Genomic DNA, 230,075 nt, shown 5'->3' with positions numbered 1-230,075 from the left:
GTAAATTTCTTCTCCCCAGCCAAGATAAGATTCGGACATTCGGCACACTACAGTAGAGTTTGTAGATTACAGGCTAGTTGCTTAGAAGCAAGTGTTATTCCCCAGTAACTTAGGGCGTTTCGTGGGTCCCCTTATGAGGATTTGGGGATTGGTGGGATTATACATTTACTCTACATAGTAGGCACATGATAACTGGAAATAAGTTTAATAGAGTACCTCACACGGACACACTTCTAAATAAGCTGGAATGTCATCAAAACTTGGTAATGTTCCACTCGTCCCTCTATTTACAGCTAACTGAAGCAGCTCCATCCAGCTGTACAGCACTGTTGAACTTGCTTCATAGACCTCCCTCACTTGCCCACTACTCCATCTCTCTTCCACTACTATCACATCCGCTACCTTCGTTCAGCATTGCTTCATAGACCTCCCTCACTTGTCCACTACTCCATCTCTTCCACTACTATCACATCCGCTACCTTCGTTCAGCATTGCTTCATAGACCACCCTCACTTGTCCACTACTCTATTTCTCTTCCACTTCTACCACATCCGCTACCTTCGTTCAGCATTGCTTCATAGACCACCCTCACTTGTCCACTACTCTATTTCTCTTCCACTTCTACCACATCCGCTACCTTCGTTCAGCATTGCTTCATAGACCACCCTCACTTGTCCACTACTCTATTTCTCTTCCACTTCTACCACATCCGCTACCTTCGTTCAGCATTGCTTCATAGACCACCCTTACTTGTCCACTACTCCATCTCTTCCACTACTATCACATCCGCTACCTTCGTTCAGCATTGCTTCATAGACCACCCTCACTTGTCCACTACTCTATTTCTCTTCCACTTCTACCACATCCGCTACCTTCGTTCAGCATTGCTTCATAGACCACCCTCACTTGTCCACTACTCTATTTCTCTTCCACTTCTACCACATCCGCTACCTTCGTTCAGCATTGCTTCATAGACCTCCCTCACTTGTCCACTACTCCATCTCTTCCACTACTATCACATCCGCTACCTTCGTTCAGCATTGCTTCATAGACCACCCTCACTTGTCCACTACTCTATTTCTCTTCCACTTCTACCACATCCGCTACCTTCGTTCAGCATTGCTTCATAGACCACCCTCACTTGTCCACTACTCTATTTCTCTTCCACTTCTACCACATCCGCTACCTTCGTTCAGCATTGCTTCATAGACCACCCTCACTTGTCCACTACTCTATTTCTCTTCCACTTCTACCACATCCGCTACCTTCGTTCAGCATTGCTTCATAGACCACCCTCACTTGTCCACTACTCCATCTCTTCCACTTCTATGACATCCGCTACCTTCGTTCAGCATTGCTTCATAGACCACCCTCACTTGTCCACTACTCCATTTCTCTTCCACTTCTACCACATCCGCTACCTTCGTTCAGCATTGCTTCATAGACCACCCTCACTTGTCCACTACTCAATCTCTTCCACTTCTATGACATCCGCTACCTTCGTTCAGCATTGCTTCATAGACCACCCTCACTTGTCCACTACTCTATTTCTCTTCCACTTCTATCACATCCGCTACCTTCGTTCAGCATTGCTTCATAGACCACCCTTACTTGTCCACTACTCCATCTCTCTTCCACTTCTATCACATCCGCTACCTTCGTTCAGCATTGCTTCATAGACCACCCTTACTTGTCCACTACTCCACCTCTCTTCCACTACTATGACATCCGCTACCTTCGTTCAGCATTGCTTCATAGACCACCCTCACTTGTCCACTACTCCATCTCTCTTCCACTACTATGACATCCGCTACCTTCGTTCAGCATTGCTTCATAGACCACCCTCACTTGCCCACTACTCCATCTCTCTTCCACTACTATGACATCCGCTACCTTCGTTCAGCATTGCTTCATAGACCACCCTCACTTGTCCACTACTCTATTTCTCTTCCACTACTATGACATCCGCTACCTTCGTTCAGCATTGCTTCATAGATCACCCTCACTTGTCCACTACTCCATCTCTTCCACTTCTATGACATCCGCTACCTTCGTTCAGCATTGCTTCATAGACCACCCTCACTTGTCCACTACTCTATTTCTCTTCCACTACTATGACATCCGCTACCTTCGTTCAGCATTGCTTCATAGACCACCCTCACTTGTCCACTACTCCATCTCTCTTCCACTTCTACCACATCCGCTACCTTCGTTCAGCATTGCTTCATAGACCACCCTTACTTGCCCACTACTCCATCTCTTCCACTACTATCACATCTGCTACCTTCGTTCAGCATTGCTTCATAGACCACCCTCACTTTTCCACTACTCTATTTCTCTTCCACTTCTACCACATCCGCTACCTTTGTTCAGCATTGCTTCATAGACCACCCTTACTTGCCCACTACTCCATCTCTCTTCCACTTCTACCACATCCGCTACCTTCGTTCAGCATTGCTTCATAGACCACCCTTACTTGTCCACTACTCCATCTCTCTTCCACTTCTACCACATCCGCTACCTTCGTTCAGCATTGCTTCATAGACCACCCTCACTTGTCCACTACTCCACCTCTCTTCCACTACTATGACATCCGCTACCTTCGTTCAGCATTGCTTCATAGACCACCCTCACTTGTCCACTACTCCATCTCTTCCACTACTATCACATCCGCTACCTTCGTTCAGCATTGTTACATACATGTAGTCCGCCCGGGGCGGTCGGGTAGCTAGGTTAAATCGTTCGTTCGTCACGTCGAAGATTCGGGCGTTTCCCAAAATAGAAAAGAAAATCACTTCTTTAATGTCTCCTAGCTCTCTGTACCTTTTTGTCGACATCTTTTCTTCTATACTCTTCAAAAGAAGAAACGCAAAACGGATATTTTTTACCATAAAAGAAAAATTATCGGACCAAGAGGTGCAAAATGAAGAGGTTTAATGTGTTATAGTGTCATGATCAGTGACACATTTCCCGGATCAAAATGATCACAAGGACATGCAAACCATTAGTCGGGAAACACGTACGATACGGAAAGACGCACCCAATGGGCCATAGAGCTGCACGTACTGCACGTGCAGCAGTATTATGAACGGTATTTGATTGCCTGGCATCTGCGTCAATCGAAGAGTGACAGTTCAACAACATGCCAAGTTTACCAGAAGTGCAAAGAAACAACGCCATAGGTCGCTTGCAGGTAAGGGAATCCCGATCAGATGTAGCCAGGGTTTTCAATGTAGCGCTCATCACCATCACCATTCTCCTACCACACGTCCTCCCAATTGCAGCCAACGACGGTGTATTCCAGCAGGACAACGTACGAACGCATACAGCTCGTATCACAAGAGCCTGTCTACCCAACAACAACGTTGATGTTTTCAGCTGGCCCTCCAGATCCCCGGATTTGAGTGAGTGAGTGAGTGAGTTGGGTTTAACGCCGCTTTTAACAGTATTCCAGTTACACCACGGTGTGACAACTTAATGTGTCAATAGAGCCCGAAGTGATGCAGGTCTCAGACGTTTACCACTTCGGTGAAACCCACGAGCACGGGTATGGTGCTGACAAACCTAGAAACATAATCGAGGCGAACCGGGATTCGAACCCACAATCATAGGTTTCTTGAACCCGAGTACCTGTGGGATGAATTGGATATACGGCTACGCCGACGTTAAGCACAACCCCAGACGTTGGAGAAGTTGGCTTTTGCGTTGCAGGCCGAGTGGGCTACCATTCCCCAGGATGTGATGCGCAGACTCGTCTCTTCCATGGACAGCAAATGTCAGGCCGCTATCGATTCCAACGGAGGACATACGCGTTATTGATGGTAGCTGACCTTCACGAAGACTTTTCCTATGTACCGATAGCTGAGATGACTACAGTCACCAAGTGCTCTCTCCAGAACATTTTGGCTCAATACCTTGTACGTTTCCACGTATAAATGTATTTTTCCTGCCTCACACAAATCTGGATTTGCGTTTTGTTTTTTTTAAGAGTATATTTCTAAGTAATATTCAGTACGTTCTTACCCAGTTGTTTATATTTACACCATTAATGTTCTGTTTCACACATGTTCTTCCATCTTTCTGGTAGTTCATTAGATCCCGTCGTCTCTTGTTGGCCATGGGTACAATGTGTGAAGCCCATGTTGGCGTCCCCCGCTGTTATATTGCCGGAATATTGTTAAAAGCGGCGTAAAACCATACTCACTTTTGTTGGAAACGCCATCATGTACTTTTCGCCAAGGGAGAGACCTCTTCATGTTACTTGATTCGACTGAGACAATTCAAGTATATTTATAAAATGAGATAATTGTGATGGATTCTATTCAATGCCGCTCCATGTGTATCTGTGTTTCATGTAAAGTGGTGTAAAAGGATCAATGTTTTCATTTACATAACCCATACCTGATGACAGGAAACAGAGCGCCACGTCCTAAACAACCATTCCATTAAAAATGTTAATATCTGATGTGACCACCATTTGCGCTGATACAGGCGAGGGGGAAAACAAACAATTTTTCTGAACGGCTAATGAGCGATACGGGTATAATTAGAAACGACAGTGTGATCCTATTTCTTAAATAATGGTATGGTGCTTTCTTTTTCCATTCTGATGGAAATACACTTGACACGTTGAACGGTAAGCACACTGCTGGGCCGATAGAATATGCAGGTGTTTTTTTAATAATTAATGACCCATTTTGTCCGGTCCGGAGGCTTTCTTTAGAGGCACATATTTTATGAGGTCTTCAATAATGTATAACCTTATGTCATGTATAGCTGCATTTGTATCGTGAACATGAGATATAAATATTCAGTTTCTCTGGCTTTTCTAAACTACCGGGCAAAAGAAAGTTTTCACCGACTTCACTTGACCAAACACCAAAAACAAAGGTATATGTTAGATTTATGATGATTAATCTATAAACAGAAATAGTTTTCCATGAATTAGAATGAAAATGCATTGTAATGCCGATATTGCATTCTCCGCAATACACAAAGAAAGAGTCAAGGGGTCCAAATTAAAAATTACACAAATCACAGTTCATTGAAAAAGTGTATGAAGAGTCCATTAATGACACAGTAGTCAAGTAACACGTCATCAATAGCGAGTGTGACCACCCTTGGCATCCATGCACGCCAACACACGCCTCCTCATTGACGTCGTCAGTCGGCGGATAACGTAATCAGGAATCCTGTTCCATAAGTTCAATAGAGTCTGTTCAAGTTCCTGTCGGTTCGCTGGAGGCGGTACATGTTGTCTCAGCTGACGATCAAGATGATCCCGGAGATATTCAATGGGGTTCATGTCTGAAGAACAAGGTGGCCAGGGCAATACGTTGACGTTATCGTTGTTCAGATAGTCTTGAACAATTCGGGCGGTGTGAGGCCTTGCGTTGTCTTGTTGCAAAATTAATCCTCTTGGCTGATGTTGAATAAAGGGCACCACAACAGGTCTCAACACTTCATCCCTGTATCGCTGAGCATTCAGGTTTCCTCGGATGATAACCAGCCGTGTTGTAATCGGGCCACAAATGCCACCCCATACCATGACGCCTCCACCTCCAAACGGGTGAACTTCTCTAATGCAGTTTGGCTCCTTCGTCGAAAAACTCGAACTCTGCCATCGTTCCTGAACAGACAGAACCGACTTTCATCTGTAAAGAGCACTTTCGCCCAGTCACGTCGCTGCCACCGACGTACAGTTCGTGCCCATTGCAGTCTGCGTTGACGGTGTAGACGGGTCAAGGCCATTCCACGGAAGGGTCGGTAGACTCGTATACCAGCCGTACGAAGTCGTCGAAGGACTGTTCGTCTGCTGATGGCATGCCCTAGTGCTGTTGCCGCCGTTGACGTCGCCGTCACACATCTGTTTCGGAGGTAAATCTGCCGGATGTAGCGGTTTTCGGCCGGTGTTGTCACTCTCGGTCTTCCCGAGTCTGTCCTGTCTGTTGGTAGCGGATTATCAACTTGCTGATGGTGGTCTGGGAGCAGTTGAAGGTTCTGGCTATATGACGTTGAGTAGCCCCCATATTGGCCATACCGATCGCTCTGTCTCGTTGCGCTTGTGTAAGTCTGGGCATATTCTTGGTGGTTTTTTGCTTACTGAATGCCTGCTCTGTCCAACGTCAGTATTTATGCCACAATCACGCACGTCATTTTGGACCAATGTCTCAAAATCACGTTTTGCACGTTTTCAACAATGCATGATTTGGACAGCTGCGTTCGAAAATCTGCGTTGTGGTTGTGGTCATGTTACATTTGGGCGAATGTTTTCTGCGGGGGTTATAACCTGTACCAGCTTTTTTGCTTTTTATACAACTATACTCTTCAAAAAAAGAAACTTGACACTGACTTTCAAAATGTAATATAATGCGATTGTTTCAAAATAGGACACAGAAACCATAATTGAAACACTGTTTAAAGATCAATGTACACAATGTTCAAAACATTAATCGTGTCACCTAGACAGACACACGTACACGATACAGTTAATGTCACAGGGATACAGAAAATGTCAGTATCGGTTGTGCCCACCACGTACATCAATCACCGCTTGAATTGACACCGACGACCCATAGATGCAATCAAGTTGTCAATAACACGCTGTTGGATGTGCTGCCATTCATGCTGAAGTGCATCAAGGGGCGCCGGAATGTTTGGGGCGGTGGATGCCTTCTGCGAACGCGTCGATCCAACTCGTCCCACAGATACTCAATCGGCGACAAATCTGGTGACCGTGCTGGCCAAAGTAATGTCTGGATGTTGTTGTGCTGTAAAAAGTCCTGACAAACACGTGCAATATGCGGTCGAGCGTTGTCCTGCTGGAACTGTCCGTCATGAACGTTGACATGAGGAAGAACGTAAGGCTGTAGGATCAAGTCTCTGTAACGCACACCTGTCAATGCCCCTGCCACATGCACGAGAGGCGTCCTACCACCGTGATGAATTCCGGCCCATACCATGACACTCCCGCCGCTAAATGGGACAACCTGCTGCACACAGTTGGGGGCGTAACGTTCACCCCGACGTCTGTAGACACGTGCGTGCCCATCAGCACGTGTGAGTAGGAAACGGGACTCGTCAGTAAACAGCACATTTCTCCACCTTGCACGTGCCCATCTAACCCTCTGTTGGCACCAAAGCAGACGGTCCGCCAGATGACGTGGGGTCAATACATGACGTCGAACAGGTCTTTGTGCAAAAAGTCCAGCCTCCCTCAGTCTGTTGCGTACCGTTTGATCCTATATTCTGCGTACCCCGGGGATCTGTGTGGTTGTAGACGTGGCTGTGGTAGTGCGGTCTCGGAGGTGTCGCAGCCGGATGTATCGATCTTGTGCTTGGGTTGTCACCCTTGGTCTTCCTGATCTTGGTCTGTCGTCAACTCTGTTGGTGTTGTTGTATCGGGTCCACAGTGCGGAGATTGTCTGTCTGGATACGCCAAAGTGCCTGGCCACTTCTTGCTGAGTTGCTCCAGCTTGTAATCTCCCAATGGCGTTGTTCCGTTCAGCTGCATTCTGTCTTGGCATTCTGTCACCGCCTCTACTGCCGTTATTAGGACTGTATGAACAGCCGTTGATGTAGATTTGTATACCCATTCAGCAGGGGGGGGGGGGGGCTGCATGCCTAAATGCAGGATCCTGTGCTGCACGTTTTGTACAGGCGGTTGCGTTTGGATGAAGCTGTAAAATTGATCCCCAAATGCTACGTTTATGTGCTTTGCATGTGTTTTCGTGAATTATAGACACATCATCTTTCTGTTTGACTTATTTGGTTCTCATTTAATGTAATTATTTTAGATATTTGGCAAAAAGTGGTTTTACATCTATGTCAAGTTTCTTTTTTTGAAGAGTATATTTTTAAAGTGAAAACTTTCTTTTGCCCGGTAGTTTATATCAGTAAAATGTGTCGGGTGTTCGTCCGTATCACTGTTTAGGAGCAGCTATGCAGTTAGTTGAGCCATGCCAGTGTTCTTCATAACGAAGCGTTTCCAGTAAGAGGATTTGTTTTCTACATGTGAATCTGATAGCAGTATCAAGGTTTGAATAAAATTGATCTTCAGCATGACATTTCATACTTTTTACTTCGTTCCTCTGAATGGCATTTTGACTTTTTCTCCATCCTTTCCTTTTTATCCATCTCTTTTCTTGAATTCTCATCTTTACCTGAAGTCTTGCCAAGGTTTGTCCCAAGGACGAATAGTTACTGTTTGTTTGGACTACATATTTAACATATAAATTCAAGTATCTATTCGCTGATGTTGTGTGTACATTTCTAAGTAAGTTCCCTATGGACACTAATTCTACCATAAGAATCAACCACGCCACTGTCGATGACCTTAATATATCCACTGACAATAATAGGATCAAATAGAGTACTTTATATGGTCAGTAATTCTGGTAGGCTCTGTCATGATATTGTGTATATTTTTCCTGTTTAGTAATTCATTTACATTCAAGTTCCAAGACCATATCATATTTTCATGTACGTCACCAACATTGTAATCTAATACACCAAGGGCGTTGTCAATGCTCTCATCTAAGCTAATGTTATGTAGGGACTCAGGTAGCGAAATAATGGCTGTGAAGAGATCGAAAATGGAGAATGAGTAAGTTGGGTTTAAAACATTTTTGTATGCTCAGCTAATCTCGTCGTGTCAGTTTTTAAGGATGAGACCGCAATGAAGCGCATTGTTTTAAAAAATGAAAGACACAGTGGTTTATCTTTCAGGATGACCCAGACAAGCCTCGTGTCACTCAGTTTGTGCTTGAGCGTACACTAGTGTGTTATCGTCGACTGATGCAGTCTGGCATGCTGTATGACCATACCATGTCCAGTTAAAACACTTGCAAGCCTGGGACAGTAAACGTGTAGGATGTTAACCGGCTTTCTCGACACATAGCCAACAGACCACAAGAAATGCCAGAATCCAGTATTGCCTACAGTCTTAAATATACAAAGAAAAAGTTCATTGATTTCACTTACGGTGTCGCTTTATGCATCTAAATGTTTTTAAATCGCACGTGCCAATCCTGTTCTGTTGATTAATGCCTCCAGTCGAATAAAATAGTTGAAAATAATGAAAATAACATTGATTTTCAGATCAGATGTATTTTAATGGTTTCATGACCTCACACATGACATATTTAAGAATTGACTTTCACCTAGAGTGAACTGTATGAACCTCGGAGCTTGCGACACAAAGTGAAAGTCAATACAAGAATACAGTCTCGTAAAAACAGTATGAACGTCAAATTGTGTCGTTCATACGCTTATGAACTTCAGTTTCGCGGTCAATTGATGGGCCTCGCTTACGATGGAAATGCCGTTCATCGTGTAAACTTCAAATCAAAAAGTTATATACCTATTGGAAACGAATAAGGGTATAATACAAATATGGGGAAATAAACTATAATATCAGTACATTTAAAATAGCGCGCATACATGTTCAACACATGTCAGAATCAAATGTTGAGATGTGCGTGTGTGCGTTGTTTCCAATGCGCATTTGGTATATAAGGCTGGGAATCCATGACAGCATGTAATTTTACTGTGTCTAAAACTAAGTATTTCCTTCTTCATTTCCATCAGTATATATAGAAAGATAAGCAAACGGAAAGAGCCCCATGCGACATACAACCACATACATGTATAAGTGTACACAATCTTTATGTATAACATGAGGAAACTACAAAATAGCATATCATTGATAGAGAGACGGGCATAATTTAGATTCGAGAAAAACGTATTTTGACAAATTGCTAATTGTGACCGGACATTGACCATTGATTAATGTTTCAAATGAAGGCACAACATGATTTTTCGGATGAATAAACCTATTTCTTAAATCATGAAAATGAATGCATTATAAACAAGGAAAAAAATTAAACTCCTTTTAGTATAGTGTAAACCAAACCTATACCCATAATTGCTTGATCGAGATTCACAAACAATACTTGCATCACGCCCTAATTCAATCATTATTGCATGATATTACAGCGAGAGTCTACCTACCTGAGGAAGGTGCCCCATGTTGAAAGAATGACAAAGACGCCAGAATGGATTTAATGGCCGAGGGTGTGGAGGTTCTAAAGGAAATGATATAAATACTATTAAAGGCCTAAATGGCATAACCATGCCAGACCAAATTTAGCTATATGGCGACTTGCGTCGCCAAACATATTTGTTAATAGATAATTAACGCTAAGGCCCAAATGGCGGAAACGTCGCTACCCGACCAACGCTGCGGGCCTAAATGGGAGCGAACGCCGCCAGGCCCATCTATGTAGCAAATTGCGTTGCCAAATACATTTGTCACCAGATTCCCGAGTGAAAACACGGGAAAGACTGGGTTCAAACTGGCAAGAAGGTAACCCAGTCTGGGTTCCCGCTGGAAAGCAGGTAACCGGAAACCCTAATTAGTATATATATTAATATAAATTATGATGATATAGAGGTTGCCCAGAAGAACCGCGCCACATAGCACAAAACTGGTACCCCACGGCTGCGGATGATGATACGCGAGCCCGCCATGATTGCCTCCTAAGAAAGATGACTTACCTTTATTTATAACTTAATTGCAAATTGGCACCTAGACATTATTCGTATAATGCTTGTATTAATTGAAAGCTAAGGTGGGTTCCCTCCCACTGAAACCAGGATTGTCAGTGCCAACTATTTTGGGATGGGGGATAAATGAAAAGTTTATCACGTCACGGAGACGATTGGCTAGCCGCCTGTTCAGCTTCGATCTGCTCTTTTCCACCTAACGTCGGTCGCGTGCTTTGTTCCAGTAACGGCGTTGAAGAATGCTAGAAAAAGCAAACGTGGGAATCCGGTAGGTGTGCCTCGATGGGCATTATAGATGTTTCTATATCGAGGAGGAGCTTGCTTGTCTTGGAGGTATTAGTAGCTGCAGGCAGCGCCGGATCGATGTGGGCGATACTAACTGCCATCCAAAAAAGTAATTCTTCCTCAGTTGCTTATTTTCTAAACAATAATATTCTTAAACGTTTTGTTATTCAAATGCTCTTTACAACTTATACAATCGGACGTGTGAATGAAGTGTTTAACAGTTTAATTTGTTTTTTTACATTTGCCATTTATATAAATGTCATCAGTATACTTATGTGAGTATATAATGAATAGTTTAGTTGAAAGCACCACTTCAAGTAATTATCTGATTTACGTCTGTAATGAATAACAACAGTTTTAGTGTTGACACTAGCGAGCCACCAGTAACACCTGAACACACCGTCACGCTCCATTTCCCTCTAAACTCAGTGAGTGAGTATGGTTTTACACCGCTTTTAGCATTATTCCAGCAATATCACGGCGGGGGGCACCAGAAATGGGCTTCATACATTGTACATCAAATTGTGAATCAAATTTTCAATTACATTTGAAAAAATCTTGCTTTTGCCCCTAAGTTTATATTAAATGAACTGGTTTTTATTTCATATAACATGAAGAATTTGTAATTCTGTTGTTCTAACGCCGCTGAAGCCTAATATCACTTCCTAATCACATGAGGACTCACGCAAATAGTTTCTACTCTTTTGGTTCAATAGTTGAATAGCCTTTGCAATCTGCTGTCTACGATCAGTTCCCAATTATTTACATACAGCCTTGTATACCACGCTTTGTCTACTCCTATTATGTAACTATTTCCCGTGGACATCTCAGCTTATGAATAAATGTGTAAGACACGTGATAAAGGCGCCATTGCCTCATAGGAATCCATGTTACAAAACAAGATATACAAATGGAGAACAAACAAACCGAACCCCGGGCCCGGACCTTCCGCTCTCCGGGCGGACGCTCTATCACTAGACCACGGAGGCGGTCCCATAGCAGGTGATGAGGCTGGTAGGTAAACTAAAAACTAACTGTTAGATCTCTTAAGACAAGCACCGTGTATACGCTGTCGAAATATGGCACATGCATTGTAAAAAAATGTTTACATCCAACATACAAACCTAAATATAGTCCCTATCCCATAGTTTGAGCGCGTCTCGGGGCTTACATACGTTTAGAATTGTGTGTAATATCATTCTTCGTTGTTAACATCGTTGTCGTCAACGTCTTCATCATAACACCGTGGTGAGTGCATGGATAAACGTGGCCAAAATAACATGTCTTGTTGGTTCAGCAACATTTTCATTCACATTTGTATTCAATGATTCCAGAAGCGATTTCGCTACATGCATTGTTGCAATGTTGCAGCTGCGATGTAAAGTGGTGACTCACTGCGACACGCCCCTGGCTTGGGTTTCACTAAGATATGCTGTGTGATCAACCACAACAGAAACTGCCTATTAAACGCATCCTTACAACATTGCTAAACTGTGTCTGGTGGTCTAATTCAACCCTATGTCTTCGTACGATTTGCTGACATGGTTTTATAGCTGGAAACTTTTTCAGCGTTTGTCCTCTTAAATAATAAGTTATTTGTCAAACTTAGGTGCATGCATAGCCCATAAAAGTACGTTGTGCAAGACAACTATCACAACCCCAGTCAACGTCTATTGATCACTTTGTCAGGTCATGAAACATTTACACTCAGCTCATTCACACATTTCTACAAATGTTCGGTTTGATTCTCCTGGTCTCAATTTTACCTTTTCAGAAGCTTTTTTTTATAACTGAGAGAACAATGAATTATTCAAACAGAACAACATCGTGAGGTTTGTACTCAGGTTCACACTGTGAGGATTCTGCAACCAACCATGAACCTGCGCCACGTTGACTTCAGAAGGTGAACAGGTCAGCAGGGAATACCGCAAGCCGACATATCAGATTCTAAAATGTCAGTGTAGAATTATCATTGTTCGGAGATTTGGGAACTTGATCATGTCTTAAATGGAAAATTTTACCAATTTACCTTTTAGCTCTTACTTTTAAACACAATAGCCAAGTTTTCATCTTTCTTTCGACTTTGTTTGACCTGTTCCGTGGTCTAGCGGATAGGGCGTCTGCCTGGAGTGCGGTGGTTCCAGGCCTTGGCCGCGTCATAACCACAAATGCTGTAGTTAACCCCCTTGGTGCTCGCATTAAGGGGATGCATAGTTTTGAGTATGAGTAGGGTATCCGTGTCAAAAAGCGGCAGGTATCTCTGGGCTGGCAAAAAAACCTGAATTTATCCGGACTAGCACGAGCAGCCTCAAACTGCATCCTCGTCGTTTTAAGAAAGATACCTTTCGACAATATACAGACTCCAAGCTGGTATATATACACGCCAAATTATTAATGAGGAGCAACGGAAAGGCTACCCTTCCAAGTTGACAACCCTATCGCATAAGGTTAAAGATATTCTACGACTGTCATTGGAAAATGTGTGACATGCTTCTGTCAACGTGCATGTTGACGGGGAATTAGCTCTTGGGGGAATAAAGGACAAAATCGACATCACTGTCCCGGAACGCTTTATGCACAACATGTAAACACTAAACAACAATTGCACAATGAGCGGAATACCTGCTCTGACAACACAAACACAGCAATGAGCGGAGTTTCCAGCTCAGGCGTACAAGAGGTGAGCGGAGCTCCAGCTCACCTCAGGGCGTTTCCTACGAGCGGCATATCCTGCTCGAGGTCGTCCCTATGCCAGCACTCGGAATACCAAGCCTGACTAACACCGTAGTAACTGTGTAATGGTAGCACATATATAGTAATGAACAACAATGGACAGACAAAGAGACAACGACGTTGCTTTGGACATATGGGCGTGATTAACAAACACAGTTCATGGGATGATCAATTAGGGCAATAAATGCCATACTATAAAAAGCAGTAGTTAAAGGGAAGTGATATGGTAGTCCAGGCTGACTGACAGTCAAAATACAATGAAATGTTGGTGAGGATTAACAACGGGGATTAGCGCCTAAAACGTAATGACAATTAAGTTATGGAGACATGGCTACAGGGTAAATTGCCCTTGAAGTCAAATGTACTGCAGACAATGGTAGTCATAAATCAGTCGATATGACAACTTCCCTCCGTTCCGTGAAGCTTGGACCCCAAGCTTTGACAAGTCCAAATTGATATGTGTGAACATTTTCACCAACGGAAACAATAGTGCAAAATGTGAACAAAATCAGTTAGATGAATTCATGATATCGTTGAAATTCTTGTGCAACAAATATACCTATGCAATGACGGTATGAAAGTGAACATCTAGCCAATTTGATTAAGTGCCAGTTTGAAAGTGATCTTTGTAATGTGCAAATTCACTACGAGTTAATTACCGCTTTGGACAGATTCAATAAATATATTATTGAGGTTCTTTGAATTCAGGAGTCTGGTTCGGCGGTGCGACTCAGTACTGAATAATGATAATGAGTAATGTCATAAAAAGTACAAATTAAACATCTCAGCAAATATTTCACATAAAGAAATTTGAAACCAGGAGTCTAACTTTACCGCGCGACTCAAACGTTACTTGTGGGTACTATTGCCCTTTAAAGTACAATGGGTGCTCTTCCCGTGTCTTTGACGGAGCTTGCCCAGATATTGCGGGTGCGATGCCCAAGAAATAAATATCCTTAATTCCGACATCAAAACTCTGAAATGCTAAATACTGCTGTGCTGTTAATTACTAGTTACTGACATACAATAAACATATGTGTGGGGGTGGCTCACCCACGAATATCCCTAATCTGAATTCAAAGTCCTAGACAATACATTCAATTTTGTACAAAACTGTGCACATTAATAACTTGTAACAAATTACAAATTGTGTCGTTTAGATTTATGAATTACGAGTCGAGCTTTAAGGTGTGACTCGATAACCCTACAGCTTAGGTTTGTCTGGGCCCTAGCTGTATCTATAATTATGTCTGGCGTTGCCTGGAGACATTTCAAAGATTCCCTACACAATAACTTCAAAGATCTAGCTTGACTAAAAATGTAATTTGGAATATATTGCACATATATAAAACTGAATTTTTGAAAGACACATTTCGGCATTAATATACTGGCTTTGATTAAACATACCTGGTTGCACTATTCAACAGTCACACAGTATATATCCTTGATTGAGTCCATGTAAGTAAACACAAATTAGTAAGTCCCCAATGAGATATCTTGTACACAGTGTCCATCTTGCATTTGCCCGTGAGGCGGTTTCTATATGGTGCAGGATCTGCATGATGATGGCTGTGGTCAGGATCTCTGTGGGATAGCCGTGTATACTTCTTCGGTCCTGTGTATGAACGAAATCTTGAGTGGGGAATTCACAGGAAAGTTGGCATCAGAGAGATTCTTGTTGTTTTCTTCAATCTTGTTTCTTTGCTCTTCATAGCTTGAGTTGATGATTGTTCTTCAGGGTGGTAGGCATACAGAGAGGTTACTGGATCGGGAGTAAACTCAAGAGTTACTCCAGCCGGATTCTAACACCAGTTGTCAACGTGCATGTTGACGGGGAATTAGCTCTTGGGGGAATAAAGGACAAAATCGACATCACTGTCCCGGAACGCTTTATGCACAACATGTAAACACTAAACAACAATTGCACAATGAGCGGAATACCTGCTCTGACAACACAAACACAGCAATGAGCGGAGTTTCCAGCTCAGGCGTACAAGAGGTGAGCGGAGCTCCAGCTCACCTCAGGGCGTTTCCTACGAGCGGCATATCCTGCTCGAGGTCGTCCCTATGCCAGCACTCGGAATACCAAGCCTGACTAACACCGTAGTAACTGTGTAATGGTAGCACATATATAGTAATGAACAACAATGGACAGACATAGAGACAACGACGTTGCTTGGACATATGGGCGTGATTAACAAATACAGTTCATGGGATGATCAATTAGGGCAATAAATGCCATACTATAAAAAGCAGTAGTTAAAGGGAAGTGATATGGTAGTCCAGGCTGACTGACAGTCAAATCCATGACAGCATGTAATTTTACTGTGTCTAAAACTAAGTATTTCCTTCTTCATTTCCATCAGTATATATAGAAAGATAAGCAAACGGAAAGAGCCCCATGCGACATACAACCACATACATGTATAAGTGTACACAATCTTTATGTATAACATGAGGAAACTACAAAATAGCATATCATTGATAGAGAGACGGGCATAATTTAGATTCGAGAAAAACGTATTTTGACAAATTGCTAATTGTGACCGGACATTGACCATTGATTAATGTTTCAAATGAAGGCACAACATGATTTTTCGGATGAATAAACCTATTTCTTAAATCATGAAAATGAATGCATTATAAACAAGGAAAAAAATTAAACTCCTTTTAGTATAGTGTAAACCAAACCTATACCCATAATTGCTTGATCGAGATTCACAAACAATACTTGCATCACGCCCTAATTCAATCATTATTGCATGATATTACAGCGAGAGTCTACCTACCTGAGGAAGGTGCCCCATGTTGAAAGAATGACAAAGACGCCAGAATGGATTTAATGGCCGAGGGTGTGGAGGTTCTAAAGGAAATGATATAAATACTATTAAAGGCCTAAATGGCATAACCATGCCAGACCAAATTTAGCTATATGGCGACTTGCGTCGCCAAACATATTTGTTAATAGATAATTAACGCTAAGGCCCAAATGGCGGAAACGTCGCTACCCGACCAACGCTGCGGGCCTAAATGGGAGCGAACGCCGCCAGGCCCATCTATGTAGCAAATTGCGTTGCCAAATACATTTGTCACCAGATTCCCGAGTGAAAACACGGGAAAGACTGGGTTCAAACTGGCAAGAAGGTAACCCAGTCTGGGTTCCCGCTGGAAAGCAGGTAACCGGAAACCCTAATTAGTATATATATTAATATAAATTATGATGATATAGAGGTTGCCCAGAAGAACCGCGCCACATAGCACAAAACTGGTACCCCACGGCTGCGGATGATGATACGCGAGCCCGCCATGATTGCCTCCTAAGAAAGATGACTTACCTTTATTTATAACTTAATTGCAAATTGGCACCTAGACATTATTCGTATAATGCTTGTATTAATTGAAAGCTAAGGTGGGTTCCCTCCCACTGAAACCAGGATTGTCAGTGCCAACTATTTTGGGATGGGGGATAAATGAAAAGTTTATCACGTCACGGAGACGATTGGCTAGCCGCCTGTTCAGCTTCGATCTGCTCTTTTCCACCTAACGTCGGTCGCGTGCTTTGTTCCAGTAACGGCGTTGAAGAATGCTAGAAAAAGCAAACGTGGGAATCCGGTAGGTGTGCCTCGATGGGCATTATAGATGTTTCTATATCGAGGAGGAGCTTGCTTGTCTTGGAGGTATTAGTAGCTGCAGGCAGCGCCGGATCGATGTGGGCGATACTAACTGCCATCCAAAAAAGTAATTCTTCCTCAGTTGCTTATTTTCTAAACAATAATATTCTTAAACGTTTTGTTATTCAAATGCTCTTTACAACTTATACAATCGGACGTGTGAATGAAGTGTTTAACAGTTTAATTTGTTTTTTTACATTTGCCATTTATATAAATGTCATCAGTATACTTATGTGAGTATATAATGAATAGTTTAGTTGAAAGCACCACTTCAAGTAATTATCTGATTTACGTCTGTAATGAATAACAACAGTTTTAGTGTTGACACTAGCGAGCCACCAGTAACACCTGAACACACCGTCACGCTCCATTTCCCTCTAAACTCAGTGAGTGAGTATGGTTTTACACCGCTTTTAGCATTATTCCAGCAATATCACGGCGGGGGGCACCAGAAATGGGCTTCATACATTGTACATCAAATTGTGAATCAAATTTTCAATTACATTTGAAAAAATCTTGCTTTTGCCCCTAAGTTTATATTAAATGAACTGGTTTTTATTTCATATAACATGAAGAATTTGTAATTCTGTTGTTCTAACGCCGCTGAAGCCTAATATCACTTCCTAATCACATGAGGACTCACGCAAATAGTTTCTACTCTTTTGGTTCAATAGTTGAATAGCCTTTGCAATCTGCTGTCTACGATCAGTTCCCAATTATTTACATACAGCCTTGTATACCACGCTTTGTCTACTCCTATTATGTAACTATTTCCCGTGGACATCTCAGCTTATGAATAAATGTGTAAGACACGTGATAAAGGCGCCATTGCCTCATAGGAATCCATGTTACAAAACAAGATATACAAATGGAGAACAAACAAACCGAACCCCGGGCCCGGACCTTCCGCTCTCCGGGCGGACGCTCTATCACTAGACCACGGAGGCGGTCCCATAGCAGGTGATGAGGCTGGTAGGTAAACTAAAAACTAACTGTTAGATCTCTTAAGACAAGCACCGTGTATACGCTGTCGAAATATGGCACATGCATTGTAAAAAAATGTTTACATCCAACATACAAACCTAAATATAGTCCCTATCCCATAGTTTGAGCGCGTCTCGGGGCTTACATACGTTTAGAATTGTGTGTAATATCATTCTTCGTTGTTAACATCGTTGTCGTCAACGTCTTCATCATAACACCGTGGTGAGTGCATGGATAAACGTGGCCAAAATAACATGTCTTGTTGGTTCAGCAACATTTTCATTCACATTTGTATTCAATGATTCCAGAAGCGATTTCGCTACATGCATTGTTGCAATGTTGCAGCTGCGATGTAAAGTGGTGACTCACTGCGACACGCCCCTGGCTTGGGTTTCACTAAGATATGCTGTGTGATCAACCACAACAGAAACTGCCTATTAAACGCATCCTTACAACATTGCTAAACTGTGTCTGGTGGTCTAATTCAACCCTATGTCTTCGTACGATTTGCTGACATGGTTTTATAGCTGGAAACTTTTTCAGCGTTTGTCCTCTTAAATAATAAGTTATTTGTCAAACTTAGGTGCATGCATAGCCCATAAAAGTACGTTGTGCAAGACAACTATCACAACCCCAGTCAACGTCTATTGATCACTTTGTCAGGTCATGAAACATTTACACTCAGCTCATTCACACATTTCTACAAATGTTCGGTTTGATTCTCCTGGTCTCAATTTTACCTTTTCAGAAGCTTTTTTTTATAACTGAGAGAACAATGAATTATTCAAACAGAACAACATCGTGAGGTTTGTACTCAGGTTCACACTGTGAGGATTCTGCAACCAACCATGAACCTGCGCCACGTTGACTTCAGAAGGTGAACAGGTCAGCAGGGAATACCGCAAGCCGACATATCAGATTCTAAAATGTCAGTGTAGAATTATCATTGTTCGGAGATTTGGGAACTTGATCATGTCTTAAATGGAAAATTTTACCAATTTACCTTTTAGCTCTTACTTTTAAACACAATAGCCAAGTTTTCATCTTTCTTTCGACTTTGTTTGACCTGTTCCGTGGTCTAGCGGATAGGGCGTCTGCCTGGAGTGCGGTGGTTCCAGGCCTTGGCCGCGTCATAACCACAAATGCTGTAGTTAACCCCCTTGGTGCTCGCATTAAGGGGATGCATAGTTTTGAGTATGAGTAGGGTATCCGTGTCAAAAAGCGGCAGGTATCTCTGGGCTGGCAAAAAAACCTGAATTTATCCGGACTAGCACGAGCAGCCTCAAACTGCATCCTCGTCGTTTAAAGAAAGATACCTTTCGACAATATACAGACTCCAAGCTGGTATATATACACGCCAAATAACGGAAAGGCTACCCTTCCAAGTTGACAACCCTATCGCATAAGGTTAAAGATATTCTACGACTGTCATTGGAAAATGTGTGACATGCTTCTGTCAACGTGCATGTTGACGGGGAATTAGCTCTTGGGGGAATAAAGGACAAAATCGACATCACTGTCCCGGAACGCTTTATGCACAACATGTAAACACTAAACAACAATTGCACAATGAGCGGAATACCTGCTCTGACAACACAAACACAGCAATGAGCGGAGTTTCCAGCTCAGGCGTACAAGAGGTGAGCGGAGCTCCAGCTCACCTCAGGGCGTTTCCTACGAGCGGCATATCCTGCTCGAGGTCGTCCCTATGCCAGCACTCGGAATACCAAGCCTGACTAACACCGTAGTAACTGTGTAATGGTAGCACATATATAGTAATGAACAACAATGGACAGACAAAGAGACAACGACGTTGCTTTGGACATATGGGCGTGATTAACAAACACAGTTCATGGGATGATCAATTAGGGCAATAAATGCCATACTATAAAAAGCAGTAGTTAAAGGGAAGTGATATGGTAGTCCAGGCTGACTGACAGTCAAAATACAATGAAATGTTGGTGAGGATTAACAACGGGGATTAGCGCCTAAAACGTAATGACAATTAAGTTATGGAGACATGGCTACAGGGTAAATTGCCCTTGAAGTCAAATGTACTGCAGACAATGGTAGTCATAAATCAGTCGATATGACAACTTCCCTCCGTTCCGTGAAGCTTGGACCCCAAGCTTTGACAAGTCCAAATTGATATGTGTGAACATTTTCACCAACGGAAACAATAGTGCAAAATGTGAACAAAATCAGTTAGATGAATTCATGATATCGTTGAAATTCTTGTGCAACAAATATACCTATGCAATGACGGTATGAAAGTGAACATCTAGCCAATTTGATTAAGTGCCAGTTTGAAAGTGATCTTTGTAATGTGCAAATTCACTACGAGTTAATTACCGCTTTGGACAGATTCAATAAATATATTATTGAGGTTCTTTGAATTCAGGAGTCTGGTTCGGCGGTGCGACTCAGTACTGAATAATGATAATGAGTAATGTCATAAAAAGTACAAATTAAACATCTCAGCAAATATTTCACATAAAGAAATTTGAAACCAGGAGTCTAACTTTACCGCGCGACTCAAACGTTACTTGTGGGTACTATTGCCCTTTAAAGTACAATGGGTGCTCTTCCCGTGTCTTTGACGGAGCTTGCCCAGATATTGCGGGTGCGATGCCCAAGAAATAAATATCCTTAATTCCGACATCAAAACTCTGAAATGCTAAATACTGCTGTGCTGTTAATTACTAGTTACTGACATACAATAAACATATGTGTGGGGGTGGCTCACCCACGAATATCCCTAATCTGAATTCAAAGTCCTAGACAATACATTCAATTTTGTACAAAACTGTGCACATTAATAACTTGTAACAAATTACAAATTGTGTCGTTTAGATTTATGAATTACGAGTCGAGCTTTAAGGTGTGACTCGATAACCCTACAGCTTAGGTTTGTCTGGGCCCTAGCTGTATCTATAATTATGTCTGGCGTTGCCTGGAGACATTTCAAAGATTCCCTACACAATAACTTCAAAGATCTAGCTTGACTAAAAATGTAATTTGGAATATATTGCACATATATAAAACTGAATTTTTGAAAGACACATTTCGGCATTAATATACTGGCTTTGATTAAACATACCTGGTTGCACTATTCAACAGTCACACAGTATATATCCTTGATTGAGTCCATGTAAGTAAACACAAATTAGTAAGTCCCCAATGAGATATCTTGTACACAGTGTCCATCTTGCATTTGCCCGTGAGGCGGTTTCTATATGGTGCAGGATCTGCATGATGATGGCTGTGGTCAGGATCTCTGTGGGATAGCCGTGTATACTTCTTCGGTCCTGTGTATGAACGAAATCTTGAGTGGGGAATTCACAGGAAAGTTGGCATCAGAGAGATTCTTGTTGTTTTCTTCAATCTTGTTTCTTTGCTCTTCATAGCTTGAGTTGATGATTGTTCTTCAGGGTGGTAGGCATACAGAGAGGTTACTGGATCGGGAGTAAACTCAAGAGTTACTCCAGCCGGATTCTAACACCAGTTGTCAACGTGCATGTTGACGGGGAATTAGCTCTTGGGGGAATAAAGGACAAAATCGACATCACTGTCCCGGAACGCTTTATGCACAACATGTAAACACTAAACAACAATTGCACAATGAGCGGAATACCTGCTCTGACAACACAAACACAGCAATGAGCGGAGTTTCCAGCTCAGGCGTACAAGAGGTGAGCGGAGCTCCAGCTCACCTCAGGGCGTTTCCTACGAGCGGCATATCCTGCTCGAGGTCGTCCCTATGCCAGCACTCGGAATACCAAGCCTGACTAACACCGTAGTAACTGTGTAATGGTAGCACATATATAGTAATGAACAACAATGGACAGACATAGAGACAACGACGTTGCTTGGACATATGGGCGTGATTAACAAATACAGTTCATGGGATGATCAATTAGGGCAATAAATGCCATACTATAAAAAGCAGTAGTTAAAGGGAAGTGATATGGTAGTCCAGGCTGACTGACAGTCAAAATACAATGAAATGTTGGTGAGGATTAACAACGGGGATTAGCGCCTAAAACGTAATGACAATTAAGTTATGGAGACATGGCTACAGGGTAAATTGCCCTTGAAGTCAAATGTACTGCAGACAATGGTAGTCATAAATCAGTCGCTATGACACTTCTATAAAACATATACTTTGCCTCCAGTAAAGAAGATATATCAATTTATATTAATGGAGATTGACCGAGGCACTCTTTTTATATTGGTTCAGAAAGAGTTGCGAAAGACAATACGGTCATTCTAAAATATTGCCACATGCCTTCATGACAATCGAACTGGTTCGTAAAATAGGAGAATACATGTAGGCAATTAAAATAAGTGATATATTAATGAAGTAAATGATAACGATATGATATAGATGTTGCCGAATACAGTAATTTAGACCTTGTTCCAAAGAAAATTATATATTTATAAATCGAAAGATTCATATGCCATGAGAACTCAAGCATATATACTAGTCCCATTTGTCCAATCAAAATGCGGCACATTCAATTTCGGTATACGTTTTTAAGGCCACATGCATGTGTTGTCCCAGTAGAATCGACTTTATGCTCAATTTCCACGCTGCGGATATATGGATCTACGGAAGACCCCCGGACTCCAGGTCAAAGAGGTCACTTTATGTATTGTACCATCTTCAACCAAATCATTAGGCATGCATGTGAGCACCGATATCGATTTTATTTGTCAATGATTATTAGTCTTTGTTTCCGACCGCCTGTCACAGTTTTCGAAGACGCTAATAAACATAACAGTTGTTAATTTAACATGTTGTACTTTACAATGTACAACCGGTAACCTCCCAAAACCCCTACATCCCATTTCCCCTACAGCTTAAGACAACAAAGTTCACGGTCCATGGCACTGCTAATCCCTAGTCTATTACCTATTTCATACAATGGAACAACCCAAGAAACACGAATAGATTGAGATAAATATTAAATTACGATTATGATATTATCCAAATTTCATAATACATTATAATAAAATGTTCATTTTTCAAAATTCATAATACATTATAAAAAAATGTTCATTTTTCAAAATTCATAATACATTATAACAAAATGTTCATTTTTTCAAAATTCATAATACATTATAATAAATTTCATCTCAAATGTTCAATTCACTCTTTATCCCAGCCTGAGGAAATGGCCAACCGCATCTAGAAACTGCATTGGGGATTTCACCTCTCTATTCAACTCGTCTATTCAAGACGGTTCTCCACCTCTCTGTACACTCTCTTCCTGCCTCTTGGAGCTGCTCCAAAGTCGAGCTGTAAAATCTTAGCTCGTTCTGCCTGTTCCACCTTCCTGACTACCTCCACAAATCGGTAGATGTCGGGATGTCGGTGAGGGAAACCTCGGTTGTGTCGGTTAAGAAAGCCTTCCAGGTTGTTGTTCGTCCTGGGACTTGTTGTACCGTGATGGTTCCACATTGGTAGGGGGAATCGTGCTCCGTGGTCGACCCAGGTAGTGACGATGTAGTCGTTGAAGGCGACAGCTCTCGGTACATCTGGTGTGGTGTCCGTTGCGTCAACCCACGTGTCCTCTGTATCATTCCTTATCACGGTTCCTACTGTCGTGAGTCTTCCTCTACATGTGGACTTGACACACTTCCAGTGTACGCAAGTCAGTCTCTCGACGTTCTTAGTGTGAAGATAACCATCAAATAGGACTTGGGGCTTTCCTCTCTGTGACATAACAAACTCAACATAGCGAAGCCCAGACATGTTGATGTCATGTTAGTCAGATTCAAGTATCTATATACTAAACATAGCAATCTCAACTGTAAATCGTCCATCTCAGTTTCTCAGTGTAATAATTGTTTCTTCCTATTGTTATTTTTGTAATTTTTAAAAATTGTCTTCTCATCATAAAGGCATCTTTCATTACACTTACATTATTTTTTTTTTTAAAAACTTCCCCTAGTCCCCTAAAGCTCTACACCTTTCATTTCTACTACCTCTACTCCAGACCTTAATCTCTCCTTTAGGTGAGTTCATAATGCCAGACAGGTAAATGCCGCGTGTTGTTTTAACTAATTGTAGGGGAACTGGGTTGTAGGGGAAATGGGATGTAGGGGTTTTGGGAGATAACCGTACAACCAATAACAAACTTGATTGTCAGATATATGATAAGTAGTCTTGAGCGATGCTGGATTAGGGACGACCATTATATACTTGGGGAGCTGGGACTATTGTTTGAGACAGAATAAGTCTTTTTATTTCAACGCCTAAAGACATAACGTTATTTCTCTGAAAGGTGGAATCAAAGACATTGTGTAATTATCACCCAAATGCTATATTTTAATTATACACAAGCATATTTTTTGTAAAACCAAAGATAATATATTTTTCAGGCAATTTTGGGAACAGATTATGTATTTCACAAAATTAACATTGATCACATATTACCTGTGACAAATGTTAAAGATTAGTCACAATACCTGCAACATAGATTTGAATACCTGCCATCACTTACGAAGGTGTGCAAAAATGGTATGCAAGTTTTAAAGATTCATTTAAACTTCTTCTGTATAGTATAGTGACAGTCAAAACAATATTGTCCTACTTTTACAATAGCTGTGTCACCATGACAATAGTACTGTGAGAGTAACACGAGGCTACATTTCCTAGCTCCAAATGCAAATTGTTTCAAAGTGGGTGGTGTATAACTATTAGGCCATGAAGTGTTCTTGGTTCTCAACATTTCTAGTTTTTAGTGTTTTGCTGTTTTATTTTGACCATGCATTTTTTACAATATCAGTTGAGATAATGTTCCGCAGTGAGATCCCTGTTTCTGTTGGAGTAGCTTTGTGGTTCAATCGCTCGCTCGTCACGCCGAAGACTCCTGTTCGAATTGCCCCATAAGTACAATGTGTGAAGCCCATTTCTGGTGTCCCAGCCGTGATATTGCTGGAATATTGCTAAAAACGGCGTAAAAACAAACTCACTCACAAAATAATCTCAAACATGGCTCGTCAAACTGTTCCATACGCACATTTCACGGACATTTACACACACGTGGCTGCAGTCATGTATTTATATAATCCAAAGCAAACGAAACGCCGCCAAACAATTTTTCTGATCTAAAACAAAACAGACGCAAAATTTAGTAACAGTTGATGGTTTTTTTTAATAAAAAAACACAATTATTCAAAAACGGTATTTTAAAATTACAAGATAAAAAAAACATGTGCTTAAAGTTCTGCAGACACGTTTAATAGTGTCGTTTATCATGCTGGGTGCACTTTCAGTTTTCGATCACACCCGCAGAATCGACGTCGATCACTTTTAAGTCCCGTGCTACACACATGGTTCAGAATCGGATGTGACCCCCTCCAGCAACGTTGCAGGCCCGAACACGACGTCGAACTGAGTACACGAGTCTCCTGACATCCAGATTAGGGATCCTACGGCATTCTTCCTGCAGGGCAACTGCCAAGGCATCCCTCATCAATGGCGGCTGTTGATGTTTACGATATTGCTGGAATATTGCTAAACCCAACGTACAACAATACTCACTCACTCACTGTTTCTGTAGGTGAAAGTACACACCGCCTACCACGGTTACTGTTTGTATAAGTGGAAGTACACAAGCACCTACCGTGGTTACTGTTTGTACAAGTGGAGGTAAACAAGCACCTACCATGGTTACTGTTTGTATAATTGCCGGTACACACTCACCTACCGCGGTTACTGTTTGTATAAGTGGAAGTAAACAAGCACCTACCCTTGTTACTGTTTGTATAAGTGGAAGTAAACAAGCACCTACCGTGGTTACTGTTTGTATAAGTTGAAGTACACACCGCCTACCGTGGTTCCTGTTTGTATAAGTGGAAGTAAACAAGCACCTACCATGGTAACTGTTTGTATAAGTTGAAGTACACACCGCCTACCGCGGTTACTGTTTGTATAAGTGGAAGTACACACCACCTACCATGGTTACTGTTTGTATAAGTGGAAGCACACACCACCTACCATGATTACTGTTTGTATAAGTGGAGGTAAACAAGCACCTACCATGGTTACTGTTTGTATAAGTGGAAGTACACACTCACCTACCATGGTTACTGTTTGTATAAGTGGAAGTACACACCACCTACCATGATTACTGTTTGTATAAGTGGAAGTACACACCACCTACCATGGTTACTGTTTGTATAAGTGGAAGTACACACTCACCTACCATGGTTACTGTTTGTATAAGTGGAAGTACACACCACCTACCATGATTACTCTTTCTATAAGTGAAAGTACACACCACCTACCGCGGTTACTGTTTGTATAAGTGGAGATAAACAAGCACCTACCGCGGTTACTGTTTGTATAAGTGAAAGTACACACCACCTACCGCGGTAACTGTTTGAAAAACTGAAAGTACACACCACCTACCATGGTTACTGTTTGTAAAAGTGGAAGTACACACCACCTACCGCGGTTTCTCTTTCTATAAGTGAAAGTACACACCACCTACCGCGGTTACTGTTTGTATAAGTGGAGGTAAACAAGCACCTACCGCGGTTACTGTTTGTATAAGTGAAAGTACACACCCCTTACCATGGTTACTGTTTGTATAAGTGAAAGTACACATCGACTACCGTGGTTACTGTTTGTATAAGTGGAAGTAAACAAGCACCTACCATATTTCCTGTTTGTATAAGTGAAAGTACACACCGCCTACCGCGGTTACAGTTTGTATAAGTGGGGGTAAACAAGCACCTACCATGGTTACTGTTTGTATAAGTGGAGGTAAACAAGCACCTACCGCGGCTACTGTTTGTATAAGTGAATGTACACACCACCTACCACGGTTACTGTTTGTATAAGTAACAGTACACACCACCTACCATGATTACTGTTTGTATAAGTGAAAGTACACACCACCTACCGCGGTTACTCTTTGTATAAGTGAAAGTACACATCGACTACCGTGGGTACTGTTTGTATAAGTGGAAGTAAACAAGCACCTACCATGTTTACTGTTTGAATAAGTGAAAGTAGACACCGCCTACCGCGGTTACTGTTTGTATAAGTGGAGGTAAACAAGCACCTACCGCGGTTACTGTTTGTATAAGTGAAAGTACACACCACTTACCACGGTTACTGTTTGTATAAGTGAAAGTACACACCACTTACCACGGTTACTGTTTGTATAAGTGAAAGTACACACCACCTACCGCGGTTACTGTTTGTATAAGTGGAAGTAAACAAGCACCTACCATGATTACTGTTTGTATAAGTGGAGGTAAACAAGCACCTACCGCGGCTACTGTTTGTATAAGTGAATGTACACACCACCTACCACGGTTACTGTTTGTATAAGTAACAGTACACACCACCTACCGCGGTTACTCTTTGTATAAGTGAAAGTACACATCGACTACCGTGGGTACTGTTTGTATAAGTGGAAGTAAACAAGCACCTACCATGTTTACTGTTTGAATAAGTGAAAGTAGACACCACCTACCACGGTTACTGTTTGTATAAGTGAAAGTACACACCACCTACCATGATTACTGTTTGTATAAGTGGAAGTACACACCAACTACCATGGTTACTGTTTGTTTAAGTGGAAGTACACACCACCTACCATGGTTACTGTTTGTATAAGTGGAAGTACACACCACCTACCACGGTTACTGTTTGTTAAAGTGGAAGTACACACCGCCTACCACGGTTACTGTTTGTATAACTGGAAGTACACACCACCTACCATGGTTACTGTTTGTTTAAGTGGAAGTACACACCACCTACCATGGTTACTGTTTGTATAAGTGGAAGTACACACCACCTACCACGGTTACTGTTTGTATAAGTGGAGGTAAACAAGCACCTACCGTGGTTACTGTTTGTATAAGTGAAAGTACACACCGCCTACCACGGTTACTGTTTGTATAAGTGGAGGTAAACAAGCACCTACCATGGTTACTGTTTGTATAAGTGGAAGCACACATGGCCTACCACGGTTACTGTTTGTATAAGTGGAAGTACACACCACCTACCATGGTTACTGTTTGTATAAGTGGAAGTACACACCACCTACCATGGTTACTGTTTCTATAAGTGGAAGTACACACCACCTACCATGATTACTGTTTGTATAAGTGGAGGTAAACAAGCACCTACCGCGGTTACTGTTTGTATAAGTGAAACTACGCACCGCCTACCACGGTTAATGTTTGTATAAGTGGAGGTAAACAAGCACCTACCATGGTTACTGTTTGTATCAGTGGAGGTAAACAAGCACCTACCGCGGTTACTGTTTGTATAAGTGAAAGTACACACCGCCTACCGCGGTTACTGTTTGTATCAGTGGAGGTAAACAAGCACCTACCGCAGTTACTGTTTGTATAAGTGAATGTACACACCACTTACCACGGTTACTGTTTGTATAAGTGAAAGTACACACCACCTACCGCGGTTACTGTTTGTATAAGTGGAAGTAAACAAGCACCTACCATGATTACTGTTTGTATAAGTGGAGGTAAACAAGCAGTTACCGCGGTTACTCTTTGTATAAGTGGAAGTACACACCATCTACCATGGTTACTGTTTGTATAAGTGAAAGTACACACCACCTACCATGATTACTGTTTGTATAAGTGAATGTACACACCACCTACCGCGGTTACTGTTTGTATAAGTGAATGTACACACCACCTACCACGGTTACTGTTTGTATAAGTGAAAGTACACACCACCTACCATGATTACTGTTTGTATTAGTGGAAGTACACACCACCTACCACGGTTACTGTTTGTATAAGTGAAAGTACACACCGCCTACCACGGTTACTGTTTGTATAAGTGGAAGTACACACCACCTACCATGGTTACTGTTTGTATAAGTGGAAGTACACACCACCTACCATGGTTACTGTTTGTATAAGTGGAAGTACACACCACCTACCACGGTGACTGTTTGTATAAGTGGAGGTAAACAAGCACCTACCGCGGTTACTGTTTGTATAAGTGAAAGTACACACCGCCTACCGTGGTTACTGTTTGTATAAGTGGAGGTAAACAAGCACCTACCATGGTTACTGTTTGTATAAGTGGAAGTACACACCGCCTACCACGGTTACTGTTTGTATAAGTGGAAGTACACACCACCTACCATGGTTACTGTTTGTATAAGTGGAAGTACACACCACCTACCATGGTTACTGTTTGTATAAGTGGAAGTACACACCACCTACCACGGTTACTGTTTGTATAAGTGGAAGTAAACAAGCACCTACCATGGTTACCGTTTGTTTAAGTGGAAGTACACACCACCTACCATGGTTACTGTTTGTATAAGTGGAAGTACACACCACCTACCATGGTTACTGTTTGTATAAGTGGAAGTACACACCACCTACCACGGTTACTGTTTGTATAAGTGGAAGTAAACAAGCACCTACCATGGTTACTGTTTGTATAAGTGGAAGTACACACCACCTACCATGGTTACTGTTTGTATAAGTGGAAGTACACACCACCTACCATGGTTACTGTTTGTATAAGTGAAAGTACACACCGCCTACCGCGGTTACTGTTTGTATAAGTGGAGGTAAACAAGCACCTACCGCAGTTACTGTTTGTATAAGTGAATGTACACACCACTTACCACGGTTACTGTTTGTATAAGTGAAAGTACACACCACCTACCGCGGTTACTGTTTGTATAAGTGGAAGTAAACAAGCACCTACCATGATTACTGTTTGTATAAGTGGAGGTAAACAAGCACCTACCGCGGTTACTCTTTGTATAAGTGGAAGTACACACCATCTACCATGGTTACTGTTTGTATAAGTGAAAGTACACACCACCTACCATGATTACTGTTTGTATAAGTGAATGTACACACCACCTACCGCGGTTACTGTTTGTATAAGTGAATGTACACACCACCTACCACGGTTACTGTTTGTATAAGTGAAAGTACACACCACCTACCATGATTACTGTTTGTATTAGTGGAAGTACACACCACCTACCACGGTTACTGTTTGTATAAGTGAAAGTACACACCGCCTACCACGGTTACTGTTTGTATAAGTGGAAGTACACACCACCTACCATGGTTACTGTTTGTATAAGTGGAAGTACACACCACCTACCATGGTTACTGTTTGCATAAGTGGAAGTACACACCACCTACCACGGTGACTGTTTGTATAAGTGGAGGTAAACAAGCACCTACCGCGGTTACTGTTTGTATAAGTGAAAGTACACACCGCCTACCGTGGTTACTGTTTGTATAAGTGGAGGTAAACAAGCACCTACCATGGTTACTGTTTGTATAAGTGGAAGTACACACCGCCTACCACGGTTACTGTTTGTATAAGTGGAAGTACACACCACCTACCATGGTTACTGTTTGTATAAGTGGAAGTACACACCACCTACCATGGTTACTGTTTGTATAAGTGGAAGTAAACAAGCACCTACCATGGTTACTGTTTGTTTAAGTGGAAGTACACACCACCTACCATGGTTACTGTTTGTATAAGTGGAAGTACACACCACCTACCATGGTTACTGTTTGTATAAGTGGAAGTACACACCACCTACCACGGTTACTGTTTGTATAAGTGGAAGTAAACAAGCACCTACCATGGTTACTGTTTGTATAAGTGGAAGTACACACCACCTACCATGGTTACTGTTTGTATAAGTGGAAGTACACACCACCTACCATGGTTACTGTTTGTATAAGTGGAAGTACACACCACCTACCACGGTTACTGTTTGTATAAGTGGAGGTAAACAAGCACCTACCACGGTTACTGTTTGTATAAGTGGAGGTAAACAAGCACCTACCGCGGTTACTGTTTGTATAAGTGAAAGTACACACCGCCTACCGTGGTTACTGTTTGTATAAGTGGAGGTAAACAAGCACCTACCATGGTTACTGTTTGTATAAGTGGAAGTACACACCGCCTACCATGTTTACTGTTTGTATAAGTGGAAGTACACACCACCTACCATGGTTACTGTTTGTATAAGTGGAAGTACACACCACCTACCATGGTTACTGTTTGTATAAGTGGAAGTAAACAAGCACCTACCATGGTTACTGTTTGTTTAAGTGGAAGTACACACCACCTACCATGGTTACTGTTTGTATAAGTGGAAGTACACACCACCTACCATGGTTACTGTTTGTATAAGTGGAAGTACACACCACCTACCACGGTTACTGTTTGTATAAGTGGAAGTAAACAAGCACCTACCATGGTTACTGTTTGTATAAGTGGAAGTACACACCACCTACCATGGTTACTGTTTGTATAAGTGGAAGTACACACCACCTACCATGGTTACTGTTTGTATAAGTGGAAGTACACACCACCTACCACGGTTACTGTTTGTATAAGTGGAGGTAAACAAGCACCTACCGCGGTTACTGTTTGTATAAGTGAAAGTACACACCACCTACCACGGTGACTGTTTGTATAAGTGGAGGTAAACAAGCACCTACCATGGTTACTGTTTGTATCAGTGGAGGTAAACAAGCCCCTCCCGCGGATACTGTTTGTATAAGTGAAAGTACACACCGCCTACCGCGGTTACTGTTTGTATAAGTGAAAGTACACACCGCCTACCGCGGTTACTGTTTGTATAAGTGAAGGTAAAGAAGCACCTACCGTGGTTACTGTTTGTATAAGTGGAAGTACACAATACCTACCGCGGTTACTGTTTGTATAAGTGGAGGAAAACAAGCACCTACCGCGGTTACTGTTTGTATAAGTGGAAGTACACAATACCTACCGTGGTTACTGTTTGTATAAGTGGAGGTAAACAAGCACCTACCACGGTTACTGTTTGTATAAGTGGAGGTTAACAAGCACCTACCATGGTTACTGTTTGTAAAAGTGGAAGTACACACCACCTACCACGGTTACTGTTTGTATAAGTGGAAGTACACACCATCTACCATGGTTACTGTTTGTATAAGTGGAAGCACACACCAACTACCATGATTACTGTTTGTATAAGTGGAAGTACACACCACCTACCGCGGTTACTGTTTGTATAAGTGGAGGTAAACAAGCAGTTACCGTGGTTACTGTTTGTATAAGTGGAAGTACACACCACCTACCACGGTTACTGTTTGTATAAGTGGACGCACACACCACCTACCATGATTACTGTTTGTATAAGTGAAAGTACACACCACCTACCGCGGTTACTGTTTGTATAAGTGGAGGTAAACAAGCAGTTACCGTGGTTACTGTTTGTATAAGTGGAAGTACACACCACCTACCATGATTACTGTTTGTATAAGTGGAAGTACACACCACCTACCACGGTGACTGTTTGTATAAGTGGAGGTAAACAAGCACCTACCGTGGTTACTGTTTGTATAAGTGGAAGTACACACCACCTACCACGGTTACTGTTTGTATAAGTGGAAGTACACACCACCTACCATGGTTACTGTTTGTATAAGTGGAAGTACACACCACCTACCATGGTTACTGTTTGTATAAGTGGAAGTACACACCACCTACCACGGTTACTGTTTGTATAAGTGGAAGTAAACAAGCACCTACCATGGTAACTGTTTGTATAAGTGAAAGTACACACCACCTACCATGGTTACTGTTTGTATAAGTGGAAGTAAACAAGCACCTTCCGTGGTTACTGTTTGTATAAGTGGAGGTAAACAAGCACCTACCGTGGTTACTGTTTGTATAAGTGAAAGTACACACCACCTACCACGATTACTGTTTGTATAAGTGGAAGTACACACCACCTACCATGGTTACTCTTTGTATAAGAAGTACACACCACCTACCACGGTTACTGTTTGTAAAAGTGGAGGTAAACAAGCAGTTACCGTGGTTACTGTTTGTATAAGTGGAAGTACACACCACTTACCACCGTTACTGTTTGTATAAGTCAAAGTACACACCACCTACCACGGTTACTGTTTGTATAAGTGGAAGTAAACAAGCACCTACCATGGTTACTGTTTGTATAAGTGGAAGTACACACCACCTACCATGGTTACTGTTTGTATAAGTTGAAGTACCACCACCTACCATGGTTACTGTTTGTATAAGTGGATGTACCACCACCTCAATGTCTATAATCAGGTCATATGTATATTAGGTCTTTGAAAGGCATTTAGAAGTGATACGGAAGAGAATATGATGAGCTTAGAGCCATAAGGGCAAATGTCATGTTTTAGAAACGTAATGAAAATCATAACCATATGCATGCTAATACATATGATTATTCACCAATAAATTCCTAAACTTTAACAAATTTTGACAGCAGACCTTTAAATGTTGTTATAAAAAAAACAGTCAAAAAATGAAATAAACTTACGTTTTTAATTTGTGTAAGGGTGGAAAGAGCCCATATCTGTTGTACCCTAAGGCATTTACATGGGCTTTAACTGTGCGAGTGATAAACTGCTACTGAAAGTATTAACACATACTTTTGAAGGTATTTTAAATGATTTAAACTAATGCCAACTTTGTTGAAATAGTTGAAACAAAATAATAATGGGTGTGGGTCTGTGGCGTCGTCTGTCCGGCGTCTGTGGAGTGTCTGTGGAGGTGTCTGTGGAATGTCTGTGGAGGTGTCTGTCGGTGTCTGTGGAGTGACTTGAGGTGTCTGCGGGTGTTTGTGGCTTGTTTGTGGAGGTGTTTGTGAGGTCTGTAGAGGTGTTTGTGATGAGCGTGTGGGGGTGTCTGTGCAGTCGTCTGTCGGGTGTCTGTGGAGTGTCTGTAGAGGTGTCTGTGGAGTGTCTGTAGAGGTGTATGTGTAATGTCTGTGGAGGTGTCTGTGGGTGTCTGTGGAGTGACTTGAGGTGTCTGCGGGTGTTTGTGGCGTGTTTGTTGAGGTGTTTGTGGAGGTGTCTGTAGAGGTGTTTGTGAGGAGCGTGTGGGGGTGTCTGTGCAGTCGTCTGTCGGGTGTGTGTGGAGTGTCTGTAGAGGTGTCTGTGGAATGTCTGTGGAGGTGTCTGTGGGTGTCTGTGGAGTGACTTGGGGTATCTGCGGGTGTATGTGGCGTGTTTGTGGGGGGGGTTGTGGAGGTGTCTGTAGAGGTGTTTGTGAGGAGCGTGTGGGGGTGTCTGTCCAGTCGTCTGTCGGGTGTGTGTGGAGTGTCTGTAGAGGTGTATGTGGAATGTCTGTGGAGGTGTCTGTGGAGGTGTCTGTGGAGTGACTTGAGGTGTCTGCGGGTGTTTGTGGCGTGTTTGTGGGGGGGTTTGTGGAGGTGTCTGTAGAGGTGTTTGTGAGGAGCGTGTGGGGGTGTCTGTCCAGTCGTCTGTCGGGTGTGTGAGGAGTGTCTGTGGAGGTGTCTGTGGAATGTCTGTGGAGGTGTCTGTGGGTGTCTGTGGAGTGACTTGGGGTATCTGCGGGTGTATGTGGCGTGTTTGTGGGGGGGGTTGTGGAGGTGTCTGTAGAGGTGTTTGTGAGGAGCGTGTGGGGGTGTCTGTCCAGTCGTCTGTCGGGTGTGTGTGGAGTGTCTGTAGAGGTGTATGTGGAATGTCTGTGGAGGTGTCTGTGGAGGTGTCTGTGGAGTGACTTGAGGTGTCTGCGGGTGTTTGTGGCGTGTTTGTGGGGGGGTTTGTGGAGGTGTCTGTAGAGGTGTTTGTGAGGAGCGTGTGGGGGTGTCTGTCCAGTCGTCTGTCGGGTGTGTGAGGAGTGTCTGTGGAGTGTATGTGGAATGTCTGTGGAGGTGTCTGTGGGGTGTCTGTGGAGTGACTTGAGGTGTTTGTGGCGTGTTTGTGGAGGTGTTTGCGGGGGTGTCTGTAGAGGTGTTTGTGAGGAGCGTGTGGGGGTGTCTGTGCAGTCGTCTGTCGGGTGTGTGTGGAGTGTCTGTAGAGGTGTCTGTGGAATGTCTGTGGAGGTGTCTGTGGGTGTCTGTGGAGTGACTTGGGGTATCTGCGGGTGTTTGTGGCGTGTTTGTGGGGGGGGGTTGTGGAGGTGTCTGTAGAGGTGTTTGTGAGGAGCGTGTGGGGGTGTCTGTCCAGTCGTCTGTCGGGTGTGTGTGGAGTGTCTGTAGAGGTGTATGTGGAATGTCTGTGGAGGTGTCTGTGGGTGTCTGTGGAGTGACTTGAGGTGTCTGCGGGTGTTTGTGGCGTGTTTGTGGGGGGGTTTGTGGAGGTGTCTGTAGAGGTGTTTGTGAGGAGCGTGTGGGGGTGTCTGTCCAGTCGTCTGTCGGGTGTGTGAGGAGTGTCTGTGGAGTGTCTGTGGTTGTCTGTGGAGCGTCTGTAGGGTGTCTGTGGAGTGACTTGAGGTGTTTGTGGCGTGTTTGTGGAGGTGTTTGCGGGGGTGTCTGTAGAGGTGTTTGTGACGTGTGTGTGGAGATGTTTGTAGTGGTGCTTGTGCGGGTGTTTGTAAGAGTGTTTGTGGAGGTGTTTGTAGTGGTGCTTGTGCGGGTTTTTGTAAGGGTGTTAGTGGGTATGTTTGTGGGTGTGTTTGTCGGGTTTTCTATCAATGTGTTTGTGGGGTGTCTGTGGTTGGTTTGTGGGTGTGTCTGTGAGGGTTTGTGAGAGTGTTTGTGTGAGGTGTTAGTGGGTGTGTTTGTGAGTGTGTTTGTGGGTGTGTTTGCGAGAAGTTTGTGGGGGCGGTTAGAGCGGGTGGTGGGTGTTTCTGTTATATTTGAGATGTTGTTTGTGGGTGTGTCTACGGGGTGTTTGTAGTTGTGAGGGTGTTTGTGAGGTGCTTGTGGGTGGGTTGCCTGGGTATTGGTAGGGGTGTTTGAAGGGGTGTTTGTGCGTCTGTTTCTGGAATGTTTGTGAGGTTGTTTGCGAGAGTGTTTGTGGAGATAATAGTAGGGTCCTTATGCGGGTGTTTGTGGCGGTGCTTGTGTTGGTATTTGTAAGATGTTTGTACGGTTGTTTGTGGAGGTGTTTGGTGATGTGCTTGTGGGGATGTTTCTGGATATGCGTGTGTGGGTTATTGTGGGGGTGTTTGTGCAGGTGTCTTCGGGGTGTTTGGGAGGCTACTTGTGAGCGTGTTTGTGGGGGTGTTTGTACGAGTGCTTATATTTTTTATCTAAAAACTTTCAACAATTTTATCGGGGACACCTTTTTTCATTACATTCAACTTGTCACGGAACTACCCATATTTTTTAAACTTGGAATAAAGTGTTTGCTTTCAAAAGAAAGTTATTGTTTGGGACACGTTGTCGTTTGGGACACGCACCTCTTGTCTCTCAGTAAACCATTCATAAGGCAACTGTTGTCTATACCAATAATCATAATCACAATGAGAGGTTGAGGCATAACTTAAGAAATATACGAAATATGTTTATCGTACAACAAAACACTGCAGGGAGAATAAACCATGCCCATAAGCCCACGAGTTGTCTATTTCTTATATGTGCTATCAAAAGTATGTACAGCCTCTTTAAGGATGTTAATGAAATTTAAAAGCTTTGAACATATTTACCCTTATTTAAATAATGACGACTCCCTGAATACAATCCGACCTTGGCAAACGATTCCATTTTATGATCAGGGGCTTAAGTTTGCTATTTCCAGGATATTCTCACAAATTTCACGTCGATTATCTGTACCTTTTCTCCCATTACTGATCGTCATATCTCTCCAACGTTTGGGCGCGATCATTGCGTTTATCTGCGTTGCCCAGCTGCATCTATGGTAAACAGTTCACTTGACACTTCCCTATCAAAACTAAAGTCGTCCAAATTACGGCGTCATCAAGTTGCGATCGCCTGTTGGAATCTCCAGCAATGACGTCATGATAGGACAATGTTTTGTCGTGAAATAAACCACTCTTCGTTCTTTATTGTTCTTTCCGATTTATCGCCTAGCTATCTTATATAATTTGTTATAACATTTTCCATTTCCATTGGAATGTCCTCAGAATGTTCCGGTACCTTATACCGCATAATGGAGATAAACCTACTGTGTTTTGAAATTTGATGTAGTCCCACTGTAGAATAGATACCTCTTATTATAATGTTGAACCGAGCACAGTAGGTTTATCTCCTAACTGGAAGCCAACTACAAGTACATGTAATTGGTAACGGACACTGGACAAACGATTGTAGCAGCTAGGTCATTAGCCTCGACAAAGACCTGAAAAGAAGAGAATTACAGATTAGTCGTTTTTGACAATATGAACTGTTCAAAAGCAACAGTTACTGTTTTATTATTATGTCTGAAAGTTAATTTACTACACAATACCATGAAATATCAATATATTTTTATTGATCAATAGTACTCGCCGAGCTATTACTAAGGAATCGTGGCGATTCTCCTGCACTTTGGGGTGAGGTTACACCGATCTATCTGCACAGGCTATCGGATAATCTGCAGGCAATCGCTGTTCAATAAACATGTGACACGTGAAGCGTGCTAGTTTTTGTTTCGTAGTAAACTCGTTGTAATTACCCTATGAAATATCTTTGTAAGAAATCCATAAAAAAGTCGATCTTCTTAAGCATGGCCATTGTGTTCACGAACACTCGTTCATTGGACCCGTTTGTGTCATTTTGAACAATGTTTAGAGCTGTTTGCTATGTGTAAACCACCGAATACCAGCTAGGCTTAGAATTTGCTTAATCATCTTAATTTGTTTCAAACAACCCCGGAATAATTACAAAAGGTAAAACGGCCTTGTGGCAAACTAAGTGTTTACCCCCGTGTTTAGGAGTTTGTATTTCGACAAAGCTTTATTTAAAGGCGCAGCATGATTACCGGTGGCTATTCAATAAATATAACCATTAACGTGAGTACAATCAGTATCGTCAAAAAGATGTAGGCCTATTTGACAAATTGCTAATCATCACATTATTGTAAATTTGATAGTACGTATGTTAACTACTACCCGTGCAGACCATGTGTCAGGTTATGGAGGAGGACTGTTGATAAGCACTCCGAGATGAGCGCATGTTTCACAATGAGTGAGTGTGCATAGGTTTACGTCGCTTTGAGAAATATTCCAGCAATATCACCATGGGTGACATCAGAAATGGGCTTCACACATTGTACCAATGTGAGGAATCGAACCACGAACTTCGGCGTGACGGGCGAACGCTTTCAATAACCACAAGGCTACCCCACCGCCCCCGTTTCACAATGAAACCAATGGTGTAACTTGGTAGTTTTGAAACTACACGCAACATCCTTCACTGGTTTTATGTTGGGCTGAAAAGTCACAACATGACTCGCAGTCTACAGAGCTCGTTTCTTTAACGAGCCGTCCATAGCCAAATGACCCTGGTAAGCGGATATAACTGGAGCGCTGCTTAAAGCGGCCGTTAATCACAACCCCCACGGTGGCCTCCTGTCGCCAAACCGGCTGAACTCTCTCACCCTCAGTGACAGCTTCATATCAATAATATCGTATTATTCGCTTTTATGTTTTCAGCAAAGGTCGCTCCAAATATATTCACCGTCCATTTTGTTTTTAATCAAGCAATATTGGTCAATCAAAATGTGTATTATCAATTGCTCTCTATAGATTGTGCGTCCTATATGTAGGATGTGGTTCAGAATGGTCTCTGTTCAGAACTAATCACGGTCTTGGGCCAAGTGTCTGAGTTAGTGGGTGAGCAGTATGTGAGTTACTTGTATATCAGGGCGTGAAAGGGTAATGATAGGATACGTGTCACAGTTCGGGACATGGGCCTATTTGTTAAAACCTACAAGTACGGGTATGGGCCTATTTGTTAAAACCTACAAGTACGGGTATGGGCCTATTTGTTAAAACCTACAAGTACGGCACATGGGCCTATTTGTTAAAACCTACAAGTACGGGTATGGCCCTGGCAGACGGAGATTAACTGGAATGTGCGTTCAAATCTTCGACCAGTAGTCCCCCTGCCCATCCATGCCAAGACACACATACTAAGGATATCAACTTGTGTATTGTTAAAACACGAAGTCTGAATCCTCTCCTCCTCTTCGTCAGTTGTACAACTAGAGCCATGCTCTCTGTTAGACTCGACATGTGTATATACGTTAAACTACAGACCTCATGCGTCGATGTATTCAAACCTTTGATTCGGAAACCGCACATTTCATTCAGCCTGACAACCTTAAATTAAAACCATTTGTTACAATACAATACTGTGACAATCGTTAGGCCTGATATGTTGTATGTTGAGGTTGCGACAGGTCGATATTTCGACATGTTAAGGTAAGAACTGAATCGTCAGTGCAGAGCAAATATGGCGTTTTACAAAATAAATACGTATTACTAATAATATCGATGTTTTGATCTATGAAATGCAAGACTTAATTTCTTTATATGACAAAATAAACAGAAGCCATGAGTTCCTGAAGAATGATTAGGTGTGTTGCATGCGGACAAGAGATGGAGTATATAACTAGGAATAAACACATGTATGTTATTGATTGGTAGATTACGGTAGATGCATGGTGTTTCGCGTCGGCTTGACGTTGTTAGGAATCTGTTAAGGCGACACATAAACGATTCGGGAGACGCAGTCAATAATTTCTGACGCAGTCAACGCGAGTCTGTGGATGCGAACAGTAGCGGTGTTGGTGCTGAGCAGGGTGGAATGTTTGGGCACATCTTCATCGTGGTGTGGGTGACACTTCTTGTAAAAGCTGACCAATGTGAACTGTACAAAGCTTACGTGAAATTCCGGGGCCAGTGTGAAGCCCTGTGTGATTATATCTCCCCCTGCGAGTCGTACACCTACTCCCCCGACACCCATCAATGCCAAGTGTGGACGTCCCCTGGCCTGGACAGGGAGACACGGAAACTCACCGGGGTAAGTCCAGCACACACTCGACCCATCGCTACATGCTAATCTTACATGGAATTATCAACGCCACATCTAACTTATCCTTATTAAACTACACCACTAGTTCTAAAGGACAAGCTAACATAAGGGACCATTTTGGCCTCTGATCTGCATGATTTAAGGACTGAGCAAAAAGTTTCGATTTTATTTTATTAAAATTATGGGAAGTGTTCATATAAGATGAGAATGATACCTTGTTCTTTTCATCTGCATGGTTTGGGCTTTTACATCAAGTGTAGGGGCAAAATTAAAATATGTCCAAACGAGCTGTTTCGAATGGTTTTCGGGGCATTTTCTAAGACTTTATTTGAACTTGAGCAAATCTTTGACCCAGGTAGATTTTGTTGGTAGATATAGTCAGTACAAACATCAGTGAAAAACCTTTCATTAAGGACTTGCTAATGATTAGATTTCCTCTTGAATTCCGCCCAAACCAGCTCTCTACTTTTTCCTGGTCATAATAATAAGAGAAATAATGACATGGTGATAAAAACAAAATAAACTAGCGGCCCATTAACATTTGATGGTTTGACCTCCCGAGACGGCCATCAAAACACCATCCATCATAGGCGCATGCCTCGTCTTTTTGATAGTAATAGTTAGTTCTGTGAGCATATCATTTGGGTTGTTTTTGTTTATTGTCTGTTTGTTTGTTTGTTTAGATCTGTGTTGAGAAAAATATCTGTATATGTTTTGCGCCGCACTTAGCAATATTCCAGCTGTATGACGGCGGTCTGTAAATAATCGAGTCTGGACCAGACAGTCAAGTGATTGAGTATCGATCTACGCAATTGGGATACCATGTCATGCATCAACCAACTCCGCGAGTCTGACCACTCGATCCCGTTAGTCGCGTTTTACAACAAGCATAGTCGCCTCTTACGACAAGCATGCCTATTCTACCCCGGATCTTCACGGGGTTGAGCACATGAGGACTGTATAAAGACATAGTAGGAGTAGCCGGCCACCGGCAGTCTATCATCATTTTTATTACGTTGGCCGTCGTCCGATTTACGTTTGCATTTTCGACATCTTGCAAAATTGGAAAGTTATATCTTCTACCCCACAACCTGCCGCCATGTTTCATCAAACTGTCTGCATACGCTGGAGAGCAAGGGCAAAATGTAGGTTTTCGCATATGTTTGTCATGGAAATTAAACTTGACTGCGAAAAGATATGGCTGTCGGGATGATAGTCCAGTTTCACCAACCTACACCCATTTGATAGGAGTAAATAGCGAACAAGTTCAAGCAGGCCCAAAATGTCCACTGAAGGTGTTTGGGTTAATTCATTAGTGTGTCAGATACTCCTTGACGGACCAAAGCCAAAACTTCAGTTGCTTCGGCCGTCTAGGCAATGGCAATGGACCTACATCACTTCAAAGAGGGGTCTCTTTCTCTTGTGACGGACTGACGTTTTCAGTTAAAATTCTGCTCACTTTTATCAAGCTCTTATATCGCTTTTACAATACGATTAAAGATCTTATTCTTAGAAAAACACAGGGGAATGGGCTTGAACCTTTTGTGAATGTCATGACTATAAGAAGTTTGTCCAAGGCATCACCATTTGTACTCAACATCATCAACGGCACCTCAGCCAAATGTCACCGATTTCACGGGCGCAAACGGCACCTCATTTGGCGCAAACGGCACCTCATTTCGCGAAAACGGCTAGTTATTGTCGGGCGCAAACGGCACCTCATTTGGCGCAAACGGCACCTCATTTCGCGAAAACGGCACCTCATTTGGCGCAAACGGCTACTAATTGTCGGGCGAAAACGGCACCTCATTTAGCGAAAACGGCTACTTATTGTCGGGCGAAAACGGCTACTAATTGTCGGGCGAAAACGGCCCCTCATTTGGCGAAAACGGCTACTAATTGTCGGGCGAAAACGGCACCTCATTTGGCGAAAACGGCACCTCATTTGGCGAAAACGGCTACTAATTGTCGGGCGAAAACGGCTACTAATTGTCGGGCGAAAACGGCACCTCATTTGGCGAAAACGGCTACTAATTGTCGGGCGAAAACGGCACCTCTTTTGGCGAAAACGGCTACTAATTGTCGGGCGAAAACGGCTACTAATTGTCGGGCGAAAACGGCATCTCTATTTTTAATAACGATAAGAACGATTTATGCAGTTGTATATATGCTTTATTTGCATGCTTTTTTATGTTATGTTGTGGTATATGTGTTTTCCCTCGGCGGTCTGTTATCCGAAGAAACATTCTTGGCTTCCGGCAGAAAGTGAGATATATACTCTTCAAAAAAAGAAACTTGACATAGACATAAAACCACTTTTTGCCAAATATCTAAAACAATTACATTAAATCAGAACCAAATAAGTCAAACAGAAAGATGATGTGTCTATAATTCGCGAAAACACATGCAAAGCACATAAACGTAGCGTTTGGGGATCAAAGTTACAGCTTCATCCAAACGCAAACGCCTGTAAAAAACGTGCAGCACAGGATCCTGCATTTAGGCATGCAGCCCCCCCCCCCCCCCCCCCCTGCTGAATGGGTATAAAAATCCACATCAACGGCTGTTCATACAGTCCTAATAACGGCAGTAGAGGCGGTGACAGTATGCCAAGACTGAATGCAACTCAACGGAACAACGCCATTGGGAGATTACAAGCTGGAGCAACTCAGCAAGAAGTGGCCAGGTTCTTTGGCGTATCCAGACAGACAATCTCCGCACTGTGGACCCGATACAACAACACCAACAGAGTTGACGACAGACCAAGTTCAGGAAGATCAAGGGTGACAACCCAAGCACAAGATCGATACATCCGGCTGCGACACCTCCGAGACCGCACTACCACAGCCACGTCTACAACCACACAGATCCCCGGGGTACGCAGAATATCAGATCAAACGGTACGAAACAGACTGAGGGAGGCTGGACTTTTTGCACGAAGACCTGTTCGTCGTCATGTGTTGACCCCACGTCATCTGGCGGACCGTCTGCTTTGGTGCCAACAGAGGGTTAGATGGGCACGTGCAAGGTGGAGAAATGTGCTGTTTACTGACGAGTCCCGTTTCCTACTCACACGTGCTGATGGGCACGCACGTGTCTACAGACGTCGGGGTGAACGTTACGCCCCCAACTGTGTGCAGCAGGTTGTCCCATTTGGCGGCGGGAGTGTCATGGTATGGGCCGGAATTCATCACGGTGGTAGGACGCCTCTCGTGCATGTGGCAGGTGCATTGACAGGTGTGCGTTACAGAGACTTGATCCTACAGCCTTACGTTCTTCCTCACGTCAACGTTCATGGCGGACAGTTCCAGCAGGACAACGCTCAACCGCATATTGCACGTGTTTGTCAGGACTTCTTACAGTACAACAACATCCAGACATTACTTTGGCCAGCCCGGTCACCAGATTTGTCGCCGATTGAGTATCTGTGGGACGAGTTGGATCGACGCGTTCGTAGAAGGAATCCACCGCCCCAAACACTTCCGGCGCTTCTTGATGCACTTCATGATGAATGGCAGCACATCCAACAGCGTGTTATTGACAACTTGATTGCATCTATGGGTCGTCGGTGTCAAGCGGTGATTGATGTACGTGGTGGCACAACCGATACTCACATTTTCTGTACCCCTGTGACATTAACTGTATCGTGTACGTGTGTCTGTCTAGGTGACACGATTAATGTTTTGAACATTGTGTACATTGATCTTCAAACAGTGTTTCAATTATGGTTTCTGTGTCCTATTTTGAAACAATCGCATTATATTACATTTTGAAAGTCAGTGTCAAGTTTCTTTTTTTGAAGAGAATATATGAAATATCTATAAAATTACGATTTCCTTGTTACTAAAATAAATATTAACTATATAATATACCTCTAGTCCAACTCCTTGACATTTCTTCCAGGCTCAGTTTCAGCTTGACATTGAGTTTATTTCAGTAAAGGCTTCCAATCAGAGTCGGTGAGTAGATTGGACATAATTTAATTTAACAATTATTTGTGTTTGCAAGTGACCATGTATGTTTTATTTCATTTATTTTACTTGAAATACCACTGACAATGATGATACAAATGTGCGTACAAATATCCCTGACAATGATGACATAGATGCTTGTTGAAATACCCCTGACAATGACAAACAATGATACCCAAAACAATGCTTGTGCATAAACTAATTTTGCATAATAAGAATCAAACCCTTAGTCAATTGAAAACATACCATAAACGTTTGCTTTCCCTTCACACAATATAAAAATACCATTCATCTAACAGAAATAGTAAATCATCCCGGAAACAAGGCAGTAAATCTCAATCTTCTGGAAGCCTGCCGTTTTGAGAAAACAATGAAGCGAGGCTGTAGTGTAATTAATTGAAAATCCCCTAGGAATTTATAGGCCATTGTCTCCACGTTGACTTACAATAAACGTGTGACCTAATGAGTGACATGGTATTTCTACAACATGGATTGTTTCACAGGCCTACATAGTTTAGACGTCTCTGACGGTGCAGTTCCGATGGAGCCTGTCAGAGAGTGTGATTTCCCCCCTAGCCTAAATTCCCCCCGGAAAAGGGGCTATATAGCCAAATTTTTCCCCCGGAAAAAGGGCTATATAGCTTAATTTCCCCCGGGGGAAAATGACTACATAGCCATATTTCCGCTTTAGAGTCAGATTTTTCCCCTTAGCACAAGGGGGAAATATGGCTATATAGCAGAATTTCCCCTATATCCCTCAGATTTTTCAATGCAGTATTAAAAAACATAACCTACTGCACCATTTAACAAACAATGGCAAAACCTAACGTCTTGCATGCCATATTTGACAGAGAAATTGGAGTTAAACGTGTCTCAATTGAAAACAAGCTTTTGGGAATCCTGTATAACACGTTTAGTGTTGAAAACATAGACGATTCTGACTTGCCACTTGTTATTCATGCCAGAGAACGTATTTATGAACTGCTGCTGGATACTAGTAAATACTTCAATGCAGTGATCAATGGTGTGTTGGAATCATATATCTTCCACTGAAACACGAGTTGAAAAACTTGCGGCGTCACCTTTGGCAAGTGATCTTGTTCATGCATGCTTCTGTCCACAAACAGTAAATGGGTACCAAGGAGTTAATGTGGTAATGGTAATGTGAATGGGTAATCTTCTAGCGCCTGACAGGCAGCTTTGGTTGCATATGTGTTTCTGAAGACAGATGGAAGATTTTAGATTCGCTGATTTACCTCAAATACACAAAATAAAAAAATAAAAACAACACTTACCCTACTAAATAAATATATAATAAATAAAAAAATTCATTTCGTCAGTGACAAAATGCTGATCTGATCTGTCGAGTGACAGATCCGCCATATCTCACTGTCGAAATGAACTATCCTCTATTTATTAAAATTAAGAATGTATGGCGCAAAAAAACCCAAGATTTTAATCATTGTTTCTCTTGTAAATTACTCCATAAGCCGACTGTACATCTAGGTACTTTTGATAATAGACATATATTTAATTATGGGGGAAATCTGACTCCAAAGCGGAAAATTGGCTATGTAGTGTATTTTCCGGGTGGGAAATATGGCCATATAGTGTGCTTTCCGTGGGAAGTATGGCTATATAGCCAGTTTTCCGGGGGAAGTTTGGCTATAGAGCCCCTTTTCCGGGGGAAATTTGGCTATATAGTCCTTTTTCCGAGGGGTAATTAGGCTAGGGGGGAAATTCCACTCTCTGACACCGACTCGAGTACGCAAGGACTGGAGTACCCTTGTAGGGGCGATAATTCACATTTCCACTTATCTGACACGCGAGTTAAAGTCATGGACGCGTAACGGTTCAGTGTACATGACGCATTTTGAATTAGATGATATTGAGAACAATTAATATGGAAATGACAATATTCACTCAAATCCTCCTTAAGGTAGCCATCGGTCGCTCAATTCAACATCGGATTAATGCATATCGAGGCTTATACTGTCGTGCTATTTGTGACGTCACAAGGTTTTCTCCAACACTCCCCGGTCAAGGCGTTTAGAACCAAGCAGTCACCCGTGCCGTGTGCAAAAAGCAAATTCCATTGTGAAGTATTTCGGTCACGAGTTACTTTTGCTTATCCAGCCTTCGGATATTGCTCGGTGACGTTCTTTATAGAACCACTAGCTAGTCTGCTTGTCTAAGTGAGGAACATTTAATGGTTGTAGATTTCTCGCCAAACTAAATATTACTCGTCTGAAGTATGTTGTGACTTGCTACTGGCATATTGTCACTACTCCTGATCCATAGGTTGTGTAAAGTAGCTAAGTGTACTTTAATTCAATGATAATACATGACATTATTATGACCTGAAAACAGATACTATTAGTTTCCGTTCACTGACTTGTGTTGTTTTTGTTATCGTTCTCTGAAATTTATCTTGTATGATTCAAATGATATTACATATACACAACTACTAAAGCAAATACTCACAAACGCAGTGACACCCCGACCGTTTTCAACAACATGTATTTTCTAACAGCAGTTGTCATTGATCATTGACAGTTGTGTCCGTGTTAAGGTTGTAAACAATATCAAATATCTTAATCGATGCGTTGCCATAGTTCCAGTTTGAACATCTTTGGGTAACATTATATCATTGCTAAAGAACGTTGAACATCATTATCTAAGTGGCATGTGGGCATTTATTCACTATACATAATTGAGAGATTCGTAAACTCTCAAGAACATTAATCAATGGAAACACCAGGTTAAAGTGGACGACTCGGTGGCTGTCCAAGCAGGTTAACCTCTTAAAAAACACTGCTGATGTTATGACGAATATTTGCCTGGTAGTTGATGAGTTGAGCAGCAAATGGAGTGTTTTCCTTCCGCCGGATTCCTGGCAGATACTACCGGGTACTTACCCGAAATGCATCCTAGTTACACAGGGCTAGTGTTTCAGTCTCATACACTCAGTTGATTACAATGCCTAGATATTGATTTGAATTGGGTACGAAACACGGGAGGCCTGACTGTTCGTGCTGTGTGAGCGTAATCATCTTTCAAACACGTTGTCATTAAATCAAGATAAACAATCTAACGTTCTGTTCTATTTATGTCGAGAGTGCATGTAAATTGTGTATACGCATAACCACTTGTCATATTTAGTTCAGAAGACGAAACATCAATTCGTGCCCCTCTTTAATACTTGGTGACCACGTGTTCAGACTGGGGCCATTGTGCTGTATTGTGTATTCTTTGTATGTTGCCACATGTCCAGTAGATGCAGAACATTACATTATTCAAGGTTTCACATTCATTGCCTTTGTCGTTCTTGGCCTTTGACTGTGGCATACGTTGAAGGAAAATGTTGAACTTGTCCCAAATAATAAATAATTTATCTGTCATCTTTAGGAAGATATACAACCCCAAAACACTTTCTCAACAAGCAACAAAGGTTTTTAATATTTTATAAAGAAGAATTAGATATTTTTTTATAATCTACTATATTACGTACTCTTATCTTACATACCTTTCTTGTCAAGATCTAGCCAATTCTTCTAATTTCATCTAAAGTCATCTCAAGATATTCTTAACGTTCATGATCGATCTTGCAAAGGCATCGTAAACCTTACCAGATCAGTCCGAACATCACAGCTTGAGGAGAGTTAGGAAGATATTCGATAAAAGTTAGCCAACAAAACATTTTAACAAAATTTAGGTATTGATAAGCTAATCTATTTTGTAAAGACATGCTCTATTTCTAAATTCAATGTCTTTTGTACTATAACACCTCATCTTTGTAAAGAAATATATGTACATGTATCATGTATAACGGTAAAAGCCCTATGGTATTGCATTAAGTCATTTTAGATGCTCGGGACATTCTCTTAAGGTTGAAATGGGTAGAAAAGTGACTATGTCACGTTATGAAAGGTATTGTCCACTATGCAATGTTCCTGTTGTTGAAACCATTTTGGTTTAGAGTGTCCTTTGTCCTCGTATAATGGACAAAGAGAAAATATTATTCCTTCCTATTTATATAAGAACACTACTTGTCAGAAATTCGTAATACTTTGTACATCACAAAATACACAAGTTATTATTTGTCTAAATAAAAATGTTTTCCTAGCTTTCCAGAAGCGTGAAAGGTTTTATATCCAACATTGTAATTGTTTAAAAATGTTTAGCTGAAGTTGCTCTTCCATTTCATTCAATGTAACACTGTTCATCGTGTACTGGAAAGAAGCTTTACGTTCATTGAAGGTTAGGAAGTTCCCAGTATTGTTCGATGTAACGTAACAAACTAAATGTGTCGCAAATTGCTGCGTGTGTCACAATAATCATGAACCGTCTCACAATAATCATAAACTGTGTCCAGTGTCTAAAACTCAGCAGAGTTAACTGAGAGCCTTCAGGGCCAGCACATTTAAAAAAACTGTAGGCCCAGTGGAAATACTGAAGGCCCAGTGGAAAAACTGTAGGCCCAGTAGAAATACTGTAGTCCCAGTAGAAATATTGTAGGCCCAGTAGAAATACTGTAGGCCCAGTAGAAATACTGTAGGCCCAAACATTTTAGCTGAAGCAGGGAGACATACTCTTGCAATATTAATTACAACACACAACCAGTCAACCAGAAGTTTTTACTGCTATCACACCAGAGTACGATCTATTATCATATATTTCCCGATAATACTGGCTCTCAGCTCAGTGACATGACCTTATGTTTAAAGTTTTTGGGCATATCGTGCTAGGTTACGACCAGTGACCGAGCCTAAAAATCGAGGCGACAAATGCCTATATGTGATTTGTCTTACATAACTCGATCGCAGGAAAAGATGGAAATAGTTACTTAGATGTAAGTTTGACAATTTTTAGAAATATGGTTGCGGCTATTATTTATTAACGATTTGCTTGAAACGTCTTTATATTGCTCTTTGACGTGTTCGATATGGACCCGTTGTCAAAGTATGTGTCCCAGATTATTATTTTTTTTCAATAGCATTGCAGGAAATAGTTCATTATTTTAAATCTATTGATTAAATATGATAAATTGAAATGAAATACGTATTTTCTGACTCTATGAAAAGTGATAGATTTAAAAAATGAATCATATGACAGGTATGTTCATGAAACTATTTTAAGTCGGCTACAGTATGGCCGGTACACTGGCCTGTGGTGTTGAAAGATTTAACGACGGGAGTACTTTGAAGCTGGACCCTGTTCCACCGAGCAATCTCAGCTTTATAATTCATTTACAATGTTTACAGCTTAAAATAAACTGCAGCCCGTAAGGGCCTGTGGAAATGTCAAACCATCAGCCCGAGAACAAATCTGTCGGCCTCGGGCCTACGGGCCGATGTCTATTTCGAACACTGCCTGCGGCAAAGACTAACATCTAGTCTCTGAAATGAACATAACGTCCAGAAAAACCAGTTGTTCAGTTATCTTAATAAAAAAATAATAAAAGGGAGCCCGGTGACTCTCATCATTTTCAGATTCTGCAGTAATCTAGACTTACCAAACATTATAGACTTGCATGGGCTGTATTTGATATATATTTGTATGAGGGCCTGTAAGACAGACTACCTGCGTCACAGTAATCATGGACTGTACGAAAACGATGATCATCAGGTTAATGCGGCGTTACAGTGTCCCTGGTACGACTGCATACAGGCCACGAATCCCAATCCTTCAGTGACAAGAGATCAGATAGCACAGGCATTGGCAACGTGTGCTCTTTTCTGATGAGAGGAGGTTCCAGCTATTCAGAACCGACGCCCCAATCCTTCAGTGACAAGAAATCAGAGAGCACAGGCACGGAGAGAAGCATAAGACGCCTAACGAACTCTGTCCGACGTCGAGTGCACGCTTGCATGTGTGCACGTGGAGGCGATGCACTCTACTGAATCATTGACATGCATTCAGTGACAGTTGTGATCTTATAGAATTTGGTTTGTGAAATCTCACATTTTACCCCTTGTATTGTTTGTTAAAATCGCACGCTCACTGTACTTACATATTGTACTGTGGGATGTTGACATTTGAACTATTGTGTATACCAGTGTTTAAATCTCGTCAAATAAATAACAGGCTGTTTATCAGTCAATCCAACTTTTTATTTAAGTCATAGAATCAGTACCACACGACCTTTTCCCTCACATTTAGGTTTCGGATAAATAATGTAGGAAACTTAAAATTCCCACCTGAGCACCTTTGGCAATAAAGTCCAAGTCCTAGTGGACATTATGTCTGCCGGGGGAACGGAAAGCTGGGGTTTGGATGACCTGAGTGGGGAATCCATGTTTACAAAACTAACCAAACATCATATCCCAAGAGTCTGGGTTGTCGGTTTTTTTAGTTGTTTTTTTTGCCAATTCGAAAGACTGATCCGAATCTTTTGATCTTTGCGGAGCCTGAATATACCTGGTTGTCAGAGGGCCGACTTGTTTCTTGTGCGTGCCGACGGTGTGCACTATTGACGTGTGCGACTAACCACACCTGACAAACAATTCATGATCACGTAGTGAAGTATCAATCAATCAATTTAAAAGTAAATAAATTCACCACTACATTCGTTCCTATTAGATACGTTTTGACATCGCAGTGGATGCGTCTGGTGCGGGACAGTTAATGTTTTTTTACTCTGTGATGTTCATGTCTGGTGCGTGACAGTTAATGTTATTTTACTCTGTGGTGTTCATGTCTGGTGCGTGACAGTTAATGTTATTTTACTCTGTGATGTTCATGTCTGGTGCGGGACAGCTAATGTTATTTTACTCTGTGATGTTCATGTCTGTTGCGTGACAGTTAATGTTATTTTACTCTGTAATGTTCATGTCTGTTGCGTGACAGTTAATGTTATTTTACTCTGTGATGTACATGTCTGGTGCGTGACAGTTAATGTTATTTTACTCTGTAATGTTCATGTCTGGTGCGTGACAGTTAATGTTATTTTACTCTGTAATGTACAGGTCTGTTGCGTGACAGTTAATGTTATTTTACTCTGTGATGTTCATGTCTGTTGCGTGACAGTTAATGTTATTTTACTCTGTGATGTTCATGTCTGTTGCATGACAGTTAATGTTATTTTACTCTGTGATGTTCATGTCTGGTGCGTGACAGTTAATGTTATTTTACTCTGTGATGTTCATGTCTGGTGCGGGACAGTTAATGTTATTTTACTCTGTGATGTTCATGTCTGTTGCGTGACAGTTAATGTTATTTTACTCTGTGATGTTCATGTCTGGTGCGTGACAGTTAATGTTATTTTACTCTGTGATGTTCATGTCTGGTGCGGGACAGCTAATGTTATTTTACTCTGTGATGTTCATGTCTGGTGCGGGACAGTTAATGTTTTTTTACTCTGTGATGTTCATGTCTGGTGCGTGACAGTTAATGTTATTTTACTCTGTGATGTTCATGTCTGGTGTGTGACAGTTAATGTTATTTTACTCTGTGATGTTCATGTCTGTTGCATGACAGTTAATGTTATTTTACTCTGTGATGTTCATGTCTGGTGCGTGACAGTTAATGTTATTTTACTCTGTGATGTTCATGTCTGGTGCGGGACAGTTAATGTTATTTTACTCTGTGATGTTCATGTCTGTTGCGTGACAGTTAATGTTATTTTACTCTGTGATGTTCATGTCTGGTGCGGGACAGCTAATGTTATTTTACTCTGTGATGTTCATGTCTGTTGCGTGACAGTTAATGTTATTTTACTCTGTAATGTTCATGTCTGTTGCGTGACAGTTAATGTTATTTTACTCTGTGATGTACATGTCTGGTGCGTGACAGTTAATGTTATTTTACTCTGTAATGTTCATGTCTGGTGCGTGACAGTTAATGTTATTTTACTCTGTAATGTACAGGTCTGTTGCGTGACAGTTAATGTTATTTTACTCTGTGATGTTCATGTCTGGTGCGTGACAGTTAATGTTATTTTACTCTGTGATGTTCATGTCTGGTGCGGGACAGTTAATGTTATTTTACTCTGTGATGTTCATGTCTGTTGCGTGACAGTTAATGTTATTTTACTCTGTGATGTTCATGTCTGGTGCGGGACAGCTAATGTTATTTTACTCTGTGATGTTCATGTCTGTTGCGTGACAGTTAATGTTATTTTACTCTGTAATGTTCATGTCTGTTGCGTGACAGTTAATGTTATTTTACTCTGTGATGTACATGTCTGGTGCGTGACAGTTAATGTTATTTTACTCTGTAATGTTCATGTCTGGTGCGTGACAGTTAATGTTATTTTACTCTGTAATGTACAGGTCTGTTGCGTGACAGTTAATGTTATTTTACTCTGTGATGTTCATGTCTGTTGCGTGACAGTTAATGTTATTTTACTCTGTGATGTTCATGTCTGTTGCATGACAGTTAATGTTATTTTACTCTGTGATGTTCATGTCTGGTGCGGGACAGTTAATGTTATTTTACTCTGTGATGTTCATGTCTGGTGCGGGACAGTTAATGTTATTTTACTCTGTGATGTTCATGTCTGTTGCGTGACAGTTAATGTTATTTTACTCTGTGATGTTCATGTCTGTTGCGTGACAGTTAATGTTATTTTACTCTGTGATGTTCATGTCTGGTGCGGGACAGCTAATGTTATTTTACTCTGTGATGTTCATGTCTGTTGCGTGACAGTTAATGTTATTTTACTCTGTGATGTTCATGTCTGTTGCGTGACAGTTAATGTTATTTTACTCTGTGATGTACATGTCTGGTGCGTGACAGTTAATGTTATTTTACTCTGTAATGTTCATGTCTGGTGCGTGACAGTTAATGTTATTTTACTCTGTGATGTTCATGTCTGTTGCGTGACAGTTAATGTTATTTTACTCTGTGATGTTCATGTCTGGTGCGTGACAGTTAATGTTATTTTACTCTGTGATGTACATGTCTGTTGCGTGACAGTTAATGTTATTTTACTCTGTGATGTTCATGTCTGTTGCGTGACAGTTAATGTTATTTTACTCTGTGATGTTCATGTCTGGTGCGTGACAGTTAATGTTATTTTACTCTGTGATGTTCATGTCTGTTGCGTGACAGTTAATGTTATTTTACTCTGTGATGTTCATGTCTGTTGCGTGACAGTTAATGTTATTTTACTCTGTGATGTTCATGTCTGGTGCGGGACAGTTAATGTTATTTTACTCTGTGATGTTCATGTCTGGTGCGGGACAGTTAATGTTATTTTACTCTGTGATGTTCATGTCTGGTGCAGGACAGTTAATGTTATTTTACTCTGTGATGTACATGTCTGGTGCAGGACAGCTAATGTTTTTTTACTCTGTGATGTTCATGTCTGGTGCGTGACAGTTAATGTTATTTTACTCTGTGATGTTCATGTCTGGTGCGTGACAGTTAATGTTATTTTACTCTGTGATGTTCATGTCTGGTGCAGGACAGCTAATGTTTTTTTACTCTGTGGTGTTCATGTCTGGTGCGTGACAGTTAATGTTATTTTACTCTGTGATGTTCATGTCTAGTGCAGGACAGCTACTGTTTTTTTACTCTGTGATGTTCATGTCTGGTGCGTGACAGTTAATGTTTTTTTACTCTGTGATGTTCATGTCTGGTGCGTGACAGTTAATGTTATTTTACTCTGTGATGTTCATGTCTGGTGCAGGACAGCTAATGTTATTTTACTCTGTGATGTTCATGTCTGGTGCGTGACAGTTAATGTTATTTTACTCTGTGATGTTCATGTCTGTTGCGTGACAGTTAATGTTATTTTACTCTTTGATGTTCATGTCTGTTGCGTGACAGTTAATGTTATTTTACGCTGTGATGTACAGGTCTGGTGCGGGAGAGTTAATGTTATTTCACCGTGTCTGCCTTTTGTTTGTGGGAAACATGGCATGGAAGAGCTGTGTTGCTTACTTCGTGCATGAACTTGAACCTGAGGTACTGCGAGATAAGCCCGACAGTGCAACGGTTTGTTCAACAGCGCCTAGGAACATGTTAAATAATTAAAAACTTTAAACTTTAGACATTAATGAATTCATTGGAAAAGATCTAAATGATCAGATCAATCAGCATTAAGTGTGCTTTCTATTTCACGACCTACGTCATTAGCACTCTTTGATGACTCTGACTGCTCAGATGTCCATTACTGAGTCATGTCCTTCAATATTTTGAATAACAACCCAAGGCAACAATTATGAGGCTTTCAAATCAAACCCAGCTTTTAACTTGGTCAATATTGACAGCCATACCAAAGATATATACAGCATACATAACTGATTAACTTGTTGCAAATATTGACACATTACTACGCTTGCTGAAGTAACAGGCGTTGTTCACGTCGATCCGAGCCTTGTTGTGAATAGACTTACCCAAGGTCGAGCACGTGCTACCTCATAATGCCAACGCACGGGCGTGAAAGGTCCATTTTCACAACTCAGATTTTCTTCTTGCAAATTTAACGATCGATAGGTCGAAAACTCAAAATGGCTCTCATAGTCCCACGATTTGATTCATGGTTGAAAGAGGATAAGCTCAAAGGTTCGCCCATGCTCTCGTAATTCAGCTTTCCAGCTCTGTATGTGTGTTTGTTATTTTACGCCGCACTCAGTAATACTCCTGATATATGACGGCGGTCTGTAAATAATCTAGTCTGGACCAGACAATCAAGTGATTGACATCATGAACATCGATCTACGCATTTGGGATACTATGACATGCATCAAACCAAGTCAGCGAGCCTGACCTCCTGATCCTGTAGTCGCCTTGCGACAAGCTTAGTCGACTTTTATGACAAGCATGGGTTGCTGAAGATCTATTCTCCCCAGGATCTTCACGGGTCTTACGACAAGCATAGTCGACTTTTATGACAAGCATGAGTAGCTGACGACCTATTCTACCTCGGATCTTCACGGACTCTTGCTAGCTCTGATTTTGTTAGGTTCAGTTCAGAGTTTAGCTTTCCGTTTTAGCTACAGTTTTCTGTTATATGTCTCAAGACTATAACAACAGAGCCATTGTGCGGCTGGTATCGGCCTCGCAAGTTAAATATCCTTATTTATATTTTTACTTTCATTTGAAAATGAGCCATGTGTCATGTCCTTTGTAAGGGGGAAAACCAGGACCAATGTTGCTGAGTTTTATTTATTTTCCTTAAATAAATGGTAACTCAAATTCATCAGTATAACCGTCAACTCTTATATATCTAACTAATATGTTGTTATTTAGGTCTATAGTCCTCGCCACTTGAAATAGAATCACGAAATTAATTATTGACGTGAAAACAAGCCATGCAGACGACACGGCTTATCATTTAAAGTAATGACATTTGCATGCATTTTTTTCGGTGCCGAGAAAACTATAAAGCACTTACAAAGTTTTGGGTTTTTCTTGTTTTCTGTGAAAACATTTATTCGGTCGGTATTGACAAAATATATTTAGTACTAGACTCTGACAGACATAAACTGGAATGGTCGAGAGAAATATCAACGTGAGCACGTAAGGGGCCAGCCATTTGGTATTCTGGGTCGGTGTGGGGTTTTATGGAAAAAAATGTATTGTGTCCCTGAAAATTGTTGAAAAGAATAACTAATATGCTTGAGACTGTTGATAAATAAAGAAAATGGCTGCAACAACAATTACATTGTTACAAGGTGTTTTTCTGTAAAACGTATTCAGACTATCAAATGTTCGGTCCCTAACGCCTCTAACACTATATCAACACATGTACGCAATTTAATCATATAGGGTATATGTGTGCGTCTGTGAGTTGTGTTTGTACAAGTCCGGACTGATGCCGATTTATAGCGCTAGCCAACTGAGACACCATGCCGCAGTTTAACATGAATACCCCACTCAGATTCAGTATACTCACTCCGAGCCGGCCACGCCTTGTTTTAGCTTCTTATTGCCGAGCACCAGACAGGCTAACAACAAGTACCATCTTTTAACGTCTTTTGGTATGAGTGAGTGAGTGAATATGGTTTTACGCCGCTTTTAGCAATATTCCAGCAATATCACGGCGGGGGACACCAGAAATGGGCTTCACAGATTGTACCCAGAAATACATTGGAATATAAGGACATATAGCTAATTTCACCCTTGCGGGCGCTCGGTATCCCCGTAGAGTATGTACTCAACGTTGTATCTCGATAGGTTGAACAAAGGAGGCACAGTACATAAGCGAGGGGAATTAAATTGCAAGTGGCCATGGGGATGATAAAGCTTCTATGTTTGTAACATTATGAAAGTGGATCATTTGTCGATAAATATTACGACAGAAATGCTGTGCAAGTGCAAGTACACACGAACATGCTAAGTGTTTATTTTTATTAACAACTCAAATATATGCATACAAAACCCGTTTGTGAACTTTTAGATTGTACTATAACGATCATAAAATATTTAGATTTCCATAGTTTGCCATCATTAAAGTATGCTCAGTGAAAGACGCAATAGAATTTGTCCATTTTGCAGTATATACTCAACAACAAAAGTTCCTGTGACACCAATATTTCAGTGTATTTTTCAAACAAGTAAAGTTTGGTTTTCAATAGTGTAGTACATGTATGGAATCAAGTCACAAAAACGCAACTGCATGCAAAGTTGACTTTTATGCAAGCCCCATGCATTTCACTACCCAAGAATGGGTATAAAAACATGTGCGTTAACGGGATTCCATATGCAATTTTTAGCATCGTGCTGACAACAACCACTCAGAAAAACAACAAAATTACGCAATTATTCAACATTACGAAATGCCAATCCTGTCCGAAAATGAGCGTCTGCGATCCATTGGTATGCTTGAAACAGGATCGAGTCAACGTGATGTTGCAAGACAATTTAACGTCCACAGAAACACCATTTGGTGTTTATGGCAACGTTGGCAACAGACGAATGCAGTCAGAGACCATCCTCGGAGCGGCAGGCCACGCGTAACCAATAACCGGCAAGACAACTGTATTCGAACAACACACCTACGAAATCGATTCCAGCCAGCAACAGTGACTGCAAGAAGCATCCCTGGCCTTCGACGAATATCTTCACAAACCGTACGTCGCCGCCTCAGATGTGCAGGAATTGTCGCCAGAAGACACGCCAGACGTCCAATTTTGACAGGAAACCACCGTCAAGCTCGTCTACAGGGGTGCCAACAGCGTCTACGCTGGACGGCCAAGCAGTGGGGACAAGTTCTATTCACTGACGAGTCTTGTTTTCACCTCAGCCACAGCGATGGACGGATTCGAGTGTACCGACGTCGAGGTGAACGTTACGTCAATCATTGTGTCATGGAAGAAGATCGGTTCGGGGGCGGCAGCGTTATGATATGGGGTGGGATTACAGCAAGACAGAGGACCCGTTTGATAGTGGTAGAGGGATATCCCAATGGACAGCACTACCGCGACGAGATCATCGGCCCTGTTGTTCTACCGTTTTTGCGTCGTCAAGACCCAGGCAATACCTTTCAACATGACAACGCCCGGCCTCATATTGCTCGACTTGTTCAGGATTCCCTTCAACAAAACAACGTGAATGTCATCCCCTGACCGGCTCGCTCCCCTGATCTCTCACCAATCGAGCACATGTGGGATGAGATGGATCGGCGCCTTCGACGTCAACCACGTGTTCCACAGACACTCCATGGCATTTTGGCATGTTCATGTTTTTTATGAAATCACGCTTTTTCTGAAGTCATTATGGCAAATTAAACCATTTGAACACTTACAGGAGTCTTTTATCTGTTGCAAACCGAAATTGTTTCAGATTTGGTAAAAAAACATAACTTTGCATTAAATCTTATTCAATGTCACAGGAACTTTTGTTGTTCAGTATATATTCAGAAGTGTTACAGTGATGATAGTGAAGGTGTAATGATGATACTTGTCTGTACAATTAATTTCGGGCTTGAAGATCAGTACCTTGTGTGTCCACCATGTTGGGCGATATATGCACGACACCTTGGTGGGGGACATGTCAGGGGACTTAGCGGGCGTGTCTCGGGGCCTTCTCGTCTGAGAAAATCAGTGACGACCTGGGTCATCTCGGCAGACATATTAGGTGCATTGGAGATAGGCCCTGCGCACAAGAGGCGTTGCGAGTTCTGTCCCTCGCTTGTGTATGAAGGATGCAACAACACACTTTGCTTATTGATCCCCCGAACAGGCGTGTCTGCAGCAGGGTCATCAGCTCCTTCTGTGCAAACACTTTCACAAGTTTATTCCAAAACGGGTATCATAAGTCGTGCCACTGTACTGGAACAAACAACAATAATTTCTTTACACCCTGAGCACCAGCGTAAAACGTCATAAAGAATAGCATCCTTAGTTTGTTGCACTTTCATGTAATTGATATATGGTAGGAGACAGCACATTCTTCATAGCAATAATCGTATATGTGCGCAAACAGTTTTCGTTTTAACATTTCAATTCAAATGAAAGGAAAATTATCATGGCCTCAAACGCGATTGTTAACGCTCGCCCTGTTAGTTTGTACAAATAGACATTGTTTATGTACTCTACTTTGTGAGAATAACTGTGACACATATGGTAAATATAAGGAAAGCATGCTGATCCCCTGTTTGAACTAATTAGCAGGTTTCACTGATCTATTTTAACAATAGTCTCTGTCCCGCATAGAGACAAACATGAACACATGGAGGTCAGGAAATCCAAGTACGACATGTGCTGAAAGGAGTATCCTTGCCGTGGTCTCACTGACCTCACTATGACCAGACAAAAGCCGATCACCATATTCTCTCAATTAGCTGTTAACTATTGTTTAAATACATGTATGTTTGTCCTATGGAGTGGGAAGATCAATTCACTATAATTACAAGTTTCATGTAATCAGGCCACAATAGATACTTTGTTGTGTGTTTGTTGTTTAACGCCGCACTCAGCAACATCCCAGCTATATGTCGACGGTCTGTAAATAATCTAATCTGGACCAGACAATCCAGTGATTGACATCATGAGCATCGATCTACGCCATTGGGACACGATAACATTTGTCACCCAGGTCAGCGAGCCTGACCACCCGATCCCCTTAGCCGCCTTGTACAGCATGCATGGGTTGCTGAAGACCTATTCTACCCCGGATGTTCACGCGTACCACAGTGGGTAGATGACAAGTGTTCAGAGTGACCAAACAATCTCCATCAGACTGTATTACAAGAGAGATGAAAGTCAACTTTCCCTCAATTTCGAGCAATATTCCTGCAGCTCCAACTCTTGGTGTATACATATCTCCAAACTTTGAGGTACAATCGAGCATGCTCTTTCTACTAAGATTTCAAAGAGCGTCATACAACTCTTGCTCAGAAGTTGTTTGATAAGGGTTACAACATTCAAGGCCTCAGTAAAACTTTCAAAACGTTTTATGGCAGACATGTGGAGGACATTTCCAAATTTGACACATTTTGACTTGTACCATATGTTCCATGTTTTTAGGTGAAATTGACTTGCCTTTGAATGTGTTTGTGACGGATGCCGTCGATGGGCCATGATACGCTCATCTTTTCGCGAACACCCCATATCATTACTTTGTGATAGTGTTTCCTATAAACACATACTCATGATATAGTCGGAATCGTACAATCGATTGATTATGGCATAACTGTCATGAATCTGAAAGGTGTTTTGTCGCTTTTATGTATTAATAATGAAGACTATACAGACGGAGACAATCTTTGGTTGTAGAGTAATACCAGCTGTCTCTGTAAAGAACAGAACTGATATCCCTTGGCCCCGGAAGAGCAACTTGTGTACTGATGTGGCCACCACTTCTTCGTGTGAAAAGCATTAAGACTCATTTCTAGAAAATATATTTCGCTTTGAACTGCATATTTGTCAACAAGTAAACATGTACGTGCGCGTGTGATTTGAAACAATATGACACACATTATTTATGTATGAAGACTACGTTATGTTATAAAGGACGGAGACGGAGATTTGTCGTAAGGGCACAAAGACATTTTAGCCAACTATACGAATAATAGCCCATGTCAGCAACTGTGATGTCGGTGTCGGTGTACGTTCTTACAGTTTGTATCAAAGCATGAACTCAGCAGATTCATTAGTTTATCTCATTTGTATTGTGTAACAGTAATTTAATACCTTGTTTCTTTTTAAAACACCCAAGAGTCTTGTGAATTCGTCACTGGTGTCTTTTAAATCACATCAAATGCATATATTTTTATTATGTACGATGCATTGTCATCACGCCACTTTAGTTGGCATATAACATCTAAATTAAGACGATTACGCCAAGGGCTATCTTTCAGTATTGATGAAGAACATTCATAATGAACGATATGTGTTATACATTATAGGTAACACCATTAAGGAATGTGTATGTTATAAAGCCACCGGTGAAACACTTGAAATCTCATATTTATTGATTTATCGAAATGAAGGATACAATGATAAATTAAGTACAGACTCATAAATATTTAGGACTCATTATTGAACTTGACTAAATGATATTGCTAAAGTATTGTACTGGTGAGCAATTGTGGTAAGTAAGTAGTGGTTATGTTCGTGCCTCGGAGAAAACAGTAGAACAAAAGGTTAATCTATTAATCGTAATTGGCAAAGTTGTACAATGACTCTATCTGGATTACTTGATTAACTAGTCAGCATTAACACACATTTCCATGTCACAATCCCTGCTATGCATTCTGTAAGACATGAAAAACTGAATTCCCTTTGTGAGGCACAGAAAACTTGGATTCTAATAGACATTCCTCTGCTTGGGTTAGGCTCCGTCTTTCTGCAACATTAATAGGCACAGGCATCAGATTCAGAACAAAGGAAAACAAGTAGCTGCACATTAACCGCCTCAATACCCGTTACATTACACAGTTTATTGTTTCTTGAGATTACATAGTGATTGGAGAACATTAACTGACTATGGTTGCATCTTTCTGAAGGGCATAACGTCAAACTATCATTGATAATGCATAGTCTTGCAGAACACAAGTCTCTGTGGGTAATGGAGGTCGACATTTCAGTAGACATGTCACAAGTTCATAGTCCCACTTATTGTGCAGTGCAATACCACGCATTGCCTCTCTGTGTCTGGTAATGAGTGCAGGAATATAGGACGTGGATCAGTAGATCCTTGTACTGACATCCACATCGAACACACGCACCACTCATACATCTGCATCACAAAGGCAGCAGCAGTCTAGCATCATACACTCCTAACATCTAGCATATAAAGACATAGTTGCACATGGTGACATCGCCTGTCTAGCATCATACACTCCTAACATCTAGCATATAAAGACATAGTTGCACATGGTGACATCGCCAGTCTAGCATCATACACTTCTTACATCTAGCATATAAAGACATAGTTGCACATAGTGACATCGCCTGTCTAGCATCATACACTCCTAACATCTAGCATATAAAGACATAGTTGCACATAGTGACATCGCCTGTCTAGCATCATACACTCCTAACATCTAGCATATAAAGACATAGTTGCACATGGTGACATCGCCTGTCTAGCATCATACACTCCTAACATCTAGCATATAAAGACATAGTTGAACATGGTGACATCGCCTGTCTAGCATCATACACTCCTAACATCTAGCATATAAAGACATAGTTGCACATGGTGACATCGCCAGTCTAGCATCATACACTCCTAACATCTAGCATATAAAGACATAGTTGCACATGGTGACATCGCCTGTGGAAGAAAGGTGTGGAATTGTTGGATTCTATATATTCTAATTCTACACCTTATTCCAAACATGAGGGCACACACGGAAATGCATTACTTCATGCAGTGAGCACTGTCAAACATGGACACTGAACGCAACAGAACATACCAAAACATACAGACAAGCACTAGTTTGGTCCTGAGTGTAGAATAATAAGGAAACAGTATCGATGTTTCAAACAGCTGGAACAATACGAATGTATAATTATACATGTACATTATTTATGGTAGTCGCTATTGTGTGGGTCGCTAAAGTTGTTGTTTATCGGATTTCCCCTTTGCAAGGGAGAGTAAACCCAACGTACTGTTAATATACTGAACCGCAAAAGAAACGTCACCCCAAGTAACATTGCATGAAAAGTTGTCATTTAAATATCTGGGTAATTTTTGTCAAAGTTTCTAAAATTAAACATTACCTTGTCCGGCAAAATTAAATTTGATGCTACAAAAACAAAGCAGATGACAATAAAACCGATCGCCTAAACGCATCACGGCAACGGCCATGGTAACCCGAGTGCAAATTGAAATGCACATGCGTTCCCCCATTTCTTGCCCTATAAAAATCCACCCAGATCGGATAACATTCATTCGTTATTGAATTGCTACCACATGCCAAGATTGACAAGAAATCAGCGACACCAAGCCCTTGGATGATTGCAAGCTGGACAAACCGCCCGGCATGTAGCCAATGCATTTCAAATCCACGTAAGGACCATATACAGGCTCAAGCAACAGTACTAGACCACCAGCACTACAGATGACCGACCACGGAGTGGAAGACCAAGGGTCACCACCCGACGTCAGAATCGTCAGATTGTGCGACAAAATCACCAAGATCGCTTTGTTACTGCTGCGGAAGTGCTCGACAGACCACCAGCGACACATAAGTGCGGACAACGTGCGTCGACGATTGACGAGCAGACACCTCCACTGTCACAGGCCACAGGACCACGTCATCGCCGGGACCGTCTTCAGTGGGCAACACAGCACCAGTATTGGCGCCACCAGCAGTGGAGACGAGTCCTCTTCTCAGACGAGAGCCGTTACTGTATCTCAAAAGCAGATTGCAGAGAGAGAGAGCGTCTGGCGACGCCGTGGGGAACGTTATTCGGATGCTTGTGTTGTTGAGAGAGACCCGTGGGAAGGTCTCAGCATCATGGTGTGGGGTCGAATTGGTCTTGCACAGAGGGTCGGCCCTGTGGTCTTCCAGAACATCGGTCCAGGGAGAGGCAATGGTGTCACAGCAGCTCGGTACTTTGATCAAGTCTTGAGACCACACGCCATACCTCATTTGGCACGTAGCCGCAACGTCGAGTTCGGGCATGATAACGCCCGTGTCCACACTGCGAGAGCAACAAGAGACTTCCTACAGCAGAATGGCATCAGAACCATGCTGTGGTCTGCCCTCAGTCCCGATATAAATCCCATTGAGCACCTGTGGGACGAGATTCAAAGACGGCTGAATGACGTCCGACCACGCAAGGCCGACAACTGCAGCTGAACTGTATCAGGCGTTCCTCAGAGTGTGGGCTCAAGCGCCTATGGCCTTCATCAATCGCCTCATCCATTCCGTGTATCGAAGTTGAACGGCAGTCATCAATGCACATGGCGGACACACGAGATACTGACTTGTGATGCCATTTTCTCAGAGACTCGTGTTGTGTTGGCACTTTAATTTCAACATTGATGATCAGTTTTGCCAAGTTTCATCTTTTTAATATGTCTCAAAGTATGTTTACAGTGTTTGGACAAATAAGGATTCTGATATATCTATTCATGGTGATGTTTCTTTTGCGGTTCAGTATAGTTTATCATTCTCACTGTTTGTTTTGTAGTTGCAACCAACGTTTCGTGTCTATTTGGGACCTATTGTTCAGTCGGAGTGACCGTTGCCGAATCATAAAACATCCTATAATAATAGCGACTATTGAGCTGTTTAGACAACGGAGAAGCTTGAGGCATTCATGAAGTCAAGAAATTTGTGAAGTCTTGTTATTGTGGAATGTAGCCATGAATGAAGTATAGGCATTTGTGAAATATATATATTGATGAAGTCCTGACATTAGTGAAATCTAGACATGTGTGCATGACTGCATTGTACAAGTTTTCAGTGCCGTGTCTATTTCGGGGAGTCAACAAACATTCTACTAAATGTCTATTCTAGTATTCCCACATGATTTATGTTTTTTGCTATAAATGTTTCACACACAGAACTAGTGAATCATATGATTCCGTGCAGTTATCATATATATTGCATATAGAAAACCCAGACATGGCATACGTGTATTTCCCAGATTATTGTTGCGGGGTTCAGTTAATTTTTCGCCACATAAATACTTACGGAGGTACATTCAATATTTGTAGGATCCCTCTCCGCCATGTAAATATATTTTAATTACTTCGTGTAGTAAAGTCGTCACGCCCAAAACCCGGGTTCGATTCCCGACATGGGTAAAATGTGTGAAGCCCATTTCTGGTCTCCCCTGCTGTGATGTTGCTGGAATATTGCTAAAAGCGGCGTAAAACCACACTCACTAACTCACTCACTCGTGTAGTAAAGATCAGCAGTGGGGATGACCTTATCATGTTGGTGTACTTTCTCATCGTGTTGTGCCAGCCAATGTTCGCCTGTTGGGTCACGGCTATGACCATCTCAAAAAGTTTGTTAACAATGAAGTATATTGAGTCTAAACTTAGTGTCCCCGTCGTGGTATGACTGGAATATTGCCAAAACGGCGTACTTACCAACACATGTTTATTGTGTATTTGCCTAGGTAGCTGGTGATACCTGTAGGTTGCATCCTTCCATGATAATGTAAATATCACCTAAACAGGACAGTACAACATGGATGTCTGTCGAAAACAGTTTCGTTAGTTTATTACACTGATCGCTGCGAGATACCGTATTGCTACCACTACCACGGAGCCGTACCCAAACGTCGAGGGAGCAAACATCCGGCTTTCCAGCCTAGCTTGGTGGAGACAGCATCTGAGGTTCAGAAGAGTGAGTGAGTGAGTTAAAGCTTAACGTCACATCGGCAATATCTCAGCCATATCGTGACGAAACAAAATTAACATTAACAATATATATTAAGTAGTACACAATTCTGCCGACGAAGGGCAGTATAAAAACTAGCATATCACAGATTATCGTAAAACTAGTTTGAATATGTTAAAAGAGATAACTAACGTAATCATTTGACAACACATTATAAAAACGGGCTATAGATCGCCACCAACTGAAGGTTGATCACCGCGCTGGGGACCATGGGGACTTACAGTACTTTTGCTACCTGCATGGACCCCAGTCGGATTTACATCATCCCTCCAGTTGTTAGCGACGACTGACATAATTTAGCCAAACATTAAAAGAACAAGACGGTGACAGTATATTGCTGTTTTTGTTTGTAAACATATCTTTTAACAAAAGATTAAAACAGCATCCGAGAAAAAGTGATATTCGTTTTCACATGTTTAGTTTTTGACAAAAAGACATTAAATAAATCTTCATAGAGGGAACTACATGAAGGTCCCTGACGAGTATATATTTGCTCTTCTATCCCCAGACAAGAAGTCACAAGGGGTATATGTATTTCTGGTGTAACACTACATTTAAACGCGTTAGTATTCAGCCTTGAGAAAGGTTATTCCATAATATGTGTGTCCGGTATGCAAGGTTGCTGGTAGGTAACGATACGAGCGAGTGGAACACTAACATTGTTTCTGTGTGTAAGGTTATGGTGACTTCTGTTGGCTACTTGCGGTGGTAACAGGCCGTTCCAATAAGCTGGACATAAGTTGTTAACAATGTATTGTAAGTACATATATTGTTTAATTTGTACGTCTGCCTGATAGTGTCTCCATCCTGTGTCATTATATAAACTAATTCGAGATGTATACTGAGGAAGGCCAGTAACTATTCTTGCTGATTCCAGTTGCATCTTTCCCAAGTTTGTCCGAGTTGACATAGGTACAATGATCCCACACTTCAGATGCGTATTCGAGAAGAGTTCGTTTGAAACCAATGTAGCGTTTGGGTGATGTTGTCCAGGCAAGTACATATTTAATCTTTCGTCAAGAAAATATCACTTTAGATGTAGAGTTGCTTATTCTGTCAATACTGGCGGACCATTTCATATCTTGGGATAAGAAAACACCGTGATGAAGTGATGTTTTACTATAGATCAAAGTAGGTTTGGCAATATTGTTTGTGTGACTGAATAATATGTATGTTGTTTTGTCGGGATTAAAGTTAACCAGCCAGTTATACTCCCAGCTGACATCATGAATATCGATCTACGCAATTGGTATACGATGACCTATATCAACTAAGTCAGCGAGCCTGACCACCCGCCCCTCACGGCATTGTCGCCTCTTACGGCAAGCATGGGTTGCTGAAGACCGCTCCTAACCTGGATCGTCACGGGCCCCCAGTTTTGGATGTAACATTAGATCATACATCAAAGTTGATACATTACGGGTCGTTTCCCAACGCCAAATGAACCGCATCGATCTTAACATATTTCTTATGGTAGAAATATTTCGATGAGCACGTTTAATTTTATGGAATCGTTCAAAATATATTATTACGGGTTTCAACCCAACTTCCAAAAATTCATTTTTGAGAAAAAAAAATTAATAATTTAATTACATCATTAATATATATTTGTCTTTACTTCAAAAATGTCCCTTGTGAACGATTTAGCAGTTAAACATACTTCATACTTTTCTTGTTTACTGTTTTCCAGAAGGACCCTCAAAATCCCTGTCAAACAAGGCCATGTGACGTCACTGATATATGCGTACCTGTCAAGGCCACAACTCAGCATATTTGCTTGCAATACAGTAAGCAGACAACTCCACACACATTATATACCAAGAGAACAGTGCTCAAATGATGTCACATATGTATAATGTGAATGTCGCGATGCTGCTGGTTACTAACTATAAGACTAGTAGTTATGATCTCATATGGATATTTATTGTAAACTAAATATTAAGTTTCGAGTAATGTAATGTCTTAGGAATCGAAAAGACTAAATCGAGTCTTGCCCACGATAAATTAACTTCTTCCTTACAAACATGTCACATGTAGAATTGTCGACACGACCATATTGAAATCATGTCTACTCACAAGCGACCAATTATCGCCGAGGACCAATTATCGCAAACTCCCCGTTATAGCGCGCACGTGCTTGCACCTCGATTTACTTTTGCTCATTTTCATTAGAACTGAGGAATATTTATCCAACAGTGACAAACAAAACTGACTCGTGTGGACAAATATTTAAAAAGACACCATATAATCACCTTGCTCAAATCCAACTTTAGAAAGACACGCGGGCGGTGTCACGTGGCTAATTCATGCATAAACAAAAAAAAACACCAACACGATTATGCACTTTCAGTTCTGTCATAGCTTACTATCTGTCTGTCATTTCTTTCCCAAAATACAATTATAAATCCTATTTGAGCTATTTCTGCAAAAATGCATAACCCTGTATACCTCGTATAATACCTCGTATATCGCGACATCCATAGTACATAGTGTTGAGGATAAGCATGACTGTAAATCGAATTTGGGGAATGATTGTTGATGTCAGTTTGCAGAGCACAAATTGATAGCACTGTTTCTAATTAATTGTAATGAATATAAAAATTGAATGCGATACCAGAGAAAATCGAAAATGTATTTTGTATAAGTGAAGCGATGTACGTGATCATGTGGCACGTGCAGTTGGTCGACGAGACATTTCTTTGTCCATTGTTTTATATTCCATTTCGTCACGTCATAACAGAAATCTACTGAGACTTTTCCCACGGATAGAAATACGTGCATTCGCTCATAGTTGCACAAAAATCAAATTTCTTGGCACAGTTAATTTTTTACACGGAAATTATCAGAAATAGCATGATAAAATGACGATAACTGGTCGGTGTCCAGATTAGGTTCATATAGTCACGTAATTCATGATGTTTGTACACGTCTACTTTGATTCTAGATTCCATCTGTTCCTGTGGTCTCCCCGAAACCAAAGTGGGAAACGCCTCCCTCGTGTCAGCCCCGGACACGCCCACTGACCCCGCCCTTGCCCTGTATGCGTGTGATCACGGGTTTGCACGCGTGGCCGGAAGTAACACTACCACGTGTCAATCAGCAAAATGGTCGCAACTGACTCTTGTTTGTCACGGTACGTGGCTTGACGCCCATGTCTCTTCAAGTGTCGATTTAACGATCACAAGTTCGATTAACGAAACAATTCTCCGCTCCCAAATAAATCAGCAATATAACAAAAAAAATTAAATAGTACTGTGTCACGCCCTCGGTTAACACGACAACTGGAAGTCACAACATATTACTATGACGAACATGTCGCCACCGTTCTAGGTTATTTAATGTAACTTATATAATTAACCGTAATGTCTTTTAGAAATAACTTGTCTCTTTAAGTTCCTTTACGGTCGAGGAAGGAAATCCTTCTCTTATTATGATTATCATGTTGGTGTTATATAGCCTTAATGTCTTTTAGAAATAACTTGCACCTCAAGCCCCTGGATAATTCCGAATGCAACCCAAGGAACCATTACATCAAGCAAGTATGGGGCCACCGTCACATATACTTGCCAGGACGGTTACCGCAGCACCACAGGGAATACAAGCAGTTACTGCCAGGAGACGGGGGAATGGTCTGAACCAACTCTTCAGTGTGAAGGTACAAGCAGATATGAAAATCCGTAGTATACTGTAACATTACTGCTTCATCATGAGTGAGACAACCGAAACACAAAAAATCGAAGTGTTTTCGGTATAAAGGAAATTCAAACTACAAGACATTTCTTACTTCCATTCATAAATGCCTTCCAGAGTAAAACATCATTGACTTCGATCAGTACTTGTGATATTTGATCCGCAAGGCCAAAGAAAGTAGATGCGTCCCATGTTAAAGTTACAGTTATGACACCAGCTGCTCGCGAAACGGGTGAGCACATCCCACCCTTCAAGTAGCATATCCTGTAATTTACTCATTCTGAATAGAGTTGGGCTTGAACATCATCTGAGTGGATGTTCAAGGAGAAAATGATCACGGTGTCATATTGGTAGGTGTATCCTTGACTCCCCTGTGTTAAACCCAAGCTTTTAGACTAACAATCGACAGGGAATACCTTGGAAGATAGGTAAGTTATTATTCATTTGTTTTATACCTGGTGTCCCGATTGCGTTGGGGAGCCAAGTTGTTAGATCGGCTCCGTGTTCCATCCCCTTTGTGTGTATACTGTGTCAAGATGAATAGAAGTCGGTTTACTCTGAGAAGGAAAATGCTATGAGATTCAATCTTCTACATGACCATGTATATTTCAGAGATTAACTGTAATCTCCCTGTGTGGGTTATCCCAAACACAACATCGACCAACCTCTTGTCGTCCAAATATGGAGACACCGTCACGTACAGCTGTGCTGTTGGCTACACATACATGGAAGGAAATGATACAAGTTACTGTCAGGAAAACGCGGAATGGACGAAACCAACAATCACATGTCAAGGCAAGTGTTAACTCGCGCTTGTGACATAACCAGCAATTAGAATATTCATATCAATGTTAAGTGTACATTCATATCCAGAAGTGACGTATATTTAAGTGTGATTTCAAGGATATAAGGAATGTGATTAAAATAAGTTCACATGTGTTTCTGTGTTAACATGTACAGGTTGTAGTCTTGTAGTTGTCAGACATGTTCCAGGGACAAGTGTTAGCCCAGTGGTTGAAGTTTTACCCCGAAAAAACAAGTTCGATTCCCAACATTGGATTCATAATTTAAGTCATGTCTTGGTGTCCCCCAGGCGCGATATTGCTGAGATAGTGTTAAATGAGTTGTAAGCAAATACGATTCAGCATTGATTTATTAGCAGTGGAATCATTTTCGTATTAATAAGTTTAATCATTTCTATCAGTGATCCAGTGCCTTGAGGACATTCCCGCCATCCAAAACACAACCATAAGCATGACGTCATCAAACTATGCTGATATCGTCACATATTCGTGTGTAGATGGGTACAAGTACATTGGAGGGAATGGCACAAGTGTGTGTCAAGAATCCGCCACGTGGAGTCAAGCTACCATAGTTTGTGCAGGTAAATGTTCAAGACGTGTTGAAAGTAGGTATCGATTCCTTGGCAAATTACGGTTTATTAATTCGTCAAGAGAACTATAGAATCACGGGCATCTTGTTTCTTGGATGACTGCGAGGATTTACATGTTCGCTGCTTCACTACAAGTTGTAATACTTTATATTTAGGTTGTCACAGAGATCTCATTGCCATGGGTCACCCATGTACTCATGAAGATCTCTTTGACAAGGGTCGCCTGTTACTCCGAGAGCTCTCATTGACAAGGCTCGCCTGTTGTTACTCCGAGAGCTCTCATTGACAAGGATCGCCTGTTACTCAGAGAGCGCCCACATTGACAAGTATCGCCTGTTACTCAGAGATGTCTCATTGACAATGATCGCCAGTTACTCAGAGAGCGCTCATTGACAAGGATCGCCTGTTACTCTGAGATGTCTCACTGACAGGGATCGCCTGTTACTCTGAGATGTCTCATTGACAAGGATCGCCAGTTACTCAGAGAGCGCTCATTGACAAGGATCGCCAGTTACTCAGAGATGTCTCATTGACAAGGATCGCCTGTTACTCAGAGATGTCTCACTGACAGGGATCGCCTGTTACTCAGAGATGTCTCATTGACAAGGATCGCCTGTTACTCAGAGATGTCTCATTGACAAGGATCGCCTGTTACTCAGAGATGTCTCATTGACAAGGATCGCCAGTTACTCAGAGATGTCTCATTGACAAGGATCGCCAGTTACTCAGAGAGCGCTCATTGGCAAGGATCGCCAGTTACTCAGAGATGTCTCATTGACAAGGATCGCCTGTTACTCAGAGATGTCTCATTGACAAGGATCGCCTGTTACTCTGAGATGTCTCATTGACAAGGATCGCCAGTTACTCAGAGAGCGCTCATTGACAAGGATCGCCAGTTACTCAGAGATGTCTCATTGACAAGGATCGCCTGTTACTCAGAGATGTCTCACTGACAGGGATCGCCTGTTACTCAGAGATGTCTCATTGACAAGGATCGCCTGTTACTCAGAGATGTCTCACTGACAAGGATCGCCTGTTACTCAGAGATGTCTCACTGACAGGGATCGCCTGTTACTCAGAGATGTCTCATTGACAAGGATCGCCTGTTACTCAGAGATGTCTCATTGACAAGGATCGCCTGTTACTCAGAGATGTCTCATTGACAGGGATCGCCTGTTACTTTGTGATGTCTCATTGACAATGATCGCCAGTTACTCAGAGAGCGCTCATTGACAAGGATCGCCAGTTACTCAGAGATGTCTCATTGACAAGGATCGCCTGTTACTCAGAGATGTCTCACTGACAGGGATCGCCTGTTACTCAGAGATGTCTCATTGACAAGGATCGCCTGTTACTCAGAGATGTCTCACTGACAAGGATCGCCTGTTACTCAGAGATGTCTCACTGACAGGGATCGCCTGTTAATCAGAGATGTCTCATTGGCAAGGATCGCCTGTTACTCTGAGATGTCTCATTGACAAGGATCGCCTGTTGCTCAGAGATGTCTAATTGACAAGGATCGCCTGTTACTCAAAGATGTCTCATTGACAAGGATCGCCTGTTACTCAGAGATGTCTCATTGTCAAGGATCGCCTGTTACTCAAAGATGTCTCTTTGTCAAGGATCGCCTGTTACTCAGAGATGTCTCATTGGCAAGGATCGCCTGTAACTGTGAGATGTCTCATTGACAAGGATCGCCTGTTACTCAGAGATGTCTCATTGACAAGGATCGCCTGTTACTCAAAGATGTCTCATTGACAAGGATCGCCTGTTACTCAGAGATGTCTCATTGTCAAGGATCGCCTGTTACTCAGAGATGTCTCATTGACACGGATCGCCAGTTACTCAGAGATGTCTCATTGACAAGGATCGCCTGTTACTCAGAGATGTCTCACTGACAGGGATCGCCTGTTACTCAGAGATGTCTCATTGACAAGGATCGCCTGTTACTCAGAGATGTCTCACTGACAAGGATCGCCTGTTACTCAGAGATGTCTCACTGACAGGGATCGCCTGTTAATCAGAGATGTCTCATTGGCAAGGATCGCCTGTTACTCTGAGATGTCTCATTGACAAGGATCGCCTGTTGCTCAGAGATGTCTAATTGACAAGGATCGCCTGTTACTCAAAGATGTCTCATTGACAAGGATCGCCTGTTACTCAGAGATGTCTCATTGTCAAGGATCGCCTGTTACTCAAAGATGTCTCTTTGTCAAGGATCGCCTGTTACTCAGAGATGTCTCATTGGCAAGGATCGCCTGTAACTGTGAGATGTCTCATTGACAAGGATCGCCTGTTACTCAGAGATGTCTCATTGACAAGGATCGCCTGTTACTCAAAGATGTCTCATTGACAAGGATCGCCTGTTACTCAGAGATGTCTCATTGTCAAGGATCGCCTGTTACTCAAAGATGTCTCATTGGCAAGGATCGCCTGTTACTCAGAGATGTCTCATTGACAAGGATTGCCTGTTACTCTGAGATGTCTCATTGACAAGGATCGCCTGTTACTCAGATATGTCTCTTTAAGTTCCTTTACGGTCGAGGAAGGAAATCCTTCTCTTATTATGATTATCATGCTGGTGTTATATAGCCTTAATGTCTTTTAGAAATAACTTGCACCTCAAGCCCCTGGATAATTCCGAATGCAACCCAAGGAACCATTACATCAAGCAAGTATGGGGCCACCGTCACATATACTTGCCAGGACGGTTACCGCAGCACCACAGGGAATACAAGCAGTTACTGCCAGGAGACGGGGGAATGGTCTGAACCAACTCTTCAGTGTGAAGGTACAAGCAGATATGACAATTCGTAGTATACTGTAACATTACTGCTTCATCATGAAGGTACAAGCAGATATGACAATCCGTAGTAAACTGTAACATTACTGCTTCATCATGAAGGTACAAGCAAATATGACAATCCGTAGTAAACTGTAACATTACTGCTTCATCATGGAGGTACAAGCAGATATGACAATCCTTAGTAAACTGTAACATTACTGCTTCATCATGTAGGTACAATCAGATATGACAATCCGTAGTAAACTGTAACATTACTGCTTCATCATGAAGGTACAAGCAGATATGATGTTAGATTTGAAGATTATTCTTAATATGAACTTTTGCTCAGTCACAATAACGGAGGTGCAATATTTAACATATATGAAAACCAATAAACTGTTACAAGCATTTCAAAGACATTAAAACAACCATTATCAAAGAAGTTACAAATTCGCCTTTAAAGTAATAAGATTACCTACCATATGCCATTCTATCAACTATGAAACATTTCTGATTAGAAATTCGACGATTAAATAGTTTAGCAGGTACGATAATAAATTTCATTCTGTGGTATTCTACAAGACTTAAACAATGGGGATCATTAAATATACTGTCGGTGTATTACATCGCTACCAATGTGAGAACCTATTTATGTGACGGAGTATAAAGGACAAGCAGCCATTCCAGCGTATGATTTTAATATTTAAAATAGTGAACATAACTGAGTGTTGTCTTATGAACAATGGTAGTTATATTTTTTATTTACTGAATCAATTGTTTCACCTTGTATTGTCACGGACAAATGACTTTATGCATTCAAGATGAGAAGATGAATATTATTGGACACATATCGTATTGATATCGTGTTTGTGACCAAAGCCCGGGTTGGAATCCATTTGTTTGTATACTTTGTCAAGATGAATAGAAGTCGGTTTAAGAAAAGGCAATGAGATTCAATCTTCTACATGACCATGTATATTTCAGAGATTAACTGTAATCTCCCTGTGTGGGTTATCCCAAACACAACATCGACCAACCTCTTGTCGTCCAAATATGGAGACACCGTCACGTACAGCTGTGCTGTTGGCTACACATACATGGAAGGAAATGATACAAGTTACTGTCAGGAAAACGTGGAATGGTCGAAACCAACAATCACATGTCAAGGCAAGTGTTAACTCGCGCTTGTGACATAACCAGCAATTAGAATATTCATATCAATGTTAATCAAGTGTACATTCATATCCAGAAGTGACGTATATCTAAGTGTGATTTCAAGGATATAAGGATATAAGCTTTACCCCGAAAAAACAAGTTCGATTCCCAACATTGGATTCATAATTTAAGTCATGTCTTGGTGTCCCCCAGGCGCGATATTGCTGAGATATTGCTGAGATATTGCTGAGATATTGCTGAGATATTGCCGAGATATTGCTGAGATATTGCTGAGATATTGCCGAGATATTGCTGAGATATTACTGAGATATTGCTGAGATAGTGTTAACTGCGTTGTAAGCATATATTCAGCATTGATATTAGTTGCTGTTGAAGTATTTCGTAGTAATAAGTTTAATCATTTATTTCAGTGATCCAGTGCCTTGGGGACATTCCCGCCATCCAAAACACTACCATAAGCATGACGTCATCAAACTATGCTGATATGGTCACTTATTCGTGTGTAGATGGGTACAAGTACATTGGAGGGAATGGCACAAGTGTGTGTCAAGAATCCGCCACGTGGAGTCAAGCTACCATAGTTTGTGCAGGTAAATGTTCAAGACATGTGTTGAAAGTAGGTATCGACGAACATTCACACAATTACTGTTAATACTGAAGTCACAAACATTCAATTCTCTATAGGAATCTCATAGGAAAAAAAAGATTAAAAGTTTTGTCTTCAGCAACCCATGCTTGTAGTAAAAGGCGACTATGCTTGTCGTAAGAAGCAACTAACGGGATTGGGTGATCAGGCTCGCTGAGTTGGTTGATGTATGTATATCCCAAATTGCGTGGATCGATGTTCATGATGTCAATCTCTGGATTGTCTGGAAAATTAAGAAAAACGTTCGATATGTCAACTCGTCAGGAAAACTTCACTTAAGTCAAAATATTGCTCACATTACAGTTTGTGACTTCATTAACAATGAATGACGTTATAAGATATTGTTCTGAAAGAATGTAGCAGTGTGACATATCGCTTTGAGAATCGCTACACATGCAAATATCGGAACGTTACAATAATTATACTCAATCTGTCTACCCTTATGGCTACTAATTTCGTATTTGTGAAAATATATTAGACCATGTTTTCCTAAATATTCAATAACATTCTTGGGACGTAACATTTTTCATTTTGTCTCCACAGAATGGGAAGAGTGGGGTTGGAAGGTCCTCGACTTCTCGTCCCAGTACGGCGAAACAGGGTAACAGACCCACATGTTCAAACAGAGATTCTCACTTTACCCGAGTCGTAGGTGGCTCCGCAATTTTTCTGTCCAGAGTTGCGCCCCCTGAACTTTGAAAAGATCCGCTGATCGTTAGTTCCTACGCAATGTTTGTCAGCAGCTTACCCGTGCTTATCTGTTTCATGAACCTGGGCTCTGATATGTATCCCTGTGGGATTCCCTCCCACATTTAACGGACGAACAGTTCAAAGCTGTTTAAACTGAACTCACACACTCACTCATTGCGGCGTCAAACCTATCTCCCTCTCATAAAGTGTATGTATGGGTAAAATAAGTCCTAAGTCTTACTGAAAGGTTGAAACGGCGAGGTAATCTAATTATTAGCTCACCTGACTGAAAGTTAGGTAGCTTATAACATGACCTGCTTGTCCAAGGTCGTGACCGGCGTCGTCGGCGTCTGCGCCTGTAAACGTCTTCTCCTCAATTACAACTGGACCTATGAAGCTGAAACTTCCCATATTTAATCCCACCAATGAGGGCACCTGTATTTCTTCAAGAGGTGCGAGCGGCCCAGTCATTTAATGTCCTGCAATTCGGTGTTCAGATGTTACTACCCTTTTGCGTGTCACAAACTTATTCTCGGACCTATGGCCGCCAGGGCAGACACACAGAAAAGCTTTTACTGCCCATTATTCAGTCAGTTTTGTTCAAAGTGCAGCGACTGCACCGGGATGCAACATGCATGTTTCGATTTTTTGCAACAGATTAAAAGTTAAATGTACTTGACTATGCTCTAAACATATCTCAAAATGCATGTTTGGCTTTGTAAACGTCTTCTCCTCTCAAATTGCCAATGTATGCCATGTACGTTTTCTGTTATGCTTATATTTTGTTCATATTATTAGGGCTTAGTGTTAACTTTTAGTCCTCAATGTTTATGCTGAAAATATTTGAATATAAATGCTCACAGCAACTTTTGTTGCATGGCTTGACGTGGCTAAATGCTGGCTACATATCCAGGTGAACTACAGCGCCGTCACATTTTTAATTGATTCCTCTAATGCAATGGGACGACGACTCTAAACGACATACAGAAATAATTCTACCAAAAGGCAAGATTTCCTGACAAAATGGGTACCAACTTCTAAGTCTTCTTTGTATTTTGTAAATAAAATACCTTACGTAATATTGTTACTAATGGTATGTGTCTTTCCAACAGTTATCGTGCAGTGGAGATTCTAGGCGAGTTTGATCTGTATCCAAACTACGGAGATAAGGCGGGGGCTTGGGCTCCATTAAAGGGTAACTGTCCAAACGACAAGGAATGGATTGAGGTAATATATAAAAGCCAAATGTTACTTTTGCGGTCATTTAACTATTGCAATAGTATTGTATTGACAGAGTGAAAACGGATCCTTATAACTACTAGTATATATTGCCATATGCCATGCAAATCATTGATAGTTAAATATACTCATTTGCAAAATTCGAAAACAATAAATTGCTTAAGTTCACGATTCAACCCTGATCGCCGATTGAGCAGTCGTTTGTGACGGCAACAGCGTTAAGTATTGATGCTGTAATATACTGAGGGCAACAGAAAGTGTACCCAGTAATTGAAAACTGAAAGAACTGTTGTTAATGTTAATTATGTCTTTTAAACCATCACTCATTTCTGTAACAGTTTCTTACAAGTAATCTGTGGCTTTGTACTTCGTGTAAACATAAATATGTTCAATGAAGCCTGGGGTACATTGATTTGCACCCTCATCACCCCTACCATGTTTGAATGTTGTAAGTGTGTACTAAAAAAAACATTTTTTTATTTTTAAAGATAGGATGTCTAAGATACCAATCAACAGTTGTTTATTATGCGAAGAAATTTTATATTTCTATAATATTTAAAAGTTTTAAATCAAATTATAGTTTTAAAAATATAACCATGCAGAAGTATTCTGTGAGTGTTGACTGAGCGCCAGTACAGTTCATGTTTTGGATATAATGCCGCTAACTTAAGAACCCATGATAAAATCAGCTGAGAGGTATCGTTTCTTCTGCCCCTCAGTTTATGTCTTGAAGCTTAGGGAGGCCGCCTGACGATATTCCTGGCGGTGAATCCACCTGTCGTAGAACCAGCATGCCCAGCAAATAATATATTTTCTTCCAGTATTTCTTGAACAATATATTTTTTCAAAAGACTCCGCGAGCCCATACGAATCCCATATGTTGTGTTAAAGTGGGCGTAGGTCAAAACATTACACTGGGATCTCATGTTCAGTCGTATAATACTCCTTCCTCGAACACCGGTTGGGTCGACGTTCTCGTTGAATGGTTCAACGAGAGTAAACTCATATAAAACCACCTGAACCCATCTTCTGAAGCCCCGTTCAAGTGAGGTGAAGTGAAAAGGGGTTTGACGTCACGTTCAAGATTATTGCGCTTATATAGCGGTATGTGTGTGTGTGTGTGTGTGTGTGTGTGTGTGTGTGTGTGTGTGTGTGGCTGCTCGTACTAGTCCGGGCTGATGTCGATTGTATAGTACTAGCCCACTGAGATACCATGCCGCGGTTTTAATAACCCACTCAGACACATAATACATTGTTTTAGTCCCTTAATGCCGAACGCCAGGCAGGGTAAGAACACGTATCATCTTGCAACGTCTTTCTATATCTCGCCGCCGGTGATCGAACCCCCGACTTTCCGTTCTCCGGGCAGACGCTCTACCACTAGACCACGGAGGCGGTCCCTGGTGTAAGCCTCATTACCAATGCTATGTTCCAGGTACAGTTTGCGGAGTCCCTCTACATACGACGTATTGACATTTACGAAACCAATGTAGCCGGGGTTGTAAAGACTGTGTTCGTTGGGAAGGACGATGGTACATGGAGCACAATTTGGACAACTGTGTCAGTCACAAAGATAACACAAAGCAGAATCTTCTCTCCACAGTTCACGGTAACCCTGCAAAATGCTTAATGATCTCACAGCGCCTTCACAAAACATTTGGCAATACATTTTTGAAAGAGTCACAGAATCCACGGGGAAGAGAATGATTCTGACAAACTAAAGGCCACCATCAATCCGTCAATAACGTTATCTATAATAGTATTCCAGTTATATCACGGCGTGTCAGCTTAGTGAGGGAGGAAAGCCCGAAGTAAATGCAGGTATTAGACGTTTACCACTTCGGGTATGGTGCTGACAAACCAAGGAACATAATCGGAACGAACCGTGATTCGAACCCACAATCATAGGTTTCTAGCGTGCCCAAGGGACGCTAATCTATACGTGCCTCGTTATCTATTATTATTATTAATTAATACTATTATGACGACGATGATGATGATGATGTTAATTTCTCCACTGAATGAACTCTCAGTTAACATTGTCTTGCAGACGCCGGCATTCCTGTCCGACCGTGTCAGGTTTGAAACAGACTGTAGTACTGTCTCTAGAGACTGGGTGGAATTCGATGCCATCAAGATATTTGGGCTCAAATTCCCGCCATCGACCTGAGTGAAATCCGACTTCTCGTGGGCTCAGCGATTCCAATTCCACTCACACTGACAAATGGATTTACTGACACGTATAGTGCTTTTATCCTGTATTGAACTGTTCAGTGCTGTGTACATGGTGGGAAACAAGTGCAACTCAGGCCAATCTTAACCGTTGTATGACAGAGTGCTTACACTTAAAGATATTGTCTTTCAAACGATTTCTTATGGACCCATTTTTCAAGAAAGTTCCCATTTGTAAGATAACATTACTTTACCTGTTAAATCGTCACTGCACGTTTTATTGTTATAATGCGCAAGGAAAAAGGTACATTTGTTGCCACAGGATATGTATATTAGTTGATTGAATGTTTCAACAAAGTGTGCACCCTAATGATGTTTTCTTCTAACGGATTATGTTAGGATTCCATCCGCACACTGGTTCGTCACGGATAATCTTGACGATGACCTTTCTTGAATGTCTTGCAAAAACCTTATTTTTACCAACCTGCTTGGCACATGCGTAGAAAGGACTTAAATATCGACACGCAACTTATGACGTCTCCATGATCAGTACAAGCCAGGACGCCACACCACATAATAATACTGTATCACCAAATACTATGTAATATGTAATTAAATTATATGATATCATTGTGGTATTGATTCAAATTACCTCGATTCCTTGTAGAAAAAGACCAAGACCAAGGCATGAGTGAAGGTTTTGGGGTGAGGTGAAATTCAGTTTAACGTCACGTCCAGTGCATGCACGTGTGTGTGTTTGTGGGGGGTGGGGGGTGGGGGGGTCTGTTTGTACAATTCCAGACTAGCCCATTGAGATACCATGCCGCAGTTTAACATGTATACTCAACAACGAGACGAAACACAGTAAACTGACTCCGAGCCGACCAGTCCTTGTTTTGACCCCATCATGCCGAGCCCCGGCCTTCCGCTCTCCTGGCGGACACTAGACCACGGAGGCGGTCGTAGATGTATTATTAATTAGCGATATGTCATAAGGAGACAACATGAAAAGTACCTGCCGATTAAAGTTAAAAGAAAGAGAGTCGTATTCCACATAGGTTGTTACCGATTCAATCGTTTTGTTGGAGTTTTCGATTGTTCAAGAAGATGAAATATTGTTTATGATTTTTATGATTTCACCGATTTGTTAAAAAGCAAGATTGGCATATGGAAGGATAAAGACGTTTTTGCCATGGAATGTTTTAAATATTGAAATTATTTCATTTTGAATTGTGTTTGATTTGGTAAGCAATATTGGTGTTATGTTCATGTATGATAGTAGATCTTACTGACACACTGTACATAGAGTACCATGCATGTAGGATAGTAGATCTAAGAACCATGGAATGATGTGGTCTAACTGACACACTGTACATAGAGTACCATGCATGTAGGATAGTAGATCTAAGAACCATGGAATGATGTGGTCTAACTGACACACTGTACATAGAGTACCATGGATGTAGGATAGTAGATCTAAGAACCATGGAATGATGTGGTCTAACTGACACACTGTACATAGAGTACCATGCATGTAGGATAGTAGATCTAAGAACCATGGAATGATGTGGTCTAACTAACACACTGTACATAGAGTACCATGCATGTAGGATAGTACAAACACTGTACATAGAGTACAGATAGTAGATCTAAGAACCGTGCAATGATGTGGTCTGGCACACTGGACACAGAGTACAGATAGTAGATCTAAGAACCGTGCAATGATGTGGTCTGGCACACTGGACATAGAGTACAGATAGTAGATCTAAGAACCGTGCAATGATGTGGTCTGGCACACTGGACATAGAGTACAGATAGTAGATCTAAGAACCGTGCACTGATGAGTCTTATGCACGTACGTCATAAGCGGTATAATTTACACGAACTATATATGCCCGGCGCTTCGTTGACTTTCATTAATGACAAACGATGGATCGATATCTCATATAAAGTATCCTTTTCATATCCTCCGTCAAGGGAACCAAGGAGCTTGATTCTCGTCAATTCCTTATATGTCAACCAACCAACCAACCAACCATACACTTCACATATCACTATAAATGGTATTGATATTGCCCCGTTTTTCCTTTTTTATGTTAGCGACTCTGTTGTCTAGAATTTTACCGTAAACCAATTAAAATTATTGCTGTATTTGTGATTTCCTTATTAAATCAAATCAAATTGAATCTTACAGACACTTACAGATACATAAATATGCCGACCACCAAGTGCAGCTATGTGCTAGTGTTCCTCATATTGCAACGACTCTCCACACTTTATAAGCAGGGACATAGGTCTTATTAGAAATAATAAACAGTCTATTAATTTATTATAGGCGGTAGAAAAACTATGGCTGGCTGGTCGTGCGACACAATCATGTACACAACAAGCCGCGACCTTAACGATTTTGCGTCTCTGAATAATATGTTTGCTTTGATGGCGCTTAACATGCTGACGAGTAAAATATAAGAAGTCACATAATGAGTGTATACACCATGAATAAAAATATTGTCGAATTCATCAATATTCCCACAGCAACATCGACCAAAACACTTTTCGGTCTCGCGTTGTACTTCCTTATTAGAAGTTAACAAGATGATGTCTTAACGAGAGGTTAGGGCCGGATACACTTTTGTTTATTCGTCAGTATACCATCAAAGTGGCTTCAGTCAGATTGCCGGAGCGATTGTAACCAATACAACGTCAATTGTGTCAAGTCTTTGAATGACATTTCGAAGCTATACACATAAAGAGAAAATAAATAAATAAATGTTCCTCTTATCGGCGATCGATAGTGAGTAATGTGGCCTCTTCTATACTCCATGACCGTAAATATTAAATATCAAATATTCAGTTTTAGACGTTTCAGTGAAGTGATAAGAGATAACAGATTTAAAGACCAAACGTTGGGATGACATGATATGAGCGAGAAGCCAATGAGACCCGGCTATCTGTCCCGGGAGAATCAGTAGTGTGTGCTCCGAGTCTTTAACGATTGTCTTGCATCGTATATTCACGATAACATTCTAGCAGTTATTCTATATAGTTACACTTTATTCTTTTGTGAGCCAATGAATAATGCAGTTGTTAACCAAACAGAAACCTCCCTTAACCACAGCAGTTGTCCCGAGGTCATCTTATCAATTTGTGATGTCATAAAAAAGATATGATTGTTGATAATTATGTGTTTCACATCTATTCTTTCAGTTTATATGTAAGATATGAGATTTAAAACCCTCGGATGAGATTATGCCAGAAAGATATACATGTTTACATAGTGTGATATTCACCATAAACCATTAAGTTGGGTGCAGAGTTTCCAAGAGCTGCTGGAATTATATGAAATTTTAAATGCATTCTTTCTGTGATGCGTTTGTTTGTTGTTGTTTAACGCCGCACTCAGCAATATTCCACTAGTAGCATCGATCCACGCAACTTGGATACGATGACATCCATCAACCAAGTCAGCGAGATTTTTCTGTAAATATCGGTTTATATTTCTTTATTCATGATTGCTGAAACATTCTCATGCGATTGAGGAACGAAGTGCTCGTATTCAGACTGAATACCGTTTTACGCCGCTTTTAGCAATATTAATGCAATATCACACGGTGCGGAGGCACCAGCACTGGACTTCATACATTGTATCCGTGTGTGAAATGGAACCAGATGACTTTGTTTGTTTGTTGTTTAACGCCTCACTCTGTAATATTCCAGATGTACGACGGCGGTCTGTAAATAATCGAATCTGGACCAGACAATCAATTGATTGACATCATGAGCATCGATCCACACAAATGCGAGCCTGGCTAACTGATCCCATTAGTCGCCTCTCACGACAAGCATAGACCTATTCTAACCCGGATCTTATATATAATTATATACCTATAGACCAAATACGTCTGAGCTATACAATACAATAGGTACACTAATATAGGGAAAGTCAGTAGGACAGATTCAAGCGGTCGAGAACAATAGGTGGCTTTCATGTAATTGTAGAATTTAGTCAATATTATTCATACCATTGGCGTTTATAATTCACAATCCAAACAACGGTAGACTTCTATTTATTCAAAATTTTCATGAATTATACACACAATATCTATTGACTTTTTATTGACTATTTGCTCTGAAGTTTCTTCGTTTCTCCTCTTTAGTGAATCTGATCATTGTGAGTAATATTGGATCACGTCCGAGGACAATCAATAAACTGTCACTTCAGTGGAGAGCAAATTTCAAATTAAACTTGTCACCGGTTTAGAAAGTAATAAATAAGTATTTATTATAGGCGGTAGTCAAACCATGGCTGGCGGCACAATCATGTAAACAACAAGCCGCGGCCTTAACGATGTTGCGTCTCTAAATAATATGTTTGCTTTGATGGCGCTTAACACACTGACGAGTAAATAAAACAACAAATAAACATAGTTCAGAAGCTGTTGCCAGACACAACACCTGACAAGTGATACTAGCGGGAAATATGAGTATGTCATGCTTGATATTTTGTAAATTAGGTCTTCAACATGTTTGAATTTTAAAGAATTGTGTCCCGTGTTTATAGTATTAAGCAATATCAACACTCTCGCTTGACTGGGAACAACGTTCTGTCCCAGGAAACAGTAGGACTTTACAAAAGAAGATTGCTTTCCAACACTTTTAGAAATCGGAACATGTTCGAGAATGGACTTGTGTACAACAGAACACAGAAAATACATGCAAATTTTCAATGTAGAACTATGCTGTCTGTGGAGTTGATGGCGTTCGGTTAAACATACAGAGTTTTCAATGTAGAACTATGTCATCTGTAGACTGAACGGCGTTCGGTTAAACATACAGAGTTTTCAATGTAGAACTATGTTATCTATAGATTTAACGGCGTTCGGTTAAACATACAGAGTTTTCAATGTAGAACTATGTCATCTGTAGACTGAACGGCGTTCGGTTAAACATACAGAGTTTTCAATGTAGAACTATGTTATCTATAGATTTAACGTCGTTAGGTTAAACATACAGAGTTTTCAATGTAGAACTATATTGTCTGTGGAGTTGATGGCGTTCGGTTAAACATACAGAGTTTTCAATGTAGAACTATGTCATCTGTAGTCTGAACGGCGTTCGGTTAAACATACGGGGTTTTCAATGTAGAACTGTGTCATCTGTTGATTTGATCTGCCGGGGATTGTTTGAAGAAAAAATACTTTATTCCAGATAACTTTGGAATAAAATGATTAAGCCATGCGTTTAATAACAGTAAGTTGTGGGTCCAGACAAACCTGTTTGTCGCCTCCATCAGATACACATGATTAATAGCCTTAAGCATCACCAGAACCATAAAAAATATTACATTGTCGGTTCCTTCGCGCCGTCATATCTACAGGTAATATAGTACTTCTTACTGACTTAGAACTAGCACCAGCCAGGGCTCCACAGACCGCCATAGAACAGAGGATTCGCTTTGTACGTCGACGGAGGGTTAAAAGCTGGGCGCAAAGACTTCTTGTAGGTGTCCAGCGTCGTTTTGAGTTGAGACACGATATCCGGGTACTTCTCGGCCAGGTCAAAGTGCTCAGTTGGATCAGCTGAAACAAAACACATAGTTACTTTCTCTGATGAGAAGGTGTGACTTGCTATGTCTAGTTGGGGCAGGGGAGTCGTCAACTTGCTGTGCAGGGTTGTGCCCCTTAGGCGTGCCAGAAACCAATGATTGTGGATTCGAATCCAGGTTCGCCCTGTTTATGTCTCAGAACTATACTCGTGCTCGTTTGTTTTACCTAAACGTCTTACACCTGCATCATTTCGGGGTTTCCTCTGACATTAGGCTGACACGCCGTCATATACCTGAAACACTGCGTGCCTTAAGTGGCGTTAAACCCAACTTACTCAATCATCGTCAGTTAATCACCGTCAGTATCATCAGATCTATCATAGGCTGGTCAGAGAAGTAACACTCCGTCAAACTAGTCAAAACATCAATAGCTTTAGCTACGATGAACGACGTCTATGTAAGAATTTACACACAATAGGCTCAGCATCAGAGTTGGACCAGGCGTGGATCCAAGGCGGACAAGGTCTTTAGTACACACCACTTGTCGCACGAGCCATCAAATGGGGATTGAGTGGTAACAATGTGCAACAATTAGGCCGGCTATCGCAGCTCATGCTATCAACCTCTTGTTTGACATGCCCAGACGACCCGTGAAGATCCGGGTAGAATAGGTCTTCAGCAACCCATGCTTGGAGTAAAAGGCGACTATGCTTGTCGTAAGAGGCGACTAAAGGGATCGGGTGGTCATGCTCGCTGTCTTGGTTGATGTCATTCTATCCCAAATGCGTTGATCGATTATCATGATGTCAATCACTGGATTGTCTGGTCCAGGGCCCACTTGCACAAAAAGATCTTAGCGCGAAAACTATCGTAAGCCTATTTGAAAGTAAAGGAGTTACGATCATCTTAGGGCTAAGATTGCTTTGTGCAAGTCGGCCCAGACTTGATTATTAACAGACCGCCGTCATATAGCTGGAATATTGTTGAGTGCGGCGTTAAACAACAAACAACAAACTTTCCCAGACACAGTAATTTACAGACAGCCGTAGTGCAGCTGAATTATTTCTGACTGGCAAATGTCAATAGTACCCCATTCAAGAAATCACTGAGGTGAACCTACCCGGTGTAACCAATCCAAGTGCTACTCTTGGCTATTGATTCCACCCGATCCATATTTATCAATCTTACGCAAATCCGTATTAAAATGATCAATGGGTGAATTGTCATGGATGTCTATACCAAGTAATGAGAGATATTCCAGGGAAGAGGGCAGTATTTGGGTTCCCTGCAGTGATTTCTTGACGTGACTACTCACCCGATATGTTAAACAGCCGGTACTCCGTACTCCCTACAGCGTTAAAGTGTTTTTTTAAAAGCCTGTACAAATAGGTGTCGCTCGAGGTATCTGTCATGTCGAGAAGTTCCGGGGGGAAGTCGGCCTCCTCCTTTGTCACCCTGGGCAATGGGTACCACCCATTGAACATACCTGGGGAGCCCTCTATCAGTTTCATGTCACCAACCCTTGGCGAAAACATAAATAGAAATATGGTAAAAAAAAGCCTTGGATAATGAAACAAACAGACGTCATGTGGCGCCCCTCACCGAGCCATTTGTTACACACTTTGTTATTGCAGGGATTTTCACTCAGTTACTCAACTTAAAATATAATGGACGTTTTGAAAAAGGTTCATACCTAATTGCACCATTCTCAGAAACTTCATCTATGTTGTAGATGAATTCAGTCCTTTGAGTTGTCTTCCCTTCACTCAAGGTCACCCATTGATCGACACCGTCTATGGTCGAATCTTTTATTGCGTAACAGAAACCAAAGGTCAGTACAACAGGTCTTTGTGCAGCTTTATAACTTTTAGGTCTACTATTCACACTATTCAGCAACATTCACAACATAGTATACATAAGACAGCAACATTCCCCAGCTCTATAGCAACTGGGTCTACAGTGTACACCTACTTCAGCAGGAACATTCTACAGCTTTATAAGTATTGGGTCTACAGTATACATAATTCAGCAGCAACATAACACAGCTCTATAACTACTGGGTCTACAGTATACACAATTCAGCAGCAACATTACACAGCTCTATTACTACTGGGTCTACAGTATACACAATACACCCCTTGTATTACACTGTCGCCCATGTAACTGTTGCTGCCCCAGTCTGTACCTACCTGCTTGTCCAACTGCCATAACTGTCCACCCCTTGTATTACACTGTCGCCCATGTAACTGTTGCTGCCCCAGTCTGTACCTACCTGCTTGTCCACCTGCCATAGCTGTCCACCCCTTGTATTACACTGTCGCCCATGTAACTGTTGCTGCCCCAGTCTGTACCTACCTGCTTGTCCACCTGCCATAACTGTCCACCCCTTGTATCACACTGTCGCCCATGTAACTGTTGCTGCCCCAGTCTCTACCTACCTGCTTGTCCACCTGCCATAGCTGTCCACCCCTTGTATCACACTGTCGCCCATGTAACTGTTGCTGCCACAGCCTGTACCTACCTGCTTGTCCACCTGCCATAGCTGTCCACCCCTTGTATCACACTGTCGCCCATGTAACTGTTGCTGCCCCAGTCTGTACCTACCTGCTTGTCCACCTGCCATAGCTGTCCACCCCTTGTATTACACTGTCGCCCATGTAACTGTTGCTGCCACAGCCTGTACCTACCTGCTTGTCCACCTGCCATAGCTGTCCACCCCTTGTATTACACTGTCGCCCATGTAACTGTTGCTGGCCCTGCCTCGACCTACCTGCTTGCCCACCTGCCATAGCTACCCACCCCTTGTATCACACTGTCGCCCATGTAACTGTTGCTGGCCCTGCCTCGACCTACCTGCTTGCCCACCTGCCAACCGCACAAAAGTAGGGAACCAATCTGAAGCGTGTATCATCCTGAAAGATAAAGAAACAACCTAGGTACAGAAGCTCTCCTTGCTTTATATAGTTATGATGTCCCAATCTGGGCGCAGCACCCACCATGCAGTAGCATACCTGTGCAGAAGCTCAACGTGCCTACTTGGGGACCGACCATTTGATTTTCTGGGGGATGGCCTGGGATTTTATCGAAAAAAAAATTATGCTTCAGGCTGTTGAAATTGCTATAGTTACATTGTTGAAGGTGTTCTGCTTAAGGTGAATAGTTTTAAAGAAATTGTTTGAAGCAGTAGCGGAAAATATATCTAATCTCGACACAAAATGCCACTGCCTCCCCCAAGAACTAGGAATATCCAATGGTCGGTCCCTTAGAGCTGTTCTCTGACCTTTTCCCGTTCCCCGCGATTGTCGTAATAGCCGAGGACTGAGTTGTCACAGTAAGTGACTTGCTAGTCGCGTATCATCTTGCCCCGACGGCGTGCATCTATACTCATGCTTGCAATCACGAGTTTGCTTGGTCTGGCCTTGATTAAAGATAGGCCGTCGTGATAGAGCTAAAATATTGCTGAAAGTGGCGTTAAGCAACTTACACTCACTCAATGTTCTCTGACTTAAGAAAATGTGTACATGTCATAAATATCAAGACATGAAGACACACATGTAAACTAGATACTATATACGTCTGGATGACGCCTTCAGCTAAAAAGGGGCGGTGGGGTAGCCAAGTAGCTAAAGCGTTCGTTCGTCAAGCCGAAGACCCGAGTTTGATTCCCCACATGGGTACAATGTGTGAAGCCCATGTCATGTGTCCCCCGCCGTGATATTGCTGGAATATTGCTGAAAGCGGCTTACAGTCATACTTACTCATTTTCTTCAGCTCAAAGTTTTATTATTAGTTTTATCCAAAAACAACTTCATCGAACTCATCGCAACCTAACACGACCATCTCCAGTCCAAACACCTGTGGTATCGATGTGTGTATGAGCTTAGTATATGCATCAAACACAGGAACAATACGTCAAAATCATATTGCTATAACAGCATAACATACCATTAATTCATGTTCCAATAATTCCAGAATTGCTGTTTTCAGGAAACTTATACACCAATAGACAAACAGCTAATTTCCACTTACTCAGTATTCTCATATCCTGACTTCTGGAGCAATGTCTTGCTGTAGACGAATGCTGCTCCTTTGGTACCCCCTTCCCACAGCGTTGACTTCGCCCCCCTCAGGGGTAGGTTGTTGGCAGCAGCAAAAGTAGGTCCCCCATTCTATAAAACATGGCTTCAGTGATTACAAACGTTTACACAAATAACATAAAATGTCGGTAGGAAAGTCATTTTAAGAGTTATGTGAATAACTACGAGTCGTCAGCGTGACGCGCAAGCGCTTTAACCACAAGGCTACCCCTTCAATATGAAGACATTACGTCTGCTGTGAAGACCAGAAGGAGATTGTCCATCAGCCCATTCTCCTCCAGTGCCTGTGTGATGTTCCCAACAGCCTCGTCCATGGCAGACACCATTCCTGCAAACATTGTAACTGTTTATTTGTGAGTCCTCCTGCCCGCAGTACAGCCTGCGAAGATAGCCAACTGTTTGATAATACCAACAGCAGTTATTGCCATTCAGCGCAATTATAAAATATCCGTTAGGTTCAATGTTAAGTGTGAGGAATTATCTTCCACTGCGTTCGTGTTTCATTTAAACCTGGACACACGATACAAATTTAACCTTGCTACATGTTCACGGCCTGTCACAAGACTTGCAAAACAAATATGACGTCGACATGTTAACCGATTTGGAGCCGGTTAACTCTGTGTCCTGTGGTTGTATGGACAAGACATCGAACTCTTTATTTCACGTGTTTGTGACATTATTAAAGTGTATAGATATTTCAGTTCATTTTACTATCCGTGGTGTACAGAAGGCGCGTGACGGTCAATGTACATCAGCGGGACAAGGTACTCACGCATAAACAGGCGAGGTGAGTATTGAGTGCGACAGTACCTAAACATTATCGTGCTAGGATATATAAGCTCCATAATGTACGATAAGGACTTCTATCTGACGTATGGGGCACGGGTGTCCCAGGAAGACGCAGCCATTCGCCGTGAAGAGAAGCGTCCCTGGTCCCGTGATCCGCCCAGATTATGTTTCCAGGTTTGTCAGCACCATACCCGTGCTCGTCGATTTGACTACAGCGGTAAACGACCTGAAAGTGGCTACCTTCGTGTCTACAGTTCTAAGCTTGTTTCCCAGGTGCACGGGTGGCCCAGCCTAAAGCGCCGCAATTTCACTTTGCACGTCAGCTTTGGGCACGTCGGAAACCTATGACCTGGGGTTCGAATCCCGGTTTGACCCGATTATGTTTAAAAGTTTTTATTTTGGCGGTGCAGATGAAATGTGTGCGTTTGGTTAATATGTTGAAATTCAAGCTCGACCCCATTTTCTCACCGCAGTATTTGCGCCTCTGAGTGTCCTCTATATTCGGATACATGTTTTCATAGCGCTTGGGGACCTGCAACACAGAACAGATATCCACCATGATCTTTCTCGTTAACAGCATCGTTATGCGGGAGCGCGGCTCACATTACAGCAATGTTCAGCTGGGGACACCAAGACTGGAGTTCCATGCACTGTACAAAGTGGAATCTACTACACCACCACCTTGGTATGATGAGAGGTCGCTCAATTACATCTCCGTGAATAGTTGGGGAATCTGGTAACATTAGATCTATCGCTTAGATCCCCGACGACAACAAACAACTGTCGGATACTGACCTACCTGTATGGGGTGTGTAGTGACTGTGAGATATTACACTGACCTACCTGTATTGGGGTGTGTACTGACTGTCAGATATTACACTGACCTACCTGTATGGGGGTGGGGTGTGTACTGACTGTCAGATATTGCACTGACCTACCTGTATGGGGGTGGGGTGTGTACTGACTGTCAGATATTGCACTGACCTACCTGTAGGGGGTGGGTACTGACTGTCAGATATTACACTGACCTACCTGTATGGGGTGTGTACTGACTGTCAGATATTACACTGACCTACCTGTATCGGGGTGTGTACTGACTGTCATATATTACACCGTATACCTGTATGGGGGTGTGTACTGACTGTCAGATATTACACTGACCTACCTCTATGGGGGTGTGTACTGACTGTCAGATAATGCACTGACCTACCTGTATGGGGTGTGTACTGACTGTCAGATATTACACTGATCTACCTGTATCGGGGTGGGGTGTGTACTGACTGTCATATATGACACTGTATACCTGTATGGGGGTGTGTACTGACTGTCAGATATTGCACTGTATACCTGTATGGGGGTGTGTACTGACTGTCAGATTTTGCACTGACCTACCTGTATGGGGGTGGGGTGTGTACTGACTGTCATATATTACACTGTATACCTGTATGGGGGTATGTACTGACTGTCAGATATTACACTGATCTACCTGTATCGGGGTGTGTAATGACTGTCAGATATTACACTGACCTACCTGTATGGGGGTGGGGTGTGTACTGACTGTCAGATATTGCACTGCCCTACCTGTAGGGGGTGTGTACTGCCTGTCAGATATTACACTGACCTACCTGTATTGGGGTGTGTACTGACTGTCAGATATTACACTGACCTACCTGTATGGGGGTGGGGTGTGCACTGACTGTCAGATATTGCACTGACCTACCTGTATGGGGGTGGGGTGTGTACTGACTGTCAGATATTGCACTGACCTACCTGTAGGGGGTGGGTACTGACTGTCAGATATTACACTGACCTACCTGTATGGGGTGTGTACTGACTGTCAGATATTACACTGACCTACCTGTATCGGGGTGTGTACTGACTGTCATATATTACACTGTATACCTGTATGGGGGTGTGTACTGACTGTCAGATATTACACTGACCTACCTGTATGGGGGTGTGTACTGACTGTCAGATATTGCACTGTATACCTGTATGGGGTATGTAATGACTGTCAGATATTGCACTGTATACCTGTATGGGGTGTGTACTGACTGTCAGATATTGCACTGTATACCTGTATAGGGGTGTGTACTGACTGTCAGATATTACACCGACCTACCTGTATGGGGGTGGGGTGTGTACTGACTGTCAGATATTACACTGACCTACCTGTATGGGATGTGTACTGACTGTCAGATATTACACTGACCTCCCTGTATGGGGGTGTGTACTGACTGTCAGCTATTACACTGTATACCTGTATGGGGTATGTAATGACTGTCAGATATTACACTGTCCTACCTGTATGGGGTGTGTACTGACTGTCTGCTATTACACTGACCTACCTGTATAGGGGTATGTAATGACTGTCAGATATTACACTGATCTACCTGTAGGGGTATGTAATGACTGTCAGATATTACTATGACCTACCTGTATGGGGTGTGTACTGACTGTCAGATATTACACTGACCTACATATATAGGGGTATGTACTGACTGTCAGATATTACACTGACCTACCTGTATGGGGGTGGGGTGTGTACTGACTGCCACATATTGCACTGACCTACCTGTATGGGGTGTGTACTGAATGTCATATATTACACTGTATACCTGTATGGGGTGTGTACTGACTGTCAGATATTACACTGACCTACCTGTATGGGGGTGTTAACTGACTGTCATATATTACACTGTATACCTGTATGGGGTGTGTACTGACTGTCAGATAATACACTGACCTACCTGTATGGGGGTGTTAACTGACTGTCACATATTGCACTGACCTACCTGTATGGGGACGTGTACTGACTGTCAGATATTACACTGACCTACCTGTATGGGGGTGTGTACTGACCGTCAGATATTACACTGACCTACCTGTATGGGGTTGTGTATTGTCAGATATTACACTGACCTACCTGTATGGGGGTGTGTACTGACTGTCAGATATTACACTGACCTACCTGTATGGGGTTGTGCACTGACTGGAAAGGGAGGTAGAGGAAGAGAGGTTTAGACTGATCATGTGACTTGATGATGTCCACAGCTCTTCTTGCGTACACCGTCTGAAAGAAGACACGACTACATCCGGGAATTACGCTCGATTCATTTATGCCATGAGTAAACATGCTACAAGCTTACAAGCACACACCAATTCTTCATGCTGGCAACATGTCCATCTGATACGCAGACATCAAGGGGGAGCCACAGACTGCAGGTTAACACTTAACAAACGGATCATATCGTCCGAAACACGTTAGACTCACTTCAAATCGAATTCGTGAGTAAAATGCGTGTTCAACATTGCGTCTATTTCTGCAACGTATTCAGCAAATTTGAGAGACCCCGTTTATGAGACCGTCCATTCGGAAATTCATAAAATTGTTTGAAGTAGTCTGAAGGTTCACCGAGAGGCTTGTCCCGGAATGACACGAACTGGTCACGAATGCTTCTGACTTTAGTGATTGTGTTTTTACACATTATATATCACAAGTTTTAAAGGGTTAGTCATAATTCAGAAACAGTTCAAGATGAAACATCAATTATGTTTGTAAGAAAACATCGTATACAACTTCAGAAACACTGCACATGAAATTTCCAATATTGAATTTCAGATGTAAACCAATTATGAAGGAACACATTGGCAAACATTAGGTGTGCACAGATTCCGAATAGTGTTTCTGAATATGTGGAACAATCGTGTATCGGGTTAGAGGTAGGGTGCACGACCAGAGCTGTACAGTACAGCGGGGCCTCGAGTGGTAGCACTGTTGTATTGATATCTTACTGCTGAATACTCCTCGGTGTATTTGGGCTGTTTGTCATCCCGGAAGTCCACCCCGTCCGCCAAAAGTCCACCTGTAAATAATGAATGGGTCAAGGTCATTTGGTCAACTATCAATTCATTAGTCTGAGAATAAGTTGAGACGTGCCTCAGACATGTTGTTTGTTTATTAAAATATGTACTTTTTATTAAATATAAGATATTCCCACACGACTGCTCGAACAAATTTTAAATATTAAACAACATAACGTTTGTATCATGTAATCTTGGTACATAAAGTTGTGAATCGTAAATAATTTTGAAATAAAACCAAGACAAGGTTTTGTTTGGCTGTAACTTTACTTCCTATGATCTCCTTCATGTGTTCCTCAGTGTCAAGTTACAATGTCGACGTGAAACCTGTATGGATAAACGTGTCATGTCTTCATGTTCCTCCAACTACTAATGCCTATCACAGACTTGATCACCTTGTACACAAAGTGCAGTGTACTGGACTGTTTTCTGAAACACCACTATGCTATGTCACCACTGTGCTATGTCACCACTGTGCTATGTCACCACTGTGCTATGTCACCACTGTGCTATGTCACCACTATGCTATGTCACAACTATGCTGTATCATCACTATGCTATATCACCACTATGCTTTGTCACCACTATGCTATGTTACCACTATGCTATGTCACCACTATGCTATGTCATCACTATGCTATGTCACCACTATGCTATATCACCACTATGCTTTGTCACTACTATGCTAAGTCATCACTATGCTATGTCACTACTATGCTATGTCATCACTATGCTATGTCACAACTATAATAGGTCATCACTATGCTATGTCACCAGTATGCTATGTCACCACTATACTATGTCACCACTATGCTATGTCACCACTATGCTATGTCACAACTATGCTGTGTCATCACTATGCTATGTCACCACTATGCTATGTCACCACTATGCTATGTCACCACTATGCTATATCATCACTATGCTATGTCACCACTATCCTATGTCATCACTATGCTATGTCACCACTATGCTATGTCACAACTATGTTATGTCATCACTATGCTATGTCACCACTATGCTATGTCATCACTATGCTATGTCACCACTATGCTATGTCACCGCTATGCTATGTCACCACTATGCTTTGTCACCACTATGCTATGTCACCACTATGCTCTGGCATCACTGTGCTATGTCATCACTATGCTATGTCACCACTATGCTATGTCATCACTATGCTATGTCACCAATATGCTATGTCACCACTATGCTATGTCACCACTATGCTTTGACACCACTATGCTATGTCACCACTATGCTATGTCACCACTGTGCTATGTCACCACTATGCTATGTCACCACTATGCTATGTCATCACTATGCTATGTCACCAATATGCTATGTCACCACTATGCTATGTCACCACTATGCTTTGACACCACTATGCTATGTCACCACTATGCTATGTCACCACTGTGCTATGTCACCACTATGCTATGTCACCACTATGCTATGTCATCACTATGCTATGTCACCACTATGCTATGTCACCACTATGCTATATCACCACTATGCTTTGTCACCACTATGCTATGTCATCACTATGCTATGTCATCACTATGCTATGACACCACTATGCTATGTCACCACTGTGCTATGTCACCACTATGCTATGTCACCACTATGCTATGTCATCACTATGCTATGTCACCACTATGCTATGTCACCACTATGCTATATCACCACTATGCTTTGTCACCACTATGCTATGTCATCACTATGCTATGTCATCACTATGCTATGACACCACTATGCTATGTCACCACTTTGCTATGTCAACACTATGCTATGGCACCACTATGCTATGTCACCACTATGCTTTGTCACCACTATGCTATGTCATCACTATGCTATGTCATCACTATGCTATGACACCACTATGCTATGTCACCACTTTGCTATGTCAACACTATGCTATGGCACCACTATGCTATGTCATCACTATGCTATGACACCACTATGCTATGTCACCACTTTGCTATGTCAACACTATGCTATGGCACCACTATGCTATGTCATCACTATGCTATGTCACCACTATGCCATGTCACCACTATGCTATGTCATCACTTTTCTATGTCACCACAATGCTATGTCACCAATATGCTATGTCATCACTATGCTATATCGCCACTATGCTATGTCACCACTATGCTATATCATCACTATGCTATGTCACCACTATTCCATGTCACCACTATGCCATGTCACCACTATGCTATGTCATCACTTTGCTATGTCATCACTATGCTATGTCACCACTATGCTATGTCACCGCTATGCTATGTCACCACTATGCTTTGTCACCACTATGCTATGTCACCACTGTGCTATTGCACCACTGTGCTATGTCATCACTATGCTATGTCACCACTATGCTATGTCATCACTATGCTATGTCACCACTATGCTATGTCACCACTGTGCTATGTCACCACTATGCTTTGTCACCACTATGCTATGTCACCACTATGCTATGGCACCACTGTGCTATGTCACCACTATGCTATGGCACCACTATGCTATGTCACTACTATGCTATGTCACCACTATGCTATGTCACCACTATGCTATATCACCACTATGCTATGTCACAACTATGTTATGTCATCACTATGCTATGTCACCACTATGCTATGTCATCACTATGCTATGTCACCACTGTGCTATGTCACCGCTATGCTATGTCACCACTATGCTTTGTCACCAATATGCTATGTCACCACTGTGCTATGTCACCACTATGCTATGTCATCACTATGCTATGTCACCACTATGCTATGTCACCACTGTGCTATGTCACCACTATGCTTTGTCACCACTATGCTATGTCATCACTATGCTATGTCACCACTATGCTATGTCACCACTATGCTATGTCACCACTATGCTTTGTCACCACTATGCTATGTCATCACTATGCTATGTCATCACTATGCTATGACACCACTATGCTATGTCACCACTTTGCTATGTCAACACTATGCTATGGCACCACTATGCTATGTCATCACTATGCTATGTCACCACTATGCTATGTCATCACTATGCTATGTCATCACTATGCTATGACACCACTATGCTATGTCACCACTTTGCTATGTCAACACTATGCGATGGTACCACTATGCTATGTCATCACTTTGCTATGTCACCACTATGCTATATCATCACTATGCTATGTCACCACTATTCCATGTCACCACAATGCCATGTCACCACTATGCTATGTCATCACTATGCTATGTCACCACTATGCTATATCATCACTATGCTATGTCACCACTATTCCATGTCACCACTATGCCATGTCACCACTATGCTATGTCATCACTTTTCTATGTCACCACAATGCTATGTCACCACTATGCTATGTCATCACTATGCTATATCGCCACTATGCTATGTCACCACTATGCTATATCATCACTATGCTATGTCACCACTATTCCATGTCACCACTATGCCATGTCAACACTATGCTATGTCATCACTTTGCTATGTCATCACTATGCTATGTCACCACTATGCTATGTCACCGCTATGCTATGTCACCACTATGCTTTGTCACCACTATGCTATGTCACCACTGTGCTATTGCACCACTGTGCTATGTCATCACTATGCTATGTCACCACTATGCTATGTCATCACTATGCTATGTCACCACTATGCTATGGCACCACTGTGCTATGTCACCACTATGCTATGTCACCACTATGCTATGTCACCACTATGCTATGTCACCACTATGCTATGTCACCACTATGCTATATCACCACTATGCTATGTCATCACTATGGTATGTCACCACTATGCTATGACACCACTATGCTATGTCACCACTATGCTATATTATCACTATGCTATATAACCACTATGCTATGTCACCACTATGCTATGTCATCACTATGGTATGTCACCCCTATGCTATGTCACCACTATGCTTTTTCATCACTATGCTATGTCATCACTGTGCTATGTCACCACTATGCTATGTCACCACTATGCTATGTCACCACTGTGCTATGTCACCACTATGCTATGTCACCACTGTGCTATGTTACCACTGTGCTATGTCACCACTATGCTATGTCACCACTGTGCTATGTCACCACTGTGCTATGTCACCACTATGCTATGTCACCACTATGCTATGTCATCACTATGCTATGTCTTCACTATGCTATGTCACCACTATGCTATGTCACCAATTTGCTATGTCACCACTATGCTATATCACCATTGTGCTATGTCATCACTTTGCTATGTCACCACTATGCAATGTCACCACTATGCTATCTCACCACTATGCTTTGTCATCACTATGCTACGTCATCACTATGCTATGTCATCACTATGCTATGTCATCACTATGCTATGTCACCACTATGCTATGTCACCACTATGCTATGTCACCACTATGCTATATCATCACTATGCTATGTCATCACTATGCTATGTCATCACTGTGATATGTCACCACTATGCTATGTCATCACTATGCTATGTCACCACTATGCTATGTCACCACTATGCTATGTCACCACTATGCTATCTCACCACTATGCTTTGTCATCACTATGCTACGTCATCACTATGCTATGTCATCACTATGCTATGTCATCACTATGCTATGTCACCACTATGCTATGTCACCACTATGCTATGTCACCACTATGCTATATCATCACTATGCTATGTCATCACTATGCTATGTCATCACTGTGATATGTCACCACTATGCTATGTCATCACTATGCTATGTCACCACTATGCTATGTCACCACTATGCTATGTCATCACTATGCTATGTCACCGCTATGCTATGTCATCACTATGCTCTGTCACAACTATGCTATGTCATCACTATGCTATGTCACCACTATGCTATGTCACCACTATGCTATGTCACCACTATGCTATGGCACCACTGTGCTATGTCACCACTATGCTATGTCACCACTATGCTATGTCACTACTATGCTATGTCACCACTATGCTATGTCACCACTATGCTATATCACCACTATGCTATGTCACAACTATGTTATGTCATCACTATGCTATGTCACCACTATGCTATGTCATCACTATGCTATGTCACCACTGTGCTATGTCACCGCTATGCTATGTCACCACTATGCTTTGTCACCAATATGCTATGTCACCACTGTGCTATGTCACCACTATGCTATGTCATCACTATGCTATGTCACCACTATGCTATGTCACCACTGTGCTATGTCACCACTATGCTTTGTCACCACTATGCTATGTCATCACTATGCTATGTCACCACTATGCTATGTCACCACTATGCTATGTCACCACTATGCTTTGTCACCACTATGCTATGTCATCACTATGCTATGTCATCACTATGCTATGACACCACTATGCTATGTCACCACTTTGCTATGTCAACACTATGCTATGGCACCACTATGCTATGTCATCACTATGCTATGTCACCACTATGCTATGTCATCACTATGCTATGTCATCACTATGCTATGACACCACTATGCTATGTCACCACTTTGCTATGTCAACACTATGCTATGGTACCACTATGCTATGTCATCACTTTGCTATGTCACCACTATGCTATATCATCACTATGCTATGTCACCACTATTCCATGTCACCACAATGCCATGTCACCACTATGCTATGTCATCACTATGCTATGTCACCACTATGCTATATCATCACTATGCTATGTCACCACTATTCCATGTCACCACTATGCCATGTCACCACTATGCTATGTCATCACTTTTCTATGTCACCACAATGCTATGTCACCACTATGCTATGTCATCACTATGCTATATCGCCACTATGCTATGTCACCACTATGCTATATCATCACTATGCTATGTCACCACTATTCCATGTCACCACTATGCCATGTCAACACTATGCTATGTCATCACTTTGCTATGTCATCACTATGCTATGTCACCACTATGCTATGTCACCGCTATGCTATGTCACCACTATGCTTTGTCACCACTATGCTATGTCACCACTGTGCTTTGTCACCACTATGCTATGTCATCACTATGCTATGTCATCACTATGCTATGGCACCACTGTGCTATGTCACCACTATGCTATGTCACCACTATGCTATGTCACCACTATGCTATGTCACCACTATGCTATGTCACCACTATGCTATATCACCACTATGCTATGTCATCACTATGGTATGTCACCACTATGCTATGACACCACTATGCTATGTCACCACTATGCTATATTATCACTATGCTATATAACCACTATGCTATGTCACCACTATGCTATGTCATCACTATGGTATGTCACCCCTATGCTATGTCACCACTATGCTTTTTCATCACTATGCTATGTCATCACTGTGCTATGTCACCACTATGCTATGTCACCACTATGCTATGTCACCACTGTGCTATGTCACCACTATGCTATGTCACCACTGTGCTATGTTACCACTGTGCTATGTCACCACTATGCTATGTCACCACTGTGCTATGTCACCACTGTGCTATGTCACCACTATGCTATGTCACCACTATGCTATGTCATCACTATGCTATGTCTTCACTATGCTATGTCACCACTATGCTATGTCACCAATTTGCTATGTCACCACTATGCTATATCACCATTGTGCTATGTCATCACTTTGCTATGTCACCACTATGCAATGTCACCACTATGCTATCTCACCACTATGCTTTGTCATCACTATGCTACGTCATCACTATGCTATGTCATCACTATGCTATGTCATCACTATGCTATGTCACCACTATGCTATGTCACCACTATGCTATGTCACCACTATGCTATATCATCACTATGCTATGTCATCACTATGCTATGTCATCACTGTGATATGTCACCACTATGCTATGTCATCACTATGCTATGTCACCACTATGCTATGTCACCACTATGCTATGTCATCACTATGCTATGTCACCGCTATGCTATGTCATCACTATGCTCTGTCACAACTATGCTATGTCATCACTATGCTATGTCACCACTATGCTATGTCACCACTATGCTATGTCATCGCTATGCTATGTCACCACTATGCTATGTCACCGCTATGCTATGTCACAACTATGCTGTGTCATCCCTATGCTATGTCACCACAATGCTTTGTCACCACTATGCTATGTCACCACTATGCTATGTCACCACTATGCTCTGTCACCGCGATGTCACGAAATGCAGCAAACATTGTGTCAATCACTCATTCGTCCACTTGGGGGAGAGAAACAGATGTTTAAACTTTTAATTCTTCGCAGTCTTTTCACCTCGAATTTTTTTTGTGTAGTAGTCTTCAGCACCGTTGTAGTAGCCCAGGAAGCTGTCGAAGCCGCGGAAGGTGGGGGTGTAGTTCCAGTTACAAAACCCCAGGTGCCATCTGTATCGTTATGAAACAAAACATGAATTGGTTAAACGTTAAACGTGGTTAGAAAAGCATTTCTTTCTATGGGTTGAATTTGTTAGGAGAGTCCAAAATCCTCAATTTGACAAAACCCTTTCCACATTTATAAGAAATACCTGCCAAACGCAGAGCCTTTCTTTCTCTACGATTCCGACTATATCATGAACATGTGTTTATGAATCACTATCAAATAGTGATGAAACCAGGTGTTCGCCAAAATGTGAGCGTATCCTGCCCCGCCGTCCACACCCATCACAAACACGCGAAAAGGCAAGTCAATTCGAACAAATACACTACACATAAATCCCATGGCGTCCTCGTTCAAATGAAGTCAAATGTAACAAAACAAACCACCTTTAACATACATGGCAAATGAAAAAAAAAAAAAATAATAATAATAAATGAAATATATTTACTATAGCTCTTACTCTGATTTATATTCATGGTGATACCGTAGATTTTGGAAAAGTTCACGAAAATATTTATTAAGAAAGTTCACAGAGGAATTTTCAGAACCAACCTAGCCCATGATGAACAAAGATGTAAACCAAACAATCAATGATTGGCAGGTGCTGGTGCGCCATAAGGGACAGCAACCACCCGTGCCCCGAGCGAAACAACTAACTGTCTAATGCACATACTTCCCTATCATGTGTGTGCTGTAGCCCTGATCCTTGAGCTTCTGGGGGAGCGTGGTGAAGTTAGCGGGCAGGTAGGCGGGGGACTCAGGCTGGATTACCATGTGCTGCAACAAGATTTTCACTCATTCCGTGAATAACTATCTCTTCAGCATGATCAGTTTTTCTACCACAGCTGTCCGCATTGAGGAGAGCCTGGTCACACACTGCAACAACGAATGCAGTTCCACTGTATGTGGACAAGGACTGTTCAACTACAATGAGGATTAACTTAAATTGTCGGTATCGCAGATTTCATACCTCTTTCTTTCACCTGTAACCATAAACATTCTTTCTGACAAATCCACCCCTGCGTTGCCGTGCGATTCGTTTTAACAGATGTGTATAAATGAGTCAAAAATGTTTGGAACTATTCCAGCAGTAGTAGATGGGTGGCTGTAAGTGTTGTGCATGTGTCGGACCTGGTGTCTGGTGTCTGGTGTCTGGTGTCTGGTGTCTGGTGTCTGGTGTTCTAGATGGGTGGCTGTAAGTGTTAGTTATGTGACGGACCTGGTGTCTGGTGTTCTAGATGGGTGGCTGTAAGTGTTAGTTATGTGTCGGACCTGGTGTCTGGTGTCTGGTGTTCTAGATGGGTGGCTGTAAGTGTTGTGCATGTGTCGCACCTGGTGTCTGGTGTCTGGTGTTCTAGATGGGTGGCTGTAAGTGTTGTGCATGTGTCGCACCTGGTGTCTGGTGTCTGGTGTTCTAGATGGGTGGCTGTAAGTGTTGTGCATGTGTCGCACCTGGTGTCTGGTGTCTGGTGTTCTAGATGGGTGGCTGTAAGTGTTGTGCATGTGTCGCACCTGGTGTCTGGTGTCTGGTGTTCTAGATGGGTGGCTGTAAGTGTTGTGCATGTGTCGCACCTGGTGTCTGGTGTCTGGTGTTCTAGATGGGTGGCTGTAAGTGTTGTGCATGTGTCGGACCTGGTGTCTGGTGTCTGGTGTCTGGTGTTCTAGATGGGTGGCTGTAAGTGTTAGTTATGTGACGGACCTGGTGTCTGGTGTTCTAGATGGGTGGCTGTAAGTGTTAGTTATGTGTCGGACCTGGTGTCTGGTGTCTGGTGTTCTAGATGGGTGGCTGTAAGTGTTGTGCATGTGTCGCACCTGGTGTCTGGTGTCTGGTGTTCTAGATGGGTGGCTGTAAGTGTTGTGCATGTGTCGCACCTGGTGTCTGGTGTCTGGTGTTCTAGATGGGTGGCTGTAAGTGTTGTGCATGTGTCGCACCTGGTGTCTGGTGTCTGGTGTTCTAGATGGGTGGCTGTAAGTGTTAGTTATGTGTCGGACCTGGTGTCTGGTGTCTGGTGTTCTAGATGGGTGGCTGTAAGTGTTAGTTATGTGTCGGACCTGGTGGCTGGTGTCTGGTGTTCTAGATGGGTGGTTGTAAGTGTTAGTTATGTGTCGGACCTGGTGGCTGGTGTCTGGTGTTCTAGATGGGTGGCTGTAAGTGTTAGTTATGTGTCGGACCTGGTGTCTGGTGTCTGGTGTTCTAGATGGGTGGTTGTAAGTGTTAGTTATGTGTCGGACCTGGTGGCTGGTGTCTGGTGTTCTAGATGGGTGGCTGTAAGTGTTAGTTATGTGTCGGACCTGGTGTCTGGTGTCTGGTGTTCTAGATGGGTGGTTGTAAGTGTTAGTTATGTGTCGGACCTGGTGGCTGGTGTCTGGTGTTCTAGATGGGTGGCTGTAAGTGTTAGTTATGTGTCGGACCTGGTGGCTGGTGTCTGGTGTTCTAGATGGGTGGCTGTAAGTGTTAGTTATGTGTCGGACCTGGTGTCTGGTGTCTGGTGTTCTAGATGGGTGGTTGTAAGTGTTAGTTATGTGTCGGACCTGGTGGCTGGTGTCTGGTGTTCTAGATGGGTGGCTGTAAGTGTTAGTTATGTGTCGGACCTGGTGGCTGGTGTCTGGTGTTCTAGATGGGTGGCTGTAAGTGTTAGTTATGTGTCGGACCTGGTGTCTGGTGTTCTAGATGGGTGGCTGTAAGTGTTAGTTATGTGTCGGACCTGGTGTCTGGTGTTCTAGATGGGTGGCTGTAAGTGTTAGTTATGTGTCGCACCTGGTGTGTGGTGGCTGGGGTTCTAGATGGGTGGCTGTAAGTGTTAGTTATGTGTCGGACCTGGTGTCTGGGGTTCTAGATGGGTGGCTGTAAGTGTTAGTTATGTGTCGGACCTGGTGTGTGGTGGCTGGGGTTCTAGATGGGTGGCTGTAAGTGTTAGTTATGTGACGGACCTGGTGTCTGGTGGCTGGGGTTCTAGATGGGTGGCTGTAAGTGTTAGTTATGTGTCGGACCTGGTGTCTGGGGTTCTAGATGGGTGGCTGTAAGTGTTAGTTATGTGTCGGACCTGGTGTGTGGTGGCTGGGGTTCTAGATGGGTGGCTGTAAGTGTTAGTTATGTGACGGACCTGGTGTCTGGTGGCTGGGGTTCTAGATGGGTGGCTGTAAGTGTTAGTTATGTGTCGGACCTGGTGGCTGGGGTTCTAGATGGGTGGCTGTAAGTGTTAGTTATGTGTCGGACCTGGTGTGTGGTGGCTGGGGTTCTAGATGGGTGGCTGTAAGTGTTAGTTATGTGACGGACCTGGTGTCTGGTGGCTGGGGTTCTAGATGGGTGGCTGTAAGTGTTAGTTATGTGTCGCACCTGGTGTCTGGTGTCTGGTGTTCTAGATGGGTGGCTGTAAGTGTTAGTTATGTGACGGACCTGGTGTCTGGTGGCTGGGGTTCTAGATGGGTGGCTGTAAGTGTTAGTTATGTGACGGACCTGGTGTCTGGTGTCTGGTGTTCTAGATGGGTGGCTGTAAGTGTTAGTTATGTGTCGCACCTGGTGTCTGGTGTCTGGTGTTCTAGATGGGTGGCTGTAAGTGTTAGTTATGTGACGGACCTGGTGTCTGGTGGCTGGGGTTCTAGATGGGTGGCTGTAAGTGTTAGTTATGTGACGGACCTGGTGTCTGGTGGCTGGGGTTCTAGATGGGTGGCTGTAAGTGTTAGTTATGTGACGGACCTGGTGTCTGGTGGCTGGGGTTCTAGATGGGTGGCTGTAAGTGTTAGTTATGTGTCGGACCTGGTGTGTGGTGTCTGGTGTTCTAGATGGGTGGCTGTAAGTGTTAGTTATGTGTCGGACCTGGTGTCTGGTGTCTGGTGTTCTAGATGGGTGGTTGTAAGTGTTAGTTATGTGTCGGACCTGGTGTCTGGTGTTCTAGATGGGTGGCTGTAAGTGTTAGTTATGTGTCGGACCTGGTGTGTGGTGTCTGGTGTTCTAGATGGGTGGTTGTAAGTGTTAGTTATGTGTCGGACCTGGTGTCTGGTGTTCTAGATGGGTGGCTGTAAGTGTTAGTTATGTGTCGGACCTGGTGTGTGGTGTCTGGTGTTCTAGATGGGTGGCTGTAAGTGTTAGTTATGTGTCGGACCTGGTGTCTGGTGTCTGGTGTTCTAGATGGGTGGTTGTAAGTGTTAGTTATGTGTCGGACCTGGTGTCTGGTGTTCTAGATGGGTGGCTGTAAGTGTTAGTTATGTGTCGGACCTGGTGTGTGGTGTCTGGTGTTCTAGATGGGTGGTTGTAAGTGTTAGTTATGTGTCGGACCTGGTGTCTGGTGTTCTAGATGGGTGGCTGTAAGTGTTAGTTATGTGTCGGACCTGGTGTGTGGTGTCTGGTGTTCTAGATGGGTGGCTGTAAGTGTTAGTTATGTGTCGGACCTGGTGTCTGGTGTCTGGTGTTCTAGATGGGTGGCTGTAAGTGTTAGTTATGTGTCGGACCTGGTGTGTGGTGTCTGGTGTTCTAGATGGGTGGCTGTAAGTGTTAGTTATGTGTCGGACCTGGTGTGTGGTGTCTGGTGTTCTAGATGGGTGGCTGTAAGTGTTAGTTATGTGTCGGACCTGGTGTGTGGTGTCTGGTGTTCTAGATGGGTGGCTGTAAGTGTTAGTTATGTGTCGGACCTGGTGTGTGGTGTCTGGTGTTCTAGATGGGTGGCTGTAAGTGTTAGTTATGTGTCGGACCTGGTGTGTGGTGTCTGGTGTTCTAGATGGGTGGCTGTAAGTGTTAGTTATGTGTCGGACCTGGTGTGTGGTGTCTGGTGTTCTAGATGGGTGGCTGTAAGTGTTAGTTATGTGTCGGACCTGGTGTCTGGTGTTCTAGATGGGTGGCTGTAAGTGTTAGTTATGTGTCGGACCTGGTGTCTGGTGTTCTAGATGGGTGGCTGTAAGTGTTAGTTATGTGTCGGACCTGGTGTCTGGGGTTCTAGATGGGTGGCTGTAAGTGTTAGTTATGTGTCGGACCTGGTGTCTGGTGTCTGGTGTTCTAGATGGGTGGCTGTAAGTGTTGTTTATGTGACGGACCTGGTGTTTGGTGTCCTAGATGGGTAGTTGTTAGGGTTGTGATGTGTCGGACCTGGGCCCACTTGCACAAAGCGATCTTAGCGCTACGGCTATTGTAAGCCTATGTTAAAGTATGGGAGTTACGATCATCTTAGCACTAAGATCGCTTTGTGCAAGTGGGCGCTGGTGTCTGATGTCAAAGATAGGGGGCTTTAAGTATTGTGTAAGTGTCGAACCTGGTGGCTGTTGTCCTAGATAGGGGGCTTTAAGTGTTGTGTATGTGTCGCACCTGATGTCTGCTGTCCTAGATTGTTGGCTGTAAGTGTTGTGAATGTGTTGGACCTGGTGGCTGGTGTCCTAGATAGGGGGCTTTAAGTGTTGTGTATGTGTCGCACCTGATGTCTGCTGTCCTAGATTGTTGGCTGTAAGTGTTGTGAATGTGTTGGACCTGGTGGCTGGTGTCCTAGATAGGGGGCTTTAAGTGTTGTGTATGTGTCGCACCTGATGTCTGCTGTCCTAGATTGTTGGCTGTAAGTATTGTGTAAGTGTCGAACCTGGTGGCTGTTGTCCTAGATAGGGGGCTTTAAGTGTTGTGTATGTGTCGCACCTGATGTCTGCTGTCCTAGATTGTTGGCTGTAAGTGTTGTGAATGTGTTGGACCTGGTGGCTGGTGTCCTAGATAGGGGGCTTTAAGTGTTGTGTATGTTTTGGACCTGGTGTCTGGTGTCCTAGATTAGCGTGGGGTTGGGCTGTAAGTGCTGTGTATGTGTTGGGGCTAGTGACCAGTGTTCCACCCACCTGCAGGCCGGTGTGGTAAGCATACATCCCCGTCATGAAGGAGCTCCGAGACCTGCAACGGTCAAAGTAAAGAATGCCAACAAGATAGTATATATGTCCTTTGTCGTGGTATAACCATACCCACTATGAGTGGATTAGGCGTTTTTGAGTTGAAAACACAGATGGACTCGTGAACTCGAGGTGTTCTCGAAATGAATCAGATATGTTCAGATATACATGATATTCACACTCGTCCTATATTCCCGTCCCTTAAAATCAAGGCAAGATACGTGAACTCAAGTAAAGCGATGTTCCCGCGGTGTACACACAGGATGCAGACACGTGGCCTAAAGTAAAGCGATGTGCCCGCGGTGTACACACAGAATGCAGACAAGTGAACTAAAGTAAAGCGATGTTCCCGCGGTGTACACACAGAATGCAGACAAGTGAACTAAAGTAAAGCGATGTGCCCGCGGTGTACACACAGAATGCAGACAAGTGAACTAAAGTAAAGCGATGTTCCCGCGGTGTACACACAGAATGCAGACAAGTGAACTAAAGTAAAGCGATGTGCCCGCGGTATACACACAGAATGCAGACAAGTGAACTAAAGTAAAGCGATGTTCCCGCGGTGTACACACAGAATGCAGACAAGTGAACTAAAGTAAAGCGATGTGCCCGCGATGTACACACAGAATGCAGACAAGTGAACTAAAGTAAAGCGATGTGCCCGCGGTATACACACAGGATGCAGACACGTGAACTCAAGTAAGGCGATGTGCTCGTGGTATACACACAGGATGCAGACAAGTGACCTAAAGTAAAGCGATGTCCCGCGGTATACGCACAGGATACGCCTATGTGTACAAAAGTTAACAGATGTACTCACTAAGTATATTCATGATTCACACAGGTGTACTAAAGTTAACAGATGTACTCACGGTGTACAGAGGGGCGCAACATAGGAACTGTTCAGGATTACGCCAGCCTTTGCCAATTTGTCAAGGTTTGGAGTTATCATCTGGGGATTGTGCCAGCCTACGTCATTCCATCCTGACGGAGAAAGTGAGTGAGTGAGTTGGTTTTACCACTTTGGTGAAACCCAAGAGCACGGGTATATGGGGCTGACAAACCTAGAAACATAATCGAGGCGAGTGAGTGAGTAAGTTGGGTTTAACGCCGCTTTTAACAGTATTCCAGTTATATCACGGCGTGTCAGCTTAATGTGGGAGGAAAGCCCGAAGTGATGCAGGTCTAAGACGTTTACCACTTCGGTGAAACCCACGAGCACGGGTATGGTGCTGACAAACCTAGAAACATAATTTGGGCGAACCGGGATTCGAACCCACAATCATAGGTTTCTGGCGTGCCCAAGGGACGCAACTCTGCACAGCGAATCGCGGCGCTTTAGACGACTAGGCCACCCGTGCCCCATCCCCCATTTCTCCCGGACATATTTGTCCCGGCTCGAGACAGTCGACAGTATGAACAATTTGTTTTATCTTACTCTCCGTTGATTGGCTACTGATTTTGTAGGCGTGTCAAGTTATGTGCATAAATTAAACAATCACCTGATTATTTCATGCAACAGTATGAATTCCTACACCTGGAATGTTTATCAACCCCGTCATTTTTGTCTGCTTTGATATGTATATAACTGTTTCTTGTTGAACTAATGTAGATAAAACATGTTTTCGTTGTCGAATTTATTTTTAAGCATTGACTGCGTATGTGTTCGGTTAATTGAGGTATGATACGCAGATTCACATAGTTTGCACATCGGTTTTTCGATTCATACCTCAATGAACCGAAAAAAATACGTCAATCGTTACATATATATATATATATATATATATATATATATATATATATATATATATATATATATATATACAAAAATGAGGTAAATGTAAGATAGAGTCACTGTACACAAACAGCAGATTAGAGACCCTAATGTTCGATGCTTAGGTGTCAGCAAACACATTGATGATTGCGGAAACGGGAAATTTACTATTTTTCCGTTTTATAAATTGTATACATTTTATATATTGTAACAAGCAGCTGAGACTGGAAAAAGAACAAATGTTTATCCAATTGATGAAACCAAAGTTGAACTCTAGAATGTATTAATAGATTTGTCATTTCAATCGTAAATGTTGCACTGTTACTTTACAAATACTGTATATTTAATTCAAAAGTCTCCCTACAATTGTTAAATTACTTGGTGTCGTCGCTGAAGTGTGTAAATACATTGTGACGTCACAGTTGTAATTTATGACGTCATCATATGCATGACGTCATTATATGTCATTGTCCGTTACACTGAAGAGCTGTCATGAGACAGCGAAAGTACTATGTATGAAACTGATATAAAGAAGATGACGGACTAACGTGGACTTTATTATTTTATTATATATATATATATATATATTGATTGATATATATATATTGATATATATATATATATATATATATATATATATATATATATATATCAATATATAGGGAAATAAGCCTTACTGTTAGTACATTTGAAATAGCGCGCATATAAATTCAATACATGTCGGAATCAAAATGTTGATATGTTTGTGTGCATTGTATCCAACGCGTATTTGATACACAAGGCTGGGAAATCCATGACAGCATATCATTTCACTGTGTCTATAATTTAGTGTCTCCTTGTTCATTTCTATCAGTAGATCAATAATATCAATAATGTAATGTTACTTAATACAGCCCAATGTGAGGGAGTTAGGATGTACCGCTACAGTCTAATGGCATGATACATAATGTTATACCCGTGCATGTTATATATAGCTGTTATTGCTCCAACAATGAGTTTGTATTTGTTTTGATTTATGTATCTATTGATGTCACCATCACAAATAGCGACTTCATGTAAAGGGTGTTCAAGAAAATCTGTTCTTGACACATCGTGCTGTACATACAAAACGGCCGTCGCGTGAATGTACCCTTAGCGGTAGTCATGTGACTAGCAACACGTTGAAGTGTCACAGGAGGGGTTATAACCTGAGTACATGCACCCGCTCATATCAAGGTCAGTATAAGTGTTATTACGCTTGCCTTTAACAGGTTCAAGATCTGTGTAGGAACCAGAAACGAGAAAATCCCGATGACCCAATGGATGGGAGAATGTTGCTTTATGCCGCACTCAGCATTATTCAGCTATATGACGGCGGCCTGTTATTGTGTCTGGGCCAAGCAAGCCAGGGCTTTTATTACATGCCCGTGAAGAGATCACCCGTTTAATAAACATACAGCTGTATTACACATTGCGTAATACCAAAACGCGTGCTTGTGTACTCTCGGAACACGTTTCATGAACAAATATTGAAAGCTCTCAACATCCCTTGGCTTATTCAAAGACATTGCGTGTGGAGATGATAGATCACTGAGAGGAGCTTATGCACACTCGATGACCCCAGCAACCTTGTTGCTAGGCTGACGTCACATGGCATTGTTTTGCCGATGGATCTTGCAACAAAATTTCACAAATTACGTCATCGGGTATTGTAACGTGATTGTAAACTTTGAGGTGCAAGGCCCCGTTCCACATTGGGATTGTATTGTAGCGCAACGACAGTCGTTAGTCTAAGTTGAAGTTGAACTCGTTTAGTATTCTATATGACTACAACAAGCAACGCACCAGGCAATCGGGACACAATGACACACAAACAACCACATGTTATCAACACCAGATTCACAAACAAACGTATATTTAATGTGAGAGGAGTGTTTGGCAGTAATAAAATTCAGATTGCTTCGGTTAGTTACCCCCTTCGCGGATATCTGTATAGCTGGACAGGTATAGTGTCATGACTGAACTGTTCAGCAACTCTACCATGGCATTAATATATCACTTATATATTCGTTTGTTTGATGTTTAACGCTGCACTCAGCAATATTTCAGCTATGCGACGGCGGTCTGTAAATAATCGAGTCTGAACCAGACAATCCGGTGATTGATATCATGAGCATCGATCCATGTAATTGGGATATGATGACAAAATATATACGTAAATAACTGTTGGTATGTTGTAATTATATATAGCTGGGGATGATTTTAATCACATTTCCTGTGGTCTTACCTAAGTCATCAGCAGCGATGAAGACGATGTGTGGCGAAGTGGCCGCCTTGCTTGTCGCTATTATAAACAGGAGTACACACACACACCTGACCGCCGCCATGCTTGTCATCTGCGAGTGTGAGGGAGTCGTGACAGACAGCGACGTGGGTTACGTTGTGAAGTGTCTCCTCGCTGCAGGCTGTTATATGTGTATGCCCCAGTGAGTCAGGGATAGTTAGGGTATTGTAAGATAAAACCGACGTGTCGAGTTAACAGCAGGACTGACACAAAAGGAATGGGTTCAAAAACTGTGAACATACTGCTGTAAACTGTGTACATCCAGCACCCACAACCTTTAACGTCTGGAGCGAAACGCACCAACTTGAATAAAAGCCACAAAATCCGTTCCATATACAACAGAAATCTCTGCTAAAGCACAGTCGACTGTGCGATTTCGACTTTTTTAAGAGCATGTGTTAATGAATCACTATCAAATAGTGATGATACTAGGTGAAACACCGAAACTCTGGATTGATGTTAATCAGTTAACCTGGCACATGCGAATAGCGTTGTTATATTGATGCAGATTCGCGCAGGCGTTAAAGCGTTGTGCAGTGGTTTGTCACGCTGAGCACCCAAGTTCTATTCAACTTAGGAGTGCAAGGTGTACCCACGCGTGTCCCTGCCATCATATGACTTGAATGGTGCTAAAACCTGCAAAAACAAACGACAACATCTCAAGTTTAGTATACTTATATTGATTGTCATAAAACATGTTTATTGTCACAGCGACCGAATGAGGACAACCTTTGTCTGAATAAACATTTAACTCCAATGGCTAATTTCCATGTAACCATGACATGTATATGTCTAGAATCGCTTAACCGCCATTGCGTATAGCAAGAAAAAAAAGTTTGTTCAAAGGCCCATAGCCAAAACATAAGTTTAAGTAGCGCAGTACATGGATACAAATTGGCATGCGGCATACCCCATATAGAATTACCCAAACGAGTTAACCCTCGGAACAATGGGAACAAAGACTATAGTTAGTTCCTGACTCTATTGTAGGCTGCTGCGGGCCTAGTGACATATTACTATCAATTACGGCCGCCAGAAAGCGATAAAAGCGATATCGCTTTTTCGTCTCGTGTTATCGCGTTCTCGCGGTGAAGCAATATCCCCTCTTGGACACTATAGGGGTCGCACGTGTCATGTGTTTCTATACGATAAAACAATAGTAATGAATTGTTAAACGTCTAAGTATCATTAAGAGGCTGACCATTTAATATAGGGATATAGTGGCGAGGTGTGGAGGAGGGGGTCATGCTGTTGAGGACTGAAGGGGTTTTTCTCATAAAAGAGAGCTGAGATTTTTTTCCATTTACATTTCAAATTATACCCATTAAGGGAATGTTGAACGTTTCTCACTATTCACTTGTAACACTTATAACATATTATTATAGTAGCTGTGCAGGAGTAGGTCATTCTGGATTCTTCGTAAAAATTAACTGATTGTTTTATCGTAAGCTCGTGGTAATACTCTCTAAAAAAATAAATTTAAAATCTAGATTTATACTATTCAAAAGAAGTTTAAGAACACACGATTCTTTCATATGACTATGGATAATCTGTCATGAGAGAAAGCGATAGAGCAAGAAAGCCGTAAAGTGAGAAAGCCATAGAACGAGAAAACGATAGAGCGATACAGCGATAGAGGGAGGGAGCGATATTTCCCATAATGTCGTACATTACAAGTATTTGCTGATATTCAGTGATCGATTCCTATAATTTTCGCCGTTATTTTGCCTTTAATACCTAGAATGAATCAACATTTTGTCGTAGATAAAAATATGTTAGATAAAGATACAAAACGCTATCTCGTTTTGATTGTACACACGCATGTGTTTATTTTCTTGTATTGTACTAAATTAGCAAGATTCACATACACAGCAGAAAAGTCTTTTACTTTTACGTTTTTTCGCAAGAAATCCACAGAAAGTCTGCAGACTATTTGCTTTATTTTGCGAAACTTAATTGACCCTTTTATGGGAGTTTTATGCCTTTTGAGGATTGGGCGGCTGATTGCTAGTGGCGGACCCCGCCAGTTTGGTCCGTTGCTCGTGCTATCAACCACTGGTTTAGAACACGAGTTCAAAAATTGAGTCCATAGGAACATTCAGTCACATTCCATTCCACAAGATATTAAAACTGGCGACTCATATTATTGGAATCTTTGTTTGTTTGTTGTTTAACGCCACACTCATCTGAATTGAGTACATTGTCCTGTGTACACTTAATGTGTGCGGACATCTGTACTACGTTCATGCTACGCTCCATACTGATCACGTGTCTGTAGATGATAATAACCATTGCTGTACCACTCATGCGCAGTGATGACTCAGTATCACGCCACTGCCACGGGCTAATTTGCATATCACGTGACCGGACTTTTCTCTTTTGTTTGTAAACAAACGCGCTTATGCCTGAAATCAGAAGAAATGCCCTAATCCAAGCCTTTCGGTGCTCATTACATTGTTTTGCATAAATATATAGAGATGCTACTACAACTGCGATAGTGAGGTGCATGAAAATGTATATTATACATCAAAGAGACCGTATCGCTGGTTCTCTGTACGCAAATGGAAATATTTTTTCACGTTTTAGGATATTTTCTCAATGAAAGTTAAACATTTTATGCCATATGTTTATCTAGATGCGTATACTCGTCAAAAATGAAACATTAAAAACATATGCAATATCTTGAATGGACTGTTACATGGCGCTGGTCTGTGGCAGACGTACAATGTCTCTGGGTAGGAGAGTGCGTTGCTGGAGTGATGAAACGGCGGCTAAGAGTGAAATTGTACTGAAGTGAGTTTTCGATTAATGATTGGGAATTTGTAGCCATGCAAATAACATGTTGAAATAGCAAAGTGTTGAGTGCATGATGTTGCTGTGCATGTCAGTGTACCCGTACTCAGTCAGTCTAGAGTGAGTGAGGGAGTTTGGGTTAACGCGGTTAAGAACAGCATTTCCGTATTATCACCGCGTGTCAGCTTGCCTTTTGGGAAAATATAAGTCTTAGACGTTTACCACTTTGGGGAAACCCTGGAGCACGGATATGGCGCTGACGAACCTATACACATAATCAGGGCTAACCAGGATTCGAACCCACGCTCATAGGATTCAGGCACGTCTAAGGGACGCAACACTGCACAGTGAACAGCGAATGAGTAAACGCATTCACATGACCATTGGACTCACGTATGTATATTTAGCACGTTTGCAAATGACACATATGTATAGAGGTGCATGTGAACGGGGTATGAGACGACTGTGCCACCCTTGCCCCTGGTCAGTCTAGAGACCTTAATCAGTCTTAAGTCAGCATATGGTTCCGGCGGGACAACTATTTACCCTTGGTAATGAAGCCGAATCTCAGTCTCTCAACATGGACCATATAAAACGAAGATTGTGATTGGTCAATTATTACGATGTACGTACCACGAATATCATCCTCTCATCTTGTGGCTTTGATTTCCCTTCATGAGATAATCCACAGTATGTCTGGTTAAACAACCTGTAAAACATAACTAGGTAATCAGGCCATTCAAAAACAAATATGTTTGTTTAAATAAAATAATGAGCCTCTGCTACAAGTAAAGATTAACAGTAAGATTTGAGAAAGGAAAAAACGTGAAAAGCCTGTGTGTGCATTCAATTCCTGCACAGTAAGTGTGTTAATCAAGTCTTCAACAATCGTTGTACGAATCTATATCAGGGTTCAGCTCTACAAAGACACGTTAGCGGAAATATGATCCTAGGTCTAATGGTAAAGTATCGGACCAATGTCGTCTTCAGAGTGCTCCACCGTACACATGTTTGCATGCAAAAATCCATCCAACTTCCACTTGTTCTCTCATGCTCTCACGAGTACATGTAGGGAAACGAATGGAACTCAAATACTGGAATGGTTATTGTTTGTTCCAACTGGATGGTCTCTTAATGTTGTTTGTTGGTGTTTTGGTCCATAAAGGGAGGTCAACTCAACCCATCTGCGACCTCAGTTACCACCACTTTTGTAGAACTCCACCTTCCTCAAACACGGTGACATTTTAGTCATACCACGACGACAAACTTTCCACTATGCAAACAAGACATTTTTCTGACAACACACACAAGCCATAGGGCAAACTTACAACATGATGGTTAAACCTTCAGGTGCGTATGTGGTCTTATTGTATCAGTGAGTGAATGTTATGTTTAGCCATTGTCATCAATATTGAAACAAATGCCTATAAATAAACGATTCAAAATGTATTGGCAACGATCAACGACGTCGACGAGAGCCGAACATATGGGAGTAAGTTTGATCATTTGAACGCATGGTCGTTTGTTTGTTTGTTTCTTTTCCACAACATTTAGCCGCGATATTCTCACGCAGTTGCCGTAGCAGATAAGCTTACCCCAATTAATATAATAAACGTATGTCCGAGACTGACTCCAGTTTAATATATATGTATGTCAGAGACAACCTCTAGTTTAATTTATACGTATGTCGGAGACACTCTCTAGTTTAATATATACGTATGTCAGAGACAGCCACTACATCAGCATATACGTATGTCAGAGACATCCTCTACATTAATATATACGTATGTCAGAGACAGCCTCTACATCAGCATATACGTATGTCAGAGACAGCCACTACATTAATATATACGTGTGTCAGAGACAGCCACTACATCAGCATATACGTATGTCAGAGACAGCCTCTACATCAGCATATACGTATGTCAGAGACAGCCACTACATCAGCATATACGTATGTCAGAGACAGCCACTACATCAGCATATACGTATGTCAGAGACAGCCTCTACATCAGCATATACGTATGTCAGAGACAGCCACTACATTAATACATACGTGTGTCAGAGACAGCCTCTACATTAGCATATACGTATGTCAGAGACAGCCACTACATTAATATATACGTGTGTCAGAGACAGCCACTACATCAGCATATACGTATGTCAGAGACAGCCACTACATCAGCATATACGTATGTCAGAGACAGCCACTACATTAATATATACGTATGTCAGAGACAGCCACTACATTAATATATACGTGTGTCAGAGACAGCCACTACATTAATATATACCTATCTCCTCCAGTTCAATATATACGTGTGTCAGAGACATCCTCCAGTTTAATATGTACGTATGTCAGAGACAGCCTCTACATTAATATATACGTGTGTCAGAGACAGCCACTACATTAATATAAACGTATGTCAGAGACAGCCACTACATCAATATATACGTATGTCAGAGACAGCCACTACATCAGCATATACGTATGTCAGAGACAGCCACTACATTAATATATACGTGTGTCAGAGACAGCCAATACATCAGCATATACCTATGTCAGAGACAGCCACTACATCAGCATATACGTATGTCAGAGACAGCCACTACATTAATATATACGTATGTCAGAGACAGCCACTACATCAGCATATACGTATGTCAGAGACAGCCACTACATCAGCATATACGTATGTCAGAGACATCCTCTACATTAATATATACGTATGTCAGAGACATCCTCTACATCAGCATATACGTGTGTCAGAGACAGCCACTACATTAATATATACGTATGTCAGAGACAGCAAATACATCAGCATATACGTATGTCAGAGACAGCCACTACATTAATATATACGTATGTCAGAGACAGCCACTACATTAATATATACGTATGTCAGATACAGCCAATACATCAGCATATACGTATGTCAGAGACAGCCACTACATTAATATATACGTATGTCAGAGACAGCCACTACGTTAATATATACGTGTGTCAGAGACAGCCACTACATTAATATATACGTATGTCAGAGACAGCCACTACATTAATATATACGTATGTCAGAGACAGCCACTACATTAATATATACGTATCTCCTCCAGTTCAATATATACGTGTGTCAGAGACATCCTCCAGTTTAATATGTACGTATGTCAGAGACAGCCTCTACATTAATATATACGTGTGTCAGAGACAGCCACTACATTAATATATACGTATGTCAGAGACAGCCACTACATCAATATATACGTATGTCAGGGACAGCCACTACATTTATATATACGTATGTCAGAGACAGCCACTACATTAATATATACGTATCTCCTCCAGTTCAATATATACGTGTGTCAGAGACATCCTCCAGTTTAATATGTACGTATGTCAGAGACAGCCTCTACATTAATATATACGTGTGTCAGAGACAGCCACTACATTAATATATACGTATGTCAGAGACAGCCACTACATCAATATATACGTATGTCAGAGACAGCCACTACATCAATATATACGTATGTCAGAGACAGCCACTACATCAATATATACGTATGTCAGAGACAGCCACTACATTGATATATAAGTATGCCATAGACAGCCACTACCTTAATATATACGTATGTCCTCCAGTTCAATATATACGTGTGTCAGAGACATCCTCCAGTTTAATATGTACGTATGTCAGAGCATATACGTATGTCAGAGACAGCCACTACATCAGCATATACGTATGTCAGAGACAGCCACTACATTGATATATAAGTATGTCAGAGACAGACACTACATTAATATATACGTATGTCAGAGACAGCCACTACATCAATATATACGTATGTCAGAGACAGCCACTACATTAATATATACGTGTGTCAGAGACAGCCACTACATTAATATATACGTGTGTCAGAGACAGCCACTACACTAATATATACGTATGTCAGAGACAACCTCTACACTAATATATACGTTTTGTTGAAGAGAATCCTGAACAAGTCGAGCAATATGAGGCCGGGCGTTGTCATGTTGAAAGGTAATGCCTGGGCCTTGACGACGCAAAAACGGTAGAACAACAGGGCCGATGACCTCGTCGCGGAAGTGCTGTCCATTGAGATTTCTCTCTACCACTATCAAACGGGTCCTCTGTCTTGCTGTAATCCCATCCAATACCATTACGCTGCCGCCCCCGAACCGATCTTCTTCCATGACACAATGATTGACGTAACGTTAAACCTCGACGTCGGTACACTCGAATCCGTCCATCGCTGTGGCTGAGGTGAAAACGAGACTCGTCAGTGAATAGAACTTGTCCCCATTGCATGGCCGTCAAGCGTAGACGCTGTCTGCACCACTGTAGACGTGGTTTCCTGTCAAAATGGGACGTCTGGCGGGTCTTCTGGCGACAATCCCTGCACATCTGAGGCGGCGACGTACGGTTTGTGAAGATATTTGTTGAAGGCCAGGGATTCTTCTTGCAGTCACTGTTGCTGGCTGGAATCGATTTCGTAGGTGTGTTGTTCGAATCCAGTTGTCTTGTCGATTATTGGTTAGGCATGGCCTGCCACTCCGAGGATGGTCTCTGACTGCATTCGTCTGTTGCCAACGTTGCCATAAACACCAAATGGCGTTTCTGTGGACGTTAAATTGTCTTGCAACATCACGTTGACTCGATCCTGCTCAAGCATACCAATGGCTCGCAGACGCTCATTTTCGGACAGGCGTGGCATTTCGTAATGTTGAATAATTGAGTAATTCTGTTGTTTTTCTGAGTGGTTGTTGTCAGCACGATGCTAAACAATGCATATGGAATCCCGTTAACATGTTTTTATACCCATTCTTGGATAGTGAAATGCATGGGGGCTTGCATAAAAGTCAACTTTTGCATGGAATGCAGTTGCGTTTTTGTGACTTGATTCCATACATGTACTACAATACTGAAAACCAAACTTTGCTTGTTTGAAAAATACACTAAAATATTGGTGTCACAGGAACTTTTGCTGTTGAGTATATTTCCAATTCAATTACCTTAAGTTCGAAAGTCCAAAATTATCATCACCAACAACTCAAGGCAAAATTGCAAGAGACTAATTGGATGAAGCGCCCCTCAAATCATCATGAGAAAGACACTATCACATTTGTGCAGTGCACTCTCAAATAACTTATTTCTTCGGCTGGCATTGCCGCTTCCATTTTTGTCTAAAACACAATTCAGTTTGGATGTCTATTGTTACTGAGGCTCAGTTGCCCACATCTGCACTTTTACCTACTGATACAATAGGAAAAACTGGATCAATAATAAAAACACATATATACTGAACCGCAAAAGAAGCGTCAGCATGGATAGATATATGAGAAACCTTATTTGTCCAAACACTGTAAACATACTTTGAGACATATTAAAAGATGAAACTTGGCAAAACTGATCATCAAGGTTGAAATTAAAGTGTCAAATGTTCTTAAAGTGAAACACAACACTAGTCTCTGAGAAAATGGTATCACAAGTCAGTATCTCGTGTGTCCGCCATGTGCGTTGATGACTGATGTGCAACGTCGATACATGGAAAGGATGAGGCGGTTGATGAAGGCCATGAGCACTTATGCCAACACTCTGAGGAACGCCTGACGCAGTTCAGCTGCAGTTGTCGGCCTTGCATGGTCGGACGTCATTCAGCCGTCTTTGAATCTCGTCCCACAGGTGCTCAATGGGATTTAAATCAGGCCTGGGGACAGGCCACTGTATGGTTCTGATGCCATTCTGCTGGAGGAAGTCTCTTGTTGCTCTTGCAGTGTGGACCCCATGGTCTGCCGAGCAGTTTCCGCAGCAGTAACAAAGCGATCTTGAAGATGTTGTCGCACTATCTGACGATCCTGACGTCGGGTGGTGACCCTTGGACTTCCACTACGTGGTCGGTCATCTGTCACGCGAGTGATGGTGGTCTGGTACTGTTGCTGGAGCCTGTGTATGGTCCTTACGTGGACTGAAATGCATTGGCTGCTTGCCGGGCGGTTTGTCCAGCTTGCAATCGTCCAAGGGCTTGATGTCGCTGATTTCTTGTCAACCTTGGCATGTGGTAGCAATTTAATAACGAATGAATGTTATCCGATCTGGGTGGATTTTTATAGGACAAGAAATGGGGGAACACATGTGCATTTCAATTTGCACGGAACTCGCGTGCATCGGGTTACCATGGCCGTTGCCGTGATGCGTTTAGGCGTTCAGTTTTATTGTCGTCTGCTTTGTTTTTTATCATAAGATTTCATTTTTCCGGACAAAGTAATGTTAAATTTTAGAAACTTTGACAAATATTACCCAGATATTCAAATGACAAGTTATCATGCAATGTTACTTGGGGTGACGTTTCTTTTGCGGTTCAGTATATTATGGGATGAATCGTGACTTAATCGTGTTCAGCCCTTCACTTTGAACAAAGGTATGTCGTCAGAGTATAGTGACAAAATGTGCCGGTGAAGTGATCATCCGGAGCTTTTCACATCAAACCTTCACACCGTGTCGAGTTTGGTTTTACCCGCTGGAAATAAATTGGGAAGAAAGCATATATTGAGCAATCGCCTGAAGACAGTATACTATCAACCGAAGTATAACGGTGTTGATCCCTCGACCATTTATACTGCATAATAAAACAGAACACGAGATGTATATGTGAGGATTGCCCAAAGCAGGTCACATCATGGCTTATAATTAATGCCCTGGAAAGGATTTTTGAGTACTTTAGAAACAATAAAAGTTATGTCGATCTCGTGCATCTTTCGTGTTTGCATATCATTATCACTGTCATGTTTCAACCGCTATGACCCACTTCAGTGATGAATAGGTAGTTATCTCGAGCCATCTCGCATAGGCGGAGCTGTACAAATAGTACAAATAAGTAAGTACAAACTTACGCTGCACTCTGGTATGTTGGCGGTGTTCTATAGACTTACGTTGTACTCTGGTATGTTGGCGGTGTTCTATAGACTTACGTTGTACTCTGGTATGTTGGCGGTGTTCTATAGACTTACGTTGTACTCTGGTATGTTGGCGGTGTTCTATAGACTTACGCTGCACTCTGGTATGTTGGCGGTGTTCTATAGACTTACGTTGTACTCTGGTATGTTGGCGGTGTTCTATAGACTTACGCTGCACTCTGGTATGTTGGCGGTGTTCTATAGACTTACGTTGTCCTCTGGTATGTTGGCGGTGTTCTATAGACTTACGCTGCACTCTGGTATGTTGGCGGTGTTCTATAGACTTACGTTGTACTCTGGTATGTTGGCGGTGTTCTATAGACTTACGCTGCACTCTGGTATGTTGGCGGTGTTCTATAGACTTACGTTGTACTCTGGTATGTTGGCGGTGTTCTATAGACTTACGCTGCACTCTGGTATGTTGGCGGTGTTCTATAGACTTACGTTGTACTCTGGTATGTTGGCGGTGTTCTATAGACTTACGTTGTACTCTGGTATGTTGGCGGTGTTCTATAGACTTACGCTGCACTCTGGTATGTTGGCGGTGTTCTATAGACTTACGTTGTACTCTGGTATGTTGGCGGTGTTCTATAGACTTACGCTGCACTCTGGTATGTTGGCGGTGTTCTATAGACTTACGTTGTACTCTGGTATGTTGGCGGTGTTCTATAGACTTACGCTGCACTCTGGTATGTTGGCGGTGTTCTATAGACTTACGTTGTACTCTGGTATGTTGGCGGTGTTCTATAGACTTACGCTGCACTCTGGTATGTTGGCGGTGTTCTATAGACTTACGTTGTACTCTGGTATGTTGGCGGGGCTGTATCGACTTCCGCTGTATTCTGGCATGTGGGCAGGACTGTATAGACTAACGCTGTACCCTAGTGTCTGGGCGGGGCTGTATCGACTTATGCTGTATACTGGTATGTAGGCGGTGTTCTATAGACTTACTGTACTGTGGTATGTGGGCGGGGCAGTATAAACTTAAGCTGTACCGTGGTATGTGGACGGGGCTGTATAGAATTACGCTGTACCGTGGTATGTGGACGGGGCTGTATAGAATTACGCTGTACCGTGGTATGTGGGTGGGGCTGTATAGACTTACGCAGTACCCTGGTATGTGGACGGGGCAGTATAAACTTAAGCTGTACCCTGGTATGTGGACGGGGCTGTATAGACTTACGCTGTACCGTGGTATGTGGACGGGGCTGTATAGACTTACGCTGTACCCTGGTATGTGGACGGGGCTGTATAGACTTAAGCTGTACCCTGGTATGTGGACGGGGCTGTATAGACTTACGCTGTACCCTGGTATGTGGACGGGGCTGTATAGACTTACGCTGTACCCTGGTATGTGGACGGGGCTGTATAGACTTACGCTGTACCCTGGTATGTGGACGGGGCTGTATAGAATTACGCTGTACATATCCCAGTGTTGACGGGGCTGTAGAGGAATTACACTGTACCCTGGTATGTGGGCGGGGCTGTTAAGACTTACGCTGTACTCTGGTATGTGGACGGGGCTACATAGACGTACACTGTACCCTGGTATGTAGACGGGGCTGTGTAGACTTAAGCTGTACCAGGGTGTCTGGCTGGGGCTGTAAAGACTTACACTAAATATTGGTATGTGGTCGGGGTTTTTTAGACTTACGCTGTAGTCTGGTGTCTTGGCGGTGTTCTACAGACGTACTCCGTAAATTGGTGTCTGGGCGGTGTTCTACAAAACGTTCTCCGTACCCTGGTGTCTGGGCGATGTTCTACAGACTTACTCCATACCCTGGTGTCTGGGCGTTGTTCTACAGACTAACTCCGTGTCCTGGTGTCTGGGTGGTGTTCTACAGACTTACTCCATACCCTGGTGTCTGGGCGGTGTTCTACAGACTAACTCCGTGTCCTGGTATCTGGACGGTGTTCTACAGACTAACTCCGTGTCCTGGTGTCTGGGCGATGTTCTACAGACTAACTCCATACCCTTGTGTCTGGGCGGTGTTCTACAGACTTACTCCATACCCTGGTATCTGGGCGATGTTCTACAGACTTACTCCATACCCTGGTGTCTGGGTGGTGTTCTACAGACTTACTCCATACCCTGGTGTCTGGGCGGTGTTCTACAGACTAACTCCGTGTCCTGGTATCTGGGCGGTGTTCTACAGACTAACTCCGTACCCTGGTGTCTGGGTGGTGTTCTACAGACTTACTCCATACCCTGGTATCTGGGCGGTGTTCTACAGACTAACTCCATACCCTTGTGTCTGGGCGATGTTCTACAGACTTACTCCATACCCTGGTGTCTGGGTGGTGTTCTACAGGCTTACTCCATACCCTGGTATCTGGGCGGTGTTCTACAGACTTACTCCATACCCTGGTGTCTGGGTGGTGTTCTACAGACTTACTCCACACCCTGGTATCTGGGCGGTGTTCTACAGACTAACTCCATACCCTTGTATCTGGGTGGTGTTCTACAGACTTACTCCATACCCTGGTGTCTGGGCGATGTTCTACAGATTTACTCCATACCCTGGTGTCTGGGCGATGTTCTACAGATTTACTCCATACCCTGGTGTCTGGGTGGTGTTCTACAGATTTACTCCATACCCTGGTGTCTGGGCGGTGTTCTACAGATTTACTCCATACCCTGGTGTCTGGGCGGTGTTCTACAGACTTACTCCATACCCTGGTGTCTGGGCGGTGTTCTACAGACTTACTCCATACCCTGGTGTCTGGGTGGTGTTCTACAGACTTACTCCATACCCTGGTGTCTGGGCGATGGTCTACAGATTTACTCCATACCCTGGTATCTGGGTGGTGTTCTACAGACTTACTCCATACCCTGGTGTCTGGGTGGTGTTCTACAGGATTACTCCATACCCTGGTGTCTGGGCGGTGTTCTACAGACTTACTCCATACCCTGGTGTGCGGGTGGTGTTCTACAGACTTATTCCGTACCCTGCTGTCTGGGCGGTGTGCAGCATGTCCCTGTGCTGCCTCCACTCACAGGCACACGGGTTAAATTCGATTTGTGTCTACCTTATAGTGTGTGGTAATTTAGATTGGTGAGGGGGTTGTTTCTTTATTGCGTTTAGTTGTCCTGGTTCTCGTTGTATTGGGGGGAAGGGTTGGAGTTTTTTGGGGTTTTTTGCTTTTTATTTGGGATTGCTTCTGTTCTTAAGGGTTGTTGTTTGTTGTCCCTTTTTTGGTCTTGTTTTGCTTCTTCGCATACTTTAGGGGTGCAGTGGGGTCCCCTGTTATAGCGTTCGGTCGTCACGCCGAAGGCCCGGGTTCGATTCCACACATGAGTCCAATGTGTGAAATCCTTTTCTGGTGTTCCCCGCCGTGATATTGCTAAAATCAGCGTGTAACCATAATCTCTCACTGACTAAAGGGTGAGGTGAGGTGATAACGGGTTTGTTTTCGCCCCTTAGTAACGAGCGCCAGGCAGGGTGACAACATGTACCATCTTTTAACGTCTTTTGGTATGTCTCGGCAGGGGATCAAACCCCGGCCCTTCCGCTCTCCGGTTGGACGCTCTACCACCTCTCTCTAGGGACAGACCTACCTGGCTTCCCGGCCCTTCCGCTCTCCGGCCGGACGCTCTACCACCTCTCTCTAGGGACAGACCTACCTGGCTTCCCAGTCCTTCCGCTCTCCGTCCGGACGCTCTACCACCTTTCTCTAGGGACAGACCTACCTGGCCTCCCGGCCCTTCCGCTCTCCGGTTGGACGCTCTACCACCTTTCTCTAGGGACAGACCTACCTGGCCTCCCGGCCCTTCCGCTCTCCGGTTGGACGCTCTACCACCTTTCTCTAGGGACAGACCTACCTGGCCTCCCGGCCCACCTGGCAACAGGTGGAACACCACATGTCTTCAACTATTTCTACATGGAAACAAAAGAATCAGTTGTATACATGAAATGTGGTGTTATATTTCCGATAACAGGTGTTGGTTTCTTCAAACATATCTAGGACAAAAGCTACTTTATTGACCATAATAGCCACTGAAAGTTTTATACAAATACGTCCTGTGACGTTATGTACTGTATTGCTATGGGGGTGTGTGTGTGTGTGTGTGTGTGTGTGTGTTATAGACAGGACAACGTGTCTGTTCTCCCACATTACACACTGTTTTCACATAGCATCACATAATTCAGAATATTCTTACAGATTATGGACTCCACCTGCCTTAACATTGAGTGTAAAGTGAAGCTTGCGTTCAAGCACCATTTTTATTAAAAAATTCACCGAGTGGCGGTTGAATGAGCTACTGGTCACAGCGCTGGTTCGTCACGCAGAAGACCTGGGTTCGATTTCCAAAAATAGACTTACGTGTAGGTTAGACCACGAGGACCCAGTTTCTAATCGTTGAAATGGTTAAAAAATTAACATGAGGCGCGCAGTGAGGCCCGAGTGGTCTAACATACTTAAACCATGTCCAACATTTATGGCACCTAAAATGCTTAAAAAGCATTGTTTTGTTAAAGGTGTTTTGAAAGATATTCAGGAACTCTATGCTTAACTGTGAGAACACTGTGTGAGTCGCCCCTGCGTGAAGCACGTGAATTGTGTTCCCCGAGCCTTTCGCACGTGCACCTCGGTTATGAAATGCATGCCCCGGGGCAATTATACCATTCATTTTGGACCAACTCGAGCACATTTATCAATCAACTAAATATTACTTGCCCATGTTGACAAAAAACTACATTCGTTCACCTCCAGTGCGGACTTCGCGGGTTTGAATCCCGCTGGCGACAAACGTTTTTCAAGAAATTGTTCTATCATCAAGACAAATGAAAAAAGAAGTTCCGTCATTGCCAAGTGGTGTTTAACTAACAATTCAGTTAGCTAGACCATGGTCAAAGACAAAGGAGCCATGGTTTAATAGTACTTAATGTGGGTTTAAACTAAGTCATCCATTCATACGTAGGAACAGTTTCGTACACAGTGATAAGTAAACCTGTCCTGTAAACATCCTTTATTATGTCTACATCAGAGTGAGAAAGTGTTACGCCTTCAAGGTTGCTTCTGTTTGACACAATAAGGACCAGAACTGTCACCGTTCCTGTTTGCGGTCTCCGATTGCGATTTTAAGCTTCAAGTGATATCATCTTATGTTAAACGCAGTGACAGCCTCGTCATATATCGCAGCAGTGGTTCCTAAGTATAACCTACTTTTAGTTCGTAAGGAGGGGCGCAACTAGGCTCATTTTAAGTGTAAGCATTAATCTCATGTTCGACCGTGTAGAGTATGAATTAATAATATACTGCATAGATGGTAAATTGAAGTTTACATATTTCAGATTATCGTGCCTCTTTAGGGTGTAAGCAATTGCTTTTCTGCTACAATGGTAGTTTCGTCCCTGGGAAGTCATGTGACAGGCATGTGACGTGGATACTTCTTGCAGGGTTTAAAGCACATTGTCAATGTGTTGCATTAACACTGCGTTACTATACGGGATCGGAGTGACGATACTACAAATCTTGTGATGGGAGATTCCCCGTGGTAATCACGGACACTGCTCGTGATTATGAGTTGTAGATGAACGAGGCAGTAAGTTAGTCATGCAGTACTCGCTGTCTTTAATGTGTTTTTCTATTGCGAAGGATCTTAGTACTACAGTACAGGAAATGACACACTATCATTTACTATAGAATGCCATGACACACGTACTTCTGCACATTATCCGTGATATATCGCATGACGCTGAATAAACACTATATTCTACCACATGACAAACCACAATTTCTTATAGTCAAGCACTTGGTCAACTAAATTATACACTGTATTCTACCACATGACATACCACAATTTCTTATAGTCAAGCACTTGGTCAACTAAATTATACACTGTATTCTACCACATGACATACCACAATTTCTTATAGTCAAGCACTTGGTCAACTAAATTATACACTGTATTCTACCACATGACATACCACAATTCCTTATAGTCAAGCACTTGGTCAACTAAATTATACACTGTATTCTACCACATGACATACCACAATTCACTACAGTCAAGCACTTGGTCAACTAAATTATACACTGTTTTCTACCACATGACATACCACAATTCACTACAGTCAAGCACTTGACCAACTAAATTATACACTGTATTCTAACGCATGACATACCAGAATTCACTACAGTCAAGCACTTGACCAAATAATTTATACACTGTATTTTCTACTACATGACATACCACAATTCCTTATAGTCAAGCACTTGGCTAAATAAATTATACACTGTATTCTGCCACATGACATACCACAATTCCTTATAGTCAAGCACTTGGTCAACTAAATTATACACTGTATTCTAACGCATGACATACCAGAATTCACTATAGTTAAGCACTTGGCCAAATAATTTATACACTGTATTTTCTACCACATGACATACCACAATTCCTTATAGTCAAGCACTTGGCTAAATAACTTATACACTGTATTCTGCCACATGACATACCACAATTCCTTATAGTCAAGCACTTCGTCAACTAAATTATACACTGTATTCTACCACATGACATACCACAATTCCTTATAGTCAAGCACTTGGTCAACTAAATTATACACTGTATTCTAACGCATGACATACCAGAATTCACTATAGTTAAGCACTTGGCCAAATAATTTGTACACTGTATTCTACCACATGACATACCACAATTCACTACAGTCAAGCACATGGCCAACTAAATTATACACTATATTCTACCACATGACATACCACAAATCCTTATAGTCAGGCAATTGGCCAACTAAATTATACACTGTTTTCTACCACATGACATACCACAAATCCTTATAGTCAGGCAATTGACCAACTAAATTATACACTGTATTCTACCACATGACATACCACAATTCCTTATAGCCAAGCAATTGGCCAACTAAATTATACACTGTATTCTACCACATGACATACCACAATTCACTACAGTCAAGCACTTGGGGGACTAAATAATACATTGTATTCTACCACATGACATACCACAATTCCTTATAGCCAATTATTTGGCCAACCAAATAATACACTTTATTCTACCACATGACATACCACAATTCACTATAGTCAAGCACTTGGCCTACTAAATTATAACCTGTATTCTACCACATGACATACCACAATTACTTATAGCCAAGCACTTGGCCAACTAAATAATACACTTTATTCTACCACATGACATACCACAATTCACTATAGTCAAGCACTTGGCCTACTAAATTATAACCTGTATTCTACCACATGACATACCACAATTCCATATAGTCAAGCATTTGGCCAACTAAATTCTACACTGTATTCTACCACATGACATACCACAACTCACTACAGTCAAGCACTTGGCCAACTAAACTATACACTGTATTCTACCACATGACATACCACAACTCACTACAGTCAAGCACTTGGCCAACTAAACTATACACTGTATTCTACCACATGACATACCACAATTCCTTATAGCAAAGCACTTGGCCAACTAAATTATACACTGTATTCTACCACATGACATTCCACAATTCACTATAGCCAAGCACTTGGCCAACTAAATAATACACTGTATTCTACCACATGACATTCCACAATTCCTTATAGCCAAGCACTTGGCCAACTAAATTATACACTGTATTCTACCACATGACATACCACAATTCACTGTAGTCAAGCACTTGGGTGGCTAAATTATACACTGTATTCTACCACATGACATACCACAATTCCTTATAGTCAAGCACTTGGCCAACTAAATTATACACTGTATTCTACCACATGACATACCACAATTCACTACAGTCAAGCACTTGGCCAACTAAATTATACACTGTTTTCTACCACATGACATACCACAATTCACTACAGTCAAGCACTTGGCCAACTAAATTATACACTGTATTCTACCACATGACATACCACAATTCACTACAGTCAAGCTCCTCAGGGGGAAGCTGTAGAGGTTCCTGTGGAGGAAGCTGTAGAAGCTACTCTGGAGGAAGCTGTAGAAGCTACTCTGGAGGAAGCTGTAGAAGCTCCTGTGGAGGAGGCTGTAAATGTTCCTATGGAGGAAGCTGTAGAAGCTCCTGTGAAGGAAGCTGTAGAAGCTCCTGTGGAGGAGGCTGTAAATGTTCCTATGGAGGAAGCTGTAGAAGCTCCTGTGAAAGAAGCTGTAGAAGTTCCTGTGGAGGAAGCTGTAGAAGCTCCAGAGGGGGAAGCTGTAAAAGCTTCTGTGAAGGAAGCTGTAGAAGCTCCTGTGAAGGAAGCTGTAGCAGATCCTGTGAAGGAAGCTGTAGAAGCTACTGTGGAGGAAGCTGTAGAAACCCCTGTGAAGGAAGCTGTAGAAGCTCCTTTGGAGGAAGCTGTAGAAGCTCCTGTGGAGGAAGCTGTAGAAGCTCCTGTTTGGGAAGCTGTAGAAGCTACTGTGGAGGAAGCTCTAGAAGTTCCTGTGCAGAAAGCTGTAGAAGCTCCTGTGGGGGAAACTGTAGAAGCTACTGTGGAGGAAGCTGTAGAAGCTGCTCTTGAGGAAGCTGTAGAAGCTGCTCTTGAGGAAGCTGTAGAAGCTCCTGTGGGGGAAGCTGTAGAAGCTGCTCTGGAGGAAACTGTAGAAGCTACTGTGGAGGAAGCTGTAGAAGTTGCTCTGGAGGAAGCTGTAGAAGCTCCTGTGGGGGAAACTGTAGAAGCTCCTGTGGGGGAAGCTGTAGAAACTCCTGTTGGGGAAACTGTAGAAGCTCCTGTGGAGGAAGCTGTAGAAGCTGCTCTGGAGGAAGCTGTAGAAGCTCCTGTGGAGGAAGCTGTAGAAGCTCCTGTGGAGTAAGCTGTAGTAGCTCCTGTGGAGGGAGCCATAGAAGCTCCTTTGGGAGGACCAGGCCATGCAGGCTATAGGGCTTCATCGTAGTGGGTCGTAGAGCGAACGCATCGTCGCCGTTGAAGAAGTAGGGCACATCCTGGTTGTCGTTGGGAAGAGGATCTGGATCAGGGAAACCTAGGGTACCATTTTCAGCGCATTCCTTCAGCTCAGGGTCATTGTAAATCTGAGCGTCTGATACTGACCCAGCACCACCCAGATCTGCCCAAATGATTTTGTAATCAGCATCTCCATCCAGAAAAATGGAGTAGAATCCTTTGTAGTTGAAGTACATGGACCCACTCTGTCGAGGACACCGACAGGCAATGTGCTTACCATCAAGTGCTCCAAGGGGAAAGTTCCACTCTTCCAAGAAACTTGTCAGCAATGGCACGCCATCCTTCAGGAGTGTTTGGACTATTTATCACCTCGTCCATTTATTCGTCAAAGATTTCCTGACAGACCTCTCTGGCGACGATTGACATAGTATTGTGAGGGACCCTCCAGCTGAACTTCATCGAGGCATACTTGCTTCTAGAGGGAAGGTGACGCAAAGTCAAGGCAATCCTCAAGCTAGGGTCGAGCGGTTCCCTGAAGCTGGTATGTTGCTTGGTTATCCTAGAGCCCACTCTGGCTAGCAGCTCATCGAACATCTCGGGGGGCATCCGCATGAAGGTGCCTGGTCCTCGTCACGGAGTTCCGCCAGAGGCTGGTCATACAGGCCAAACTGCCGTCGCCTCCCGATCCATGGTCTGACCCAGACCCTCCACCGTTGACCTCTTCTCCTCCTTCTATTTTCATGGATCTGGAAAAGTGTCAATTGGAGGATGTCATGCTGATGTTGGAGAATGGCTATTTTTTCTTGGCGCAGCCTCTCAGGATCCTTCGCCTCTATCTTCTATGGTGTCTCCATCAGGAGTGATGAGGGGGTACTGACCGGGACCCAATATAGACAGAAACCCCCCCAAAACGCTGGTACTACGGTACAAATACGCTAGCTAAACGTTAGAAACACGTTTAATAAGTTATTTTGTCGTCAGCTACTACATGATACTGTATATTTCACGCTACAGTACACTACATACTATTTATAAGACACTGTACGAAACGACACCACGCACTATTTTCACATATACATATATTAATGTGCCAGTATTGTGTACTAAAGTCAAAATGGTCCCAACACTGAACACTTAGTCATGCGTCTTTATCTGCACCCTTAAGAAAAGCTTACTAAAAAATAGATCCGTCTGAGAGTATGTACGGCCCTGCTTCCTGGTCGGGTGTTCGTCACTTCCTGGTATATATGCCAGTTTGCACCTACCTGTCTCTCTACCTGCCTGTTTCACTCCCTCTCTAGGGTTAGGGGGGGGGGGGGGATTGATTGAGGAGTGTTACACTGCTGTCAACAATTTTCAGTGAGCATGGAGGATGGCGGTTGTTGTCAACTCCAGTTTGTGTGTGTGTGTGTGTGTGTGTGTGTGTGTGTGTGTGTGTGTGTGTGTGTGTGTGTGTGTGTGTGTGTGTGTCCCAATTACAACGTGTATGTTCAGCATAAATCATGTGTATGAGTGTGTGTGTGTGCGTGCGCGTTGGTGCGTGTGGGGGTATGTGTCTGTGTCTGTTTCCATTGATGCCTGGATCTATTGTATACACGATGTGTACTTATACCTCCCCACAGATGCCTGGATCTGTTGTATACACGATGTGTACTGATACCTCCCCACAGATACCTGGATCTATTGTATACACGATGTGTACTGATACCTCCCCACAGATGCCTGGATCTATTGTATACACGGTGTGTACTGATACCTTTCCAAAGATGCCTGGATCTATTGTATACACGATGTGTACTGATACCTCCCCACAGATACCTGGATCTATTGTATACATGATGTGTACTGATACCTTCCCACAGATGCCTGGATCTATTGTATACACGGTGTGTACTGATACCTTTCCAAAGATGCCTGACCTTTTGTATACATGGTGTGTACTGATACCTCCCCACAGATGCCTGGATCTATTGTATACACGGTGTGTACTGATACCTCCCCACAGATGCCTGGATCTATTGTATACACGATGTGTACTGATACCTTCCCACAGATGCCTGGATCTATTGTATACACGATGTGTACTGATACCTTTCCAAAGATGCCTGATCTATTGTATACATGGTGTGTACTGATACCTCCCCACAGATGCCTGGATCTATTGTATACACGGTGTGTACTGATACCTCCCCACAGATGCCTGGATCTATTGTATACACGATGTGTACTGATACCTCCCCACAGATGCCTGGATCTATTGTATACACGGTGTGTACTGATACCTCCCCACAGATGCCTGGATCTATTGTATACACGATGTGTACTGATACCTTTCCAAAGATGCCTGATCTATTGTATACATGGTGTGTACTGATACCTCCCCACAGATGCCTGGATCTATTGTATACACGGTGTGTACTGATACCTCCCCACAGATGCCTGGATCTATTGTATACACGATGTGTACTGATACCTCCCCACAGATGCCTGGATCTATTGTATACACGGTGTGTACTGATACCTCCCCACAGATGCCTGGATCTATTGTATACACGGTGTGTACTGATACCTTCCCACAGATGCCTGGATCTATTGTATACACGATGTGTACTGATACCTCCCCACAGATACCTGGATCCATTGTATACACGATGTGTACTTATACCTCCCCACAGATGCCTGGATCTATTGTATACACGATGTGTACTGATACCTTCCCACAGATGCCTGGATCTATTGTATACACGATGAGTACTGATACATTCCCACAGATGCCTGGATCTATTGTATACACGATGTGTACTGATACATTCCCACAGATGCCTGGATCTATTGTAATCACGATTCCACACACGATGTGTACAGCTTACTGACATATTTTCCCCCACTTACAGTCTGAATTGTCGCCATGGTCGTAGTTATTGTTCCTATACGATAATCTACAGGATTAACTCCTTCCATGTTGTGTATCATACATATCTGATATTCACTAGGGACGGAGGATCCAGTACCTTTCTAATTCACTCTGCCATGGAAGAGGTTTAAAGACCTAATATATATCTAGAATGTCACACACCCGGACGTCAACCGGGTATTGTTCAACTACATACAGGCCCTGTAGTCCAGGCCAGCGCCAGTATTAAAGATAAGATCTCGTTTATTCTATATCACTTACGGCGTTGCTGGTAGTATTCTGTAAAAGGCAGTCATCTGTACCATACTCATCTGTCGAAGTCCGTATATAAACTGGAAAGGAGAACATTCCGGTAGTATGTGTCATTGATACAATGTAGTGTGCTGAATAGTGCGGGTTCTTTTTCATTGAGTGAGCGAGCGAGTAGGGTTCAATGCCGCTCTTTGTAATATTCCAGGAAAGTCTTGCCCGGCGACATCAGTAATGGGCTTCAAGCAATATACACACATTAGGAAACGAAGTTGGGTCTTTGGTGTGACAAGCTAATGTTTTATCCTTTAGAGCAACTGCCGGGCAAAAGAAAATAAACACTTGAAAATTGGACCAAATGTTACAAACGTTATCAAAACGTTTCTTGTCTGAAACAGTCGATGACACACTGCAAACTTCAACGGAAACAACACTCCAACTTTCAAAGTATTCAAATATGGATCGGCTTTTTCTTCGCGAAATAGAAATTTGCTTATTATGGACTATAATGTCGACTGGTTTGACTTGTGTTCGGCGTTATTCTCGCTGCGCTGCGCGAAGCGACATCTATCGTCCAGTCGTCCAAAACACAACTCTGATACCCGTATCACACACAGCACCATCAAATACCCCGTAACCATTTCTTGTTTGCTTCACTTGTAGCCCACCATCAGACAGGGATATACTTTCTTTTGCCCGGAGTTTAGTTCCCTCACGGAATTAAATAAGCGCTTGATACCTGCATGATACACACGTACATCATGTCGGCTATCTAACTCGTGACGTACTTATAAACTTGGGTAGTGATAGTTCATACTCTCATCGGACACGTCTTTGCAACAACGACTCTGAGCCGTGACTTATGCTAATGGCTGTGGTTGTGCAAGTTTATATTCTCATCGTAGATGTCTTGGAAACAACGGTTGGTGACATATATAGCTGACTGGGGTTGCGTAAATTCATACTCTCATCGGAGACCTCGTTGTAACAACGGCTGGTGACGTATACAGCTCGCTAGGGTTGTGATAGTTCCGATGATACTCTCAGCGGAGACGTCTTTGCAACAACGACTCTGAGCCGTGACGTATGCTAATGGCTGGGGTTGTGTAAGGTTAAATTCTCATCGGAGACGTCTTTGTAACATCTTGTGACGTTTGCAGCTGGCTTGGGTTGTATAAGTTCGTACTGTCATCGGAGATGTCTTGGAAACAACGGTTGGTGACGTATAAAGCTGGCCGGGGTTGCGTAAGTTCAAACTCTCACCGGAGACCTCGTTGTAACAACGGCTGGTGACTATACAGCTCGCTAGGGTTGTGATCTAGTTCCGATTATACTCTCATCGGAGACGTCTTTGCAACAACGACTATGTGCCGTGACTTATGCCAACGGCTGGGGTTGTGTAAGTTCATACACTTAAAGGTCAACAATTTGATAGTCTGGGATTATAGAAATTTGTTCCCGAAATCCTGGAATAAACTAGTTTGGCCTCGGGTTTACAAAAAAGTGTGGATGTCTGGAAAGACAATATCTTACTTACTGGTGAGTGTATGACCCAAGATTTGTTTGACCCAAGAACCAACTCATCTCTTGTATATAGGTTCTGTGAATGTTTCACAATGAAATCGTCTCTAACCTGCATGACTTGGAGCTTTCCTTCAACTTCAAGTTCACACACCGAGGATATAGCTGGAATACTGTGTTCAAAGTGGCGCTAAACCAAATTCATACACTAGCAGAGACATACATTGATAGTACATTGCAATTATTAACGTTGATATTATTTAGCATTATTTTATTGTTTAACAATAAATTACTCTGCAATATATCAGCATAAATCATTATATTTATAAGGACGAAAATAGGACAATTCGGCCTACATTTATAAAATATGTAGTGTTGTGTCTGTGAACAGCTTGTCTGTTTAGCCGATGCAACACGTGTATCAAGGTTTAGCATCTCGTCCAAGATTATTGCACTTATATAGCGACGTGCATGCTCGTGTGTGTGCGTGGCTGCTTGCACTATATAGACCGGACTGATGCCGATTTATAGTGCTAGCCCAGTTTAAGATGAATACCCCAAACGGACACAGTACCGGGCTCCGAGCCAACCAGTGCTTATTTCAGCCCTTTAATGCCGAGCGCAAGACAGGGTACCAACAAATACCATCTTTAAACGTCTTTTGGTATGACGCGCCCGGGGATTGAACCCCGGACCTTCCGCTCTTCGGGCGGACGCTCTACCACTAGACCGCGGAGTCGGTCATGCTTTATCTGAGGTAATCACGTTAGATTCATATTAGACATAGACATATTAAGATAGCCTTTAGTGCTTTCAGAGATTCGTGCAACCGACCATCTACTAATCAACTCATGTCCACTTTATAATAATAATAATATAAATAATAATAATGATCAACATCAACAAACAAACAATCAACCATCTTTTCTCAGGTTTTTGGCGATTTATTATCATACTATAAGTTCAACCTACCTCTTCACAACACTTTAATTCTCCTGAGAATTGCTTCATTATCAATGTAGCGCACATAACAGTGGAGGTACGTAACACATCGAACCCGGAAGCGAAGTTCAGTCAGTCAGTCAGTCAATCTATATCGATGTCTCGGGGGGTTCTCGCAACACTGCAGGTATTAGGCTTTTAGTATCCCCGGGAGAGCATGTCTATGTTTAAGACAAAACGAATTAATATAGTAATGTTATCATTATATACCGATTTGTCATAAGTATGTGAAATACTTTCAAACATTTTAAGTTGAATTGTAATTCGTTTTAAAATTATCATGCTATGCATCCTAATTTCGTTGTGGTAACATACAAGAACACAAATTCTTGATTTTCATTTGACATGTTATGTTTGAGGTTTCAGTCAAACTATTATCAATACCGTTAGTGTCTCTGAAATTGGGATATGTTCATAACAGAGACCATGTACCGATATATCGGTATATGGTCTCTGGTTCATAAGAATTCCACGAACATGTAAAAGAAATTTCATTCCATATTATTTTTAATGGATTCCATAAAACAAATCACCAATTGAAAACAATTTATGCCTTTCCGCTGTTTTTTTCGTTGACACGCCCTCTGTTTTACCTGAGGATCAGTTATCAGTTTTCTCAAACATAAGTTGTACCCCTTTGTTATATTCGCACTGTAACTTATCCAGGCCACATTTCCCGATGTCATATTCATGCGCCATTTACGACATGTGTAGCAAAATCATGTCTCATTTACTACAATAATTGTTCGCATATGTACAAACTATATTAGTCAAATATATTGTAAACTAGAATGTAAATGGTCCTTATTAATATCATGGGATCTATTTTATATCGCGGCTTGATTTCAGGACGGCGACACGTGTCACTTCCGGTTATCAGGTACTCGTGTTGATCAGAACGCCTTCGTAACACAAATTGTAAAATTGTCAACAAGGGAAGACCGTGAACGTGGTTGCTGGAAACTGAGGTAGGTGGAAACGTTCTTTACCATCTGTCTGTGAAAGACAGCCAAATGACACAGTAAGAACCTCGTTATCAGCACGTGATGCAGCTGGGGGTTGCTCCGACACAAACGTCGTCTGCAACCGGCGTCGTGTTGACAGTTGTCAGTTGTCATGCATCTGTCAAAACCGATGAATTTTAGACATCTGTGCGGAATCTGTTGCAGTTTTTAAAGTCGAATGATGTTGTTGATTGTGATATGTACATTGAATAGGAGATTTACATGTGAGTTACTGGTTACTGGGGATAGCGATAAACTTGTGAGTGCAGGAATTGATCCAGACCTGTTCAGAGACAGACATTCAGGCCCAAGTCTGCTGCAGATGTCAGTAACAATTCCCAAAATAGAATAACAAATGTTCCAATACATAGTTATAAGTAATGTGATGGCTTGGATAAGGGGCCTTTTATTTTACTCATAACAGGACCAATGCACGTGTACTAGTCTTTAAGCTTACTGTCAACCTACTCCCCCACCCCCGTAGAATGCAGTGTTAAAATACACTGTTCCTCTGAAATTATGAAAAACAAATTGGTTCCCAATTTTTGAAGAAAATATTAATTTTGTTTTCCTTTCTCAGTTTTCCTGTGAAGTGCATTTATTTGGGAATCCTAAATCATGTAGATTAATCCCTATGAGTGTCAGTTGCGCTGTGTTTGTTCGGCTTGGGTTAGATACAAGTCATTGGTTTGAGTACAATGTAACTAAAAAAACAACTGTAGATTAAACAGGTGTCGACAAGTAACATGCACACAACCACACGTAGCCTACTGTTCAAATATGACTATCCTCATTTTTACATGAGTGTCAAATAAGGAGAAAAATATGCAATCAAATGTTATGTATTCATTAGTTTTAGATTCACACATATCATGGTTAACAACTGTAAAAAATAATTTGTACAAGAAGAAAGTGCAATCTGGGATCAACATTGATCATGTTTACATTTGACATCAAATGTTGAGCTATTTTTAACAGCAACTTACATTGGAGGTTAATGACATGACTGAAAGTTGTTCCTCACTTACATGATTAAGTACTTATCATGCAAAACAGAAAACAAATATGGATTGTATATGTCAAGAAAAACTGGGCCAATTGCAATGTGATGACTGATAAGTACGTTCAAACATATCTTTCATATTACAGTCTAAAATAACAAATATCACAATAGCTATTTTTTACCATTGAAATATAAAGACACACATTGACTGTTATCATTTATGTCACTTGCTTTTCCTTTCCTTTACATTAATACTAAGGTTGGGTTGTCAGGCTCTATGACTTGGCTAACTGGGTGTGATCATACCGTGAAGGTGTGGGACATTGATGATGCAACTGACCACTGGTTTGCTAGGCCCAGACTCACTTATTACATGGCACCATGTTAGAACTGGAATATCGCTGATTGCTGTGCTAAACAACAAGCAAATAATAAAATTGATGAGGTCCTACACATTTTTTTTTATGAAAGCATATGTTTATGTTCGATGAAAGCATATGTTTATGTTCAATGAAAGATAAGGTTGAACTGACAGTTTTTGATAAATATTACGGTAGTAAAACAAAAGTGGCAGCTGTGTTGTGTTCCCATTGTGGAATTAGACAGACAAGGCAAAATAAAATACTTTAAGCTCAGCTTTCTGTGATGTTCATGGTGTGTGACCTTGCTTTATATGTCTGTGTATATTTACTATTGTGGAATCTGCAATTCAATTTTTCAAGAATTTTCCCTTTTGCCAGTGAAACATTTTTTGTGACAAACCTTTCTTGAATCATAAAAACCCAAAGCTTAGATTCAACCTAGCCTTACAAATGAGAATTGTGTTATATCAACTCAGAGGTTTCTTCACCTATGTGAGGATAAGATGGTGCAGAATGTTTTTACCATCTCTTAACAATTTAACTTGACAGTTACATTTGAACTTATAAACTGAACTAATTTTAGAAGCCTGAATGTCCTATTGAACCAACCTACTTACAGATACGCAGTGGTACTTGAAGTGCTTAATTGTGTTACGTTCAGGTGTTTCAATGTCTGTATTAGAATCCTATGGATAAAGCATGCAGTAGACCGAAGTAGACGTGCTGTGGTGCCCTAAGGTTACCTCAGCTTGTAACATTACTGTATCAGTGTGCGTGTCATGTGGTCAGGGAAACCCAGATATCTGCACGTCAACACCTTCATTAAGAAGTTGAACAGGAATTTCCTCACTGCCTCAGATAGCAAATACTAGCATTCCTAGAACAAATATTGCTGGATGTTGATGATAGAAGGTGTATTTGTTTTAAAGCGGGCTGTTAACCCCAACCCATGTTACAGGGCTGGTCCATGTTGCTCTTCAACGTTGACACCAGTGGACACAAATCTGTAGGCGATGGGAGGGAGGGAGGGATTTTTGTCATCGGAATCTGGTTGCCACAGAGAAGATAATTTGTTGTAGCACTTATCAGTTTGTATCCGTCCTTAAAGAAATGGTAAAGGTGACATGTGGTCTACCATTCATGTATCACTGTTTGCCCACTCTTGACTCGCCCTTTGAATCAGCTCCAAATATCATCCTCTAACTGGTCCTGAGTCCAGAATGGTATTTCATCTTGTGAACATGGCATGTGTGCCCCTGCTGGGCACTTTGAAGTCAGTAGGTTTGTCTATGCCCTGTTTTGGTATTCACATCAACATACAGAATGAAACTATTCTGGAGACCAGAACATTCTCCCTACTGTTGCATACCTCCTACAGAGATCAGCATAATGCTTGCTGTATTATTCTTTGTTTAGAAATTTGCCAGTCTTAGTCATGAGAAGTAGGAAATGTTTCAATAGTGAGTCTAAATTTTATGATGCCAAGTCAAATGTGTTTTATTCAGGTTGCATGATACCTGGTGATAAGTACATGAGAAAGCATGCCTAAATGCAGCCTGCTTGATAAAAGAATAATCAGTTTGATGTGGCTTGAGCCTGAATCTTTTCGTTCTTTGTCACACCAATGGCAGAAATACTGAGGACAGAAGTAGCCATTGCTGGAAGTGATATGTGATTAAGACACAAAACATTGGATGGAGATAACTTTTAGTTAGGTAAACTTGATATACAGTAATGTATAATGTAGATCAACGTTTTCTCATATACATGTATAGTATGTTGTCATATGAGGTGGGGCAGTCAGGTAGCTAATGGTTAAAGCGTTCGCTCGTCATACCGAAGACCCGGGTTCGATTCCCGACATGGGTACAATGTCTGAAGCCCATTTTTGGTGTCCCCTTCCATGATAATGCTGGAATTGCTACAAGCAGCGTAAAACCATACTCACTCACTATCACATGAGGCTCCAAGAGGGGAAGTCACTACATTTTTCTCAGATATATAATGTATTATCATGTGAGGTACCAAATTCAATACCAAGACTGGACGACTATATTTTTCTCTGATATATAATATGCTATCACGTGAGGTACCCAGAGGGAAAGCCTACAGTGGTCCGAGATATATATATTATCAAATGAGGTACTAAGACTGGAAGATTACAGTTGTCTCAGATATAAAGTGTTAACAGCCAAGAAAACTATAGTTGTTTCAAATACATAATATGTTAACACAGATATCTGACAGATAACATGGAGTGTCAAGACAGGACGACTGTAGTAGTCTCAGATAGGAGATGTGTTATCATATAGGTGGCCAGACAGGAAGACTGCAGTCTTAGATAGGTGGGTGTGTTATCAACTTTTCATTGGACAGTGTGAAGGAGGCAGATTATTATGCCTTCATGATTGTCGAAACTAGCTACTTTCTTATGAAGATATTTACAACACAGGCAACAGGATGTTACCAACACTTTGCCATTAAAAGGAGAATATATGTGTCAAATACCTTTTACCTATTGTCAGTTGCATCAAGGATTGGTTCAGCAATTCAATCCTTTCTCATAGTGTCTAGTTTCAGGATGTGGAAAAAGAAAGTATATAATAAAACTATATTTAAATGACCTGGGATTGTGATAATTGTGATTGAGTGTTTTATGTGTCCTGTTAGGTGTTTTTATGAAATTTCATATATCATGATATAGATGATTACGCGTAAGTAACATTCTGAAACATCCGTTTTAATCAATAATATTTTTGTTAAATATTTATGGTTGATACAATTTTTAACATGATATTGTTCTACAGTTGTTAATACAGGTTTTAATATGGTCTGCCCAAACAAAATAAACTAATAAAGAAATCTTTCTTTGGCGGTGATCACTGATCAATTAACTTTAACGTTGTGGAACTCAACATGTGTCTGAAAAATCGTCTCTGAGGGCAGATAAACATGGTAAGTGTGTAGTTTGGAAAAATTATGCATGGTTTAACTTCATAGCGGTTAGTACACCCTACCACATACAACAGACTAGGGCTGGGACGAGTCCAAATTTACTACCTGGGTACACACACCCCTATTACCGGACCCTACCTTGGTACCCACTGTAGATCTCAGGAGATGTCTCAAAATGTCTGATTGGGAACATTGCTAATCCTGTTATATCTTTATTCAACAATATAAAAAATCAGAAGGAATGGGTGCATAGTAAAAAAGAAATGCAAACATTAGTGACTTTTAGTGTAACCATAGAGTTCTAGATAATTTTTGTCATTAACCTTTAGCCTGCTGAATTATTTTCACACTTCTTACCCCTGCCTGCTGGATTAATTTTAGCATAAGGCGCTCTAAAGAGGGTGGGTGATTTCAAACAGTTGGTGCGTCATTAAACAAGGGCCAATTGAAGAAATATTTTGCACATTTATTCCTGATAGAAAACTACACAATACTATATAAAAATATCCTGATGTTTTCAATCATACCAAGGTTAAGACCAAAGCGAACACAAAATTTGTAAATTTTCTTGAACTTACCTGAATTGCGTTATTGAAGGTGGTTTGCATTTCATGCTAGGAACCTTTTAATATCGTAACATTTGTGCAAATTGATTTCAATAATCATATCTCCGATATCTTAATTTTAATTGAGTAAAAATTCGGGTTTTATAATCGGCATATATCAGCGCGATGGTAAATTATGAACCATTTCAGTGAATTTATTATCTAAACGTTAAACAGAAAAATAACTTAATTTTCGAGGTCATCATGTCGGTTGCAGAAATACGAATATTCGGGTTAATCTGACGTGTCATGTTATAAAATTTGCAGGAAACAATTAATGACTTATAAATATTCACTAATCCTAATTTCAAGCGTTTTGGTTGAATATTTACGATATACAAAAATAAACAACCCATGTCATGATGCTAGCAGACGTCCTAAAATCAAACATGGCGCGCTTCGCCCGACCTCCGCATAACTTATTGCTATTTTAATATCAACAAAGTTTACATTGCCTTTATAAATATAACTTGGCGAAAGTTGACGATCTTCTGAATCGAAGAATGTTTTCTTCGTCATATTCCAATAAATATGACGAGAGAAAAATGAAAATAAAGATCGTGAATTCTGACAGCACTATTTCAGTAAGTGCAAAGGTCACCGGATGTGATGTCACAGACAGGGGTAGTCTGCTGATAAGCTTTCGAAACAAAACAATTACAGTAAATTTTGAAATAGTTCGCCTATCACATAGAGCAAAAATATAAGTCGATACACAGTATCAGTAATCACCACTAACATGAAATAAATATGTGACTTTGACGATATAATTCACGTATTAGTTAATCCGTTTGACCTTGCATGCTCCCGTGACCCGGAAACGGTAGACGATAAATCAACATGCCACATGCAAGTTTCTCGGTATCTTTTATTTGAACTTCTGTTGATATTTAAGAATCACCATTCAATGTTGTGAATATAAATGGGACATAATTCATATTTCTGCGATGTACACGCTGATAAGTTTCACTACAACAAGTGTATCCCACGTAATACGACTATGGATATCGTCGATCAGCAAGATCACCCTCAACAACAGGTGCGCGAAAATGGGCTTGACAAAACTTGTTTCAAAATAACATACCCACGTTGCTGAATATGATAGGGTATATATAAGCAATAAAATGCTACGTACATATTTTCGGTGTTAGTTCCAAAATTACATTTAGGATAGTTTTCCTTTCGGGAATACATTCTAGCATGATTCTAGAACAGTTACACGAAGGATTTCTAATTTTTTTCCAAAAATATGAAGACCACCATGATTGCGTATTGATGATAGATTTGTAATTGTTTAATTATTTACAGCTGTTTACAGGTTTTAAAATTTTAAGTTATATTTAATAGTTATTTTTCCCACAATGATGGTGTGTGGGGACAGTAAATATTAGTCTTTGCATCAGCACAGTGTAACTGATCAAACTTCAATTATTATCTTTAGTTTAAACATATTTATTCAACAATTATTATCTTGCACTCTGAAAATCAACTATGTGAATAAGTAACTCTCTGATGTCATCATTTTAATTTTAGTTTTCCATGAATAATGAATAAATCAGATCCTTAACATATACGTACTAAACTCATATGAACATTAATCTTGTGCATTATGTGGTTTGTTTCCAAATAAAACAATTCTGAAATATAATTTAATAGGAATTAATTTAATTTAATTACAGTAACAGTACTTGTAACAGTACATGACATTTTTGTTTGTTTAATCACAAGAACCATGGTGGCACATGAGCTGGTAAGTTTGCCATAGGTTTCTTAGACAATGCAATCTCAGTCTTCTGGTTGGAATGAAAAGAAACATGCCTGTGTACATGTTTACCCTTGCCAGATGTATTTTTTCCAGTCAGCCAACCCATTACTTTTGTTCACCTTATGTGGTCTTTTTCATACATAAAGGTACTGCTTCCAACCTGTTTTTTCTTTGTATGCAATCACAGTATCACCACCTTCTCAGCTGGTGTGTATAAAAATTCCCCTGTCATCATGAAAAAAGAATTATAAAGAGAAGTCATATTTTCATTCAAAAACATATCTGTCTTTCCTTGAATACTCTTTGTCTAAGTGCCAGAAATGTCAGTGTCATAAAAAAATTAAAAAAAGATTTTCATAAGGACTTTTCTTAGATAGACCTAGATCAAAGTCAAACCATGTGACTAGTTAGGTAGAATAATACTTATAAGCCCTCATTTCTGAGGTGTCCATATTTTTCACATTTTAGGACTAAACGTGATCCATGTAGATCTGCCTGTTTTGTTATGTAAAACAAATTCTTGTCTTAAAAAATGAGAAAAGGAATCATTCAGACGAAATTTTTTATCCCATTGATTCACGAAAATCAGTTGAAATGTACAGTGGTGACTTTTGTACCCAAAATTTCTAGTAATTTGTTACCCAAATGGGTATGTGATTTTGTAGATCTACCTAGAATTATTTCAATTTGGTGTCTTAAACTTATCATAATATCACTTTCCTATCAAAACAATTCATTCTAACTTAGGTTTAACCAACTTAACTGGCCTCTCCTTCAGTGACAAGACGTCAATTTTCTCTCAACACTAAACAATCAATTTCAAGGATCACAGTCATAATCATATTTGGAACTTGATGAAATATTTTATCATGTGTTCTGTTCATCTACATGAAAACATAAATATAATTATAGATCTATTGTCTTATTTTCTAAGGTACAAATTCACAAAGTATTTTGGGTACAATTTAATTTGTTTTGGGTACAAAATCACATATATAGGAGCCTAGAATCTATATATATTTACACTAGCCTACCTCGTTGTGTACCAAAATTTTATCGGTTCAGAGGACGGGAGGTTCTCAGAAAGTTTTCAACAACATCTTTAATATTTAAATTGTTCTTTTTGTAATGTTAGACCAATAACAATATTATGTTATTATTATGGCATATCAATACGTTGTATCGTTCTCCGTTGCGTTCGTTTTTAGAAAATATTTTTAAAATTAAAATCATCGAGCGTGAAATCCATTACGGTTTCGGATTTAGACTTACACATTTGATGGCGACAATCACGAAGAAATATGAAACAAATAGGAGTGAAGACTGCTCTCCAGATCAATAAATAGTAAATAGTTGACGAAAAATAGTAAATTATGTATTTTCTTTTGAATTTGAATCTATTTCGGAATTTCTTTATGATAGCTTACCAACTTTTGCATATTTTGCTTCCATGTGTCACATGCGGTACGTGCTTCCGGTTTCAGAAATGATAGCTAAAATTGCAAGTATTTTGATTATTTCTCGTAAAATGCAATATTTTGCTATTGAATGGTTTACCTAGAATGTATATCAGTTCAGATTTTGCGTATCATCCAATATTTGTCATTTTTCGCAGCGTTTGTTGACTTTGTTAAACTCAACAATTCGCGAGTTAGGCCACGCCCAAACGTATCTCTGACGTTTGTCGGCTTGTCAATGTGTCGGAAAGTTTATCAAACAAAATCATTTGCAAACTCTTTAAAAATGAAATTCTTTTTACAAAGATTTATACATACGTGTCAATAATTCTAGAAAATTAAGTTAGATGTAACAAAATGATTGTAATAGTTTAACGGGATAACTATGCATGTGGAGTTGTTTGTTTACCGCCGTTGCCATGATCGTACAAGTTCCATCCAATCGATGATGTTACGATTCAGATTGTTTTTGTTTACAATTAGTTACAGCGAAAGTTGCGAATTTTTAGAAATAAAGGAACATGAGTGTTTTCCTTTCGTCAGCAAACCAAAAATTATGATCGAATAGGAAAAATGATGAAATTATAAAGAAAATATCGGACTGCATGCCGCTCAACGTGAAGTGCCAAAAGTCAACAATGGCCGTTTCTGGTAGTTGTGTGCCGAGAAGTTTGGCCGAAACATTTTTAACTCGCGATATTTTCTTTTTGAGGTAAATAAATGACTGAACGTTTTGATATTGAGCAAGCTGAGCATTTATGCATGTCATACGTAATTTAAATGTTACGCAAAGCCTTCTTGGTAAATAGATATGGCGAGTTTTATTTTGGGGTGTTGTTATGCTATTCGCCTGTCGAATGGGTTCGACATCAGATGCACGGGGATGGACACCTCTGTCGAATGGGTTCGACGTTAGCGTGCAGAGCTTTAAACAATATATCATGTGACTAACCAGGGGTAGTCCTGTGGGTACCCGGGTCCTACTCAGTACCCACCCGACCCGGGTACCCGAGTTACCTGTCCCAGCCCTACAACAGACTGGAACACACATTGTGGGTTACATTGTATATCATACTTGTGTCTGTCTCAGGTTGGAAATAATGCTATCTGGGTTATGTGGGTTATGATACTTGTAGTTGTAACACAGCCTGCACTCACCCACAAACTGGAAGCCTGAGACCTCAACATTCTCTTATACATGAAATGAAGGGCTCAAGATAATATTTTGAGTCATTGAGTATCTATTCACAAATTATCATTCCAATTTGGCAAATGTTGGATATTTCAATTTATCTTTGGGTATTCAATAAATTTTGTCTTTTTGAACTATTTTAGAAAAATCAGTAGAATTGGGTTTTTTTGTTAAAAATACTTTAAATGTTCTGTTCATGTCTCTAATCTGTTGAATATAGTGTTCCAAGTGTTATGTGTTCCATATAACTGACTGCCTCAGCTTTAATTAACATGTTATGTAAATACATTATTGTAACCATGAGTCAATTACTAAACTTCCAAAAGACCCAAATATTGTATGTGTTTGTGCCATTTGCAGCACAGACTTTCACTGTTGTCGATTTGTGGTAGCCATTATTTTAAACATGTTCTCTTAACCAGGAAGTCATGAGATCCCGCACTTCTAGTTGACACTAGCAACACAATCATGAGTTCATGTATGTTAATTTTGCAGCAATAGAAACTAACAGTTTTAGCCCACTAGTTCTTATAATGACACACCATAAAGCAAAATCCCTGATCAGCAAGGAAATGATGGTATTCAACATGAAAATGCCATTTTGGATTATTACGCAATTAAGTATTTTTATATTCTGCTTTTTTATGTCTTTCTTGCATATTTCTACACAAGCAACTCAAAATAAATTGGATATTGGGAATTTGTTTTGCATATTTTACATAGATACGCAGCTAATCGGGAGGACTGCACAAAGCTTAAGAATGCAATCAGTTTCAAAGAAAGCAAATGGATCATCAAATACGTTTTGCAAAGAACTAAAAGTGTAATATAATGTAACTTTTTCCTGTGCAAAACATTTAATGCAACTTAGATTAATCAATTATTGACATGGTTATTAGTTTGAAATTTGTTGGGATTTCATCATCAATCTTTATGATCAGCTACATTGTATCCCAATCATGCCAATTTGGTGGATCGATGCTGACAATGTCAGTCACAGGATTATCTGTTACAGATTTGATTATTAACAGACCGCCATCATAGAGCTGTAATATTGCTGTGTGCATCGTTAAATAACAAATACAAATGAGTATTCCTGCTGTTATCATTATTTTTATTTCATGTCACATTACTGATGACTGTATTTATGATTAGTCATATAAATTCAATAAAATTTTGCACATTTTAAGAAATATTAATTTTAAAAACAATTTCTTGACAATCCATTTTGAATATGGGCCTACTATCGATTACACTATCAGTTAAGGTAACATTATTAACCATCAGATGATCCTTTGGTGCCCATTTCATTATCGTGTTTGTTTTTTTCCACTGCAGTGACTATCGATAGATCACGATTGTAAAACCCTTGATGGCAATACATCGATCATCTTCCCGAGGCAAGAGAGTTAACTGACTATAAAAGTCCAGTTTCCACCCTTGCCAAACTAGGCTGGAATTCCTAGGCTCAATCGTAGCGCCGCCAGTGGTTATTATGAGTTATGTCCCTTCTGAGCCTCTCCAATGGACCAATCCGATTCCATCACTTGCATTTGTTTCAAACAAAATGGCGGCGCCCAGTTAAGACGATCTGATCGATAATCAAGATCTGTATTTTGATAAAATGGGTCTTACATCGCGAAGAGCATCAAATCACGCGAGCACATTGATTAAAAACATGAAAAGGTTTGAAAATATCTGTGCACATGCTTTGCAAATCCTGCAATAAACCGAAATCTGCATGACAGTGTACGAACCGGATTTCGATTTCGTTCCGAGAATTTGATTGGACTATGCATAGACTCGTTAGTCCAGCCAAAATGTAACTCCGTAATACCAGCCTAGTTCGGCAAGGGTAGAAACTGGACTTTTAAAGTCAGTTGATACTCTTGCCTCAGGAAGATGTACATCGATAGCAAGTCTAAGATCTATCAATGGTATTGTGCATTTTGCTTGGGTGTGCACTCTACCCAAGCGATTAACTTGTTTCAAAAGTTTGGTGCTGCTACAATATTAAAATTCTTTATTAAATGTGAACTACTGCAATGGCAAGTTCTTTTTGCCTCAAGGGTCACCCCCAGCAGATACCCACCTGAACGCCATTGTGATTGAGGTGAAATAAACATGTTTGGCCTTGCTCACAGATGTAATTGTGTGTTTCACTCACTGTAGTGTATTATATAACCTGTCAAGTTCTAACGTGTACAGAAAAACTCATCTATGTTTTCAACACAGGACTATTTAGTAATACTGATACTCAGAGATGTGTGGGTACATTTGATGTTCAGTTTTCACATGTCAGCAAGATTTATGTCAAGGGTGTGTCACTCTTTTTGCCATATATTAGCATTAGACAGAGACCCCCCACCCTGTATAAAGACCTTGGGTAATATCATCTCCAGAATAGTAGGTTTTGAATATTGCCGAGTGAAGGCTGTTCACACAGGGTGTGTAATCAATGTTTTATTTGATTAACACTAATCCAAAGATTATGTAGTGGAATATATGAAATAGATAGGAACATAAATTGGTATCACAGAGAAAGCTGGTGAGCAAATATTTGCAGTGTCAAGCTGCTCGATGGTGTCCTCGCGAAAGTTCAGTAAATATACATGATATACGTAAGTACAGGGTACATGTGTATTGTTTGAATAAACGATTACTTTTCCACATGACCTCAAGGGAACTGAGACTGATACTGATTTGATCGGTTGACTGCATGCCACATCAAATGAATGGATTTTGGTAATGAGCTCTTGTACAGGTACAGCTGCCACTCAGTTGGGTTCAAAGTCAATATGTTCTGGTTTGTAAGTCAAGACAGTATAGGTAATATTCACAGGCTGTTCATGCCTGAGGTAAAAACTGTGAGCTATTTATCTTCCTTTGATTCTTGATAAAGTGGTTCCTCCATATTGCTATACATATAAATTCAAATTTTGAAATTGAAACAAGGCCGGGCTGAGAGTGAAACATCAAGTCCAAACTGCATGTAGATCTACACTGTTTTTTTCATTTTTATTTTTAGGGAGAATAATTTTTTCTATCCTTAGAATTAGAAACAAGTGTTAAGTTTTATCTGTTTATGTCTTTGGGTTATATGTTGATTCTTGTATTTGAATTTGTGTTTGTTTATATAACCAATATATTGACGCGCAAGTTTGGTCAAGTGTATTTTGGTCTATTTAGATCAGCTAATATTTCTATATACACTGCAACTAAAACTACTCAAAATAATGCCAAATAATACCAATTTGAGCTAGACTTAAAGAATGTTGGATATTGTGTCATGTTGTTAATATTAAGAGATCATTCACAAATATTGTGTATTTGCTGTTAAACTGAATTGAAATAAAATTCAACAGTACAGCTTTACAATCTGTGACAAAAACCTTTGAGACGACAGTAGTACTAGTAGAATTTAATGCTATTACATGGACTATTATTAGCTGAGCTTACTAGACTGAACAGTGATTTGCTGGACACAGGCTTCAGACTGGTAGCTAAAGTCACAAGTTGGGTTGATCAAATTCATCTCCTGCAAAGACTTCTCAAATTGTGCTCATTTGACCAAAATATGATACTATAAAGATTTCGTGTTGGTCTCAAAGTGATCCGACTGTCATGAAATTGGATTCTGAAAACAGAATGAGTTTAGAGTTACCTGAATGAGATAATAGGCTTATGAATATACTAAATATGCTTTGGGTAACAGAGATTAATCAGGACAAGTCCCATTTGTCCATTATTAGACCAACAAATATTCAGAGATATTAATAATGATAATGACCTTTCAAAGGATGTTTAACTAATGGAAATAGTAACGTGTCACCATTATTTATGTTAAATTAAAATATAAAAATTTGCATTCTTGTTAATTTCTACCTGGTGTTTATTTTGAGTGTTAGGTGTGTAGTTTAACATGTTGTTGCCTGATGAACAAATTGCAAGTGTGTCTGTCTGCCAAGCTTGTTGTTGCTCTGATGTAGCAATGCAGTGTCACAGTGGCTTGTCTTCCCAATATCCTGTTTGTCCTGCAAGCAACAAGACGCACATCAAGCTTCCCATGTTTGTCTTCCCTGTGCAAAGTAAGAAAAAATCAAGGAGAAACAATCCAGAAATATGTTCCGTTGACATTATCAATGTTCTCAAGGTAAAGGATGTGTCAGTCTTAAATGTTGAATTGTTGCTATTTGAGGTCACAGTTTTGATATAAATTGTTAACAAAAATTACAAGAGAATCATCTAATGATTAGCTTTTGACTGTGATACTCTGTTAACTGTGATACAAACATGAAACTGTCTGTGAAGATTATAGTCGAGCACACACTTTGGAGCGTCCACCAGAAATATTTTAAAGAATGTTATGACTTTTGTCTGATGTACCAATTATCATAATTATGTACGTAGAATTAGGCCTCACTAAATGGGTCACATTTATAATTGATAAGGCAATAACAGGCAGTTTCTTCATGACTTCTGTAAAACAATCTGAAGAATGGTTTATGATTAGTTATCAACCATAAACTTACAGTATATCATTGACAGACATAAGCACAAAATTTCAGCTCTTTCCTGTCACAATACACTTTCCAGAGCCAAGGGAGTTAACTGACTATAAAAGTCCAGTTTCCACCCATGACGAACTAAGCTAGAATTCCGGAGTTACATTTTGGCTTGACAAACAAGTCTATGCATAGTGCAATCAAAATCGCGTTACGAACTAGACATCTGGTTCGAAAACAACATGGATTTCAACGTGCAGATTGTGGTCGACTGCATGTGTACCATCAACTGGGCGTTGACAGATATTTTGCAAATCTTTTCATGTTTTTAATCAAGTTGCTCAAATGATTTGTTGCACTTTGCGGGTTAGAGCCGTTTTATTACAATATAGATCTTGATTATCAATCAGATCGTCTTGACGGGGCACGGGCATTTTCTTTGAAGCAAATGCAAGTGATATGAGAGATGGAATCTGATTGGTCAATACAAGGGACATAGTAGGGACATAACTCAGAATAGCCACTGGTGCCGCTACAATCGGGCCTAGAAAAATCGAGCCCATTTCGGCAAGGGTGGAACCTGTACTTTTATAGTCAGTTAACACCTTTGCCTCGGGAAGATGGTCACAATAGCTCTAAACATTTTCAGTCCGCCTCCATGGTCTAGTGGTAGAGCGGACCACGTTATACCAATAGACATGAACAAAGAAGGTACTTGTTTTTACCCTGCCTGGCACAGGGCCTAAAACAAGGACTGGTAATTCAATTAAGAAACTTTGTGTTTAATGGAATAGAAAAAATCAATTATTTGAATTTCTTTTTTCTCCATTGCTTAATTATCATAGTGTTGTAAGATCCTGAAACCAAGAACAAGAATTGTATTAAGTGTATGGTAATATCATGTGCTGCTGACGGTCTTTCCTCGTCTATGCACAAAGGAAATTGAGCATGTGTTGTCTCTTGTTATTTATTAAAATAAACAACCTAACATTCCTCATAACAGTCACCTATGCTTCATAAACTAGGATTTCAAGTTTTTATCCAGTATGCCTCTATAAATGTTAATGTTAACAGGTAATCACCGCTATTATTAGATAATGACTTATGTCAAATCACTGTCTACAATTTATGCTTAATTCCCACGCTGGTGTTCGGAGGCTAGTAGCACTGGTAGATATTTTGTCGTGAGCCTCTACATTCTTGTTGGTGCGATCGTTGACTTGTCGGTCCCGGGCTGTGTTGAGCGCAAACTGGGAAAAGCATGGCATCGTCACACTTGGCTGTTTGATCAGACTGTAATCTGTTGTAAATCCGCTCCGATCGTGACATTTCAGCCACCTGTGACCTTCGCTGGCACCACTTGTAGATCTGCTAATAGTTTACAATCCCTCGACTCTGACTAACACAGTTTTCTATCATTTGTCATAGCTTTGTATGACCTGAGAGGGTATTGGTTGAAGGTTCGTAGAACATACTTGTGTGGAGTTTCATTTTGTGGCTTAAAGGAAGGTAAGACAGAGTTTTGTGGAAGAGGTTTTCTTCATCAAGACAAATATACGAAAATTCTATTTAAATACTGAATTTAGACATCTATTTTTGTATATGCATTTTGTCTTTTATCTTAATTCATGATAAATACAAAGAAGTGCAATTGTTCTTTTTAGGTTTTATGGAATTGAAAACATATCCAAATGAGAACTATTGTTGATTGTGCATATATTTATACCTCAAGTGGACCCGGACTTGTAAACCTAGCTGAATATTTCCGCTTATTCTTATATTTCTGCTTTTCTCATCCCTGTATCGTAATATCTTATTTTTGCACACAATGAACATAAGCATGGTGATATTCACACATGTTCAGTGACATCAGTAATGTGGGTATGTCATTAATTTTGTATACCAGTATATCATGTATCATGGTACAGATTTTACTGACATTTCAAATATTTAGGCAATTGCATGATTTTTAGAAACTTCTGCCGGTAATAAATCATGTATTTGAGTATAATCCAATTTGTTTGAGATTTGGAGATTTTGCTAGTTGTAAACCCCTTAATTTCAGCATTGCATGAATTTCATCTGACATGACATTGTGCACATTCTTAACTAGTATACTTTTGTGAACAATACCCACAGGAGGGCCTTGGCAAGTCCATTTTCCTTAATAATGCTAATCACCCCATTTCTTGCACACAATAGCTTTACTTATCACTGGTTGAGGATTTCGTTCGTTAGAGTTAGTTTGTAGTGTAAGAGACTTGTTAGTCCAACACATTACTTACAAAGGGGCATGCTTAGCCCAGTGTCCTGCCAGCAGTGTAATGCAACACAAAGTTCTGTGATGATTGTAGGGCTCCTATAATGGTGATAAATCCATGGCTTGCGAAGCTCAGCTGTTAAACTTAAAAGCTAAATGTGAGTTGAATGTGTGAAAGATTTGTAATCTCAAGGGAAAGTAGTTTTAGGTCCAGGGCTGAACAGTTTATTACTTGTTTTACAGATTTATATCCCCAAATTACCTGAAGGCAGGAGGGAAAAAAGGTTTAAAATATATAAATTTATTACTGCATTGTGCCTTTTACCATATTTGCCATTTTTTATTGTGTGTAATACTGAGGGGCATCCACCTTTTCACCTCTAGAAACTTAACAGTTTTAGACCACTAGTCCTTGTGATGATAACATATAGCAAAACCATTAAAAAGGGCAATTTCTATAAGTACTTTTCGTACCTTAACTATTGTGCATTTTGGCAAGGACTATAGGACTAGTGCCAATTTGTAACACTGCATTTGGCGTTACCTGTAATTGTTTTGACACAAGAAATGCTATCCATTTCCTCCAGCTTAAGTCTTTGCTGGAGCCAGCGGGTGAGATCAAACAGTCAATATAGCTAAATTTTAAGGTAAAAGGTTACTGGACACATACTTTGAAAAGATAATTAATGAAAAATGGCTGAAAATTGACAGGTAGATGGATTGGTTCTGTCTGTCCTCATGTTACAATTCAGCCCTTGCAATATGTTGTGTTTAATTGAAACTGTCATAACCTATCAAATTGACTTTGGCTTAACATTTAGTTGTTTTAGCTTTGCATATTTCATGGTGGAGTAAGATTATATGTATTGATAAACACACTTTGTTGGTTTACTTTCATTGTTTACTCTTAAGTTCTTGTTATGCCTGGTTTGTATAGAATGACAGGGCTTTATTCTCTGTGTCAGTAGTGTAATATATCAGAGTTTTGCATCACATCTCAAGAGTGGCTATTATACCAGGATATGCTGATTTATTCAACATGCGACTGGCATGTTTGACATTCAGCTGATTGACTGACAATCTGATTGGAACAGGGATTTATCTAGGATTCAAAACTGCTCAGCCTCAGAGCAGGTCTAGATAAAGTGTCTGAGCATTTCACAATAAATATGTTCATAGGATTTTCATCCAAAATGTCCAAATGTTTTTTAAATATTTGATGGGAGGCATTTTAAACAAATTGGAGAGAGGAATCTATTTCTTTATAACGTTATTTGTATTCCAGTGCAATTTAGTTCAGCAACCAGAAGTGATATAAAACAATGTTTACATATGGCAGTTGTCTTTCCATATGTTTAAATCATGGGTCACAGTTTTAGATTCAGGCGCTCTGATATGATATGGAAATGTATTCTGTGAAAATGACAATATTTGGACACTTCAGTATAGATGTGAACTTTTCCATGGACAAGTCAAAAATGCTCTTTGTCCATTTGTCCATGGTTGGAGCAGTGGTCGGAGGCCATGCCAGTATCCACTGTACATAGGTTCAAACCTGTGATTCTCTTCTCCATGTTGGTCACCCACCAACTCATGGGTTTCGTCAGGGCAGTACACGTGATGATGACCTGCACCACTTTGGGCTTTCCTTCCATATTAGGTTCACATGCCCTGATATGACAAAAATAACTTTCAACGTTCACAATACTCACAATAGATATGATGAATTAGACATGGCATTTCCTTATGCTATGTTATTAATCTACTCATTTGCAACTTAACCCACAAGCCTGATAATCACTGGATTGTCTGGTCCAGACTCGATTATTTACAGACTGCCGTCATATAGCTGGAATATTGCTGAGTGCAGCGTTAAACAACAAACAAACCAACCAACCAACCACAAGTCTCAAGCAAGTCTCAACAAGTCGTTGAGTTTCTCTCAATCTGTAAATGCATACAGCTTATGACAGCTGTTATGCAAGAGAAGTCTAAACCAGTATACTCAATTGTGTTTGTTGTATTATGATCTATGAACACTCAAATACATGAAAGACCTATTTTGTCAAGTTGACTGGTCATGCATTAGTTCACATGTGGCCATGCTCATGAAGCAGGCAATAATCTATGTTGACTATGGTATATTGGCGTGACTGTTCACATCGTGCTGTGACATTAGATACTACTCTGTTGAGTCAGACCATGAACTTAAACTCTTCAGATGTGTTGAAATGGAGCATAACTCTATTTTCACTATTTTCATCAACAAGTACCTATAACAGGCCTATACATTGCCTTGAAATTTATTGCATTTGCAACTAAGAATTACCGTATTCAACGTAATAAGCGCCCAGGGTGCTCTCAAAATTAGGAATAGGGGGCTCTTATTAGAATATTATTTGGAGGAAAAAACAGAGTTGAAAGATAAATTTTGTGGTTATGCTGACAGCCTGAAATGTTTATGCATGACAGATATATTTTTCCAGAATTTAATTGCCCACCTTTGTGAAATAAATGTAAATAATGTTGCACATTATATCTAATGGTCACAAATGGCTACTGATGTTTTTCAAGTAAAGAAAGTGAACTTTCCTGTGATGTCTGTGCTAAAATACAATATATGCCATAGTCATGCTTTGGTTAAAAACAACAGGTCCCTGTTAGGATTTTGTGACTGAACTTGTCCCCACCACCCTTATATTTGATGCTTGCCTACCAAAGTGTGAATTGAGTGCTTTTAAGATGTCACAAGGCTAATGGTGGGTCATCTTACCTTGATTGCATGGCGTGTTGCTCATGCAGTCAACCATTGGTTTGCCTGTCTCACACTTGATTATTTACAAGCTGTCTTCATGTAACTGTAATATTGAAACATGAAGCAACATTCACTCTTTCGTCCATTCATTCATTTTGCATTGGCATGGCATTATCCAACAGATTTACATATATAATGCACAGTGCATTTTGACAGGCCATGTAGCTTGGCCTGGAGGGACAGGCCCAAACCTGAACGTGAACAATCTTGTCAAATGTGTGATAGGCATTTGGGAAAAAAAAACATGCATAAAGGTCATAGTGACAATGTGCCAGATAAGCTTGCAGGAGTGTATCATGTCATTTCAGGGAAATGGTACTCTTGTGGTTAATTGTCTCCGGAAAGATCTTGGCTCGCGCTTGATTTTTTTTTCATTTCTTCATTGAATGCAGTTAGTTACACGTATAGTAGAATTTTGAACATTTTGGGGATGTTTTTATGTGTTATCACAATTCAAGCTAGTAGAACTTTCTAGGTTAATTTCTATTCCTTAAGGCATCACGAGGAATAGTAGAACTAATGGTTTTGCAATATGTAATCATTATAAGGACTAGTGGACTGAAACTGTTAGTTTCTATCGCTGGTACTAGGCTGGCCGCAAGGAACTCTGGGTTGGAGAGTGTTCTGCAACGTGATTTGCTTCATATAACCGAAGCATTTATATTGTTATTGATGAACACTGGTTTCTAATCCAATCAAGCTGGCAATTCATATTTTGTAACTCATCCGTAAGAAAAACATGCAAACTTTCTCTTCAGTTTGCCTCTAAAATGTACATGACCAAAGCCAGTTTATATAATTCTGCACAGATCTCGTGTTGTCGGCTGTTTTGTAAATCATGTGAACAGCTTCAATTGCATGCAGTCTGGAAACACAAGAGTTACCATATGTCTCAGTTTTCATTCCAGTAATTGATTAACAAGGGCCCCATTGACCCCTCACATTTAAAAACCAGCGCTTTTTTATGGAAAAAAAAAGGGGGAAGCCTACACAAAAATACTGAGTTGACTTTTCTTCAATTGTTGATTTACGAAAGTAACTTAAACCTTTAGTCAGTACAGAAAATCACTCCCTACCACATGGTAAAAAAATAAAACAATTCCTGTTTAACGTGTTCTTTAAGAGTTAAGATTTGTCATTTGTCCATTCTCTACTGTTTGCAAGATGTTGTGTTGTGTCAGAGACTGTGATTTGACTGCAGATCTATGTGCTGAACTGCACAAAATATAGAAATTGATCAAATAATGTTTCTCTAATGTAATCTGAACAGAGTTTACAACTAAATATTTTTTAACCATTTACATTCTTTTTAAATGTGATTACTCGTATGTAATTCATTCAATTATTTCATGACTAAAAATTAGGGACTGGTGGGTGTCTGGAGAGATTGTTCTTAGGACAGTATCATTTTCTTGCTGAGCACCTTCCCCCCTCCCCTTCTATATTGTGGTAACAGCTCCTATTATGGATATTAATATTCAGTATGTTCAGAGCAATAAAAATCTCTAATAATAGTGATCAATAACATCAATTAAAAATATCAAAAAGTACACCCAAACCCCAGGCCACCTTTAATCTCTACATTTGGTTGATGTTATTTCTAGACAATTCAAAACTGTTATCAGTAGAGAGATAGCTTTTCAGTGGTTGCCACAGGCAAGCAGGGTGATTAAGACAAAGAACATGCAAGTTATGATGTAATCTTGTTTAGATAGGCACTTCTGTTTTGTCATTTGGTCCAGTAGGTCAGGGATAGCTGCATCTTTTAGTACTGACCCCAGGACTACTCCCTTACACTGGGTGTTGCTAATCCCTCACTTTTGACTGGAGGGCTTGTCACATTACACATGACACTTACAGAGAAGAATCATTCCAGTGATTGTTCCATGTGATAAAGGGAGGCAGTAAACACTTGTGACAGTCTTGTGTTGTTAATGACAGAGTAATTAACCCACATAGTCACAGATAACACACATGCAGCCTGTATATATATATATCCCTCAAGTGTGATGTGGTGAAAATAAGGAGTTTCTGATGTTTATGTAGGTAAAGCACTGTCAACTACCTCGGGTACATCACTGGAGAAAGTGGGGGCGTGTTATCAGTTTACACAAGGACTTGTAACACACCCGCTGGGTGAGAGATAGGGACGGTTGGATGAAGGGTATTTCAGGTCAGTCAACAGTACATTTACTTGTTTGCTTGCATAGTGTGACAGGTCAAGCAAGAAGTGTCATGGACATTGTATTGATTGGGATGCCAGTGTCTTGACTTTTATTGAAAAGCTAGCAGTAGCAGACTGAAGAACAGTGAATCTTCACTTGGATGTTGCAAGTTCAATTTTAAATTTTTCAGTGCATTTAAGATTTTCTTCGATATCTTATAGTTTAAGTTGAAGGTAAGTGTCAGGTGTAGTAATTTTATTTATGACAATATATGGACAGTATTACACTTCTCACTAATAATCGACCCGTGAATATCTTTGGTAGAATAGGTCTTCAGCAACCCATTCTTGCTGTAAAAGGTGACTGTGTTTGTTGTAAGAGGCAACTAAGGGGATCGGGTGGTCTGGCTGGCTGACTTGGTTGATGCATGTCGTATTCCAATTGCGTGGATCGATGCTGATGATGTCAATCACTGGATTGTCTGGTTCAGACTGATAATTTATAGATCATCGTCATATAGCTAGAATATTGATGAGTGCGGAGATAAACAACAAACAAACAAACACTAATAAATCATTAGGTGATTTTAGTGTTGTTATTCATGTGTCTTGTACTTGAAGGTTCTGATAATAACATCTATTAGCAATATCCCCATGGATTGCCAATATACCTGTGGCAATTCTTGAGTAGAATAGATTGTCCCCATAAAAACTTTCCATAAAGACACACCTGTGCATTGTGTGTCATCTTGTCCTAATTCTTGTTGTTTAGGATGCTTGACATTGCTACGTTTAGAGAGGAAACTACTGTTAGTTAGTACTTGCTACAGGGTTGGTCGGGTAGCCTAGTGGTTAAAGCGTTCGCTCGTCAGGCCGAAGACCCGGGTTCGATTCCCGACATGGGTACAATGTGTGAAGTCCATTTCTGGTGTCCCCGCCGTGATATTGCTGGAATATTGCTGAAAGCGGCGTAAAACCATACTCACTCACTAGTACTTGCTACAACCTTTCACTAGTTTTGGACAAGTGGAATACCAGTAGTGGCCCTGGACCGGTACACTGAATGTTTTCAATAGTTTTAAATGATTTGGTGCAGATGGTGTGGATAGATTGATGTTTGCCTGTGGTTACAACCTGCTGCACCAGACCTGATCCTGCAGATTGTATGGAAACAGCCTGTTTTTCAGCCTTTGAAGAATTTGCATCTGCCTTTGCGTAATACAACTTAAAATGTTCCCTTCAGTTAGATTGTAAATAGCTTTCACTTTGAAACAGTTGAAACATGAAGACTAGTGTTTGAGATTTATTATCAATCTCATTAAAATCAGATCTTAGTTCCGAGGTATTCCGAAAGATAGTTACGGGCTTGCCGTTTGTTATTCTCTTGAAAATGTTTCATAGTAAACAGTAAATTTCCCTTTTAACTCGTCAGTCAAGACTGTTTGTTTCGCAAAACGCCATTTTAGTTACTTGACCAGTGTGTATTCCTTCGCTTCCAACAGCAGTCTTGTAGCTTGCAAGAATTTATTTTTTTGGCGTTGAGTTTGTATAGAAAACGTATGATAAAGAATTTTAGTGACCTCATATATTTTTTATTCCTTTTGTTTATATTTCTTAAGATTTTGCAAACTCAGAACTTCTCTTAAGTTGCAATTACAAGGGGTGGTGAAACGTCCCTGCATGTTAGGTAGAGAAAATTAATGTTTCAAGGTTTTATGTTTGTAATGATAAGAATTAAATTTTTGGTAAACAAAATGTATATCCTGGCTACGCCACTTGTGAAAAAATCCCCTTTCCCCCCGTCACCCGATGAGAAAAAACATGATATTTCACTTGACACATAAAATATTCTCTATACATTACAACTTGTTTCAAGACATGGGCTTCACCTTTTATTGGTGACCTGTGTTCATTCTATTTCTCAAAATGAAGGGCAGTTCAGGCCCACCAATGACAATAAAGTGGGGTCCTGTGAAAAATGGAGCCGCAAACTGCTTGGTGAGCCTTACTCTAAGACCGCCACATCGCTTGGAATAAGCCATCTGTCGGGGATGATATTTCGCCCATCCTTATTGTGACAACAGAGCTGTAATCAACATGCTCTTTCATTTGCTGTGGACCTCGCTGATCTTTAAAAGATTCATGAACTGGAGAGTCTGCTTTTCACCTGTCCAATGGCAAGATGCGTCTTTTTTCATTCTTTGTATCAGTAGTATTCAAAAGTCTCAAAACTGTTGAAACTACTTCTATGTTAATGATTTTCCGACATGCGGGTAGAGAATTATTTACCCAAGTTAGTGTGATACACAAGCTAATAAAAAAGCCTATTTTATGTGCCAGATATTGCAACAAAACTCCTTACAGCGATATCTCATTCCATGTGCTATCATAGTGAGTGAGTGAGTTGGGTTTAACGCCGCTTTTAACAGTATTCCAGTTACATCACGGCGTGTCAACTTAAGGTGGGAGGAAAGCCCGAAGTAATGCAGGTCCCAGACATATACCACTTCGGTGAAACCCACGAGCACGGGTATGGTGCTGACAAACCTAGGAAGATAATCGGGGCAAACCGGGATTCGAACCCACAATCATAGGTTTCTGGCAACTCTGCACAGCAAATCGTGCCGCCTCAGATGACTTGGCCACCTGTGCCCCCATGCAGTGTTCCCGCTGGCTTTTGAAACTGCCAGTCCTTGTCGACTGGCAACTCTAAAAAATTACCAGTCCCAACTTTCAACAATTAAAAAACATATGAATGCAGGTTTGGTTTATGAATTGGTTTTAATTCTGTCAACTTCATGTTCAGTGCAAAGATGCCATCTCTGAAGTAACTTAGTTAGTTCTTTTCATCATTCACACAAACTCAGTCACAATTTTCTCTTTATTTTTTAATATTTTCAGACAAAGACCTAGAAATAGACAAGGGTAAACCCTGATGGTAACAGACAAGCTGACTTTGTTCGATAAATGTACTTATATCTGAATATATGAATATCACCGATTTTTTGTTCACAACAAAGATCTATAAGTACTTTATTTGCCAGTCCACAGGGACTGGAAGTCACATGAATTACCGGTCCAAGCCTAATTTTACCGTTAAACGGGAACACTGCCATGTGCTATCATATGAGAGTGATTTAAGGTGTCACACATTGTGATTGAGCTTGCACTCTTCTCACTTCCAACGTAAAGACCATCAATTTATAAATGATTCATATTAAGGTTATAATAAGAGATTCATTAATATTGGAAACCATCTGCCCAACTGCCGTATGTGGATGGGAATTCCTTCTGCATTATTGAAACAGATTGGTTTTACCGCTATGCACGATCTAGAATGAACACCAGGTTTGACCCTAGCATACTAATATTTCCCCCACAATCTGCAATAGATTACACATCTTTGGTCCAGTTGGTCAGGGATAGCTGCAACTTTTAGTACTGACAACCTTTTCAAGATCAGTTTCATTCATTGCAGCAAATAACTGCACACATCACCTACATAAACATCCAGTCAGTATGGACATAGATGGTCTGAGATCCACCCTGAACAAGCATGGACAGGGGCACCTGCTCAAGTTCTGGGACGGGCTGAGTTCAGAGGACAAGGAGCACTTCTATAAGGAACTCACCAATATCGACTATGAAGAAGTCACCACCTTTTACAAGAATGCACAGGAGTCCCTGAACTCTTCTGCCCAGAAGATAGATGACCATCTTCAGCCCCTGTCCTCAGGGGTCTGTGGCAGCTTCTCCAAGACTGACCCAGAAACACTTCAGAGTTATGAGAAGAGCGGTAAGTGCTACTTTGTTACATATCTACTATATCACATGTTCACAGGCAAGTTGTGTGAACCTTTCTGTCAGGCTGCATGAAATTTTCTTCCACCTGCCTGACTGTCAGGCAGCTAATTTTAGAAAACTTACATATTCAGTTTTATTGTAGCCATGATTACTCCGTACAGATTCTCAAGTAATTATTTGCATTATTTCATCTGAATTGAATCAAGACACGATTTGTCTCTTAATTTTTGCGATTTTTCAATCTTCATGATGTGAATGGGGGCAGGTAATACTTATGCGTCACCTGCCCAACTGTCTAGTTGGGTTTTAAGATTATTTCAAACACTGTTTGAAAGTAGCATTAAGCCTAATCACTCATTCACTTCACAATCAAAGCCACCTGATACCAGGTGCTGTCACCTTCCTGGTTCACAGGTCGCAGTCATGTTTGTCCTAAAATGGTGGTGTGTAATTTTTATCTGAAGTGTCTACTTGATTATGTACCAACTGCAGGTATAAGTACCAGTACTTTTAGTGTTATCACTTGGATAATGCTGCATTGAAGCTGTCTATTGTTGAGTAGGGTATATGACAACATTCATTTACATTCCTAGGAAAACTGTAACCATCTAAGCTTCATTTGAAAGATGAGAAACATAATTAGCTTGACAGACGATACAGGTTTCTCTGCACAACTACTTTACAGCTTTCTTTATATCTGTATTCCCTTCACGTTGACAGCACTTGTAGCCGTTTCATGCTGTAAGTAATGTAGATAGTCACGCAAAAGTGAACAATCCACATAGCTGATACTGTTACAGTTCTTAAAAAAGTGATAAGACAGAAATAGCAAAGACAGTTGGGGCGGAGCATTTCATGGGAAGAATGACAACATGGGCTATCATATAACCCAAGTACAGACAATGTACTTGAAACACACAGGCAAAATAGACTTTATAATGACCTTTTGAATCAACCTAAGACTATATTGGTATTTCTTTTTTGTTTGGAGGACTTCATTTTCTTAAATGACATGCTGCATGTTCAGTCAAAATAAACAAAAACAAATCACAGTTTGGTACTATAATGCATGGGATATAGTCATCATCTGGTCTGTCTTAGACTTAGGTAGCTGAAATGGAGATAGGTGTCATTTCGAAAAAACTATTCAAGATTTTTCATCTAAACTTGGAACTGTAGTAAGTGTTTACTACATGTAGCTGCAATGTTTTGTGAGTCTATACCAAGCCTACATGTATCTCCCCACACCTCTATACCAAGCCTACATGTGTCCCCCCACACCTCTATACCAAGCCTACATGTGTCCCCCCACACCTCTATACCAAGCCTACATGTATCCTCCCACACCTCTATACCAAGCCTACATGTGTCTCCCCCCACACACCTATACCAAGCCTACATGTGTCCTCCCACACCTCTATACCAAGCCTACATGTGTCTCCCCCCACACACCTATACCAAGCCTACATGTACCCTCCCCCCCCTCACACACACACACATCTCTATACCAAGCCTACATGTACCCTCCCCCCCCTCACACACACACACATCTCTATACCAAGCCTACATGTACCCTCCCCCCCCTCACACACACACACATCTCTATACCAAGCCTACATGTACCCTCCCCCCCCTCACACACACACACATCTCTATACCAAGCCTACATGTATCCCCCCCACACCTCTATGCCAAGCCTACATGTATCCCCCCCACACCTCTATACCAAGCCTACATGTGTCTCCCCCCACACACCTATACCAAGCCTACATGTGTCCTCCCACACCTCTATACCAAGCCTACATGTGTCTCCCCCCACACACGTATACCAAGCCTACATGTGTCCCCCCACACCTCTATACCAAGCCTACATGTGTCTCCCCCCACACACCTATACCAAGCCTACATGTGTCCTCCCACACCTCTATACCAAGCCTACATGTGTCTCCCCCCACACACCTATACCAAGCCTACATGTGTCTCCCCCCACACACCTATACCAAGCCTACATGTGTCTCCCCCCACACACCTATACCAAGCCTACATGTGTCTCCCCCCACACACCTATACCAAGCCTACATGTGTCTCCCCCCACACACCTATACCAAGCCTACATGTGTCCTCCCACACCTCTATACCAAGCCTACATGTGTCTCCCCCCACACTCCTATACCAAGCCTACATGTGTCTCCCCCCACACACCTATACCAAGCCTACATGTGTCTCCCCCCACACACCTATACCAAGCCTACATGTGTCTCCCCCCACACACCTATACCAAGCCTACATGTGTCTCCCCCCACACCTCTATACCAAGCCTACATGTGTCTCCCCCCACACACCTATACCAAGCCTACATGTGTCCTCCCACACCTCTATACCAAGCCTACATGTGTCTCCCCCCACACACCTATACCAAGCCTACATGTGTCTCCCCCCACACACCTATACCAAGCCTACATGTGTCTCCCACACCTCTATACCAAGCCTACATGTGTCTCCCCCCACACACCTATACCAAGCCTACATGTGTCTCCCCCCACACACCTATACCAAGCCTACATGTGTCTCCCCCCACACACCTATACCAAGCCTACATGTGTCCCCCCACACCTCTATACCAAGCCTACATGTGTCCTCCCACACCTCTATACCAAGCCTACATGTGTCCTCCCACACCTCTATACCAAGCCTACATGTGTCTCCCCCCACACACCTATACCAAGCCTACATGTGTCTCCCCCCACACACCTATACCAAGCCTACATGTGTCTCCTCCCACACCTCTATACCAAGCCTACATGTGTCCTCCCACACCTCTATACCAAGCCTACATGTGTCCTCCCACACCTCTATACCAAGCCTACATGTGTCTCCCCCCACACACCTATACCAAGCCTACATGTGTCCCCCCACACCTCTATACCAAGCCTACATGTGTCTCCCCCCACACACCTATACCAAGCCTACATGTGTCTCCCCCCACACACCTATACCAAGCCTACATGTGTCTCCCCCCACACACCTATACCAAGCCTACATGTGTCCTCCCACACCTCTATACCAAGCCTACATGTGTCCTCCCACACCTCTATACCAAGCCTACATGTGTCCCCCCACACCTCTATACCAAGCCTACATGTGTCTCCCCCCACACACCTATACCAAGCCTACATGTGTCTCCCCCCACACACCTCTATACCAAGCCTACATGTGTCCTCCCACACCTCTATACCAAGCCTACATGTGTCCCCCCACACCTCTATACCAAGCCTACATGTGTCTCCCCCCACACACCTATACCAAGCCTACATGTGTCTCCCCCCACACACCTCTATACCAAGCCTACATGTGTCCTCCCACACCTCTATACCAAGCCTACATGTGTCCTCCCACACCTCTATACCAAGCCTACATGTATCTCCCCACACCTCTATACCAAGCCTACATGTGTCTCCCCCCACACACCTATACCAAGCCTACATGTATCTCCCCCCACACACCTATACCAAGCCTACATGTATCTCCCCACACCTCTATACCAAGCCTACATGTGTCTCCCCCCACACACCTATACCAAGCCTACATGTGTCTCCCCCCACACACCTATACCAAGCCTACATGTATCTCCCCACACCTCTATACCAAGCCTACATGTATCTCCCCACACCTCTATACCAAGCCTACATGTGTCCTCCCACACCTCTATACCAAGCCTACATGTGTCCTCCCACACCTCTATACCAAGCCTACATGTGTCTCCCCCCACACACCTATACCAAGCCTACATGTGTCTCCCCCCACACACCTATACCAAGCCTACATGTGTCCTCCCACACCTCTATACCAAGCCTACATGTGTCTCCCCCCACACACCTATACCTAGCCTACATGTGTCCCCCCACACCTCTATACCAAGCCTACATGTGTCTCCCCCCACACACCTATACCAAGCCTACATGTGTCTCCCCCTCACCTCTATACCAAGCCTACATGTACCCTCCCCCCCCTCACACACGCACACATCTCTATACCAAGCCTACATGTATCCCCCCCACACCTCTATGCCAAGCCTACATGTATCCCCCCCACACCTCTATGCCAAGCCTACATGTATCCCCCCCACACCTCTATACCAAGCCTACATGTGTCCCCCCAGGTCTGACTGCTGTGAGTGAGAACAAGGTGGCTGTGCTGCTACTGGCTGGAGGGCAAGGGACCAGGCTTGGGGTGCCTTACCCCAAGGGCATGTACGATGTGGGACTGCCCTCCAAGAAGACCCTGTATCAAATTCAGGCTGAGCGTATTTTGAGAGTTCAGAACCTAGGCAAGAAACAGACCAGCAAATCAGGAGTTATACCATGGTGAGCTTATTGTATTTTACATTAAATTTTTGTCTACATTATTGAGAAAACATGTTGAATATTGCATACTCTTTTGTGAAATGAAGATGTGACACAAGACACAATGAGACCTAAAATGTTATGTTTGTTCATGAGTCGAAGGTATGGTAATATCCTGCTTTGTAAATGCATGGAAATTGTGTGTATCGCATATAAAGAAGAGTCTCTGCCTCTGTTGTCTAGTGATAGAGCTTCTGCCCAGAGAGCAGAAGGTCGTGGTTTCGATCCCCGCCCGCATCATATGAAGATATGTTAAAAGATGGTACTTGTTGTTACCCTGCCTGGTGAACATTAAGGGGCTAAAACAAGGACTGGTTGGCTCGGAGTCAGTATATTGTGTCTGAGTGAGGTATTCATGTTGAACTGTGGCATGGTATCTCAGTGGGCTAGCACTATAAAATTGGCATAACTCCGGACTAGAACAAACTGACACACACACATGTGCTTGCACGTCGCTATATAAGTGCAATAATCTTGAATGCAATGTTATACTCCATTTAAACTCACCTCAGCACCTCTGCCATCTGTTATACTTGGATTGAGGCCTTCATGGTCAATGATCTACACAATGATGAAAAAACTATACATTCCATGTGCGGTAAATTAATGACACTTCATTTCATAGGCAACAATTTTTCTCAGCAAAGAGTTGCTTTTTTCAGAAGAGAATGAAAGAAAAAGGGTGAAATAATTATTTGACCTGGATATGTAGGTAGCAGCTGTATTGCAATGTCAATGATACTTCCAGGTACATTATGACCAGTGAACACACAATGGAGCCTACACGAGAGTTCTTTGCCAAGAACAAGTACTTTGGTCTACAGAAGGAAGATGTTGTTCTGTTCGAGCAGAGTTTGCTCCCTTGCTTCAGCTTTGATGGAGAGATTATTTTACAGAGTCCCTCCAAAATTGCTCTCGCTCCAGGTAAGATCAAACTCATCTTCTAAGTAGCCCTCGCTCAAGGGAAGATCAATCTCATCTTCTAAGTAGCCCTCGCTCCAGGGAAGATCAAGCTCATCTTCTAAGTAGCCCTCGCTCCAGGTGAGATCAAGCTCATCTTCTAAGTAGTCCTCGCTCCAGGGAAGATCAAGCTCATCTTCTAAGTAGCCCTCGCTCAAGGGAAGATCAAGCTCATCTTCTGAGTAGCCCTCGCTCCAGGTAAGATCAAGCTCATCTTCTAAGTTGCCCTCGCTCCAGGGAAGATCAAGCTCATCTTCTAAGTAGCCCTCGCTCCAGGGAAGATCAAGCTCATCTTCTAAGTAGCCCTCGCTCCAGGGAAGATCAAGCCCATCTTCTAAGTAGCCCTCGCTCCAAGTGAGATCAAGCTCATCTTCTAAGTAGCCCTCGCTCCAGGGAAGATCAAGCTTATCTTCTAAGTAGACCTTGCTCCAGGTAAGATCAAGCTCATCATCTAAGTAGCCCTCGCTCCAGGGAAGATCAAGCTCATCTTCTGAGTAGCCCTCGCTACAGGTAAGATCAAGCTCATCTTCTAAGTAGCCCTCGCTCCAGGTAAGATTAAGCTCATCTTCTAAGTAGCCCTCGCTCCAGGGAAGATCAAGCTCATCTTCTAAGTAGCCCTCGCTCCAGGTAAGATCAAGCTCATCTTCTAAGTAGCCCTCGCTCCAGGTGAGATCAAGCTCATCTTCTAAGTAGCCCTCGCTCCAGGGAAGATCAATCTCATCTTCTAAGTAGCCCTCGCTCCAAGTGAGATCAAGCTCATCTTCTAAGTAGCCCTCGCTCCAGGTAAGATTAAGCTCATCTTCTAAGTAGCCCTCGCTCCAGGGAAGATCAAGCTCATCTTCTAAGTAGCCCTCGCTCCAGGTGAGATCAAGCTCATCTTCTAAGAAGCCCTCGCTCAAGGGAAGATCAAGCTCATCTTCTGAGTAGCCCTCGCTCCAGGTAAGATCAAGCTCATCTTCTGAGTAGCCCTCGCTCCAGGTAAGATCAAGCTCATCTTCTAAGTAGCCCTCGCTCCAGGGAAGATCAAGCCCATCTTCTAAGTAGCCCTCGCTCCAGGTGAGATCAAGCTCATCTTCTAAGTAGCCCTGGCTCCAGGGAAGATCAAGCTCATCTTCTAAGTAGACCTTGCTCCAGGTAAGATCAAGCTCATCATCTAAGTAGCCCTCGCTCAAGGGAAGATCAAGCTCATCTTCTAAGTAGCCCTCGCTCCAGGGAAGATCAAGCTCATCTTCTAAGAAAACCTCTAGCTCCAGGGAAGATCAAGCTCATCTTCTAAGTAGCCCTCGCTCCAGGTAAGATCAAGCTCATTTTCTAAGTAGCCCTCGCTCCAGGTGAGATCAAGCTCATCTTCTAAGTAGCCCTCGCTCCAGGGAAGATCAAACTCATCTTCTAAGTAGCCCTCGCTCCAGGTAAGATCAAGCTCATCTTCTAAGTAGCCCTCGCTCCAGGGAAGATCAAGCTCATCTTCTAAGTAGTCCTCGCTCCAGGGAAGATCAAGCTCATCTTCTAGTTCTAAGTAATCTTGCTCCAAATGAGGTCTAGCTCCCCTTCAAAGTAGCTTCCACTTAACTTTTGACTATCAGCTTCCTTTAATCTCATTATTATGAGATCGTTTACTCTGGTATGACAGAACAGATAGTTGTACCAAGCAATTAGAATCCTCCATGTTGATAGGCTGATCATAAATTTCAACTAATGCAACCCCAATCTGATATGTGTCCTCAGATCTTCACACATGGAGGTATTGTATTAGCGTTTTAGATCTGAATTTAATGAGATTGAGCTTCCTGTGGCACAATATTGACATGTATGATGTTTAAGTGAAGATATCATAAGCATATATATCAGACCCCGACGTGATGTAACTCCCTTGTCACTCATTATTCAGGTTTTACTTCGGAATGACATCCCTCCAAGTTGGGAGACATTTAAAGCAAGTTTCTGTTGTTACAGATGGTAATGGAGGCTTGTACCGTGCCCTACGTAGAAGCAAGGTCCTGGATGACATGGAGAAGCGTGGCATTGAGTACATACATGTCTACTGTGTAGACAACATTCTTGTCAAAATGGCCGACCCAATCTTCATGGGGTTCTGCATCTCAAAGGGAGCTAACTGTGCTGCAAAGGTATGATAAAAGATCTGTTGGTTGTGTTTGCTAATTTGTTGCAATAGAGGTGCAACAATAAAGTCATACATACTGGAACTATGAATATTGGGTAGTGGAGGCATGTTGCAATACTGCTGCTTTAGTATACCACGTGTTGTACACATCCTATTTTGTAAATATATATTAGAATTAATAAAACTCAAACTATTTATGTTTCATCATTTGGAAGACAAAAGACTTTTGTAAGACACATGTATGAAATAATCTGGTCAATGCATATTGTAACAACTGAAGTATCAAAGCATAATTACCGGTACCCAAGTTAGTTTAACACTATTATACCATAAGTTTAAATATCTTATTGCAAGTTGGGGCATGGGTGGCCCAGTCGTCTAAGGCGCCGCGATTCGCTGTGCAGAGTTGCGTCCCTTGGGCACGCCAGAAACCTATGATTGTGGGTTCGAATCCCGGTTCGCCCCGATTATGTTTCTAGGTTTGTCAGCACCATACCCGTGCTCGTGGGTTTCACCGAAGTGGTAAACGTCTGAGATCTGCATCACTTCGGGCTTTCCTCCCACATTAAGCTGACACGCCGCGATATAACTGGAATACTGTTAAAAGCGGCGTTAAAACCCAACTCACTCACTCACTCACTTATTGCAAGTTTATCTTCAGTCTTCTGAGTTGACTGTTGTAACCAAGATGATTAGAGCATAAGAATATTGTCTCATATTGTTCCAGGTCTTGAACACTTGGCCCATACATAGTGATATATGGTAGCAGGACTGGCAACTTTTGCTTAAAAATATGATATGAAGAACTTTAATGAAATGAATGATCAAGATTTGTACACTGGGTTTGTGAGATTTAGTCCTCCTGTGTTGCAGGTTGTGGAGAAGGCGTTCCCGACAGAGGCTGTGGGGGTGGTGTGTAAGGTGGATGGTGTGTACCAGGTGGTGGAGTACAGTGAAATCACACAGGACACTGCAGAGAAGAGGAACGAAGATGGCAGACTGGCCTTTAATGCTGGCAATATCTGCAATCATTTCTTCACGTTTGACTTCCTGAAACATGCATCTGAGTAAGTTGTTGCTATGGATAAAGACAACAGAGAAACCTGTTTGCTCAAGTATACATAGATTAATGTTGAAACATGTGCCAACAGAAGAAAATCAAATTATTTACCACATTTACATGATGAAGATCATGCCAATACATAAGTGTAGTCTTACGTTTAGGTATTTTTATACCCCCCACCTAAAAGGGCGGGGTATATAATTATACCAAGGAATCCCGTCAGTCCTTCTTCCATCCGTCCTTCCATCCATCCATCCTTCCATCCATCCTTCCATCCATCCATCCATCCTTACTAGGACATTTTGTTGTGTGACCTATAACTTAAAAACTACTGCATAGATTCTTTTCAAACTTTGTGAACACTTTTTATGCCTATAGGAGAGGTGCAGTGCAAAGTGTGATTTTAATATTTGGATTTTCTAAAAAAATACAGCTTTTTCTTTTCGTTTTTCACTTAAAATGTTTTCCCTGAAACATTTGTAGGATGTTTAACTACAAATCTACTTCATGTATTATTTTCTAATTTAGGGAATAGTTTCCATACTAATAGAAGAGGTGCAGTTCAAAGTATAATTTTGATATGTGTATTTTCTGAAAAAATATATGATATTTTTCATGTTTTGAACTTAAAATATTTTTTTGCTTCAACATTTGTGCGACCTATAACTTAAAAACTACTGCATGTATTCTTTTACAATTGGGGGTGCAGTCTCTATAATAAGGGAGGTGCAATGCCAAGTTTGATTTTGATAAACAAATTTTCCTAGAAGTATTGCTTTTTTTCATGTTTTGACCTTGGAAATATGTTGGAGTCGAAGTCGGGGGTATTAGTGAGCCCTGCTCACTTTTTGTCTTTTTAGCATTAATAATAACATTTTGAAATAATTCTCAAAACAAAACAAATGTAATTAATTGCATGTACTGGTATGTCCATGCTGAAAGGTAATGAAGGATTGAAACCATTTCTTCAATCAAAAGTACAAGGAACCATATAAGAACTGCTTGAAGTTTGTGATAAACAAGTCTGAATCTATTAAACCATGATTATAGAACACAGAAGGCTCAGTGGTCTAACAGATGATGATTTGCCTTAGAGAGCCTTGGTTTTTACTACTAGAAGATTCCAGTAAATGGTATGAAAGTCCCACGATTACGTCAGGGAAAGCAGTTAGCCATTTGCCTACAAATTGAGATTGTGTGACAGTGGCCCCCAGGAAAGTCAACTGAAGCACCATGTGGCGAAGAAGAAGATCCCCTATGTGGACAGTGACAGCAAGGTCCAGAAGCCAACCAAACCAAATGGCATCAAGATGGAGAAGTTTGTCTTTGATGTCTTTCAGTTTGCCACGTAAGTTGTGATCTGGGGCAAGTACCTTGTGATTTTCTTGATTTTTATCACAATTGTTAGTTCCCTGAGAGAAAAGGTGTCAGTACCACAAACCAGTACTTATGTTCTATGGCTTTTGGACATCAACTGCCATGTGCATATCAGTTGTTGCATCCAAATTATGATCTGACAGCACAACATTAGTGCTAGTGGGTTTCAGAAGCAGTAACATCTACTGGTGCCACTTTGGGGCTTTCCGTCATCAATAGTTGGGGGATGAAAAATAACTGAAATATTGTTTGAGTCAGAACAAAACCCCAAATCACTAAGCATGAGTTAGAAGACATGTTGTTTCCGATATTGTGGTAAATGTGTTATATGATTATGGAGGAGAGGGGGACTGCTGCTGCTGGTGATGGGAACATGGCTAGTTAGTACATTATCTACATGGAGCTATGGTCATCCGGATCTGGTGTATATCATGTTGTCATTAGGAGACCATAAATAGTCACTGGCGTTCAGTACATTAGGATTATAGTATCTTGCAGGCCTACTTATCTATTTGTAATAAGCTGAAAGTACTGCAATATTCTCCTCAGTGCTTATTCAAAGTCTGGGTATTGATGGGTCTAGAGAGCAGACCAGTGGCTCATTGTCTATAATTAACAACTTATTTATGAGGATGGCCACACTTGCTCAGTGTTTGGTAATTTTTGATTTACTCTTTTTAGTAATGATCAGTTGCGATCTTGTGTTTTTGACTTACTGTCATTGTGTATAGTAATAATTTAGTTACAACCATGGATACTGTTGTTAAATAAAGTTCTTCAAGGTCTGATTAGGCCCCCGGTACATAATACTTGTCGTCACATGGGATTGGGTGGTGAGGCTCTGTCACATGAATGATTGTGTTATTGACTGACATTGGAGCCCTGATTGTCATGCAGATGTGTTACATTGCAGGGACTATGTCTATCTATTCATGGTAACCATGGTAACAACATGCATATACCTCATTTCCAAGCCATACTGGATATATTGCCCGGTGTTGGCGTGAGCAGTGTAACGATGACTTGAATTGCCTTTTCTGTATATATAAGCTTTTACTTACATCATTATGTAGCTCCTAAATCCCAACATGGCTGTCTTTTCTTGCAGCAAGGTTATTGATCTAACATGAGGTTGTACTTGAAGCTCATAGATGGAAGTTGGTGTCAACTACATTGAAAATATTTTGGTCTGTTTGAACTAACAGTCATTTGAATAGAGAGGCATCCTAACAATCATCCTTTCTGTAATTGAGAGCTGTTGCGTTCTAATAATTTAAAAAATCTCCCCCCCCCCAAATTAGGTAAGGATAAGATGTTTGGATGAACGGCTTCATTATTACAATAAGGAGCGAGGTTTTGGTGTACTGGTAGGTTCTAACGATTGTTATCAAGCATGCTTGCTTGATGACGATAGTACAATCTACACTGAAACATTGCTCCTAATTGTAATAAAGAAGTTGTTCATCCATATAGCTGATCCTTACTCAGTATTCCAATTTCTAAATGCTTATCAAAGACGTTAATAACAATTAGAACATAGTACCTTATACATGTATGAAGATAAGGAGGATTATATCGGGCATCATTGATAAATTATGATTGTGTAACATTTCTAATTGTGTCAAATGAGATGCAGAAGGAATAGGGAAATACCCTCAGAAATACTTTGAAATTTGTAATGAAAAAACACATCCGAGTGGAGTTTGTCACTAAGCTACATATATAGTACTGTGCAGGGTACACACCCTTGTCACAGTGTGCATACTGATGTAAGAGTACAATTTGATAGGATCCTTTGTGTGGGTACATGTGTCTGTGATTTCAGTCACACAACAGCTGGCATCATGATATGATTGATAAGGAGAGATGCCTAGTGTGCCTCTTAGTTAATGTTTTGCTAGATGTGTTTCCCTACCTGGAAATAATGACCACAAATGAATTTTTGCATGTAATATTTATTTATGTATGATCACTATAATGTGCCAAAAACATGACATGATGATTATGAACATGACATGAAATAAAAGATTAACTTCTCTGCATTATCATCACCGAGAGACATACGTCCTTGTTTATTTGAGGATTTGGGGATGTGAGTTTCATTTCGACATCAGATTCATCAACAATGCAAGATCAGATTTGTACGATATGGTTGTGAGAAATTAGATCCCAGTATTTGTCATATTTTCCCCCCGCTGTGTAGAAAGATATATTGGGCATTAGCAGGAGGGCTGTAGGCAAAAATGTTGACAGATCAGATAAGAATACACAAAGCCCTTTAAAAAGTGGTCAAATGTAAAAAATGTTATATTAAATTGGGATAACACTTTCTGTTATAGTAGTAAAGTACAAATTCTAGGACTTTTTTTTCGAGCCCACACTCTCAGGGGGAGGCACCTCATCGCAAGTCTAGATCACATACTTTGTGTACCCCTCTGACAGGTGTAAATTGGCACAAAGTATGTGATCTAGACTACCATTTTCTAGACTTTCATTTTTGGGGAAGCCTTGGTGGCTGAGTGGGTTAGATTGCTCACTTTGTGCACCTCATTCTGCGAGTGTGGGTTTGAATCCTAGATGTGACTCAAACCAAAAAAGTACTAGAATTTGTACTTTGCTAAGAAAGTCATATCCCAAATATAACATTTGTATCATGATCCAATATAAGAGGTAACATAGAATCCCTACATATGTCATAAAACTTTCTAAGTATAAGGCCTTAACATTTTGGGACATCGTGCTGGGGGAATGTGAAATCTGTGTAGACACATAACTGTGATGTCATGACATGATTAAACTTCATGGTCATAAATTATATTAAGAAATTCAACAAAATGTTTTGCAGAAAAAGACAAAGGTCAAAGAAAATTAATCTGATCTTGCGCCATAATCACCATGATTAATCAGAATCATTCAGTTCATCGTAACATTAACTTTAGTGAAAGATCATAGCTAGCTCTTTGAGTCTAGTACAGCTGCAATATTCCCTTCTCTTGGTGTTAATTCTCTCGCCAGTGTACTGCAGAGTAGTTGCTCTACTTTTACTGTATAATGCCGTGCAACTAACGAGGGTTTCCCTTTTCTTTTTGGTTGGTGTCTGTGTGCTCTGCTTCCTCGCTCTTATGCTTCCTCATACCCTGCAAATGCTCAATGGGTCGCTGGTGACATGGCTTGTCTTCTTCCCCTCCCACCATGTGTTATCACATGTGCTGGTTTTGTCCGTTGTGTGGTGTAAATGTGACAGAAACTTTGCTGTGTGGGATGTGCTGAGAGAGGATGAGTTCTCTCCCCTGAAGAATGCTGACAGTAATGATGCTGAGATAAAGGTGAAGGACACTCCCAGCACTTGTCGCCAAGCGCTGTTCAACCTTCATCATCGGTATGTTGTCAAGGCAGGAGGCAAGTTCGTGGACGGGGAGGGATCTGCCATTACTACCCAGCCAAGGTAGGAGCATTATCCATCATTGCTTTTTCTGTTTTTAATTTAATGTTTTAAAATTTGCAAACAAGTATTTGGATCCTGTTAACTGAATCATAAGAAAGTGCAGATTTAGTCCTGGGAAAATAGACTAATGTTCCTTTGTCTGACATTGCATCTTGTACAGCTGGAAAGAAAATCATTAGTTCACACTAACATTGCTATTTATCATATTATGGATAATGTTCTGGATGCGATAAACCAAGCCAATAAATTTTGTATCACATCCTGATAAATATGAAAATGAGAACTGCTACTACTCAATACGTCAAACTGTTGCCTGACATCCCTGAAACATTTAGATAGAGGTTTCCCAATGTGTGGGTGTTTATGTACACAAATATGCCTGCAAATCATTTGGCACTATAAACTAAATGGAGTGGTTCATTCAGACATTGCATTCCTACATAGTTTCAGAAGTTACTTCAGTGAATGAATGTATGCTTGTATCTTTAATCACCAAAGCCTCACATAATACAATTTTTATTCTTAATATATAATATTCTTTATAGCAGTTTCCTTCCTCACTTCGATCATGTAACACAGAACCCAAAACATGCCTCTGCATCCAGGGTCCCCGTTGCCTTTGGTTCCCAGAGTTATCTGTCCTTGATGCCTCACTTTCTCATTGCTTGCGTCTTGGAAATTATACCCTTTAGCGTTATTATATGTTCTTGATGAACAAGCTTCGCCATTATCTCCCTTGGATTATATTCTGTGGAGATTGTTCAATTCACATTATGCATTTTTGTATTTTGTTCCCCGTGTCGGTAATAAGGAGATTATCTTGTCAAAATCTTTTGATTTTGATTTAGGCACTTAGAGACTGCTGGATCAGCTCATACCTGAGGAACCACTTGGGAGACTGGGCCTGAAGCAACTTATGCTGACTTCATTCATCTATAATAATAATTTCAGATACAATTTCTTCTGACAATTCCATGAAGCTGTATCATTGGGTACTTTTTAACTGAACCACCCATACATTGGAGAAAATGTGTGTACAGCTGATTGCTATTCCGGCTTAGTTTACGAAAAAATGCATACGATAATCTTAATCTCTGCATATAAAACAATGCCTTGGAGAGAAAGAAATACAATTTAAATGGTAAAGCATCATGTCTAGTGATGATTTATGTCAAATTTCATATTTATATCAGCCAAGTTTGTTATACCTGTTCGTTCACCTGAATACACTGAAGGAATACGATATGTTTTTTTCAAACTATCCGCTATATTTTTTACACTATGAATCATAAACATCTACTATTCTAATCTTGTTTCAAACTATGAAACGTGCATCGTAGATCGTGTGGTGTTGCATCTACCCCCCACAACCGCTGATCGTCTTTAGCGCTTATCAATTATTTGGACCCCAAAGGTAGCTTTGTAGTGAGGGATTAGTGATGCCTCGCTATTGCACCCTTCAATATAGCGTGAACTCTGTTATAGCGCAGTAATGCATGGGTCCCAAAATTTATGTACATTTTTAGTAAACCCCAGTTTTACACTGACACGATGGCTTTTCCCCATTGCAAATATCATTTCCAGCTGATCACTGTGAGCACGCAACATCGGAAATACAAATGAACATATCCGAAATGAAGTCGGCAATCTAGTCCTATTATTACACTATTCGGTTATGAAAATATGTTCTTGTAAATCTGGACATTTGTTTGTAGCATATTTTATTATTTTTTTCAAAATTTCATTCAACATTGTTTAGATTAATTTTGGCAATATTTTGTGTTTAAAGGAATCGGTAGATTTACAGCAACTATGGTCAGATTATCGCTGTTGATGCCTTGAATTGAACTTTAGTTGACAGGGAATAGATACATATATCATAAATGCCATACTTGTTAAAAGTCATATTTGGTGTAGTTTGACTTTTTTGTCAACAAAGTTTTTTTGCGATCGAGAGCGCGTGAGTTCGACGGTGACTTGTATCAAATAAAATACTTCATCAAAGCTCACCAAACGAAGCTTCTTAAGTCGGCATGAGACCTGCCTCGCATTACAAATTCTAAGAAATGTAGTCAACTGTCCGTCATTCAATTTCCAAGAAGCATGTGCCATACATGGAAGTATTACTACGATTTATCAATGAAACAAGCCTGGTTCTCATTGTTGACCTGCCTGACATCGAAGTGTTATATCATTCTACTGGTTGACTGGTGTAACTGTATGCACACTAAATTGCCAGTCTGGGACACTCGCAAAATATTCGCCAATGAAATATTGTAACATGATCACATGATTACATTTTTGTGAAACTTGGCCCAGTTCATTTTGTGTGCTCTACTTGTCCAGGGGAATGCTAGAAACTGTATATTTCTGCTGTACTCGCCCGAGATCAAAACCTTACTTGGCACGGGCGTCGGGTAATGGTATTTTTTAACCCCTGCCATCGTGCAGAATGGGCTCCTCCACAGGCACATATTCCACACGGAATCACTGCCCTGGCATCCACAATCCACCATCACCTGTTCAGTGGGAGATGTCACCAATACATGATTCACCAACCATTATCCAAGGAATGTCTCTGAGGAGGATGTACCAGTCTGGACTACTCATATTTCACAGGAAGCTGTTAACTGTTCTGCATCATGCACTCTTTCTCTTACTGCCTGTCTTTGTGAGAGTATGGGGGTGTCTCAACAACACTCGTCAATGCTTTTACATTCAAGCATTCAGATCATCATTACATGCTACGTGTGTTTGCCAGATATTTGCTTTGTGACACATGGTGTTACATTAAATAGTTTGAGGGATTGTTGGGCTGTTGTTGCTATTCACTACAACTTGAAATTCTTATCCTCCAGGTGTCCAGTAACGTAAGCCGCACAGGTACTCAACCATAAAGCATACCTTTGCATGTTAGAATGTAAGGATGTGACAGATGATACAGGATTAGTGTAGAGGGCTAATCCAGACGTAATCCGGCACCGACTACCAATACTGCAAGCTGCAGACCCCGCCTCAAATTGTGGCATTAGCATTGCAATATGTTGTGTCAGGATAACAAATAATATACATGAATTTGGATATTCATGATATTAGTATTCTTGTTCTGACACAAAAAGTCTCAGGCCCACTCATTTGTTCCCAGTCTGGATATCAAGGTGATGAGAAGTCAGTGAAGTATCAAGAACAGATAACTCTGATTGGTAACCAAGGGCAACAGGCACCCTGGATGTAGAAGACCATGTTTTGGGTTATGTGTTATATGTTCAAAGAAAAGAATGAAATTGCATTATGTTGTGTCAGGATAAGCATACTGATATCATGAATATCCAAATTTATGTAAGTTTACAATATTAAAACAAACTTGACTTATAATCTGTATTAATTGTCTCAGTCACCATCTTTCTCAATGTTTTATATAAGATCAATGTGAAACTTTGTTAAAAGAATACAAACCTCTTCTTTCATATATATGTTATGCTGTTGATCTAATAGTTTCTGTATATTTGAAATTAACTTTTGTTTCTTTCCATTTTCAGTGACATACAAAATGGAAATGAAAAGTAAGACATTGTCAACATTGTGTATATATAATAAAAGCAGTTATGTACAATAGTTTTTGTTAATTTTTTATCTTCCATTAGATATATTTAATAGTTAGACAGTTACAATTTGATACAAATTTTCAAATATCCTCTTATCACTAGTGCTATGCATTCAAGACCTGCATTGAATTCAGTAGTATTCCGTAGTAATGATCATTTTCTTCATGAAATGGTGTAAATTTGTTGTGATTTTACGAATGAATTTTATTTATATGTGTGTTTGTGTTTTCAGTGACCAATCAGTCATCTGTGAAATCTCACCATTAGTGTCTTTTGCTGGAGAGGTGAGTTCATGTCATCAGAATTCTACCCAGATTTGTTAGGTCACAAATGTACATATAGGGGTATGTATAATAGGTGCTAAGTAATCCCATCCTGCTTGTATGAACTGACTTTAATTTGATAGAATATGTCCACAGTACTTCTACCTAGGTGAATATGTCCACAGTGCCTCTACCTAGGTGAATATGTCCCCTGTACCCCATGCATGTCAGTGTAGTGTATGGAGTGTTTACCAGAGATCAGAAGTGTAAGTGGTTCGATTTCCTGGCTGCATCGTTACATAAGACATAAAAGATGGTACCTGTTGTTACTCTGAGGGGCTAAAACAAGGATTGATCAGCTCAGAGTCTGTATATTGTGTGTGAGTGGGATATCCATGTTAAGCTGCTGCATGGTGTCTCAGTTGACTATCACTTTATAACCAGCATACATTTTCTGGACTAATATAACCTTCACACACGCTCAAATGCATGCATGTTGCTTTATCACATATGAGTGAAATAATCTTAAACATGACATTAAAACCCATTTCACCTTACCATCATGCTGCACTGCATACAGCTGGAATATTGTTGATGCAGCGTAACGCAATACTAACTCACTCTCATGTTATTGTCATTTTCAGGGTTTGGAGGAGCATGTATCTGGCCAGGCATTAGTGTCTCCAGTTACCCTGGAAGTAACACCAGAAAATGGCAAACCTCTGCTGCAACAGGGATCTGCAAAATAATGCTGGCGACATCTAGGACCAACCTTACCACCAGCTGAATGCCTATGTGGTTGTCCTAACAACAGCTTTCATTACCTATGTATGATGTCATCCTATGCCTTGACAACATATCCTATGTATGACATCAATACCTTGATGACATAATCCTATGTGCCATTATGAAATATTTAATAGTTGCCTGGCAATAAGTACTCTGTTTGTTGTGATATGGCCAGTTGCCACGGTAACAGGTATTATGACCTGTTGCCATGGTAAATCCATCATGTTTGCCAACAGCTGCCTTACCTACCACCAGCCAGGTAGAAAGCACAACACAAGGGGAACAAATTATCACCATCATCTCATGCTTGGCAGTTTGGGCTTCACTCCCATCCGTACGCGTGTACATCGTGGCAGCTCGATTCACTGTCATCATCATCCACATCGTTGCTTGGCTTTGTTGTACACCATATACTCAAGAGGAACTTATTTATAGATTTTATTGTCATATATCTCTATATCATTGCCATGTTGTTACCACCACACTTCAAATGCTGCATAGTTCATATTGACACGCAAAAGACTTGCCAAAAATTACATTATGAAAATATAATGTGTGTACAAAAGTAAACCTATTGTTGACTTATTGCCCGTTCAAGTGTTGAATGGTATTATTGATACCATTTGTGATAATACAGAAGTGGTTCAGTGATGGTTGTACAGTAGATCATGGTTATTGGGAACAGATATAGCACACTAATGGGTACAGCTTACTATTTCAAAAGTCCCCACTGCGTTACTGTACATATACATATATATGATATATATATCATATGAAATTCACACAAGTAACAAATTAACAGTTATTACAGACTGACCTAACATATCAATATTTTGTTATGAACTTGTAATGAACTCATCCAACTAAATCAGTGTCATCCAACATCGGAGATGAAACACACCAGTTACATGCAATCCCTAATTTACACTTGTAGATTACTAAACACATTCACCAAGTCTAGAACATATTGAACTTGAAAGGTTATTTAAGGTTCTTTTAAAAACCACATGGTGTATATGTGAATGTTCAAACTAGGTTTTTTTGCACTCATGATGGTGAATGATATGTATAGGAATACTGAGGGATCCAATATGGGACAAGGTTTTCTCAATAACTAACAGATTTCAACAGTACGTTGGAGTTTGTTGTGACCATGTTTTACTGTACATGTATGTGTATATTGTGTTAAAGATTACTTTGAGATGATTGCCATTGTACATAATGTAGCAATTGTAACCCGGATCTAGGCTGTATAGTGTATACATACATTTATTTTCTACAACACATGTCTCAACATAGCCTACCCCAAAGAGTGACATCAGAGCTTTACTACAGTGTTTTCCCTGAGGGCAAGTGTAAGGTGATACAAAGACTCCTGACCTTGAATCATGGCCCTCATTTGTCAGTGTAGTTGTACATGCTTTAACTTTTATCACTAGGTCACAGCATGGATGAAACAGGTTTTCATGGTGTCATATATTTTTAGAGAGACAAAATATTTTCCTCATTACCTGTTGTGGTCCATAGGGCTTTAACTATGGGTACACATACAACATTAGGATACAGTGTCAGTACTCATAGCTTGCTCTTGATGCAATAAATATGAAGTAGATCTTTTTCTGGAGGAATTTGTCAGATCTACAGTGGTGTAAATACATAACAGAAGGCTGTGGAAGGAATGTTTGGCATGACATTTTTGTGTCTAAAAGATTTAGTTGTTCTACATGTTAAGTGTGTGAGAGAATTTGGTTTAACAAGGCTTTGAACAGTATGTCTGTCACATTACCACACAGCTAAGGGAAACAACTCTGCATAGCAAGTTGCACCACTTCATACCACTTGTCAAGTTTTGCAATGGACTGAAAAACCAACTGCGAATATTTCACACTGTGACATATCTTGTTGATATGTATTTAACTCAGTATATAAACATTTTTCAGTAATACTGTTGGGTTCCATTAATTTTGTCAGTAGATAACAAGGGAAACTAAAAGCTCACTTTCCTCATTCTTAGTTGGGTATATTTGATGTCAGGTTAATCTGACAACACCCATATATCTGATTTTGGAAAATCATGATCACTTTGTTTCATTGTTTCAGCCCTGTGGGCCTAGACACTTTATATGACATAGTATTACAGTGACAATATGGACCTTGCAAGCAGATGGGTGTGGCCATTTTACTTTGAAATCTCTATGCAAGTCATGTTTTATAAATCATATTTCTAAATTATTATCATAGTTAGCAACACTGTAAAATTAACTTTTGTTATTGTTTCTTACAGGATTTTCTTCTTTCCTTTTTTAACAATTGTTGTTGCCCATTATTTTAGTTGAATGAAATCATAACAATATTTATTTTATACATGTTATGCAGTATAGCCATTGTTACAGTGTAAGTGTTAACAGTATTAAAGACCAAATCACAACAGAACCAGAACAGATGTCAACTCAGGCGTTACTACATCAAACATTGGACATCTAAAGAAATTGAAAATGTGGTTTCAAAATGAGCTTCATTTTTAGATACGTGTTTTGTTTACTGCCCACACTATGAATTATAATGAACAGTAATGTACAATATTTTTGCATTATATTTATAATCTTTATTTGGACATACAATTTTACGTCCCAAGTTAGGAATGTCAGGTTTTCTGTTCTCACTTGCTTGTGTCTGAAAACACTTGAGTCGATATCTGAAAGGAACTGGATGAATGTATCTGTATATTGTTATTAAGTATTGATTTGATATTACATACTGCTGAAACTTTACCCAGTGGTTGTTACTCAGTGTCAATATGTTAGTTGTGTTGCTACATGTTGATGCTCTGTTTGTGAGCAGGTGGGATGTGATTTCATGGAATTTCTTCTTATATTATTTGTTCCGTGCAGACAATTTTGTGTAGTGAAACAGTTTTTATGTATATTGAAGTCATTTGGACCGTGTTAATAAAATGATGTTATATTTTGAAAATGAAACAAACTTGTACATTGCTACATTTTGAGTTCATGTATGATTATTGACAAGTTGGGGTATTATGATATTCATGGATTAAGAATATTGACCTTCGTTGTACCTTGACTTCTTTCTTAGTAGACAAATCTCAAACTCTTCTGTCAGTAAGAGCTTATCAAACATGCCTGAAACCGGACATGGTGTCTGCAATAATTGTAAGATTTTCATTTTTAACTTATTCTTTTCTTTGATGTGTTATTTATAAAAATCATGACAATCATTTTATCATCAATTTCACACCTATTATATGCTCCAAAAATGTTACTGCCTGCCTATATCATGTTATTTGGGAAATTGTAACTATGCTTGCAGCATAAATACTGAGATATGCATGTATCTATGCCGGATATAGGCAGAATTTGACCCCACACAAGCCCCAGTAAGGTATAACATTACCAGGAGGGTATGGAAGATGTTCTATGTTTTGCATGGTTGACAAGTTGGAAGTCAGTATGCTCTCATACCGGCCGTGCTTCAAATTCTTACAATAGGTTGTTCTATTTCCAAATTGTGATCATTTATGCACTCTTGAACTAACTTAGATTTACACCAGGATAATACACTGTCTATCCAGTGTAACATTGCGAACAGTAAATATTTGTCTTTGTTGATACACAGGGCTCCTATGTTATATACTGTTACTGGTACATGTGCCTAGTATCATATAGTCCATGAACCAGAACCCAAAATATTATGAAGCTGTACCACCTGGGGTGGAAAATCTCTCTATGATATTTTGAAAGTCATCTAAGTATTGACTGTGTATTTTTTTCAGTTCAATGAGGTATAAATCGAAAAACCGATGTGCAAACCGTATGAATCCGAATACCTCAATGAACCGAAAAAAATACACAGTCGATGCAAATAATTTAATTTGACAACATAAAACATGTTTTATCTACAATAGTTTAACAAAAAACACCAGTAGTATGTATCAAAGCAGACAAAAATGATGAGATTGAAAAACATTCCAGGTGTAGGAAAACATACTGTGGCGTGACATGAATCAGGTGATCGTTCAATTCATGCACATAACTTGACACACCTACACAGTCAGTAGCCAATCAACAGAGAGCAGGATCAAAACAATGTTCATAGGACCTGTCAATGAAGGCAAGAGGCGAAAAGAACTGCAACAGTCAGACTGTAACCAACCGGAAGAAATATGTCGGGGAGAAGGCGGCTGTTTCAAATGACATGGTCAGTTACCGCCAGATTCAAACATAACTTCCCTGAAAACGTGAAAACACAGTTGGAAAAATGCTAGTTAGAAATGAAACCCGAAGACAAGATAGTTGAACCGAGGCGAGCAGGACAAAAACAGGCGAGCGGGCCTGCACATTTGCTGTTTCATTCATTCTCGGCCTTCGGTTTCAAAGGGTTGTTTGGACAATGAATATGCATGAAAGTCGCTAAATGTCCTGTGCATGACAATACACTTGAGGAGAAAGGTTATTCCCTCGACTGTAATATTGGGATTCCCCCGACATTCCGCAGTAATAAAAGTAGAGTGCCTCAGTGGGGGTGGCTTAATTTTTCACATGCAATGAGAAATGAATGCAATAACACGTGACCAATTCAGCTAATCAGAATGCAGGAATTACAATGATCACAACGAAAATTTAATTATATATCCATACATGAAAAAAATACTTTGAAAGAAAGTAATCCAGGACTCACAGCAGAGTGGTAGTATCACAGCATAATGGTGGACACTTTGTCAGACTTTTAGTGGACTTGGGTACTTCTTGGCTTCTATTGTAACTCACTTGGGTTGAGAAAGTATCATTGGTGTGGTATCTGCATTGTATTTCCTGACAGGTGGTAAGATTTAAGCATGGGTTAAAGGGTGGACCGTTGGACCTCTGGTGACCTACATTATTACTGTTCTACATCCCAATGTGTAGAGCATCAGGCTACCAGCATTTGGAGAGGTCATACTTCACTATGTGACTATTGCTTGTAAAACTATTCCACTTTCTAGTTTCACCTACCACAAAATCTGGTCCCTTGGATTTGACTGCGGTTTCCGCCTTTATGTGGTGATTACCACCGCTAAGCTGTGAGTCCTGGATTGCTTTCAAAGTGTTTTTTCATCTATGGATATATGACTTTTAAAAAATCATAGAGATATTTTGCCACGCCAGGTGGGACTAATAGCGTCCATTTGCTTTCAGCCAGGCTATCATCATTCATAAACATATAATCTCAACCTTCAGTGTCTCATCACCAAGTCCTATGTCAGGGACTGTAGCAGGGCTATTCTCAGACATCACAGGTTGGAAATAAGCCTTTGAATAATCAACCGTATGGTTTAAAAGAGACTTCAAAGCTCATTCTTAGCTCCTTTTCATATCTTGGTTCCATATGTTGGCTTGTATTTGGGTATCACATTTTGCTTATTAATTCAGTATACATGTTTATTTATGAATATGTACAAATATTCCAACTGATAGAATAGGAAACCTTTATTTCTCAATTATCCAGCTACCAGCATAAAGACATAATCCCTCGATAAATCCCTGTATGGCCCCAGCAGTGCAATGGTGATGGGAGTCATTGTGTTTTTGTTTCCAGACATGGATAAATTGTCCTTTTATGCTAAAACCAAAGTTTTAAGGAGGTATATCAATCTGTCATACCCATTTATAGCCAGTTTCAAGTACCGCGGTACAAATATAGTGAAGTCTTCAATCTGTGAAACATGTCTCTGTGGATTTTATTGACTGTGCTCAAAATCTTATATGTGAAGTAGAGATAGATTTCTGTTGCTGTTTAGGTTTATAAGTACATCAGGAATTCTTAAGTCAAGCATTCCAAAATTTCTGAGATGCTGTTTGTTGACAAACAGTTTGTTCAGTTTTATATGAACTCTTTTGGTGTTTATACAGTGTTTCTACTTTTCTGAGGAGGCGCATTTCTTCCACATTAAGAACAGGAAATAGCTATGAAGTGTACTCTCAAGAGAAACTAGCAGTTCTGCCATGAAAACCTCATCAAATTGTGATACAATATTTATCGATTACCTCACTTGCTATACTTCATTGATCAGATTTGAGGCTCATGAAGATGGTTTTTAGGCACTGCCCTAAAGAAGAAAATATTTCTTCAAGACAAAAAATAGTACATATACAATGTACGATCGTGTATATTATCTTCTACCCTGGTAGCACAAGTTTTGACACTACAACCACCTTCATCACTTTTCACAGGACATCGCTTGAGCACTGATTTACATTGCAATATGAAAGTTATTCATATATCCCTGTGATTGAAAGATTCTTTATTTTGAATATTAGAATTTATAGTATTTCCAAGTAGAAAGTAAATTTACAGTACTTAAGTATTGAAGGGTGAAGAGTCGTTTTGTGAACTGTCTTAAAATGTATTTGAGCTTGGATCTGTAATGAGAAATGGGTAGTATGTAATAAGTACTTGCATATAATCTTAAAGCTGAAAGAAACTTTCCTTCATTCTCAGACTCTGGCATTTCAACGACAGAACCTTGAATGAAAGCATTTTAAGTTTGCTGCAACTAAAAACAGAATTTTACCCATGGGTAACAATTTAAAACAAAATCAGTTATATACATCTACTGACATATGACAAAATGCTACATTGAAAGTCAAGGGACCTTTTAGAATTTCTTTCTTTCTTCTCCCACCCCCACCCCATGAAAAGCAGGTAATCACTGTAACAGTGAAAGAGAGGTTGTAATTGACTTGATGACCTGATGAAGCCAATCGTTGGCTATGTGTGTGTCATGTTTTCTTAGGAAGATCAGAGTGAAATACTGATTTATGAAATGAGATTTCATTATTTATAAGTATGAGTGGGAAGGTGGAATGATTGTTTCTTTGAAGTATTTATATTGATGGGTATGTGTTAAGGTTCAATGGAGAATACATGAACTATCATGGTGAACAAGATGACTGAGCAGAGATGGCATCATATTGTCTCACTAATTCTCTTCAAATACATGGACATAATTCCAATGCTGGTTACGTTTAGTAATATGCACCTGATACACTTCCCAAGTGGAAAGCCTCCCAACCAATATTCTAAAAAAGGGAAAATATAGGTGAACTCTTGCCCCCTGGGTGTCCTTCTGGAACACGACCCCAAATCATCGGATGAGTTCAGCAAATATTGACTTTTGTTACGTTACAATGAGGGTGAAAATCTAGTTGAAATGGCCTTCCGTATATTGTATTCTAATATATCTGATGTATGACATTGTGATTGATTCTGATAGCAGTACCTAAGAACTATGCACTATAAACCAGGGCTGTACCACTGTACACTGGGGGTGTAATGGTGAAGAGTGTGATGCACTTTGTCATACACAGCTGATTCAGGGTAGACAGTACTGTTACTCCCAACTTCATTAACTGATCCATTTGTACCACATATGTATGTTTGATTAAACACTGTTCGTGAAATTTATTCTTCAACCTTATGCTGTCACCTTATCATTACATTCCCAGTGATGAAAGTAGGAATCTTTGATCTCAAGTGAAATGTTATTTACTTATGCTTATGTCCATTACCTAGATGTGTAAGGCACATCATGTTCTGCCCATGTTGTCGTGCATATGATCCATGTTTGCATCTTCAGAACAAAGTGGGCTGGGGCTTTTAATCTTGCTGAAACTGAGGAACCAATAAACCTCTCTGGGAAAGGAAACTCAAGTGTTTTGTCGTTATTGTTCTAAAAAATGTGCCAATATATACTGAACCACAAAAGAAACGTCATCATGGATAGATATATGAGAAACCTTATTTGTCCGAACACTGTAAACATCCTGTGAGACATATTAAAAAGATGAAACTTGGCAAAACTGATCATCAAGGTTGAAATTAAAGTGACAAATGTTCTTAAAGTGAAACACAACACTAGTCTCTGAGAAAATGGCATTATAAGTTAGTATCTCGTGTGTCCGCCAAGTGCAGTGATGATTGCTGTGCAACATTGTTACATGGAATAGATGAGGTGGTTGATGAAGGCCTTAGGCATTTGAGCCCACACTCTGAGGAACGCCTGGCTCAGTTCAGCTGCAGTTGTCGGCCTTGGTCAGACGTCATTCAGCTGTCTTTGAATTTCATCCCACAGGTGCTCAATGGGATTTAAATCGGCTCTGGGGGCAGTCCACTGCATGGTTCTGATGCCATTCTGCTGGAGGAAATCTCCGTGTGGGGGCACGGGCGTTATCAGGCTCATCTTCCTGTGGCAAGAGAGTTAACAGACTATAAAAGTCCAGTTTCCTCCCTTGCCGAACTAGGCTGGTATTATGGAGTTAGATTTTGGCTGGACTAACGAGCCTATGCATAGTCCAATCAAAATCGCACACCGAAATCGAAATCCGGTCGCTAAACTGTCATGTAGATTTCGGTCGATTGCAGGATTTGCACAGCATGTGCACCACCAACTCATTGTCAACAGATATTTTCCAAATCTTTTCAAGTTTTTAATCAAGGTGCTCACGTTATTTGATGCAGTTCGCGATGTAAGACCCTTTGGGTTTCTCAAAACAGTCTGGAAAGAAGCATGTGTGATGATTTCATGGAAGAGTGCATATTGTTGTAAGCTGCTCTTAGCAATAAAGTTGTGGACTTCACACAAGGGATATCGAATCTGGTTCCCCAGTAAGAAGTATGAACACTTTTGACCACTCGGCTGCCGTACAGCCCAGAAGCATGTATAACCAACACAATTTCTCACAATATAGATCTTGGTTGTCCACCAGAACGTTTTGACTGGGCGCTGCCATTTTGTTTGAAGCAAATGCAAGTGATACGAGAGGTGGAATCTGATTGGTCCATAGGAGAGGCATAGAAGAGATTTGCCTCGGAAAGATGTATCATGCTGAAACTCGTTGTTGTGGCGATGTGCCAAATTAGGTATGGCGTGTGGTCTGAAGACTTGGATCAATGTACCGAGCAGCTGTGACACCATTGCCTCTCCCTGGACTGATGTTCTGGAAGACCACAGGGTCGACCCTGTGTGCAAGACCAATTCCAATTCTGTGTTGCCTGTGACATTGGAGGTGTTTGCTCATCAATCGTCGATGCACAGTGTCCGCACTAATGTTTCGCTGGTGTGTCCCCATGGTCTGTCAAGCAGTTTTGCACGGAATTCTCATGCATTGGGTTACCATGGCCGTTGCCGTGATGCGTTTGGGCGATCAGTTTTAATGTCATCTGCTCTGTGTTCACATCATTAAATTTCATTTTTCCAGACAAGGTAATGTTAAATTTGAGAAGCTTTGACAAAAATTACCCAAATATTTAAATGACAAGTTTTCATGTAATTTAGGGTGATGTTTCTTTTGCGGTTCAGTGTATTTATCCAGAAATTCTGATTGATTTTCAAAGGAAAGAGAAAATATATTTTAACGTAGCAGGGATGATGCATGATATCTTTGGGTTTCTCAAAACAGTCTGGAAAGAAGCATGTGTGATGATTTCATGGAAGAGTGCATATTGTTGTAAGCTGCTCTTAGCAATAAAGTTGTGGACTTCACACAAGGGACACAAACAATGGGTTATGGCTAACAGTACAAGTAGAAGTACTGACCAGGAATTGTAGTCAATGTGCCATAGTGACTGGAAGGTCAAGTCAATCAGTGGTGCAATAATCACAACAAAGACAATCCAGATTCTGTTATCATTTATTTTGTCATAGATGACAAATGACAAACATCAAAATGAGTACATGATCAAGTTGGTGTGAAATTTACAAGTGGTACTGAACAGCATATTTCATGCAGCATGGTATTTGACATCCTGTTAACCTTTGAGTTATCTCCCTTGTTGAAGACACCTCCCAAACTGATTTAGTTTTGAACAGACATATGACATGGATATCTGTGTTATTCAGAAGAGATTATCAAACAAAATCTACACTCATCTAACGTAGGATGTTAAAAAACTGGAAAGTGATACCATTCATAGTTCTGAGTAGCAACTATTTCTTTTTGGATGCATTTGCACAAGGGAGGTAACTCAGGAAGTTACCATACAGCAGCCATAACTACAAAGTGCTTGATTCTGATAAAGTGAAACATGCTGAAGAATTTTATCATCATTCAAGAAATCATAACCAAAAATACTAACATTTCATTTATTCAATCTTCTCAATTAATGATAAAATTCACAAAACTTCTTGTCTACAACACTTCTGTCCTACATGGATCATATTTATTATACACTATGCTTATCGAGGTACTTGCTTATTTAAGCACAAGCAATAGAAAAGAGGATTATTTGTATACATACAGGGTATCTATAAAATAACAAATCTGTACACAACAAGAATATTAACAAAACTTAGAGACAAGCCATACAACCATACTGTTTCCAACACTTAAATATTGGTTTTCAAATATAAACACCGAAGTGCAGCCCTTACTCCGCTAAAGGACAGGTGTAGGACGAGAGAAGCACAGAGAGGTATAAGAGGTACGGAAAGGAAACATCTTGCTAACTACAATACACTGTTAATGTGTGTCAGGCTGTCACAATACATTACTTCTGTACATCGTCTAACCTTCTTGTGTTCACACAAGTCCAAACAACTTGGGCTTGTTGAAAAAGTCGAAAGGATTAGGAGTCTTTAAACTTAATTTTATACCATAACTACTGTGAGGTGGACAATTGAAATATACCAGAATGAAAGTTGTTTGGCATTTAGACTTTTCTACTACCTCTGACAGTTTAATAAGACAGTTTAATTAGACAAGAAAAATCAATTGTGAATGTCACATGCACATTTTCATAATGAAGTGCTATCCAACTTAATATTAAAACAGATGATAAACAGAATGAAATATTGTGAATGAATATGGTCTTACACTGCTATCGGCAACATTCCAGGTATATCACGGTGGTCACCAAGAATGGCTTCATGGACAACATTTGGTAGTTGATCCTGTTGGATGTTTTCTCTTCATATGGTGAACATGATATTATGTTTACCTTTCTTACTAGAATAATCATGGGTCATTGTAACTGGCCATGTATGCTAAAGTAGCATCAGCGCTGCAAGTTTTGTTTCACTAAAAGGTTGCTATCTGGATAAGACACATCTCCACCTGTACACATTATTTACATATACATAGCTCATTCAATATCGTTTATCTCTATTTCCAGTTCAATACAGTAATTTCATTCACTGCCGCCTGATAATATATGATCCTTATTATGTTTATGCAAGATACTCTTAATGTTAAACATATTTTATTTATTTTTACAATATCAGCGAAAGATGTTCACATTTTATGCAGAGTAAATCAAATCACAGTTCCATAGACAAACAAAATACATGGGGTTTACTAACAGAGAAAGAGCCCACCCCCCCACCCCCACCCCTCCCCCTCCAACAAATTATTTTTCAAGCAGGAATGTGCAAGGATGTAAGTTCCAAATTAAACCGAACATCTCCACCGACAATTTGTTTGGTGTACTGAAGCCGAGAACGAGAAACACATCCAGGAAAGTAGCCTCAGAGTCACAGACAAACCAAAGCTGGAACCCAAGAGGATACATGCAGTTTAGAAATGCAGCAATCAAGACAATTCTTATTCTGATCAGTTTTGTTGGTGCTCGTCACTCATTCATCACAATTATGACATCCATAAATTATTGACGTAAACAATAAAATGAAATTAAGAGTTTGTTCAAACATGAGCAAATGCTTGGCAATAACATTACCTGTACAGTCAGACAGAGGTCTCGATACGATATACACACAACATGAGATGGAACAGTGTTGACACTCTCATGATGAGGAGTGTAGATGAACAGGGGTGCCTCATAGCATCATCTTGCAGTAGTCGCCATACACATGGCTATGCAAGGGAACATCAAGACACATGCAAGACTCATGATGCAATGCAAGACGGCGTCAGGATACATCTGGCAACTGTCAACAGTTTTCTGCAGGGTCTCACCAAAATGTGAGGTGTTGTGACCATTCGACAAACATTTGCATCATTCGTCCAACGCAATGAGCGTATTGCACCAGAAGCCATGTTACAACCCTGTGTGGCCACACCCCTAATGCACAGTTGAATAACACAGCACACAACTGACACAGGAATACAACCAATGACAGCTTCAGTATTTACAATCACTTTCGTCTTATATTATTATGAGCTTAACTTAACAGCTGTAATGAAACACTAAATGATTGGTCACATCACAATCTTCTCGCCCAATTCTCTCCATTGCCCCTTGAAGCTTTCAGCTGACCAGTCCCTTGCTGCTCATATGACCAGTGCTATGCCATTTTTGGATCACAGAGACAGTACACTTTGTCATTAGGTGAGCAATGGTATAACTTACTTATAACAATGAACAGACAACTAAAAGGACTACTTCTGTACATGGGAAGCTACAGTTTTGGTGCGTCACGATTTCTATGCATATGATGCATAAACGATTCTCAGCAGAGTCCAAACATTGGAGAAATGGACTCAACTCTGCCAGTATTAATTCAGCATGTTTTACATTAATTATGTTTTACAACTTTCAGCTTCATTGTGAATGGTTCAGAGTATTAATGCACCAATATAAGAAACACAATAAATTAGGGTGTTTAGTCTCATTTTGCTATCCACAAACAACACTGAACCCTATTTTGTTGTGCCTGTCTGAGAACAGGCCTGCATTTTGTCCATACAAACTTACCACACACAAGCCACATTCACTACCGGAATGAGTCCAACACACTCGTAGCAGCTGCCTCCCCTGACTTGCACATCCCCTTGTGAGTACAGTATAACACATCACATAGAGTGGATTTAGGAAAGGAGTTGTTAGTCATCTCACTTTGAATTCAGGAAATTTCACATGTAACTTCCACAAGAGTAAGTAATTTAAATTTTAAATATTTCTTCCCCATTTTGTGTTGTACTACAGCTGAAGTTGTATAGGTCATACAATTTTCATGTAAACACTTTCCATATTGACCAACTGTAACTAGGGCTAAAGTCCAATTTGATTTACTGACTAGAATCAAAATACGAGTAATATCAAAATAGAATAGCTAAAATCTGAGTTGTACAACACATGAATGAGTTTCAATCTGACAAGAACCCCTATCACATATCCCTTAGCATTTTCATATAAGCTATCCCACCAACCCAAATCCACCCTTGTACACACTAATAATTCTGATGAGCTATGGCAGTCCTACATGCTGTGACACTGCCACCTTCATTCCAAATGTCATCACGATATCTTCTCCGTTATTAACATCGTTATATCAACTTCCTCTTAGCGATATGATCGTTAAGAATCTTCCCCCTCGTCTTCCTCTTCTTCCTCCTTCTCCGGCGTGCTGTTCTCCTCCACAGGGCTGGGTTTCAACTTGGGGTTTTCACGTTGTAAGTTGGGCTGGTGATGATGCATGGACGCCTGGTACGACCGCTTCACCTTGTCTGCCCGGCGGAATATTGTGATCTCCTGAAAAAAGATCGACTGTGTAAGAGTCTATGTCTCTCTCAGCAATATTGAAGCCCCATTGGTGGGAGATTATCAGAATGAAAACACCTGTGTCTTAAGCCAATTCATGTCCTTTTATCATGAATATGACCAAGATAAAAACCTATTAATATCTAATATCAATATCTTATATTTAATACTTATCTTGCATTACATATTGCTGTACTCTCTCATTCCATGTTGAAAACATGACTGGAATTGTCATACATTGAGAGAACTGTTCTCAAACTAGGTCTGCTGAGTGAGAGTTTGGTGGAGAAGGACCAGGACCAGGACCAGGACCAGGACCAGGACCAGGAGCCACAAGTGCTTGGTATTCTCATCAAGCATCTCATGTGTAGTAAGTCACAGGGGTCGTATTACAATAAATAGCATCAAGGCTGCCGGGGTAATAAGTAGACTGACCTTACTTCCGAGCTTGACAGACATAATGGATGCATTGTATAGACGCACACTGTAGATGTCATAACCCTGTGTCCCCCTGTCCTCCTCCAAGTGGTGAACCTCAGGTAGTAGCTTCCAGGGTTTTGTGGTTGGCAATCTGCTATGCGACCAACAATGGATGCCCTCCACTAGTTCCAACGGCTATGTCCCTCTGGCAGTGGCTGGCAAACACAGTCAATAATGACAGTGACAGTACAGTTGCCATAAAAAGCCATTGTGGAGGCAATCGCCCAGATTTCCGGCGGGTTGCTGGCTTGAGGTTGTGCTCATTTTGCAACATCATAAGCCTGCTGGATGTTGGATTGAAACCAGAAGGCATGGATATTTCTGCTGAAAAACAGCCACTACTCGTCTTACACAAAGTCTTAAATCACTCAAGGTAGATACGCAGGGAACAGCTTCTGGCCAGCAAGAAAGGCACAACAACAGTTATCATGACTTTTTGGATTACTGCTGGCAGAAGAACGAGGGGAGAACTAGTGTTTGTCAACTGCCCATGCCAACAGATCCGGACTTCTACATGTTGACAATCTACCCCAGCTGGACCAACTCCGAAAGTTCCAGGAGACTATCCTCCTGTTGCTGCAGCATGCAATCATCTATACACACATCAAAGTTGATGCCGTGTGTGAAGATAACGCATTATCAGCTTCCGTTATTCTCATAAATAACCATGAGGTCATCAAAACTCCCAAAAAAAGCACAGTCTATTGGAAAGTTACGACCGTTGTGAAAGAAATGTAAGTACATACTGTCGCTAGGGAGGATCGGCATGTGGATATATGTAACCTGAAGATCTACATACTGATCAGGTAGCTGCTGAGGTGCCCGTGGTCCGGAGTATTGATAGTAATATTGATCATTTTGAACCATGGAGGACGCTCCAGGTACCCCTGGAAGAATGTTGCCATGTTGTGAATGAGGCATAAGTTCGACAAACCATTCTTGGAGTTGAGAAAGACAGGGGAGTAACACACTGGAGTCACCAGTGGTTGAAATACAGCATGTTCCTTCAGGAGAATGTCGACACAATGGCAATCACTTTTGTCCACTTGGCACTCCATAGCCTGCAATCACTAAACTGGTCTGAGCCAGGGTCGTTGATGAGACTTCTCTGAATGTTGGACAATGCTTGGTGAATTCCAAATAAAAGAAGATAAAAATAAAGTCGACTGCAATCCTAGTATGGTGAAGTCAGCATCCAACACCTGTGCCATATCAATCGGGGTTGACCCCAGGACTAGCTAACATGGTGCATAATAGAAGCTGCAATCCAGGCATGTTAAAACAAAATACTTCACATCAAATAGACGATGGCAAAAGATAACGAAAAAGTTTTTTCCAGCACAACTTCTCTCAGCTGCAAAAGCCAGAAAAGTCACTGTGTGATGTCATGGGGTGTATTCAGGTGAAGGGTTTAAACCATGTTTAGGAACAGTTCTCTCAATGTACGACATTTGAAGTCAATGCACATGTTTTTGACATGATTTGTTTTGTTTGTTTGTTGTTTAACGCCTCACTCATCAATATTCCAGCTATATGACGGCGGTCTGTAAATAATCGAGTCTGGACCAGACAATCCAGTGATTGACATCATGAGCAATGACCCACACGGTTGTGATTCAAAGACACCATTTGTGACTCTAGTTCTTACACTGATAGTGATACACATAAGAAAGCTGCCCAAACTAAATAGTTGCTATTTGACCTCTGGTTAAGCCAATACATAGAGACAAATGCCAGGAACACACCTGTTGTTTGAAATACCGTCTCTCTTCCTCATCAACTAGCACCAAGTTGAGATAGTAGCGAACAGAAAACTTCTTGTTTATGTCTCTCATAGTTGGTGTCAGCTCATACCCACTGAGGAACAGTCGGATAGGTATTGACTCCCCTGAAACACCAACAGTTGAACAGGTATTATCACCCCTAAAACACCAACAGTTGAACAGGTATCTATTGAGATATACATCACATTATTGAATATATATCAAGTGTCAGTGAGCAAATATTATTTGTTGTTTGACGCTAATCTCAGCGATATTTCAGCAATAAGATGGCAGCCTGTAAGTAGACGAGTAGGGACCCGTCAATCCAGTTGCTGATATTGTAAACAACAATCCACTGAGTTGGGGTGCAATTACACACCAAGTCACCAAGTGTGACCACCCGATCCATTTGGTCACCTCATATGAACAGCATAGGTTGCTGGGGATCTATTCTAACCCAGAATCCTCACGGGACACCAGGTAACAATATGAATAATGATATATGGATTTATAATGCGCCTAATTCCATTCACCAAGTGAATGCGCTACATTATTACCCCTGGCAATGGTTCAGTATACACTCGACTTTCATTCTTAGCTCCCTGGGGAGTATACAACCAAAGCTGCCTGTGAGACTCATGAAGAACAGTCATTACCATCTCATCCTAACAGGTACCCATTCACTGCTGGGTGAACAGAGGCATATCACAAACAAAGTGACTTGCCTTAGGAGACACCACATGTGCACAACCAAAGCTCTAGACACTCTAAGGAGTCAAGCTGCCGAACACCCATCCAAGGACTCTCTGAATTGTGAGCTGTGCGCTGTGCTCAGGACCACATGCCAGCACTGTATTACAGCCATATGACTGCTGTCAGTAAATCAGTCAGACAATACAGTGACTGTATGCCTGAGCAATGATCTATGCCACTGGGACACACTGACATGCATGCATCGACCCTGAATATCCGATCCACTCAGTCCACTCTTTCCACAACAGATTACAGCAGATGGTACAGCAAAACTCCTACTCAAACTTAAAGTGGTAATCTGCTGAACTTACCTCGAACTGGCGCACCATCCATAATTTCATATTTTGCTATGGTTTCATTCTCATTGAATGTGTTGGGACCTGAAACACAGATGATGAAATACATGACTATTCCTGTCTCATCATGCTAAACTACAACCACTCATGTTAGCATGTAAAAATACAGCAGTTTACAAGGATAATGAAATACTGCTAGATTAATAATCTGTGACTAAGACCAACATTTCAGTTTCAGAAACAATAGCATCTTACACATTATAAAGTGACAACATTTACATGACAAATGGTGTATAGATGACTGTATATACAATACATTATCCAGAATGACGTTTAACACCTAAAATTCCACACAAAGCTATTGACAAAACACACTGTCACAGCACTGTAGCTCACCAGGCCACACAAGATTACATTCACTTCAACTAAAGGTGGTCATTGAACACTCATTCCAAGTGCTGCTTAATTGTGTAACAAGGCTTGTATTATCATTCTATATGTAGCATCGTGTTCAGAAACACAATTCCAGTAGGTCGTACTTTGGAGTTTGGAAGCATGTTAATTTAGGTCTTCCAGGTCTCTAACGTCTCTAGGTCTTAATTGGGACAAGACTACAGCAATATCAACTATACCATCTGTTAGATAATCAAATTATCCTACCAAGAGCCATAATAGAGATGCTGGTGTAGGTTCTGCAGTTGACTTCATGTATGTACACAATACCAATTAATTTACATGGCTTAGGTCAGTTTAAACAACTGTCAATCACATAGTTTCAGCTTACTAGGCAATGTTATGATATTTTGGCAGAAAAGAAAATTATTTTTCAAATACTTGGTCCATTACAAATGGTTTGAGGAGAGAAATTTTTCATGGACAATGACAATAATAAATGACAAACAGGTCAAGACATGAGCTCAGACAGACCTTTGGTCCAGTGATCTAAAGTTCAGCCAGACTGATTCAATCAATGATCTGGTCAACATCAGTATTCAAAAGTCTCTAAGATCAATGTACAAAGAGGGGGACAATATTTGGATTCTAGTAACAAAAGGTTTTCTGAATATTTCAATGGCCAGCATGTATCTGGTATAAAGACGCTTCACTTCAGTTGGCAGTCAAAGACTTCAGAAAGGCATGTGCAAGTGCAAGTGAAACATATCGCGGATGTTACATGATCAATCTTCGACAGACAAACCAGTGGTGGATAGAGCAGTGATATGCTTTCTGTTCAACTTGCTTTGGGATAGTGATATATCCTAGGCAAGCTATGTACTGATGGAGTCTTCATCTGAACGGGAAACTGTTTCAATGACTTACTAAAGAGGTGAGGTGAAATTGGGCTTAACATCGCTTCCAATATTATTGCACTAATAGTGACGTGCAAGCATGTGTGTGTGGTAGCTTGTAATAGACCGGACTAATGCCGATTTTATATTGCTAGCCCACTGAGATACCATGCCGCAGTTTAACATGACTCCGAGCCGACCAGTCTAGTCCTTTAGCCCCTTAATGCCGAGTGTCAGGCAGGGTAACAACAAATACCATTTTTTAATGTCTTTTGGTATGACGAGGCTGGGGATCGAAGCCCGGACCTTCAGCTCTCCAGGCAGGCACTCTACCACTAGACCGCAGAGGCCATCTGACTGGCTAATGATACTTCATATTTGTATAGGGAGAAACAGCTACAGTTTGTACAAACCATGTGTCCCTACCAGTATCAAAGCTTCAGATTGCCAGAGAGCCCTGACCACTGACCCTTGTAATATATTCATATAGCCTTCACAAAGCCTTTGCTTTCACCATGTTTACAGGTGATGCTTATTGTTGTGCTACAGTCAGTAATATTGCAACCACACCATGGCAGCAACTGAAGTAATGAGCCACGCCTCGCGTGAGGTGTTGGAGACCTATTCTAACCCAGGTCTGCAGTACTGGACATGTAAGACAAACAGTGTACCTGTGCCTGTAGTCTCTCGTTTTATTATCTGAATCTCCATGTGTTTGATCTTTATCCGCACAAGCAGGAAGTAAATCTTGCCAACTATGACATCTTTTAAATGATACCTGCAATCAGACAGACACTGACAGCACAACGTTCACACACATGCAGACTGACGGGAAGCTGCTACCATGCTACACAGTTCAGGGTCCTTCATCCGGCACTACCCAGCAACAACTACAGACAGTTGAGTCCTCCTTGCTTAGCTAATAACCATCAGACATTTAGCATATTAAATCCCTTGGTCTAGTAACATTCTAAAAGAGCTTGTGGAATAGGGAGGACACTGCTTGCCATTTCAGTCTATCTATATTTTTCTACTCCTCCATCCAAAAATTGAGTAACAATAATTTCTGAGTTTTTTTCATATATTAATTACAGGTACTGCGATTGACACTAGGCTGTATTTGTCAGAGGTTTTCAGTATCAACAGAAACACTTACTTGACTAAATAACACTTTAAAGTGAGGCTAGTCATAGTTCAACGAGGCTAGCAATACTTCATCAAGGCAGGTTATAGGTCCTCAATGCTAGTTATAGTTCATCAAGGTTATAGTTCATCAGGGCTGTTTATAGTTCACCAAGGCTGGTTATACTTCATCAGGGCTGGTTATAGTTCATCAGGGCTGGTCATAGTTCATCAGGGCTGGTTATAGTTCATCAGGGCGGTCATAGTTCATCAGGGCTGGTTATAGTTCATCAGGGCTGGTCATAGTTCATCAGGGCTGGTTATAGTTCATCAGGGCTGGTCATAGTTCATCAAGGCTGGTTATAGTTCATCAGGGCTGGTCATAGTTCATCAGGGTTGGTTATAGTTCATCAGGGCTGGTCATAGTTCATCAGGGCTGGTCATAGGTCATCAGGGCTGGTTATAGTTCATCAAGGCTGGTCATAGTTCATCAGGGCTGGTCATAGTTCATCAGGGCTGGTCATAGTTCATCAGGGCTGGTCATAGTTCATCAGGGAGGTCATAGTTCATCAGGGCTGGTTATAGTTCATCAGGGCTGGTCATAGTTCATCAGGGCTGGTTATAGTTCATCAGGGCTGGTTATAGTTCATCAAGGCTGGTCATAGTTCATCAGGGCTGGTCATAGGTCATCAGGGCTGGTCATAGTTCATCAGGGCTGGTTATAGTTCATCAGGGCTGGTTATAGTTCATCAGGGCTGGTCATAGTTCATCAAGGCTGGTTATAGTTCATCAGGGCTGGTCATAGTTCATCAGGGTTGGTTATAGTTCATCAAGGCTGGTCATAGTTCATCAGGGCTGGTCATAGGTCATCAGGGCTGGTTATAGTTCATCAAGGCTGGTCATAGTTCATCAGGGCTGGTCATAGGTCATCAGGGCTGGTCATAGTTCATCAGGGCTGGTCATAGTTCATCAGGGCTGGTTATAGTTCATCAGGGCTAGTTATAGTTCATCAGGGCTGGTCATAGTTCATCAAGGCTGGTTATAGTTCATCAGGGCTGGTCATAGTTCATCAGGGTTGGTTATAGTTCATCAAGACTGGTTATAGTTCATCAGGGTTGGTCATAGTTCATCAGGGCTGGTTATAGTTCATCAGGGCTGGTCATAGTTCATCAGGGCTGGTTATAGTTCATCAGGGCTGGTCATAGTTCATCAGGGCTGGTCATAGTTCATCAAAGACAGTCATACTTCATCATGGCTGGTTATAGTTCAAGGCTAGTTATAGTTTATCAGGGCTGGTTAGAGTTCATCAGGGCTGTTTGATAGTTCACCGAAGCTGGTTATAGTTCATCAAAGCTGGTTATAGTTCATCAGGGCTGGTTATAGTTCAAGGCTAGTTATAGTTCATCCAAGACAGTAGGTGACAATAAATCTCATAGATCTGCATGTTGTACACGTAGGAATGAAACCCAGAATCATCAATCTAACACTAACCACTGGGCTATCCCAACTCCCTCATATATAAGTTACTACTATCATACTTAGCTCCGCCTCAATCCACCCCTAAGAACATACCCATCAATATAACTTATGAGTGGCATCATTTAAATCGGGAGCCCCATGTTGTTCTCAATATAACATACTGACATGGTTGAAAGTAAGTTATGGAAGTTTATATTGGACCCTAAAATGTGTAACACAAAAGATACAGAAAACAGAAATGAACTTGCAATACAAAAACAAATTATAAACATCAATAAGGTGAACACCTGGACCAAATAAATGCATAAAGATGAACACATGCCTTGATACATGATTGCATATATCATCCCATCTATTTTCTAGTGCATCACATGACAGAGCACATCAACATCCGATTGGGTCACATGATCATACCTGCGCCTGTTGACTCTCGACGGACTATAGCAAGCTCCATGTATCGAATTTTAATTCTCACCAGAAGGAAGTAAATTTTCCCCACAATTACATCTTTCAGATGATATCTTCATGGAGCATGAACAAAGAGGAGGACAGTCAATTGACAATCAGGAATTCCCAAACTGGTTTTATTACAGGCCGGCATTTAATATCCGTATCAAAAAAGAAAAGAGAAAATGTTTCAAGAAAATCAAGATTTGTGCAATTGTTAAACTGTATCTGATAATATTGTAATTCAGCATGGTAAATGTCCTCAGACTAATTAATTTCAAAATGCTTAAAATGCAGACAATTTGTATTAAATTTTTAAAAATGTTACTCTTTCCAATGAACTTTTTAGGAAAGCACCGATAACTCTTGCTTTTGGAAGTTTTCCATGCTTATAATGTTGTGATGGTGATAATGGTGGGTACGTACTTGGACTTGTTGTATTCAAACTCTATATGAAGACAGTCTTCAATGCCCACTTCCATCTTTATGCTGTTGTTCATGTCCGGGTACTGAGACAGAGTGTGGACCACAATGTCCTGCTCCTTCACAATGTCTGTTAACCGCTTCACAATTGTCACACGCAAAAAATACCTGCAACAAATGTGCTCATATTTTGAGATGGAGTGAGAGAGGGTGTGTGTGTGTCAGTCAGAAGCCAAGGCACACACCATCAGTCTTCAAGATACAGCTCATCAAGTCAGCCGTTAACAAAGCTAGCTGTATTCTGTCATCAATCCCCAAATATTCCATCATTATCCAAGCCTACATCAACCATTAATCTGTAGACATATTTCATCAAAGTGTAGAGGATATATCCCAGCAATATCCTAGCATTAACCAAACTGTATTATACTGTTAACCCAGCTATATCTTAGTATTCCTATCATTGAGCAACATTCCATTATTGAAACGGCTTTATCTGAGCAACATTAGGCTACATCACAGTAGTGAGTGAGTTGGGTTTAACGCCGCTTTTAACAGTATTCCAGTTATATCATGGCGTGTCAGCTTAATGTGGGAGGAAAGCCCAAAGTGATGCAGGTCTCAGACGTTTACCACTTCGGTGAAACCCACGAGCACGGGTATGGTGCTGACAAACCTAGAAACATAATCAGGGCAAACAGGGATTCGAACCCACAATCATAGGTTTCTGGCGTGCCTAAGGGACACAACTCTGCCTACATCACAGTATTATGAGGCAAGTGACAGTTGGTGAGTGGTGTCTGCTTCTGTTAATCATCTGTTTTGGACAAGCATAGACTTCTGAGTTCACCAGTTAGTCTGAATATAATGACTCAGGAAAACAGGAAAAATATATTCCTAAATACCAAAAGGGACCACTTCAGCCCTTGATTAATACATGTACCAGATTTGGATGAAAAGTCTTTCACAGTTTTCAAGTTGTGCTCCGGAAACGACACCTACCCCAACCTTTTGAGACTAAGTACCAATTATTTCCATTCGCATCGAGAATAAGAAATGTAAAAAAATTGGCAAATAGCAAAAGGCACCACTTCAGGATCTGTTTGATATATCTGCCAAGTTTTGTTGAACAATGTTAAAAGATATTGAATGTTTTTTGAGTTGTGCTCCAGAAACAAAATCCACCCCCACCATGAGACCAGGTACAAGTTCTTTCCATGGTAATTGAGAAAAATAAAAATGAACAAAATTCCGTAAATAGCAAAAGGCACCACTTCAGGAACTGTTTGATATATATACGAACTGGAAGGTACATGAGGTGTTAACTATATCTCCCCCCTACCCCCGTCACATGCTGGGGGGATAAAAAATATATGATTTGTTAACAATTTCTTGTTCAATACTGCCTTTCAAAGTTTGTCAGTGGTGCCATTGAACATATTTCCTACTTCTCCTGTGAAAGTTTAATGGATATGCACATCAGACTACAAAATAACTGAATCACCTCCATCTACATCTGTCACCGCCCATTCGAACTCTCTCATCTGTGCATCTTACACAGTTCATTTTCGTTTCTTTAGTCATACTGTTTTTACGCAATGTTCCATTATATTATATTGGCCTGTTTGGTCATCAAATCCTGTTTTTCCATTGATATTAGAAATATAGTTATCTCCCTTTAGAAACTAGTTTCGAGACCTGATGTGCAAACGCACTTCTGTTTATGTCTTTACCAAACAGTTGCCAAGTAATTTGTTTATTTATGATATGAGCATGATGAGCAACATGTATTTCGTTATTATTACTAAGAAAGTGTAAGAGAGGAAAACATATTTTAGGTTCAAAATTATCCAGCAGATTATATTGAAGCAATGGCAGTGAAAGAGTTCATGGTATTTACACTAATAGAAAGAAGACAATATGTGATGCAGGCCTCAGACGTTGACCACTTTGGTGAAATATAGAACTAGAAGCCATGTCTATTCACAGAAAGAGACAGCCACACCTACCTTAGCCTAACATTTGCCCCTGTGTATGACTCATATGGTTTTTCCACTTGTTGAAATTCGAAGTTATAGCTAGAATTGTGTGTGAGCTCGCCCGGTCTGGCCAGCTCCTTGACCAATGATGTGAACTCATGGTGGTTTCCCCGGTCATAGTACAGCTCTGGAATGGACATATAGCATCATCAAGCATGGACTCTGAGCTAACCTAATCTCCAGTCAAGGCCAGCATCAGCTTCCCGTTTGTTCTAGGGCAGCCTCGGAATTTATGACAAAACATGATAAAGAGTCAATTTTGTTCACAAAAATGTATACATTAATTTTGTTGACAAAAATTGAGAATTATAATACTACTGCTGCTTGGTGATGTTGCTGCCACACAGAATTCAGATGGAAAAAAGTTACCTTTACTTAAAAAATACATATTATTATGTTTGACATGTTATTTGTGATTTCCTTGTATTATTTTATCATTCAGCAATAATAAATAACACAAAACATACAATCATACAAAACAATAAAATCACACCATGTCAACTGTTTCAACATGCTCCAACTTTGTTTGTACATGTTCATCTTGGTTTCCACTAACTTCATGTGCAAGCGTACATGGTAAATGAAAGAATGTTGTATAGATGCAGTCATTAGCATATACATGTCAACCTGTAAAACAATCGAGTCTCAATAGGCCAACCAGTGACGGAAAGCATGATGAACGATCCACGCCATCTGTATGATGATGAGCAATCAGCAAAGTAACAAGTGTCCAAGGCTCTTATGACCAGTAGGAGATTCTGGGATCTACTAATCCTGTTTACTGTTACTACAATACTCACCAATCTGACCAATAAATTCTATCTTAATCCCTTGGTGCTCCAGCTTGCTACCTGACTTCTTCAGTGTCACATTCACCTGGAAAATACAGAATCCCATCCTGAAACATCATTCTCATCACAAATATATTCATATATTGTACATCCCAAAGTGTGCTCACCATGCCGGGGATTATCCTGGAAATATTTATAATATGAAAGAATCTCCCCAGGTCCAAAAGCAATGATATTTTATTGGCATGTGATGATATTTTCTAATTTTCAGAGATATTTTGTCTTCACACAGTGGAAACTGTATTTGATTTTGGGTACTTGTGACTCGAATAACGTTGCAATGAATGTTACAAGATTATATCAATATATCCTGAGGTATCCTATTTTCCAACATAAATTATTCCACTGTCAATATTAAAAATATAACATTTATAATAAAATAAATAACATTAGTATTAATATTATTTCTGTTCATTGTCTACTGTAGAAGAAATTACATTAATATTGATGTATTTCTGTTCATTATCAACTTTAGAAGGAATTATTTCGCGATGACAATTATAGATCATTTAGGAGACGTTTTACCACTATCACCTGTTCATTTCGGGGCATGCAGGAGACAACAATCTGCCGTTATCAAATTACTAGGTCCTCGACAATGTGTACTTAGATCGTAATTTAATATATTCAAAGTCATGTCATGTATATGGTGTTACAGTTTGTTGGCAAAAAATATATTATTTACATTCCAGAATGAGATGAAACAGAATCTTCGTCAATTTCACTGCCTATTTCTGTCTGTAGTGTGTAATATATCAGAGGAAATATATTAGTGAATTTTCAATCAGTTAGAAGGGACAGTTCATCATATGTTCATTGTACAATGAACCAATGCTCCAGGTAAACTCTTTTTTTTTAATCAGCAACAATTAGTTCAAAATTCGTAATTCGCTCATGGTGGCCATTCTTGCACAAGGGCACGTTCGTGAAAACTCTTCCACCAATGTGGTCTTGTCTAAGGCGAATATCATCTAAAATACAATTGTTTGTGATCTGAAATTTGTATACTATTATGGAGAAAGAGCTGTAGGAATATCCATTTATTTTTTGTTTCGTTACTATTCCAAAATTCGAAATTTGCTTGTGTTTTGAAACTATATCCGTGATTCAAGTGATTGCTCTTTTTTTCCTCTTGATTTGCGCACGGATGTACATACATGTACATCTTTGATTTCCGCATGGACGTGCATACATGTACATCTTTGATTCCTGCACAGACAGCATACATTTACCTCTTTGATTTCCGCACATATGTACATACATGTACATCTTTGATTTCCGCACGGACGTGCATGCATGTACCTCTTTGATTTCCGCACATATGTACATACATGTACATCTTTGATTTCCGCACGGACGTGCATGCATGTACATCTTTGATTTCTGCACAGACAGCATACATTTACCTCTTTGATTTCCGCACATATGTACATACATGTACATCTTTGATTTCCGCACGGACGTGCATGCATGTACATCTTTGATTTCTGCACAGACGTGCATACATGTACATCTTTGATTTCCGCACATATGTACATACATGTACATCTTTGATTTCCGCACGGACGTGGATGCATGTACCTCTTTGATTTCCGCACAGACGTGCATACATGTACCTCTTTGATTTCCGCACATATGTACATACATGTACATCTTTGATTTCCGCACATATGTACATACATGTACATCTTTGATTTCCGCACGGACGTGCATGCATGTACATCTTTGATTTCTGCACAGACGTGCATACATGTACCTCTTTCATTTCCGCACATATGTACATACATGTACATCTTTGATTTCCGCACGGACGTGCATGCATGTACATCTTTGATTTCTGCACGGACGTGCATACATGTACCTCTTTGATTTCCGCACGGACGTACATACATGTACATCTTTGATTTCTGCACGGACGTACATACATGTACCTCTTTGATTTGCGCACGGACGTGCATGCATGTACATCTTTGATTTCTGCACGGACGTGCATACATGTACATCTTTGATTTGCGCACGGACGTGCATGCATGTACCTCTTTGATTTGCGCACGGACGTGCATGCATGTACCTCTTTGATTTGAGCACGGACGTACATACATGTACATCTTTGATTTCTGCACGGACGTACATACATGTACCTCTTTGATTTGCGCACGGACGTACATACATGTACCTCTTTGATTTGAGCACGGACGTACATACAGGTACATCTTTGATTTCTGCACGGACGTACATACATGTACCTCTTTGATTTGAGCACGGACGTACATACATGTACATCTTTGATTTCTGCACGGACGTACATACATGTACCCCATGATTTCTGCACGGACGTACATACATGTACCTCTTTGATTTCTGCACGGACGTACATACATGTACCCCATGATTTCTGCACGGACGTACATACATGTACCTCTTTGATTTCTGCACGGACGTACATACATGTACCCCATGATTTCTGCACGGACGTACATACATGTCCCTCTTTGATTTCTGCACAATGTTCTATACATGTACATCTTCGATTTCCGCACGGACGTGCATGCATGTACATCTTTGATTTCCGCACGGACGTGCATACATCATGATACATGTACCTTTTTTATTTCCGCACGGACGTACATACATGTACATCTTTGATTTCCGCACGGACATACATACATGTATATCTTTAATTTCCGCACGGACGTACATACATCATGATACATGTACCTCTTTAATTTCTGCACGGACGTACATACATGTACATCTTTGATTTCCGCACGGACGTGCATACATGTACCTTTGATTTCCGCACGGACATGCATGCATGTACCTCTTTGATTTCCGCACGGACGTGCATACATGTACATCTTTAATTTCTGCACGGACCTGCATGCATGTACATCTTTGATTTCCCCACGGACGTACATACATATATACATCTTTGATTTCTGCTAGGAATAAAGTGACAAAAATATGTCTAATAACTTGGATGTTGTAGATCAGTCAAACCGGGATTTGAACCCACGATCATAGGTCTCTGCATGCCCAAGGGATGCAACTCTGCACAGCGAATTGTGGCGCCTTAGACGACTGGGCCCCCCGTGCCTCCCCATGCAGTAATATACATGATATAGGACTAGGTTATGCACAGTATTGAGTAAGAGATTGCATGCTGTGTTGCGAGTATGCAACTTGCTGTTTCAAATGACAACTTCTGACAATTAAATAATCTATCATTTTAGATTTTTATTGACATTTTTAGTTACAGTAGATAATTTTATCAATGTTATTCAAGCAATACAACATTTTAAATTTTTGTAGGAGAAAATGAGAGTGTTAGCTTGATTGAAATACCATAAAAAGCTGCTTGCATAAACAAGCTCTCAGATGAGAAATAACTTATAACATAACAACATGTCAAGGTCTTAGTTACTTTCAAAAAGCAAAAATGTGCTGAATCTGTTCAAAGTTCTACTCCAACATAGTATTCATTTGAAGATGTGAAAAGATGAAGCTCACCTTTCCTGATACTGTTTCTCCGTCAAAGTACAAGTAATACCACTCTTTCTTCCCATCCTCTGTTTTGATCTCAGCTGTCTTACGTGAGTCTTGACCATCAAGAACTATGTCAACCTCGGCACCCTGGCCGAATCCAAAGAAACTCTAAAACAAACAAACAACAACAAAATAACTGTACATGCTCCATAATGTACAAACATAGGGCAAAAAGCTGAATCCACAGTTAGCTGATATTGCACTACTGTCTGTGATTAAAGATATGGACAATTCTGTGCTTCAATTCCAACACTATTGATAAAATTCACTTTATCAATGATGATTTATGTATACTTAAGCGTGTTCTTTATCTAGTGTTTGAACAGGATCAATATTATTCTAACTTCAGTGTCAGTTACACTATTCTTTTCAATGCAAAATTAAATGTACACAACATCCAAACAAAACCAGCTCAAAAGTTCACAGTTTTACTGTATCCTGTTGCAACTATCATCATATGCATCTATTCATGACCTAAGTTTTTTCAAATAAACTACAAAATTCTCATGTGCTTTCCATGCCTTATGGCTTGCAAATGAAATGTCAGCACCTGTTAATCATGTCAAGTAGGATTATTTTCGACATGGTTACATAACAGACAGGGGACAGGGAAAGGAACTTTAATCCATTCTAACTTAAATGAAAGGAATGAGCATATCCCAGACAATTCACATAAGCAGTACATGATACAGCTGTAATACTTACATTCATAATATTTCTTATCAAAATCATAAAAAACTGATGTTTTTGTAATGATTCATTTGAGTTTGTTTGTACACATGCTACACAAATCACTGTGTCTGGGCATTGCAGCAATGTTGTCAACAGTACACATGCTACACAAATCACTGTGTCTGGGCATTGCAGCAATGTTGTCAACAGTACACATGCTACACAAATCACTGTGTCTGGGCATTGCAGCAATGTTGTCAACAGTACACATGCTACACAAATCACTGTACACATGCTACTGTTGACAACATAGCTACAGTGCTCAAACACAGTGATTTGTGTAGCATGTGTACTGTTGACAACAAACCAATGATCTATAACAAATTTCAAAGTATACAAGAAACCAGTATACATATTTTTTTACTTTGGGTGAAACAATGTATTAAGACAAAGTGTGTACCGTATTCCTTGTAATAAGCGCCCTGCTCTAATAAGCGCCCACGGCGATATTTGCTAATATATTGGCTAGTGAACAATCCCAATTAGCACTCCTTCAGAATGATCAATGTACACGAGACTTATTAATTCGCGTATAAAACGCACTTGTGTGTCACATGCATTCTTAATTATGGGCAAATGTATCTGTCGCATATAAACGTTTCAGTGTGTCAGCATAAACCACGAAATCTATCTTTCAACTCTCTTTTTTCCACCAAAATAATATTTTAATAACAGCCCCCTATTTCTAATTTTGAGAGCGCCATGGGCGCTTATTATGTCGATTACGGTAATAATAATAATAACTTCAGCCCTACAACCATTTGTCAGTTTCTCTGTTGGTTATGTCATGTGATATTATTTACTGATTTGAGCAAGGACTCTCTGGTGTGGTTTGATGTTGACTAGTAGCTGTATTGAGATCTAACTATACAAAACAGTTTGTCATATGTTATAAGAAAGACTGGATAAACTATACCATGTACAGCATGTTCACAACTAATTAGTTGGAGAAAGGCTATCTTCCTGGCTCATTTCCATAACAGAATAATACAAAAATACTCAACTGACTATCTATTTTGTCAAAATTAAACATGAAAGAGTTAGAATATGCACATCAGCTGCCTATCGTCAATCATCATAAGGCAGATTGAATACAATTACTCCTGTGTTTCTTGTCAGTGTGGAATGTTCCATTTATGACTGGAGTGGTTCCAACAGTCACTCTAGTATTTCTTCAGCAGTTATTAAGCTTCGTTAACTGTTTAAAAAATTAAACAATGTGACAGATCCTTTTTAATATTTCAAGAAGGTGTCTGTATCAACATTTCTAGTCAAATTTTCATGTGAAAAAACACAATTTTGCCGTATTTGAAATGAGTTGACATGTAAAAGAACAGCCATTTATTTGGTACAAATCTTAGAATTTATGTCTTAACAGTCTGTGCAATTAAAAATGTTCAGTTCACTCGGTTAAACTTGGCTCTCTGCATGCTTTTCAGTATATTTGGTACAAAACAGGGACCTTTATTATTATTATTATTATTATTAACTCAGCTGAGATTACTTTACTATGTAGACTGAACCAAATTTTACAAGACTTTAGACTTTGGATAAGAGTCGAGGTTGCAGATTGTTTCAAATGGCAATCATATTGCACCAAAGAAAGACATTTATCACACATATATTGCAGTCTGCAACTTTATCCACATGTCTGAAGCCCCTATCTAGAAAAATATTGTTATGGTCCAGTAAGATCAGCTTGTATTATTTCACAAACAAAGACTAATATCTACTGAAAATAATGCTGTTGTGTGAAGGTACACATCACTTTGCCATGTTTAGGTGTAACTTTCCTTACCATTAACATTAACTAGCAAAAGCCCTGACCCGTAACTCCACATTTAATGGCAGTTGTCACATGACTGACAGGAAAGAAAAACAGAATGTTGCAACACACAATACAGATGGATAAATATAAGTGGTAAATGTTGGAATTTATTGAGCACTTGTTGCATACCAAATATGATCAATTTATCTGAGTGAAAACAACATGCAAAGTTATATGTTCAAAGCAGCTTCATATATGTTTACTTGAAATTCTTAATTTGGATGTCTCTAACAGGAGACATAAGCTTGTGGTTAGAAACTGACACTTGCCTTGAACTAAGATCAAGGTGTTTTCCTACCCAGTCCCTGTGATTATGCAACAATACACACACAGGATTAAGTGTAATAACATTCATATGTTGCCTGCAAACTAAGGATGTCATGCCAAAATCAATGTATCAGTAAAATATTAATGTCAGTGCTGAATCGATACATTTCTTAAATATTGATACTAAATTAATAGTTCACTGCCACAGAAACATATTGCACGTTTGAAAGGGGCTTTCCCAGTTAAAAAGTCTACAGACTTGAAAATAATAACATAATTCATCTAATACTTTGTGCTGGAAGCACCATAAAGATAATTTCAATGTGGTATTACCAAAAGCATTCCTCATATCCTTTAGTTACAATGTGTTTCTGCTACGTATGAACATGAATGAAGAATCTCTTATTTTTATTGTGGTTTTTAAAACATAATTTGCTTTAAATGTGACAAGAATATTTATAAATCACCTATCCAAACAGTTTCATAGCGCAAAATAATTTCAAACAATTATGCCTTGCATTCCAAAATTTAGTAACATGTTTGACCTTTCACTTTCATTTTCCTCCTGCGTGAAAGCTGGTGTGAAGAATGTTGGATCATTTACACAATACTGGGGGGAAAGTTTGAAGATTGGGATTATATTGTGTTTCAAAGTTTAAATGGCGAAACAAACAAGAAAAGAGGATTTTCACAACCAAATGCCCCACAACGATAACAGGACAAACATGTGGACGCTCCTGGAGAGATATCATTGGACAGTGATAAATGGTAGAATATTTTATAACAGACATCAAACATGCCTATAATTAAATGATAATGTCTTGGATAAAGATTTGATGAAATATTTATATTTTTTCAAATACATCTATTCAATCAGAAAATTTTGTGTAGTCAGTATAATACCATGAAGCACTGACTTTGTCTCAACTTGAAGTGTGAGGAAAGCCTGACGTGATGCAGTTCTTAGACATCAATCACTTTGGTGAAATGCTGACAATACTGGATACATAATCAGGCAAATGTGGGATTCAAACCAATAATCACAGGTTGCTGGCATGCCCAGGGGACGCAACTCTGCACAACGAAGGATGGGACCTAAATGACTGGCCCCTATTTTAGTTAGTGATAAGAGCGGTGGAGATTGAGCTGTCACTTCAAAACTAAAGCTGTGGGATGAATGGGTAAAGGGGAATCATAATCATGATAAGGAGATATAATTACATAATAACACTGGATAATCATGGGTGGTATCAGATTAACTGGGATTGTATTGAGAAAACAGATATTGTCCCAAAAAGGCTTGATAAAATCAATTATGATTCTGACTGTTAAAATATAAAGAAATTGGCAGCCACAAGAAATATGTTGATGCAAGCTGTTCTAAAAAAAATAATATTTAGGCTCATAGTCATAGGTTTCATGAAAAATACATGTGTCTGGTTTTGCATATGTAGCTGAAAAAAATAGCTTGTCTCCATACAATATCCCAGCACCCCCCATCCAGAATACCAAATTGTCAGCCCCTTTGATATAGAAAACTGTCCCATCAAAAATAGATAAAGTCATGAAAATGTCCTATTACCATTTTTGTCACAAGCAAAGTCATTGTGTAGGTTTCAAATTATCATGATCATGTATTTGAGCACATTCATGCATGTTTGTGTTGAAGATAGCTATTTAAGTCATGGTCAGCTGGGTTCGTTCACTTGTCACACAAGGAAGTCTCTGTAAACACTGTTTAATATCCTGTCATCATGATCATGTGTTAGGTGGACTTCTAGGAAATGTCTTTCGCAAATATTGATCATGTATGGGACTACCCTTCCTACTGTCTTGAGTTCACCAGCAATGACCATAAAAACTGGATAGGACAGCATTAAGACAACCATTGATATGCATATCCCTGTGTTATGGGTTTTTGTACGCTTAAGAAACACTTGTACTTTTCTCGTTTATTGCAAGAACAACTGTAAAACATCTCACTCCCTTATAGAAGATGACTTTATCTTACAAAACAGGTCATCATCTGAGTGAGTCAGTGAGTGAGTGAGCTGGGTTTAATGCCGCTTTTAACAGTATTCCAGTTATATCACGGCGTGTCAGCTTAATGTGGGAGGAAAGCCCGAAGTGATGCAGGTCTCAGACTTTTACCACTTCAGTGAATCATCATCTGAGTATTTATAAAGCCTGTGTGACGTCTCACCCCTTGTTATTGCGAGAGTAATCGCGATGAACTTTCGATAATAAACACTGTGGAAATAATGTGATAACAAGTTCTTATAGCTCTAGCCTTTACATATTATCTGGATATGATATTACTACCTACATGACTGGACACAAGGCATTTGGGATTTCTCTTTTTGATCACATGCATTACAATGTTTACATGAAATGAACACAAATCGTGTGACATGACCTAAACATACGATGAACTGACTGGCTCCAAAAAAGCTTGACATTAATAACAATATGTGCATACCGATGCGCTACTACATCTGGCATGTAAATACAGGATAGTTCAATGCAATCGAATCATCATTATCACCATATTATCTTGTCTTCGGGAACAAGGAAGATCATGCTGAGCCTTGCCCTGCGTCAGTTATGATAAAACACCAAACATTTCAGATCTCATTAGTATTTTAAGCAACCACTCTACATGTTGTATATATATATGCGCATGTTTTTTAGCCTCTTGTGTTGGTAAGCATTGACAATGACATTTTCATATCTGTGATATTGTCGACTGCAAGACTATCACATGACCAAACACCACCTCCTTCACTCAACCTGACAAGCTCTGCAACCTCACTCATGATCAGAAAAAGATACCGCCTTTATCATACCTAAATACATACACCTACAGGTATAATGCCATGCCTTCACACAAGTTATTTCATTATTTCATTCGAAGTTAAGTATATAAGAAACATACCATTTTGCGAAGTGAGCCTCCCCCGTCCTCCTATCAAAATAATATGGCGGACGAAGTCACAGTCATCCGCGATCTTCAGAAATGATGAAATTAATTGAAAATAATTATAACACTGCACACATATAATGGATTTTTGGTATTTATGCGTATCTTTATCAAATACTATATTGAAATAATAAGACAATATATGAATATTAATTAACCGGAAGTTTGTGATATTCGGCGGAAGCTGCCATTACTTCATCTCAACGTGAGAACAACGAAACCGGTAGGTGAAATCGGTGGAATCCACCTTAAAGCTCTCGTTTAAAGCAGAAAAAGGTATGTGTTGGTTGTCACAAAGTATGGCAACAGTTGAATTGGAATCTATTTCTTGATTTTTGTGTTGCGTTTTCACAGAAAATATAATGTGAAATTCATGTTGAACCAAGGAAGAGATGAAGTTGTAGACGGTTCGTTCCACATTACATTTCGTGCACCGTCATGGCCACCAAAAAAATAGGATACTTCTTATTAATTCAACTTAATCTCGGTCACGTGTACGGACGTCGGGTTATCGTGCGTGCAGATCTACATGCACAACCATTAGGCCTACAATTTGGTAGAAACCTTATTTTAAATCAAATACTGTCAAAATAGTATACAGGGTTTTTACCTTGACTTTAATGAGTCTTGACACAGTATATTCTTTTTCTGCATCAAATCTTTAACATTTGTGCGTATTGGACACACATTTGTTTCACGTAAAACCCTGGATTAAATGAATAATACTACAAAAAATGTCCACAAAACATCAACAGTAAACTGCACATTGACCTCCCTACATAGTGTCTTTCCAAACGATAAATAATTAATTAATAACTTCTTGTTTTGGCTTGTGATTGGAAGGTTTACAGATTGTGAAGTTTGAGTGATTAAATACAATGCAAAAGATCATTTATGCTCATCAAAGACAAGCAACCAATTTTTGTGAGATTCCGCAACATTCGGATTGTTAGCCCGAGAGCTAACCGACTGAGCTGCGTACACATTGTAAAACTAAGTGCAAATTAACCTAGTCGTGCCTACAACGTTACAAAACTGAACAAAAAGGGTCGAATGGATAACAGACACTAATGAAGGTTATGGGTAGGCATGGTGTCTCGTGACTTAAATCTACCGACACTTACATGTAATAATGATGCCATTTGGCTCACTCGTCCCATTCCGTAATCTACGAGATGGAGTACCGTCAACTGGGCATCGACAGATATTTTCCAAATCTCTTTGTTTTTAATCGAGGTGTTTACGTGATTTGATGCACCTTGCGAGGTAAGACAATATAGATCTTGATTATCGATTATATCGTCTTGACTGGTTGCAGAGATTTTGTTTATAGCAAATGCAAGTGATATAAGTGGAATCTGACTGGTCAATAGGAGTGAAATAGAAGGGACATAACTCGTAATAACCACTGGTGGCTTACGATCAAGCCTGATATTTCAGTCTAGTTCGACTTTTACAGTCAGTAACTCCCTTGCCTCGGGTGGATGACTGTAAGGATAATGTAGATAATTGTAAGGAATGAGGGAGGCATAAGCATGGCCAGTGACGACACAATCAGTACTGAATAAATGTAGTGGGTGAAAGTGGCTTGTGTGAATGTTTCCTGTCGCCAAAATATGGAAATTTGAGTTTGGCATCTCTGCTGATTCAAGTTCGTTACAAGATGTGTTCAGGCTGTACATAAAAAAATGTAATGTATTTTTACATAACAATTATTGACCCATGAACATGATAAAGATCCGGGGCAGTATAGATCTTCAGCAATCCATGCTTGCTGTAAAAGGCGACTATGCTTGTTGTAAGAGGCGACTATGCTTGTTGTAAGAGGCGACTAACAGGATCGGGTGGTCAAGCTTGCTGACTTGGTTAATTCCAATTGTGTGAATCGATGCTCATGATGTCAGTGACATTAAACAACAAACATATGAATGATCTAATTGAAATATTTGAGGACTTGTTGGATCGACTCAATCCTCATGTGTACATGGATAGCAATAAGCTCAAGTAAATAAATCAAGTCCCTACCAGAAATATTACTGTAATATTATCCCCCGCCACAAAGTGAAAGGAGCAAAAACCATGAGAGATCTTAACCACACTTGGCACATGGCTAGGTCTGATGGTGAACTGGTGCCTTTTGATAGTGTGGGATTTTTGAAAAATTGAGTATTTCATGCTTGTTAAAAACATGCCATCGAGGTATGACATGCAATGAACCAAGTCACAGCCTAACCACCAAATCCTTTTTATTTGCCTATGACAGCACTAGTTACAAGGGACCTATTCAACCCGCTATCCTCAGTGGTGTGAAATGATGGGCCACCAGTATTGCTCAGAAGTCGGTTGTCAATGATCCTCCACTGGCATTCTGAGATTCTTCTTGTATCAGATATCAATATATGTCATAACAATTACACTTTTGAATGTAGAATTACGCTATTATGTACGCCACATTGTCTTTCTGCAATACAGTTAATATATTATCACATGATGATTATAAATATTGCTTTGTGTCGCATTAAACAACAAATAAATATTCAGAAAAGTTGGATGTGTCCGCAGAAACATTGTAAATAACATCTGTTCACAACAGCCATCTGTTAAAGTGCGTGAAACATCATTTAATACAAGAATATTAATTTTTAGAAAATACTACCTTCGGCCCCATACTTGAAGGTATTTTTTGGGAGGACCTTATAAAAAAACAATTTAGGAGAGCAGTTGAATAATATGTTCACCATGTTCACTTATTTTTCAGAAAGCAACAGCAAGATGTCTGTTCAGCCCAATCACACCGTGTACATCAACAACCTCAATGAAAAGATTAAAAAGGATGGTAAGTATTAAAATTACATTTAAGGAATATTAACAGTTGAAAAAGAACATTAAATTCTCCTGATTGCCAAAGTAATTTCATTGATACCATTCATGTCACCAAGTCTTAATAATTCATTTTGTATCATGATTGATCATGGAGATGAGATTAGCCAGGGTCAAGTATTCCAACACCAACAAGGGGTCTGAAATGTTGCGACAGAGGGCCCATATTGCTGTGAAGAGTGAGTGTTCTCTGTACCCTTGTTGACACTTGTTTGTTTTCCTGTTTCCAGAGCTCAAGAAGTCCTTGTATGCTATCTTCTCCCAGTTTGGTCAAATTCTGGACATTGTGGCTCTGAAGACCCTGAAAATGAGAGGACAAGCCTTCGTGATTTTCAAAGATATCAACAGCGCTGCTAATGCTATGCGATCAATGCAGGGATTCCCCTTCTATGACAAGCCTATGGTAAAAACGGTCACATGATCCGAATGATGACTTCTAGCATTGGTCAGGGTGAAGGGGTAACTATGGTAACTGCACATGAATGATGGCCATGCACCCCTGAATAAAGTGGCCATCAGATGACATTTTGTGCCAAATCAGCCTTGGCATGAAGCCATCGACCTTACTATTTCTTATTATTCTTGTCCTGACACAATATGTTGCAATTTCCTTCTTCACTTGGTATGGTACTGTACCAAATTTTTGTCAAGAAATATAAAGGTCCTGTTATTAAAGTAATTAATAAATCTTACAGTACAGTATACAATTCATTACTTTTAATTATTGGGATGCAATATATATTTTTTCCTGTGTTCACTCCAGACATTTCTGAGAAGTGGATTGCACTTCTGCATCGTGTTAAACCCTGTTGAAAGGAAATTGCAATGATATGCTATCAAGTGTTGAATAAGATTTCAATTTTGTTTTTACAAATTTCACTAGTACAAGATAGCTTAAATAGATACAGTGGACAGGGAATAAACTCGTAGATTTGTTCAATGCAGGATTTTCAAATTAAAATATAAAAATCAAGTGTTTTTTAGATTTTTCTTGGTCAATTTTGAACAATTATTTCTTTGACATTATGACATTCTAAAATTTCACAAATGTTTCTGTAATCCTTTTATTGCATAAGAGGAAAATAATGTCTAGCTTCATTAACGGTGACCGGTCAGCACCATACCCGTGCTCTTGAGTTTCACCGAAGTGGTAAACGTCCAAGACCTGCATCACTTTGGGCTTAATTTAAGTTCCTCAAAAATGATCTAAGTTAAAACACAAGTCTTAGGAACATTTATTGAGTTCTGACTCTCATTGCAGAGGATACAGTTTTCTAAGCGAGACTCCCATGTGATCGCCAAGATGAAGGGGACATACGTAGAAGAGCCGCGGAGGAAGAAGGATGAGGAGGAAGCTCCACGCAAAAAGAAGAAAACTCAACAAATCAAGTAAGTTTCAGGGTGTCAAATAAGTTGTTTGTGCTTAATATTTCCTCATAGAGTTCAATAAGTCTTGAAAAAAATGAGTTTTTGTCCATTTCCTCCTGAGGAATTAATAAGCCTTAATGTGTTGCAGAGCTCCACCTGCTCAGCCCCCAGCAGCACCCGTTGCACAACCAATGGCCCAGCCCCCTATGCAGCCTGTTGCAGGTGAGTACGGGAAATTTCATCAGATACAGTGTGCACTTGACATCACTGAAAATTGTACAGTTTGCAATTTACCATGCACTTTTAGCTAAACAACATTCGCACACTCTTTGCTTATCCAGGTAACAATCATATTGCCCACAAACTTAGGCTACAGTTTTTTTTATGTTTAGGTTTACGGATCTTCTGTGCTTTCAAAACGAAAAAATTGGGGCGATTTTCATGTCAGATTATATTTTGCAGAAAACTGCCGATATTTTGTTGAAAAAACCAAACCTACAACCTATCCCCCTTCATTTTTTTTTAACCAATTGTTCGTAAATGACTTTCAAATAGAAATGACAATGTTATGGCGACCTCATTTAATGCGGGACTGACTCCAAGGGAGGCTACTCTGATCCTAACTCCTTGATACGAAGTGTTTACAAGATGGCATCACCCATGTTCATGCACATATTTTGCGAGTATCTGGTTATAGAAAGTGTTCACTGTGTATGTGGACTTATCTTTTTTATTAATTTCATTCAATATTGTTTACATTAATTTCGGAGAAGTCATGTGTGAACTGATCGGCAAGTCTCACCAACTCACTGTTATTTATGGCAACCCCCATCAGTTACCACTATTGGCACTTTGAAACAAACGTAAAATGATAGGATGGATACACAGCTTCAGCCTTGACTTCTTACACTTAGGGTTATTATTTTAGATTTGTATTTAGTAAAAACTGCAAATAAATTAACGCGATACTTGAATATATTATTCCTGGGAAAATAATATTTTCAGATACAATTTATTCCAATCACTGCATCAAAATTCATTTATTTTCTCAGGTATTTTTTAAGTGAATTGCCAGTAGGTCTGGGAGAACATGTGTACAGCTGATTGCTATTTCCGCCTTATTTACGTCTTGGGTGCGCACTGTTGTCAAAATATGGTACTTTAAAAAGTATTTTCTATTTTGATTAAATTTGATTTTGTGGGGATACATAAATGTAAGGCTACTGTGTTGTGAGGAAGCAATCAAATTCCTGCTGAAAGGTTTTAAAGCTTTTATCTTTTTTGTTGTATCTTTAGTGTCTCTAAAGTGAAAGCCAATGAATTACCCCAACCTACTTTTTCTGGATTTCTTTATTAAACATAAAAGTTAATTAGTATTTGGAAACAAACATTGCTCACACGTTGCTATGTTGACCTGCCTAACTTTTATAACCAGAAAACAGCCCCCCAAAATACAACTGAGTTTTATTTTTATCTTATTTTCTTACCCAACTTTTCTTAGGCTGCTCTGGTCCGTAACCCCATTAAAAGTAAAGTTACGGCCTTGGTAGTGTTGCGAATGTGCTTAAAACCAAGATGAATGCTGCAGAGTGATCAACTCATGAGCCAACAATAAATAACTCTACCGCTGTTTTCATGTTGTCCTCTGATGTTGCAGCTGCTCCTGCCGCCCCATCCACTGCCATCCCGGAACAGCCTCCAAACCAGATTCTGTTCATCACAAACCTCCCCGAGGAAACCAACGAAATGATGTTGTCCATGTTGTTCAATCAGTAAGTACTTTCGGGCTTGATTTAGCCATATAAAACATGCACCAGTGCCACCTACCATTGAAAAATGCAACCTAATATTTATGTGATAACCAGCATGTAAAACAAATCACACTTTTGGTTGCCCTACCCTTAGATGTCCACATCACATAGATCTTTGAGCACACTCAATACCTAAGCCTTATGTACCATACTACATCACTAGTACCTGTGTTTTGTGTAATTCAGGAGTCATAAGAGATCGGAGATGTTATTTATTTAGACTAGTTAATGCATCTGTTTCAACTTTGCACTCTGGTCCTATAAGTTAATCAATCTAGTTTTGCCTTGTGCAACTACCTTTCATGTGAACATGCACCTTGTGCAAGTTAAATCAGGTTCCTGTAATCAAGCCCTGACTTTTTCTTAGTAATTAAGATCCATACCACAACACTTTGTTAATTTAAGTTTCAAATGTGGTAGAATATTTAAGACTATTACAAGCTGTATGTATATTCTATCTTCAACACCTAAAACCTTATACTGAAAATGATAAACTCATTTTGGGGCATATGTAAATGTTACCGAACCTGTTTTTCAGATTTCCTGGATTCAAAGAGGTTCGTCTTGTCCCGGGCAGACACGACATTGCTTTCGTGGAGTTTGAGACCGATGTTCAGGCTGGTGCTGCTAAAGAGGCTTTACAAGGATTTAAGATCACACCAAGCAATGCCATGAAAATATCATATGCTAAGAAGTAAAAAAACCCGTGATTATTGGACATCATGCTGCAGTTGGACAAATGAACTGTTTCACAAAACTTTCTTGGAGTGTTGCCTTTGTGAATGTTCATTCCCAGATAAACAGGCTATATGGAGCGTATCCAGCCCTGACCGTACTGGTATGGAGTAGTCGGGTGATCGCGTCATATTGCCAGACGTGTGGGTGGATGGATGTTATTTCTGTGTCGCCTACAAGTGTGGAAGGATGAGAGGTTGGTATGCAAGAGGTACAGTACAGACATTTTACTTGTCTGTTGTCAGCATTGCACCTTCGTTGGCGTCTGCTGGCATTGCACACCCCGCCTTCAGACGCCAACATTGCACGCCAGCTGACAAGCAGATACTTTGTATTTTATCATTTATCATGTCATGAATAAATCATTTTTCACAACTAAGATTGAGCTTTGTCATCATTAGTCTGAACGTCTTTGGGATTGTATTAATTTATATACCTGGCTGATGGCCGCTCAGACTTGATTATCTGCATCGTGCCTGACTGGCATCTTACTCATTTTGAGTTTCTCGATGAGAATGGGTTTTCATGTTTGTATTTTTATCTCACACACCCCACCACCACACATACCCTCACCACCCCCAGTAACTATTCATAACTACAGTTAGTAATGCAGCAGATTACAGCATAAGCCATGTACCTATTGTGTGACATCCACTAACTCGTATCTTTGCCAAAAAAAGCACCTGACTTCAAATACAAATTTCCGAATCCCAACTCCATGGTATTGTGTTGATAGGTCAATAACTTCTCTTGTATACGAACAGATAAGATAAGAATACCTTCAGCAAGTTGGACATCATTCTTGTAGGACTTGCCGTAACAATCAGATGATTTGTTCTTTCGAATAAGTGGGGGCGGGGGAGACTAGTCATCTACTGATGACTCTTATTATATCCCCAATCTAAAAGGGCGGGGGTATATAGTTATACCAAGGAAATCTGTCCGTCCAAGGACATTGTTTCTGCGACCTATAACTTGAAAACTACTTAATGGATTCTTTTCCAATTGGGGGAGTACAGTTTCTATACCAATAGATTTTGATAAGTGGATTTTCTGAGAAAATGTTTTTTTCATGTTTTGAATTGGGCTGTAGGGTGGGTCATTTAACTGTACAGCCCAGACTTAGCCCCCAGTGACTGTTAACTGTTCCTACGTGGAAGACGCTTCCAGGATGACGAGAACATAAAGGCTGCCTCAGAGGCATGGTTAGAGGGCCAATCTGCGGATTTCTATAAAATTGGTATTAAAAGCTTGAAGGACAAATGGAATAAGTGTATTGAGGTGAATGGAGATTATATTGAAAAATAAAAGTGCAAAAGATATTCTGCGAAGTTGCAAAACTTATTGAACGGCCCTCGTAACTTTTTCGCTAATCAAAGGAAGGATAAAAACCTAAGTCGTCTGCAAGCGATTTGTAACGTCAGTGACCTTTTGGATAAATCAAGGGCAGCTAATCTTGGTTTATACTCTAGATGGGAGTGGTTTCCCTTTGTATAAGCCTGAAGAGTACAATCTACCTTACCCAGTGTATTGATGTAGAATCACTGAGCTCCCCTATATTTCTTTAAGGTCACATTTGTCATTAAATTAATCTACAAATAAATACAAGTTGAAGAGCAAAACCATACATGTTTAAATCTAAAATCGACTTAGACGGAGGCGAGAGGTTTTATTATCTGAATTTAAAAGAAAAAAATACAAGTATTTATCAAACAAGCAAATACACGAGAAATTTGTGTAAAATGTCACATGAATAGCAAACGTTCATATCACACTTTTTAAAAATAATTATCAATTTAATTAATAACCAGTGAATATACATGTATATTAAACAACTGCTTTCTCGACATTAATCATTATTCTTATTTCCCGTCCATGCATTCTTTAAATCCTCCATCTTTCTGTGTTTTAAAAAGGTAGTCATAACATCCTTTGTTATAGCAACGAAACGAAAACGTGAAGGAAATATTTTGGATTTTACAAAAAGCTCCCCCAAATAGATGACGATCATACATTTACGTGTTATGTTATTAGGACATATTATTATTATTATTGATTTAAATTTTCATAATGATTATGTCACTAAATATTGAATTTATCTGATTTCAATACTTTTAATAAATCATGAGTAGGTATTTCTCTAGTTGCAATACCAAAACAATTCCAAAATCACGACAGTTTTAATGCCGACAAAAATATATGCCATCATTCTAGTAATCGTTTCCTTCCAATAATTGGGACCTTTGTTAAACCTGTGCAAGGTGCGATGGAGGGAGGTATGTGTTGTGTGTCGCTACCGGTTCCACTTATTGTTTTCGCAGCAAGCTATGCACGTTTGCAGAAAACTGTAGCCGTCTTACAATTGCACTAAGATCAGTCTGTGCATGAGGAATAGGACAATTGTATGGTGATTGTAGAGTTGATTGTAGGCGCGTAAGATCGTTCTGTGCAAGTGGGCCCTGGTCCTCTACAGCAGAAATGATATCATTTGTGACCACCTCCGTGTACAAGTGGAGAGAGCAGAAGGTCCTGTGGTCCAATCACCAGCCACATTGTACCAAATGACATTAAAATATGGCACTAGTTTGTGCAGTCAGTATAATGTGTCTCAATGGGATATCCATGTTAAACTGTAGCATGGTGCCAAATTGGGTGAATATGCAGGATGTTTGATGCATTGCAGCCATGGCCACAGAATGGTGGAACATCACACCTTTAGTGAGTTTTCAATGACGTTTAACTTTGATAGTCTCCAGCAGTTGACAAAGCAATTAGCGCCATATTGGTCATATAGGTCTTACTCCTTTGGAATCCCAGAACACCAAACCACCACCTTGCTAGCTGATTGAACAGACTTTGCCTTCTTTGGAGGAGTTTCCACTGCTTTGGCTGTTTGGGCTCTAGCTGATATGGTGAATGCATGACTCATCCATGGTGGCAAGTTGTTCATCAGAATCATCTCGGTTTGCTGTGCAGGGTTGCCACCCTTGTGCATGCCAGAAACCTATGATTGTGAGTTCAAATCCTGGTTCTAGATTTGGTTTCCACGTTTGTCAGCATCATGTGGCTCCACAGAGACCATTCTATCCTATCATGTGGCTCCATGGACACCACCCTATCATGTGGCTCCACAGAGACTATCCTATCATGTGGCTCCACAGAGACCATCCTATCATGTGGCTCCACAGAGACCATTCTATCCTATCAAGTGGCTCCACAGACCATCCTTACATGTGGCTCCATAGAGACCATCCTATCATGTGGCTCCATGGACACCACCCTATCATGTGGCTCCACAGAGACCGTCCTAACATGTGGCTCCATGGACACCACCCTATCATGTGGCTCCACAGAGACCGTCCTATCATGTGGCTCATGGACACCACCCTATCATGTGGCTCCAAAGAGACCATCCTATCATGTGGCTCCATGGACACCACCCTATCATGTGGCTCCACAGAGACCACCCTATCATGTGGCTCCACAGAGACTGTCCTAACATGTGGCTCCATGGACACCACCCTATCATGTGGCTCCACAGAGACCGTCCTAACATTTGGCTCCATGGACACCACCCTAACATGTGGCTCCACAGAGACCGTCCTAACATGTGGCTCCACAGAGACCACCCTATCATGTGGCTCCACAGAGACCGTCCTAACATGTGGCTCCATGGACACCACCCTATCATGTGGCTCCACAGAGACCGTCCTTTCATGTGGCTCCACAGAGACCGTCCTAACATGTGGCTCCACAGAGACCGTCCTAACATGTGGCTCCATGGACACCATCCTATCATGTGGCTCCACAGAGACCATCCTATCATGTGGCTCCACAGAGACCACCCTATCATGTGGCTCCACAGAGACCACCTTATCATGTGGCTCCACAGAGACCGTCCTAACATGTGGCTCCATGGACACCACCCTATCATGTGGCTCCACAGAGACCGTCCTAACATGTGGCTCCACAGAGACCACCCTATCATGTGGCTCCACAGAGACCGTCCTAACATGTGGCTCCATGGACACCACCCTATCATGTGGCTCCACAGAGACCGTCCTAACATGTGGCTCCACAGACCATCCTTACATGTGGCTCCATAGAGACCACCCTATCATGTGGCTCCATGGACACCCCCCTAACATGTGGCTCCACAGAGACCACCCTATCATGTGGCTCCACAGAGACCGTCCTTACATGTGGCTCCATAAAGAATGATATCTCACAGATATCTGAATTGATGTGAGGTTAAAAACGTGTTGACACCCCCTTGTATTTTCCTTGAAAACTTGCAATACCTGCATTATCACTTCCGGTATCTTGGACGCACATTCAGCTCTGTGATGTCACTCAACATCTGTGTGTAAACAAATAGCATAGTTACCGGTAGTATTAGTATTAATATTAGGATTTAGTTAGTAGTATGGGGTGTAGTTAGTATCAGTATTAATATTAGCATTTAGTTAGTAGTATGTAGTGTAGTTAGTATCAGTATTAATATTAGCATTTAGTTTATATCAGTATTAAGATTAGCATTGAGTTAGTATCAGAATTAAGATTTGCACTTAGTTAGTAGAGTGTGGTGCAGTTAGTATCAGTATTAATATTAGCATTTAGTTAGTAGTATGTGGTGTAGTAAGTATCAGTATTAATATTAGCATTTAGTTAGTAGTATGTAGTGTAGTTAGTATCAGTATTAATATTAGCATTTAGTTTATATCAGTATTAAGATTAGCATTTAGTTTATATCAGTATTAAGATTTGCATTTAGTTAGTAGTATGTGGTGCAGTTAGTATCAGTATTGATATTAGCATTTAGTTAGTATCAGTATTAAGATTAGCATTTAGTTAGTAGTATGTGGTGCAGTTAGTATCAGTATTGATATTAGCATTTAGTTTGTATCAGTATTAATATTAGCATGTTTTTGGTATTGGTATTAATATTAGCATTTAGTTTATATCAGTATTAAGATTAGCATTTCGTTAGTATCAGTATTAAGATTTGCATTTAGTTAGTAGTATGTGGTGCAGTTAGTATCAGTATTAATATTAGCAATCAGTTAGTATCAGTTTTAAAATTAGCATTTAGTATATATCAGTATTAATATTAGCATTTAGTTAGTAGTATGTGGTGCAGTTAGTATCAGTATTAATATTAGCATTTAGTTAGTATCAGTATTAAGATTAGCATTTAGTATATATCAGTATTAATATTAGCATTTAGTTAGTAGTATGTGGTGCAGTTAGTATCAGTATTGATATTAGCATTTAGTTAGTATCAGTATTAATATTAGCATTTAGTTAGTAGTATGTGGTGCAGTTAGTATCAGTATTGATATTAGCATTTAGTTAGTATCAGTATTAATATTAGCACTTGGTTAGTAGTATGTGGTGTAGTTAGTATCAGTATTAATATTTGCATTTAGTTTGTATCAGTATTAATATTAACATTTTGTTAGGACTATGTGGTGTAGTTAGTATCAGTATTAATATTAACATTTTGTTAGGACTATGTGGTGTAGTTAGTATCAGTATTAATATTAACATTTTGTTAGGACTATGTGGTGTAGTTAGTATCAGTATTAATATTAACATTTTGTTAGTAGTATGTAGTGTAGTTTGTATCAGTATTAATTTTAGCATTTAGTTTGTATCAGTATTAATATTAGCATTTTTTGGGTATCGGTATTAATATTAGCATTTAGCTAGTAGTATGTGTTATACTTTGTATCAGTATTAATATTATCATTATATCTATTTAATATATATACATTTTGGAAGGGGGATACAGGGGCAAGTCTTTCCATAATTACATGCAGCAATGATTTATTTACTGATGCATATTTGTATGGAAATGGTATGAAAGTAATCACACTCTTGGGACGGTTAGAACTGTCCATACATACAGCTGTAATTAAGTGTATGATGTATGTCGCATGCACATTTGTATGGAAATGGTATGAAAGTAATCACACTCTTGGGACGGTTAGAACTGTCCATACATACAGCTGTAATTAAGTGTATGATGTATGTGGCATGCACATTTATATGGAAATGGTATGAAAGTAATCACACTCTTGGGACGGTTAGAACTGTCCATACATACAGCTGTAATTAAGTGTATGATGTATGTGGCATGCACATTTGTATGGAAATGGTATGAAAGTAATCACACTCTTGGGACGGTTAGAACTGTCCATACATACAGCTGTAATTAAGTGTATGATGTATGTGGCATGCACAATTGTATGGAAATGGTATGAAAGTAATCACACTCATGGGACGGTTAGAACTGTCCATACATACAGCTGTAATTAAGTGTATGATGTATGTGGTATGTATATTTGTATGGAAATGGTATGAAAGTAATCAGCTGTAATTAAGTGTATGATGTATGTGGTATGCACATTTATATGGAAATGGTATGAAAGTAATCACACTCTTGGGATGGTTAGAACTGTCCATACATACAGCTGTAATTAAGTGTATGATGTATGTGGCATGCACATTTGGATTTGTATGTCAGGAGCGATGTTCTCATTGAGTGTTGTGTATAAAAACACACAACTTGATTACTACTCATTAACACACAAAATTCACACCCATAGCCATGTGGGCTTCATTCAGCGAAGCACACACCTCTTCTATATGATAATGGTTTATGACATCATTTCAACTTGAAATATCGCTCATACTCCAGAGTCATTCAGACAGACCTTCTCATGTATTGACGTCCCTTCCATAGATAATATGCATGTAATTCTGACGTACTGGGAGTAAAAATATATTTGCATATTATTGACATAATGTTCTGACAACTGATAAGAGACTGTCAAGACCAGTATAACCAAAGATCACTCTCAGATTTTAGCTGTGATTCCATTGAGTTAACCTTTGATCTTCACACCTTTGTTGACCAAGAAGCAAGCATTAAGTTACCTCTCAAGGTCTGTTAGCTAGCTGGAGTGGCCGTCAGGTAGTACTGAAATGCTCTGACCAGGCATAGAGTGAGTGAGTGAGTGAGTGAGTGAGTATGGTTTTACGCCGCTTTTAGCAATATTCCAGCAATATCACGGCGAGTGACACCAGAAATGGGCTTCACACATTGTACCCATGTCAGGAATCGAACCCGGGTTTTCGGCATGACAAGTGAACGTTTTAACCACTAGGCTACCCGACCGCCCCTGACCAGGCATAGACTTTCTGGTTGGTCCACGACTTTATGCAATGCTGGAATACAGTACTGCCTATGTCCCAGTGGACATGCAGCAACTGTCTGGTCCTTGGCTAGGAACTCAGGGAGAGTGTGCAAGGACACTGTTCTCCAATCATTAGAGTTTGGGAGGAGAAATCCATGGCATGTAACTTGGGTACTCCTGCCACCTTAGCCATAGCAAAGGGAAAAGCTTCATGCATCGGTTAGTGAGGTGCTTCTAACAATGAAGACAGCACAATAGATAGGTTCCATTTAGGGAAGATATGTGGAGCTGCAATGTCTTCTATTGGAAAGACATAAGGCGATTTAGGACTGGGCAAGTACCTACCAAGAGCCCATCATGGTGGAATACTGACTCCAAGGCTGATCTATAGCCTTCAAAGGTACCATGCCAGAATTCTTTCTTCTGTCAAAGGTGTAGAAGATAATCAGTGACTATAGGAATCTCCACTTTATCTAATCCTTTAGCTTTACTCCACTGGCAAAACTCCCATCATCTTCAGGGCTCATTATAGCTATTTAAAACATGCACCAGTGCACTCTATTATTGAAAGATACAACCTAATATTTATGTCTTCATGCACCAACTGCATTTAAATTTTAAGTTTTGTCTGACTAACCCTTAAATGTCCACACAACATCGATCTTTAATCACCACTTAAGCATTATTTGCCATACTACATCAATGATCCTTGTGTGATCTTCAACAATCTGAGATTCTATTTATTTAGACTAGTTTATGAATCTGTGTTTCAACTTTGATTAATTTATTAGATCAGAGTGCAACCTGGTTTTTTTCTGGTGAAACTAGCTTTTCATGTCAACATGCACCTGGTGTTGTCTGTTGACTGGTAATATGTGAGAGAGTATGGTTTTACACCACTTTTAGCAATATTCCAGTAATATCACAGAGGGGACATCAGAAATGTTTGTTTGTTTGTTGTTTAACGCCGCACTCAGCAATATTCCAGCTATATGATGGCAGTCTGTAAATAATCGAGACTGGACCAGACAATCCAGTGATTGATAACATGAGCATCGATCTACGCAATTGGGATCGATGACATGCATCAACCAAGTCAACGAGTCTGACCACCCGATCCCGTTAGTCGCCTCTTACGACAAGCATAGTCGCCTTTCACGGCAAGTATGGGTTGCTGAAGACCTATTCTACCCCGGATCTTCATGGGCCGACACCAGAAATGGGCTTCACACACATTGTACTCAGTGTGACAAGCTTTAGCCACTAGGCTACCCTACAGCCCTCACTGATGAATGAAGTAGCTGTGAATTCCAAGCCTTGAGGACCAGCACAATTAATGTGAAGGGCCTTGTCCTCCAGTGATGACACTCCCTGGATGGTTAGATCATCCATATGTGCTGTGGTCGAGGCATCCATGTACAGGTGATGTACTGGGGCAGGAAACATGAAAGGAATACCTGGCATTACTTTGTGGTAGGAGAGCCTCCGATTCAGATCTAGGAGTCTGGATGCTGCAAGTTGTATAATCTCATCCAGATCGAGAACTCTTGAGGTGTTCATCCAGTTCTGCACAGAATAGCCTTCCTCTGTAGGAATGGTCCTGCATTGATGTAAGGATTCCAAGGCAGACCATCCCCATTCGGTGAGTTTTGTTGGGCAGATATAATGCCTGTGTTATCATGTCTGTCACCTTGATGAACCTGTCCTGTGAAGGAGCCATGGTGCTTCTGTGTAGATTAAATCTTCCTCCTATGTAAACAATGTCCTGGACTCGTTTAAATTCCAACTCGGTTGGATGTACCAAAATTTCCAGGTGCAAGAGTAACTACCATAAAGATGGTATCCTGTTGGAGTTGCTGTTTGTCCTGGCTTGCTGACAGAAAATCATTTATGTAGCCTTATAATCTGACTAGACATGGGAACATCTGATGACGGGGTTGTTATCCTCGTGAATAGCCATGGTGTTATAGAGATGACGGAGATGGAAAAGGATCTTGTATCCTTATTTCACAGCCAGCAGTCGACGTTACCAACATCTAATTGTCATCGTATGTAGAGAGACGTCCTCCTACTGGTCCCAGAGTTGGCGGTGCAAACATTATTGGACTGCGCTTTCATGACCCGACTTTCCTGTACTGTAGCTCCTTGGAGCTAGACTTCTTAGATCTAGTCCTCAGACTTTTGAAATGAGAAGATCCTCCGATAATCCAACCACTCAGTGAGTGAGTGAGTTGGTTTTTAACACCGTTTTCAACAGTATTGCAGTTATATCACGGCATGTCCGCTTAATGTTGGAGGAAAGTCTCAGATGTTTACCACTTCGGTGAAACCTACGAGCACGGATATGGTGCTGGCAAACCTTGAAACATAATCGCGGCGAACCAGGATTCGAACCCACAATCATAGGTTTCTGGCATGCCCAAGGGACGCAACTCTGCACAGCGAATCGCGGCGCCTTAGACAACTGGGCCACCCGTGCCTCCCCCTCAGTGAAGGAAACGCACAGATCACATCTTGCATTGCACGTGATAAATGGCCACTTGAAACACACAGTATGAGGATCCAGGAACTTAAACACAAACTCTACTTGCGTGAATGATCTTGCAAGATGAGTCTTAACAAAACAACCTTGCGCTATGATCGTATGGGAGTTACAATCACCTTAGTGCTAAGATCGCTTGGTACAACGGCACTCAGAAATTTAACTGTGAAAAAGCTTTAGACGTGAAATCAGTGTAAAGATAAACTAAATTGGGACTTGGAAAAACGTTTTCCTTGTTGACCCAAGCTCACACAGAAAAGAAGTGACATATTCCCGCCCAGCGCTTGCGCAGTAGATCAGATTTGATACTGTTTCCCACACAACTACTAATTAGATAACTGGCAGTGATTTTTATTGAGTACAAACAGCCACAGGCTACGATGTAATGGAGATATGGAATTATATGCTGCCTGGTTGTGTATTTGGTTAAAAGAAACAGCCTGTGAGCATGGACATTTTGAACAGAATACATTCAAACTCTTAATTATGAAATATATATACATCTTCTTCAGCTCGTTGGTGTAATTAGGACACGATTATTTAAACAGTAAATAAACATTATATATTACTACTTTTGTTTGTTGTTTAATGCCGCACCAACAATATTCCAGCTACCATATTTTCTTGAGTATAGTGCACACTTTCTTCCAAAAAACAGCTGTATATGACGGCAGTCTGTAAATAATCGAGTCTGGGTCAGACAATCCAGTGATTGACATCGTGAGCATCGATCTACGTAATTGGGATACAATGACATGCATCTACCACGTCAGCGAGCCTGACCACCCAATTCCATTAGTCGCCTCTTACGACAAGCATGGGTTGCTGAAGACCTATTCCACCCCGGATCTATAATACTACTAATGCAACATTGAGATATTAGTTAGGAGATAAACATACTGTGTTTTCAATGTAGAGCTGGTTACCTGTAGATTTAACCGTGCTAAATTTAATATTTGAAACCTCACGCTGCGCGTTCGGTTCCAATTTCAATTAAGCGTGGTTAAATCTACAGGTAACCTAGCTCTACATTGAAAACACAGTATGTTTATCTCCACTCTAACATGACTAAATAAAACGCGAACTCTTTGGTGTTAGGAAATATACTGAGTGAAGCGTCATCCAGTGAGTCCAGTGTTTTGAGAGGGTTATCGATCTGAATTACGGAATCACCAAACAAAATATGGCGCTGTATATAATCAAGCAGTTTGTTTACACGGTCATACTTTACTCGAACAAATGACAGGCATCGAAAGCATATAAGCACGGCAACTTG

At 40.8% G+C, this 230,075-nt stretch overlaps 6 protein-coding genes and 1 long non-coding RNA gene across 21 annotated transcripts; 4 read left to right on the top strand and 3 right to left on the bottom strand.

Moving 5' to 3' along the window:
- Positions 1-39,666: 39,666 nt before the first annotated feature.
- Positions 39,667-79,259, top strand: LOC124145804 (sushi, von Willebrand factor type A, EGF and pentraxin domain-containing protein 1-like). The gene is made up of 13 exons (XM_048386657.1): positions 39,667-39,991; positions 66,429-66,525; positions 67,683-67,871; positions 68,211-68,393; positions 69,041-69,223; positions 69,633-69,812; positions 72,430-72,612; positions 73,591-73,773; positions 74,193-74,372; positions 74,972-75,029; positions 76,231-76,345; positions 77,793-77,966; positions 78,408-79,259. Exons 1-13 carry the CDS (start codon positions 39,776-39,778, stop codon positions 78,525-78,527), a joined length of 2,061 nt encoding a protein of 686 aa, XP_048242614.1. The 5' UTR covers positions 39,667-39,775; the 3' UTR covers positions 78,528-79,259.
- A 3,321-nt stretch (positions 79,260-82,580) lies between these two features.
- Positions 82,581-132,514, bottom strand: LOC124145805 (arylsulfatase B-like). The gene is made up of 16 exons (XM_046515731.2): positions 132,047-132,514; positions 113,628-113,703; positions 110,145-110,837; positions 106,977-107,088; positions 106,057-106,108; positions 100,925-101,028; positions 100,150-100,259; positions 92,756-92,826; positions 91,932-92,033; positions 89,429-89,492; positions 88,402-88,499; positions 88,104-88,243; positions 86,928-86,986; positions 85,768-85,879; positions 85,390-85,595; positions 82,581-84,108 (listed from the first exon to the last, which is right to left on the bottom strand). Exons 3-16 carry the CDS (start codon positions 110,251-110,253, stop codon positions 83,936-83,938), a joined length of 1,512 nt encoding a protein of 503 aa, XP_046371687.2. The 5' UTR covers positions 110,254-110,837; positions 113,628-113,703; positions 132,047-132,514; the 3' UTR covers positions 82,581-83,935.
- On the bottom strand, positions 101,339-105,325 carry LOC124145807. Of its 11 annotated transcripts, none has more exons than XR_007218807.1 (7): positions 104,415-105,325; positions 104,242-104,361; positions 104,129-104,181; positions 102,904-103,249; positions 101,951-102,190; positions 101,471-101,890; positions 101,339-101,389 (listed from the first exon to the last, which is right to left on the bottom strand). It is a non-coding gene; the product is annotated as an uncharacterized LOC124145807 (long non-coding RNA). The 11 variants fall into 11 exon arrangements; XR_007218814.1 differs by having other exon boundaries at positions 104,242-104,354; XR_007218811.1 differs by having other exon boundaries at positions 104,242-104,467; positions 104,528-105,325.
- Positions 118,704-128,782, top strand: LOC125374839 (A-kinase anchor protein 5-like). The gene is made up of 2 exons (XM_048386510.1): positions 118,704-118,825; positions 127,900-128,782. Exons 1-2 carry the CDS (start codon positions 118,704-118,706, stop codon positions 128,780-128,782), a joined length of 1,005 nt encoding a protein of 334 aa, XP_048242467.1.
- Positions 132,515-134,667: 2,153 nt separating the features above from the next.
- LOC124145808 (UDP-N-acetylhexosamine pyrophosphorylase-like) lies at positions 134,668-181,453 on the top strand. Of its 3 annotated transcripts, XM_046515734.2 has the most exons (13): positions 134,668-134,684; positions 135,407-135,525; positions 156,527-156,653; positions 160,123-160,440; positions 164,608-164,812; positions 165,600-165,775; positions 167,765-167,937; positions 168,807-169,000; positions 170,201-170,344; positions 173,618-173,818; positions 177,358-177,381; positions 177,656-177,707; positions 178,331-181,453. In XM_046515734.2, exons 3-13 carry the CDS (start codon positions 156,638-156,640, stop codon positions 178,433-178,435), a joined length of 1,608 nt encoding a protein of 535 aa, XP_046371690.1. In that variant the 5' UTR covers positions 134,668-134,684; positions 135,407-135,525; positions 156,527-156,637; the 3' UTR covers positions 178,436-181,453. The 3 variants fall into 3 exon arrangements, with proteins under 3 accessions (XP_046371690.1, XP_046371691.1, XP_046371689.1); XM_046515735.2 differs by lacking the exon at positions 156,527-156,653 and having other exon boundaries at positions 173,612-173,818; XM_046515733.2 differs by lacking the exon at positions 134,668-134,684 and having other exon boundaries at positions 173,612-173,818.
- Positions 181,454-188,145: 6,692 nt separating this feature from the next.
- Positions 188,146-212,286, bottom strand: LOC124145809 (vacuolar protein sorting-associated protein 26B-like). 2 transcript variants are annotated; one of them, XM_046515737.2, is made up of 9 exons: positions 212,217-212,286; positions 206,419-206,562; positions 202,858-202,933; positions 202,028-202,184; positions 200,022-200,186; positions 199,563-199,669; positions 195,274-195,342; positions 194,192-194,334; positions 188,146-191,957 (listed from the first exon to the last, which is right to left on the bottom strand). In XM_046515737.2, exons 1-9 carry the CDS (start codon positions 212,217-212,219, stop codon positions 191,784-191,786), a joined length of 1,038 nt encoding a protein of 345 aa, XP_046371693.1. In that variant the 5' UTR covers positions 212,220-212,286; the 3' UTR covers positions 188,146-191,783. The 2 variants fall into 2 exon arrangements, with proteins under 2 accessions (XP_046371693.1, XP_046371692.1); XM_046515736.2 differs by lacking the exon at positions 199,563-199,669 and adding an exon at positions 197,219-197,325.
- A 138-nt stretch (positions 212,287-212,424) lies between these two features.
- Positions 212,425-219,434, top strand: LOC124145811 (U1 small nuclear ribonucleoprotein A-like). 2 transcript variants are annotated; one of them, XM_046515739.1, is made up of 7 exons: positions 212,425-212,484; positions 215,020-215,097; positions 215,372-215,544; positions 216,403-216,530; positions 216,658-216,731; positions 218,167-218,281; positions 218,859-219,434. In XM_046515739.1, the coding sequence occupies exons 2-7, from the start codon at positions 215,034-215,036 to the stop codon at positions 219,016-219,018; spliced, it is 714 nt and encodes a 237-aa protein (XP_046371695.1). In that variant the 5' UTR covers positions 212,425-212,484; positions 215,020-215,033; the 3' UTR covers positions 219,019-219,434. The 2 variants fall into 2 exon arrangements, with proteins under 2 accessions (XP_046371695.1, XP_046371694.1); XM_046515738.2 differs by having other exon boundaries at positions 212,436-212,537.
- The last annotated feature ends 10,641 nt before the right edge of the window (positions 219,435-230,075 follow it).

This window comes from Haliotis rufescens, unplaced genomic scaffold (assembly GCF_023055435.1).
Source record: "Haliotis rufescens isolate VD_foot unplaced genomic scaffold, xgHalRufe1.0.p SCAF_6, whole genome shotgun sequence".
Taxonomy (NCBI): Eukaryota; Metazoa; Mollusca; class Gastropoda; order Lepetellida; family Haliotidae; genus Haliotis; species Haliotis rufescens.
The sequence above is the reverse complement of the archived record's forward strand: the minus strand, read 5'-3'. Positions and strand labels throughout refer to the sequence as shown.

What these genes read in the sequence shown, in the direction of transcription:
- LOC124145804 (XM_048386657.1), top strand. Translation starts at nt 39,776, where the DNA reads ATGTTTGGGCACATCTTCATCGTGGTGTGGGTGACACTTCTTGTAAAA. An exon ending in ACTGACTCTTGTTTGTCACG is followed by an intron (nt 67,872 to 68,210) that starts GTACGTGGCTTG and finishes AATGTCTTTTAG; the next exon opens with AAATAACTTGCACCTCAAGC. An exon ending in TCCCAGTACGGCGAAACAGG is followed by an intron (nt 75,030 to 76,230) that starts GTAACAGACCCA and finishes TCTTTCCAACAG; the next exon opens with TTATCGTGCAGTGGAGATTC.
- LOC124145805 (XM_046515731.2), bottom strand. Translation starts at nt 110,253, where the DNA reads ATGACAAGCATGGCGGCGGTCAGGTGTGTGTGTGTACTCCTGTTTATA. An exon ending in ACACCGAGGAGTATTCAGCA is followed by an intron (nt 92,034 to 92,755) that starts GTAAGATATCAA and finishes GTCTTCTTTCAG; the next exon opens with ACGGTGTACGCAAGAAGAGC. An exon ending in TCTGAGAATGGTGCAATTAG is followed by an intron (nt 85,596 to 85,767) that starts GTATGAACCTTT and finishes GTTTTCGCCAAG; the next exon opens with GGTTGGTGACATGAAACTGA.
- LOC125374839 (XM_048386510.1), top strand. Translation starts at nt 118,704, where the DNA reads ATGGGATTTAAATCAGGCCTGGGGACAGGCCACTGTATGGTTCTGATG. An exon ending in GCCGAGCAGTTTCCGCAGCA is followed by an intron (nt 118,826 to 127,899) that starts GTAACAAAGCGA and finishes AATTCACTACAG; the next exon opens with TCAAGCTCCTCAGGGGGAAG.
- LOC124145808 (XM_046515733.2), top strand. An exon ending in TTCCTGAAACATGCATCTGA is followed by an intron (nt 169,001 to 170,200) that starts GTAAGTTGTTGC and finishes ATTGTGTGACAG; the next exon opens with TGGCCCCCAGGAAAGTCAAC. An exon ending in ATACAAAATGGAAATGAAAA is followed by an intron (nt 177,382 to 177,655) that starts GTAAGACATTGT and finishes TTGTGTTTTCAG; the next exon opens with TGACCAATCAGTCATCTGTG.
- LOC124145809 (XM_046515737.2), bottom strand. An exon ending in GGGGCAAATGTTAGGCTAAG is followed by an intron (nt 200,187 to 202,027) that starts GTAGGTGTGGCT and finishes CATTTGTTGCAG; the next exon opens with GTATTTTTTGCGTGTGACAA. An exon ending in GGATGGTGCGCCAGTTCGAG is followed by an intron (nt 194,335 to 195,273) that starts GTAAGTTCAGCA and finishes TTGGTGTTTCAG; the next exon opens with GGGAGTCAATACCTATCCGA.
- LOC124145811 (XM_046515739.1), top strand. Translation starts at nt 215,034, where the DNA reads ATGTCTGTTCAGCCCAATCACACCGTGTACATCAACAACCTCAATGAA. An exon ending in AAGAAAACTCAACAAATCAA is followed by an intron (nt 216,531 to 216,657) that starts GTAAGTTTCAGG and finishes AATGTGTTGCAG; the next exon opens with AGCTCCACCTGCTCAGCCCC. An exon ending in TTGTCCATGTTGTTCAATCA is followed by an intron (nt 218,282 to 218,858) that starts GTAAGTACTTTC and finishes CCTGTTTTTCAG; the next exon opens with ATTTCCTGGATTCAAAGAGG.